Below are 288358 nucleotides of genomic sequence, written 5' to 3' on the forward strand. Positions count from 1 at the left end.
AGGGTTTATAATGATATTGATTCAGCTAGAAGATAGAAATATCTTCAACAGGATATTTTCACAAACCTAAATAAGTGATGGAACTTCTCCATATGAGTTCCACAGAGCAAAGGACAAGACCTGAGCACCCACACTCACCTGTGTGCTGCACAGGGAAGAGACTGGGCTCCCTGCTCAGCAAAGCACCAGTAATTACATCACTCAGAGCTGTTTTACTCTGTGTTGAATCCGTTTACCAGTATGTGTAGTTGAAGTAAATAGCTGCTCCAAAGTTTAGAAAACCTGTTTTCTGGCAAAGCCTTTCAGCCTCTGCTCTTTGTATCTGCCCTCTCTGCCATTCTGCACCCAGTGCCTACATTTCCATGTTAGCAGTGCCACTCCTGAAGTGGGTGTGAATATGTTTGTGAAATGTGACTGCCAAGGGCACCAACCCGTGCCTTCAGTCCTGCATCTTCTGTAAAATACCCCTTTGCTTTATCCCTCTGCTTCCCAGTGGGAATTTCCACATGAGCCTTTGTGGCTCCTCTTAGACCCCACCACTTGCATGTGTGGGTGCTTTCAGCTGCACAGAAGAAAGTAATTTCTTTGTCCTTGTTCCATGGGGTTTATATAAGTGAAAAATACATTAAATTATGTTAATTTATGCTATTGCCTGAGTGAAGAAAGTATTCCACCCACAAAGCCAATGATATTTATTTTAATTTTATTTTAAAAAAAAGAAATTATTTTACTTAAAAGCATTAATTTCACATGGACAAGCCCATTCTTGCCACCCCAGAATTCCCATGAGAGCGACACCAAAAATATCTCAACATGTATTAGCTCAGCTAAAATAATGTGAAAAGATAGTACAAATATAACAGAAAGATTTTTGTTTATGAGGCATAGCTAGTGAAGTGAAGACTGCATTACATACATTTATGTTTGAGGAAAATCTATTTGCATCTTGGAAATTTTAAGAGATACTCAGAGCTGCATCTGAAAACTGAGCAAAGCTGTTGATGTAGAGGACACCAATTTTTGCAGTGGAATTTATTACAAATAGAGCAACTTCTAAGGCTTTTCATAAAGTCCTTTATCTTCAGAGCTCTCTTCCTCCTTTGTACTTTTGAAGTGAAAGTGATGTAACACCGAGAAAGCGATAGCATCAATTTCCCATCAAATTCTCTCCGTGTTTACTGCCAGCCGAAGTGTTTCATTAACTCAGGACTACACGGCGCTCCGCTGACGCCGCGGTCCCTTTCCAAACCAGACAATTCACCCCTGGCTGCCTCCCCCGGCGCGGCTCAGGGGGGCGCAGATGCAGACATGTGTGTGTAAGAGCCTTTGGAGAGGGAGGCCCTGGTGGTCTTGCCCTCCTCCCAGTCGGCCCGAGCCGCGGGGGCGCGGGGCCCGGCGCGGCAGGCGAAGGTGGCCAGGAAGGCGCTGCGGAAGCGCCTGTGCATGAAGCAGTAGATGATGGGGTTCACGCAGGCAGAGGTGTAGGACAGCAGGTGGATGAAGGAGATGGGAGCCCCCGAGAGGCGCCGGTCCGCCGACGCCGTGTCGAAGGCTCGCCAGGCGTTGACACTGAAGATGGGAGTCCAGCAAATGAAAAACAAAACCACTATCACCATCAGCATTCGGATGACGAGCTTCTTGGCCATCAAGTTGGCAGAAGAGCTGTTGCTTCTCACTCTCTCTATTTTGTTGTGGCTCATAGCAGACAGCTGTTGCAATGGCATTTTCCTTTTTCTTTTGGTTTTGTTGAGGTAACATCCATCTCCATCCTCGTATTTGGCGCTGCAGGTACTTCCTCTTCTTTCTGTACATATAAAGTTCCGTTTACATAGCTGGCAAAATATCTCTGAACAGTAAGCCAAATAAAAATTGAAGAATGCAGTCTAAGTCTGGATAAACAGCATAATTCATAGCTGAGCAACTGTTGCACAGAAAGCACTGGCCTGCTTCTGAGTCATTCAGCTGCTCTGAATCCACTGTCTCCCAATACTCTCACATCTTACCTCTATGCAAACTGATGCAAAAGGTGTAAAAATGTTGCTTAGTTCAGTATGGACAGAAGATAGTTTTCAAGGTTATACGCTTCTATTTAAATTTGATAATTTTAATGGTGACATTTATTGACAAAAATGATCTTCATCCATGGCCAGAAAAAAGCCGTGGTATTTCTATAACAAACAGATTAGAAATTCAATGTATTCTGCCCTGAATCTTTGCAAACAATCCATAGATGAGGTTTATTTGCTGGCAGCAGAATAACTGATCAAGAAATGCAGCTGGCAAGTTCATGACATAATTGACCATAAGGATCACTTTTGCAGTAGAAAGCTTTCTTTTTGCCAGTCTCAAAATGACTGTTCATATCTTCAACTGCAACTTTAAACTCATCCCCCCCCAAACCAAAATGTATTGTTACCTCGTGAAGATTTTCTCTGGCTAGCATCAAATTTTATTCCTCTGTAGAGTTCCAAAGAAATTAGGCCATATGCAACCATCATTATAATCCCAGGAATAAGAAAGAGTGTGAGTAGCAGGAAAGTGTACCTAAGGAATCAAAAGACACACTGAGAATATGGAATGGCACAAAATCAGAGGAAACCCGAGAAACAACTGAGAATTGGGGAAGAAAAGATTTCAGGATTTTAATTTTTTTTTTTTCATGCCAATACAAAGTATCATTTTGACACCTCAGAAATTTGAAGCTTCCTACTTCTGCTCCCCCCAGAAAGGTACAGCAGGAACAAGATTATAATGGCTGAAAACCATCTTTAATTCCACTTAAGCAGCCCAGAGGAGATGGGCACTCCCACAGTGGTCAAGGGGCAGATGCTCTCTCTGCCCATGAGTGGGGCTCCCTGCTGTAACCAGATGAGCACTGTAGCTTTGGACAATGTAAAAACTGCCTTGCAGAAACCAAATGAGCACCTGCTGATTCTCAAAGGGGTCCTTGGAACATTAAAAATATTTTAATGGTTGGACTCAATGATCTTAGAGGTCTTTTCTAATGTAAATTATTGCATTATTCTGCTTAGAGAGTTCCTGAGGGCCATGGCACATGTGGGCAAAGACAGAGCAGCTGCATCCTGGGGTTTCATCCCTGGAGCCATGCAGAGCTCCTGAGGAGGGACCCCAGGACTGGCAATCTCTTTGGTAAAGGAAGCAGCTTTTACTTGGTTTCACATCTGCTACTCTCCTGGTCAGCTTCTCTGATGGGATGACAAGTTGGGGAAATAATAATTTTTAAATGCATCCATGAGCCTGCATCTCTCCTGATCCCTGTGACTTTGGTGCAAACTCAGTAACACACCTGGGAATCTGTAGGGAGACCATAGAGAAGAGCATTTTTTCCTGTACCCTTCCTCCTCATGCCACCAAATACCTGAGACCACTACTGAAAGCATTAACACGAAGTTACTCTCTTTGTGGATGTGCCATACCAAAAAAGACTTTTGTCTTTTTCCCAGTTCCAACTGACCTTCAGTATCAAAAATGTCACTCTGGGTGCCAGTCAGTGTTTAGTCAACGTGCAAGGACATCATGTCTCAGTGCTATTGCAGTTTGATAGTGCTGCTGTTTACCCTGCCTGGATGTGTAGCACTGGGACCATGCTTCTCCCCATTTCTCTCTGCCCCTATTCTCCATAAGCAACTAAAAGGATTCTCAAATAAGACATTTGCAGCCTCATATTCTACTTGTCTGCAACAGAGAACCTTCAAACAAATCAAGGATTTCTCTGAGAATGTTGAAGTTCATGTGTAAATGAGTGAAAGCAATATTCCTGCCACAAGTGACAAAAGCTTTCTGTACAGTGACAGTTGGGGCTTAGCAGACCACAGTGTGAGAATCATTGCCATCTTGGGCAGTCTCTCCTATGACAAGGGAAAAGTCATGCAAATGTCAAAATGCAAGCAGCTTTAAAGTGTTGGGGTTTTTCTACATCTTCAATAAGCATGATAGGGTGTAAACATTTGCTGAAGGTTACTCCTTGGTTTTCCACAGGCTTATTGCTACCATGAAATCCCATTTCCACATAATGACACATTTGCCAGCAGCCAGTTATGTCTTACCAGGACTGCTGGATGACATTGCTTGGCCAAAGGAGCCGGCACATGTTTGCTGTGGTGTTGTTGTACTTGGTGAAAGGAACCAGTTTGCTGTAGATTGGGTATGGTGACATGATAATAAAGGAGACACACCAGGTTGCAGCAATCACTCTCAGGGCATGAGATTTTGTCTGCCAGACCCTGGACTGCAGTGGTTTGCAAATGGCACTGTACCTCTCCAAAGATATGGCAACCAGGTTGAATGTAGAGACACTTACAGAGACACCTGTGTATTTAAAATAAAGAAAAAGGTTATTTTCTTGCTAGCTTAATGTATGCATACAAAAAGTTAAAAATATAGCAAACTATTTATAAGCAAATGTATTTATAAACACCATACTGATTAAGTGAGTGAAGAAAGTATGGGCAGTGGGTCTGGGTCTCCAGACTGCTCCAGACTGATATTCCTGCTCTGTGCTTTTCTTACTCCAAAAGTCCAAGAAAAAATACACACTCTGTCAAACCACAAAATTCTGGTAACAGGGAAAGAAGATAATTTGACTCATAATTATTCTCTTCACTGCTGTAGTTCATTCATTCTACTAATTGCACTGAAATTCAAACAAAGCATTTTAAATCAGTTAATTACTCTCTTAACACAGATATTCACAATCCCTTTTCTATTGTTTTAATTTTTTGAGTGTCCTGCTTGACTTGTGATCTGATTTTCTCATTTAAGAGAGTTAAATCTATTACAACTTCTTAATTAGATGCTAATGGAGTTACAAACAAGGAGAAATGAAGTCATGAAGCAGAATCTTTGTCCTTTGAATACCCTTAATTTCTTCTGTTCACATTTTATAAAATACAGTACAGTTGTTTCTGTCAGTTCTCTGTTTCTGTCATTGAGGTGCACAAGAACACCACTGTAAAATTATAAATATTTCTTCTTAACTTTGCCATAGATTTTTCTCTCAGTGAATGAACTTTTATTTTTCTTTGTGCATGTGGGTAAGACTATAAAATGCCAATATCGTTACAGTTTGTTTTACAGAAATAATTTGTAGTTGGAAATTTGTCTTTCTATATACTAAAATAAAAAATCAAGCACAGTTGATGCAATGGTTGTCAGTGTCTGTTTGTCAGATGATGCCTCTGTATCTGAACTTTTAGTGGGAAATCTTCACATTCTGGCTCTTAAAATAAAACAATTTCATAATGAGAAACTCTATGGTTGTCTATTTCACTGGATTTTTTAATAAAGTAATTTACACAGTGTGCAATAAGAGGAAGATGACAATGCTTCAGTAATGTTTTACAGTATTTTTGCCAGCCATTCATTATAATTGTTTAAACATGGCCTTTAGTTTCTTTGGTTTTATCTACAAAAATGTTGATTCTATCTACAAATGTTGATTTCCCATTCGCACACTTTAGGTGTGTACTTTCACATTACATCAAAGTTCTCAAGGGCATGGGTTGAAAGGGGACCTGAGGTTTCTGTGATCAACTAAGAGTCTCCTCGACTCCCAGCAAAAACTTTACATTATGTTTTCTTTTTATTTTTATTTTTAAATTTTTTTTTCTTTTCCTTTTTCTTTTTCTTTTTCTTTTTCTTTTTCTTTTTCTTTTTCTTTTTCTTTTTCTTTTTCTTTTTCTTTTTCTTTTTCTTTTTCTTTTTCTTTTTCTTTTTTTTTTTTTTTTTTTTTTTCCTTTTTCTTTAGTTTGGTTGAGGTTTTTTTTTTGTTTTGTTTTGTTTGTTTTGCTTTTTTTGGTTAAGAAACAAGAAAATGCAGAGGAAATATTAAAGTGAGACAAAAATCACTTGCACAACCCAGACATTTTGAAACTCCTAGCTCTTGGCACCACAACCAAAAAGATTATGGCAAGGTATACAAAAATGATGCTTTTCAAAGTCATTTTATAAAATCTTTATCTGTGTTTTATGATCTTCTGGTGAGCTCTGATCACACCTGGTCTGTTCACAGAGTACTTACTCCAGCTTCCAGCTCTGCAAATTACACCTACTTTGGCCTATTTCTCTTTTCTTGTTTTATCTATTACTGCTGCCAAAAATGTGTGGGTAAAATCTGCCCTTACTGGGGGTGTACAAGCCCATCATTTCTGGTGGGTGACCTGAACACTGGTAAGAATCTTATCAGTGATGAGTAAGCAAGTGCATGTGCTGGGTTCCTCATTAAAATTTGATCATGCAACATCTTCACATCCAGCAAAACACTTCTGTATGTCATTAAAGTTAAGTGTGTGCCTCTGTGTTTTGCTGGATCAGACCAAGGACACCAGAACCATGAAGATTTGTGCTACAAAGTTGTTTCTTCATAATACTGGTAACTTCAATGATGGATGGGAAAAAATCAGCCTTTTACAGATCTTTAAATACCTTCTCACGTGTCTCATTAGTCAGTCTTCAAAATAGGTATAAACTTCCCAGACTTACCCATGAAGTAAGTGGCAGTTTTGCAAACAGCACTTCCAAAAATAAAATCTTTTAGCAGGTTGGGAATGAGGGTGAAAGGCATGCAGAAAAGGCAGAGCATCAGGTCACTGACTGCCAGTGACAGCAGAAATGTGTTGGTGACTGTTCTCATCCGCTTGTTTCTTATCAGCACCGTAATCACCAGAATGTTCCCCAAAATGCTGAGCAGAAATATCAAGCAATACAGCAGAATCCGTATTATCTGATGCAAATCTGAAATTTTTCACAAGATCAGTTACACAGTATTAAACTCAGATTAATAGTACATATTTCAACCTTTAATCAAAAGGTAAAAACCTTTCTGTATTCAGTTTTATGAAGGTTTGCATCTTTACACCAATGCAAAATCATTGAAAGTGCTGAAATTCTTAAATGTATTCTGAGTTACCTTAATTGCATAGCATTAAATTACAAGGCAAGCAATACATTGTACATTTGGAGAGTCAAATGCAACTTCTTAAAGCATGTGCTTCTCATGCTACTTACTGTGCACCACTTACTAAGAGAGATCCTATTTTATGCAAAGAAAAGATCGAGCAATCAAAAGACATTTTAATATATGGGCTTTTTTTCAGCTTCAGAGTGCTATAATTTCATATTAAATCACTTTCATACATAGTATCAGATTTGATCACTCCATTGTTCCTGAATTGAGTAAAAATCATGTTTCTCCAAGTCCTTAGTAGAGATGTTTGCATTTCGTGCTCCAAAGTGTTACTGTTTTAATTTTTCATTTTATCCAAATTTTGTCCTAGTTAAATTCTGAACTTGGAAAACTAGCACATACTAAAATTTTGCTGCCTGTTTCTCATACCAACTTAAAAGCAAGCAGTTGATTTTGCACTCTCTCGGACAAAATGCTTTACATATCTCTTTTTTTCTATAGTATCTCTACATCCAGCTAGGACTAAAACTGCTTGGAAAAAAAAATATCAATTTTCCATACATACCTTTAGAAGGATAAGGTACATCATCCACACAGAAAAAAGTGTCATTTTCCAAGATGATATCACAGAGGAAATCAGTAATGTTGGTACCATTCCCAAGGAAGCTACTAGCATCAACTATTTCCATTCTTCAGTATCCACAGGTTAGCTTTGATGAAGAAGGTGGGTTTGTAACTACCTGCCCATGCTTTCAGAAAACAAATACGTTTCTGAATGAAGTCTCTAGAAGAAATACAGGAGGAGCAGCTGTGGCTGTGCAGGGAAGCTGTTCTGACTGTCTGGCAGGAGCACCCAGCACACAGAGTCCTGTTCTGGCTGAACAGGATTTATTCCAGGGGCACACACGGCAGTTCAGGAAAGCAGAGCGTGTGTGCACATCCACACTCTCACTCACTTACACACACACACATACACACACACACACACACACACACACACATCCCCTCCGGTACTTTTTAGATCCACCCTCTTCTGTTACTGCACTACTGTTGGGATTATTAACAGGCTAGGAAAAGATTACAGCATTAACCCCTTGTGAGATTGCTTCTACTCATGTCTCTGCAATAATTCTCAGTCAGCCTGTTATGTCACAGCCTATAACTGAGGCCCAGTGAGTGAGGAGAGTGATAAATCTGCCTCTCAACTGATATTTAAAATGCTAAGAGTCGTTTAATAAAAGGGTGGAGAAGAAAAAAACATAGTGAAGATTTTGCATTCCTTACTTGGAAATGATTCTTGTCTTCATATTTTTCTGAGTAAACTGAAGATAGGGTAGACTCGGAAAAATAAAAGCAGTTACATTTATCTCATTTGGCAAAGTGCTTACTTTCATAAAAAAGTGCTGTATGTGCCTGATCCAAACCCCAGCAAGTCAACAGAAGAACTCACTAATTTCACTTAGTGGATCAAATATTATGAAAGTATATTAGAATTGTCAGATAATAAATATAAACAGAATATATTATAAACAGAAGCCTATACATTTCCTCTGTGAAAGAACTTATATATGACTTGACAAACTTGATAAAACTGATAAACTGTGGCACATTAGTAACACACCATGGAAAACACAAAAATCTAGATGGTTTAAAAGTTCTGCTTTTTTAATGCATAAGCATCATCCTCACTGGTGTTTTCATAAAGTCATGGGCTTTTACTTTCCAGTATATAGCTTCTTTATGGTCAGAAATTAATATTAGAAAGTAATTTCTGCTATAACTGAATGAAAAACTAGTTTCACATTTAAAAATCCCTATTACTTAAAGGCAGAGAAGTAACAGGTTCTTTATAACAAGTCCTGATCCCTCAAAGCTGATACACACAGACTGGAAAGCCTGGCTTTGTTTTCCAGTCTTGCCAGCTTTGCTTTATAGTATGAATAATGGGAATAGTTGCCTAGGAAAGTAGATTGAAAAGTTACATTGAAAGTTGCAATTTCTCAATTATCCTTTGTGCTTCTGGAAGTCCTGGATGCAGCTGGTCAGCAGTGGTCCACACCACTGCACAGTCCCACTGACCACCTTGCTCTCAGGCTGGCCAGGGCTGCAGGACAGGACTGACACTGCCAAGCCAGTGCAGGTCTCTTGTATCAGTCTCAAACATGTGTGGGACAGGATGAAGAACCAGCTTCCCCAGGATAGCAGGAGCCCCCACTGAGCCCCTGCCCAAGGGATGGGCCCACTTCAGTGTCAAGACATGCTTGATGGGTGAAGCCAATGAGGCCAGCAGCCACAGCTGGAGGCTTCACAGAGTTGGCAGAAAGGCAAATGGAACCAGGCTGCACTGGCCACAGCTGGCTCTGTGTGCTGTGCAAACAGCAAAGGAGCCCAGAACACAGTGGTAGGAGACAGCATGTGCAGCACAGGCTTGAAGAGTGGAGGGATAAGTACTGAGCCATGACAAACTCCAAGAGGTACTCATTTCAATCAAAAGAAGAGCAGAATTGTGAGAGAATGATATTCTGTGCAAATCCCAGCAACTGTTGGAGTTACTGTTCAAAACAAACTTGATGACCTTGCTCACATGTTCAGGACTCCAAATGTGCAAGGTGCAGCTTCCCATTAAAAATTTGTCCAGAGATTTTTATCTGTTTTTAGAGTCCTCATCAGTTTCCTTCTCTGAATGCCAGGCTTACAGACTGGCTCAAAATTCCAAGGGTTTAGTTCCCCTGGAGTCCTTTTTAAACACTGGCATCACATTCGCACAATTTTTTTCCCCTGGCAACAATGTAGATCTAAACAATAGATTGCACATCATAGTTAATAATTTTACTATTTCCTTTAGAAGTCCTGGATGAATACCATCTGGTCTTGGGCTGAGCTCAATTCAGCATCTGCTAGTTAAATTGCCAGAGTAAATGAGGAAGAATTTACTATGAACTCTTGACTCCCCTTTTGGAGTGGATTTCTCCATGAAACACATTGAGATCAAAGAGTTTTGTTTTTCTAGGCTTTTATTTTGCATAGATTTACTCAAATGTACAGCCAATAGTCCTCATGTTTGGACAGTTCTGAGTTGCCTTTTTAGTATCATTTCCACTACATTTAGCTACTTAGCAACTAACAACTTTTTGATAGATCACTCTCCATGCAGATCAGTATCATCTCATTGTCTCCCTGCAAATTTCAGGAGACAAAAAAAAGAGGTTTTAATGAAATGCTCACTCATTGCAGATGCAATTTTATCATTTAGGAGAAACAAAAACCTGAGTGTCTGTCCACTTGTACTTAATCATACATTATTTGGGATGTTAAAAGTTTTAGGTAAGAACTTCTCTGGAGCTGGCTGTTTTATTGGCAACACTGGTTTGTTAATAAAATTGTTTTTTAATTAAGAAATAATTTAGGTATCTTTCTATGACTGGGTTGATAGTTTGGACAAAATTATACAAAAATATTTCCCCTATATTTGAAGGAGGCTTGCTAATCCATGATAAAAAAAGAATCTGCTTTTTTTTTTTTTTTTTTTTTTTTTTTTTAATTCTAGTCTTAATCCTTTTCTCCCCTGTAATGTCATATACTGGACACACCAGCAGCCACAACAATTGTTGCTGTGCTCTGTCATTTCCTGCTATATCTCTTCTCCTCCAAAACTAAACCACATCATATACTCTGTCCTATTTTTTCATTACTTTGACAAAGATCTTTATTTAATTTAAATAGAAAGTCCACTTGTAAAATGATGAATTTGGAATAGCATATCTTTGTCGGGTGTCAAATTTACAAATAGGTTTAGGTTTGTTGCCAGGTCTTTTTTGTGCTGACGGTGAAATTGAATAAAGCAATTAGAGAAAAAACATAAATGGAAAGTCATGGTCTACTTCTGTTCTCACTTGCCAGGTTTATGTTGGCATTAGGCCTCTGATTCAGTGGAGTTACTCTCACAGATACAAACTACAGGGAGATCAGAACTAGTCCACACTTCCAGAGAACACACAAAATTCTTATGAACAAATTTATTGTAAACTTTTTCAAGGCAATTTGAGCCTGAGTCCTGTCAGTGTCTCACAGGAACTGCATTGAAACAATTTATTTCATACTGATCTGAGCTAAATAACATAAGGATGAAACTTATTTCTGAGCACCTTGTTGTACAACCAGTGATTTCTGAAATCATTCACCAGCCACAGACGGGGTCTAAGATGAACAAGGTGCTCCAGCTGCTCCTGCAGTGCTTCTGCAAGGTGACACATTACATGGCATGCAGCTTAATAAATCTTTGGAAGACTCCACATGTCTTCAGTGATGAAATTCTTGTATTTAGGTCATGTTTTTATTGAGACACATCTCAAGGTATCTTTTAAATTGTTTGGGGGTGACAACTTTTCATTCTTTTGAAGTGACAATTCATAGTGTTTGAACTTCCTGGATATTTGCAGTAGCATCTGCCTGACCTGCCTGTGAGATGCACCACAGCTGGTCCTGATGCCTTCATGGGCATCCAGGCAGCCTGTTCTACCACCTTCCTCAGAAGGGAGGAAATGAAACCTCCCAGGTGATGGCTGGTGAGCTCTGTACCATTCTCTAGGCTCTCTGACAGATGGGATGAATAAAGCATATTGTCTCTGTAAATCCTCTGGTCCAATTACATAATCATGGTAAAGTTTCTATGTGCTTCCAGGGTAAAAAAGGGATTTCTGCTCCAGACATTTCTATGCAAGTTCTGCATACAATTTAGGGAAACTGCTTCAAAGAAATACATGTAAATCATTTGTCCAGTGCAACATAAGTTCTCATAACAATCCTTCTGACGCCCTGTGCTATTACTGAAGTCTGGGATGAGTCATTATCCACTGATTCCACCCAAATGGTTTGCTGTGCATATTGCTACTCATGTCAACATTTCTCAGACTGCCACTGAGCTCAGCTGCATCTCCCGTCCCCACACATCCGACTCTCTAACTATTAAAAATTGGGGGCAGAAGTTACACCAATGCTCTCTGATCAACTGAAGCTGATCCTTTTCCTTTTTTTTTGTCTTATCATAATGGATATGTAAGTCCTATGAGGAATGGATACACATCCATGAAATAGGAACATAGATATTTTTACAAGGTGCTTGTTTCTTTTGCAGGCTGTACATGACATTGTACAACCCATTTTGTCCCTTCACCCTGTGAATACCAAATTGCTAGAAAAAAAACAGTTCAGGATTTAAGCTAGAGATGAAAGCAAATAGAGCTGCTTACCCTTATACTGTGGGTATATTATGTGCTAGAACCCCATGTCAAATAACCTGCGTCAACACATGGCCCAGGAGATCACTTTTTTGGGTTATATTAACACTATTAAGTGTTGGTATAGTTAATGTTTTCCTTTGAGTATATCTTTGCATATTAGACCAACATCAGTCAAAGTCAAAATCCATCACGTTGTAAGGCACTGGTCATCTGAGAGTTTTCTCAGGTACAGTCATGGCATGATTTGTGAAAAACAGATAAAAGATCAGGGATTGCCACCAAAAACAATCCAAATAGATTATAATGTCAGCAACAAAATGGTACAATTCTTCCTGACAGTATTGAACTCCTTAACAAAGCTGAAAACAGCAACAGGCTGCTAAATAAACCCCCACATGTAACACCTGGGAACTGTAGTCTTTTATGATTCCAGTTAGGCACATAACAAAGAGTCACAACTATTTTACCACAAGAGATTTTCATTAGCTTATCTCACAGAGGTATATTAATGAAATTAGTTATGTCAACTGCAGCTGCTATGGGCTTCAATTTAAAGATGAAAAAACAAAAGTATTTGGCACAGGCCACTCAGTGACTCAGTGGGGGAGTGGAAGAGTTGGGAAAAGCAAGGAAGTCTTTTCAGACTGCTGCTGTCTGATACTCTGCTCTCAAAAGAAGCCACGCTATCCTCATGACGTTAGGATCAAATGGATTTCCACATTTCCACAGAATTAGATGAAGAGATGTTAGTTTTACAACACCAACTAAGCAATTTAGAGACTGGCTGTTCAATTAGCAGGGAGGAAATGGAGAAGGTCAGCTGATGTATTATTGGGTGAATTGGTACCAGCATGTCTGAAGCCAGAGCTTTAATTTAAGATTCCAAAGTATGTGTGTCTTACCATGTACAGAGAGAAATTACTTTGTGTTCCATAACATCTCATCTAACAACAACATTTTTAGAGGAGTATAAGTGTCTGTTGATGATAAATTCCCTTAAGGTAATACTATTGAACTTTGTTCACTGACATGTGAGTTCCCAAGAGTCATCTAACCCTTGTTTTAAAGGAACCCAAGATATGGGAATCAACAGAGGCATTGTCTCTATCAGATAAATACTGAAAATTACACTTATATAAAATGAATAAATTTAATTGGCAATAGTCATTCTTTAAAGTTTCCATTTTTTATAGGAAACATAAACTTCCTATGAGCAGCTGTCTGATTTGACATAAATTTGCACAAGTTTGCACAAGAAATAGAACATATAATTTATTATATTTTTTATGAATTCTCTATTATTCAGTACTGAAGAGGGACACATAAACTCAGATTTTAAAGGGTAACTAACTGACTAAACCTCTTCTCAACAACTGATATCTGAGTATGAATTTTAGTCATTTGAAACAATTTAAATAATGAAGTGAGGGTAAAGAACAAAAGTTTTAGAAGATATTGCAAAATGTCACTCCATTAGAAGACTATCTATCATTACTATGGGTACAACATAAACTGCTACTGTACTGTATAAACCTGTGTCAGCAAAGGCCACAAGGAAACATCATTCCTTGAAAGTACGTAACCAAAGCAGGATTTTAATCTAATAAATAGAAAAGTAAAAGACTCTGGGATGTCTAGAGTTTTGCTGGTTTCCCATTGTCGTGGTTTAGCATGGAAGGGTACTCAGACAACAAGACGACAGGTTGTCCCCTTCAAATTGTGGAGTTATATAATGAAAGTAAGATTTTAAATTAGTCTCATGGCCTGTGTTTTGTTGTACACAATTAGGTATTTTACTGTTTGACTCTTGTTCTCTTCCTGTGACAATCTCCAGGCCAGTTTTTTCAGTTAAATGGAACTCTGCTAGCTGGCACTTTGGACTAATTATTGAACACAGTAAGAGGAGGTACAGGGAGACCTTCAGGAGCAGAGACAATTTACCCCAGCTAAAGTTCTCTTCCAGATCTTAATTTCTGAGATGTTTAGCTTTATTTGTGAATTAGCAAAATGCTCTTTGCATTTTGGACTTCTTTGATAGGTATAATGCCGTCCAATAACTGAATATAGAAAGTTGTCAGTTATAATTTTCTGAGAAAGTGGGGGAGGCAGGTCAAGTCCATAGTGACAAAAAATACTCTAATTTCTTTCAATTATTCTGCTAAGATGTCCTGGAAGTATTTGATAGTGATTATTACAATACTTAAACTCTGAAAATAATACTTTCTAGAGTTTCAGCACAGATGAGCTGTTAAATGATGGTATTGTTGGCCTTACTTGCCACGCTTTTGTCTATATAACCCTTAAGAAAACATATTCTGAGGAACAATTGCCATAGTTAGTTTGGACTATTTGCTATGTTTATACAGTATTACATAGTGCAGAGAGTTAATTTGACTGAAAGTATGTAAGTTTTAAATTAATTTTCATTGTTTAGTCTTTGCTTACATTACAAAACTGTTTTAAATCTGCCAAGAAGTCTCATCTCTCACAAGAAGGGAGAAACAAAACTCCAAGGACAAACTCTGCTCTGAATTCTCCACACTCACTTTTTGACAGAGTCAGATTCAGTAATGCTGCTGTGGTGTGTCCAAATATCCAGGGTTTATAAATCAAGCACATCAGAAACTGGATCTCTTGAATGTAACCCTTGTATATAGAAAAGTTACATGCCACACTCTTGATTTTGCTTTAACAGACATTTGAAAATTTGAAGTATATTAACTGCAATTAACTGCAATTAACTGGGTGATTTTTTTCTAATCTTTTTGTGTGTGTGTGCCTGAAGTCAGATCAAATATGATCTCATATTTGCAATTTCATGCCATTCTGGTTTGGCCCTTTCCAGAACCAACTGCACTGGTGCTGGGTGTGCTTTGCACAGAAAAAGCAGTGCAAAACAGTCACAAATCACACACACACTCTGACTGCTGTGTCTCTTGGACACCTTACCTCTTCACAGTTTCTCCTTTTATTCTAATGCATGCATCTTGCAATCCTGCAGTGTGGGGAAAATTAATAAACTGAAGTAAGAGAGGTATTTTGGATGAGATAATGACAAAATATCAGTATCATTTAGTGTTTTGTTTTTACAAGATTTGCTGATTGAAGATCCTGGAGCAAGTCAAGTGTTTTTAAAGTATTCTAAGCAATATGCTAGTGAAATGCTCCCATATTATACTGTCACCCAGTCTGGTTTTAAACCCAGTGATACTTAAAGTATAATGCTGCTCAAATCATTATCTAAACATGATCTTATCTCTTTAATTTCAATTTACATTTCTGTTAGAAATTCAGAATTGTCATCTGTGATTTTATACTTTCTACAGAGAGACCTCCCCAAAGTCTTCACTTAATCCTCAATGACTGCTCATGAAAATTACTAGGAGTCAAATGAGAATGCTCTGGTAAAAAAAATAAATCAGTATTTCATTAGCTGTTAAACTGAGCCATTTCATACCAGAATATCTTTTCCACAAGACCTTACAAAGACAAGGTTGGAAATTTAAAATTTGATTCTGTGAGAAATACTCTAACAAATTCTAAAAAATCAGATCATTACATAAATTGGTAAATAAGTTATCATCTTCTGTTCCTAGAGGAGTGGATGGTAGGTCATATACAATATTATCCAACCTAAAATAATAGGCAACTTTTATTCCTGTAGCCTGATGTGTTACTAAATAGCCAAGATTTAACACTGTTGGAGAAGAAATTGGCATTACAAATTGATAGTTTCTGATGAAATCCAGATTACTTATCAAGAAGACAGTAAATTTAATTTCCCTTAATAGTACTGGGGAATGAGAAAAAACCCAGGATTTTTCCTTGCTTACACTTTTCCCATCACCCTGCCATGGTGGCTCATTTAGTTAGTGGCATGATAATAACTTCTTCTGTTCCTTTTTCAGTGCATCCTCATGAGTGTTTCTTTACCTACTGCTCATCCTATTTGTGCTTAGTTTTCTCCTCCTTTAGGCCAACTTAACCAAAACTGTGAATTTGAAAATGGCCTCTTAAGTTTGGAGTGTTCATCCCTTAGGCAACCCAGCTGAACTGTGTTCAGTACCTCCAACCTCCAACCTGGTGTTATTTCCAGTTCTAAGGAGTAAATAAATAGTTAAGTCTCAAAGATTTGTACCTCTCAGATAAGATTATGAAAGTTAGTAGAATTTATTTAAAATACTTTCCCCACGCATATTCTTACTGCAAACCTCACAGATATATATGGAAGCAGAAAAACAACCCTACATTTTTAAAGCAGCTTCCTTAAAAGAGTCAGTGTCATGAAGTTGTGTCAGGGAAGGTTTATGTTACATATGAGGAAGAGGCTCTTCACCCAGAGGGTGGCTGAGCACTGGAACAGGCTCCCCAGGAAAGTGGTCACAGCACCAAGCTTGACAGAGTTCAAGAAGCATTTGGGGAACAGCCCCAGGCATATGGTGTGACTCTTGGGGATGGTCCTGTGCAGGGTGTGGAGCTGGAGTTGAGGATCCTGAGGTCCCTTCCAGCTCAGGAGATTCTATGATTCTATGATGATCTCATGCTGGTATTTCCCTGTATGCCAATACATATGATTATGTATCACACCTTTGGTCTAAAATTTTACTATGCTGCTTTTGTTATTAGTCTAATCTTGCCAAATTGAACAGATCAAATAAGGTATTTTAATTCTATATTTTAGGTTGATGCTATACATTATCCAGCAGGAATCCACCCTGCTCTACTCTCTATAAGTGCAAGCCTCAATTCAGTTTCAGAGAAAGACTAGGAAATTTTATTCACACTAACTACTAGAGTGCATGCATATTTAAGCTCAAAGCACATTTTATCCCTGCTCTGGAAAACGTGTCCTTTGCTAAACAGTAGGTAGGAATGCTGGCCACAGGGGTCCTTCCCATGAAGAACAAAAGTGATCAATGATAAAGTGCATTGCTATGTGACTGCTTACTCATATCAATGACTGATAGTCTCAGCTAAGGTGCACAGTCTTTGGTTTACAAGTTTCATACCTTGCCTCTTTACTTTTTCTGTTTTGCAATAAATACAATTTATTTCAACACTTCCTGAGCCCTTTAGCACATTCGCTTTCGTGAATGTTTTCTAATTTTCCTTCCTGATCCTTCTGGAAACATGCTGCAATATAGATTGTAAGATTCAAACCTGTATCCTGTAATTAACAAAATAATACAATTTTTTAGGTACTACCTCTGTCCTTTTTCTGATTTAGCAAATTTGTTGTGCATTTGAAAGATTTCTTTACAGACCTCTAAACAGTGATGCAAACCAGAAAACCTAAATGCATTTTATATTTAAAATTTTTGCTTTCAATGTGCAGAGCTTCATCTGAAATCAAATCATTTGTGTTTGTTTGTACTCCCTAGAGCTGTGTATAATATTTTGGTGTCATTTTTCCTTTAAGCAGACCCGTACATTAATTTGTATGTTTTGGGTTAGTGAAAGCAGGGTAGTCTGCTGCTCAGTGGCTCTGAATCCAGCCTTCAGTGCTGTGCTTCACATATGTGTGCTCTTCCATTCCAATGTTCCACTCTTTTTTTGGGCAAATTTTTGAACACGTTTTTATAATGAATTTACTTCCACTGTAAAAGTTTGATTTCTAGTTGTGCTTCATATATGCCAAATAATTCCTGTAACAGGCAGTATTAGTAATCAGTGTTTCAGATAATTTTCTGCAATAATGTTTTTCTGTATACAAATAGAGAAACAGTAGAAATTAAGAAATTAGTTTTACATTTTCACTTAATCTTTTTTTACCTAATACAGGACAACTGCAAGTATTTCAGCATAGGATTCTTTAGGCTCCCACTATGGCCCGAGATGTGTCAGAGAAGATTCTATTCCATAGTTGGTGATGATATTTAATCAGTGCCTGCTGCTCCCTTTCAATGATATATGGCATTTGTCTATACAGGGAAAAGAAAGCACCATCACTGGAGACAGCCATGAGAAACTTAGGAAGATTCTCTTGCTATCTTCTGCTCACTCAGCATTTCCTTTTTGTTGCACTTCCAGCTGTCTTTCCAACAGAGCAGACATCAAGTTAAGAAAGTGGAAATCAAGGTAAAGGATGTGAAAAATTCTTGTAATGAAAGTAAAAATCTCCATGACCGAAACTAGATTGTTTCTTTGAACAGTTAGAGCAACTGGTGAACCATAACCATGGCAAAAACCCTTCAAGAGTTTCTAGTTTCTTTTGGTTTATTCTCCACTTTTGAATTTTCTATTTGAAAATTTATCAAATGAGGAAATGAAACAACGTAATAATCCTTCACATGGGGAAAAAAAAAAAGAGAGAGAGAAGAGAAAGGATTAATTAACTTTGACATCAAATCTTAATCAGAAGAATAAAATGTACCCGAGAAGAGATCTTTGTTCTGCCACTGAAGTTTATAGTTCTACCTCTTAATGATTAAAGAGAAGGCAGCTATGATCTAGACACTAAATAATGTATCCAAGGTGGTCTGCTGATTGTTGAAGACTTGCAACATGCCCTGATATGACTGTGTAGTAAATTGTATATATTCCAGGCAGTGAACTAAAGCACAACAGACTACCTTAAAACATTTATTACATTTTCCACAGAAGATAAAATTCCCCTATTGTAATAAGTAGGATATTGCATCAAGAAGCTATTTCAGTGGAGTAATGTTCAATATTGTGTAACAAATAAACAGAGAATGAGAGGGTTTGACATTTTTCAAAAGTAGATATAAGACATCACCACACATATATTTTTAGATATTTTCATAGCCTCATAGAAAAGCTTGAGCTGGAAGGAACCTTAAAGATCATCTAGTTCCAATCTCCCCCTCCAAGGGCAGGGATGCCACCCACTAGATGAGACTGTTCCTATTTTTAAAAAGAGCATACTTCTTGTGATAGACAGGACCCAAGTCCTGCTTGTATTTAGGTTACATAGACTCACTGGATTCAATAGGTTTGAAAAGAACACAGAATCTCACCCTAACACACCCACACACCAGCAAACTCTGATATGGAGATACTCACTAGAGAATTCACTGAGATAGTAATTTTTACTGCATTTCTTCCTTACAGACCAATTGGTTAAATTTTGTAAAAACCTGAAAAGAAATAGCTAAAGTAAGCTGCTATGTGGGAACTGAGAAAATGCTGGTTCATGAATGTTGAATCCTGTCTGTGAAAAGGTTTGGCTAAACACAAGAGTTGTATAAATTTCCCAACAGACTTGCTCTCAGGTGAATATAGAATTTAAAGGAACAAAATACATAAGCCATGTGTGAAGTGCATAAACTACTCACTATATCAACTGTATTTGTGATTCAGCATGTGTTTCTCTTCAGTGTGTATGTTAATCAAAAGATTCTGTTTCTGCTTTAAGTCTGAGAAATCCTACATTGGTATAATTTTATCTTCATGCACAACAAGTGCACTCATGGGATTTTACCAACCAGAAGATACAGAATATTACTGTTAGAACCCAAATCAATTGACTAATAAAACATGAAAATGCTTTAGTCACATGAAAAAGGGACTAAATCTAATAACACTAGAAAAATTAGGGACTTTGTGCGTGTTAGTTTAGTTACATATCTGATAACTACTCACAGTTCCTGCTATGGCTCAGAAATGTTACAAAAAAGTATCACTAACACATATTATGACCTGAAATACATGGTCCTCTCTAGGGAGGACCTAAAGCCAAGGTTTGGTAGGAAATTACCTAAAATCAACAACTGAAACAATGTGAAACTCCTAAAACAAGACTGGTAATCCTTGACATCAATGGTAGTCTAAGTCTAGCTCTCAAATTCAGCCACATAGCAGAGCAAATATGTTACTTCTCATGAACACCATTCTGCAATAAGATGTTTTCTGCTCTGATAAGTGAAGACATATCATCTAAACTTCCTACATTCTTCAGATTGCATCAGTGGTATTGGGGCAAAAAAAATCTCATTACTCCACAGAAACTTATTATTTTGAAGAAAGTATTGAAACTTGTCAAAATACACACTGTCACTTTTTTGGTAATTTGAATAAAGTTTGAAAGGGGGTGAGTCACTGACAGATGGCTCTTCTTTTGTCATACATCTGTTATCAGCTCTAAACAATATATCATGATTCAGACTGCACAAGGAAACCAGTGGATATTATAAAGAGGAGCTTGCAGGATTGGCTCATAACAGAGATTAAGGTTTAATATACATTTGTCTAATATAGAGTAAGCACATTGAATAAAGGACTGAATATGATGTTCTCTGAAAGTGCCTATTTGGATGAGAAATCTATTGGAACCTGACACGTTAGTTCACAAGTGAAGTTCTGATACTGGCTTGAAATGGAGGACTGGGGTTATGGATTTTATCCCTCACAAATTAAAATGGTTCCAAGTGGAGAAAGAAGAACTGAAGTTTTGGACAGGAGAAGCTCTTCAGTTGAAAAAAAACAATAACCAACTACACAAAAAAATCAGTTTATCTGAGTGCAGATAAAGTGCCCTGTCTGAACAAAGGCAGATTTGGAGATTTGGGGGTGTAAGGGAAGACGTGTGTGGCTTTTGTTTGAGTTTGTTATTGTTATTTTTCCTATAAAAAAGGAAAAAATAAGATATTATCCTTTTGTTTTGGCAGAAAATAGAACATTGTTGGGTTGGGTTGTTGTTTTTTGGTTTTGATTTGGTATAGGTTTTTTTTGTTTGTTTGTTTGTTTGTTTGTTTTTGTTTTTTTTTTTTCCTCTAAACCTGGGTTTCTGTGGCACTTGGCTAATCTGGGACACAGCCATCCTTATACCTGACCCAGACTGCCACTGGGGTTTGCCTGTGCTGCCATCGCCCTGGAAGTGTCTCCTGTAGCACAAAGGAAAAAAAAAAAAAAAAAGAAGGAATACTTAGAGAGCTACACAATATTTATGATACATTATAATATGTAGCTCTCCCTGGATAGCATTAATCCCCTTGGCACTCAGGGTGCAAAGGAAAGGGAAGCAGCTCTCCTACAGTACCAAGTCCCAGTGATTGCATGCTTAGCCCTGTTCTCACCTTGCTCCCTTTTAGTCAGCACTGAGTGCATGAAGGCACCACCTCAGCACAGGTAAGGGGGCAGAGTTCCCACTCCAGCCCCTCTGCACCCCTGCTCCCCCAGCAGACAGCAGCCCTAAGAGGAGACTTATGACTTGGCATTTCTCACAGAAAAGCAATAGAATGAAAGGTGAAGGTGGGATCAGGGCAGCATGGGGGGAGTGAATTGCTTAGGCAGAGTGTCTTATAAGCAGCTGACTGTGAGTGTTAGGATTTTGACTGCTGGGATTTTGTGATTGGGACTGCTGGGATTTTATTGACCTTGCTGGGATTTTGTTGTCTTCCCTCACCCATTATCTGTCATACAATACCCCTGTCTCCTTTGGTGATAGCTGCAGACAGCCTAGTTGGATATTAGGTCAACTAGCATATTACATGGAAAAAGCCAAACTGACTGACTTTGTAATTTTTAATTTCCATTTCCAGATTCTCAATGCTCTCCAGACCTGTTGTGGCAGATTAAAAACAGACACTTGGGATACCAGTATCAAGTACAGTTAAGTGAAATAACTTGACTCAAAACACAGTAACTAAGGGGTAACACTGCAGACACTGCAGATGTAAATGGAGGAGGAATACAAAAGGAAGAGAATTGGTGTTCACGGGTGTAAGACTGAGACACTGAGAAGTAAAGACCAACAACTCAAAACAGAAAAACTATGACATCCACACCAGACCTCCTGATAAAACCAACAAGCTGCCTCTGGTATGTGGTACTGGGCATCATAAAACCACTCTATGCTGACTGAACTTCAGTTGCTTACTAACAATTTAAAAGTAAATCATGATGAAAAAGCCGTAATTGTCAAAAACTTATCACATGGACCAAGTTAAACCTGTCATGTGATACCAGGGGAATAGGCTGAAGCATTAGTTGGGATTTCTGCCAATGCCTGTTATTTAAGTGATATTTTCTAATAATGACCCTGTAATTCTCAAGCTGCTATGCAGCACTCCTTGTAAGGAAATGAAAAAGAAGCAAACACTTAAGCATGAGATTTCTTAACTAGATATGGTAGGGATACATAAGAAGCCCTTGGTAAGATCCTGTAGATTATCTCTTTATAAAATCATCCTACTTTTAATCCTGGATTAGCATTTACAAGAAAGAAGTAAGTTTTCCTACCCATACTGGAGGTGTAACTGACCAAAGGGAAACCCAGTGGAAGGAAACCAGCCTAAAAACCCAGGGAATGAAACTGACAGATGTGCATATGCAGAGGGTTATAAAGGCAACCTTGGAGCAGGGGTAGTCAACTGCAGGAAATTACCCATCCACAGCTGACATTAGTTTTTTGTCCTATTTTCTTGACCTATAGTGATCAGGATGGCTTTTGCAGAGTTTTATGCATTGCTCATGAAACTCACCTGTGGTATGGTTTCCCCATATTCCCCAGAAACAGGGGAACACACATTTCTAATCAGCAAGGTGTTGTGGCTTCTGTCCCACTCTGTGACCTGCCATGTGGCCAAATGTGGTGCCAGCAGATTATGTGGAAAGCAGCCAGAGATTGTGTTGTGCTACCAATAGGAATGTACCCAGCCTCTGAGTCCTCACATGTCAAGCAGCCCTGACAAACAACACGCTCACCAAACACAATGTAACACTTCCATCCCTGTGGCAGTCCACAGGTTTGCTCACAAAATGGAAAGGAAAATGCTGCTGAGAACTGTGCCAGGCAAGAAGGGAGAACTTTCTCTCACACTTCCAGCTGAAATCTAAAACCCTGGACTTCAGCTGTTGACCTGCAGAGCTTGTGGTCATGCTCCAGTTTTCTGCATGTGCTTTCCTTAGCAGGTGAAGTTCCCACACAAACGAATGATCCTTGTCAATTAAAAAAACAAAACATAACAATATGAGGTGAGGTACTCTCTGCATGGGAGCATTCTACAGACTGTTATTATGAACTAGCACAAAAAGGTATTACACTTTGTATGCTTGTTCAGTTGGGAATGTAGACAAAAATTAATTAACTCTCTCAATACACATGGAAAAAAAATATGCTCACTGTTGCCCCTAACATCATAGATGCATGTAAGAAAAAAACTGATGGACAACCTGATGTAAATCAGAATAGACATTCAAGGCACTGGTGAACCACTGAGCACTTGATTTCCCCATGCTCTCCATGTACTGAAAAGCAACTTCTCCTCAGTATTTTGATGAGAAAAAGTGAACTTTTTCAGGTTTCTCCACAGTTCATTAAAGAACTTAATCTCTGACTTTCTGTTACTATTCTTCTTTAAACTTCATTTTATTCAGAAATGATCACAGGTAAGTCAAAACTGGTGGAAGACAAATTAGTTCAGGTGCATTTTTATACCTTTGATATGCAGTTGTATTTTCTATTGACATAACTGATGACAGCTATTATTTCCTCATATCTGTTACTCCCAACAGTGAAAAAGTTACTCCTGATGTTTCAGAATTTTGAAACAGTCTGTTTTACAGAGGCCATCCTCAGAGCTGTAAATGGGTATTAATGCTTTAGTGGTCAATGATCAGCTTTTTCACATTCTCTTCTCTCTTAGTTTATTTATTAATCCTTCTGGGACTTTAAAAATGGGCATTTTGTCTTAGCAAATTAGTTTATTCAGCAAAAATTTGATTACAGGGTTCTGTTACTGATGCACATAGGAATAGATTTCCCCAGAGATGTTAAATAGCTGAAAGTTCCTTGCATGTACATCAGCAGGGATGTGCACAGTGCCACACACCTGCTCGGCCTAAAGGGGCTGTGTGGGCTCCCGGCACTGAGCCTGAACTAACGCCTCAACCATGCCAAGCAGGCAAGGTAAAACACCCAAAAGTGCAATAAAACCTCGCATCAATACAGGCCGACTTGTATCCCTCACGAAGCACACAGCAATGTGTCTGCGGCGTGGACAAGCCTGTCCACAAAAAGGAACCCGCGCAGGACCCCGGGCATCCCCCGGCTGAACCGCTGCGCTGGAACCTGCACTCGTCATCTCTTTCTTTCTTTCTGGGCATAAAAATTTCCAGCAGTTTTCTAATAAAACTTTGTGATTGTTTGCAGACTCTCTGATTTTTGTCGTTCCGACCGGGAGCATCCGTCTCTTGACGGGGCGGGGCGGCGGCGGCGGCGGCGGCGGCGGCGGGGGGGAACCTTTCATCGCGGCGCCGGTTCCCGCCCGGACGCAGCCGCAGAGCGGCGCCGCTGCCGCGGTTGCCGGGTAACGCGGCGGTGCAGCGGCGAAGGCGGCCCGGCCGGCCGCGCAGGGGCCGCGATGCTGGACCCGGAGCGCGGGCTGTCCCTCACCATCGCCAGGGTCGTGCAGCGGCTGCAGGGCTCCAGCCTGCACTCACAGCTGGAGCGACAGGCGCGGGTGAGCCCTGAGCTGCCGCTGCGCCCCGCGCACGGTGCCTTCCGCGCCGCCCCTCCCCGCGCTTTGTTCCCGGCCTCACCCCCGGCCTCCCCCTGGGCGCGGGTCCGGCCGCCCGCCGCTCGTCCCCGCCCTCTGCTGCTCCTTTCCCGCTGCTCTCCCCCCTCGCCGGGCCGCAGAGCGCTGGCTTTGGTTTCTAGAGCCGTGTTTATCGTGTTTCCCCTTGGGACCCAAGGATTTCGCAGTGAATATGAGGACTATCCGTCTGAAATATCGCTGCCTCAAATAGAGGTCCTGAAACGAATTGCTTTTTTAATCTTTAATTTGGAGAGCTTTAGATTCCACCCACCCTACCCCTCTCCCCTAGTGTCCCTGAGAAAATGAGGATTTGGTGAAAGGAAAATAAATGAAAAAAACACTCATGGAAGTAAATTTTAGTAGCTGGGGAAACAGTTGCTTTTTTTTTTTTTTTTTAATAGCTTATCTGCACTTGGACCAGATTTTCATATTTCAGCTGAATTTAATTTAGGATGCTTCAGATTAAAATTGCGTCAATTTTCGTGATCATAACCTAGTCGTGGTGCTGTAACAAATACTGTGCATTACTGAAGTTGTTTGGGTTGGGTTTTATAAAATCTCGTGCTTTTGGTTTTCAGGGTTTTTTTCAAACATTGCTTAAAATTATACACTTTTTGTTTGGTTGGTTTTGGGATACTGTGTCCATTATCTGTCCATTAGTTTTGTTGCATTTTTAAATGAAACATGATTTTCCTCTTTGAATGTCCCTGAAGCTTTCTATAGCAAGTGACATCACTGCCTGTCTTTTGTTTGGTTTGTATTTAAATGTGGTGATTTGGTCTCTAAATGCTTTTATAAATGTGTGTCTGCCTTGCTTCTGTTGACGGGACTTTCTAAATACTTGAATAAGCCAATGTGCATGACTTGAAAGGGGCTGGAATTATGAAAGAGTTTAGAGGCTGAGTTCTGCTAAATGTTGGGAAATTTGGTATCCTAAATATCCTAAAATTTGGTATCCTAAATAGCCTTCTCTGGCAGGGCCTGATCTCACAGTCATTTGATTTTTTTTCATGGTTTTTTTTGAGACAGGAGAAAGCTTGGAGTCCTCAGGATGTGGCTGGGTGTTCAGAAGCTGCTGGTGGGTGGCTGTTTCATGGAGCCACTTTGTGCAGGTGGACACTGAGAACATGAGCAGTGCCCCCCCAAAGTGATGTTTGGGGTCTGAAAGGCCAGTGAGGTGCCTAAATCCCTGCTGGACATGAGAATGTGTCTGCTGTAATGGCTTTGCAGGGTACTGTTTTACAGATTTCTTGGAGAAGAAGAAAAAAGTGTTTATATAGGTCATGGTTATTCTAGTCATATGAACTGATAAGGGGAAAGAAACAGGGCAACAAATATTCAAGTTGATTCTTAGAGTTTTGTTTGAAAGGTTTATAATAGAAGGTTAAATCAGAAGTGTAGTTTGGCGTAGTGATCTGAAAGTTTATAGATACATCAACAATGGGATTTCTCAAGCAAATGAACTGTCTATTGGGGACTAGTTTAAATTAGAAGGGCCAAATGTACACTGTGTTTGTCAGGAATTTGTGTGTTCTTGATAGAGAGGGTTTTTTTATTGACCTTGCACACATTTATGCTCTTTCATGTATGGAAGGCTTGTTTTGTTTATAAAGCTTGGATAATCATGTTAGTGCTGTGCAAGGTGCAAAGGCTCTTCAGTCAGTGGCTTGTCTCCTGTCCATCCCTTAGCAGCTGAACAGAATTCTGAAAGCTTCTGAATTTTACTTCACTCCATATTAAGTTAATGCTTGATATTCCTCCCATTACATGGGATATTGCTGGAGTGGCACTGTCAAATATGCAATCTTAGCTGTTGCTGTGCATCCGACCTGAACTCCAGTTTATCAGCAGGATATGATGGAGTTTTTGTCTGCTGGTTAACAGTGCTTGCTCTGCACCAGTTGTGATTTTGAAGGGTGGTCCCTTTGTAGGGGATTTCAAACTGGGAGATGCACACTGTATGTTGAGAAATCTTTGGAATCAGTGCATCAGAGTGAAACTTACTTTTGTTTTGGATATTTATACTGCAGTTAATGCTTCACAAATATTCATCTCTTAGTGTAGAAAATGATGTTGTTGATATTTGTTCCTCAAAAATATTTACTGTCTCTGAAAACATTCCAGTCAAAATGGATTATAAGGTCCATTATGATATTGCCTGAAATTTTGAGAGAGCCTGTAGTCTCACAAACAGTATTTTAGCTAGTAGAAAAGCTATGTTTTGTGAATTACTCTTCTTTTATTTTCTAGGAAGGAGAGCTCTAAATGAAGTTTCATTGATGAGTTAATAGAATTTTGGGGAAAACACAGTATCCTGACATTATTTGTGAGAGGTGATAGAGTAGCCCTGTGGTTATGAATGGATCAAACCAGTGCTTGGCTTGGCTGTCACTGGGAGCTTGAGCTGATGTCAAGGGCTATGATACACAATTCTCTTTGAAATAACTTTGGCATGGGCATCAAATGATTTGCTGTCATAGCCTGACCTCTGGGGATACCAAGATAATCACATTTTTATCCCAAGGATTGAAGTAGAGATGGTGTCATATGCTTGTAAGTGATGAATGAATAAATAAATAAATGTTAGGTTGATTTTTGTAGGTTGAGTTTTGATACATTGATACATTACTGCAGTTAATAAGAGAATTAATGTGGGTAGGAGTGCTAATGTGCCTATGATTTGCTTTGGAATTTCTTCTGAACATATTTTGTAGTGTCTTTGAAAGGAAATAGTAACAGTGACAAAGGGCCAAAATACTAGGTAGTAACTTTTCAACAGGTAGAATTGTTGCTGGCGTTATTGGGGTAGCAGAGGAGAGACCTCATTTTCTGGGCACAACTTCACTGTGCAAGTTTGTAATCAAATTTGCTTGTTCTTACCTTAATTTTTCTCTTCCCTTTCTGCATTGTAAATGTTTTTAAGATGGAGATTAGAGGTATTTGTCTCAAGGACAAAATACAGTTTTAAATTGTTTTGTGAAATCTTGCTAAAATTCTGCTTTTGGGAAAATACCTGTCAGCGAACTGACAATAAAAATGAAACCATTCAGAGACACTAAAAAAGCGCTACCTTATCCTAGCACATTTTCATTTGCAACCAATTCAGAAACTTCATTTTTCATAATCTTTGAAGGAAGTTGGGCTTTATTAATCAGTTAAGATTTCTCAATCTTAATTTTTGTCCCATGCAAACCTCTAATAGAAGTCAGTGTAACTCAGAGTTGCCCAGAATCTCTACTGACCAGGGGCAAGTAATAAAGTTTAATAAAAACCCAACAAAACTAACCAACAAACAAAAGCTTCAGTATTCCTAAAGAACTTTTCTAAAACAGGAGGTGACAATAAAATGAAGGTTCTAAATGAAATGTAAAGTTTCTGAATTGTGTTTTAAGTGGAAAGAAGGACTCACAGTGCAAGGAGTCCCCCTGGCATTGCCTGCATAAATGTTCTCAGATATTTCTTGTAGGGAACTTGAAGAAAGCATGGGAAGAGCTGTTATAGGCTAAAAGGGGTAATGTAAGTGTAAAAATCAGGTCTGGTACCCCATCACACCCCACTGTAGCAATTAAGTTTGGGAGGGAGAATACATTGGTGGAGGTACCTGAAGGTAAAAATAAGGATGGAGAGATGTCATGATCAGAAACACAGTCCAGAGGAGGGGAATCTGCCATCATTGTTTCAGCACACCTGGATAGATCCGGAAGGGTAAAGATAAAAGGAAGAAGTACGGGTCTTTACAAGACTTCAGATGGATCAAAGGAGGAGAGGATTTGCTTTGGGAGCACTGGGAATGTTGGAGATGGAGTAGTGCCTGACTGTGCTTCTAAAGAAAGTGTAGGTAAATAATCTTCAAATAATTTATGTGGAGCAAATGTTTTGCAACATGCCTCAACATACTGTTTTCATGACATTTTTTGACAGTTAAAAAAAAAAAAAAAGAAAATTATACCAATCTCAACTTAAATAAAAGATGAAATTAAGAAGGAGAATGTTTCTATGCAATGTAGCATTTATTTAATAAAAATTAGCAAACAAATGTAGGCTCATGAGTCATCATAGATAATTAATGGTTCATTTTCATGCATTGTATTTGGCAAAGTATGTACTATCCCTGCTGATAGAGTTTGTACCTTTGTTTTAAGTGGTTCAGCAGCAATATTTGTATTACAGTAAATTTTAAATTTAATTCAATTTAAGTTGAGTATGTGTTGATCAGATAATGGAGTTCAGAAGCAATACAAGCTTGAATGGCAGAGCAGTATTTTTTTAGTAATGTGGATTCTGGTTTTTTGCCTTGTGCGTGTATTTTATTTTCAGCACTAATTTTATATTCAAAACCTAGAAAATTTATTAAACATTAAAATGCACCATTAAAATATATCCTCATATCTTGCAGCACAGCATAACATTTGAAGCTGTTTACTCCCATATGAGGCCAATTGAAGGTCTCTGCTTGGTTAATTTTACTTGTATAAGAAAGTTCACAAGACTTTTTTGCTTAGTGTAATTCATGTAGAAGTGCTAGAAAATTGTGAGTGTAATCAGGGTTTCACACTTACTGAACTTTTTTTAGTTAGGCTCAGAATCTTCTTTCTGTTACAGAAATGTATAACCAAAACTAAAATCTCTCCCTTAAAGTTGCAGGGTTTTAAGTTTTTAGTGAGTGTTTATGTTGAAATTGTTGTGGTTGTGCTTGAAGTAGTTTTTACCAAGTCAGCTTGGTCCTTATAAAGTCCAGTTATGGTAGAATGAAGTATTTAAGGAAAAGTGAATACTTATTAGCTTTCATTAAATTCACTTCTTCTAAAGATGGATTATATTTGGGGATTGTGTTTTATTGTAATTCAAGAAATAATAGCAATAAAACCAAGACACATTGTGCAGTTTTGCAAAACCATCCTGAACAGTAATAAATGCTTTGGAGGGTACATGTTTATCTAAACAAAAAAGGCTTTTAATAGAAATTATGGTGGATAGCCTGTAAAAATATTAGGATTGTGTAAAGTTATTTGCAGAATTGTTTGGAACAGGATAAAAATATGTGTTCACCTGATGCGATTCCACATTTCAGTATAGTTGGATCACTTCTCTGCAGTATTTATTCTTGTTGAGAAAAGAAATAGTTTAACACGGGAGTTATGCTGGAACACTTTGTTCTGTCAATGCTCCTCTTAGTAGTATGTTGCTGGTCCTCTAGTTATTTTCCTGTACTTTTGAGTGCTGTGGTTGATGGATTATGTCTTGCATGATCAGTGCTGCTCCAGTCATGATGACTGAATGCCACTTTCAAATTTGATGCTAATTTGCAAATTGCAAAACTGATCTCTGTTCAGTTCCTCTGTGAGTCAATTTACTATTTCCACCAACTTCATTATTTTACTGTTGTGCTATCCTTTTGCTTGCTTTCAGCCAGATCAGCACTGAGTTTCTGATTTTCTTCCTTCTTGTCATCCAGGTACAGGGAGAGGGTGCATTTAGAGTATCACTTATGATGGTGACTGCCCAGATCTCAGCAGGATACCTTGCCAAAATCAAACATGTACACACAAATTTGCTAGTGGTACCTTAGGCACCAGCAATATTGGCAAAATTTTAAAGGTCCCTGAGCTACCCTACTGTTCTGTAAAACTGAAGAATGGGAGGTGCCAAGAAATGCTGTAATGTTAGCTTGTTTTATGAAGGAATACGGAATGGACAGATGTGTCTTGATTCACAAGAAGCTGGCCAAGACTATAGATGACCATAGATATCCCACACCTGGACCTTGGTGCCCTATCCATGAGATTATGCACAATGCTAGTTTTACAGGGAAAAGCTGATAGGCATTGACATTTACTAGAAATAATTTGTTATTTATTTCTGAAATGTTCGACTTTCATCCCTATTTCCTTTCAGGGCTCTGTATTGACCTGACTCAGGTCAGTTTGACTTTCCCCCTGTTCTAGCTGCCACCCTTTGCCTTCATGGATTATTCCCCTATGTTGCTCACTCTCTATTACCCTGTTTCTGATAGTCTCCTTATAGTAACAGATAGTGTCTTTCTTAAATAAGTAAGATACCCTTTCATCAAGAAGTGTGCTTTGAAATTGGTAGTTCTACCTGGGTGTTTGCTGTGTTTTGATCATGCAGGGAATCAATTCAGTTCATGAGTACAAATCTCATCAATGTAGGGTTTTTTCCCAATAAGTCTTAGGCAGGCATTTTTATCTATGTGAAGTTGTCGTAATACTTTTTTATAGAAATAAAATTTTGTCAATATATTTTTCATTCTACCAAAAAATCACAGGGGTTGAAAATGCAAATGAGACTTAGTATGTTATACCAAGCAGTTTAAAACAAACCAACCCTATGTAAAATATAAATACATAGATGTGTTTTCCAACATGGTACAACACAGAAGTAAATTAGATCAGTTAATCCAAAGGAAAAACAAGATTATGTGGGAGACCTGGACTAGTAATTTTGGAACATCAGATCTGCTACGTCCGCTTGATTACTTGATTTAATTCCCATAAACACCCATAGAAATTCCAAAGAAGTGCCATACTGTTAAGTTCCAGCAAAACAGTTCTGAAGATAATTCTTTTTACTTACCAAAATTAGTATTTTCTCTTGTTGTGTTATACAGAGCTAGAGTATGGTCTGTGTTAGAGCTGGCTGCAGCTGCCAGCTGTGATTTGCCACATTCTCAAGTATCTAATTTCTGATTTGAAAGCTGATCAGCAATCCAGTGAGAAAAAAGTCACTAACAGTGACTCTTTGTGGCTCTCTTGTTCTGCTTAGCGCTTAGAAATGTATTGATTGTAGTACACAAGAAGACAAAAGGGAGAGTGTAAATGAGAGGTGGCTTTTGCAACTGAACCCTGAATTGGTGAAAGTGGAGACAAAAGTGCCCCCATAATTTGCAGGGGGGGGGGAATTTTCACATTTCTTATGTGAAAATTTGTCTCAGTAGACCTTTTTTCAGTGAAGAGAAGAAAAAGGACACAGGAAAGGTGCTAAAGATAGATTTGATAAATTAAAAATGAGCCTAAGAATATTGGCTGCACCAGGGCTAGGAATACTAAAATAATATTTGACTGAATACATGGGCATGAAGAGGTGAAGGTAATCAGTGCAGGTTGATGCACTAATGTAATTCTTGGACAAAATGTTCCCCAACATGCTGTCCTGTTTCCTTTTTGGCTGCCTTTCTTCTGCTTACAGGAGAGCCCCTGGATTTCATGTTCTGCAGCTGGGGAGCAGGCTCTGTTGGGAACAGTGGTTTATAGACAGACCTCAGTTGTTCTTTTGGCCTGACAGGAAAAATGGGAAGTAGTCTGTGGGCTGAAATCCTTAATACCTTTTAATGTGACATGCTGTATCAATTTCTAGAATTTCCAGGAATCTCCAAAAAATCCCCTGTTGTTGTCAATAGGAGTGTCAGATATTCCTTAATAAGCCAAGAGCTCACAGGTGTGTGAATAGCAGAGAATTAAAATACTGTTCTGATTCCACTTCCATCATTTCTTGTAGGGTTTTCTGTGTCAAAATAATTAACCTATTTTATAGCAGATTGTACAGGAGCTTTTTTTTGTGTGTGTGTGATTTTATCATCTGTCAATGAGTTGTATTTATGAGGGGATTTTTTTTACATATCTAAAAAGTGTGCCAGGCCTGACAGGTAAACACTCCATGGACTTTGAGATTAGAATTAGCCATATTTAACTCAAAGACAAAGCTGAACATTTATAGAAAGTTGCACCAAAACTTCTGAGGAACAGTATGATAAAATCTGCCCTGCTTGATGTGTGTTGCTTTATTTAAAATTTATACAGGAGATGCACAAAAGCACTTTCTTGCACCAGAGAAAACCTCGCCTGACAAATGTCCAAAAAGGACATAGGACATTCTGTCAAATTGGATTCAGAAGGAATTCTCCATGAAATACCCCTTGAGGTTTATGCTTTAAATGGTATTTTTGTGAGCTGCCCAAGAGCTTACATGAAAATCTTTATTTCCCAGATATTACCAATGATCCTTTGCCAGCTTTGACTGTTGTGCTAAATGAAATACGTGTTTATCATTTGACATGAGAGTTATGCAACTCACCACACCTTCTGATCTGTGCTTATGGTGACCTTTCTTTCTCAGAAGCATGCTTACAGTCTTTTTGATATTGCAGTCAATAAACCAAATATAAATGCCTTCCTTACCTGTAATGGCAAGGGGTCTCGAAATAAGAGCAGGAATGCTGATGCTGTCATTATCTCCATTATTGTCCATTCTTCTTTTCATCTGGGGCAAATGGGAAGGTTTCCTTAAAATTCTGCTTTGTGAATTCACCTAGACCAACTTTTCCAGGGCAGAAACATCCTTTATTATGTATGAACTGTAAGGAAAATTACAGGATTTTGGTATTTTAATTGTGTGTAACGGAGTTAAAGCATGCCATACTGCCAGCAGTGCTGTTAGGGCTGGGAAACTGCACAGGCTGGTGAAAGATTATTTTAAATTAAATAATAATTAAAATTCTATTGCAGCAGGAAAGCTTGCTACAATAGAACCAGTAGCTGATATGCCTAAGCATATTGTTGAGTAGCTTTTGGTAAGAGATGTCTCACATTTCTATGAAAATGATATGGCCATATGTTTCTAACATATGCCTGGAGCTGTCATGGCTATGGACACACAGATCTTCTGGTGTTATTTTCAAGTTAGCACACAGCATTGCTATTTTTGTTCTAAACCTTTACCTTTATTACCTGATTTTAATCAGCTGTTGCCCTGTACTACGCTTGGGAGAATATGTATTAGAAGGCACTTCACAGAAACTTCTGAGTTTCTGTTTGTTGTCATTTTGGACCTTTGTGATGGATTCATTTTCTCATTTTGGTCTGGCTGTAGAAGGCAATGCTGTAGCAGCTGGTCCTGCTGTTGCTGAAAGATGTGCAGCATCATATGTGTGGCTGTGTCATGGTATGGTTGTAAAGCTGGTTAGTGCTGGTTAGTGTGCTGAGTGCATTTCATTGCAAGAGGTCGTATGTACCCAGTAGTCGCAGCTGCAGTGGGCAATTTTTAGTGCACAATTGTTTCTTTTTGGTTTGAAAAGGGCATTTCTTACCTGAAAGAGGTGAACTGTGGGACATTAAGTGAAAAATTATGGAATGTTTTCAGTTTAATTCTTTCAGGTGAAATACAGTGACTGGCTTCTAGTTTTTTCCATGTGTACCTTATGACCAATTCCTTAATGTGTATAGTCTTGCCTTTGGGCTAAGTATGTGGGGTATTTGCTCAGATTATTAAATGGGTATGTTTATATGCATTCATTGTAAATTCTACTCCTTTCTTCTCTCTCTTTCCCTACATGCACCTTTTAGCATTGATGAAAAAGGCAAAGACATTGAGTGAGAAAAAAGTTAACTGGTATTTTTGACTGTTAGTTCCATTGCCCAAGGAAGGAGTTTGCTTTGTGTGTAACCTTAAGCATGGTCATTACTTACTTAGTAACTTGAATAATGTAATTTCTCTTTAGTTTTTGATGCTTATTTATTTCTTTTTAATATTAGGTTAGCCTACACAAACCAGAAATTAAGCTGGAATCACTAAAAGAGGATATTAAGGATTTTTTGAAGACATCAGGTTGGTAGTGCTTCTATGATACATTTGTGAGTGGGATAGATTTATGTAAGAACATATGTGATATAAGTGATGAAAACAGTAGTTTGTGGAGCTTGGTGTCTTGTCACTGACAGTAGCTGGAACCAGACGTTCAGTGATTCCAGATTATTAAATCAGATAGAGAAAATTTAAAAGGGAAAGTGTTGTTAGGTTCCATCTGCATTTTGAAAAAATATACTATGCAAAGTGATTTTGCAATTTTATAAGATACTGGTGATTTTTTGGAAAGTTCTGATTGAAACGAGAGTTCAGTCTCTTTTGCAAATGGAAATTAACTTGGAGATACCCTCGAAAATTTTACCTTCAGTTTGATTTCCAATTTGCATTGAAAGTTGTAGGCTATGTTACTATAATGTGAGGATTTTATGATAAGTGATCTAAGATTTATAATCATCAGGAACACTGTGTCTTTTAATATTAATTGTTGGTTTAATAAAATGATGGCTTTTGAAAAATAGAATGTAAATTTTTTAACCAAAACTGTATTTTAATTATTCGAACAGCAGATGGAAATCAAGGATATATGGTTCTCTGTAAGAGATACTTGCCATTTTCCTGTCTTAATTATGTTAAGGTTTCCTTGTCTCTTCCTGTCTCTCTGGTAGGTAGACATGAACTGAGACCCAACATAAAACTCCAGCGACTGCAAAACAACCTCTGATTGATGTTCCATTAGTATTAATTCCTAAAGTTGTCTTCTGCTTGTTTTTTCATTTTAACAGGTTGGGAAAAGAAGCTTCAGAATGCTGTTTATAGTGAACTCAATGTGTGAGTTTATTTAGTATTTTCACTTAATGAGTTCTACTCATATGATTTACTTTTGATCCATTTGTTTATAGAGGTGTGTGGTGTGTTACTATAATTTGCAATATCTGTCATAGCAAGGGTACCTGCTTAGCTTCTGTTTTTAAAGTGCCATTATTTCTTTTTCATCCTAGTGAAAATACTGGACTCAAGTGCATTTTAAAGAATAGGTGAAATAAATATCACCACATTTTGTAGTTACTTTAGTATTTTCCTTTTTGCTTTACTTCCAAAGGTACCAAGGGTCACAGTATAATTCTTATGTAAATGAGGTAATTGCTGCAAATGAGTTTTAAGTGAGGTATTATTAGAGCAATGCACATATTTGTTGTATTAATTACTTTTAAAAAACTTTAAGATATTGGATATCTCGGCTTCCCTGGTCAATGCTCATCATTATTGGAATATGGTAATAAACAAGCAAAATTGGTCAAGTTTCCTTTTTTATTATTGTTCAGCAAACTTCGGATTAGAAGCATAATTTTTCTTTCTGGGAAACATAATTTTTCTTTACATTCTGGCACAGTGGAAAGGTGAATTTCATAACACATATAGCCATAAATGCAACTATAAAATAAGAAATGTATATGCAAATCTATTTGTGCTAATTTAAATAAACTTGTTAGAGTTACCAGTTTAGTACAATGTATATTGAGTAGTATGAGGGACCAAATTCAACAAAATGCTTCTATCTGTTAGTAAGGATTCATCTTCATCATATCTTCCAGGGATAAATATTTACCTGTATCTAGGGCTAATGCACGGAAATAAGCAGCAGAAAAACAAAATTAGCCCTTGAAAATTGAAATTAACTATGAACACCATGATTTCATAAGCATCGTGGAAAAGCCAAGAAACAGCATGTCTGAAATCTGTTGGTATTGATTCTGTTTTACACATTGGGACAGAATAGTCTTTAACAAATTTGCAGCAAGTACAAGAATGACCTTTTCAGTTAAAAATGGGAAGAAATTTGGGGAGGGTTTCCCAAAAACATATGATAGGAACTGAATGAATACACTCAAACAAATGCAAATTCAGGCTAACTATTAGAGAAGCTATGTGTAAATTTTGTTTCCTGAAAAACATGCAAGACATTTGAAATTAAGTTGAATGAAATGTTTGGCAAAAACTCATTGGCAATAACCTGAAGTACTGGAACATAAGTTAGTGTTTTGGTTTGGTTTTTAATTTTTGTTATGGCTTTTACATTTTATCATAATGCAATTTATGAGTAGATATTCAACTTTGGTTAAGTCAATACCTCAAACTTCTAATTACTTTGGACATGTACATGTTCACTATTGATTTTTAAAAGAAGATCCTCAAAACAAAAAATTGTCTCTTGAAAAAAATGTGACAACTTGGAGAGGGAAATCATAAAGATGACATGATGTAAAGAGAATGTGCTTCTAAAATACCTGATTTGTTTATGTAATTATTTTATTAATATGTGAAATTATAAAGGACTGTTATTTTTGATACAAGAAAAACTGATGCTGAATGTTATTAATATTTGCACGTTTTTATCTTATTTGTATCCATAGAATGGATGAGGAAAAAATACTTCTAAAAATAATACTCAGTTTTGATCAACATGCACTTGTGTTTTTGCTAGTAGTCTAACAAAAAAGTTATATTTAGGTTTACAAATACAGGATTAATTAAGCAAAATAAAACATCAGAATATTTATAGCTTACCATATTTTCTTCTTAAGGTTTCCTATGCCCTGTCATCCTGCAGCACCACCTGAACATATTAAAGAACCTTTAGCCTATATGAGGAAAGCACAGGTTAGTGGTTATCAATTTTATCACTTATATCAGAACTTTAATTAGACTATTTGAGATTTATTCTGTAGAATGTTATTGAATTTCTATGTTTTATACCTTAGGGAAAACATAGATTTGTAATTGCATCAGAGGTAATAGTAATATTGTGTATGTGACATTTTACATAAATACAGAAAATGCTCCAGTAATTCTCCAGCCATGAAAGAAGTAGGATGTAGCAACAGGTAGGTGAAAAATTTAGAATAGAGATGATGTGAATATGTCAAAGAAAAGAATTTGGTTTCATTGAAAAGAAAAATAGGGGTAGCTTTAGGGTTTTCACTTAGGGTTACAAAAACTTTTTTTTGAAGGTGCACAGGCAGTTTCATGATGAAAGATAACAGTTGGCTGCAGAGATAGTGAGATCTTCAGAAAGAAGAGATATATTTAGTGCTTATAAATGTGAAAGGAAAATGAAAAATATGGAGCTAAGGAGCTTAAGGCATATTGAAGGAGAATAAAAGAAACTGGACTGTAAAGATTAAATGAGGATTTTTGGTGTCAAGAAAAATACTTTTGCTTTTTTTGTTTGTTTTCTCTATATATGCCATTTGAAATAACCATAAAAATCCACATAAAAATGTTTAAAAAAATTAACAAGCTTCAAGAACATGATCTAACCAAAACATCTGAAGTAGGAATAAAAGTATATTTAACTCTGCTGTGCCTAGAAATACATTGCAGTATTCTTTTACAAAATACTCAACAAATTGTGTTACTTTTACAATCATATTGTAGTTTATTCCCCTAAGTTTTATCTCTCTCTCCTGGGCTTCAGTCTTTAGGATTTGGGGCTAAAGATTGCTTTAACCAATTTTTCTTGTGTGGTGTGAAATGTAATCCCACAGTTTGCTGCCTGAAAAGAATCACTCTTATTAGTTTATTAATGCAAAAAACACAGACGTATATCTATATGCTTACTTGTGTGACCCAATTTCATGGGTTATTATTTTACAAAGGTGTATGTAATACTTGCAGTGTTTTTAGCTGTGTGTAGAAAGGCCTGGTATTGCAGTAGTTTAAAAATGTGCAGGGGAAGTCCTGTCTTCACTAATTTCAGAATTTGATTCCCTATTTCAAGAGTATTAGTCATCCATATCCTCTGAGTGGGTTAACCCTGGTAGGCAGCTCAGCCAGTCACTCACTTTCCCCCAGCAAAACAGGAGAGAATCACAAGGGCAGAAGTGAGAAATCATGTTACAAAGACAGTTTAATTGGCAAAGCAAAAGCTACACATATCAACAAAGCAAAATAGGAATACGTTCATTACTTTCCATCATCAGGCAACTTTTGTCCCAGCTTCTTTATTTGGAACATGATGTTTTATGGTCTGGAATATCTCGTTGCTCACTAGGGGTTAGCTGTCCTAGCTCTGTCTCCTCCCAATTTCTTGTGCACTCCCAGCCTTCCTGTCATTGGGGAAGCATTAGAGAAGACCTTGAAGCTATGTATGCACTTCTCAGCAACAGCTAAAACATTGGTGTGATGCCCTTTTGGTCACAAATCCAAAAGCAAGCACCAAACTAACTACTATGAAGACAGTTAACTCTATCTCAGCTAAACCAGTAGATGCTCTTCCAAACCCTTTCTTGAAATACTGCTCTTTGATAAAGGCTTGTGAATCCTTTTCATAGAGAAATACTGGTAAATTATGGCAGCTGTGAAATAGTAATAAATGCAATTAGAGAACTAAGATTGTCTTTTCTAAAACCACTGAGATACATGCAAGTGTTTGATTTTCAAGATGGCACACATTTATCACTGTAGATAATGGGCCTGTAAGAAAACAAGTGTCATCAGAGCAATTGAATCACAACTAGGTTTTGTTTTGTTACTCTTTTTGATTAAAGATATATAGACAATGTAAAAAGCTTACAAAATCAGTGTTTTAATGGTTTTGTTTGTTTAAAATATTTGGAAATAGCTAAAATACAAGTGTACAGGTGCTTATACCTTTTGGGAGAGAGATAAAAGTCCCCATAAAAAAATATTGTCCATATAAGTCATATTTGTCATATTCTATTTTTATTAGATACAGTCACCATTTAAGATGTTCCCATTGTCATAAGTTTGTTGACAGTTTCTTTATCTTTTTCTATCTTAATTAATTTTGCTCTAATTCAGAATTCTGGAAATAATGGTACTACTCCCAGAAAACCATCTTTGATAGTTACTGGAATGACTTTGAATCAGTGATAAAAATGATATTAATATCTTTCCTAGAGTAGATATTAAAATGTTCATAATTAACCATTTTTTCTCCTCACATTGGTTCTGTTTTCATAGATGGCAGACTGAAGTTTTTATATTGCTTTCTTTTCCTACCTCAGAAGATAACCAGGTTTCTAGTGAAGAATAGAGCCTTAATGGCAATGAGTAGTATTGCTGTAAGTCATAGGATGATAGACTGGTTGGGGTTGGAAGGGACCTTAAAGATCTGGTTCAGCCTTCCCTTGTAAGGATATCTCCCACTAGATCAGGCTGCTCAGAGCCCCATTCAACCTGTCCTTGAACACTTTCAGACATGGGGCATCCACAGCTTCTCTGGGCAACCTGTTCAATGTCTCACCACCCTCACAGTAAGGAGTTTCTTGCTCATATCTCATCTAAACCTACCTTTCAATTTAAATCCATTCCCTCTTATCCTGTCACTTCATGTCCTTGTTAATAATCTTTCTCCCTCCCTTCAGGCAGAGTCTTTAGGTGTTGGATACCATTCGGTCACGCTATAAAATTGTTTCCAAATTGCAGTACTACCTTCCTCATTTTCAGCTATTTTACTGAATAGTTGTAACCATAGCAATCCTAATAGCGTTTTCTTAGTGTTGAATTTCTTCATAAGACTAGAGGAATTATCTTGTTAAATGTATCATTCCCATCAATAAAATGACTTTATGAGCTCTGCTTCTGCCTTTTATTTTAGTCAAGAACAGTGCATTCTGTTTCTGCTCACTTCACTGTTGTCCTGGAGAGAAAGCCTGTGTAACCCTTACTTTGGTTGTATCTTTTTTTGCATTTTGCATTTATTTGAGTATCTTAGCATTTTTGAGTATCTTTTACTGGGTCTTCAAAGCTGAATTATGTCACAGTTTATGACTGTTTGTAAGTGGTTTATTACCAACATGTTGCCTCCCCAGTACAGTAAGTGGATTAATGTCTGGTGTGGCAGTTGTAAGTCACACCAAGTGTGTTGGCCTCCACCACTCTTGGGAACGAGATGGTTCTTGGTCTTGCCATCTGTCTCTTCCTCTTTTGTAGCTTTCATATCTTTAAGCATATCTTAGCTATTTCCCTCCCTATGCCCCTCCCACCTGTCCTCCCTTAATTTTGATGGTATCTTGAAGTGATGGTGCCAATGGTACCAAACCGAGTGGGGAAGTGACTGCTTCAGAAGGGAGAGTCACTGTGCAGAAAAACTTGGATATGCTGGAAGAGTAAGCTAACAAGAGGTTTATGATGTACAAGCACAAATGTAAAGTCTGGCATGTGGGAAAACATAATCCAGGAGTGCAACACAGGCTCAAATCTAGCTGGCTGTGGAGCAGCCTGAAGGAAATGAACCTGAAGGATGTGGAGGACAGCAAGGTCCATATAAGTGGACAGTGTGCTGCTGCATCAAAGAAAGGCAACAGGATGCTAGGTTGCATCAATGTGGGCATTACCAGCAGAGATAAAGAATTCATTATCCCACTCCACTTAACGCTTGTCAGGTCACATCTGGAGTACAGTGTTCAGTTTTGGTCTCCACCTGTACAATAGAGGATGTGAACAGGCTGGAGAGGGTCCAGAGAAGGGCCACAGAGATGTTCAAAGAACTGGGAAGCCTGACATGTGAGGAAAGGCTGAGAGAGCTGAGTTTGTTCAGTCTTGAGAAGTGGAGACTTGTTCCACTACTTAAAGGATGGCTACAGAGAAAAGGGAGACTCCTTTTTCAAGAGTCACATGGAAAATGAGAAGTAATGGGTACAAGTTACTCCAGGGGAGATTCTGATTGGACAGAAAAGGAAAATTTTTCACATAGGAAACAATCAGCCATTGGAGTAATCTCCTTAGGGAGACAACACTCAGGATCTGGCTGGGCCATCTGATCTGATCTGATCTAGACCATGCTTTTACCAAAAAAGACTGTACCTTTAATTTTGTTTTTGCTGTTGCTGCCTGTATATTCTCCATTGCCACTTTCTTATCCTATATGGCCTAGTAATCTTCATGCTCTCTCATTTCTTAATTCTCTAGCAACAAAACCTCATTTCTTAGCAAAACAGTAAATGCTCGATATTACCTTGTGAGAGATGAAGCAGTTTGTGGAATGGTGTTGTGTAAGTGCAGCATTTGAAAGGAATTCAAATATGAAAATACAGTTAAATAAAAATATTTTACAGAGTGTGATAAAAAGTATGCAATCTGGAAAACATTTCAAAATTCAGATCTGTTTTGTTTATGCCAATGAAAGTGAAAGAATGACTTGGTTGTGAGGAAAAATTTCTAGTGAAAGATAGCTATTTTTGATGGTAAAAGGTATGAGGGGATCTTGTAAATGAAAGCTAAAATGAAACAGTTATAGACAAGATTTTTAGTTCTTTTTTTAAACAGAAAAATGGAACATCTGCCCTTCCTTTAATTTGCTTCCTCCCTAATAAACTGCAGCCTCTTTTTAGACAGAACATTGAGGAGTGTAGTTAAACAGTAACTAACCGTTGTAAAATTTGTGTTTAGAGCAAATTATAAGTAACAAATAGAACTAAATGAAATTAAGAGGAGTCTTTGCATTCATGTGTTCGAGGTCTGGCTTGTCATCCACTGAAAACTAAATTAAGTATAAAACCCACCAGTGGTGCTGTGATCACGGAAGCAAATACTAAGTCCATTGACAAGTGAGTCAATACTAATTGGCATTAACTGCAGAGGAGTTAGCCATGGAGTAGGTCTTACTGAACCTAATGCAATTGTCAGAAGAATCTGGTTGCTTTTCAAGCTGTCAGCTAGTCACTGAGGTTTCTCTGATTGGACAACTATTTACTTAGCATTGTGTTAGAACTATTTTTTTAAGCATTACAGAATACCAGATTTCTAACTTTCCTTAATTTCTGACAACATCCAAGATACTTTTTGTGGAGAAAGATTGCCAGTCTCTTCAGGCCCCAAAATGAAGAAGGTATTTGCTGTGCACAGTTGATTGACCTCTTATAATTGTTTGAACAATTATTAAATGTTCTGTAAAGAAGCTTGATCATTAAGCATATATAAAAATCAATAATTGTGAAATCCATGCTTTTTAAAAGGCCTGAAGTATGAACAACTAAATTTTCTGATTCTTTTTTATGTGGTAAAGAATGAAATCTATTTGATCTATTGTTTCCATGTAAAGAAGCATGTAAATATTCTCTTCATATGCTTGCAGATGTCAGTGACTTGTGCTATCCTTTCATATCCTTTCATATATATCTCAAAAAAAAGCTTGTTATTATACAGTAAATTAAATTTTCACGAAAAGGAAATTCCTTATAATTTATCTTTTGTGTGTAATTTAGGGAAGCTGGGAGAAACGAATTCTGAAAAGTCTGAACAGCATGTGCACAGAACTCAATATCCCACTAGCACAGAAGGTAATGTATTGTTTATTTTCTGTTTTCAAAATGACATTTTCTCTGAAATTAGGCCTCGTCTTGCACACTTGTAATGTAGTCTTCATGTTATCAAGACCTGCAGGTTCTATTTCCAAATTAATTTTCAGAGATGATAGCAATGAACGCATCAGCTCAACTTGGAGAAGATGAAGGTTTTAGGTAGATTTTCCTCTTTGCTGTTGCAGTAGTTATCCTCTTGAGGGAGCAGCATGTTGGAAAGCTAATTACTGTGTTCATTGCTCTTAGCAGAGCACTTTGTGAGCAGAGTCAGCTGTATAAGTTGTGCAGCCTGTGTGTGATACAGATGTGCTTTGTGTGCAGAGAAGGCGAGATACTGGTACATTACTGATTCTGTTTGTCATTCTTTCTGGTCTGATTTGGTTTTGGTTTTGGGGTTTTCTTTTTTTTTTGTTTTGTTTTTAAATTAAGAGGCCTTTTTAAATTAGAGGCCTTCATTTTAAAGACCATGGAATTAGGGGGTAACGTTAGAATGTTTTTTCATTCTCCTCTTATACCTCTGTGATAGGTGGCAGAACCTCTATGGTTCATCATGAGCTAAAGGATGTATTTTGTTTTCATGACTGTCAGTGGCAGGAATTTGGTAGAGTCCAACAGCTCTATGGTATGGGCAGTAAATCTTCAGCAACACAAAACTGAGTATTAAATATCCTAAATTCATTACTAGACACCTGAAACTGTTTAATGGGCATCTTTCCTTCTGGGAACTGGAACTTGGGCTTTCTACAGTGTAATGTACCTTCAGTCTAGGGATAATTTGCAAGCAAGTAAGTTTGTATTGCTATTTTTGTAAAACATTGCATTAATATATATTTGAAATGAATACATATTTGAAATAGTCGTGTTTTTATTCATTCTGCTAAAAAAAGAAGATATATTTTTTTGTGCCTTTCAGAGGCCTGTAAATGAACAAAAAGAGCTGCTTAATAAATGGAATGAAATGGGAACTGATGAGCCAGGTAAGCTCACATAAATTTACATGCATTTAATTTTTATACATAGAAAGGCAGCATGCACATCTTACTTACCAGTCAAAGGTTAATCTAATCTCTTCAAGGCAAATTTATTTTGATCTTTCTTTAGTTGATAAAATGTCATTATGCATCAATAAATACTTATTTCATTGTTATTTTGTTTCAAGTTGTACTAACATTGAATCATTACTGAGAGGTTATTGTATAATACTCCATATTCCAGTGCTTTAGAGATTTATTCAACTAGGACACAGCTCCTCTCATTGTAAACTCAGGCTAACAGAAAATGTTCAGAACTATGAATAATTAAGCTCAGATGTTTTTTTGACAAAAAATAAAAACAACTCTTGCACAGAATAATCAGTGATATTATACTTTGGGAAGCAAGGCTAACTCTCATGCTAGTTCATAGCCAAGTTCCTTAAAAAGAATTTTGCAGGGGTGCTGGTTTGTATCACACTACCACCTCTCTGATGCCAAACACTTTTCATGGATATTTTAGTACTGCTCCCCAGTTTTCATTTGACAGCAGTACATGTAATTCAACAATCTTAGCTGTTAAAAATACACTGCTTTTGAAAATCATATCTTTCCTAAGTCTAAGAATTATTCAGTCTAAGTACTTAAAAAGATTAAATAAAAGCTTCTTGTGACTAATGTTCACTTCATATAGTCATAGAATGGCTTGGTCTGGAATGGACCTTGAAGAACACCCTCCTCTTCATTTATCTGGAGTTTACAAAAATACAGCAATTATCAGTAGCATAATCATGACAGAGGATGTGGTGGTCGTTGCCATGATACTTGTGATGATGTTTTTTTGGTCTTTGCTCTAATCTGGTGTTTAAATTGCTAGATTATGTTATAGATATGGCACATTTTTTTTTTATCTTTTGATTTTAACATAGTGTCATTGAAATCTTACTTCAGATCTAAGTCTTTTCCGGCCTGTTTATGCACCTAAAGATTTTCTTGAGGTAAGACTCTATGAAACAATACTCAGCCATTGGCTTGTAGTCCTTTGCATGAAGTGGGAAAAATAATTGCTAGGTGCATTTCAAGTTAGTTGTCTTTTATAGCAAGTGAAATTTGGCATGGTTTTTTATGAATCCATGTTTGGTTTACAAAACAAAACACTATTGTCTCTTTTTATTTTTTTTTAACTGCAGTTTGAAATTGAACCTGTGATAAACTTCTCGAAAGCATAGTCTGGGCCAAACATTTTTCCTCAGAAAGAGATTCTCAACTGATTTTTTTAAACCATTTTACATTCTAAATTCCAATATATTAAGCTCATCAATCACAATATGTGAAGCTGTGATTGTTTGATAGTAGATTGCAGACTTGTGTGCACTTGACATTGTAGGTCATCTAGGAAGGTTGTAAAAAATCAAACATGAAACAGGGTTGTGTGGAATTTCAAGACTTTTGTGTGTAATCAAACTAAACCATTAAAAGATTGGTAACTGTGAACTCCTTGAAATCTTAAATGTCAGTATTATTCATCATTTTCTATGACTCAAGCACAGAACATCACAGTAAAACAGTACTTATTACATATTACTCCTCTTCTTCAGTTAAAATAATGTTGAAAATGTTTTATTTATTTTGTTTTCCATCATTATACTAGCAGCCATGATGTGTTTTTAATCTTGGATCAGTAAATAAATCCATCTTTTTTTTTAGCTTTATTCAGTGACCCTCATGATCACTCTCTTTTTCTTTTGTACTGTTTTCTTTCCAGAGTTTCCTGTTTCTTTAAATTAACAAGTCTGAAAGTGAGATTATATGGTATTAAAGTATTTACAAGAGTGAAAATTGTAGAGGTACAGTGTTATGAAATAATTTCATAAGAGCTGGAAATTCATGCTAGAAATCATGAATCATCATATCAAAATCTATACCTTGGAATAACAGTGTGTAAGAGACTGTAAATTCCTTCATAGATTGCACTTACTTACCTTGACATGATTCCTTGTTCTTTATATTTGCTCTGAGTTTTCAATTCTGTAATTTCTTTTTCTTATATGAAAGAAAATATTTTGATATATTATTTAGTAAGGAATTGTTTTAGTAGCAAATTATGTAGCGCTTTTGTTAGAAGCTCTGTAGGATTGCAGTGTAAGAAGGTGGATAAAAATTATTTCAGAGAAAAGTAATACTGAAGAATATCCTGGATACTGTAGCCATCAGAAATATATAAATTGGCATAGCTTAAATGAAGAAGTAAATTTTAGTCAAGACTTTACTATGTAGCCAGCACATACTTGCATATACTAAAAATTATTTCTGCTTTGTTATTGAGCTGACTTCTCAAAGTAGACTATGTTGGCTTCCTTAAAGATTTCAATACTTTTTGATTTTGAAAATGTTGAGATGTCATTTGATAATTTGCATCTATATAGTTGTGGGAAGCGATTTTCTGCTTAATGTACTCTTTGTAATGGTGATGATGTTGAGAAGAGTTCTGAATGTAAGCAAGAAATGACAGAGCTACAATTTTTAAGGTACTGATGAATCTTCGAAACCCAAATTATGAAAATGGGGAGCAGCCTAGTTTCAAAAATCATCTGGGACTAATTCAGGTTCCCTTAAAAGTTAAAGATATTCCAGAATTGGTAAGTTTTTTTTTTTTTTTTCTTATAAGAGGTTTCTGTAAGAGTTTTTTTTTTTCTTGCTAATGAAAATTATTCTAATGACTAAAACAGAATATCAGTATCAACATAAATGTCTCCTTTTGAAAGTGAAAATCAATCTAATTTTGTAGTTAAAGTACAGCGCATAAAGAAATTATATTAAAAAACATTTTTAATGAAAAAACCCTTTTTATTTTAATGAAAAAGAAAGTAAATTTTCTGCAAGTGTGGAAGTTTTCATTTTTTGCCACACAGATTTAATTTGTACCAAAAAACCACTTCTGTACATGTTATTCAATTAATTTTTCTTCTTTATGAGAAACTTCAAATTTGTGGCACATCTCAATTCTGCTGATGCTGAACAAGATCAGTATCCTGACAATGAGTTAGCTTGTAACTTTCTTCTGAATATAATTTTAAATCCCTTTATTATCAGGTTGTAAATGAAAATAAATGTTTGAATAATAGTTATTATGTAGGAGAGTTTTTCTAATTGCTTTACTGATGAGGCTGTTGGAGATTTTATGCTAGTAGAATTTTCACCTGGGTTGGAAAAGAAATGGGAATTAGTGATCCTTAACCTGATCATTCATTCACCACTTCACTACATCCAGTCGTAGCTCATACTTGACCAGCAATCTGGGGCTTATAATTAAAATTATAAGCCCCAGATGGTGTGAGATTCTTTTTCAAATATATGCATTTAGAATAACTTAATTTGGTTCAGAAAATATTCACATTAAGCCTTTCAGAAGAAATCTCAAGTGATTTGGAGAATTAAGCATATTAATTATTTTGTTATGGTTCTGTTCCTTTTCAGAAAGAAGACTTTAGTGAACTAGGCTTAAATATAGGACAGCTAGGTATTGATGATTCAGCACAAGTGCCTCCTGGTAAGCTATTGCCATGCTCCAGTCATTCAAACAGAACACTAATGAGCAGAATTCTTCAAAATTATTTTAAAATTTGTGTATTTTTCCCATTGTAAGCCATAAATATTTGTTCTGTAACTATGACTGTAGTGATTTTTCTGGTAAAATATAGCTAGTAATACAAAAAATTGCATATATGAAAAGTCAGAATGGGAGAACATTTAAAGTCATCCCATTAAGGAGAGAATACATTAATTTCATTATATTTGAACACTTCAGGATCTAGAGAACCACGTTACCTGTTTCCAGAAATACAGAAATTACCAGTAAATGTTAATCCAGCTAACAGATAGGCATATTTATATATGCACACAAATATACATGCAAACATATTTAAAACAACTGTTGTCAAGAAAATATTACAGGACAAAACCATAGATTAATATTCAGTAATTTAAATAGTGTGTAATCTCTATTGGTTTTCCATGTATGCATCTGTTACTGTAGGAAGAAGTTTTAAAATGGTCTTTCCACATAAAAATGGTATCACAAAGATTTTTCTTTTTGAATGGAAACTTGCCTAAATGAAAATCATGTAGTATAGTGCTGCTTTGATATTTGTGGTTTTAAAACACAAAATTAAACACAAAATTAACACAAAAATGTCTTTGGAAAAGAACTTTGATGAAGGTTAACTTTTAGTGATGTTAGCAGTAAATATCAACTGAATGTAATGATGCATTATCAATTGGAGTGTCTTTTTCATTTATTTTTTTGCATGCTTTTCTGTGTCTTTATTTTATAGAATTCTTTGAAAATGAACATGTAAATGTTGGGCAGAAAGGTATGGATCTGTTTTTATCTGTAATAAACTGTGAGTAGTTAAGAATGCATTTAGTAAATTTCTGTTTGCATGTACCTCTTAGAATTTTAAGAACTTAAATTAGCACAAAGCATTATCAGTAATACCATTGTAATTTAGATAGCCAGTCTCTAATACTGTTAAGCAAACATTTGCAGTCTACCAAGTAGCTGCCACATAAAAAGCTCCACAGATATTTCAATTAAAACAAAATAGGAAGCACATAGACATCTTTTTGGTGACAACTTAATTATTTGACAACTGAATTTCAGTTTAAAATAAAAATTCCCTTCTCTTCTCTGGAGTCCCTTCTCTGCACACAAAGTTCTCATTACTGTAAGGGGATGGATCTATGCCTCTGTGTCAGAATAGTCTTTTTAATAATCAGTTGCAATTGTGGAATAATGCAGGACTTAGGCACTATGGAATATTCACTTACTTGTCTCTCTATACTGCTTTTTCTGAAAGATTCCAGGATTGTGTTTGTTGGTTAATAAATACCCTACAAAAGGAAGAGGAAGTTAAAAGAAATAATAATTTAATAGTTTAAGTTTGCTTATAGAGAAACATACGAGGAATGGTTGAAAATCACCAGTATTTACTCATTGCTGTCTCTTCTGATTCCTGTTGAACATTAGCATCCAAGGGAAAAATAGGCAGGATACTGTCCCAAAAGTGCTCCATCCTAATTTTTTTGTTGCAGTAGTAAAACAGTGATCTTTCTTTCTTACTTCTTTTGTTTTATTCTTTCTGTCCCTCACTGTCAATTTTCTAATCCAAGAGCAACTCATTAGGTACTGTCCATCTCTCTGTTCTTTTCCCATTCTTCCAAATAAACTATATTTTCTGGACTTCTTGAGCTATTCATTCAACTCCATGTTGTCACATTTGTATTTGTCATCTCTTGTCTATACAGAGCATCTCTGCTCTAGAGAATACCGTGGTTTTTTCTATATTCAAAAACAAAAAGTTTTGTAAATATGTAAGTGCCTTGACCATAAACTGAAATCCCTTTTCATTCAGTGGGAATCTTGCTGCTTGCTCTAATAGGTGTTAGCTATGACTTTGTTTGCCATTGAGGTATTGATTTTGCTTTTATATTAGATGTATTGCCAAGTCTGAGGATTTTATTTTGTTGTGCTTAGTAAAACCCATCTTGTATATATCAAAACTACTTTTTAATATTTTGTATGTCAGTTTTTCTGAAGTTCTGTGGAGAATGTAGGAATGGGGTTTTTTGCCCTCTTCGTACAGGAGCAAAGGATCATAGAAATGTCTGTGTTAGAGCTCTGCAGGTTAAATGAAAATTGGCAAGCTGGTAAATTCAGTTTTAAGCAAAACATGGAGGAAAGAAAAATCAATTAGCTAGGTATTTAATTCCACACCTCATCCTTCTAAGTCTTATCAGACCAGGTATTGTGAATATTGAATTCAATGAGATATAGAAAAGCAAGCTGCTTCATAGACACTTCAGGAAAATTAGAGGATATGGATTTGGAAGCTTCCAAGTAGCCGTCAAACACAATTGTAATGTTGAGATAATAACACAGAAATGTCTCCCAACTCTCCCTCTCTCTCTCTCTGTGAAAGACATTTTGGGTATGAGGGTACAGTTAATCACACACCCTCAATGAGGAGCACTTTTAGCAGATTATGATAGATACAGATGTAAGTCTTTCAAGTGTATAGATTTAAGTAGGTAATGAGATAATCTGTTTTATGGTATATACAGTACTGTATTCATCATGAGGCTCTTCTGACAGAGTAACCTAAAACTTCACAACAGTGACCCAAATAAGCAAACCTGTCAGCAGTAGAGTATTTATTTTATGTCAGGATGAAGGTAAACCAACATCTTTTAAGGTCTTTGTCCTCTAGAGTAAATATACCAATAATGAGAAAAAAAGGCAGTACACTCTGGAGTGGAAAATTCTGGCCCCACAGTTATCTGTGAAGATACTCATATAGCTAATATAAAAAGAAGGGAGGCACAAAGAAAAGTAAGAATAAGGGGCATTCTTCTATTTGAACTGAGATACCTCAGTTAAACAAGGAGTATTTTGTGGCTATAAATGGCTACTTGTTCTGCAGGATGCCAGCTTAGTAGCTGCAACTAGCCTTGATATAGTCACGTGTGCTATGGTGTGTGATAGTCACTAAGTGCTGTTTTATGACAGAATGTAGTACAGCCTTGCTGATTAATACCAATTGCCTTGTTTCCCAGTGAATTACTTAAAAGTTTCATTGTAGAAACCAGATCTTTTCAGTGTTTTCCTATTAGCTAATGCTTACAGCATAGTAAACCAATTTTTAAAGTTAAAAATAAAGGTATTTGATAGAAGTCTTACACTACATCAACTCTTTACCTGCTTTGTTTCTTACAGTTTTAGCAGAGCAAGATAGTGCTGCAGCTCAGCAGTATGTTCGTCAGGGATGTCCAACAGCACTCCGAGCTGATCTGTGGGCCCTTATTCTTAACATTTCTAATCAGCCAGAGGTGAGTAGCAAAGAGAGAGTAAAATATGAAGAGTAGGTGAGAACACGAAAGTGCAAGCACATATCATCTAGTGATATTTTTTCCAAAATAGAAAGTGCTCTACTGAGTTGTCACAGAAACTGATATATGATTTAAAAAGCTCTGTACTGTGGTGAAGTCTTTGCTACTTTTCCTAATTTTTAGTAGATATGCAAGCAAAATACTGTAGAACAAATTATTCAATTGATCTGACTGTCTCCTGAGATTTTCCTATGTGATGCTGACTTTTTTAGAAGGGGGCAAAAAAAAAAGATCTGCAAAGAAGGCTGAACCTCTCATATCTTTTATAAGTTTTATAAAAAGTTTATATAAGTTTTATAAAAAGATGTGTTAGATCTCTTTCCTGGTTGTTTGACCCTGCTATCATATGCATTTATGTATCTTATACATTGCTTTATGTATTATGGCATATACTCTGCATATGTACAATCAAAAATACTTAGAGGGGAGCTAGTAAGATGTGGGTTGTTTCCATGTTCTCTTGTACAGCAACAGTTTTTCATTTTACCTTGTATTTGATACAAGTTCTCAGCAATTAAACTTTTTGCAGTATCTAAAGCCATGCCATAGTTATTATATTTAATACACCTTAAAAAGTTCAATTGCTCTTTAAGGTCTTTGCATAGTTGGGGAAACTTCGATGTGAGGCTTTTATATGTACATAACTATTTACCTTGTGATTTATTTACCTTAATTTTTTACACACTTAGCAAATTATATTTGTCAGCTATAGATGAAAAAGAAACTATGTACACATACATTATTCTGAGACTGCGTAGAAATTTTTCTTTAGGAGGCATTCTGCTGGTTCCAGAGCCTTGAGATTGATCTGAGTAAATTGTATGCAGGGAATTAGTGGTGGGACAATACTTTGTGATGATGCTGAAAGAACTCCAGAAAGGTGAGGGGAAGTGGTTAGAAAATGGTACTGATAACACTGAGACAAAATGGTACAGGCAGATAAAATGATGCAGACTGGGAAATTAGTCTACCACTTTGTGATTGTTGAAATAAAGGATTGAAAAACAGTGAAATACAAAATGCACCCTCAGTCCCCATAAAAACCAGAAATTATCAAGCTGGGACAAGATACACTATGTCAGAGAAAATAATTTAAGCTGTGAGGTAAGTCCGTGTAAGTGTTTTACTGTCATACAAAACTGAAACTGTTCTTCTAATGTAACAGCTGTCATAATCTTCTGTCTTCTTTTCCAGGACTATTTTTGCATAGCATTTTTATCCTGGGTTCTACATGAAAGCTGTTTTATGATCTGCTGAATTTCACATAGACCTTATGGATTTATCTAGAACTTCTTTTCTCTACCTCTTGTGACTTGTTTCTCTGCTGGAGTTGTCTGCTTGCAGACACTCCTTGCTGTTATATTTCTGATTTGCAATTTAGGCTCTATTACATTTATAGGTGTATGAATCTCTAAATCACATGAACTGTGAATTTCCTTTCTTGAATGTGAAGCATTATGAGGGTTTGATATGGGCAGCATTGTGTGTGCTAGCATCCAATATTATTGTTTGGAAAATTTTATTCAGTAAAGCTCAGCCTTAGTATAAAGCTAATATACAGCCAAGCAAGGGATGATACTAACAATCTAACATTGTAATCATAAAAATGATAAACTGTGAGCTCGGTATGCAGGATTACTTAGAAATGTATGAACACATTACCTGACAATGCATCGTTTATCAGTTCTCATTTGTAATGGTACACTTTAGAGGAACTGAGCCTTTTTAAGGTTGCAAAGACAAACATTTGAAGGTGAGCAGTGTCACAGTTAATATTGTCTGTGTAAACAGTCCAATTTGTTGTCTATATATTTTAATCATGTGATCTTGAATCGCAGAATCACAGTTATTTCCTGTGGGATGCCTGTCTCATTGCATGAAATGGATGGCACGCACTTACTGAGAATTTTTTCCTTCTGTTCATAGTGTTACACATTTGTTTATTCCCTGCATGCTACTGAAACAGTGCTTAGGAAAGAAATTTGTTCATTATCTGATAGGCTTTTTCTTCCCTTCTAAGTTTTTTGATTTGTATAGGTGGAAAATCTTAATTCTGAAAATTCCAGCATGCAAAAATCAGTAATTCTTTTCTTTGCTGCATGTTTTACTGAATGTAGTTTCCAAGGTTTAAAAATATAATAAGTAGATGAGGTGGTAAGTTCATAATGGGGCATTATATATATATCTGCCTTTTCAGAAGGTTTTTTTAGATTAGGATCAGTTGCCAAAGGCTCCCACTGTACCATTCAAACAGCGGAAGGACTGTCATCATCTTTGGCTGGAGAAGGATGTACTTTACAAGTAGATTTCACAGATCTCTGGTAAAAGGAGAATAAGCTTTGGACTCTCTTCAAGTATTTGCCAGGAGGGTTTTCCTTTAACTCATTTGTTTGTTTTCTCTTTATGTAATCTGATTAGGTTTTTGCTTTGTCCTTATTAGATTTGAGAGGCAAATGCAAGAGGCAAATGCAATAGTGCAATCATAGCAAGGGTAACTAAAAATGGGTCATGACCTGCCAACAGTTCATCAGTGAAAGTGTAGCTCTAGTGCCAGGGATTTCAGGTGGACTGACTGTGCCAGCTGAGTAATCCAAACCTTTATTTCAGAGAAGGTGAATATCCAGATTCTACTTAAAGTAGCTTTGCTGGATTCTACTGAAAGATACTGGTCTCTTGCCCATGAGTTGCTTTCAAAGCTCCCTTGTGCTCTCATACAATATGAATGTTTTGGGTGAAATTTTGGGATGTGACTCTGTAAGGTCAAGAGGGTTGGTCACTGCAATCCTGAAGTGTACTTTATTTCAGTTTGGAAAGATTAGTATATTTGGGGGTGTGGCATAAAAGTATATAATTTTCAGAAAAGCTGCAATCTATATAAAAATGCAACGTATTTTCAAAAGGGAATAGGTTTACAAATCAGTGTTACATGAAGATCTGGCAGACAAAGAAGAAATGTTGAATCAGATGAAAATTGTAAGATTTTTGTTTTATAACTGAAAACATTTTAAATAACGTAAGGAATGTAACATGTTTTTGGACACTCCTGAAATTTGCCAGTAGTGGAATGTCTCATCTGGAGAAAGAAATGCAGCCAATAAATAGTAAAAGAAGAACTTGAATCTTTCTTAAGGGCTGAGTGAGGCTCTTAAAATATCCCTCACTGTCACAGTGAGAGACTGGTCACCAGAGTCTTTTATCTTAAAAGTAAATCCTGCTTATGATTGAGATCTAAGGAATAAATCTATAAATACAGCATCAGTCATAAGCCTCTTCTCTTACATGAGACATGGGCAAGATCTCTTGTAGCCAAGTTGTGGCTGAAAATGTGGTGTGATTCCCAAGCCCAGCTTCATTTTGCATCACAGCAATCACAATTTAAGAGAGAATGAATTACAAGTTATGAGTTAAAAGCTTTATTCCTAGAATGGTTGCAATTGTCTTAGCTTTGCAAGTATTTTTTTCAATAATTTCTGATTAGTTTTCCAAACTTTTTAGGGTGAATTCTATTTCAACTGAACAACTTGTGTTTCTGGTCTTCTTAGAATCACAGAATGGTTTGCCTTGGAAGGTATCTTAAAGATCATCTCATTCCAACCCTCTGACCTTGGGTTTTGGTTTTGGTTTGTGGTTTCCTTGGTTTTAATTGGGGTTTTTTTCTTTAATATTAGCTTCTTGTGTTTTAATATAGACAGTCATTGGAGATGGCAAAAAAATGTTACTCATTTGGCAGTGTTATACTTGATTAAACTACAGTATTGATGCTCTAAAATGATAACTTGAATATTTGAGTGGTTGTTTGTAGCTTTGAAGAACAGAATGCTATGTTCATACTGCAGATACTTTGCATTTAGTAGATATTTATGTCTGATCCTCATAAAGAAATAGTATAATATTTATACCTCCCCTTTCTAATTTCTCAAAAGGAAAATTTAAATATTTTCCCTGTGGGAGGCATCAGTACTTAGTAAATTCATCTTTTGTCCTCATTTCAACTTAGCAGTTTAGTAATATGTCAATTCTGTTAATTAGTTTCTAAGTGTGTGCTGTTCACCATTCTCTCTCTCTCAAGATTTCATCTTACTTCCCACTTTCTCTTCAAATCTTTACTCTGGATTTGTATTTATCAAAGAAATCAGCAGTAAATCTATGAAGTTTGGAATATACAAATATTTGTGTGGTGTCCATATAGATACCTCGAAATCAAAACAGTCTTGTGAAGTGAGAAAGATCTTTGGGTTGGCTTACTTAATTTATCAATTAGTTCAGATGAATCAGAAATTGTTATCCAGTTGTAGGTGTAATAGCAGAGAGATATTTAGGGATTTGGGAGTTACAGGATGACAGTGCAATATTTTATTCTATTTTTCCTTTGCAAGCTCTTTCTAAGAAGAAAGGGATGAAAGTAAAAGCAGAGAAGTTTGTTCTGATTCTTTCCCATTGTTTCACCTGCATGTATGGTCTGTGGACATTCAGGAAATAATTGGAGTTTAGAAACAGGTCCTAGTGTTTTGCACTCTTCAAAAGTTTATATATATATATCTATCATTTTGTCTTTGCACAGATTGAAACTGTTCACAGGTTCATACTAGTTTAATGTCAAATATTTGCAGCAACTTCAAGATAAGACAGAACCTATTGGTGGAGAGGTGCATGAAAACAGAGGGTAACAAAGAAATAAAACATAAAGATTTTGAGCATTGAAAAGATTTTAGGTGTAGAGAGTACTAAAAGTTAGAAGATATGGGTGTTTGGTTTGAACTAGTCCCTTAATTTTCATTTTATTACTTATCTGAAGGCAAAGTTATTTTATAACGTTTCAAATCTCAATTCTTAGGGCTTAAACTAGAACAAACCATGATATATGCTTCATAAATATGCAGTGCTTTTATCAGTTAAATCTGGGCTTTTTTTTTCTATTGCTGAAAATTAATTTCTTTACTTTAAATATAAATTCAGGTCATGTCTCAGACAGATGATGGTAATATTCTTAATTTTAGGACATCTTGTACTATGAACAGCTTAAGTCAAATGTGATTCAGCACGACCTTTTAGTGGACAGCCTGATTTACAAAGTAAGTAATTCACTAAACAGTGAGTGATTTATGTGCTCATCACACTGGTATCTTGTTGGGGTTTTTTTAACAAAGGAAATACTAGATGGTTTGGTTTTGAGGAGTGTAAAAATAATTACTGTGTACTTATTATTGTGAACTTATTCCTTGTGCCTGTGTTGTCTCTCATGTAAGGCATTTGAATTGAACTGTAAAGTCATAAAGGAATGGTATCTTCATTTGAAGGAGTAACTGGGTTTGTGAGAAAGAACCAACAGAATATGACTGCTTCCATTTCAAGTTTCAATTCTGAATACTTAATCATCAAATTAATATTGCATTTTTAAGTTTTAAAATGTGGAGTCTGACCTTAACTATAGTTATTTGAAAGTGAAACAGTGTCTTCTATCACCATGTTAAGTTTAGCCTCCATGGGAGTCTGAAGAGAGGTCTTTTGGCTTTAAAACTCTTGTATTTTTTATTACAGGATGTAAAGCTGACAGCAAGCAATGATGACTACTATTTTGTATTTGAGGATTATTTATATCAGGTATGTAACTGTTTTTTTGTTAGGAAACCTAGAAGGTATACTTCTATGGGATTGTATCATCTTTGTAGAGAGAACTGCCTTTATAAGGCAGAGTACAGTGGGACAGATACATCTGTTTGCTGCATATACTTTCTCTTCTGAATAGCAAACTTGATTAGATTTAAATTAAAATAGATTAAGCAGAGAAATCTTCTAAAATTCCTCCTGTGAAGGACCATACACAATGTCTTTCCAGTGCACTAAACTGGAAAATATTAAGTCAGCCATATTTTTTCCCCTTTCCAGTTTGCAGTATACCCCAACAATTAAAAGCTGTTGTGTACAGACAAATTAAGACTTGAGAAGTATATTCAGGGTTCCATTTTTAAAACTCCCTTGCTTTACAGTGATCTGTTGCAATAAGTATATTTTAAAATTAAAGGCATGGATTCTGAATAAGGTAGTGACAGGTACAGTTACTTGTAGGATTGCTCCCATCGCAAAGCTCTTTCTAGCAATCAGGAATCCAGCTAATTTATAAAGGACTATCTTTGTTGGTACCTATCAAATGCTCATAATTAGAAGGAGATTACATCTATGAATTTCCTAATGTGTAGTTTATTGCAGTGTCAACGTAACTGTCATGCAGCAAACTTAACATTTCCACAGCACTTTTGATTTCATTAGTGATATCTGTTATTTTAGACTTGCTTGATTTTTTTTGTTCAGGCCTATGTGAAACTAATTTTTTTTTTTGATGGGAATATGTAAAAATGCAAGTAATTTAACTAGGCAAGAAACTGTCCTTAATGCTACTTAGTCTGTATAGATATAAAAATATGCAGTACTGTTTAAGCATACTATTCAAGCATGTCTGCATACAATTCTGCATTTAAATATTAATAGTTAAAACTATAACCTCAGGAAATTATGGTCTTTTTTATTTTAAAATAGTTACAATATTAATGTCTGTATCTGAATTTGTTTTAGAATTAAAATTTCCTCACAACCCCCATCACCTACCCAGGTGCCACTTCAGAATAGGTATGAGGCCCTGGATACAGAGCATCAGGCAGATGACATAGAAGAAAAATGATCTGTCCAGTGAGCCTCCCAATTATGCTTTATCTGTCAGACAGATCACCACCTCTAGCATTAAAAAGAAAAGAAGGATAGTCATAGGAGGTGACTCCCTTCTGAGGGGGACAGAGGGCCCCATAGGTCTGCTGCCTCCCTGGAGCTTGGGTATGGGATATTACCAAGAGACTCCCTGGGCAGATTCAGCCCTCTGATTATTAGCCACTGCTGATACTCCAGGCTGGCACTGAGGAGACTGAAAAGAAGAGTGTCAGGGCAATTAAAAGGGACTTTAGGGCACTGGGTCTAGTGGTTGATAGGGCAGGAGCACAGGCAGTGTTCTGCTCAATCCCTGTGGTGGCAGAGAAAAATGGTGAAAGGAGTAGGAGAGACCACATTATGGACAAGTGGCTCTCAAGGGTTGGTGTCATCAGCAGAATTTTGGGTTCTTTGATCATGGCGCAACTTTTACGGCACCTGGCCTGCTGGATCTGCATGGGCTGCATCTCTGTGTTAAGGGCAGAAGGATTTTAGCTCATGAACTAGCAGAACTCATTGAAAGGGCTTTAAACTAGGTTTGAAGGGGGAAGGGAATGCAGCTGGTCTGTCTGGAAGCAGGCCCAAGGGTGGTAAGCCCGAGTTAGGGGTTAAATTAGTAGCCCAGCTGAGGTGCATGTAACCAGTGCATACAGCATGGGTAATAAACAGGAAGAGCTAGAAGCCATGGTAGAACAGCAAAGCTGTGATGTAGTTGCCATCATGGAAATGTGGTGGAATGACTCACACAGCTGGAGCACTGCACTGGATGGCTACAAGCTCTTCAGAAGAGACAGGAAAGGGAGAAGTGTTGGAGGAGTGGCAGTTTATATTAGGGAGACTTTTGATGCCGTAGATGTTGAAACTAATAACGATGAAGTTGAATTCTTATGGGTAAGGATTAAGGGAAAGGCCAACAAGGCTGACATCCTACTGGAAGTCTGTTACTGTCCACCCAACCAGGAGGAAGAGGTGGACAATTTATTCTGTAAGCAACTGGAGAATGTTTCAGGATCACTAGCCCTTGTTCTTGTAGGTGACCTTATCCTACCAGATATCTGCTGGGAACTTAATACAGCAGAAAAGAGACAGTCCAGGAAGTTCTTAGAGTGTGTGGAGGAAAACTTTTTGTCACAGCTGGTGAGGGAGCCCACCAGGGGAGGGACTATGTTAGTTCTGTTCTGCAAATAGAGATGGGCTGGTGGGAGATGTGGTTGGAGGGCACTTGGGGCACAGTGATCATGAAATTATATTTGGTGTAATCAGGAGGAACATAAGTATGATTCTTACATTGGACTTCCAGAGGGCAGGCTCAGTACTTATTCAGGGAGTTCCTTGGGATGCAGTCCTTAAAGGAGTCTGGGGAAGATGGGCATGCTTCAAAACAGAGATACTGAGGGCATGGGAACAGACTGTTCCTGTGTTCCAGAGATGAATCGATGAGGCAAATGTCCAGCCTGGATGGGCAATGAGGTTTTGAAGGAACTTAGGAATAAAAAGAGGATATATCATCGTTGGAAGGAGGGTCAGGTCTCTCAGAAAGTATTTAAGGGGGTTGCTAGGGCATGTAGGAAAAAAATTAGAGAAGCCAAAGCTCAATTTGAACTTGATTTGACAACTTTTGTAAAGGATAATAAAAATGTTTTTTCAAATATATTGATGGCAAAAGAAAGGGTAAGACCAAACTTTGTTCTCTACTGAATCCAGGAAGGTACTTAATAACTGCAGATGAGAAGGCAGAAGGGCTTAACACCTTCTTTGCCTCAGTCTTTAGTGGGAAGATGGTTTGTCCTCAGAACAACTGTCCTCCTGGATTGGCATATAGTGACAGGGAGCAGAATGGTCCCTCTGTTATCCAGGAGGAGTCAGTCAGAGAACTGCTGAGCCACTTGGATGCTCATAAATCTATGAGACCAGATGGGATGCATCCCAGTGTGATGAGGGAGCTGGCAGATGAGCTTGCAAAGCCACTCTCCATCATTTCCCAGCAGTCCTGGGACACTGGGGAGGTCCCAGATGACTGGAGCCCAGTGTGACTCCCATTCACTAAAAGGGTGGGAAGGAGGAGTCTGGTAATTATAGGCCAGGTAGCCTGACCTCAGTGCCTGGTGGTAAGGGAACAGTTTATACTGAGTGCCATCACACAGCACTTACAGAATGGCTGGGGCATCAGACCCAGCCAGTGTGGGTTTAGGAGGGGTAGGTCATGTTTGACCAACCTGATCTCCTTTTACAACTAGCTGACCCACCTGGTGGATGCAGGAATGGCTGTGTATGTTGTGTACCTGGATTTCAGCAATGCCTTGGCACTGTCTCCCACATCATACTCCAGGAAAAGCTGCAGCCAATGGCTTGGACAGGAGCACTCCGTGCTGGCTTAAGAACTGGCTGGATGGCCCAGAGAGTGGAGGTGAACAGTGCTGAATCCAGCTGGGATCAGGCACTAGTGGTGTCCCTCAGGGGTCTGTGCTGGGGCCAGTCCTGTTCAACATTTTTATTGATGACATGGATGAAGATATTGAGTCTTTCATTAGCAATTTTGCAGATCACACTGAGCTGGGAGCATGTGTCAATCTGTTGGAAGGCAGGAGGGCTCTGCAGAGAGACCTGGAATGGTTGGATGGATGGGCAGAGTCCAATAAGATGACATTTAATAAGTCCAAGTGTTGAGTCCTGCATTTTGGCCACAATAATCCCCTGCAGTGTGGCTGGACAGTGCCCAGGCAGAAAGGGACCTGGGGTTCTGGTCCACAGCCCACTGAACATGAGCCAGCAGTGTGCCCTGGTGGCCAGGAAGGCCAGTGGCCCCTGGCCTGTGTCAGTGTGGCCAGCAGGAGCAGGGAGCTCATTCTCACCCTGTACTCAGCACTGCTGAGGCTGCACCTCGAGTGCTGTGTCCAGTTCTGGCCCCTCAGTTTGGGAAGGACCTTGAGGCACTTGAGCACATCTAGAGGAGGGAACAAGGCTGGTGAGGAGCTTGGAACACAAACCCTGTGAGGAACAGCTAAGGGAGCTGGGGCTGTTTAGTCTGGGGAAAAGGAGACTCATGGGTGACTTTATCTCTTTACAACTCTCTGAAAGGTGGTTGTAGTTGGATGGGGACTGGTCTCTTTCTCCAGGCAGCAACCGAAAAAACCAGAGGACGCCAAGGGACACCAAGCTGCACCAAGGGAAATATAAGTTGGATATTAGGAGAAAGTTTTTGTATGGAAAGTATGTTCAAGTACTGGAATTTGCCCAGGGAGGTGATGGAGTCACCAATCCTGGATGTATTTAAAAAAAGGATTGCATGTGGCGCTAGGTGCTGTGGTTTAGTTGAGATATTAGGGTATGGGTTGGACTTGATGATCTTGGAGGTCTCTTCCAACCTACTGATTCTGTGATTCTGTGAAATTTGTGAACTGTCTGAATAATGTCAACTCAAACATTGGTATTTGCTCACTAAAATATTCATTTACTAAAATATTTTACAAGAATTTTCCTTTATTTAATGGTCAAATATAATCTTCATTGTTGTAACATTGTGTCTTCTTGAGATGTGAAAATCTGATTCCTGTTTCTTTTTAATTTACTATGTAGACTACCATGTCATTAATTAGTCATTAACTTGTCACTTGCAGTGGGCACAGGCTAATAAACTATGAAGAAGTAAGGACTAATATATGATACAATCTTTTAAGACCATCAGAAATAGATTTTGTTCATCATTCTCAATTATAACTCAGTTGAATGTTTTCCATTTTTTTTTATATCTGTATAGCTACAGAATGAGAATCATAAAAAAGACTAAACTCTTTAATAGTTTGAAGGACACTCACCAAAAATCTTTGAAAAATTATGTGGCTAGTTTTATTGCAAGGCTTTGAAGCAGAGAATATCTCTAACTTCTAATTATTTGTTGCTCTAGTTGTGATTGCTGTTTTGTGGTATTCTTTAGACTCTGCTCTAGAAAAAGGTTATCCATTTTCCTTGATAATTTCCTCTTCCAACCTAATTTGCAAATGCTTTACTGCCAAATTATTTTGTTCTATAACCCCTGGAAAGATTTTATAGTATGAGTCACTGTGATATGGGGCATTATTTATTGATTTAATATGATAAATGGAATTAAATATTGGCTAAATAAGATAGACAATGAAAATGTTAGTTTAAACCAGATACATTATTTCTGGGTTTGCACTGGGTTTATGGCGTTTTTACATGACTGGTTACTGCTTCTTAAGTTTTCCAGGTCATTGAGCAGAGGATATTTTGTTGTATTATTGGCACATCTTTAGTAGCATGCAGTTGTTCTCAGGAAAAACGATGTGGAATGATGTCATTTATTTCCTTCAATATCTTTGCTGTCTTTTACCCAAAATTTACTTATTTTTATTACTTCTTCATGACTATGGAAGTAAAATACAGGTACTTTTAATAGAGTAATTTCTTTTTGATAAAAATTTTAGCTTTGGGGTTTTTTTTCTTTCCCTCAGTGATTTGAATTCAGTGGTTTTCTTTTCAGTTGGATTATAAATAATCAATAATTTGGTCAATATTTCTGTACCTGAAAAGGGGTTTGTGCCATTGTTTTCTTTAGCACTATGATTCTGTCAATAAGGAAAATAACACGTGGATTGGTAAATTTGTAAATTCTTTATTTCAGGCCAGAACTTCAATTTGAATACTTTAGTCTTACATCCTGCAGAATCAATACATGCAAAGAACTTTGCCCAGAGTTTTTTGGGTGTAGTTATAACTCGGGTTTGAGCTAGAGTCTATCACTTACTAAGATGCAGAGTCTTCATTTAAAGACTTCCAGATACTGGTACTGGACACTGTATTCCTAAAAAAAGAGGGCCTCAAATGAAGGTTACATTCTTTCCCCTATGAGAGAACATAGTTTATGTCCTGTTCAGATTAGTTTCTCTTTCGTTCACCTCAGTTAACATACACATAGAATTACATTTGCCTGTGTATTGTTATTGTCAGTGATATTTTGGCAGCTATGAACATGATTGTGTATTGCACAAAAATAATATTTAGCTTAAACTGTTTGAGATAAAGTATTATTCGTTTTTGAAAGATGTTTGTATTTGAGAAATAGTTTTGAAGTTCAAAAAAGAAAAGTATCAAATGATGACCTGCTTTCCATTAAAAAAAATATTAAAGCATAATATTCAGATGTCATTTTGCATGTCTCCTTTTGGTAAATGCTGATATGTGGAAAATGTTTGCACCAATGAGTGGGAAGGAAAAATCTGTTAATTTTTATTCACAATGAATTATGTAGGGAAACATTTCCTCCTTTTACACCTTGACTACAGTTAAAAATAGTTAAATCTTCAAGAGCAGAGTGTCCTGAGTTCAGCTAGGGTAGAGTTAATTTCTTCCCAGTAGCTGCTACAGTGCTGTGTTTTGGATTGGGAATGAGAATGGTGTTGATAACACACTGATATTTTGGGGTATTGCTAAGTTTGTGTTTATCCTAAGTTAAGGACTTTTTCCTTGTCTCATGCTCTGCCAGTGAGGAGGTACACAAAAGAAACAGGGAGAGAGCATAGACAGGACTGATCAAAGGGATATTCCACACCACAGAACATCATGCCCAGTAGATAAACTGGAAGGAGTTACCTGGAACTGGGTGGCCAGTCTGGGTTTGGGAAGAGTCTGGCATTAGTCTTTTATTATTATCATTTGCCATTATTCACTTACTAAACTGTTCTTATCTAAGCCTACAAGTTTTACTTTGATTCTCCTCCCCATTCCACCGGGGTGGAGAGGAAGAGGGAGGGGGTTGAGCGAGAGTCTGAGTGATGCTTAGTTTCCAGCTGGGCTTACACCCCAAGAGAGGGATTCAGGTGTACAAGTCAGCTGTGAGTTGAAGCCTGCTTTATGTCTGCCCTCTTGTGTACATTCTTCATAGTGCAGCTTTTCAGTGCGTGAAAACATGAACTTGTTACAGTACAATACTAATCACCACATTTTTTACAACTCCTGATAGAATGAGATTCTTTTCTTTTTGTATTAATGCTTTTATTGCACAATTTTATACTCAGTTGCTGTGAATGCAGTTTTTTTCATTTATGTGAACAATAAACTCCAAATATACTTTAGAATATACAATGTACATTTCTGATCTTTAGGATACAAGGTGAGCATTATAATCTGTTGTTTGACAGAGCTGAATCGCATGCAAACATTTTGTAAAAATCCTGGTAATGAAAGCAAATGTAAGTTCTTCCGGAGCTGCACACATCCGTGTCAATGTTTCATTTGCTTATTCACTTACTAGGACATCCCCAGGTCATAGTAACTGAGTAGAGAAACAGTGTAAAATATGTAAAGGTAGCCAGATACATAGACTCACTAATGTTGTGACAGAAGGGGATAAACACCTGCCAAGAGGGAAGGAGGTAGGTTGAAGCATGTGGATATAAAACTGAGAACAAATAAAGGTGAATGTAAAATTATAGGAAGTTCAAAGTGAGCCTGGAAATTTAAAAAAATAAACTAAATAAATAAAATAAATAAACTAAAATAAACTAAACTAAGGTGGTGAAGAGCTTTCAACCTTATTGACTCTCTTAAATTGCATCTAATAGGTGCTAATTAAGACAAGTCCTTAAATTTGACATTGCTTTGATCCAGTTACTCAGCTGACTTTCTTTTCTGCAGGTATTACTATGTTTTTCCCGAGATACATCTGTACTGGAGCACTTTGCTTACAGTAGTGCCACCCCACCCAAGTCATACATACAAGGTACGAGGTAAAAAGAGTTGTTTTTAAAAAGATCATGTAGATTTTTGTTGACTGATGCACTAATACAGTATGTGAATTTGCTTTGTGTTCATTACACCTAGTAGACTACACTTTAAATAATGTTAATGAAAATGTATCCAGCTGACTTCTGCACAGATTCTATCATGACAGCTTGGAAGCTGATCACAAATTGCAATGCTGTTCCTTTACTCCAGCTTTCTGTGTGTAATTCTGCAGTGTTTTACCAGAAGAAATGAAACACAACTATGACAATATGGTAAAAACATGACAATGTCTGTCTTCATCACAGCTAGACATTTAAATAGACAATATTGTCTTCTGCACCTCCAATAAATTTAGCAACTGGAAGTTGTTATAGAATGTTTTCTTTGCAAAGCAGTGAGTTTTGCAAATATTTGTAGACAGGAGCAGAACATGGTGCTAAAGGATTGTGGGCTCTGTTCAAAAGTGTGGGAGAGTAGTGCTTTACCAAACATACTAAGCAGTGATTTTTTTTTTTTTTTAAGTATGGCATCTTCCAGAGTATTAGATTAATTTTGGATGTTCTTTGACTTGAAGTTTCTTTATTTTTCTTAACAATCTTTAGTTACTAGAATCTTGATTCAGTCCACTTGCCTTCTCTGCCATTCTTCTGGATGTTTCCTTGAATCTTAGAATCTCACCTACCTTGATTTTACCCAGAAGTTCCTAATTTTGCCTTCTTTCTTGAGTCATTCAGTAATCCAATCACTTTTTTTCCCTGTGTACCGTCATCTTCTACATTCCTTTTTATTTCCTTGGTCCTGGTGCCTGTGTATTTAGCCAAACATAATCCCTCAGTACTTTTTTGCACAAGACCTCTGCTGACAGTTTTCAGTTTGCTGCTTCTTATGTTGCTATAAGTTTGTTTTCCAAATTTTTAATTCCTTTTCTATTGCTTTTTTTCCTGCCTTCCACTGAATTATGGATTTTTCTTTATGTACTGCTTGAAATAAGCAAAGGGCTCACCTGAGAGCAGAACAGCAGTGGGATCCCAGGTCTCACTTCAGACACAGAGCAATGGCAGCCCAGAAACACAGCTATGGAGAGCATCCTGCATATTCCTAGACAAATCTGGAGAATGATGTTGCTGATACCTAAATTTGTGTGGTGTAAATCCGAAAGGCTTGTACGTCCTATTTTTAGTCGATTTTCCAAGAGATGTGCTTTATGCTAAAAATACTCATCCTCCCAGATTATAATTCCTGGCTGTACAACAAGCAAACTATTGAAAGGAAAAGGAGAAAATAATTTTTAGTTTAATGAAACAACTAATTTGTATAATTGGAAAATACTGGATTTTGTTTTCATGGGGTAGTAGGCAGGAGTTTTGCAGGTTAATTTTTATTTTATTTTAGTCAGTTCATGCTATAGGAAAATATCAAGGTTCAGATTCCATTGAACCCGACAAAAGTTCCATGTGCTAAATTCTGTTGTGAAGAGTAAATAGAGTACACAGGATATTCTATAAATTTTCATGCAGTTATTCCTTCCTAGAGTTTCACTGTCTTCCAGGTCTGCAGCAAACACCTTTATAGGTCCTAGGACACACCCAAATAGAATCTCAATGGAACAGCATTGCTGAAATTTTCCTCCTCTTTTTTGTTGTTTGTCATTGTTCTTTATTGGTTCTGCATTTCAGTTTTATATTTGACATTGTACCTGTCCCATTTGCATTGCTTGCTACAATTTAGACAATGTCATATGGTCAATAATGTAATTAGTTATGATTTTTGTAAATTGTAATTTAAAATCTGGGTTTTTTTAAATTTAAATTATTTAAATCTTCATACCTTTTTACAGCTTAATGACATTTTATTTGTGTTTTGATGGTTCACAGGAAAACTTGGAATGGAAGAATATGCTGTTTTCTATCCTCCAAATGGTATGAATTATACTATGGCCTCCTCTAGTGGTAGTTTGATTTTTTTTCTCAAGTACATGATTTTTTTCTTTTCCTATTACAAGTTATGTTTTGCTGTTACTCTGTGAAGTACATTAATTTAAAGGAGTAAGCTGGATGGAAGTTACTCCAAACTCACATTCAGCCTGGTGTTTGTGATCACAGAGATGGTCTATGTGTGTGGGAAAGAGAAGGAAAACAACAAGCAACTTGTAGTGCAGAAGCTTGTATTCAATCCTCAGCAGTTAGAGGATTTGAATGATAAATGCTGAAGCTGGCTGACCTCCCAGTTTTTAAGTACTTAACAAACCACACCTTAAAGTCTTCTCCTTTCAAAATGTGTGTTGACACAGATCTATGTAATTTTAACATCACTGCTGTTGTTATAACTACAGTTAATAAAATTGTTTTTTTTCAGATCTTACCTTGACTTTTTCAATCCCTTATTGAAATAATTTCAAGGATTCAAGGGAATACTTTCCCTCCATTTGTGTTTCAAGTTCAAGCTCTTTCTTGCTTTTAAGGCCTTCATCACCAATCTTAAGTCTGTCTCTGGCCTTGTCTTTTATGTCTTTTATATTTCAGTGGAGTGAGTTGCAGTACATACTTTTATTTCAGTTTTTTTGTTTGCCTCTCCAACTCTTGCAGCTTTGTAGCCATGAAGCATTGTTACTATGATCTTTTGCCAGAGCAGCCACCTCTTAGCAGTCTTATATAAAATCTAGTGAATGGGAGCTAAGATCAGCTGAGAAGGAGGAGCAAGTTGTCATTCTACAACTGCCAAGTACTGTGAATATTCTGTCTGAGTACTACATGAATTACTAGAGGTCTTGGCCTCCTTTTTTTCCTACTCCGTTCTTGTCAGTGCATGACATTTATGGGTTGTCATTGATCTGAAATTAGGTTCTGATATCAGCAAAGCTTCTGTGTAATAGCTTCATGGGAACTGAGCTCTACTTGTCTTTCTAGGAACTGTAGCTTGTGTTTAAGCATGTAATTGGTTGTGCTGACATAGGTGATACTGTTCTTAGGTATGTACAAGATGGAGAGCTATGCAGGTGCAATAACAAGGGAATACTTTATGCCTGACATAGGCAGAATACAATTTGAGTGAGGGGAATAATATTTTTTGCATGCTTAATTATTAAAGAACAAAAAAGAAATAATTTTGTTTTACAGGTGTAATCCCTTTTCATGGCTTTTCTATGTATGGTAAGTGTGACTCTCATAAGCTAAAACCTCAGGATTTCTTTTACTCATTGTAGTTTAAAACTGTATACTTTTCTGCAGCTTTTAAACTTGTGTATGTTCTTTTATGTTTTTTTTGTGTATGAAGACTTGAATATAATTTTTAAAATTTCAGGCTCTTTTATTTACTTATATTACAGCTTGCTACCATGTGAGAATTCCTTCTTTGAGAGCTAATGGCTGAGCTAAGCTATGCATCTTAATGTATATGACTAGAGGGATAAAGTTTACCAACAAAGTGCTCTTTCCTTCTTTCACTTCTGGGTATACCAAGTTACCCATTAAAAAAGTTCTTAAAAATATGAATAATGTGAAAGGCCTGTTGCTCTCTACATTTGCCTACAAGAGGTGTTAAAAGAACATTACATAATATAGTGATTGTCAATTCACTACACAGAGGAAAGCTCAAATATCAACAAGATTTTTAGGAAAAAAAGCAGAAAAATCTCTTTGGTTTACAGATGTATTGCAGCTATTGCAGATGTGAGATTAGATGTTTTAGCTTTTTTTTCTTTTGTTTTATCAAAGGTGTTTCTAGCATCACAGGCAAGGAGATAAGATTATACTTAAAATGCTGTTTTACTAATAATAAAATTTAATGATCATACACAATCTTAAAATAATGGAATTGAAATATGAAATGCAAATTTGAACCTGAGTAGGGAATCTAAATTTTTTAGAGTAATGAGCATTTAAGTTACAAACTCTTTCTTAGAGACTCACTTAGAGGCGTTCACTTGGTCTGTGTGAGCTGCCTGTCAAAATGTTTGGGTTTGACTCTGCCCTTGAGAACAATGCCTCCCAAACTTGGGTGTGAGTTTTCCTCCCTCCCTCCTGTCCTCATGCTTTGCACAGGCTCAGAATATGTTGGCTCTGAGACAGAGGAAGGGTGAAAAGCAAGGCAGCAGAAACATGGTAATGTAGCTCAAGGCTGTGGATACCAAGCAGGCTGTCCTCTGTATTCCATGCTGTGCTGCTATATGAGGAAGTGTCTGGGTCCTTATGAAAATCCTATACCCTTTTTCCTGTTTGCATGCATACACTGTCAGGGTGCCAGCTATCAGAGGCTGTTCTGTTACACTCCTGGCCTTTATGTACATGTGCACACTGACAAGTTTTCCACCTCCATCTTCAAGCATTAAAAACATGAACACAAGAAACACCATTTGCTTTTCTTGCCCCTACAGATATACATGTTTCTGTGAATGTGTCACCCTACCTTAGCACCCCACCTCTCATACACAGATACCATTTTTGTTATTAAGCTGCCTTCTCTGATATTTAAATATGAAAATAAATTCACACATACATAAAATTTATCATGTATATTTATTAAAAAATGTACATGTATCTATGTGTACATACATATTCAGGTAAATATATCCATATCCCTAGCTTAGTGTGAATAGAACGAAGGGGAAGGTGAATGTAGAGATAGAAACTATGAGTGTGTTAAAATTTTAGCTGACAGAAGCTAAAATGAATGCGCCTGTAAAATGAAGCAGTCAGCATGATGACTGGATAGATCAAAAGGCTGTTCACAAAAAGATATGACAACTGTCTGTGAGAATGCATTGAGGGGATGGACTTTCAAGGAATGGTGGTTATATTTCATCAGCACATACAGATTTATCTATATGCTAGACTTTTATTAAACAAGCAAAGTTTCAGAGCTGCTGTTTTACAAATGTAATCAATTATTATTTTGAATAATTGTTCTAGGTGTACTAGAACACTTCTAAACAGTAAAGTACCAAATATCTATGGTTTACAGTTCTTGTAAGAAATAAACATGTCTCTATGAGTTTGTCATACTTAGTGATGTTATTGTGGCAACTGAAAGCTCTTCTTTTAATGTTTTCATTTTCACAATATCTGTCTTCAAGCAGTCTTACAAATAGGGCATCACTTTGGGGCTGATCTCTCGCCCCATGGCACACTGAAAGTTACAGACAGTTGAATTGAAAACTTACACTGTTTGCCTTGCCCTGTACTCCAGAGGTGCTCTCCTTACAGCTTATTTCTTATGGTTCAGAAGCCAGCTCTGTAGTAAGCAGGTTCTAATTGGTTTAGCTTCTTGAAATATGTAGTAATAATATTTAGAGTGTATCATACTCCTTTTTTTGACTTTTTACATTAAATGATAGACTGTGATGGAATAGTTCTTTCTCAGTAATTGGTTTAGTACTGTTTTTGTAAGTTATGGTATTATAAATTACATGGCTTTTCCTCATAATTCATACACTTAATCATTGAACTCTTTTAGCAGCTTACAGTGTTGAGTCAATTATAATTCTTTTATCCTTTCAGTTGCTCCACTTTGTTTTCTGTACCATGAACCTTCCAAATTGTATCAGATATTCCGTGAGATGTATGTGCGTTTTTTCTTCAGACTCCATTCCATCTCTTCTCATCCCTCTGTAAGTTCATTAGGAATTAAATCCACTCACTTGATATCCTGTTTGCTACATAACAATAATATACAGTAGCATGGTTTTCTATGTGATTCAAATGTATCCTTTTGAATATAAAAAAATATTTCAGGCAAGCTTGGGAAAATTATTAAGTAATTCCAGTCAGTATATTGTTGTTTTCTATGTCATTGTTAGTCTTTGCTATCATGTATCTTATTAAAATAGTAAGTTATCATTTTATGAGAGTATGGGGTCTTTTATAAGACTCAAATTTTTTAATCTAATAGATTTCTCAGTTCAAAAAGTCGCACAAATTCATTTTCTTTAAAGATATGTAAATGGACTCTGGGATATTGTCTGGGGTAAAGGGACTAAAATATATGTATAGAGATATTGTTACAGTGATACCAAGTTCATGTCTGTTTCTTTAACTGAAGTATCTTGGTATGACAGCACATGCATTTTAGTACTACTAGATGAGTTTAAATAATTTGTCTCTTTGTGACCAGGATCAGCTGTCTTGAATGTACAAGAGTTGTAAAAATTGGCTTGTCTTATGTTTTGAAGAATAAAACAGAGTAAATATTTATTTTTTCCTTCAAAAAGTACTGAAGAGTTATATTGCTTTTTGAAAATTTCCTGGTTAAAAGAAAATCCTTTCCTTGGTATACCATTTCAAATCTGTTCATTTCCATAATAGTTTTTGAAAAAAGTTTTAAATGTGTTTACATTTAACTATTTTTGTAGTTATCCCTATTGCTGTTTGGTTTTACTATCAGAGAGATACTTTTTCTCACATCCTTTATTTTTTAGTGCAACTAAGGTCTGTTTCATCAAAGTGGAAATATTTTGAGTAGGTTACACTATAATAACCCATTAAGTACTTCAACCCTGACATACAAGCACCATAATTAACTCAGACTTGAAAGGAACTGTCAGAACATATTATGTTGCTAATATGTACAGGGAATTGCAGGTTCAAGGCTTTAGTGACTGAAGGTATTAGAATTGCTTGTGCCTTTCTCATCTGAGTTGACTATTATATCATTAGTAGTGTACACTTACATGCTGTTACTGTTTTCTCAGATTTGACAGGATGAGTGTTAGTATTCAAAATATGATCTTGTTTATTTAGGGCATTGTATCATTATGTTTGCTTTTTGAGACTCTTCTACAAACCCATCTGCCCCAGCTCTTCTATCACCTCCGAGAAATTGGAGCACAGCCGTAAGTGCTTTTTTCTGATTTGTTACATATGTTGCACATTCATTGTTCTGAAAATGCTATTCTGTAGTGTTTTAATTTAAGATCTATGGGAAATTATGCAAAAGTATAACCATCAGTGTGCCTTTTTTCTTGAGAGTCAGATGGAGTGCTTTGTCTAACCTCTGCATCTCTGCTTTGTGCATTTCTTCTGTATGCCCTGTGAAAGAAGAATTGCTCTGTGAGAAATGGTCTATGCTGCATTATTCAGCTAAATTTCAGTAATTCATGTTGGATGTGATGGAACTAAGTGATGTATTTCCTAGGGGACAGAAGACAAACAAATGTGTTAGTTGCAGCAGAAGGTACTGGAAGAGGCAAGAGAACAAGAGTCATTCAATAGTGAGCTCATGGTTCCACGCACAACAGAACCTGAAAACCTTTTTATCTTAATTGGTATCCATTGTAATAGCATAATAGCAGAAAGGATGAAACATTGAGGGTGATAATAGATGAGGATCATTTTAATGTGATTGTTTGATCAGAATGATAATGAGAATAGTATTAGTACTTTATCAAATGAAATGCTAAATAGTTTTATGATGGCTGTTGCAAATTAAAATATTGATTATAAATGCAGCAAGAGAAAATGCTTATTCTTCCCGGAAGAGAAATCCAGAAAGATAATGAAATATTTTCAATTTATAGACAGTCTGATCATTATGGGAGGCAGAAATGTAATAACCATTGTTTGTCATTTGTTTGCAGGCTACGAATTTCATTTAAATGGATGGTACGAGCATTTTCTGGTTATTTAGCTACAGACCAGCTCTTGCTTCTGTGGGACAGAATCCTGGGATACAATTCTCTAGAAATTCTTGCTGGTAAGAGAATTATTTTTACAAAATGTGTGAAGGCTGTGTGAATGTAAGGAAAATACTTGTTAGCCTCAATGTATTTTCTGGTGAGTTGCTCTTTGAATGCAGACAGCATGTTGCATACATGTAAAAGCATATATCATCTAGAAAAATGGAATTGTATGAGTACTGCATCTTTAAAAGATCTGTCAGGTAATTTTTTTATGGCAATACTCAGAAAATGCTAAATGCTCTCTGAAAAGAGCTTAAGATGTTCTCCTAGCTTCAGTAGTAATGGTAAATGAATGCATCATCTTTTGCAAAATACAAGATTCATGTTATTGATGTCAATTACCTCTACTGTACTTAAAGCAATTGAAAGTCCCCCTGATTTTCAAAATAATTAAACTAATTTATATTTTATATCAAGATTAATTGTAACCACTACTTATAAGGTCAGAAACTTAAATAATGGACATTTTCTTTCAGTCCTGGCAGCTGCTGTGTTTGCTTTTCGAGCAGTCAACCTGATGGAGGTGACATCACTGGCTGCAGCTGAAGTAAGGATAAGTTTCACTCAGAGGAGATTGAAATAGTTTCTGATACTTTGCCAGTAAGAGTAACTTGAACTTGACATGGCACATGGTGCATAGTGCAAATCTTTCTGTCTAAATTCTTGCCTTAGATAAAAAACAAGGAAATTGTGAACATGCAGTACATAGTGCTGCTTTTCTGGAGTAAATGGAAATAAAGTGTATTTGCTATAAAAATGCAATGTCATAAAATTGTTTTGTACAGTTACTGTTTTTTAATATATAATCTGTGTTAGTGGGATATATTGATTTTGAAATATTGGAGAGGTTTGTACCCATTTTCCTCAGTACATTTTAGATGCTTCTGTTCTACAAATCACAAAATTTTACAAGATTACTTTGCCAACGTGAATCTGAAATTTCAGTGTGAGTACTGCCATAGGAAATGAAGAAAATAAAGTTACTACAATTAAGATTATTATTGTTTATATCTAATAACCTGTTAATTTTTTCTTTTCTTTTTTTTTTTCCCAAAAATACCGTGATGGATTTTTTCCAGACTGAGAGTTTGTGATCAATTTCTTTGGCTTTTTTTAAAACGTACTTTCTTGAGAAGACATTTATTATTTAAGGCATTACATTGGACTTACTTCACAAGTACTAGCCAAGCCACAGGATAAGGATTCTTAATTCCCAATTATTTTTAGAAGCAAGTTGAAATGCTAGACTCCTTATTCACTCATGATGGTGTGTATATTTGAAGTAAGGCTAAAGGCTAGAATAAAGTTACTTAGCTACTATACATTGAGCTAATGTGTTTTTTCCTTTGAAATGTTAGAATGTAACAGTAATAATAATAGAATGCAATACAGTACTAACATAAACTAGTATAATTTGTTTCTTGCCATGTCCAAATCTAATTATTGGCAGTATTGTAGTCAGTATTAGAATATTTCCCCAACTTCTTAACTTGGTTTAAGGAAATTTGATTCAAATGTCAAGTTTAACAAGCCTTTTTGGTTTTCGTCCTAGGCTGTACTTGCCGACCTTTCAACCCTGAAAGTTATGCCTCTTCTCCAAATCTTCTTGTTTGCTACTGTCACTTGATCTGCTTCAACAATACTGGTACCACATTCCAGTCTTTCTGGAGAAGCTAAGCATCAACTATGCAATGTCTGCATAAAACCAAAATCAAGCTCCATGTATAAAATCGATTTAGAAATAGTTACCTTAATATTTTCTAACTGGAAAAAATCACTTTGCACACAATTGTGTGAAGTGCATGATAATGAATTTCACTGTAAAAGCAATGGTTATTACTTGTACATTGAGAATGACTACTTGTGCAAGTAAATAATATGAATCACTGTCTAAAATGCATGTATTATTAAATTAAATAAAGTAAATGTAATTCATGACCTGAGTTTTGTGATGTTATTGACAGCATTGCAAAATCTCTTATTCTTCTAATATGAAATTACTTTTTCAGGCTCACACCTTAGAGGATATAATCTCCAATACTGTCAAGTAAGAAAATAAAGATACTTTTACTTGCAAGATTTTTTCCTTGTTTTCTAAGGAAAAGATGGGTTCATAATCAGTTTTTCTAGCCCTATCTTATTTATTCTTTTCACAGAAATTTTCTCCATGTTGTTTCTCATGTTAGCTGCTCCTGTTCTCTTCACACACAGAGGTGTAGTCACACATTCCCCATTCATCTTTGGCTAGGTATAGAGCTATCTCAGGCATCTGCTGAACTCCTCCCCAGAGTCCCATCAAAGGCATAAAATATGTTCCCCTGCAGAGAAGGCCTGAGCTTAGCTTCCTTCAGAACTTGTTGGAGCTGGTCTTTGCATGAGACAAAATATTACCCTGAGAACGATGCCAAGAGTCCTTTGCTGTGCCCCACACCCTCTCTGGGAGAGCAGTGCTACGCCTTTGACAGTTTTCCAGCCTCTGTGCTTCAACAGCTCAGGCTTCAGTGCAAGAGCCCTGCTCATGTCCATGTGTGATGGATTGTCACTACAGTCAGGCTGGCATAATCTCTTAGCTGTCACACTTATTTTTGAAGTCTTCCTCACAAAAGGTATTTGATTTGTTTAATACCAGAGTTGGAATCAATAATCTGATTTGATTAAGTGTATCTATCTTAGCACCTGAAAAGCTCTTAGTTACAAAAATCATAATGAGTTATTATATAGTCTCTGCATTTACAATAGGACTTTTGTCTTTGCCTGGTTTATGAACATGTACATACTTATGTACATATAGTAGTCATTTGCCATACTAAATGTAAATCAGTGAAACATGAATCCTTCATACTTTGCTCAAAATTTGACAAGTGATTCAAGCTGTAGTCTCAGGTGGGGGGGTGAGCTGTATGTCTATGAGTCTTGTTGTCTCTATCAGGATAATGTAGTAGAAACTTAGTGAATTAGTAAATTTATAAGGCTAATGTTAAAAAAAGGGAAGTTGTGGACTCTGGTATCACCTCCTATATAAAGAACCAAATTGCTTAGCAGATATAATATATGAGAATATTTGGGGAATTTTTTTCTCTGAATAACAGAAAATTGATGTTTTTCTTTTGCAAGAAGTTGTTTTAACTGTTGAACGAGAGTTTTTTCTGTGACATTCAGTTTTTGAAAGACATGTGACAGCTTTTATCCTTTACAGCAAGTATTACCCTGTTTTATATATGGGAAATGAAGGCATAGAAAGATTAAGTGATTTGCTTAAGATTACAGAGTAAATTCCTAAAGGAGGGGAGCAATCTCACCCCTGTTGAATTTCTGTTTGCATTTCTGTGTATTCAGTTTGTGTATAAACCACAAGATCTTATTTCATCTTCAGAGCAACACATAATATACACTTAGCTCTGAAAATGCAGCATTTTGCAGCTTTTAAAATCCATAAATTGGGTAGCAGTTTAGAAATTATAATGTTACAAAGCAGTCACAGGGATTGTGGCTCAATTAGGTCATTACAAGGTTACCATGGTGTTTTGAAGAATTAAAAGTATTTACTAAATAGCAAGGGAGATTCCCTACAGGCCTGCTGACCCTCTAATTCCCTTTGCTTTGTGCTAGTACATGGTGCAGAATCTGAACAGTACCTTAACCTTTTCCAGATTAGGATTTTTGAGCAGTATCTTCTTTTTAATTTTCAAAAAATTTGGAAATACTGTAAGTAGGCAGAGATAGAAACTGTTGAATTCTTCAGCAGTTCCTTGACTAAAATGATATGGTCTGTTTTTATCTCCCATCTCCCTTGCATCCCCACTGGGGTATTTAAACTCTCTCTGACCTGCACCAGTGTCTCTCCTGATGACTGGACAGGGAACCTTGTGAAGTGGAGCTCATGAGAGTCCCCACACACCTTCTGTACAGGAATAAGGCATACTGAGCATGGGTGTTTTAAAATGAGATTAAAACAAGATTTAAAAATTAAGCTTCAACTGTACTGTTAGATTTTTATATATTTTTTAAAATATATTTTAAAATGTTACTCTTACTGAAGTGGTGTTGTTTTCATGTTCCACTCAGTTACTCATTTAGTTCCAGCAAAGTACTCTGTTTCAGATTCTAGCAGATACTTGCATTTTTAATGTCCTTTACTTAAAATAATACCAATTTAATTTTTTAATATTAAAATGACTGGTTTCTATATTGCAGCTAGATACTTCTCTTTTAAAGGTAGGTAGTATCAATTATTTAAGTTTTAATTCTTTAACTTGAGAGATTAGTTCAAACTTTTTGACATCTGTATTCTGTCATTTGGCTTCCAAATTCCTAAAACTTTTTATTTTTGCTGTTTTAGGTAATGCCCAGATGTTATTGTAGAATATCTAACTTAATAATTGCATCAGTTTAAACAGGCTCAGCTTAATGTCCAATGGCTCAATTTAATCAAATTGTTTTGGTCTGTTCCTCCCTATCTGAAATCAATATAAACAGACATTTCAGTACAAGAACCAGTTGTCTTCATATTTATAGATAATGATCAAATTTTTTGCTGCTTACCTTAGGATTCTGGCTATGGTCTGTCAAGGGTTTCTTGTAATGTCAAATAGACTGTTGTAAAAATGCAAAAGTAAATAGGCTTGTCTAAAAATGTACCCAAGTTATCTTCCTTCAGTACTTCCAAAAATATGTTGAAGCTCAAATCTTGATGTCTGGGTCACGGAACAACTGAATAATTAGAACAGTTTATAATTTTAGTGGATTTTTTTTGTCATAGTAACAAATTTTATGAGAAATGACGAGAGTATAAAGACTGTAAAACAGTTAGATATCCCAGTAAAGGGAAAAGGCTGCAAGGAGTCTCTGGTTTAAGACACATTTCTACTTGTTGCCAGAAAAAAAAAAAAAAAAAAAAAAAAAAAAAAAAAAAAAAAGAAAAGCTGATGCTTGCACCCATTTTACTGTCTTCTAATGAATTTTATAAAATGCTTCCAACAAGTCCAAAGGGATTCGTTAAAACAGAATTGCTGTATTAAGATCAGTTTGGGGAAAGCAATACAGTGACCTGTTCATTAACAATAAAATAAGCATTTTATAAAAGATACTGAAATACATTGCAAAAATGAAGGGCTGTATCTTCAGTGAGGAAGGGGAAGAGCCTTTCAACATATTTTAACAAATCAGTAAAATATTCTGTGCAGTGTTTTATGTGAGGAAATGGGGGAGGGAGGGGACGGATGCAGCTGGGGCGGTGGGAGCTGCTGGGCGCTTCCTTTTCCCTCTTTTCCTCCAGGCCCTTTCTGTCCGTGCCTGGCACCTTGCCGTGTGCTGGACCAGCAGCTTCCATCCCCACAGCCCCCCAGCCCCCCAGAAAGGGCAAAAGCACGTATTTGTGTTGCCCAGCCAGCTCCAGCAGGTTTCCTCCAGCCCCAGGAAGCTGAGCTGCTGGGCAGGGAGTGCTGCAGGGCCAGGGCCGAGGTGAGGGCCCCTGGCAATGGTGGGCAGGGGGCCATTGGCCAGCCTTCCTGTTGGACTGGGCAGCACCAGCAGGAGAAACAACTCCTCCCAGTAATTCCCCTTCCAGTAGCCATAGGAATGATACTGGGTGTCATTCTTGTGGGTACTTTCTGAAGAAGTGCTGAAGGACAACTCCAGCGCTTGGGATTCAGGGTTTGTTTATTTGCAGCTTTAGGAATCAGTACAGAAGGCAAAAAGTACCCTTCTGGTGGCTTCAGGCTTTCAGCACAAGGTCCCACATGAAGTGAGTGGCTGCTCATCTGTGACCTGAAGCACTTATTGCAGCAAATAACCAGGGAATAAACTGAAATCTCTAGAACCCAGAGATTGTGTGCTGCTATTTGAAATCATTGAAAGACTTTTTTTCCTGTACACTTTATGCTTGGCTTTTTCAGTGCCTTAACAAAACTGTTAATGCAGGGAAGATCATTTTGATCCAACAAGTGCGGCTGTTGTGGTCTGCTTTAAAATAGTGTTAAAATGTCTCAGCCTAGTATTTTTTATATTAGGCAATTAATAGTATACCTACTAAATTATGTCAGTACTGGCCAATTATGCTTTGGAGAAGCATCTCAGGATAGTTGTCTTTTCTGCAGTGGACACAGTGCATCAAAGTCAGCAGTTATTAATGGGGACAGAATGAGTCTATGGTTAGGACAAGATGTTTGTCTTGGGTTCATTACCATGTTCTGTAACACTGCAACACATGAACAATGGTATTGCCATCTGACCCTGCTAAATACTAACCAGGGATCAGCCTTAAAATTAACACTAAGGGAGAAATACTGCTTTTTTTGGCAATTTTTTTTAGTTTAAGCCCAGGGAGGGTTACACCTGATACTGTGTCTTGTTGGACATTGCTGGTTACAGGAAGTGAGTTTGAGGTTCTCTGAAGAAAGTTGCAGAGGGGCCTCTGTGTACCCACATTTCAAAATCAGCATGTTGTAGATGTTGGACTACTGATATGTGCAAACAATTCTCTCTAGAGAATTTGCTTTATGGAGGACCACAGTGCTTTGCCAAATGACATTGTGTTTGGCTGAACAGTTTGAACAAATTGTTTCTTTTGGAATTATGACCAAAATAAATGGAACATTTAACAAAAGAGTTAAAGACACAATTTGTGCAAGACAAAGCATGTGACTGATTCCTGTGCTTTGCTTTAAACAAAAAAGCCTGTATCATGTTGCTAAGATACAAGTTGGAATCTGATAGTCAATGGCAAAATATTATGTTTTAATCACATAATATGTTTTAGTAGGTATCAGATTGTTCATTTTATTCAAGAATCATGTTCTCTGAGTGTTACATCTATGGGTTTTTTTTCTGAAAAGCTCTAGGATAGTTACACCCTAATAAGTCTAATTATAAATAGTAAATCAGCAGAAAATATGTTATAAAAAGCAATAATATTTAAATTTCTGTGTATTCAGTGCTATTTCTTATCTAATTTTTTTAATAGAAAGTCTAATGTCACAACATTTTACCTTTTTTTCCAAGTACATCTGGGTTACAAAAACAAGCATTTCTTTGAAACCCTACCGTGGTCCATTAAAGTTAGCATCAAGTTCTAAGGGTGGAAAACTGGCATAGTTCTGTTTGTGGAGGAAGTTCCAGTTGCTAGCAGCACCCACATTACTGGTAAAGTTCTCCCCATCATTTCTGACCTCAGGACATAATTATATGTTTTATGTTCGTTTGTAGTAGTTCTAACCTTCTAACTGTACCCAGTTTCTGAAGGCATAACAGCCAATTGATAGACATGAGAAAGAGGTGCTAAGAGTGTTAATGCCCCTCATTTCCATTAACACAGAGGCAGGAGAGCCCATCTGCCACCTCTGCCTCAAGCAATGCACTTCCAATGTGCTTGAAAGAAAGGGAAAATGTGTGGAAGAAGCTGTTCAAATGCTGTAATTGTGACCTCTGCAACACAAAAAGTGATCATTTACTACTTGCATTTTTAACAAAGTACACTTTCTTCTACTAACTTTATATTGCATCTTTATTCAAATTTTTTTTATTTGTTTTAAAAGCTTGAGTAAGCTTTGTTAATAATATGAAGGATAAAACGCCTTTTTGATATTTGAAATTCAGACTTGTACCACTAAATTTTTCCGTTCCAGAGCTATAACTTCTTCTCTTCTCTTTTGCAATCTTCAGCAAATATCCCTACATAATCTTGTCTAATCTGTGTTTCCTGTCTATGGGAATTACGTTTAGAGTTTACAGAAAATATGAACCTTTCTGATTAGGATTGTTCTCTTTCCCTGAGAAATATGTTTCTATTTGGTTACAAAGAAATCCAGAAAAACTTTAAATTCAGTATCAGACCATTCCTGCATTAGGTGGTAATAGGGATAAGGGGTAAGTATTATAGTGGAGAGTTGGTTTATGGCAAGTATTATTTATTTAAGCAGCTAATCAATATTCAGTCTTGAAAACACACAAAAGGTGGAAGTGGTAGATGTTTGGCTTTACAACATTGTAGGTTTATAAAGACCTAAATAGAGGTTTACAGTCTTAGAAAGCCAAATATATCAAAGACCTTCCTGTCAGTGCAGTCCTCCAGAAACAGCAGGAAGTGATATCCAGGGTGTTTTCTTGAACATCCTCGGTGCCCGTTTTAACTGCAGACACTGGAGATCTCTGTGGACAGAGGGAGTGCTGCATTGCCTGCCAGGATTTCACTTAGAAGGGAGCAGTGAGAGAGAAGCAGGGAAGTTGCAGACACCACAGTAAGTGCAGATTTTCTCAGGCTGGATGATAATTTATGTGTTCACTCAAAACTGCAAAAAAACTGAGACCTTGGCCACTTTGGCTTTGGAAGAAATCACACACACAGGAGTGTAAGGAACTAACTTGCAAGCAAGTAATGGAAAACATGGCCAGAAAATTCCTTCCTACAACTAGACTTTGGCTGAGGGAAGGGCCGAGATGGTAAATTGTACAATAAATTTATTTGTTTTGTATACACTAGATCTTTACACAGGATTCTAGTACATGGGACTAGGACAAAGTGAAAATACTGTTTCCAGAGAAAAGACAGAGACCATTAGGATTAGGCTTAAATTAACCAGGCTATTGGGGCAAAGGAAAAGCCAAGTATCATTTTAAATGGTGCCTATAATAGTAATTCATATTATTAGCAGCTTGACTTTTTTCTATCTTGTCAGATTTTTCCTGGTCTCTGCAAAATGATGAAATTCTGTCCCTGAGTTTGTAATTTATCTTTTTTTAAGAAAAGTGTGGAGTGTTTGGTTTTTTTTATATATGAAGAGCAAGAGTCTCTGACATGCATGGTCCATTTGGCCCATTCGGATGAGATTTTTTTATTGAATAATGAATTTTGTATTTGTATTTTTCTAGATGAAAAGCTTGAACTGTAATTCTCACATTCTGTGTTTTCAACTCAAGGCTACTATTCTTCTTGCTAGGCAGTTCTGAACATTATTGTAAAATCTCGATTCAGTCTGTTTTATTTTATAAAGGAAAATATCACACATGCAATGTAAAATGTTGTATAAGAAATAGCCCTTCATTGATATAGATTTTTTGTTCACAAGCTCCAAACAGTTTAATAAAAAGTATTCTGAGTTGATCAGGCTTTTTTAGTCCTCTTTTTGTAGAATTTAGTGTAGATGTTTCAAGAAACTGGGCACAACCCAGTGAAATTAGTATGTTCTTGATGCAAATGTAAGCCATTTTTCAGTTTTCTCTAGATGGAAGTTTTGTTCCTTCTTAGAAAAGACCATGGAGAGATTTTAAATGACAAGTGCAGGATAAATTACTCTCTCCTGACTTCAGTCCAGACATTTAAACAGAGATGGTTACTGATAGTGCTCAGGAGATTGTTCCAATGCAAACAGGTCAGTGTTGTGCACTCTGCTTTTGGTGGGATCGAGCCATTCAAAGGCAGGGGCTGTTATGGAACAGAAATGTTCTTACAAGACTCAGAGCTTCATTAAGATTTTGGTAAGGATTAATGCTAGGCATTTAAGTTTTTAATTTCCTCCATAATGTAATAAATTTTCACTAGCCCACTTATTTCACTGTGAGTTTTCAGGCTGTGAGATCAGTTAGATCTGAAAAGGAAAGTTGATAGCATTTAAGAAGTACAGCACTCATTCTTTTCAGCTTAACTCTCAGGACAAGGCAACTGCCCTGCCTTAAGGAACAGCACCCACTAAACCATAGTTTGTGGTTTACTGCAATCTCTCTCCAGTAACTCTCTATAGGTACCACATCTGCCTCAAGCCTTTATAGTTTGGAAACCATTAACAACATAGAAGGTGACCTGTAAGGTCCCTGCCAACCCAACTCATTCTGTGATTCTATGAACCTGATTTTTTGGATTGTGTAGGTAAACGTTTCTTGAGTTTGTCTGCTTTTATGGATGACAAAAATATCAAGATTGTGTAGAAGAGACTTGCTCTGGAGTGATATTGAGACTTTCAGTATTGAATGATCACAGACATTAATTCCAGGGGAAGGGGAGCACTGCTGGTGTTAGCACAGATAATCCCACTGGGAGCACATTTTAGGAACCAAATACTCTTTTGAGTCTCTCTTTAGTCATTTTAATTCTGAAGATTTCTCTGAAATTACAGCAGCATAAACATGAAAGCACATGCTAAAACATTAGGAAAAGTTTACCCATTGCTATGGGATGTTCATTCCAACTCCTTCATTCAGTGAGCAGTTTCCTTTATGGCTGTTTTCTAGTTGTATCTGTAAGGCCTAAAAGGTATTTTGATTCCTGTGTCCCAAGAATGTGTAATAAAGAAGGACATCAGAGGAACTGTTAGCTGGTCATTTCCTAATGGATAAGAGACAGAAGATGCTAACATTCTTTTTCTTGAAAGTTTTTTTTGCCTCTCCTCTGCATGTTTGAAAACTTCAGATCTTAGATGCTTATTTTAGTAAGAAATTACCAACCTGAAGTTCCCATTGCTCTCTATTGATTCTTAAGGGATTTAGAGGTGACTGTCTCTGATTTAGACTTTTAGTTGGGCCCTTCCCTACATTTCCTATTAACTACTATGAAGAGTTTAGAAAGAACTGCTCAAACTCATTAAGTAGAAGATAAAAATTATGCCTTGTTCTATACAAGTCATATCAGAAAGCTAAAAAACTTCACTGAATACAGAACCTTTTTGTCCCACTGTAACAAAAACTGTCACAATTTCATAATGGGCAGATAAAGGAATAAAAAGAAGTCCAGAACCAAGGAAGATCAAAAAAGCTCATTCAACTCCAACAATCAAGTAAGCTTAGCGCATTGCACACAATCTTGTGAGTACCACAGCCTGCCAAGAAAGCAGGAACAAAAATGAACTATGTGTACTCCTTCTGAAAATGTAAGCAATGGATGAAATTTTTACTCTCTTAAAAAAAAAAAAAAAAAAAAAAAAAAAAAAAAAAAAAAAAAAAAAAAAAAAAAAAGGTGAGAAATAGAGATGTTTGTACCAAATCAGAACATCAAATGCCCTAGGGTTGCATTCTGACAGTAGGAAAATTGTCTGTATCCAATGACCTTGTTACTGAGGATGCAGTCTGATGCTTTCTCTCTATTACCCAACTCAAAACATATAAAAATTGAGATAAACAAAAAATATCTGTTATTTGATTTTCTGAGCAGTGGTTTCCATATGTTCTTCAAATTTGTGGGTAATCTGATACCAGCTTTCTCTGCCTCTGCAGAATGACCTTATTTATTGAAGACTGTGTCACTCACAGTACCTGGGAGTGCAGTGCCACATATCTAGAGAGCTCCTGTTTACAGGATGTGCAACTTGCCTGCAGAAATTCCAGGAAACCGTCTGCTTGCTGTGACCTCAGAGCAGCCTTTTCAATTTACCACCAACCATCTGACAATAGAATTGTATTTACATGATACACATGTTCACTAGGCTTTTTATTACTCTCTGTTAGTCACAGATCATGAGAATATAATCTCCTACTCACTGAAGTTCTGACCTCTGATTGAGTGATTGCTCATTCCACTTTTCAATCAACAGCTTCTAAAAGTATCAAACCCACACTTGAAGTAAAAGATTTTTGCCACTTTCTTCTTGTTTTTTCAGAAGATCACAAATAAAGGTCTTTGTTCTTATCCCATATATTATCTTGAAGGGACAAATTATTTCCATTGTAAATAATTAATCTGACAGCATTTTTCTGACCATGCTCATTCAGGTAAAGAACAGCTTTATATATTATGAACTGAGCCTTTATTTAGACAAAAAAATATTCTGAAAGTTACTAATCACATTATGTTTAATGCAACAGTTACTTCACAGACACTGAAAAATTGAAACTGATCCACAGAATGCCTCTACCAGCCTGAATAAGCAGGCTCCATCCTGACAGTTCCTGTTACATGTGAGTAGGAATTATTCTGTCTGTGCAAAAACATACCCAAATATGTCCCAGGAGGCACTCTGCAATATTTGCTATATTCACAAGAATGTGCTAAATTACTCTGTCCAAATGATATTTTTTTTAATTGTGTTTTTAATTCTATTTTTTTCACACTGTTGGTCAATATTCTTGTTATAAGATAAAAAGTAGTCGTGCAGTAGTGACTTTCATCACCTCCTGACTGTGCTTTTCCTTGTTTCCTGTCTAGCAGGAAGGGAGGGAATAAGAAGACACAAAGCACTGACTGTCCTGCTTAGGTAATGGCAAATTTAGAGATTTGCTGAAATTAAGGGAAAGTGAAAGAAATATTATGTACATATTGAGGTCTTTTTTTTTTTTTTTTTTTAATTTAGTGGTAAAATTCTTTGTTCTCCATTTCCTCTAAGACAGCCATTTTTGGTGAGTCATGTCTATAACTCTCATTTCTGCTTGGAAATTGGTTAAATTCTCACATTACTTGACATGTGAAAAAGCCAGCAGTTTATTTTTAATGTATGGATTTGCTGTGTTGATATTGCTGTTCATTAAACACCAGGAATGGTTACACTGATAATTTAAAGAAAGTTTGAACTACATTATGATTTTACTGTGAATACAAAATTACCACAATCAAAGTCTTCTTAAAATTTTATAAGATGCCTGGACTTTTACTGTCTGGCAATCAATTTTGGCAAAACCAGTTGTAGTGATGTATGTTCTGAGTTGATCAGATGATGAATTTTGTCACATCATGATCTTCAGAATTGTCCCTCTGTAGTTTTTAACATATTTCTGATTACCTAAATCTGTAATGTAATTAATTTCCACAACTGTTTTTATGTTGGCCCAAATGGTCTTTAACTGTCAAAATATATAACTACCCATCACTTTGCTGTAATCTGACAAGCCAAAATATTCGAGATAGCAAGATCCCTCTCTGTTCCTGCATCACCAGTAAGATTGTATCCTGGCACGCTGCTTGGCTCCTACTACAGATTCCAGAAATCAAAGTGCTGCCTGAAACATTTTATTCACTCATTCTGCCATTGTTTTCCTTCAGACTCTGTATCTCCGGATGTGCCTCCAGATCTTGTGTAAACAGATTGAATCTTTGTTTATTTTTGAAATAAACAGAATCCAACCACAGTCTGCCTATCCAACATCTTCTAACTGGAATGGCATCTTTGTTCTCATAAAGAACTCAGCAATTTGAAGAAAGGATAAGCAAAGCTTCTATGCAAATACAAGACTCAACTGTAATGTACACTTGCTGAACATTGTGTGTTCCAAAACTTATATTTGTCTTTACTTCATAAGTGTTAAAGAAAAAAGTCTTCTGCAATGCCCGAGAAAGTGCTGATGGAAAAAAAAAAATCTCGAATTAGGAAACTTAATAAAAAAGTTCTTTGCAGATCTGCAGCTCTTGTTTTGCCCTTAAGGACTGTTCCTTCTTTCTTATTGAAAGAGATTGTGTTATTTTGGCAGCAATTTGGCCTATTACCAGGTAATTTACTCGCTTGAGGGGTATCTCGACTCATGGTCACTGATAAGAAGATCCTAAGGGCAAATACTCCGGTCAGATAAAGAAAATGTTTCACTAACTTCCATTCTCCACGTTCCAATTATCTTACTGGACTGAGATAACAATCTATGACCCATAGTTTCTTAGTCCATTAACAGCTGGAAATACAGGACCACTTAAATACTTCGTATAGTTTCCTCTTGAACTAACAACTTTCCTTCCCCAAAACATAATCTTCAGTAATACAGAAATAACTAAGAAAGGGTTCCTAAACTGATCCTCTCATCCTGGCAAATATAAATCTTACAAAATTTCACCTTCATTTGACATTTTATTAGCACATGAAATCTGAGAACTAGAAAGTTTTATAATTTGGGTGCAGATATGAATAACTTCTCTAATCAAGAGAAGATATTTGAATTTTAATCTTAAGCCTGTTCAAAAATGTTTCTTTTCACAGCACTAATAGAATCAAATGTTTATTGGACAATTTACCAATAATCTGGTGGACATGAGTTAGCTGAATTTGAATTTATTGCTAGTTTGTATTTACATTGTTTTTTTAATTAAAAAAAAAAAAGTTTTTGTGTTAATTTCTGAGTCTTCTTTCCTGTAAGGTGACCTTGTAGCATTTTTTGTAAGTTCGTGCTTTGTTTCTGTTCCCCCCACAAGGTTTCTTTCTCATCTATTATTATTAGTCTGGCTCATTTTTCCTCGTCAATCCTATCATCTACCCAGAGCTCTTACAGCTTGTAGGAGAGACTGCAAATGACACCGAAGAGCAAAAAAAAGATTGTTTTTCCTTTACTCTATTGTTCAAACCAGCTTCAGTGTTATTGTAGGGCCGGATGAATGTATATATTGGCAAGAACCGTTGGCATTAAACTCTGAAGATTATTTCCTTTCCCTTTTTCTATTCAGATAAATCAATGTGGTTATTAAGGCTAGGTGAATGACAAAATTGCTATCAGGAAAGGCAAATCAAAGCAGCTAATACCCACCAACAAAAGGGAAAAAAAGCTTTCTGCTCTGAAGATCAATGGAAGGACAGGACTCAAATAAAAGCCTCTTGGGTTATCCATACTGCAAAGAACACTCAGAAAATTCGACCAAGACTGTCGCAGTCCATTGATACTCACCAGGATTCGTGGCACAAAGTAACATAAATGGCAGAACTCTTAAGCCTTCGAGACCAGTTTGCTCCCTGCAAAAAAAAGACAAAGATAGGCATTTGTGCGAAATGCTGTTGCAACATTCTATCAATAACGTATCCTATGCCAGTGCTATTCCTCTTTCAGGGAAGGCGGTTGTACTCAAAGCAGACCTCGAGACAAAGAACCTTTAACTTTGTTCCCACTCTCAGGTGTCTCTGCCCAGGTGGTGCTGGTGGGTCCAGCATCCACGGCAGTTACACAGGAGAGAAGATACCAGCTCTGAGGCTCTCCTCATGTTCCTCTCCTCGGTTCCTCCTGTCTGGGAACAATACAAAGATTTTGGATATGCCTCTTTGTAGCCTTTAGCAGCTGATAGTGATCAGTGTCTCCATCCTGTCTCACCTCTGTGAGTCATCAGGATTTCTTCATTGCTCTTTTTCTCCAGAATAGAAACTTATGTCTTATAAAACTCCACATAGATGTGCTGAGTAATTTGGATGCCAACAGCATAGTCCATGGTGAGAACCCTTGTGCTGCTCTGTGCTTCATCTAGCGACCCCATGTCAATACATTAACATTCATTCTCCATTCACAACAAATTCCAGCCCTTCTATTACAACTGTCTACATTCAGAGATAGAGAAAACATTCTAAATAGCAATCATACTCAAAAATCACACAGCTGATGAATGGGGCGGGCCACTAGTGATGAAGAACTGTGAAAAGGCTGAGATGCTCAAAGCCCTCTTTCACTTGTTCTTTACTAGCAAGGTCAGCCCTTAGGGTTCACAGAGCTCTATGCCTAATTTGGCAAGGTCTGGAGGAGGAGAATTTAGCAAATGTTTGCAAGTCCTTAGGGCTGAACCGGAGCTGCTTGTAAAGGTGCTGAGGAAGGTAACTTGATTGTGCTGCTTCCTATCACCTTCTAAAGGCTGTGACAATCAGATGGGATTTCCAGTTACTGGAAAAAAGCAAATGCCACATCCATCATCAAAGCAAGGTGCTGGAAACTGCAGAGCAGTCATCCTTACTAAGTAGCTCTCTCAGAGGAGATAATGAAGGAATTGTTTCTGGAAGCCATTTCTGAGATGACAAAGGATGAGCCAATTCAGAATAACCTGCACAGTTCTACCAACACAGTTGCCTTTGGTCATGAGAACGTTTGCTCTATGACTGAAGTGCTAAGGGCAGCACATACTGATTTTAGCAAGGGTCTTTGGCTGTGACATCCAGATAATCTTTGTAGTCCAGTAGGGACTAGGTAAGTAGATGAGGTGGACGGCAGTCTGAACCACTCCACTTAATTTAGTGGTGACCAGTCTGAAATGAAACTGGTATCTGGTTATGAGTGATGTTCCTCAGGGTTGAGTAGGGGAGTTAGACTAGAGGAATTCTAAAGGTCATACATTTTTCTCTAATTATGTGATGAAGCCTTGCAGGGCACTTCTTTGGGCCCTCATATTGAAATCACTAATTATTTAGGTTTCTGTGGATTAATGTGTTAGGCTGCAGTCTTTTCTTGATTCTGAGCTCATGCAGCTGATTCTACATTATATGAAGTGGCACTGTGCCATGAGGCATTTCCAGACATGATTCTCACTCCAAGATCTTCTGCTATGGTGTCCTGACCGGCAGTAACATCCCCAAAATTCCAGAACACAGGCATTGCTTGAAAACAATCCATTCTATGCTTCATGAGTTGGGGACTTGTAGTTAAAAGCAGGAGGTGAAAATGAACAAACATTGAAAGAGGATTTTTAGCAAGGATCATTTATTATTTTAGGCCCACAGGGTTTTCTTGGAGTGTGTCCATCTCACAACTGTTCTGATGCAGAATACAGTGTCTGTGCAGTCTGGATCTTTTGACTTCACTAACTCTCAGTTAAAACAGTTCACACTTGTCCGGGAAACTTGCCTCTTTCATGTACCCTTTATGCATTCCTCTTTCTCTGTAATATAACATTAACTAATTAATTAAATTAACAGCCGGTTTCTTTGTTTCCATCTGGGAAATTTACTCTACTCCAGCTCCCCTCCCTAAAGTTAAACAACACTGAACAAGCTTTTTTAAGATACAGGCTTTTCATTGTTCTCTTTGCACAAGATCTGGTCAGATACTGTTGGTCTTTCAAAGTTGTTGTACTCACCAGCTGGAATGATAATGCTATGCACCGACTTCAGAATTCAATCAGTTTATAAAGTTTAGACACATTTTCCAAATCTTTATATGCCATATGATTATTTAAAAGTTTTGTGTTTTTTCCACCATAAAAATATGTTTCTACAGGGATGGAGTTTGCATGCCAACTATATCATTAGAGAAATTGCTCCCTGCTGCATTTAATAGTACTGTAATGATTTCACGAATTTCTGGATAGATTTCTGGATTTTGCTGACCCGCAGAAGCAGCTTGCACAACTCCATTTCACGCTCCTGTCGGTTCCACTTAGCAGGCAAAGGCTTTTCTCAAGGCTCTTTCAACCCCTCTTTTGTTGTTTCTTAGGTAATTGCAATAGTTAATAGCAAAGGTAATGTTTATATAGCTTTTAGCATCTGCGCTGCATTATTGTCTCATATACTGTGTATCTAAGATACTAGATTGAATTTGGTCTTTAAAAGCTGTGTTATTCTTGTTAAATGGCTCTAAACAGAATGCTGTAAAGTACCGCAGGTTTGGATACCACAAAGCACGAACAGACTTTACTGCCATTCAGGGGCTTGATGGCAACATCATAAGCAAAAGTAGATTTTATTTTGGTCAAGGTTTTAAGCACAATGAAATCGCAGTTGAATCTTTGTGAAGACTTAATTTTCCTGGTTTCAGTTGTATGGGATCAGATTTGAAACGCTTCCTTTTCTCGTTCTGTTGATGTTTTGGGAGTGCTGTGGTACACACCGAACCTAAACTTCAGAAAGCTCTTCTCAGGTGTCTGCATTGGTGGCGCCAACAAAGTCTCGTTTTGCCTTGTAGCTGAAGTATGTTATTTTCCCGTTGCGCCTTTCCGAATCCGGCCCAGCTGCTCTGCACCCGAGGGGCTCCGGGGCACGCCTGCGGCCCGGGGGAGCGGGGACCGGCAGGGAACCGGCACGGAGCCGGCACGGAGCCCGAGGGCAGCCGGGGGACGGCGGCTCCCGCAGGCGGACAGCAGTGCCCCGGCGCCCGGTGATGCAGGCGGGGCGGGCGCGGTCCCGGCACCTGCTGCTGCTGCCGCCGTCCCTGCCCTGCCCTGCCCCGCGTTATCCTGCCCCGCGCTATCCTGCCCCGCGTTATCCTGCCCCGCGCTATCCTGCCCCGCGCTGTCCTGCCCCGCGTTGTCCTGCCCCGCGTTGTCCTGCCCCATGTTATCCTGCCCCGCGTTGCCCCGCGTTATCCTGCCCCATGTTATCCTGCCCCGCGTTGCCCCGCGCTATCCTGCCCCGCGTTATCCTGCCCCGCGTTGTCCTGCCCCGCGTTGTCCTGCCCCGCGTTGTCCTGCCCCGCGTTGCCCCGCGCTATCCTGCCCCGCGTTATCCTGCCCCGCGCTATCCTGCCCCGCGCTATCCTGCCCCGCGCTATCCTGCCCCGCGTTATCCTGCCCCGCGTTATCCTGCCCCGCGTTATCCTGCCCCGCGTTGTCCTGCCCCGCGTTATCCTGCCCCGCGTTATTCTGCCCCGTGTTATCCTGCTCCGCGTTATCCTGCCCCGCGTTATCCTGCCCCGCGCTATCCTGCCCCGCGTTATCCTGCCCCGCGTTATCCTGCCTGGGGAGCGGGACCGGGGCCGCGCGCCGCCCGCCGCCCCCTCCCCGGTGACGTCACCGCGCGGTGACGTGTCGCCGGCGGCGCGGGGGCCGCCGGAAGCGGCGGGAGGCGGCGCGGAGCGGAGCGGGTCGGTGCCGCCGGAGCGACAGCTGCGCAGCGCGGAGCTCCAGCCCTGCCTTCCTGCCTTCCGTCCCTGCGGTCCTGCCTTCGCTCCGCGGCAGCGGCGCTACCGATGAGCGGGCTCCGAGCGCCCGGCGTGCGGCCGGTGCCGACCTGCCTGCTCCTGCTGGGGCTGCTCCTGCCCGCCGCCGCCGCGGGCGCGGGGTGCGAGCTGGAGGCTGCGGACGGCGGCGGCGGCCGGCGGGGAGGACGCGGAGGCGCGGCCGCCGCTGCGGCGGAGCCGGTGACAGGTAACGGCCCCCGCGCGTCCCGGCTGTCGGTGCAGGGGAGGGTCGCTGCTCTCGGGCGGCCGCGGCGCTGCCGGGCGCCTCGGAGCCGCCTCCCGCCGCCGCGGGGCCGGGCGCGGCGCGGCTCTGCAGAGGGCGCCGGGCCGGGCTGCGGGGGGTCCGGCTGCGGCGGCGGCACTGCGGTACTGCCCGGCGCGGCCCTTCCCGGCAAGGAGCCCGCCGCAGGATGTGTGCAGGATCCTGTTGAATAGCGATATTGTTGGGATCCGGAGGCGCCGCTTCCGCGTCGGCTCCCGCGGTGCCGCCCGTGCGAGTCCCGCCGTACCGTGCCCTGCTCCTGCCAAGGCACAGCTCTCCGTCCCTGCCCCCAGCGGGGTTTAGTTCTCCAGGAAGGTGGGAGGCATTCCAGCCTTCACTTAAATCTTGAAAGAAAAGTCACATTACCGTACTTAGGGTAATTGGGAATGCCCGCAATTGGAGCCGGCGGTTGTACTGAAACGTTTAAAATAGTGTGATTTCTGCAGGCTGTGATGGCTCTGAATTGCTTTCACACGTTCTGAACCTATCTTGTAATGAACAGGAGGAAGCTTTACTGCCTTTAGATAGTTCACTTAAAAAAATGGGATCTGTATAATAGGAAATTCTCAGGAACATTTAGAAATTTGTCCTGTCTCATAACGTTCTTTTCAAAAAGCTCCGTGTTTGGAAGGAAGAACATGGAAGGTGGACAAAACAAGAAAAACCTGTATCGTTTCGGAATCAAAGTAGTGTGCATTTCTCAGAGAAAAAACTTCTGATGTTGTTTGGAATAGTATTGACACCCTGAGCTGGAAGTGCTAAACTTCAGCTCGGCCCGACCCCTTAAAGATATGAATTTTAACTATAATTAAAGAAACTTCAGCAGCAATCATGAGATAACTCCAAGGTGGAGATGCAAGGCTACGTGATGTAGCGGTCCTGTTTGAGGACAGGACATCTGAAATCTGAAGTGTCCAAGCTGTTGGCTCGCTGTATAAACTGAGGAAGTTGGAACATCCGCAGTGTGTAAGCAGCAGCCGTCCCTCCCAAGGGTGTTGTGGCAGTGCTGTATGGGAGCAGCTCTCTCTCTCTTTGGGTTTTCATTGCAACTGATCCCGTTGTAGGTGGTATTAAATGGTTCTTACTTTACTATGAATGCTGCTGATGCTGATTTTGTTTTATCAATTTTGATGTGTCAATCTGTGTGGAAAAAAACATTTTTAAATGTTTTATGGACTTTAAAGGTACGCAGATGCCTATCAGCTCTGTACTCTCCCACTTGGTACTGACTCTAGTGAAGAAATACAGTTATTTGAGAAACTAACTTGCTACAGATAGATTTATTGTGTTATGTGACAGTATAATCTGAAAAATACATATGCTTAAACACCCATCTTACAAAGAGTTTTATATTTTAGGAGATTTAAACGTAGTTCTATGTCCATTCACTTAATAAATACATGTTTCAATTTGTCATGGAGGTTGTTTGCCTATTTAACTAGCTCCCTCCCAAATAGTTGTAAGTTACTTTTTACAAAGTAACTTTCTGGAAGAACTCTCGAAGGTTTGGAAAATAAACAGATGACTTTCAGGAGGTGATTTTATAATTTTATATTATCTATCATTTTCTTAAGAGGTAAAAGTTGCAAATGTGCTGTTGAGTTAGGAGAGAATGCCAGCACTTGTCTGGAGAACAACAGAATTAACTTTTAACTCAGTAATTTTGACTGGTTTGAGAAGTACGGTCCAGAAGATAAAAAGCTGCTAAATATAAAATGCTGCTCTAGGAAGAGGCTATGGGATGTTCAGATAGAGATGCTTGGGAAACAGAGCTGTAGGAAATAATTCAGGATTTCTAGTCACAGATTGGTCCAAATGAGCAATGCACAGCTGGAAAAAGTAGGTGCCATCCTCGTGTATGTTGATTGAGTTTAAATTGCAGAAAGCTTTTTATTTTTTCTTCTTTCTTTTGATTGCATTTTTTTGTCCAGTTTTGAGTATTGAATCAAAAAAATACAGAGGAATGTAGCAATGTGGCTTGAGAGGTTCGGAGCCTATTAATTTTTTTTTTTTTCATGAAAGTGTTGCATTATTTTGGTGTGGTGGAAAAGGCTGTGAGATGGGTATGTAAGAAATTGTTCACAGAAGCATTGGGAGTTTTTAAAAACTTTTTTTCTGTTTTTTTTTTTTCGGCTTTTTTTTTTTTTACTGTTGAGGTGTAAGTTAAGAGGAAGTAAATTTTAGTGGGTGTGATTTAGATTAAATATAGGTTGGAAAGTTTTTATCTATAGCAGTCAAATTACGTAGATTGTTAAAACAGGTTTCCCAGTATTAGAGGTTTTTATTGGCTTAGAGAAGAAGCTGGCGAGGATAATCTAGATGCTTGACAGAAAAGGGATGTGTGATGAGTTTTAGGACTAGGGAAGAGCCTATGATTCTATTTTTGCCATATTTCATCAGATATTTAGGTATTTATTTAACTGAGTATATAGATAATCATTACTCTTGTCTTGCCTTTTTTTTTTTTATGTGCCTTTTTAACAGTGTTTTTAAATGGCAGCTGAATATGTAACATGTGACACTGTGCTTGAAGGTATTTAGTCACGATTATGAAAATGGGACCGACAGAACTGTGTCTCCCTTGGAGGGAACATCATGAGGCTGTTTGCTATTCACCCCAGCTCTGCTTCTTCACTACTTAATTTGGTAGAACGTTTTAAGGAACCTTCTGTTCTAAGCTTGAAGATAACACTGGTTTTTCACATTTTCATATTAACCCATTTTAAATTTGCTTTGTAATTCTGAATAATTATGGCTTCTTTTAATATTTAAATTTAATCCATGATCATGGATTAACTTGTCTGCCTTTGGGTGTGATACAGAACCTGCACCTGTATTTGGCTAATAAATTTTTCTCAAATTATGTCTTCTAGTATTTGAGACCAGTTTTAACTACAGCACTGCATTGTATTTACTGAAAAACACAATAGGCTTCATAATGTCACCTTTTAGTAATTCAAAGATTTTTCTCTTAATTACATTTCTATTCTGGAACTTGGCCATCGTCTTAAAACTCTGAGCTCTTCAAATTAATCAGACTTTGTCATTTGAGAAACAAAGGTTTCTGGAAAATGTGTTTTTAGCTGCAACTCTACTGTTGGCTTAAGCAGTTCTAATGTGGGTGGCTGTTTAAGTGGGGCTTTTTTCTCTGGAGTTGACTCCAGCAGGCCATGCATGCAATACTGTTACCACAAGAGAACTAGTAGGAGTAGGCATGCTCATCCCACTGCTGCAAACCCTCAAGGAGGGAAGGAGTTTGATGCTCCCTTTGTACTGCCTGACTTGCCCTTAATGTTGTCATGAGCACTGTCTGTTTCCTTGGCTTGCAGGAATGTGAAAAGAACCACAGGCAACAGGTATAACTATGAATTTCTGATCAGACTCTTCCTGACTTGCTTTAAGCCTAGCACCAGTGCAAAGAAGAGGGAGGACAATGGTGTCAAGAGAGGGGAACAAGGATGGTCTGCTTCCTGTGATAGTCTGAACAAAGATGTTCATAGAATTTCATTGCTAAGGTGACTGTGAAACTGCTTCAGTGACCTTTTTGGGGCTTGAATGATGCATTTGAAATTTGGTAGTTGTGTGTGAGACTTCATGTATGATGAGCTAATACAAAGAGGATGGTGGATTTGGACACCTAGCAAAATGCTTTTGCGTGACTAGTTTGGCATGCACTATTCTTAAAAGTTTGTGATCTATGAGACTTTTGTTGCTTTCTTAGTAAACTGCTAGTAGATTTCTCTGGTGATGGAGACTCAGCATTGCAGGTTTGGTTATTTTGTTAGTTTTTTGCAATTCCATTTCTTCTGTTTGTCTCTAGTAAAGCTTCTTGTAATCTGGTTTTAATATTCCTGGTGGGAGGACAGAAATTTCAAGTCCTGTCTCCTCTAAAGGGTGTTGACTTAAAGCTATCATCTAGTTTTTGATAGCATCTCAATGCAGTCATCTGTCTTTGAGATATAATTAATTTCTCAGTTAAACTGAGTGTTTTTAATTTCTTAGCATGTTTTTTACTTCTAGTGATGAAGAATAAAAGAAATTCAGGAGAGATCTGTGTTTTGATAGCTCAGTCAGCAGTTGCATTGTCATAGCTATGAGATACAGTTAAAACGGCTATGAGTGGCTGGATTTGTAGACAGTTTTGAAACAAATATTAAAAAACAATTAACCAGGAAAAACCCTGACCTTTGAGTGGCTGAGTGGCATTGGACTCCCACTCAGAGATAAGACATCAAGCCCTTGTAACTTCCTTTGCCCTTAGCTGAGTTTTTTTACCTTGCAGCCTTCCAGTGTTTTGACTGTAGCTCTTCAGTGCTTCTGGCAGTGTGTTCTGCACCTTCTGGTGTCCTGTGAGGTTTTTCCTTCACCTCTTCTGAGGATTCACTCTTAGTGTTTTGATTTAAACAGGTTATTCAGCTGCTGTTTTTTTCTTGTGTTAGAGTATGTCGCAGACCCTTTCTTGGTACCCCCAGTGTCACTCCCTGAGATGTTAGAGCTCTGTCATGTCTCCATCAGCAGGTTTTTGTGCTGCGCTTTCAGCTCTAAGCTTTCTGAAGACAGCTCTGCTTTTCTGAGGACCTCCTACCCCATTCTGACAAGCTGGGCCTACGCAACTTGGGCATGACTCATTTTCTTCTGCAGGGATACTGATCTCCCTTAACTAGGTTGAGCTGCCATGTATTTGTCAAAAGAGGACTGCACCCAGTGACAGGAGCCACTATCTTGATAAGATTTCTCATGATGATACTACTACTATGAAAATCACCTAGAATACTGGAGTTTTTAGCATTTGTGTGATGTAAGCAGTTGGATAGCCTTCTAATTGATTTTTACGTTGTGTTGTCTAACTCGTACATCTTTGCATCTCTTTTTCGTGTTTTTTTCTGTATACATTCTCAATCAGAATTTAGAGAGAGGAGCACATAACAAAGAGCTTTGATGTGGGAAAGCTAAGAAAATTAATAGTTGGGGTTTTTTTAAAATTTTATTTTATTTTTAGTGCATGGTCAACAACTATTCAAAAGTGTATTATTTTACTAAGTGTTGACTAATTTATTGCAGAAATCCTGATTTATGAGAAGACTTCATTGGGATTAGTTTGTTACATCCTGTCTGTGAAACTGGCTTTTTAAAATACAGGAACTTGAGATGTTTATCTTGACCACATGGGGAGTGTGTAAAAAATAAATAACCACAATATTTGTTGTCCTAAAATAAGCATATACACATTTTTAGAAACCAAGGTGAGTTTCAAGTTATTATGTAAGTTAGTGTTATTCTGCCTTTGGTTACTACTAAGTATCTCCAGTTACTATGGAAACTGCATATCTGAAAGAGGAGAGGTGAATACAATTATAATGTGTTGTTAAAATTTAGGATCAAGACAAACAGCATGTGATGATTGTCAGAAAATTTGCCCTTGTTTACTTGATTTCTCTGAACAATTCCAACTGAAGAGAGTTTATACCTTTCCTGCTCCTTTCTTCTGGAACTTGCTCATTTTCCTTCAAATCCAAAAATGTCCATGACATTTTTCAATGGTAGAGGTGGACATCTTTAAATCTATATAATGAGATGTACGGTAGAATTTTAACTAAAGTTCATCTTGGAAAATGACATTAATGTGCTTGTCAGTGCAATTAAGAATTTGAGCTCACAGCACTCAGAACTGTTGACTCATTTGATTCAACAGAATTCAAATTAAGAGGTAAGAACCACTGACCTTTTCAATCTCATTCCTGTGGTCTCTAGCCAAGATTTTGAAGAATACCAGGGGATTTTCTCTTTATGTAGACTGTGTTATGCTGCTGCAGGTGAATCTTTCTTCTCCAGTGATTCCTAGATGTTGAGATGGAAAGGGAATAATGCATCTCTGAGTTACTGCAGCTTGTGTTGCAACCCACAAGCAGCACCACAGAAGTTGTGTAAATTGGAATTGTTGTTGAGGCTATTTGAATTGTGTTAAGCTCAACTTCTGCAGTAGCTCAGAATTTATAGGAATGCAGAGACAGCTTTGATCCTTTTCCCCTAGGCAACACTTTCTGTTTCCTACCTTTTCTTGTGCTTTATGAATAATTTAAAAACTGTCAGCAGCCCAGCCCTCTGGTACTGTCTCCAGCTAAAATTTTAATACCTGATTGATTTTTTTTTTTTTTTGTATGTACCATGTTTCTGTAGTTAATGTTCATTTGTAAGCAATTGTCATGTGCTCAGATTCCAGAACTGACATGAGTAGTGTACTAAAAACAATAGTTTACCTTAACCTATTTAAAGCTGTGTTTAAAAGCAAACAAACATTGTGATAGAGTATTAATTTAAGCAAGGTTTTTTTTGAATTAAAATTTGCTGAAGACATTTTGGTTTTCTAGGCTCTGTGTACTTTCTCCTTAAAAGGAGAAACTTTCCATGCATGAGAGTGTGGTCTGAATGCTCCTTCTCACTTTGTGGCTTAGAATAATTCTTTGCAGTTATTAAATGTGTGATAATGTTACAGAGATAAAGGAACAGTTTTTCTCAGTTCCATCTAGTGTCTCTGAATTGAATTACTTAAATTCAGAGTTTCCTGCAAATTAAATATGTTATTTAGAAAGGAAAATTTCACAGAAATGTTATTTTATTTTTATTAGTGAATAACTCCTTGTTTCTCTGTGGAGATTTGTCAAGATTAACTCCTGAATGGTGTTTGCATGTTTTTTGTTGTGTTGTTTTGTTTTTTAATATGTGTAGCATTTGATGAATGAGTGAATGGCTCAGTAAGTGATTATATTTTAGATATACCCAGTTCTCATGTAGAAGTATGTTCAGTGAGCTTTGCTAAGAAATTATAAATTTTGACTAATAATTTTTGTCAATCAGCTGAATATTTTTTTGTCCCAGCCACAGGTTTTACTTGAAATGCATTGTTCTGCCCTCACTAGATGCATTAAGTAGGTGGGTCTTCTGTTTATATGCTTAGATCTAAAGCATATAAAAAAAATTTTGTGTTGTTTCTCTCTAGTAGTCTGGGAATAACAAGCTTGATTAGTTTTTGCTCATTTTGAAATGTTACATGGTGTTTTCATTTGAAGAATAACAAATAAGAAATGCTGTACTGTTAACAAATAAAAAGCATATGCAAACCAGGTGTTCTGTGATGATTTTGAAACAAATATAGAAGGTAGTTATTCTGAGTAGGAGTCTTCCTTCTACCATACTTAATTCTAGATTTCTATATATAGAAGGTTGCAAGGTAACTTCTTGCTGTAACATTGTATGTGAATGTATGTGAAAATATCACTCGCTTCAGTTATTTTCATTGCCTAAAGTATTAAAGATTGCTTTAAAGTGAAAATGAAATTGCTTTTTTTTAGTGCCAAGTACTTTTTGCTGCTTTCCTAAATATGAAAACTAGATTATATAATATCATATAAGTAAAAATTTATATTGTTAAGTGACAGGAAGGAGAGATATATTTATATCCTTTCCTACTGGTGGATTTTAATTGCAAATGAAATATATAGAGACAGTTCTGTCTTTCCCAGAGTATGTTTTTAATTTTTATTTGAAAAATTTAACTTTTACAGTATTTTTGTGGAACTTGGCTGCCTCAGTCTCTTTTTTCATACCTGGTTCATGTTCCCTGAATATATTTCCTGAAACTATCAGTGCTGTAGAGGGTATTCTAGTTACTCTGAAACAGCACAGTAATGTGTCTGTCTAAAATGCAGATAAGAGCCACTGAGAAGGATTCCATTGACTTCAGTGTATGAACTGTATTGTACATTCACTGGGATTTCATTCCAAGACTGCATTTAAAGTAATGTTTTGGTTTTGGTCTCGTGCAGCTCGTTTACAGTGATGGTGTCGAGGCAGGGGGTGGGCACCTGTAGCTCTGCAGCTTTAGAGGATGTAAACCTTGTGGCTGGTTTAACTTGAAATGGGCTCCTTTTAGATTAGAGGCTTTTAGTAGTAGAGCTGTGATTTTAGTAGGGCTTCTTCAAGAGATTGTTATTGTAGATGATAGTAACTTAGCTTGCAGGAAAATGGATGGTTTGGAATGAAACTTTAGCTTCAGTTAATTTGCTTTTTGCCTATTGATTTATTGTAAGAGAGTTTATATCTCAAATTAAAATTGCTTGCCAGGCATAATTATGTACTTCTATAAAGTGACACTGATAAAATGTGATTTTATTAATACAGGATAATAAGAACATGTCCCATTCTGATTTGGCTGTAATGTTTGAAACCACCCACCTATCTGAACACTAAATACTGACTGCTTTTAAACACTGCTATAAAAGAATCCAAGTAAAACTAGTTTGTTTTGTTTACTAAGTAAATATCCCAAGAAACTATGCATCTGTGTTGTGTTATTCTTTTGTCTCTGAAGCACTAGGAAGCTTATTTTATGTTGCCTCATGTCTGTTTATAGTACCCCATGGACAGTAGTCAAGGCTCTTGATGTTGATGAGTGGTAAGACTTCCTTATTCCAACAGAGTGGAAGCTCTGTGTGCAACCTGGTCTGTAATCAAGTTCACAGAAATCACTGTTTTCTTACAAAGCAGTGATGAACAATCACAGATGTCATATTGTCTTACTGGAAAGAAAAAGGATGCATCTTCAGAGTACTAGATGGTTACAAATGGAGCATCAGAAATTACTGGGAGTTTGGTGTGTAGTGGGGTGATGAGCTGGGACTCAATCTAAGCTGCTGCTGCTTGCAGATGTCTCTGACAGTATTTAATGGTGCTGTGTGACAGGGTGATGGGGGGTAGTGTTGGCATGCAAAAGAGTGGTGCAGGGAGAGACAAGAGCTTTCTTTAATGAGTGCTTTCTACCATTAAGTGTATTCTTAGAGTTGATTTAACTGATTAAATGGATCTCTGATTAGCTGTTATACTTGAGATTTTTGGGAGTAATTGTGGATTGCTCTTTGGGAAAAGCCTGGGTCTTGGTCAGGAAGAAATACTATGAATTATGAATACAGAGAAATAGAATACAAATCTTTGTCACTTGAAAGGATATGTAAAACCAGAAGATCTACACAAACACACAGAATATTCTCAGTTAGGAGGGATGTGGAGGGATCATCGAGTCCTGCCCCTAAGTAAATGACCCATACTGCAACTGCACCCACGTCCTTGGTGTTACTAGAGCATGCTCTAACCAACTGAGCTAAGATACTTGAATCAAGCTTGCCAGTGCTTTTATATACACATTTTTGTGTAAGATAAGCCAGTAGGATTTCTTGGTGCTAAAAGACCTGCCCTGTGGCTGTAGTTCTTCAGAAGCTAAAGGCTGTTGCAATTTAACAGTCTTCTTCCTCATGCTGAGCTATTTCATTTTCGTTGTTAAATTCATTTTTTTCCTGGAATAATATGCTGAAATTAGCTAAGCAAAGGTTTAATGAACACTGGGCTGGAAGCAAGGAAAGCCAAGAAGGTGAAAGAGGGATGGAAAAGCACTGTGACAGCCAGATGGGTTTTGAGTCTTAGGAGGAGATAGCAAGGATGTGGTAGCCCTCTTTGAAATAATGAGTATTATAAAGCAGGCAACTGTAAGAAAACTTGTATTTATTTCATGCTATGAAACCTGGAGGCATTAATTGTGAAACCAGCAGAATGTTTGAAAATATATATATCTCTGCCCTGCTTCCCAGTTTCCAGGGTGAAGTAGGAGAATGTGTCTGCATGAACAGGTACAATTGAACTCAAGTCTCATTACAGTGGACTGTTTTGTAAAAGAAAAATGTGTTGTTTTGGGGAAAAATTGTTCTCATCACCCTCTGTACTGCACCATTTGCTGCTAGATAGTCCTTGGCAAGATTGAATTGGGTGGACACCTTTGAGTAAGGGTGGCTATTTCACACGTTTTTGCTTATCTTCTGTGAAACTGCAAGGTATGATTGTGTTGTTTTGAGGCACAACAATTTGGCAGTATAGTTGCCAATTCCACTAGCAAATGTTTAAAGTGATTGCTAAAGTAGAAAGAATAAGGGTAAAATGCTTAAAGGAGAATGTCAGAATGTCATGACCTGCATCATTGTTTATGTGTTAAATTTTTGGGAGGTGTAACTAATTTGGTGTTTTCAGTTTGAAGACTGGCAAAATTTTTGCTGGCATTGACTCACTTTTAAAATTGATTTTATTGAACTGTATTTCTGCTGTTGATTTGTATTGGTTTGCAGACTCCTGACACTGAAATTTCTTTCCTGCCAGAAGTTAGCAAAATTACAATGACTTTTTTTTAGTTTTGATTTTCATTTATCATACTTAGTTTCCTGTGCCCAAAAGGCTGTCAGCAGCACATTAACATTCTTACAATTCCTGTGCCCAAAAGGCTGTCAGCAGCACATTAACATTCTTACAATAGCCAAAGAACAAGACAGCCATTGCCATGTTGCCCAAATAAAACCCAAATGGGTTTTATTCTTTAATTATGAATGTAATAGTTGATTATTCATTTGAATAGATGTTTTTTATGCTTTAGTAGAAATGTTTTAAGAAGTTCTTCTTTAATTCTGGTCATTTGTTTGGTACTCTATTTTTGGGGTCTGTGAAGTGTTTGAAAAGATTTTAGGCAGAGAGCTAAGCATACCAACTGAATATACAGTTTTCAGAATACAGTAATGGTGTAACTGCTTAAAAACTAGATAATGTGGCTTGCTATCTGTCCTTGGTGTTTTACCTTCAGATGTGAGTGGGTGGAGATTTTAGGGAGCTGTAAGGTTTTAAGTGGTAGTGACGATTTTGCAGGTTGATCAACAAATTTTTGAAGATGACTCATCCAAATCGCTTCAGAAAAATGGGCATTTGCTCTGTAGTTACTGACAGGCCACTCTTATTGGTAGGACACTGAGGGTGCATAACTAACTTCTCAGACTTTGTGGCTTCTTATATTTTTTTATTCAGTCCACCACTAGCCCTACCCCCAAAGGTTTATAAGGGTTATTAGAATGAAAAGAATTGTTTTGCTGCTTCTCATATGATTGTGAATACTTGAAGTGAAACTATCTGGTCTTGTCTTGGGTTCTGCTCTGAAAACTGACTGTAGAAATGTTTCATGAATGTGTCTAGTTCAGTTTGCCTTCTGCAAAATTCTGTTGGTGTATGCAATTAAAATGAAAGTGGAAGTGAAACACTCTTCTGGTAACAAGGACTTGTTGCACACGAAAATTAAGGGAAGTATGATGTTTAAAGGAATGAAAATTGTGTTTGCTTTTCTAGGACTGTGCTGTAGCTTGAGTGATTATAAGGGACTGTCCTAATTCTCCTGTGTTAATTGGGAATGTAGTAAGAGATGGTTAGAAAATGGAAAGGAGCATGGGTTTAACTATGAAGTCAGAGTCATTGTTTTTCTTGGCAAGTTTTGTTTTCAGAATTTTGAAGAAGACTGAATCGAATATGAAATTATTTTTTGCTTTCTGCACACAGATGAGAATTGGATAAATCAATAACAAACCACTGTGTAAAACATCTTATGTCCTAGGATCAACTCAGAGGCCATTTATACAAATGCTTGGGTATTTCAGAGAGCTCCATTTGTTTGGCTAGGTAGTGAATTTGACCTCAACACCAGACTACAGAACAGTCTGTTTTGTGTGGAGCTAAAGCATACAAGGAATTTCCCTGAAGTATTCTGCTAAACCCCAGGGTTGTTTGTTTGATACCTGGTGGAGTGAAGAGGATAGTTCCTGAGTCTTTCCTTAGTGTTAGGATGTGAGCTAGGTGTAAGTTAGAGTAAAGGGTAAATCATGATGTTCATGCAAGTGTCAAGTACAGGTGCCAGTACCAATAATGAAGTTCCCAATGTATTGCAGTGCTAGGGCAAGGTAAATGTTGTTCTTGTCCTGTTCATCTTGCCCCAAGAGTTTTAAGTAGCCTGTAATATTTGCATGAATAATGAGCTGTTGTCTCTGACATGTTCACCTGTTTTATGAAGCAGCCTCAACTAATAGTGTTAGATTTCTCACTTAGAAATATTTTGAAAGTTGCTACTTCTTTGGCCTATCTCAAACTGTTGTTAAACAGAAAATACTTAAAACACACAAGTTAGAGCTAGTTTGTTTGTTAAATAGGCAAAATCCCTTGATTTTACAGATTATACTTTTCTATTAACAATTGAAAGAAAGCTTAATTGGAATGAAAACAACTTCAGTATTTCACTCTTAACCTAGTACATTTTAAAGATAATGGGTATACCTAACTATCTGGATATGGGTTAAATACTTCTATCAGAAATGATACTTTATTTTTGTTAAGGTGTCACCATCCAAATAATGGCTTTCAGGCATCCTCCAGTTCTCTTGGCTGTTGTTCCTTTCAGAGGAAATAGGGAAATAATCATTTGCCTTTGGCAGGGCAGGCAGGAAGCTTTGTTGTTGTGATGCTGGGTGAAGCATTTGCCACAGTTCCTGGTGGGATACAGGGCCCAGAACAGAAGAAAGCAGCCAGACCAGTAGCAGCTGTTACTTCTCACACTGGAAATATCCAGCAGTGAGCCTGTTTCCTTCTTTGCTTTTCTGAATGGCTGTGGCTCATGCCAAGGCTATTGTTATACCAGACTTCGAGAATGCAACATCATTTGGGAGCTGGTGTGTCAGACCATGCAAACTTCAAGATGTGGTTGGAAAAGCATGTTTGGGTAGCATTTACTATGCAGTTTCCTGCTACACCTAGTCATATTATTTTAATTTGTTGTTTCACATTACTGAACTTCTAGTGCCCAGAGGTGTTGACCAGAGTAACACTGGTTATTGGTCCAGGGTTATTGACCAGAATCTTTAGGGGTATGGTTCATTTCACCTCTTGAGGTGTCAGCATCTGAACTTCTTATATAATCTAAAATTGTTTTGTTGTGAGATAGGAAATGTTGTTTGGAAGTGTGGACCTTGCCACCAAGTCTGCTCACCATGTCAGATTTCTGTTGAGTGTGAAGGTGACAGTTCAGATACAGGGGAAAAGATATTGCTCTCCTGGCTTTATATGAGAACTGTTCTAAAAGAAGTGCTTTATTCTGTTTAAGGGTATATGTTTACATATAAACTTAAATGTTTTTTGAGTCAGGTGTTTTTGCCATATTTCTTTAACATCTTTAAGTTTTTTGAATGCTACAGAATTGATAATTGATTTGATGTTTGTTTCCAGTGCTTACTAAGTGCACTTAAAATTTGTTTTCTCTGTTATTCAGTTTTAAAAAGTTGCAGAATAAGGTTTCAGCCAATCAGTAATACTACCTAGGAAGCTATAGCTAATGAGCTGCTTAAGGAAAGGGAAGTGGTGTTAACTCCTCCTCATCTTTGCTAACTTTGTTAGCAACAATTTATTACTTTCAGGAGGTCTGAGACTTACAAGAGAAGATCAATGCTTGAATTCACTTCAGCTTTTGAACTGTTACAAACTTTAGCCGAGTTGCAGTGTAACAGAGTTTTTTAGGATGTAATGTTTCATAATATATTTGGTAAATTCTTGTTAAAATGTCTTATCTGTTGCATTTGTCTTGCCTTGCCTTCTTCACCCCAACAAATCCAGTAAATATTTTATATGTTCTGATTGTGTACCTCAAGCATCCTTAGCAGGCCTTCTCAACTCATTTGATTTACCATTTATTTTTTGCTCCAAGCTACGAATGGAACAGGAATGCTGAAAAGGTAAAGACAGCCTTTCTCTAATGCTAAACTTTTGATGCAGGAATTGTGTAGGTCTTATGAAATGCTGGATGCAAGAGTACATAACTGAAAATGCCATGTAAATTCCAGAAATAATTTCACTGTTTTACTTGATCTTTTTGGAGGGGCATATAGGATGCACAGCTGGTTTTAGACCCTTCTGCCTGTGTTCATAAAGAGTGTCAGAAGTAAAGTGTAGACTGCTATCAGCCAATGTGATTCTGAAAGCTCTTAGTAGATAAGACTGAAGCAGAGCTGTGGAAAAAAGGAAGAACAATTCCACCTCTGCATTAATTGCATCAGGGAGCTTAAAGCTACACTTTGTACTTCATAGCAGAATGTTGTGCTAAATTAGAAATTGTGATATGCTCGCCCACAATTGTTCAGCATGGTGCAGTTGTGATTGGTTTAGTCACAGGCAGAATGCTGGGCTGCCTACTCTGCCTTTGAAGCTACCACAGCCCTGGAGCTGCTCTGAGTGGTTCATTACTATTCATTTTTTATTTTTTTCAGTCTGAAGGATGAGAGCTGTGGGCAGTGCCTTTTTTTTCTGATGGCTTAGACTTGTCTTTGAAAGATACCAGAGAGACAGAGAAAACCCAGAATCCTCAAGAACTTTTGGTAACATAATTTGCAGCTTGTTAGGAGGCTACAGTTGTCCTGTGTTAGAGGATCTTTCAGAAGTTGTTGGGAATATCTGACAGAATTCTGAGTGGCTCTTCACTTTTTTTGGATGAATTTTGAAATCTGCAGGAACTCTTGCCTGTTATGTCTGGCTAATGCAAGCTGTAATAGATGAACATTTATGCCTAATTCTGCACTGTAACTGAGCACAACAAACGTGTTTCATGCAATTAGGGCTTCTAGAAATTTTCTGGGCAGCTCTTTATACACAAAACTTTTAAATCACTGAACATTTTTAGAAGTAATGATTTTTCTAGTATAGAATTACTTACTTTGTTATGTGATCTTCAAAACATATGTCTTTTTGTTTTTGTTTGGTGAAAACTGTGGCTTTGGATGCCTATCTAACATTACCTTCACTTTTGGTCTTTTTCTGAGTTGAATGTCCAATAGAACTTGCTAAGCAATGGGTTAAAAAAATTCCAGAAGTAGATTTCTGTACAGATTTTCCTTTTATATTGTTTATAAAGTAGTTCTGTTCAGATAGAGGGTAAATGATGTGAGGATGAGTACATAAGAAATCTGTTCTTAATAAATATAATACACAGCCATTTAGATTAGTTAAGGCTGGATTAGTGTCTGAATTTAGTTTGACTTTTTGCCATTTCTGCCCAATTATTGAATGCCTGTATCATTGAATATATGCAAAAAGACTGTTTTATGCAGTGTGACAGTCTGAACTGGAACCTTGCTTATGTATTGTGATCCTGGTAAATAACCATATGTTCCATGTATATGAAACATTCCATAATTAAAAGTAGCATAGTCAACTTTCAGCAAAATATATGTCAAAATTAACTCTTGCATTCCCTCCATGCAGCTGCTTGCTGCAGTATGTGATGTTCCAACCAGACTGTAGAAAGAAGAGAGGAACTAAGGAGAGGTTGCCAGTCTGGCCTTATGAATGTTCAACAGAAGATGGATACTGGCTGAACAGAGAGAGAGCAACTAAGTAAAAGTTGCCAGTGGAATGAAGCATGGGTTGGGAAAAGCTCTGTCAAGGGAGGGTAGCAAAGATTGTCCATGCTGCACAATCCATTGTAAAAAAATTTTGAGTAATTTTTACATTTATTTAGGAAAATAACCTCTGGCCATTAATGGCATACTATCCTAAAGACATACAGATGACAGATTTGTTTTGTGTGGGGTTAAAGGGTTGCATGTGCAGTTCCCAGCAGTAAACAAGTCAGGAAGCTGTGAAATGTTGCTTTGGATTATTCCTTGTCTCCCATTCTTTTGGTGTATTTGTTCATGTAAGTAAATAGTACTTTTTAGCTGTATAAATTTTATAACTGTATAAGAAACAATTATAAAGCAAAACAGAAATGCTAAATTAAGAAACATCTTTAATTATGTTGTTTATTTTTATAGGAGAAATATAGTGATTTTGAAATTTTCCATTCTGAGGGTGCCTGACAAGTTACATTGTGTATTTTTTTATTCCACTCACAGCATATTCTGGCATACTTTTGTTATGTGCCTGGAAGTTCTTAGCTAATTCACTGACAAAGCACCTTTGTGTTTAGAGTAGGTTTACTTTTTTAAAAAACTTGGTTTAGCAGAATTTGTTTTAGTGTACACATGAGAACGGATTGTCCAAAAATTAGTAGCAGTGAAAATATGCCACAAGAAACCCTAAAGGTTTTTCACTTTGCTGTACATAATTTAGCCTTACTTGCGATTATTTGCTTACTTCCAAAGACTTGGATAACAGGCAAGGAGGAGGCATGTACCATATTCTTCTGTTAACCCATTTCAAAGAAATTAATGGAATCAAATTTTGGATCTAACTGTAGATCTTCACAGGCTATCAAAATATTCTATTCAGAACAAAGTGGTCTTGGACACTTTTTACTGCTATCATAAAATAATGGATTTACTTGCATTTCTACCTAGTGTCTATCAGTGTTGTATGTTATTGAGAAACATGCTGCTAAAATTTCACTTCCTGATAGGACAGAGGATTAAATTCCTGTGGGATAAACTCCAATTAAAGATCAGTGTCTGCATTTGTAAGCAAAAACCATGTTTATTATCCACGCTGGTGTAATGTAGAAATCCACAGAGGCTCTTTAGGGAGTTATATTTTTTTCCAGAGACTGCTCCTTCAGACAAAACCCAATGTTATTCACTAATAGGAGTTTAGGCATGTTATTTTGTGCTTCTCCCCCAGCAGTGGTCCATAAGTAACTGGTTAAAATCTTGTTTAACACCTAATAACTATCTTACAAATCCAGAGAAATAAATAGCTTATCTAATATCTTGAAATAACCATCTGCCTGGGGCTTGAGAAAGTGTATTACAAGAAGTCTAGAGCACAGAAACTCAATATAGTTGTTCCAAGCAAAAAACAATTACTAAACACCTTGTGTCCTGAACTGTAAAGATGTGTTCCAGACTGCTTGACTTTTATCTTACCCAATATAAACATGGCTTTATGTTCCACCATGTAGATATCACTTGGAAGAAAATTGGTGTCTTGGACATGATGATTGATAGAACTCATTATCGTGACTGTGTATTTAAGGCATTTATGTAAATGTTTGTATCTATTTTTTAAAAATTATTTTAAAACTTTTTTTAGCTTTTCAGAATACTGTCAATTGGAGAATAACTTTTCTTTATTTCCTATTGCTTTTGGGTTTTTTTTTCACTTTGTTTTTTATCCTATGCTTTTTGCCTCTGAAGATTTCCCCTTCTTCCTTTGAAATGATGCTCATTCTGTTAGAGATGAGCACAGCAGTGCACAGTACTCAACCAAGAAAGGTGTAATTACCCATGTCTTTCTGTATTTAGCTACTTTTAATAGCTTCTTATTAAGCAAATAATTTAATGGAGTTAACAGCAATTAGCAATCTTTCTGCTAAGTTCTCAAAAATATTCCAATGTGTTTAATTACCTCAGGTGACTTAGTGTGTTAGTCAGCAATGTTCAGCTGTTCTGCCTCTTGCCTTCCACATCTCCCTCTGCAGCTCAGACTTGAATTTCTCTGCAAATTGTCATAGATGGCATTTTCTGCTGACATGTTTTCCTTTGCCAACAGCAAAATTCAGTAGGAAGGAAGAAGATTGTTATGCTTGGTGTCATTTCTGCAATTGAACTTGTAGCTCTCCAGGAGGAAAAAAGGAAGTCAGTTTGTTTCAAGCATAAACTGGTTATAAGCCTCTGAGTACAAAGAAATGCTCCATACATTGTGCTCAAGATTTCTCTGATGCATTTGTATCCTGTCTCTGAAAACTCTTTTGTTTGGTTTTACATGTTGTACTGTCTCTTCTATTGAGTACAACAGCTTATGAAAAGGATTTTCTATGATCTACTGGCTGTTGAATTTGTCTACAGGTAAAATGCTAGCTTACCTTCAAGAAATAAAGTCAACATTTTTCAGGCAGAATTGAATGCAGCTCTTTTCTTCCTAGAACATATTTATGCAATATTTATTATATTGGTGAAGGAAGAGGAAACTCAAGGCACTGGGGTGGGCTGAGTTAAAAAAGGCCTATTTTGGGGAGAGGTAATTTTCCCTTCTTTGGAAAACGTGTGATGTTAAATAGCAAACAATTGGAGGACATTGTGTCTTGGCTCTGTGTGACCAAGCATTCCTGTGGATCCAAACAAGGCAAAATTTTCCTGATTTCTGCTAACACACTTTACAAGACAAATGATGAATGGTATCACATTTTGGGGAGGGTAACTCCTATTAAAAAGCAACATTTTATTTACATATTATGGGTATTTATGCACAAAACATCTTCGGTAATGTTGCTTAGATTCCAGTGAGTCACTGTATCTCCAATCGAGTATGTGATTATGGAGATATTATTTCCTTTAGTTTGAACACAGTTCTTGTCTCTCTTTTGTCTCCTAACAGAAGGGAAAGTATTTTCCTGGCTGGGAACTGAGCTTGCAAAACCACAGGCTGGTGGTTCTCCTTGCAGCGAGGTGCTAAAAGTGATTATGTTCACTTTGCAAGTCCTGCCTGAGGCATGTGCAAGCTGAGTTAAATATTTGCACCCATACAGAAAATCTCAAAAGTGACTTATGAAATCATCTTTCTGTTATCTTCCTGATTAGTTAATGACACACCAAAGGCTGCAGCTTCAGCTTGGGCTGCAGTTTTCTCCTGTTTTGTGCTTGTACAAGGGATCTGCGGGTGGCTGGGCAGGAGAGCATTGGTCAGAGCAGGGATGATGCTCGTGAGAAGAGAGAGGTTTTTGGGTTGGTTTGGGGCCTCAGATGTGACAGGAAGGCTCCATGCAGCAGACATGGCTGTATGTTGACCTGATTTCCTTGTTTCTGCTCGAAGCCTCTCCGAGGAGTGGCTTCTATCAGCCACATCTTCATGTGGGTGGGTGATTTGCTACACTGCAGAAACAGATTAATCAGACTCATGCACAGTGTGCAGGCAGAGAGCATGCAGGAGGCAAGGTTTGAATCATGGTAATTAATAGGGATCACTGAACAAATTCTGACTGGCATTTTTTGAAGAAAAAAAGTAACATGAAACTGTTGTTCTTTCTAAGTTGCCATCTGGCCTATTCTCAACAAGGTAGAAAATTGTTCTTAAAAATTCTGCCTCCCTTCTGGGTTTTACTGGGCTGCTGCAGGTGTTTTTCATATGTAGGTCAATGGGCCTGTGCTCAGGTATTGTTATATGAACTTGGCATGTATTGCTGTGGTTTATTATGTAGCAATGCATATGGAATTAAAAATAAAATAGTGTGAGGAAAAAATGTAAATCTTCAGATCCCATTTGTATCAAGATGTCTGTGTGAAAAATGGGGCCCAGATCCTACTTGTCTTCATTTTAATTTTCTGTAGTTGCTTGTGTTTTGTTTCCTCAAATATCTTTTATTTAGGAATTACATACACTCGTGTGTGCTTTTTTTGGTGCATATGTGGAAGTATACAATTCTGACAAATGCTAATCTAGTTTGAAAAATGCAGGTGGATGTTAAAGCATATAGAATATTATGCTCTTTTATGAAGGTCCTTACCCTCTTGCTCTCTCTTTTTTGGAGTCATTTCAAATAACCCTGCAGATAGAAAGCCCTTTCAGGTAAGAAAAGCATGTGCTTGTGTTTATTAAAGGAGTTTTAAAAGTGCATATGAAGTTAAATATGCTAAGAGTAGGAAGGAATTAGTTTTTATTTGTTTTTAGAATAAAAGGAATATTAGCTTTTGGAGTAAAAAGCTGCAAAAATTCATATTCTGAAGCTAGTTATTTCATTTTTCACCTCACTGCTCTGCATTTATGGAATTGCCTATTCTTGTTTGGCCTCGAAAGGCAAACCTAAATGATGGCAAAAGGAAGGATTCATTTAAAGGTGGTGCTTTGGTAGCATAATAGATTGCACTTTTGGTAAAGTAGATTTTTTTACTCTCTCTCTGCATGTATTTGCAACATTTTATGGCAATTTGAAAAATTGTACTTGTCTCTCAACTTTCCTTTAATAAAAGTTGTGGTTTTTTTGTATTTTAACTTGTTTGACAGTTTCTGTAAGTTTTTAGTTATCTGTACTTGGAATAGTATATACTTAATTTTTGCCTCAGTCCCGTGTTCTTACAGTTCTGTCTTTGGCTTTTAATAGTAGTGTGATATTTTAATTGCCATGCTAAAGGAATTCTATTAATCAGGTTTTACTACTACAGATAAACCTTTGTAACGGATCAGTAAATCATTAACCATGTGGTCTTGTTTTAAACAAGGGAATTTAAGGAACAAAAGTGTTTTAAGTTTGTTTGTTGTAACTTACTTATTGTATTCCAAGTGTAAGTAAGTTTGTGTTTTCCTGTTGAAATAATTACACTTCTTTGGGAAGAAAAATAACAAGCTGTTAGTACAGAGATTAAATTTTGCTACCAGTAATTTGTATTATCTGCTGACTTCTATATTCTCAAAACCTGTAGATTTAAAATCCCAATGAAACTTGCAATTGTTTACACCAGTATGTTTAGTAAACCTAAACAGTGTTTGTTGCATTGATTTCTCTCTGTTGGTTTGTTGCTTGAGACTGATTAAGTACTGTTACTTAAAAATGTTAATAACTTTGCTTGCTAGGTAAGCTACTCTGGGCAAGTGTGAGAGACAAGGTTTTGATGGATTGATTGCATTAAAGCCTACCTTTAGGCAATGCCCAAGGTCAGTGTGCAGTTCCATGGAACAGCTGATGCTGTTCAGAAAAGGTTGGCATTCTTTTTGCAGTTCTGTGTAAGTCTTGAATTTGCTTCAGGGTTTGCACCTTCTGCAAGGTGTTGCTGTGGTAGCTACAAACAAATGAGCTCTGAGCTCAGTGTTTTTTCTATTAAGGTAGGACTTCTTTAAAAACTGAACTCCCTTGGGATAGATTTGAGTTTTTCAGGATGTTGGTTGCATTAATTCTGCATATTAATTTTACTTCAATTTTTTCTGTTTTTTTTACTTCTCATTATTAGTGCATTTCATATATGCAGTCATTTCTACAGCTTTCCAGTCAAAATATGGATAAAGTTGAAGGTTATCTAGGGTTGCAAATAATTTTTGCAATACACTGAATGTTTTCGTAAGGTGCTTTTGTTACACTGCTCAAGTAGATCAGTAAAACTGATGGTTTACTATCTTGTCTCTTTTTCTACTATTTCCATACTCTTCTCTTTCCCTTCCCCCTCCTTCTGACTGCAACTTAGCTAACAGCATAGTGAATTTTATTTTTGCCCATGACTGCAGTTGTAGTGCAGTAACTTATGTAACACTTTCTTATTAATTACTTTTTGGCTTGTATAAACAATTTGAAAAAAAACCTTGTCTTTTCTTCCATATATATAGATATATAGCATATCTATATATATATAATGTATAAAACTTTTTAAATGTATTAATCCCCAGAGGATTCCAGATGTCTCAATTATTAAATCACTGAAAGCAAAGGTAAGACTTCTTACCAAAACAATGTGGAATTTTACTGGAACTTTAGAAAACAGTGTCAGAGAGTTTCTTTGCTCTAGCTATGGGACAAATGTGTAGACTTTTGCAATAGATATCACTTAAAAGTCTGGGTTATCATTTATTTGGGGTTAGACATGACAATGTAGGTATAGATATTTAGTTTTTTGCCTTGTTGTGCATACAAAATGTCTCCTTGTGTAAAACATAGTTCTTTAAGAAATGCAAGATGCAAAACAGTTTTATACAACATAGCTTTACAGAATTCCTCATTCCTGAATGAACATGCCTGTTCTTGTTGAGATGAATTCCTTCTTCTGGATGGTTATTGCCCTGTTTTCATACTCTAGGCTTCTATAGGTATACCAATTCTTGACACCCTGTTCTCTTAGCATGCCTTAAGTTCCACTGAAACCTGTTTATCTTCATTATATACAATGTACTGGTTCTGACTGATGTGATGGTAAAAACACAGATTTTGCCAAGGCATTGCTTAGGAGAACTTTATTTACATACATGAATGAATACAGACACTCTTTACTATTGACATGAGATACATGTTGAAAGGAAGTAGAACTTGTGCACAGATAATCCTATTTGGGATTTGATCAGGACTTTCCAAGGGTTTCTTCAGCCTTACCTTGTTTCTTCTTCTGTTATTATTTATTTTATACTTTGGGATGTATGCGTGCTGCATCAGCAACTTCTTTTCTACAGAGTGCTTCCTAGGAGCATTCAAGGAAAACAGAGTGAGGATACAAGATTCATAAATATGGATGACACTTTTATTTGTCATTTGGAGCCCTCAGTATTGGGGGTAGGGGTGAAATGATGATGACACAGCTGTTATTGAGGGATCTGCCTTTGCAGAGAGATGATAGATGCTGATTGAAAAGGGACCACTGAATGTCAAACTTGTGCTTTGGGCAGAAATGTCACCATTGCAAGTACACATAATTTGGCCTACTCCCAAATGCTGAGAGAAATAACTTTATAGACTTGCTTAAAAGAAAAATTTAGAATTGAATTTCTGACATGCTTGGAAGACTTTTCCTTTAATGTGTTCTCCTTTAAATAAATCTGAAGAAAACCAAACTTAAATTTTAACTAAGAAAGGAAAGACAAATTGAGAACTTCATTGATTATTACTAAGCAAGTAGGAAAGTGGGTCAGTAGCATAGTCTGGTGTAGGCTGTGTGTAATGTCATCATAGGTAAAGGAAGTGAGAAAATATGCATCCTCTTACAATATGGTGAGCATTCTAAGCTTTCAATTTACAGTGATGCCACTTTGAAGTGGTAAAAACTTTTTGGTGAATCTATTAAAGTCATGGTTTTCAAAGTTGGGTTCTCTTTTCATGATAGCTTCATCTTTGTCACATATGCAAATACTTCTGTTCTTTGATGTGTCTTCAGTGTGTTTTCTCTAGAGAGAATTTTTGAATAGGAGTGAAATTTTTCTGAGCATATTCTCCTAGTTTGAAAAATTTTGATTCTTTTTTTTTTTTTGATAACATGAACTGAGAAAGTTTAAAAATATTTTAGAGGCAATGTTATTTGGTTTTGGTTTGACATTGGTAGTAAAATTTCACTTGCATGAAGAGAACTGCATCAAATGTTTTAAATGTTAGAAGATGCTTGTTGTTTCTCTGTTTTCACAGTAATGGGAAACTTTTTCAAGAGTTACCTTATATGTGTTAATTAAAATTTCAGTAAAGAAATTGAGTTAATGAAGAGAGAGAACTATTTCCAATGTTGTTTAGTAGAGCAAATAGAGAATGGAGCATTTTGCTATGGGCAGTAAGGCATTACTATGCTACCCATTTTCTGGTATCAGCTGTATGTCAATTGTCCTCAGTATTTTTCAGAAATACAGAATAGAAAAACACTGTCCTCCTGCCCCCAGCAGATGACTTGGTATAAAAATTGCTTTAAAATTGTTACAGACAGGAAAAGATATAAAGCAAAGATTTATATCCTACAAATCACTGTGTTGGTATAGAAAATGTTAAAACATAAGTGCTGGTTGATAGATGACTGATGTGATGATAGCTTTGTCATTTAGGGTGTGAGAACAGACCTTGGAGATAAAGCCTGGAGTATGTATATTCCTAATATTTGATTAAATCAGAGTGAAATTACAAGGCAGAATAATATTGCCAAACATGTTTCTCAGAGATGTGAATGAGGAACTTCAGATATATTCTACTGCCTCTAAAGGCCATAGCCCAGCAAAAGAACACCTAAAAAAACAAGACAGAAACCCCAACATATTTGAAAACTATTCAGATTTATTAAATGTGCTTTTTTCCCTGTATGTTCTATTTATAGTGTATTTCTGTGGGAGGCAGAATCACATTTCTTGTGAAATTAACTTCCTGTGGTTTTGAAAATGGAGTCTAATTGAATGTATTAAAGTGGAATTAATCTTTCACGGTTCTGGTTTATTTTTGTTTATGTTTAATGACAGGCAAATGGCTTTTTTAACTTTAGGAAGTTGCTTTGTTTTTGATATTGAAAATGATGGACTGCCTGTATGTGTTGATACTTGATACATTAAGAGGAGGTAATGTAGTGGAAACACTTGTCGGTTGCAGTTTGACTCGGTGCCTGTTTTGCTGCTACTGTCTGCTGGGGAGAGCAAATAGCAACAGAACCTTCAGTGATGCAGTGCAAGAGATACAGCTCCATTTGCAGTGTGTGTCCAGGAGAGTTAAAAAAAATCTAGAATATTATTTCTTATGCTTTAGTATTTTCAAGTATAATAGACACAAATCAGTGTTAGATTTTGAATTCTTATGTGACAAAACTATACACTAAAATTTTATGTTTAAGTAATATGTATAAATGTCTTAAAGTACTTGTAATGAATCTCAGAAGTGGAAGTGTCATCATCTGGAAAAACCATACTGCCCTTTATTTCTTCTTGACTTTTCACAGTGTGTGTCAAGAACATACAGTGGGATTTAAATGAGGACTTAATACTATTATGTATCACTTAATGTCACTGTTTGCCTTTAAGGATATCTTATATCAATCTTGTTTTGCAATTGGTTATAATTTCAATTGTCACAGTCTTAAACTATGAAAGATCTTTATCCTTTCTTATTTGAGCTTTCCTTAAGTATGTCTGTTTCTTCTCTTCAGAAAGCTGTTGTCTTGTCTGCCAATAATAAAACTTTTAAAAGGCCCCTAAAGAAAGCAAAACAGTCCCAAACACAAACTCATTTGGCTTTGTGTAGCCAACTGTCATAGTTTGTCAGCTTTGGGGCAGATTCTGTTATGCTGCTTTTTTTATAGCCTTGTGTATTTAGTTCTTAATGCATGTTCTGGCGCCAAGGTTTTGGAAGAGGGTCAAAAAAACTGGAGCTTAAATGAAAGCACAACATAAATTGGAGCAGTTGGGGCAGACGTGCACTTAGCAGACACCTTGAGCTTGCTGGTGTATATTTGTGGAGATGTGGTGTCTGTCAAGGCCTTCTGTTTGTGATGTGCACTGGCTGCTGCCAAAGTGGGCTATGCCTGGAGATGTGACTTCTCTAGGCTAATGGGCAGGGCCTTGCAGAATGGACAGATTGTGAGCTTGCTGGCAGTGGGGTTTGAAACTGTTCTGTGAGATGTTGTGGTGAGGGCTTTTTGGGTTTGCTATTACTTCATCTCCTGCTATAGTGTTGCAAAGGTCTGTTTTTTTAGGTTTTGTGAGGCTGAAAAATACGCTGGAAAAAACCTTGGAAAAAACACTTGATAGTTGTTAATTGCAACAAGTTGTCTAGGGCACATCCTTGTCCTGTGCCTCCTAGTAGTGAAAGCCAGGATCTAAGAAATGAGGTGGGTTTTTCCACTCAAGTAGCATAGATGTTGTTGCATTCAGTATTTTCTGTGCACTGTTGCCCTGGTGTGCTGCTGGCTGTTGCAGACCCAGTTGTGCCATGGGGCATGGCAGTGCCAGGGCTGAGCAGCAGTGCTGGGGCTGTACAGGGCATCTCTGCCTCTGCCTGGGCTTCCTCCTCCTCCCCTGCACCTCTGCTGCCACAAGTGTTTGTGGAGGTGCACAGAGAATAAATTCAGACAGAATCAGTTTCCTGATCCTGCAGCAGGGTTGTACAAATGTGCTTGTGCTGGTTCCAGGAAGGAGGTAGTACAGGACAGAAATGAACAGCAGGGGCACGAACAATTAGAAATCCTTTTAGCATTAGTCTTTGGCATATTCTGCCTTAGAGCATATGTGGAATTATTGATTTGGCTCTTCCTTGCATCCCAAATATGCTCATGCTGTTGGGGAGCATCTGACAGTATTTGAAGCTGTACAAGTAGTATTTGTACAAGGTTTGTTCAAGCAAATGTAGAGTTTCCCTTACTGTTTTCTTCTGCATACAATGACTTGAGGTTTTTCTAGAGGTGGAATAATACTACTTTAAATTTTTATGCAAATTATATCTAACTCATTTTGATGGCAAAGCCATGTGTTTGTAGCATTGGCTTTTTGTTAAACAATCTGTCTGAGCTAAATCTAACATGATAAAACTTACTCTTGGTTTTGGAGTTCTTGTTTAAGTACTGAGTTTCCTCTTTTTCTACTCTGAGTGATTCCATTGCATGATTTTATGCACAGAGTGTGTGCTCAGTGTGTACTCATTGTGTAAGAACTGCCTTCTGTTTTATTCACCACTTTAACAGCTATGAAATACGTACTGGAAAAGTACACCATTTGCTACTGTTTTTATGGGCCCAGAAATACATTTGCCAGAATAGTATCAGCCAAGATGTATCTAAGATATGTGTAGCTATGGTTTATTCTAACATTCTGATAATTATACATCTTACTATCTGTGCTAAGTTTGAGCAAGAGCATAATGATATGGTATCTCCTGAGATGTATGCAGTATTTAATTCTTTATTTTTTTTCTTCTTTATAAGATTGGGTATTTTAAAAGGCTCTTTAAATCTAAATTCTATCAAATAAGCCAAGGTGAACTGAGACACCATAAGTAGATTTGTCAGCCTGGTTTATCACTTGGTGAAATTCATCATGAGAAAAATATTTAGCAGCATATTAGTAGGAGCAAAACTGCCAGTTATGCAATCTGGAGTTGGAGTGCTAACAGCAGAGCAGTTCACGTAAGCTTCTGGAAGTAGGATAGTCCTTAACTAGCCAACAATCTTCTGTACTACTAAATTTTCACAAAAGCTACGAAGGCTATTTCAAGAAAATGGTAATCATACATAATAAAATTACTGATATGGGGCTAAAAGGAAATGTTTAATTGTGGTGTTATTAAATAAAGCGAATCTATGCATTCAGCGCCTTTGTATTTTTGAAAGTATAAACATAGAGTGGCAAAAGTAATACTCAAATGCTAGAATCCTAACAGATTATGTATTAAAAAAAAAAGCGCCCCAGTGCTTTATTTTAATCTTCTTTTATTGAAAGTTCTATGTTGCATCTTTTGAATATAGGTTACAGTTGTATAATTTTGATATGATCTCTTAAAGTATAAATACATCTTGACAACATGTTGTTACAGGAACTGTGAGGGAACTGATGATGCTACAGATGGTGCTCACAGAGGATTAAATTTGATTCCTTGGTTGGAACAGTTAATAATATGCGTACTAGATCAGATGGTGTAGAAGAGTGAAGTAATTCAGTAATGCCAGCAATGTCATGCTTACATGCCTGATTCATGGATATAGGATATGATTATGAATCACATGTGAAAACAAATATATCAGAGGAAACACTGACACGATTAAAACTTTAATTTTAAAGATATATATGCATATATATATATAATTTCATATGAAAAAAATTAGACTTTAATCAACTCTAATTCTAGAAAATTTCAGTTTATTTGTTTGAAATTATCAGATATTTTAAAAATTTTAAATCTAGATCTATAAAACTTTCTATGCCTTTTATTAAATTTAGAAGAAAAAAAAAGGTGTTAAAATCCTTTTCTCCCTACCTTCCCCTTTTTCAGTCTTTGAAGTTGTGAACTATCTTTTCAGTATGAAAAAAATCTGTGAATTTTTGCTATCATATTAGCTGCTGTATTTTGCAGACAGTGTCTTCCTAAAAGGAACTTAGTGGTTCATGCTCGTTCTAGCTCTTGAGCCATAATTGAATAGAAATTAGTACACTCAATAATGATTTATAGCCTTTCACCAGGCATCTGGAGATCAGGCTTCCAAGTTAATGTGTTAATAAGGATGGAATTCTAAGCAAGAAAATGGGGTTTTAGTAAGAAAGTGGTTACCAGCAAGTTTGCTTTCAAAATCACATGAACATGTTATCAGGCATTTGAAGGTCAACTGTATATATCACTTTTCTCATTTCCTGACCAAATTAAGAAAGTGGCTTAAATGCTATGCTGCTGCTCTTTCTTAAGAGCTGACAAATTCTTGGGCAGATTAAAGTATATAATCAGGGATATACTGCATCTTGTCCAGGTTCCTGCTCTTAGAAAAGGGAGAAAAGTGTTAGAAGAGCAGTAAAGAACCAATCAGACCTAAAATACACAAAAAACTTAGAAGTGTATTGTTGTATGTGCTTAGATGTGTTATGACTTGTCAGCAACTATATATGGATATAAATCTGTAACTTTTCATCAGATTAATGAATGTTCTATTGACAAATGAACTCAAAATTCACTAAATCCTTGTTCTCTAAACACATATAGAAAATAAAATTGTCCTTTTAATTTTTGTTTGAGTGAAGGATGTGTTTATTCTGTGTCAATACAAGTCATATTTAAAAGTCTGTAATTTTTTTTTCTTTGAACTATTAAAAGTTTATAGTGTTGATAATCACTATAATGTGCAGAGTCCATCATACATTTCTGAAGATGCATTAAACAGTCTCTACTACCAAATAATGAAATCTTAGATTTAAACTACTTTAAGTTATTTCACTTCTTGGCCTTTTACTAATAAATATAAGCAAAATGAAAGAAACTTTCCTCTTGCTGAGAGTAAGCATCAGACAATTGGCATCTTTTTTTGTGCTGAATATCTGTCCATATGTGTTTGTAGGTTTGTACAGTGAGTATCATAGCAGTACAAATAAGGTTAGAAGGAGGAAAAAACAGGATTTTAGGGGCTTGCGTAAGATGCATCTCCCAGTTTCCTCTCGTCCTGCTTTGTTAGGGTTGGCAGGAGTTCCTCTTCTAAATCAGTCTACTTTGACCATTGTATACAATAATTGTCGAACTTCCTCTTCCCTTCAAACTGTGTAATTGCTCAGGGAGGGTGTGGAAAGGAGATGGAAAAGCCATGAACTCATCTGCTTGATTTTTATTTAGACAGTGTAGCATTGTAATTTTAATAATTAATTTCCTATCAGTCTAAATGAAGTATTTATACTGATATTTTCATCTTGTCAGAGTGATCCTCAGCTTGATTAACATATTCAACCCCCTTTTGCAGCTTCCTTTTTAAACAAGCATTACTGATTTGGAATAGTTGCTTCTAATGCAGTTATACTAAAGCATAATTAATTTGCCATCAAATCTGATTCTCTAGGGAATTTCTGTTATGTATTTTCCTTTGAGTTGCTGTTTATCTGGGTATGAAGTTCTTAAATATTTTTCTAAGATAGTGTGTGATGTTTTGAATGTCTTAACTAGTGATCAGAAAATTAAGTGCCTGCTGCTTCTTTTGATGCTTTTATCTTGTAAAGATTAGAAAAGCTTTAATAAACCTGCCTTAACACTTGATTTTGTTCATAACATTATTTGACTGAATTTCTACTTTAAATAAACTGATCTCACTGATACTCTTTCTTTTCCCAGTGTATGGAGAATGAAGTTCAGAATTAGACAGCTTTTTTGTGGGTGTGGAGAAAGCAGAGATGAGCTAGTGATGATTTAAGAAAAAAATCAAAGCCTTGCTTGCCTCATCAAGTTTCTATGAGGGGGAAAGAATCTAATTGATCTGTATATATGAATAGATACTGAAATAGCAGAATAAATGGACACTTTTCAGTAAGGACAAAATCAGTTTGAATCTCATGCAAAAATCGTTTGTTATGTATTGAAGCTGTAATTATTTATTTTAAGGCTGTCATTTTTTTACTGAAGGTGTTTAGTGGAATTTAAAAGAATCATGGGAGTTTTTATGCAGCTTATCTGCAAATAGTTTGGGGCTTTTGTTGATTCTTTTTTTTTCTTGTTAGACTGCAGTATTACCAGTCACTAAACATTACACATGTATTCAGAAACAAGGGCTCCAGATACCAAGCTTAGCAGTCAGGAGTTTCATGTATGAATTTTATTACTGTTATTTCATTAGTTTGTAGAAGTCACCTGAATTTCTAATAAAGAGAGATGGAAAAACCTAATGTGAAGTATTTTCACAATCCTTGGGGACAACAATGTTCTGAATTTCCTTTCCTGTTGCACCCCTTCCCCTTGCCCTGCTGTCATTAGTATTATTGGATTTTCCTCTTCAGGAAGCTCATTTAAGTAGCATCACTGTTGTGGCTAGAAGATAAGGTATTCTACACCTTTTTTATTTTTTTAATCTTTTTTTTTATACTTTTGTTAGTTTTGTTTGTTTGGGTTTTTAAAAATGTTTTTAGTGGAAAGATGTGCTGCAATGATGAACTTTTATTTAAATAATTAGAGTGAAAAATAATGTCACAAATTACTTTGTCAAGTTAACTGTAAGATGTTGCTCAGCCTACTTGCCATATGGAGGAGTTTAATTATTAAGAGTAGGAGTGATTTGCTTTGGGAGCTTTTAATTGAAAGATTAAAAGAAGCTCACTCTGAGGCTGTCTCAAGCATTTGAAGATTTTAGTGACACCTTATGTAAGGATTTAACCTTAAAACATGTTTACCTTTACTGTGAATAAACTTATTTTGAACATCAGGTAAAATTCTTGAAAACATTCTCTTTTCAGTATCTTCATTAATTCCTGTTGTGTTTGACACCCCAATTTTTAGTCATGTCTTCAAAAATTGTGCTCGTGAAGGATTTTTGCCCTGAAAGGTGTCACTGAATTGATTAAGAAACTGCAATATAGTAACAGTCATATAAAACAGAATTGTCAGGAAATAGGAATCCCAGATAGGTGAATGTTCATTTGGCAGGGGGTTGGACATATTGAGAACCCCTCCTTTGTGTCTGGAAAAAGCCAAGAAATGCACTTCTGTCATCATGGCACACTGAAGCATAGTTATTTTAAGACTAGAGTATGTACTAAGGAAGCTGATGCTTTATAGTGCTTGCCTTTTCTGTGAGGCTTCCCTTTATCCCATATGGCTTTTTAGGAATGAGGAATCATAAACCTAGCACAACACTTCTGAATTCATCTGTAAAAGAGAGGCATGGAAACCCTGTGAGCTTCCATAGGACTGCCATATGTTATTATAAAAAACATGCTTTTCTTTCTCGGTGAATGCTGAACAGCCTCACAGAACAAAAATGATGTGGGGTAGTCAGTCTCTTGAAATAACTCTCAGCTGCTATGTTGCTGAGTGAACTAATGGGAAAATTTAAAGGCATTTAAATTTTAGATTTGGATATGTCTACCTGATTCCAGGTATTTGTGAAAAATCATGAAGCCTCTGGATGTCCCTGTATTCTTAAAAAGGCTCTTTCAGGAATTGAAAAGTTCCAGGCTGGAGCTGTGACCACCTGTTTGGAGTCATTCTGTCAGGCTGGGCACAGCTCTTGTGCTCCAGTGTCTGTATGCAAAAGGAGGTGGGTGAGAGAACTGCAGGCTTATTCCCTGGTTGTTGGTCTGTCAGTCCTTTTTACTCTGAAGTCTGTAACATTTGCAGCTGTTTAGGGAGAAGCAAATGGAAGGTGGATGAAGGTGCATATTCCTTTTTGCTTTGAAACCTCTTCTGGTGGTGTATTCCTAAATAAATTTTAGGGGCTTTGCTGAGATGAGTGCTTGAAGATAAGGGTGTAATTCATTTTCCTTGCTGATTTGTATTGACAATGTCACATTTCAAGTTTAACTTTTGTTGTCTTTAGGAAATGGGAAAAAGAGCTGTGAATCTAAAGCTGAGAGGAGTTTCAAACTGAAATTCTTTTTGTAGTCTCATAATATTTTAGTCTCACTGAAGAAGATTGAAGTGAGGGAAAGGGTGTGAAGTATTATTTTCCCTTGGCCTATAAATGCAAAGTTTTCTTTATCTTGGGGTGGATAATTGTGCTTAGTTCATTGTCAGACTGTCTCCTATGGGAGTCTCCTGTGGACTGGTGAGCACTTCCCCCTTGCCTTTGTGCTGGGAGGCAGTGACTACCTCAGGGTGGGAGGAAGGTTTGTTTTAAAATCCTCTGCCAAGTTTGTTAAGCCACGAGTCTGACATTAGTTTTTTATGAACAAATTCCTTCCTTATTATGACCAATATTTCTGAAACTTCTTTGCTTCTGAGCAACATGAAAAACTGAGGTATAAAATAACTTGTGCCTGGAGTGATATCTGTGTGATATCCTCTTGCCCATCTTGTCTCTTTTGTTTCCTTTGCTAATTCTTCTGTGTTTTTCAGTAAAGGAAAGCTCAAATTCCAGGCTGTTGGTTCAGTCTCTGAGTGAATTTTTCATCTGTTTTTTCCTGTGGCAATGATTTTGGACCAAGACTATTTATGACAACACACCAGCCTAGGATGGAGAAATCAGTCTAGACATTAATTTAGGCTTGTCCTCAAAGTACAAAAGAAGTTTTGGAATCCCAGAACATCTTGAATAGTGTCAATTCAAAGTAAAAAATTATCAACTAGTCTTATGATTTGTTGTGGGGCTTCAGGGCTATATTTATAGTGTTTGCCATGTCTTGAGACTTTTTCTCATGGCTTTTGTCTTAGAAACTTCCTAGACACCCAGTTAACTAACCATACTTCATCTAGTATTAATTTGAATTGTTTTTGCTAAGCAATTGAGGCAAACTACTGCATGATAGAATATTGTGCAGAACTGCAGATGATTACATTTCCATCAGCTGTTTTTTGGATTTGGTAGGGCTCCATAGGTATACTTGTGAAATTCTTTTCACTTATTCTTTAGGTTGTGGCTTTTTAGTTTGTTTTGAAATTGTTCTCTGAGGAAGGGGATGACAAATGTTGTTTGTCAGTCTAAATGTTAATTTTACTGGATGAAAATAAGCTTGAAAATAAATCTGGTTTCTCTTTAGAATGGGTTAATTTTTGTTGCAGTTGACGTGTGGTACTACTCTGTTCCTCAGTCCCAAAAAGAGCAATTGGCACTGTGTCGGCTCTTAAAAGAGAGATCAAGTGTTCTTGGAGCCAGCACATGGGACATTTGAAGCACAAGCAGCCTGTTTACTTCTCTCAAGAAAAGCCATAGCTCTTTAAAGTGCCTTCATGCTTAAATATCTTAAAAAGGCATATTTAAGATAAGTACCCTGATTAAGGGACCGCTCAGCCTCGGTTGTGAGAAAATGTACTGAGAAAATCTTTTTGATTTGAAAAATTGGGCTTTCAGCTGAACAAAAGGAAAAACAAACATTTGAGTGGGTGATTGCAAACTGTAAACACTTGTATCTGAAATTAAATTTCATTTTAGAGTAGAATTAAGTACAAATTAAGTTGGGCTTATTTGAGGGATCTGTTTATGTTTTGACAAATACACTTTCTTCTAACTTAAGATGCAGCATAGATCAAAACTTATAATACAAAGATTGTTCTTCTGATATGATTGTATTTCAGTAAAATAATTTTTTTGTTAATGGCCATGGGAATTTAATTATTAGAAGAACTTTGAGGTGATCCAATATGATTGCAAGGCAAACCTTTCTATATGAAGCACTCTGTAATTGCAGAGAGAGGCCCTTTAAGCCCTCCAATGATGGTAATTTTTTCAGTGCAAGGCAAAAATCCAAAGGCTGAGTATTGCGTAAGTTAAACCTTTTGTATAAAATAGATATTTTTTAAAATTAAATCCTCCACTTTATAAAGTATCAGTTGCATTCCAAAGCTGAAAATTATATTGTTTGTGATTATTCTGGTTTAATATTTGGTAATAAATAATAATATTAATGATAATAGTGATAATAAAAATAATATCAATTCAAAATTAATATTTAATATTTAATATTTAGTACTTTAGTAACTAATAAATATAGAAATCTGTCTTTGAATTGCATGAAGTAGTTCTAAAAGCAACACCTCTCAGTGTCAGTGAAGTGTTTGGGTTATTTTTTCTGCTGACTTTCTTTTGTTTGCTTTTTTAAATTGATGCATGGGAACAGATAACAGATTTCTATTAACTCCTGTATAATAAAACTTAAGTATGAAGAAAGAATGCCTTGGCTCATGTCTAGCTGTGGAAACTAGTCCTGTTAATTATGTGTCTGAGATTCCAGCTATGTCATGGTTGTTATCTTTGCACTTCCTGCTTTGTAAACTTATGCATTGCTTTATTTTGATTTTTAATTATTTTAGAATTTATATTAGAAAAACAGAATCATGCTAATCCAGCTGATATGAAATAATAAACCAAAAAAATTCTTTTTCTCTGAAAACCTTTGATTCCTCTCTTTTTCTAGATGTGCTTCCTTTACTTATGTGAGCCCTTTAATAAATTCTATAGCAACATGAAAGCTTAAATCGTTGATACATTAGAAGAAACAAAAATTACTCATATGCTTCCTCAATTTTTACTTGCATTGATACGATTTAAGTGTTGTTTAACAGTTTATGAAACCAGTCAGTGCATTTTTGTTATGGCTATTACAGTGGGAATTCCCTACCCTATTAAAGTTCAACTTTGAAAAAATGATTTCTGTATCCTTCTCTACCTTGTGTTCAATACATCAGGATTAATGAAATAGCTGCTATTAGTTAATGCCAAGGTCTGTGCAAGGCCACCGTGGTGATGGTTGATCATCATGCATGGTAGAATTTTGGAGCATTTGGCATGTACCTTGTAGAAGGGAAAGAGCACAGATTTAGCAATTTGATGTGGTGCAAGCTGAGCCATCAGATGTGTGTGAATCATGAGCCTTCAGTAATGAATGCAAATGAAAATGTACTATTTTTGACTTGGAATCCTGCTCTATAGTGCCTGCAGTTTGTGATCAGAGTGTACAGGACTAATACATTGTGTACTACTATCAGCTGAGTTTTCTTTGCAGTGTGCTTTCTGCTCTTGCAGTGCTTGAGTATTTTGTGTTCAGTAGTACTACCTATTTAGAATTTATCTGCAATGTGATTACCACCCCTTTGTTTTCTGTTCATCAAATTATGATTGTATGATATGGCAATTCCTTTTCCTCCACTGCTCTTTGTTTCGCTCAGACTTTCAGAAAGGAGGTTGGGAAATGTGGTAGCTTTATTTGTCACTGCACTGATATTAACATGGATGAATTAAAGGTGGATGATAAAAGAAAAAATGGAGATAATAAGTTGCTGGGATAGAAGAAATAAATTGAAGAGTCAAAAATATTCCAGCCTAGTTTTTGTGACTCCTTCCTGAATAAAAAAAGAGTTGATTTGCACACACAAGCCTTTTACTTTTTTGCACAAGTTAAAAGTTAAACTCTAAAGTTATTTTAGAGTTAAATTTGATATCTATGGCCTGATTATGTGCTGCCTTTATTTTGCTGAGGAGCTTTATATTCTGCAGTGAAAGTAAATAACATTCTGTCGTGTTGTTTTGTTTTTGTGTCCTCCCTCCCTGTAGACCCCTGCAGTTCACTCAGCCCGCCGTGCTTTACTGAGGAGGACAGGTTCAGCCTCGAAGCTCTCCGCATGATCCACAAGCAAATGGATGATGACAAAGATGGTGGCATCGAGGTAGATGAAAGTGATGAGGTAGGAGTCAAAAAACTTTACTTGTGCATGCATGAAGTCTTTTTCATTCTTTTGTTTTGTGTACCTGCTCTTTATCTTTCAGCATTTGAGTAGTTGTTGCTGTTCTTTTTAATTCAGCTCTTCGCTCAGACAAATACGGAAGGAAAGTCTAATTTCTGTATTTGTCTGAAATGGGACATTACTGTCCATTGTTCTAGCCTAAAGGAAAGTTTTGTATGACTATGTATAAAAGCTGCTACTTTTGTGATTGGTGTAGGAGGTGGGCAAAGGTGAAAGGTTCAGCTTGCAGTGAGACAGTGATGTGATCCATTGCTTGATGGTATGGTTTCTTCACTCTAAATTCTCATGGTCAAGGTATCACTGGGCTATCCTATTTACCTTAGATCTGTTGCAGGCAATTCATAGTGTAAAACAATACCTGCTACAGAGAGCAGTCTAGAAGAAAGATTTCTGGTTTGGTTTACATTTTACAGGCAAGTATGAAGAGCATCATGCATACTAATGGTAACTTAAGTCTTGGAACCTAAGGAAGTTTTTTGTGACTGAATAAGTTTGGTTGGGAGGCTCCTGGTGGTTGTGGCAAAGGACTTGCCCTTGCATTTACTGAACTTTACCATAGGGATTCTCAAAATTACAGGGTAGGAATGGAAATGTCTATGTAGTTTTGTTGCGTTTGTTTATTTTGCTTTCTGGCTTTTGTTAGGCACATACCTCAGAACCAAGGAGAGTGAAGATGTCCCCTAAAAATGGAGTATTGTCATGTGGTTCTGACACCAAATCTCATGGTAGATGAATGGGAGAAGAATCTAGCCCTGTTTTGTCATCCTTTTATACTACATCTAGGGGAAGATTGTTCTCTCTGAATGAGTTGTTATGAATTACTGTTGTCAAATTTAATGTGATGCTACTTGCTTTTCTGTCAGCCCATATGCAAATAGCATCAACATGCCCCATCCAACCTCACCCAGAGCTCTTCCAGGGATTGGGTCATCTACAATGTCTCTGCACAACCTGTCCCAGTGCCTTTCCACCCTTTGAGTAATGAATTTTTCCTGACATATAGTCTAAATCTCCCATGTTTTAGTTTAAACCATTCTCCCTTGTCCTGTTGCAATTTACCTGGGTACAAAGTTGCTCTCCCTCTATGTTATACCCCTCCTATATGTGCTGAAGATCTCAATAAGATACTCCTGGAACATTCTGCAGTCTGAACAGCCCATCTCTCAGCCTGTCTTAAGATAGGTGCTCCAGTGCTCTGATCATCTTGGTTGGCTGGACTTGTTCCAACAGGTCAATATCTTTCTTGTGCTGAGGACCTGGAAACAGCATCCAGGTGGGATCTGGAGAGCAGAGTAGAGGGGCAAAACCACCTCCCTTGATCTGCTGGCCACTTCTCTTTGAATGTAGCCCAGGATGTAGCTGACTTTCTGGCCTGTGAGTGCACACTGTTGGCTCATGTTCAGCTTTTTATCTACCAGCACCCCCAAGTCCTTCTTGGTAGGGTTGCTCTCAATGACTTCCCCCAGTCTACACTCATATCTCCAGTGCAGGTGCAATACCTTGCTCTTGGACTTCATAAGGTTCCTATGGGCCCACTTCTTAGGTTTGTCCAGATCCCTCTAGATGACATCTCTTCCTTCTCTTAGTTCAACTGTGCTGTTCAGCTTCATGTCATCTGCAAACTTGCTGAGAAGTGCACTTGATCTCCTGTCTGTGTTGCTGACAAAGAGCCCCTGTCCCAAGAGAGAGCTCTGAAGGGCACCGCTCATCACTGGCCTCCAACTGGACATAGAATGATTGCCAGCTATGTCCATTCAGGCAGTTCCTTATCCATCAAGTGATCCACCCTTCTAATCTCTCTCCAGTCTGAGGGTAAGGATGTTATGTGGCACTGTTTCAAGGGCCCTTCAGTGGTCCAGGTAGATGACATTTGTTTGGTTCTTCCCTCATCAACTGCTGCAATCAGCTCATCATAGAAGGCCAGCAGGTCAGTTGGACACTGTTTGCCCTGAGTAAAGCCAAGCTGGATCATCTCAAATCACTTCACTGTATGTGCTGTAGCATTGCTTCCATGAGGATCTGCTCCATCATCTTCCAAAACATAGAGGTGAGGCTCAGTGGTCTTTATATCCTCAGGTCTGCATTTGTTCTCTTTTTCAATAAGAGAGATGTTTCCTTTTTCCCAGTCACCAGGGACTTTACCTGACTGCCATGACTTTTCAAAAATAGTGCATATAGCCTGCCTTTGTTCTTGCAGAATGTTTGGGACAGGCACAGTTCAGTCTGCAAACTGAAGCATGAGTGATGGAGTGTGAGCTTTCTGAGGAACTTCTGAGTACTTGGATTGTCTCTCTTGACTTGTACTGCATTTTTTTATACATTGAAGTTGAGAAAGTTAAAAGAAAATACTGAAAACATTTCGACATTGGAAACATTTTGTTAGTATTCAGAAGATTTGCCCTTGTTTCCAGTGGACCATCTTTATATCTGACCTTAAGTTTCTTCCTGTTCCAGAGAAAGCAACAGAAGCTACCCTAAAATGAAATTATAATAGTTGATGAGGCATGCTGTTCAGCTGGAGTAATTAGAGATGAGTGAAACTATATGTTCAAACTACACATTGTGCATAAAATAACATGACTTAATTTTAGCCCTTGTTTCTGCTAGTTAATTTTTAATTATTGAAGAAATATTTAGTAACCCATTTCCTGCAAAGTAGCTCTTTTCTACATATAATTTCCATGCAAATTAGGGATGAATATGTATTTGCATAGAGTGCTTTCTTCTAAGACATTAAATGCAAACCCGAAATTAATGAGAAATGCAGTTTAATTGCAAGTTCAACTAGTAACTTCTGTTTTTCTTGTAGTACAGAAGTACTAAATCATTGTCTTAAAAGATCTGCATTTACCCAACACAGTTACATAGTTACCTGATTACAGTAGGTTAGAATATGTACTAAATATGTCCTAATTATATTTCAGAACCAGATTTTTTATTTTTTTTTAATTCTGTCACAGTGGATAATGCTGCTTAACTTGATTAAGAATGAGGACTGATAATTAAAAAACCCACTTTATTAGAAGTAAAGCTTGCATGAAATACAGGGATTTTACTTAACAGCAGGGAATGGCTTTTCTGTTTTATGCTGCATGGATTTTACTTGCAAGGCTCCTGAAGAGCAGCATATTGAGTATGTTGATTAGATGTTCATTAGCTTTTTACTTGGCAGGAAGAATGTGACAAAGTAGAATAACTTTCTGCTGTTTCACCAGCACTACAACAATGTTACAAGGGTATATTTACACCAAGGAAGGAAGTTCTTGTAAATAAGCTATTTTGAGACAGGAAGGTAAAAAAGGCTAAAGATGTTGAACTATTTATTTTAACTATTTTAATTTGCTAATCCAGTTAACTCCCAACAGTGATTCCAGACATTTCATCTGCACACACTTTGGTTTTCCTTATGTTTTCATGCCCTGTTTTAGGTTGTAGCTTTTTTTACCTCTGTCAAATGAAGGCACATCTAAAATCATTCTGTAAAGGAGTTTTTCTAGGATATTAGAAAATTTGAATGAAGATATTTCTTATTTCCTCAAAAATTGTCTGATACTGAGGACCTTTGGGCATATTTTGTATGGACGGGCAAGAAACTTATATTTGACCTTGATAGAGCTGATTGAGGAAACCTGATCTAAATTTTTAGCATGGGATTTAAAGTCAGCAAAATGTGAGGGATTTTGTTAAATTGTTCTAAGGAAATTAGAGGGGCTCTAGTCTAAGCATGGAGTAGTTACTTTTTCCTTATTATTTGGTATGGTACAGCAAAGAACAGGAAAAAGGAAGGAAAAGCCCCTTTATACTTATTATGAGGGCAGGCTAACATGAATTTTCCTATCAGACCTACTGCTGATATTATTTCTTTATGTGCCAAAGATTGCAATTGTTTAAGCTGGTTTCAAGAGGCTGTAAATAGATAAATGAAAGGGAGAACTGAGGTTTTAGTCATGTGTTGTGGGAGGCTATCTGCCTCAGGAAGCATCTGTTGCACCATGGGAACATGTTTTGTTTTAATGATGAGACACAAGCAATAAAACAGACTTATCATAGGTTCAGTATTTACATAGGTTTTTCCTGTTTCAAAAGAATTTCCCTAAGTAGATCCTATATAAAGTCATTTCCTCAAGGAATCTCTCTGTAGAAGTATTAGTATCCTGGTGTGTGTCTAATGTCTCACCAAGCTAAAGGCACAAATGTAGAGTTTTGCATGGGATCTCTAAATAGATCATATTTTGCTCAAGTTTTTTTAAGGAATTAAGTGAATTAGTTACTTTATTAAAACACCAGAAACTGAACAAACCCTGTAGAAAACCTCCAACACCCTTCCCCCCAAAAAAATAATTTAAAAAAGGATTTAAAAATACAGCCAGGAGAAGAAGAGACTGCAGCATTGGTTAGCTTTTAGCAGGATGATAAAAGAAGTTGGAACCTCAGAGATGATATGCCTAAGTGATTGACTTAAAAATATCTGGAGGCAAGAATCAAATAGAATCTTAACTTTTGTGGCCTAAACCAGGGAAGATGATTCTCTTTTATACAGTGATTAAAGCAGGAAAAGTAGCTACCATGGTAGCTACTATTTTATGGTATATGGAATGGTAATACTATTTTGCACTTTGCTTGTAGTAAGTTTGACAGGGATAGGCTCCATTTTGTTCTCTGGAAGTGTACTCTCAGCAAGATGTTAAATGTCTTTTCAAGTTCTCTTAGTATTTTATTTTGGTTTTGTCTTGTAATTTATGTAATACAACTCCTTAAACTGGAGTTCATATTTCTGCAAACAATTTAATATTTTGGTGTCAGCTGTTTAGACAAAATTCTGCATGTGGAAAAACACGTGCTGCAGTGGTTCAGCAACTGAAGACATTGCAACTGTTTGCTCATCACACTGGGATGGCTCCTGAGTGTGTTTTACATCTCGCTGTGCAAGAGATTCTGTTACAAACATTGATCTTTCAAACAAGGATTTTGAGCTTCCCAACCACTGCAGCAAACCTTTGCCCCCAAAGCTATTGGGTTACTTTGCATTCCCTAATTTGTTGTGGCTCTCTTAATAGAGGTATTTTTTGAATTAATTTTTTTGCATTCAACTGCCAATGTATTTGTCCCCAGGCTGAGTGTGTTTTAGTCTCCTGAAGTTTTGTAAGCAGCTCTGAACGTGTTTGGACAATTTGTTTTTGCAGAGCAGGGTAAGGAGCCAGGTCTTGTGTGAAAACATTGATGGTGTTAGTTCCCAGCTCCTGTGCAAAGAAGCCCTATAGAGAGGCAGCACGTGTTATCCTGGGTACAGCTGCATAAAACCCGGTCCAACGTGGTTTGGACTAAGACCTACCTCACGCCTTGCCTCCTTGGATGAGCTTAAGCTAATATGTAGCTGTCTGCACCTCTTTATTTAGTCCTGCTACAATGAAATGATCCCTTGGAAATTCTATCTTGGCTTCAGAGATTGCAAAGTTTACTTTGCAGTAGATAGCTACAGTTTTGTTTTGAGCTGCAGTAGCTTTTTTGTAGCTTTTGAATGTGTAGGTTACTTAAGATGTGCTTGGTAACACTTTCCTGGTTGCGTTCTACATTTTTCTGGTAATGTTTTATTATTAATTGTTAATATTATTGAATATGTTTTCTTATTTTACTTTATAGCATCTTTAGAAGCCATTTCTGTAGGATAGGCAGTCATACCTGAATCATAGTATGTTGCCTTTTAAAAGCACATCTGCCATCATATTTTGTATGTGTGACGTTGCAATAGCTGCAGCAAATCCTGTAGCAAATAGATGGGAGGAAATGTACTAAAAGGCTGAAATTGTAACTTTTGCAGGTCTTCCCTTTGAAGCAATAAACCCAAAGGAAATAACACTGTTTGAGGAATAGATACTCAAGGGTGAGAGTGATACCTGGCCAGGAGATGTTACTAATTTCTCTTAAAGTAAACCTGTCAGTTAGGAGGTCTATTTTAAGTTGATGAGACTGAAAATCATAAACTTGAGCCTTCACTCAGAGCAAAATATAAACAGCTTGAGAGTGCTTCCTGCTGCAGTTAGAGAGTGTGGTTCATTTTACTTTTCCAGGGCATTCTTGGAAGAATGCAATTGCTTTTTTGTCCTGCAAGCCTGTCTTGCAGCATTGATATTTTAACTTATTTTCTTTTTCCTTTTTTTGTGGTCTTGCTTCAGATAGGTCTTTGCTTATTAGTTGACTGGATTTTGGTGAAAATAGCACTACTAAAGGCTTTCTGGAGTGGAAGGAAGGTGGCTGTGTACCTGATCATGGCATTTCCCCAGAGCTCCACTGGTCCTGTCCCCTCCAGGCAGGAGAAATTTTCCTTTGGAGTTCTTACACTGCATAACCTTGCACTCTGGGATGTCAGTCTTTGTAGAGGTGCAGCTGTTATGGCACTTCTGGGATCAAAACTCTAGTTTCAAGTCTAGGTGTTGTTTTTTTTAATTCTATACTTGTTTTTGAAGCAACTGCTTTGCCCAATGCAGTTTGGTTTTTTTTTGTTTTTTTTCTTTATTTTTGTTTCATACAGAGTTTTTAAGTAACTTCTGCTCTCTTGGTTTCAATTTTGTAGTCTTAAAAGGACTTCTCCTTCCTGAGTAATTATGTTGGCTAAGATAGTACTTAGATGTGTTTTTCTTAGAGCTTATTCTTTTAACCTCCCTATTTAGAGTTATTTTTCTAACCTTTTCTTTGTATGCTTAATGACCAGAGCAACAGAAGAGAGATTAACTGCCATGACAAGGAACAGAAAAATCCTCTTTTTAACTAGAGTTGTTCTGTTTCTGTCTTTCTTCAGTTTAGGTCTCAGTTCTTTTTCTTAAAGAAGCACTTCCATATTAGGCCACTGTTGAAACAAAGATCTTTTATGCAAAAGAAAGATGTTTGATGTTGCTATATACCTCTTAGTGAATGAGTTCGTGAATGCACTTATTCTTTGAAACACAGTGACCTCTTTCCGGATACTGCACTGTAACTTTGGCGTTGTGACCTTGCGGTGTCAGAGAACCTTTTTGAGGAAATCATCGTGTTGTTTTCACGGGATCTGGGAACAGTATGGGTAGGGCAGAGCAGAAGAAGAGGGGCTTTTCGCTGGGAAGAATTTCTCGTAGATTTACTATCCGTGCCCCGAGTAGTAACTGTACAGGTTACTAACTGCAAGCTGCTTTCCGTTGCTGTGGGGACACTCCCTTTTAAAAAGGGACATAGTCAAATATTCTGGTCGGTGTCTCGGTGTAAGCCAGGTGCCCTCTCAGCCCTTCCCGCTCCCGGGAAATCCCGTCGGGCGCGCCCGGGTCCCGTTGCCGTTTTGCGGGTCCCGTTTTGCGGGTCCCGTTTTGCGGGTCCCGTTTTGCGGGTCCCGTTTTGCGCGGCCGTGGCGCGGGGCCCGTGGCGCCCTCTGCGGGCGGCGCGGCGGAGCTGCAGGAGGAGCTCGGGCGCGCTCCTGTCGGCAGGGCCGCTGGGACGGGACAGGTGTCACTCCTTGGAGCTCTTGCCTTTCGGCTGGCATCGCCCTTCTCTTCTTACTTCTAACAATGTCATAGCATTGTTACCAGCAATTCAGATTTTCCTTGACAGCACCTGTAACTGAACAAAAGTTCTCATCCTTTGATATTTTACAGCCTTTACCTTTACAGCCTGGCAAGTGTCAGTAAAGGTAGCGAGTTTATACAAATAAAAGTAATCTCGAGTTTTAGCTGAGAAGATGCAAAATTGGCCCCAACAAAATTGGCTTAGGGACATCAGTGGATAATAATTATTTTGTTTGTTTTTTTATTGTTTAGTTCCTGCTCTTCCGTTTAATCTTTAATAAACATGGAGTGGGAATGAACATGACAATACATCTTCCATTGCATGACAATCGTAGAATTTGCCAGCTTCATACCAGCTTATTGCTAAGACAGGAAGTATTCAGAGTTCCCACTTGGATGGTGGAATATGCAACAGATACTTTTACTTTTGCATACAGTTACAGCATACATTTCTGTGCTTATTAAACCTTTTTGCTGTTGCTGATCCATGGTTTTTCAGTAATTGCATTTGCCCCAACAGGCTGCTATTTTCAGTTCTCATATGTTTCATAAGTTTCTTATGTATTTGCATGTGTGTGCATATATATATTTATAGATCTCAATTTATGCCATTGTTAGACACATGAGGAAGAGGAGTTAAAAATGCTTATGCAGTTTGTGCGGGCTAAATTGAGCTATTTTACGAGTCAAAAGGCTTTACAAAGCTAGTGTCTGACAATCAGAAAAAGTTTTGAAGTAATAGATAAATATGAGAGGATTTACATCCAATTGATTGGATACCATGGCTCTGTGTTTATTTAAGGAGGACAACTAGTATTTTGGCCTGAGTCTATCAAGGAGAAACTTGAATCCATTCATAGTTTAAGATTCCCTTACATTCAAGTAAAAAGATTTTAGTTAGGAAGAATTGGTAAGTGTTAGCTTTTGCTTGTGTATTTGTGCTATTGTATTCTGTTTCTTTTTATTAAGGGTTAATTTTACTGTTTAAGGTTGGCTACTTTTCAGTACCTCCTGCAGTTTCTGAATGGTATAATCTCTGGATTTGTTAGAAATGGAGCCTTTGCAGGATGCTCTGCACTTAAAATATTACTTGGACTGAATTTTAAGAATTGAGCTCTTCTGCAGTGCATCACTAGCTTGGCTCTCTTCCTCACCTCTCTTGAAGTGGTGATGACATGATCAGCCATATAAAAGGCTGGTTTTTGACTTAGCTATCAGGACTATCTGTAGCTGGTTTTGTTTGAGCTGCTTTATCCTTCATGAACTGAAGAAAGCAAGCTATCTACTGTGGTGGAAGATGACTTAATTTTCCGTACTGTTGGTACCAGACAGTAGTTTTCTGATACTAATACTTAGGTACCAATCACTCACAGGGTCTGTTCATACAATGCTTTCAGGGACTGATACTTCTGAAAGATTTCTGCTATTAATTGGAGGTCATTTGCCAACCAATATTCCAACATTTCTAGGCCTTAATGAAATAAAAAAACAGAATGAATTTTACAGTTTCATGGCTTTTCTTGGGTATGTGTTTGGAGAACTGTTTGTAGCAACTTGCAGAATACTGAAACAACACTGCCGTCATAAAATTGTATCATAGAATCATGTGATGGTTTGAGTTGGAAGAGACCTTAAAGACCATTTAATTCCAACTTCCCTGTTGTAGGCAGGGACATCTTCCACTAGATCAGATTGCTCAGAGCCCCATCCAACCTGGCCTTGAATGCTGCCAGGGATAGGGCATTTACAGCTTTTCTGCACAACCTGTGCCAGTGCCTCACCACCCACTCTGTATGTCATGACTGCATGATTTTCCTTTTCATAATGTTTGCTAAAAGGCTTCCTATTAATTACTGAAAATGAAGCAGCTTTATGTAATGCTTCTGTGCTTGGTGTATAACCACTGAGGAATGATTAGCAAGCAGAAAATTGGCCCTCAGATGACTTCTGTTTTTTTTTAATTTGATGAATAGAAGTCAAATTTTTGTTGTCTAATCAAAATACTTTAATGCTACTTAGTAAATAGCTTACACTCATCCCTCAGGCAGTTTCATTTAACTGGTATGGCAGGATTGAGGCATTACTCATCCAAAAATGACTGGCACACTTTCAAATCTTACATGACCTTATTTTTAAGGAGGAGAAGTTGGTTAAATGTTGTCAGGATGGAGAAGTGTGCAATATGACTGTGTGGTGTATTTCTCTAATCACCATAAATCTGAGGCATACTAATAATGTTAAACTTGGTACACTAGGAACTGCACCATCAGTTTTTCCAGGATTTTATTATTGGGAAAAACAAATCTTGTAAGAGTGTTTGTTGTAGAAAACACAGATCAATTCTCTGCTGCATGCATGGGGAAGAGATAAGAAATACTCGACCTGATTTCTGTGTAATTTCTCTTCAGAAACTGTCATTTAGGCATTTAAGGTGATGTTTTTCCCTTTTCTTCAGTTTCTAAGGGAAGATATGCAATACAAGGATGCCTCAAATAAACACAGTCACCTGCACAGAGAAGACAAGCATATCACCATTGAGGATCTGTGGAAACGCTGGAAAACGTCTGAAGGTAGGTAAAGAAGCATAGCTGGAAAGGATCATGGCTACTGACATAGTTATAATTCAACAATTTTTCCACCATAGTTATAATTCAACAATTTTTCCACCAGGTACAGAGTAGTGAATCAATGACCTCTTGAAGCATTCTTCATCAATCTGTTTTGACACTGTTATTTATAGGCACACATAAACCTGACTAAGAACTCATTCAGTCCAGCTAGAGGTAATTTCCTCGTATTGTGAGTAAACTAAGGTAGCTTACATTAGGTTCTAATTTATCAAGGCGATTGGTGCAAGTGCTGAACTCCAGATTAACATGTTTTTAATTTAATAACATTAAGGGTTTCTCTCAAGCTATTTTAAAATACGTTTTATATAGTATTTTATATAGTATTAAATGGAAAATTCAATGCACTTTCACTTTAAATTTCATTTGAGCTACAAAGATCTAGAATTCTTAGTCCAAAGCATTTTTGAGAAGAGTTTTGAAAATCTTCTTTAATTTGGGATACAGTAAAATGTACCAGCTACCCAACACCACCTGCCCTCCCTCGCTTTGATTTAAATGAAATAAGTAAATTGAGCCAACTGTTCCAAGTATCAAAGGACAGTATTTAATCAACAGTAGAATGTTCATTGCCAAATATGTCCAAGGATATAGTGATTAAAAAAGAGATCTGGAATGTTAGAATTGTTAGGTGAAAAATACCTAGCTTCCTCACCCCTTCCCCATCCCAGCCCTCATTCTGAAGGTGTGCTGTGCTGGTTGTGGCCAGGACAGGATTCATTTCCAGCAGTACTCACGAGGGGCCATAGCTAAGGCTGAGTGTTATCCTATACCACCTCACATCAGTGCTGGGAGCCTGGGAATGGGAGTCTCTCTTCTGGGGAGAAGGGGTTCATTCTGGTTGAGAAACATGGGAACAAACCAATCTGGTATTTGTTTATTGTCAGGGGCTTGCCATGGGAGTAGTTTATTTTTCTTATACCTTTTGTTATTGTATTGTTGCTCTTATTGTTCATTTTCTTATCACTTCGCTGTTTCCAGTAAATTGTTCCTGTCTCACCCTGTGATCTTTGCCCTTTGTGCCTCCAGTTTGAGAGGGAGGGGAAGCCACACACATGTTTTTTGGAAGGACTACTAAATTTGAGAATACCATTCCTAAACCACTACATGTTCTAGTGGTGAACACAGAGACTAAACCTTGGTATGGGCCAAACAACTGAAAGTAAGAACAGGAGGGGAATGAAACCAGGAATAGGGCATTGGTTCATTCTGCTAATGCAGCAAGTCACTTAAGTGCATTCTGAGGTAAGGCTTGAAGTGTTTAGTATGTAGTAAATATCTGCTTTAGCCAGTAACTTTTAGCTTCAAGTATTCTTTAAATACTTACTCACTGAAGATCCCATTCCCTGAAAGTATTGCAACTAAATTATCGGAAAAAATTATCTCCTCAAAACTGTTGGTCTAAGTCATGAGTAACTCTTAAAAAATTTAAGCTGTAGTGATTCTAGAAGTATAGTTTGTCTGTTGTGCATATCTTTATTCCAGTTTTCTTGAATGTATTGAGCAGGGTGAGTAAGACTCAAAAGACTTGGAGAGGAATGCATCATCTGAGTTAATGTCTGTTTGTGTAGTGGCTGTATTTGTATATCCTGCTGAGAGAACTAAATTTGCACCACGGAGATACCTTCAGAATGAGACTCCTGAGCAGTGTTAATAGTGGTCTGCTGATTGTTAGAAAGCATGAAGCCTCTCAGAAAATGAACTCCTTTAATTTGGTTTTAGGTAACGTACAGAATATTGCCATTCCTTTCTGTATGTTTTAGGAATTCTAGATTTGTTTGTTTCTTATGTGCCATTAATTTATAGCAATTTGACAACATTAAACAAGAGGATGGAAGATAGTGTAAATGACAGTATCAGTAATTTGAGACTTTTAAACAGTCTGTTGGGGTATTTGTATGAGAATTATAAACTCTAGTACTCTTGACAATATATACAGAAACATCATCTTGATCTACTGCTGAGTAGCATTTGCCCATTCTTTGCCATAAAGCTTGCTTTATGTGAATGCTTGTCTTCAATATTTGCCAAATAGCTTAAAGATGTTCTTTGTTTAACATATTGGTGGTGCAAGACAGATAAGATTTGAGGGAAGAAAGCAAAAAAATGTTTGGTGTCTCCTTTTAGGATTTAGGAAAATAGAGGTTGCTTTTAAATAATTGAGAAGGATTTTATTCACTGAAGGTAACACTGAGGATTGGCTGCATTCAAAGCTCAAAAAATCGCCTAATAAAAGAGGGGTCTTTAGAATACTGTTTTTTAATATTTCTGGCACTGGTCAGGTTTTTTATGTCCTTGATTGCTGCAGAACCTTTAAGGCACAGTAGATTAAAGGAAGTTCAAGGCTGTTAAAGGTTTTACCTGCATGGAAGGAATCATATCATAGCTTGAATCAGCATCTAGCCTATTGTTGCTGTGTTGCCACTCAGTTTAAAGGACTACTTTGGTACAAAACAAGAATATAATTTAATTTAGTTTAGTTAGAATGTGCTTTTTGTGACCTTTGAATTTTTTAATCTGAAAATCTAATTCTACAGAGTGCTCTGTTTAGAGGAATGACTATGAACCATCATAGCTATTTAAACATAGAAGATGCTCCTCTCTGAAAGTGTTCTGACCTCTGTTATTGTCTGTTACTGTTCTTTATATGTAAATGCCAGTATATGCTTGTTGTGTGGCATTCTTTGACTGTCTCCTAACTAAGCAGTAATTATACATGTACTACAGAGTCTTTCAGCTATACAAAAGTAGCAAACTTACTAGCTTCTGTTAGGTTAATATCAAAGGAGCATCTTCTGTATTTTTTCTGCAAGGGCCTTGAAGAGGTAGTATTTTGAGTGTGGAAAAGGGGACAGATGAACATTTGATTTGATGTCTGCATACCAGTCTTTGTACAATTATCTTCAGAAGTTCCCTCACTCAATGGCACCTGCCTTCTCTTTTTGGCTGTGGTCATGTGAATTTGCTGTCTGAAGAGTGGGGTGTAGGTGTTCAGTCTCAGTAGCAAGGGGCTGTAAAATCAGTCCAGGGCCTTCATCTGGGTAGTTCTGGCCTGTCTCAGTGAGTGGGGTTGGATTCTGCATTCTTAGTGATGTAGCATTGTCCCTTGGGACAAGTCAAACTTGGAGTTCATGAATGCTTGGCTATTGTCAGACTAATTTGAAACTTATCAAAGCATAGTTGTTACAAACAGCCTTTAAAAAAAGTAGATTTTTTTTTTTAACCTTTATGACATATTTGAGCTTTTAGATTATATATATATATATATATATATATATATATAAAATATATATAGTATATATATTTATTTATGTATATATAGTATATATATTTATATATATATATACTTCTGTAGACAGCCTTTTAATACAAAAAAACCCCTTCTCCTTGCCTTGTATGTGTACTTTTTTTTCCCCTTTAATTCTCTCTCCCTCTTTGTGGAAAATAGGATGTGGACTAAAGTGTTAGTACATTACTTACTAGAATAAAAAGATACAAAAATGGCTATATTTGCATGTGTGATCACCTGTTGTATTCTGATTTACTGCTGCCCAAGTATTCTTGCTGCAGCTGGGATTGAACTGCATACCACAAACATGTTGTGGCTGCCTTGCTCTCTAATCATTTGCTATCTCAGGTTTTAAATATCTGGAGGTTGGAAATGCATGCAAGCAGGGCTTGGCTAAGGATTAGTTACATAATGCTGCATAGTGCTGATGTTACTGCTGTAAGTCCTAAGAAATAAGTTTTGAATCCTTTTGTGTGATATGATAAATTTAATACAAAAAACTGGTAAATACCCTGACTTTCTAATTAATGTGGGTTAACAATGAGAAACTTAAATACAGGGCCAGTTTAAAGCTACTTTTGCTGTCTTCACCTTCAGGTGTGTTGATACAACAGTTGAAAAGAAGTAAAAAAAAAAAAAAACCAAAAAAACCCTTCAAAACTCGAAACTGTGGTCTGAAGTAAAATAGCTGGTGGAATTCCAGAGACTGAGTGCTGCTCTGGGGTGTGAACACTGTGCCTTCTATACCTGCCTGCCCAAAGCATGGTGCTGACAGCCTCTCTCTGAAGGCATCTCTTTGTGTGAGAGAGAAGGATGTTGTAATTACTCTGTAATGCTGTATGCATTTAACTTGCAGTAATTGTGACTTGCTACTCTGCTGTCTGAAGTACTGCTTTCTTTTTTGGTGATTAAATTAAGAAAAAATTACAAGTTCAGCCAGTTAGTGGGAGTTGGTTCATTCTAATTTGCAGTGCTGATCAAGATGAGTTTCAGCTGGCCTGCTTGCCCTTCAGTACACCTGGTGTGTGTCACACTTGCCTTGTGTCATGTTTCAGTGGACTGTAAGTGCTTCTTGTGGAGAAGGGCCAGTTTGCTTTTCAGTGCTTGATGCTGTTGTAGAACAAACATGTATGTCATAAAGTTTCACTGGAGACAAGTCAAGTAATGCTCCTTACCAAGCTGTGGCATATGGAAGATATCAACAAAAAGGAACAGTCTGAATGTTTTCACTGATTGATAGAATAGGAAAGGAAGAACAGTGTAGTTTAGAGTCTGAATCCACCTGGAAAACTTGGAAATTTGGGGGCACTGGTACTGAACATCTGTGAATGAAGAATTAGTTTACATAATAAATCTAAATTTCTTGTACAATATGTATGTGAGAAGAGAGTCAATTTTTGACATCCCAGAATAAGAGATGACAGTATATAGTCATACCTTAAATGGTTGAGTGGTGAGTTAAATCAGTCAAAATAAAGAAGTAATTGATATTATTTTTTAATAAATGAGTAACAGTACAAGAATACAGAAAGTCCAAGTTTCAGTTCTAGTGTAGGACAGACTGTGGTTGCTTCTTTTTGCAGTTTCTGTACTATGGAGGCATCTGATACAGTGATAGATAATGAATAATAAAATGTTTTTTTCCAGAATATAACTGATTTGTCTGGGAAAATTTCCTTGATAATATATGAAGAAAACATCACACCAGTCTAAGCAGTGCAACAGGTGTGATTTTCTCTATGGTAAATCAGTTAAATGTACACCTCATTTATTTCAGGGTAATATGTTTAATATTACTACTGGATTATAGAAACCTATAAATTTATGTAAAATTTGGCAGAGTGTCTACAAAATTCTTTCAGCAGTAGAAGTGAAAAGTCTCAATGATATTTTTAACCTTTCCTCCCCCAACTTTTAAACTCAGTCAGTAGTGTAGCTTCTGAAATTGAATGTTCTGCACTGTCAGTGATAGTCTGTAGTGTTTAGTAGCTATTTTAAGTGGTTTTTTTTCTCGTGTCACAACAAAACAATGCTTTTACTTTGGATCAGTCCATTGACATATTTCTAGAATGCAGCTGATATTTTTCTGGATGATTTTACCACTCTTTTGAGACTTGAAATGACCAGTCAAATTACTTTGCACAATTTCTATATTTGATTGCTTATTATTCACAAAACAGTTAAGAATCTTTGCAGTGGGAAAGCTACCTGTTTATAAATGGAGCCCAGATATTTACCATAAAATCTTAGAGTAATATGACAAAACTGAGTCTGTTTCAAATCAATGCTTAACTGTAGCTCACAAGGAGAGAAACAAACAGGACAGCATACTGGGAAGGTTGTGGAGCCATTCATATGGGTAGATAACAAGAGGTTTGCACTGTGAATTTGTTTCTTGAAGCCATAAGTGAGTCTGTGAAATGAGTTCTGTCTTTGCCTATCTGGAATGATAATAATCTAAAATGTTTAAGCTTATTTTGCAGCTGTGCTAGTGTAGACAAGAGACCTAGAAGTCCTTATTTCAGTTACAGTGTGAACTGAAATATGAATTTGAACTCATAAAAATTTCCATTGCCTGCAGCTTTACCTGTCAAGCTTTCAGCAGCGCTTTCTAAAGGATTATTTTCAAAAGTCACCACTGAGAATGTGTCCTGGTGGTAATCTCTGCCCAGCACTGTCACATGCAAGTAGATCTAGGTAGAGAAATGTTAAAACCCCTCCCCCAGTTTTTCATGTGAATAGATGTCTGTCTAGAAGGAGGCTGTCCCTGCTTCTTTCATATGCAGACAGACTTTTGCAGACTTAAAAATGGAGCAAACAATTTTCCTTCAATTTTGTCAGTGTGAAGCTGTAAACTGTAGCAGTTGGTCTATAAGGGACAAAAATGTGATTTTTTTTTTCTTATAATATCTGTGGGTAGTATGTTCTTAGCATATTTGTAGCTACAAGTGTTTATGTAGAGTGTTTCTGTTATTAAGGAAAATTGTTAATTATTCTCTACATATTTAAAGTAATTTTTCTTCAAGTACTTCTGCATGTAATTCTACTTTTCTTGGGAATGTTTGAGAGAGATTTAATAGTTTGCTTGTTAAATTTCTTTTGTCTTTTGGTGTTTTGTTTCAGTCTCCTTCTCTTGTCAGCTCCCATTATGTGGTTAGTAGGCATAAGCCTCTAAGAAAATTGTTGTCAAACCAAGTTCTTAAGACATTGTCCTGGGGTAGATCTTGGTACACTGCCTCAAATGGTTGCAGCACCAGCTGATGTGTGCTTAGTTCTGCAAGGGTAGCAAGGACAAAGGGGTTGAGGCTAGAATTGGTTTAAGTAGATGAAAGTCACAAGATGCTGTCCTGATTTAAACTAAAGCAGAAAACTAAATTTTTCTGTGAAAGTTTTAATAAAGAAATACTGCTATTGGTTCCATGGCTGTATATTTATCATTTGCCTAAGCTTTCATGGGGAGCATGTAATGAAAAAGGCAAGATGCCAGAAACACCTTGGTAATGCTAATTTTTCTGAAATTATATTTGGCTAAACTCTCTGTTATTGTAACCTTTATATCTTGTCTTCTAAGCTGTTGATTTTTACTAAAAAACCTAAGGTATTTGATTTTCTTTCAGTTCATAACTGGACTCAAGAGGACACTCTTCAGTGGCTCTCAGACTTTGTTGAATTGCCCCAATATGAAAAGAATTTTAGAGACAGCAATGTTAATGGAACAACACTGCCCAGGTGAATATATCTTCTGGATTAGTTTCAAATAATTCCCCATGGGTTGCTGCATTAGTCTGTATGGTAGGAACTACTATGTGAACCTAAGGTCTAACAAGATACAGTCAAATGCAAGGAAAGAGATGTGTCCTTGCAGTTTTGAAGAGGTGGCTGCATTTTTTTTTCCTGCCAGAATATTTCAAAATATAACTTTCATGAAAGTTTTATTTCTTTCTGTGGAAGCCCTTATCAAAGGTCACATAATTCTATGTGGTAGCAAACTATCTTTTGAACATCTTCTGATCTATTGTATGGGTATATGCAACAACATAACTGTAAAATAACTTACCTGGAGAGTAAATAGCACACCTGAGAACTGCTAAACACTGAGTATATTTAGGAGTTGCTGTCACAAGTCTGTAAATAGACCTTTCACTATGCTAAATAGATTTATTTAATGATCTTTTTCCAGAAAGAAAAGAATAGTTAAATGATTTTATTTTCTTCTTCTTTATTTTTTGTTTGGTTTTTTTTGTTTGTTTTTTTTTTGTTTTTTTCTTTTGCCTCATGCTAGTAAGCATTTATATAGCATTACTGTTGTATATTTCTCACTCTTATAATCTATATAAATATGGGAAATGCTATTGATGACTTTTTTTTTTTTCTTTTCTTTTTTGCATAGACTTATTTTGAATATAATTTATGGAATAGGTAACATTTTGTCTTGTCATTAACAGGATAGCAGTAAATGAACATGCTTTCATGATCTCTCACTTGAAAATAATTGACCGGAGTCACAGACAGAAGCTGCAGCTTAAAGCCTTGGATGTTGTTTTATTTGGACCTCTCACCCGTTAGTAACTTTTTGGAGTTTTTTTTCATATCTCTTGATTGTAAGAATTCAACAGAGCATATTTTCCATGGCACTTGATACTGTAGATAGGATAGCTTGTCTCTTCTGTGGATGTGCTGATGGATTGCTTGGCATGCGTACGTGGAACTCTGCAGTGAATTAAAAAAGGTTATTTAGGTGCTGTGAGCAGAACAAAGGTTCACTTCTCTGTGTAAGATCATGTAGAAATTTTAGTATAACCTCACTTGACAGATGGCTGTTGGTTTTGAATCATAAGAAGTGCTCTCTAAATATTTTGGCTGTTTAAATTAACGTTTATAACTAAGGTTATATTCACTTCTCAACTAGCTTGGACAGTGCAGCTGGGATTCTGAAATGAGAGGGGATGACCTTCCCCAAGAAGAAAAAAGGAGATGGTGATGCAAATCCAACACCTGCATCTTTTGTGCATACTTGAGTTTAAATGCAGTTAAATTAAATGCAGGAGTTCCACATCTGATCCATTTTACCATATGCATACATGTCCATACCACATCCCCAGTGCTCTGCATGCTTGCTTGTGCACAGCTCTGCTCTGGTGCTGTGCAAGTCAGGTGTTCCTGAACTGGTCAGGCCAGATCTGAGCTGGGGATTTTTAGAGGGAAAAAAAAAAGCCCTTTGTATTAGACCTTCATGTGAATCTTGGAAATGATAATTTGACAATCCAACTTTTACTTTTAAAAAGTGCTGCTGTTACCATTTTAAAGTGTACTTTATGTTTTCCAAGTGCACTTTTGACTCAGCATGGGGTATTCAAGAGGGTGCAGACTGGGTAGAACTTGTTCAAATCTAGTTATATCTCCTACTGGCCTGATAAAGTGCAATTGTGGAACTCTTTTTTAACTCTAAATATAGATACAGAGCATGTACTGTAATGAGTTTAGTAAACTTTTCTCAGTCTAATGAATGTTTTAGTATAAATTAAGTAAATTGTATTAGAGCAGAGCTGCTTATGTTGTATGGAAAATGCAGTGGAATTCAGTTGTTGAAAGGTAGTTGTTGAAGGTGGTTTGGGGTAAATGAGCTAGAATTCTCTTTAGCATCAGGTTCTGTCACCTTGTAATCTGGGGGATGGGGGGAGGCCTTTATCTGTTGTCTGTATCAATGAACTAGTTAATGATGGTGTTGTTCTCTGCACAGGTCCCCCTCACAACTGGATGAAGGATTTTATATTAACAGTTTCTATAGTTATTGGTTTTGGAGGCTGCTGGTTTGCATATACACAGAACAGAACTTCAAGAGAACATATCACAAAAATGATGAAGGACTTAGAAAGTCTCCAAACAGCAGAGCAAAGTCTTCTTGACTTGCAGGAAAGGTATACAACCTAAAAGAAAAAAAAAAACAACTTGTCCTTTTGTTTTGAGGTTAAACACAAATGCAGATCCTTTACAATCTTAAGCTTTTTGCATTAACTGCCTTTGGATTTTGTTGATCTTCCCTTTGCATGGAAATTGTGATTTCAGTGATACTGATTTGGGTAGAGATTGCTCCTCGATATTTTAGCAGGCAATACAAACTTGTGGATGAAGGTAGAGAATAGAGGCTCAGTCTTTTTCCCTACGGATTTACAAGTATGTTTTGTCATTTTCATATAATTACAGTTTATTTTAAATAGTTACACACATGGAAATGAGAACATTTTTTCTTTTTTTAAGCTTTTAAGATTGAAACAGACCTGAACTGATTAGTTTCTGTTGCATTTATAGCAGTTTGTGAGTTGATAGTCTGTGGTGCACCTGTAACACAGTTGTCTAGAGAGACTTGTGTTTTGATGCTACACTTTTAATGATGTTCACTTAAGAGTTTGGGTATTTTGCCTGGCATGGATAGCACGTTGTGTGATGTAATTGCTGCTGATTCATGAAGCTTGTAGAGTCTTTATTATCACAGAGTGGTTGAGGTTGGAAGAGACTTCTGGAGTTCATCTTGTCCGGCTCCTCCTGCTCAAGCAGGATCATCTAGAGCAGGTTGCCTAGGACCATGTGCAGGTGGCTTCTGAATGTGTCCAAGGATGGAGACTCTACCACCTCTCTGGGCAACCTGTGCCAGTATTCAGTCACTCTCATGGTGAAAGTCTTTCCTGATGTTCAGACGGAACCTCATGTGCTTTGGTTTGTGCCCATTGCCTCTTGCCCTGTTGCTGGATGCATGTTGTTATCCTGAGGACTGCCACTTTTAACAAATATACTGTGTATTTTTTCATATTTTTTGTTCAATTGTGAAGGCTCGAGAAAGCACAAGAAGAGAATAGAAACGTTGCTGTTGAAAAGCAAAATCTGGAGCGCAAAATGATGGATGAGATCAATGATGCAAAACGTGAAGCTCATCGCCTAAGGGAATTGAGAGAGGGAGCTGAATGTGAGCTCAGCAGGCTCAAATATGCAGAGGAAGAGTTAGTTCAGGTACCTGCCAGCTGTTTACAAATTTAGTGTGGACATTAAATTAGTCCTAGTTTTATTAGATCGTCAGCAGTGCTTAAAGCAGCATTCCCCAAATGATAATTTAAATGGAAAATTTTGAGAGTGTTTAATGATTGTCAATCATGCCATTATCTAGTAAAATAATCCTGAGACTATTAGAAGATGTAAACTTTGAATATTAGCTTACCATAATATTTTGGGATTCAATGAACAAAAATATATACAAAAGCTTTTTTTATCTTGTTATTAAAAGCGAGAGAGTAGCTTTCATCTGAACAGCAATAAATTTGTATTTATTGTTCTAAAACAATTATCATGTTACAAAAATATTTAAACTTCGAATTAGGAGCTATATATAATTGGAGAAATGATAGAAGGTCATATGCCAGATTTTAGAGTTGCCAGATCTGCATACCTGACAACAATTGGCACACACTAAAACTCCATCAAGCTTTGGTATGTTGCTGTGGGGTACAAAGGTGCTTATAATTCACCTGTTAGTTCTAATGATACTTCTGGTGACACTTTCATTTCTTCTTGATTGCTAGGTTCGTATGGCTTTAAAAAAGGCTGAGAAGGAGTTTGAGTTGAGAAGTAATTGGTCTGTTCCTGAAGCTTTGCAGAAGTGGCTTCAGTTAACCCATGAAGTTGAAGTACAATATTACAATATCAAAAGACAGCATGCAGAAATGCAATTAGCAATTGCTAAAGATGAGGTAATAAATTATTCTTCAGCTACTTAATGATTTGTCTGATCTGTTGCTAGCGATATGAAATAGTAAACAAAGCAGATAAGCATCTGTGCTTTTTTCTTCACTGAATTGTTATGTGCTGCCTGTCAATATTGCTAATATTTTGTCATTTGTTAAGTATGCTTCTAGTTTTATGCAGTTCACTTTACTTTGCTTTTTAGGCAGAAAAGATAAAAAAGAAGAGAAGCACTGTATTTGGAACATTACATGTTGCACACAGCTCCTCCCTGGATGAAGTGGATCATAAAATTCTTGAAGCAAAGTAAGAGGGTTACCAGCACAGGATGCATATTCTTTTGTGATTATTTGCTCCTGGAAAAATGGCATTTTTGGGAGTTATGGAATTGAGTGTCTTAGTGGCTTTGCACTTTAGAAAAGCAATTTAGAAAGCACTAAAATGTGAATATTTCAACAGCTGTAATGGATAGTCTGGTATGCTGGAATGAATGCATTGCTTTGCTCTATCAATAAGAACAGTGTATATAATTTGAATATGTGCCTTTTCCAGGAAAGCTCTCTCTGAGCTGACAACCTGTTTGCGGGAGCGTCTTTATCGCTGGCAGCAGATTGAGAAGATTTGCGGGTTTCAAATCGCTCACAATTCTGGGCTACCAAGCCTGACCTCCTCTCTCTACTCTGATCACAGCTGGGTAGTTATGCCTCGAGTTTCCATTCCTCCCTACCCAATTGCAGGGGGAGTTGATGACTTAGATGAAGACACTCCTCCAATAGTTTCACAGTTTCATGGTAAGTGATGAGTTCAGTAAAAAGAAAGGGGAAAAACTGTATGTACATGGGAGTTTAAAGTCAGGTGGGAGAACTGTACTGAAATCAAACAGGATTAGATCAAAGTCAAAAGGGCCAAAATTCTTTGTAGCATTTCAGATACTGGATCTATGAGACTTACATAAATGGAAAATTGGGTTTTGCAATAAAGATAGCATGAAGAAAAAGCCTTTATTTTGTTTCAGTGGGAGAGTGGGGCAATTTCAGCTGAGGTTTAGAAAGTGCTTGTCAGCCTTGGATTGCTACTTAGACAAAAGTTTGTAATGGACAATGCTGAGTTTCTGTTAGCTCATTTAGTTTACAAATAGAAGGGACAAATTTAGTCCAGGGTTCCTTGGGCTATGAGGAAGATCACATCCCTTGGGAGGTCCCATGCTGCATAACCTTGTGCTTATTCTTTAGTGGTTGGAACAAAATCCTGTTGTTGTTCAAGGGAAGCTTTTAGGCACCATGTTTGTATTTGGATGCAGTGGGTTGTTTGAGTGTCTGTCAGAGAGGCTAACTTCTGGAGGGAGAGAGATCCAGCTTTGGTAAACTATGATCAGAACTTATACACTGGGGATTCAGACCACCCTTGTGTCATGAGTCATTGTGTCAGAACAAGAGCCTGTTTCATGGAGGCTGTGATTAACTGGACTCTAGAGGCAAATCAAAAACATGAGCTCCCATGCAGCTATTCAAACAAGCTGTTTTAAGCTGAGGAAGGAGTAGGAAGCAAAACTGTCACGTGGGTACATTTTTCTTCCAGGGCTGGGATTCTCAGAAGAAATTCAAACTGTATTCTAAAATAACATAAGGTCGCCACTTTGCTGGCTTCACTTAGTGTGCCTTGGGCACTTGTTTTTCTTCTAAATGTACTAACCTTTTTTTTTGCAGACCACATTGAAAAGTTCATTAATCCTCTTGCAACACTACTTACTTCAAGTTCTGATCACTTTTCTCTAGTTGTCTTTGTTTCGCTAGTTGTCTTCAGTGCAAATACTTTTATTTAAACCATAGCAAGAAATTTATTGGAGACCCAATAAAATATAAATGTCTAGAGTTAAGCTTCAAATTCTATATAGAGCAGCCTGTGGTCTGATTTCAAAGTGCAGGGCTCCATGTATTGTCATGATTTTCCAGATGGTCTACAATGATAACACTTGGATATGTGTAAAAGACTTCAGACTTGGTGGGTTTTTTTAGTCAGTCTTCTGATTTAGGTCTTGCTTAGAAGTGAAGCCAGAGAAGAAAGTGCAGTTGAAGGAACTACAATTAGGAAAGGACTGTACTGTAAGAGCATACTTAGCTGAAACTTTACTCTATGCTTTTGCAATTATGCTTTATTTTTTTTGTGCTAAAGATCAGTTGATTTGCAAGTATTTCTTTCTCAGTGATGAAAGAAATCTGAATCTAAGTAACACTACAAAAACTTTTTTTCCCTTTTTTTTCTTTCTGAATTTTGGTAAGGCACAAGAACCTGGTGTTGTCAAGGTTATCACATGAAGGAATTAGCTTGTCCTTAGTTTACTAGCTTTTAAAATTTCTATTCAGTAAATAAAACATGGAAATAGGAGTGAGGAAGGAGAGGAAAATATGCTAAATGATCTGTTGTTGAAACTAGTGTTGAGGATTGTTTGAACTGATTGAAGTTATTGTAGGTTTGTTCAGTAACTGCTGAATTATTCTCATCCTTCAGGCAAAAATAACAAATGCACATGAGGTAGGACAGAAGCAAAATAACTTGTCTTGGTCATGAGGCATCAGGCAAAATGCATTGTGCAGGACACTTAAGAAAGGGACTGTTTTAGTTGCTGGATCTAAAGTGGTCTGGGCCATTGCCTTGCCCCAGCATCCTTTGGGCTCTTAAGATTAACAAAATTTGAAGACTGTTGGACAGGCTTCTTTGTTCCAGAGCAATTGCATTGATAGGCTAATATGGTGTCAAGTAACAGAGCTGTTTGATCAATATCAAGCTGAAGAACAAAATTAGATTAAGAAATAGCGTCTGACAATGGAGAAAAGTCCGTGCAGCAGGAAGATGATAGAGAAACTTCGACTTTTCTACTGATTAGGATTCAGCAGGTTCTTTGATTTAGTGAGTTTCATTTGCTCTGGAAAATTTTACATGTTAAATTGTCATATCTGAATTCTTCATATTCTTGTGTAAATACACCTACAAAGAATCAAAATGCTTGTTACATCTTTCAACATTCACTGATGGGGCAATCTTGGTTTTTTTTTTTCTTTATTTACTTTTTTTTTTATTTTCGTTTTTTTTTGGTTGTTGTTTTAGTTTTGTTCTGTTCTGTTTTTTATTACGAACAAATAGGATGGCATCTGATTTACCTGGACCTGTAGCACAAATTTCCTAAAGAGATTCTTATTCTCTTATCTCAGTTCAGAATTGCTCCTTGAGGATTTTTTTTTTTTTTTTTTTTTTTTTTTTTTTTTTTTTTTGTAATGACACAAGATGATTCTTGAGCTCCTAACATGCTTTTAAGGTCAGTAGAGAATTCCTCAAAAGTAGTATTAGAAGTTTGAGTTACTTGACAACTCCCATGTTGAGACTCACAAACCTTTCTTTCCTGCTTGGGACTGGAAATTAAATGTCAGCAAAGGTGTGCTGTGAAAGTTGTGATTTCCTGTACTTAAAGAGAGTGGACAACTTGTCCAACTTTCTGAATCTCTCTGAGATTCCAGGAAAGGAAGCTGTAACTTACATGATCATAAACTGGCATTGCAGAAAATAAAATCTATTTTGTCAGGCTAGACATCCTTGTCTACAAAAATAATGGAAGGGATTTTTAGGGTATTGAGTTTGTTAAAGAATTTTGAACACCAGTAAGAGATCAATGTATCTTACATAAGCAGTAATGCATTCCATGGGACAATTTGAGAAGGTATATGAAACATCTTGAGACTTGTAATAGCTAGCCTGAAAAGGGGTCTGTAGATTTCTCTACAAGTATTACTGCTTAATAATCTTTTGAAGGAGGAATTGGATTAGCAACATTTGAGTTAATCGCTTCCTGTTGGGTACTTTGCTGATGATGTCTTGTGTGGCTGCCTCCACCCATTCTTAGGACTTTTGCTTCCAGAAATTCATAGTTAGCCTGGCAAGAGACAGTGTTGTCTAAGAGGAAGTTCTTAAGCTTAAAATGAAGTCGAATTATGTATTTTCTGTCATGTTACGTAAATGAAATTGCTCTTCCCTATCTAAACTACTTTTCAATTAGTGTAGTATATATCAATTTTTTCTTTAGTCATACCTACATTGCAAAACTTTTACTTTTTCTTCTAACCTCCAAATCACCACACAATGAAAATACAGGACATTGTGTAACATACTCATTCCAGCACCGCTATTTTTAGTTTATGAACGGTTGGGACTTTCAGTAGAATCTTTCTTTTTGTTCTCAAGAGAGCATAGTGAGCCAGAGCTTTGGTGTACTTGGTCAGGGTAGTATTTGGCAAGCACAAAATCTCTGCAGTTGCATCTTGATAAGCTGCTTCATCTAACTAGAATGTATGAGTTGTGCCAGTCTTTCCTCCTCTGAAACTGTCAAGCAATGTCAAAGTTGTTTAAAAGTTGCTGTCACTGAAGCAGATATCTGCTACTTAGTCTTCAGAATAGATACTGTCAACATCAATGTCACTCGGAGGGTTTTGGTTTGCTTTTTCTCTGCCTCAGGGTCCATTGTAAAAGCTCCCAGCACACTGGCAAGAAGCAGTAGCTTGTGTAGATCAAGACGCAGTGTTGTGCCATCATCTCCACAGTCTCAGCACGCTTTGCACTCCCCTGACCCTGACATCCTCTCTGTGTCGAGCTGCCCAGCTCTCTATCGAACTGAAGAGGAGGAGGAAGCCATTTACTTCTCTGCTGATAAACAATGGTACGGAGATTAGCAAACAGCACGTGCAACTTGATAGGATTATTGAGACTAACAGCTTAGAATTAGAGGTTAAACCAAGCCAAAAGTTAAAGTAATCTGTAGGATAATATAAATTAATATAGTCAACATGGAGCAGAGAGTTCTTGTCTGGTATGTGTATGTAAATAACTAGCATGTCATATACAGTTAAGTAATGTTACAATCCAGGGTGCACTGAACTAACCCTGATTCTCCATTACAATATGTTACTGGCTTTTACATCTGAAACTAGGATCAAAAGCAATGTCAGCTACTGGGCGAAGAGGAGATGGATGGTAACACAATTCTTACAGCATGTTGAGCGTGTACCTACTCTTGTTACATGGCCTCATAGGAAAAGGTTAAATTCCTTTTGGAAGGAGCAAATGAGCTTGTTGAAAGGTAGGGACACTTGTCCTGAAGAAACTTTTTATATATGATAGGCTTAAATCTCCTTCTTTCATTTCATAACTTTTCTGACTTCACGTGCCAGAAAGATTTTGTTCTTTGAAGTGAGATACAAATGACTGATTCTGGGCAGATGCTGCTGCCCACAAAAGCAAGATTGCACAAACTAATTCCCTTAAGTTTAGATAATGAAATGATGTAATGCAAGTTGTAACTTAAAATGTTTAACTATTTTTTTTTTTTTTTTTTTTAATTAACTACTAAGGAAAAGTGTGGGTGGTGCTTTTAGACTAATGCTATTGATTCTAAATTAATTTCCTTTGTAATTGTATTAAGGAAATTGTCATTTCATTATATTTTCCCTTCTCTCTGCTCTGACTCAGGGAAGTACAGGAAACAGGTTCGGAATGTGACTCCTTAAATTCATCCATCGGAAGAAAGCAGTCTCCTCCAGCAAGTCTTGAGATATACCAGACAATTTCTCCTCAGAAAGTATCTCCAGAAGAATTCTCACTTGAGGAATCATCTACGGGAGACTCCTCTTCCCTAACTGCAGATGTTTCTAGGGGTTCTCCTGACTGTGTAGGCATGGCAGAAACTAAGAGCATGATCTTTAGTCCTGCAAGCAAAGTTTATAATGGAATCCTGGAGAAATCTTGCAGCATGAACCAGCTTTCAACTGGGATCCCAGTCCCAAAGCCTCGTCACACCTCGTGCTCTTCAACCGGCAGTGACAGTAAATCCAGCCACGAAGCTGCTTCTGTCCCCAGGATAAGCAGCATCCCACAGGACCTCTGCCAGAATGGTGAAAAAAGTAAAAAGCCATCCAAAATTAAAAACCTCTTTAAGAAGAAGTGCAAGTGAGGCGGGCAGAAGAAAACCTATAGGAATATTATAAGAACTCTATTTTTTAAATCTTTAGGAATGTAATTCCATTTGAGCATTCCTGACTGGATGCCCTAATGGAATACTCTGTAGGTCACCTATATTTAATGACTGTACTGTCAACGGTTGTGCCAGCTGTCAATGAGAAATCATTAAAAAGTTCAGACAGTTTACATTAATTTCTGCCTATTTATTTCTTTATTTTTTTAGTTTGTCTTTTTCAGCCTTTTTTTTTTTTTTTTTTTAATTTGATTTGTTGGGCTTTTTTAAGTTTATCCATGAACCATTTTTAAGCCACTTCGGACTCCTAAGCTTTAATGGACTAGTAAGCCTTCTTGGGCTTGCCAAAGTTTCTTGTTTACTGGAGCATCTTCCTATCTTTCCATAGAAATAGGACATTTATCTACTGGACTTTAAAAAAAATAAAAGAAGTAGAACTAAATGAATTGCACTACTGTTTTATGGACTGGAACAGTCTCTGCAAGTGAAACTGAAAGACTTGTATTTGACTGAGAAGATGAATCTTTTCACTTTTAGATCTTTTGGGGTTTTTAAGTAGAATTTAGCATTTCTAATTGACTTGATTTCTGGAAATGGAAATGTCATGCTTTTATTATGGGAAGCTTTGTTAGATGCATTTATTATTAGAATGGTTCAAGTCCTGCTGTAAAGATCATTTTTTTCCCAGGACTTTCACTGTGATTTTAATTCACTGCAGGCTGTATGACAAATGAAAACAAAAAAACCAAAAAAACAAAACAAAACAAAAAAAAAAACCAAAACAAAAAAAAAAGAAAAAGAAAAAAAAAGTAAATTACCAAGAGAACAGGCTCTTGATTCCTTATGCAAGATGGTTGTGAAACTTGACTGAAGACTGAAAAAATTCACTCCCTCAAAATGAGGAGGGGGAATGGTAGATCTTGTTTACAGATTGACAGACAATGGACATTTGGGTTGTGAAAGTTTGTACTGTGGTAATGATAATAAATTGGAAACGTTATTGTGCTTGGGAATGTTCCAATTGTAGCTGATGCTTGTTTCAGACATGTTTCAGAGGTCCTGTTAATTGGAAGCTGTTATAGGCTACATTGCTTATGCTTACTGCTGTGTATAAGTTATTATATTTTTTGAATTAGCTATTATTGTCTTAATGTCCTCCTTTTGTAAGATTTCATACACTTTATTTTTGTATAGTTTGAAGATTTAGCTGTTCAGAGATGTCTGAAGTAAATGGTATAATTTTATAATGCATACTGTTATACTAACTCATAATTTTAGATATAAAGATACATATAAAGGTGAGATGACATACTTCAGATAAAAGCAATTTTTGTGAAGCTTTTTTAGGGAGAGTTGAAATTACTGTGAGGTAACAAGGAAGCCTTCTTAGGGTAGCAGTAGCTAGTTGTTCAAAAACATCTTTTTATTTTTTTTAAACAGTTGGAGACAAGAAATGTTCGGCTTAAGCAACAGTGCCTTTTATTCAGTTTGAAAATATTAATACTGAGCAGGAATTTCTTCTGAGGTACATTCCAAAGAAATATCTCCTGCTCTAGTCAACAGAAGCAATTTACCCAGTGATGACTGAACAGTCTCAGATCTTCCATAGGGGTGTTCTTGTTGCCTCAGTAGCAGGTGCCACTGCCAGGGACTTGTGATTAGGGGCTCACTTCTTGCCAATACGTATGTGATGTACTGTATGAAAAAATTATTTCACAGACTGCCTACATTTTTTCTAGTAAGGAGCCTTCAAAACCTGTAGCTAATTGAAATCAAGTGATGTGTGTCTTTTCTATCATTTTCTGTTTAGTTCCACTGTACATACCCAATATGTTAGTTCTCTCCTCAAGAAGTGGTGGTGATTTTCACAGATTTACTGTGGTTAGTGACATGGTTGAAAGAGAAGGGTTATATAATGGGGTGGAGATCTTGTATGTGCAAATACTTTAAATGTCCTGGTACATTGGTTAATTCCTTAAGAGAACAGAAATAATCCAGAGGCTAACAGAGACTGATTTATCTCCGTTGTCTAACGGAGACTGATTGTAGGCCATCTATGCAGAAAAGCATGGGACAAATCAACTGTTTGATAAAGTTTGGAGAAGAAAAAAATTGGTGGAATAGAAAATAATAAGAACATAATTTTTCCCCATTATTCTCTGAATCATCAGATTGAACAGCTATAGCTCCAAAAAAAAAAAAAAAAAGTAATCACAAGGTAACAATGGTCTCTTTGAACAACGATTGTACACTCTCTACGTGGCTGACAACAAAAGCAGTGATGGAAAAAGACTAATGCTGAAGAACCACCTCAGTGCTGAGCCTTCAAGAGCTGTAGTTTAAAGCCTGATGAGGTACTTGAACATCTACCAGGGGAACAATTACTTTTATGCAAATAGGGAACTTACTGTGCCTCCCAAACAACATGGAGAAGACTACTACCAGAAAAATCTTGATGCACTTGAGAAGGCTATAGCAATAACTGATTTGAAAATAAGATCTGGGGCTGGATAGTAGATGTGAGTAGGTGTGAGGTTTGAGTAACTCTGTCTCTATCATTACCAAAAAAATAAAGTGGCCTTTTGATACTGGAGAGTAAACATTTACACATGGAAAAAAAGCTGGTATTGAGTAGTGGAAGGGCAGCACTTCTTAATTCTGATATCAAAATTGGGCAAACTCAAATACTGAGAAGTCAAAACAGACAAATTCAGTTTTCTCTAGTAAGTAACTAAAAGTGAAGTAGAGGAGGTATTGAACTCTTCATTGGATGAGGGTTAAAGTGTTAAGTATCTTTCTAAAAAAACAATTAAACTTTTCTGGAAAAAATATTTCATTATGTTGTGCAAACAAATCAAATGAGATTATTGTAGTGATATATTTTGGCTTCAAAATGGCAAACCTTTGGAGCACAGACTACTCTCAACACTCAGTGTATCACCAGCTGTCCTGTAACTTTATAGCTGCTTCTTAATAAGTATTAGAGAATGAAAAGCTTAAATTAATACAATCAGAACTGGTGAGTATTGTATGTTGGAGCACAAACTGATCTTAAGTTAATGGAGTTCATTTTTTTATTATTTTAATAGCCACTTGCATTTCTTGCCATTTAAATTTGTCCACAATGTAAGTGGCTTCCATTGCTCTTACTGTAGAAACTCCTGTCTTCAAATGGTTCGAGTCATTTTACCAAGGGGTGTTGAGAGCACTGGCTCTAAGGTGGATCTTCACTGGCAGTCATCAAATCCAGTCTTAGCTTGAAGTATCTGGCATGTGTCCACATCTAAGAAGTGAGACAATGTGCCTCAAAAGGTTCTCTGTTCTGCCTCCAGTTGCTAAGAGTGTAACTTGAACTGGCTGGCAGTCAGTGCAGCCAGCATTCCAGCCACTAGGATTCACAGGACATGTCAGTCACAGGAGACAGTCAGCTAGTGTCATTAGAGATTGGTTTATGGGCTTTTTGCTTGGTTTGTTTGTTTTAGGTGTTTTTTTGCTTTTATAGCTAAAATCCATGTTCTGTTTTTAATTCTCTGGTATTTCAGAAGATGAGGCTCTTCGCTATTTAAATATTTTGTTAGAGTACTTTGTCAGGACAGCAGCTACTTTGTGGAATTGCCTAAAAGACTTTTCCCTGTTTAAGGTTGCTGTTTAAGCCACTGGTAAAATGAGGAAGTGTCAAATGTATGGTTCTATATAAAGAAGAAAAAAATCCCAGTTCTTCCAAAATTAAACCCAAACCTTTCCTCAATTCTTACAAAAGCTATATGACACTTGATTAGCAAAAAAGTTTTGGGAAAGGCATTTTGGTTGCCATGGGGAATGGTTTTTACCATTTTATAGTATAGGACTTAGAGATTAAAACAAGTGTTTGTGTTTGAATTTTTTGGTTTTTCATTTTGGTGGTTGCCCTCCATCCCTCATCCCCACAGCTCAGTGCTGGAACTTAATATTGTTCACTGACAGTTCCAGGCATATGTCAACTTTTCTTCCCCCACTGGTATCTGGGTAGCAGATTACCCTTTGCTTCCTGAGGTCAATTTGCTGAAAGAGGAGAAATTCTCCATCATAGGCCAAGAAGTAATGTTATAGTAAGAATATAGTTCCTTGTTTGGAAGCCTAGAAGATGATGAAGCAAAGAATACTTGATTTCAGTTTTCTTATGATATTTATGGATGCCAGCTGGAGTTAGGCAGTAATTTACAAGTGATTGAAAGCCTAAAAAGCTAATTGGAAATTAAAGCCTTCAAGATTTTGCCCTTTTGCTTTCCAAAATATGGGAACATGGCATGCACAGGAGCAATATGAGCTGATTAGTATTTCTTGTATCACCAGCTTTTACAGTTTTGGGATAGTTTAATTCCATTTCCATGATACATTGCTGGAGAGGGATTGATACCTTACTTTCATAAGTATACAATGAAATATTTTTTTTCCATTTAATTACAAGCATATTTACAAGCAGTGGAGAATATAAATAAATATTTTTAAAATCCAAATAGAGAATTACTAATTCTTGGACCTCTTGTCTATTTGCTTATTTCCTTCTGCAATATGTCAAATAGAATGAACACATTTTTCTAATCTGTTCCAGTTACTGTAGGGGTGTGTTAATATCTCATGTTTGAATTACTGCTCCAAATTGTTTCTAGGCATTTTAATCCTGGATGTTGCATCTTCAGTGATTCATGGTGAAGCCTGGTTGAGTCTAAGTGCTGCTAACATTTTCTCCTAGTGACACAGATGTTGGGATAACTAATAACCAAAAATTGCCTGCAGAATTTGGCTGCCTGACAGTGTGTAGATGTTTAGGTGACAACTCTTTGGGGCTTCAGTAGCAGATCAAATGTGTCATACAGGTGTTTAACAGACAGTTTTTGCTTCCAGCCCAGTACAGATGGTGTTTTTCTGACTCCTCACTTAGCCCTCTGTTACATAAACAGAATGCACCAGTTCATATAAATGGTAACAACATCAAACTTTAAACTATTATTCCTGAATGCTCTTGCATTTGACATTGCTTAAGCAGATGGCAGTACCTATCAATACACTTCAGGAATAAAGTAGATTTGTGTTATCCTTTGTTTTTCTTTACTTTAAATCTCAAGTTTACCAAATTTTGTGTGTGTGTGTTCTGTGTATTTAATGCTTCACTGAAATGAAAGTGGAAAGGTTGATTTCTGCTTAGACATTAAGGATAACAAATTTGAGCAAGGTAAAAAGAAATGCCTCTTGCTCATTGGAGAGGATGAAAAATGTTCAGTGGTAGCCTCCTAAGGAACACTCACAATTTAGATTGCTGGAGATAAGAAGTACATTCAGTCTCAAAGCATTCAGATTAGAAACTTTATATCCAACAAAAAAAAGCCACTTTCTTCTTTAGGTGTATTCTTCAGGGCATTACCTTCTTATTTCTAATTTCTATTTTCCCCCCAGCATTAAATTTAGTTATAGTATTATAAATCAGTTATAGTACTAACTGATTGCCAGACCTCAGAGCAGTTTCAGATAACTTTTAGTAGCATGTCTTAATGTCAGTTTTGGTTTAATATATGCTAAAGACATTTGAATCAAAACTTTGTTCTTCACATTCCTTTTATTTTAATTCAACTCAGTTGTTCTTGTTAAAGAAATAAACAGGTACTGGTAGTTATTTAGAGTACTACAGGTTTTCTTCAGCTGGGAATTACTAATAGAGAAATGGTAAATAGTTGCTTTTTAAAGATTTTGTCACAGTTGGATATTGTAAAAACACTGTTGTACTTCAGGTGAATGAGGTAGAGCATTGGCTGGTGTGATTTGTGAATGAGTGGTAAAGTTGTCCTTTAATTATCCTTTGATTGATTATTTGTGCTTCAAGTTAATGCTGCACAATTATTTTCAGACTTGAATTAATTTAAAATTAAGGTCAGTATGTCCAATGCTACAAAAGTCAGTCTTCAATTGTCAGCCATCACTCCATTCTTGCAGAAATTAATGACAACCTTGAATATTTGTACAAGCTTGTTAGGTGGTAGAATGGATTCTAGCAAGTCTTCAGGTGGAAGGCAGAGAACATCTGAAGTGAGCTAGGTAACCTGTGTTCTTTATCAGCTTTCAAATCCATCTCCCAGTAAGATGGAGTTTCCCCAGGGAAATGCAGATGTACTTACTGCTTGGAACTTTGTAGTTAATTGTATTTGGCTCTCTAATTCTAATAACTTGCATGTGTGCTATGCTTGCTTGCTTTTCAATAGTTGACGAAATCTATAGGAGATCTTGGGAGTTTGTCTTAAAAAAAATTGCTGTTAAAAGAAAAAAAGACTGGCAAGAGAAATCTGTCAGGCTGTGAACTGAATAGAATGAACAAAGAGATCAGCTGTTGTCTAAAAGTTGTTTAAATAATTTGTAATGAAATGAATTGGGTAGCACGTCTGTTTTCACATTGCTCTCCTCCAAGCAACAAATAGAGTTAGAATACCCTAGACTTCAGCAAGGCTGTTTGGGAGATGTCTTGCCCTGTTTTTATTTTTATTTCAAATAACATTGAGTTGTAGTGAATGTTCAGCATATTAATGCCTGACTTAAAAGATTTGCAGAATTTGAATGACTTGCATTGTTTTGTTTAATTACTGCTTTATTAAAATGTAGATACTTGAATAAAGCCCATTGGATCTGGATATGTTTTAATGACACAGCAAGAAGAGGACCAAGACAAGTAAATGTGTACAAAATTTGAATCTTAAAATGATTTACTGTTCTGGGAAGAGATGTTCTCCATGCAGATTCTGCTCTTCTTCTTTTTGCTCTTGGCTTCTGTTTGTTTTCATTAGTTGAACTAAATAAGAAACAAAGCCCTCAGACTGACTAGTTTCTGTCTCTAATATATATACACTGTACTTGCTTTTTACCTCACCTATTGCATGTTGTTAATGCTGTACACAAATGCATTTGGAGTATTTCTTTGGTGTTGTACAGCATGATGCATTTCATTCCCTTTTCTAGTTTACCTCCCATTAGCTATATATTGCTTTACAACTGGAAAAAAAACCTGAATTTTGGGAAATTTAGTCTGTTTGCATATAAAAATCCTTTTCTTCCCCCCCTTTTCTGTGAGTCTTATGAGAAATGTCCTGCTTGGAGAGTCTCAGACAGTATTTTCCTGTGTTTATTCATGTTACTTTGCTTTACTTTATAAGTGAAAATTGATTTTATTGATTTCTGATGTGTTGTTGCACTTAATGTTGAATAAATCTGACTTTCATTTTGAAAAGTAAAACTGTGTTAGTGAAAATGTTATGTAATTTTAAACGATCTTAGCCTGTTCCTGAGTACATAAATTTTGATTTATTTTAATTATTTTTTTTTTTTTTTTTAATCTTGAGTTAAGTTTTCTTGGTTCTGCTTAGGGTTCTGGCTAGTATCTCTTTTTTCATGCCATTGTTAAAGCTTGACAGCAATATTACTGTGAAGGGAAAGGTGGAGACCATTTTGCTTGGCAGCTAGGGTGTTACAGTCAGGCTTGTAAATCCTGAGTCTTACTGTTTTGCTTGAAAGAGCTTTTCTGAGTTTAAGTTTGTTAAGTTGCTTAATGTTTTGGGATTTTGGACTTGTGCTGTTTTTTTGTTTTGTTTTTTTTTTTTTTTTTTTTTTTTTTTTGTTTTTTTGTTTGTTTGTTTTTTTGGGGTTTTTTTGGTTTTTTTGTTTTTTGTTTTTTTTTTTTGTTTTTTTTTTTTGTTTTTTTGTTTTTTTTTGTTTTGTTTTGTTTTTTTTCACTCTTTCTTTTCCCTTCTGAACAAGCTGAAAAGCCTTTCCAAGTAACTGCTGGAATAATATGTAGCCTTGTGATTTTGAGCATGAGGATTGGTTTGAGAGCCTGTGGCTCTCTACCAGAAAAAAAAAAAAAATCCTTGTTTAATATTCCTTGGTATTAAATATTCTCCTTTCTTGTAGCTCGGAGAAGGAAGAAGCTCAAGAAAAGCTTTTTCAAAGCAGCTTCTCTTGTAATCCAAAATCCCACTTAATGTGGAGGTGACATGACTGTGGTGGGGGTAAATTGCTGAGTGACACCAGTTGAACCACAGGATCAATCTGAGTCATGTTTAGAGAATATAAATTAGTTTTTTACAGACAAAAATGAATATTGATGATTGAATCTGTAGATAAATTATGTTCAGCTGTAGTTGTCTAACACAGCCCACTTCAGAAGCAGTAATTTAGTGTATGTTTGAGTTAGTCACTGGTTTCACTTCAATTTGTCCTTAGTGCTCTTGATTAAACAGTGTTAACTGTTTATCAATGGGGAAATCATGGGCTGGCAAAGCCTAAGTCAGCATCTTCAGAGAGCTAAATTATTGGGAACCTGCTGTTAATTTCTTCTGCAAATGTTGATTGAGCTGTTATAGCATAGCTTGTAAGAAATGGCTTATTTTACTGCAAAACTTGGCACCCAAGCAAGTGGAACAGAAAGGATTCTAATCCCAAAGGACATTACTGAGCTTTGGTTAATTAACAGCTTCAGCAAGCTGGTATGCAATCAGTGAAGTCAGGGTTTGATTATTTTTCTGATGAGCTGCATTTGACTACTATTAAATCCAAGTCTGTTGCCTTACCCTGCCAAAACTAGGCTTTTAAACAGATAGCTTTTCCAATTTCACTGGGCAATGGAATCACTTGTGAAATTCTATAATATCCTGCTTGCCCTAAGTGAGATGGAGGATGTGAAATAGGGTTGAAATGGGACAGGTAATCTCCTGTAAGATCTTTTGGGCATTTGCTGTTCCTAGGTATAGAGTGTTCCTGCTTATGTTGGTTCTGGAAGAGTTTCAGAAAGGTCTACAATATACTTCCTGTTACTTTGAGTGCCTTGTAAGGAGGTGCTTAGTATCCACAAATATGTCAATACAGTGGAGAATATTTCTTTATTCAATGTATTTGTTTGTATTCAAAGAGAAGTTTAGCTGGATTTTCTGTCTGCTAAATGCTGCAGTACTTGTCTGTTTCAATCCTTCCTCTTCTGAGTTTCAAAGAGGCAGTTAAATAGTTAAATTCTAAAGGCCAGATTTTCTGTGTTCTGAGAGATCTTTCAGCCTATGACTGATCACATTCTGGAAGTTTTATGCAGAAGATGCTTAGCAATAGAGAAATATTCCAGAAATTTTCACAATTACAGCCTGAGTGTGAAGGCACATGAATAATTGCATGGGTGAAGAAAGAGATGAGGGACAGGGGAACAGGAGAAGAAGGGGTATATCATGAATTGTTTGTACTCTGGAATGCAGAAGTCTGCAATAATGATTAAAGGTATGTGTAGGAGGGAAGCTCAAACACAGATTATGCAGTTGATATTTGGATATTTTTTCTCCTCCCTTACTCCTGTTCATATGAAATACACCCCTTTTTAAGGTGTAGATATAAGATCCTAAGGAGCATTATCAATGGCTTTCTGCTCAATCTGTAGTGCATATAAAATTTTTGTAGTAATTTTAGATAGAACATTTGAGAAAGACAAAACATCAGAAATAACATCTGATATGTCTCTGGAGATAGAATGTCATCTACCAGGAACACTGCAAGATAGATAACTACCCTAAATATCTACAACAACAAAAATTCCCAACAAACAAACAAACCAACCAACAGCCCCAACCTTCCAAATTGCCCCAAACCCCAACCCTATGGTGTTTAAAGTGTTTTCTTTTTTCAGATTGCCGTTGCCTAGTTGGAGCATATAACAGCCTTGATTAATGCAGTTTACATTGTCAGAGATTTTGATTAATTTCAGAAGAAGCAGTAGAGACATAAGAAGCACACGCTGAGTTTTGATAAAGTTGGCAAAGTTAATGTATCTCCAGTATCTAACAAGCAAAGGGCTTCTGAATGTGAACTTTTTCTAGCAGTTTCTGTCACTTTGAAGAGTTCCTGCATTCATGCATCTAGACATTGCTTGGTCAAATCTGTGTTTCTGCGTTGATGTATGACTTCTGATTTGTGAACATTAAAAATTCCAAAATTAACATGTAAAAGTTAAAAAAAATCAATTTAAAACACCTCAGTTTAGAAACTTCTTATAGAAAATAATACCTCACTAAAAGACAAGTTTTCTAGTGTAGACTAGCTAAATACAACAATTAATTGTGCATTGGTGATCTTGATTTCCTTCAGTCACCTGCTCAACCTTCAACATGAGGTTTTGTAGTGAATCTGAGTCTTGTGTACTGCAATGGATGTTTCTGCAGTGCAGTCTCTACTCTTCAATGGACTCGTGCAGCCTGCAGTGCCTAAAGCAGGTGTGGGACACCTCTGCTGCTTTGCTGTTGGCAGTGTGTCTCCCCATCCTACAGGCAAATCTAAGGCTTTAAAATTTTTTTTCAGGGTTTTTTATTGGAATTTTGCTTTGTTGAGCCTGGAATGCTGCAGTCCAAGCAGGTCTGGCCAGAGCTACTGTGCATGGCCAGTGATCAATTGTGTGTCTGAGAGCTGCTGTAGCTACTCAGTACCATTGCTAGTATTAGCCAGAGACAAATATATCAATTCAGGCTCTGCAGGTAGTGGAGAAAATTCTCTAATTTCTACCTAAATCATGCCAATATAAATTAAGGGAAAGCCTTCAAGGAGCTCTAGTTACTGCATCTTGAATCAGATTAGTGTCTTTAAATGAAAAATTAGTAATATTTTATTCTTTCAATATCCCAAAGTAGTGTGAATAAAAGGAAACATATTAGTTCTTAGAGTTCTGCAAACCCTTTGTGACAGTGTTCATGACACAGCAGCTAAGAATTAAGAAACTAAAAGGAATAATAAGTTGTGTACTGGATAGGAACTGTGAAGGCACCTTGTTAGATTTTTCAGTCTTTATTTTCATTAAAGATGGAATGTGCATTAAAAAGCATCTTATTAAGAGATGTAATTTACTCTTCACCATTAAAGCAAGTTAAAAGAAAAACACAAATGGGGCGCCTCCACATTTCTGATCAGACTCCTACTGTATTATTAGTAACATTGTATGGTAATAATTTGAGAATTCTTTGGAGATTTTGTGTTTTAAAAATAAAGATCCTGCAGGAGTATTGTGAAAGGGAGCTCCATGAAAGCAGAAACTCCAGCTGGCATTTTCAGCTAAAGACTAGACTTCCCCATACCTTGTTCCTGGGTGTGTAGCAAAGAATACAGTTCTGCTGCTTGTGCTCCCCATTTTATCTAGAGCTATTGAAATCAAGTGTAATATTCCCAATATCATATATTCACTCCTTTGTCTAGATTCTTAAACATGCCCTTTGCCAAAATTGTGAAGAATATTTGCCCCATGCTATTTGCTTGCCATACACATCTATAGGTAAAGGTGGTGCCTCTTGGTTTGGGTGATCACCTTCTTTGGATTCTGCCAGATCTTGGAGCATTCCTGTGGAAACAGACTATTCTGAGATTGTATGGAAATAATTTAGCCTTCCTTGTCAATAATTTGCTGTAACTGTTTTTGGTTTGTATCTACTGTAGTTAAGAACTCTCAAGTGTCCCATTTTCCAGGGGACCTCAGACAAACCTTTATCAAAGGGCTGTGATTGATTTTTCTTTTTTTTTTTTTTTTTTTTGGCATTACAACCAAACATTAATTTTCTTTCTTTGTTCCAGAGGGAGAAAGGGGCATATGTTTTCCATGTCTTGAAAAGATGCTCTCCATCTCCAAGCACAGTGTAAACTGGCATATGTTGGATTTCGAACATCAGTGGAGAAAGCAGCACAGTAATTCACACATTTTGATTTGACAGTTAGGTCGCAAATATGCTAACATTCAACTTGTTGGTTATAATTGCTGCTCCTTTTCACAAGGGAAATTAGTATTCACATTAGAGGATGACTTCTCTGCAAAGAATTACAGAAACGAGGCAGGCAGCTCAATTTTTTAGCCTTTTTGTGAAAAATCCTTTTACTTTTTACTCTATTCCCTGTCTGGGAGAAGTCAAACATTCATTTTAACAGAAAGGCTTGGAAATTAAACAAATAGTTCCCTCACTTTAGGTGCAGCCTGAGCTCTGCTGAAACATTGGCTGTTTACTCTTTTTTCTTCAGGATCTTGCAATGGTGAGTGACTGTTTTAGTGCTGTGCTCATGACATAGCACATTCATTATTTTCCTACTGAAGACTTGTGGAAATCTGTGTGTCCTACTGGGATGCTTTTCTAGATAAAGAAAAGAGGGGATTGTAGAAGTAAGGGACACCTGCTTTGATCAGTACTGTACTGTAGAGTGTGATTGAAGCTATGGAGAATTCAGGGGACAGAGAATAATAGAAATGGCAGGAATTCAAAGATCACATTGGTACTACTTTTCAGGAAAATACTGTTGGATTGTGGATCTATAGTTGGAAGCCTCCTTGCTCCTTGAATATTATAGTTTGCTGGTATGGACACCAGAAATATTTATCAACACCTGTGGGTTTTAAGTTGGTTTAAAATATTATCCTATAAATTGGAAACATTTAAATAGTTATCTGTCAACTTGTCAGCTTGAAATTATAGCTCATGCAAGTTAGATTAGGAATTTCTTTCAAATAATGTTTTCCAGTAGGTAATTACTAGTATTTCTATTGTATTTCTGCCCCCCATCTCTGTTAGCATGGTATGGTCAGCTTCATGCGAAGTCCTGCTAGATGTGCAACTAAAACCTTAATCACTGAATCTTTATGTCTATTGTGTATGAAAATACAAGGTGCAGTCTCACTGTGGACAAACATAATTGATTATTATTTATATTCTGCACTAATGCAAGCAATTTACCTGTCTTTAATGAAAATGAGGTGGTGTGGTGTTTATTTCTCCATTTTTTTTAGTGGTAACACGTAACAGGTAATGTCTTGCTCTGAACTGGGAAGAAATTTACTTCATAAACCTTACACAACTTTTTGCAGCCCTCTTCATCTTAAGTGGCTCTGGAAATACCTGAGAAAACTACAGGACTTTCAAAGCTGCTTTTAATGAACTGGTAGGACTTTGTTCTTTCTGTTTCAGGAGACAGATAAAGCAGTCCCTGCTGCGGTTTCCCACTGCACCCCAGCTTAGTATTTGATCTGCCTAGGCTGCTCCTGGCTGTGCTTTGTGTGATTTGAGGGCTGTACCTGATAGGAGTCAACCCTGAGCAGCTCAACCAGGTTCTGTCTAGATGAAACAGCTACTGCCTAGCATGGCACACACTAGTGTGACAGGGGAGAAAACCCCAAAACCCCAAACCCCTCAAAGAAGCTTCCTTAAAGGAAAATTGACATTGTCTACTTCAAGTTCAACATCAGCTAGTGTATGTGTGTGTGTGTGTATATGGCTAAGTATTTATATAAATTCCCAGCAATACCTTAGAACAATGGATTTTTTCAGGTGAAAAATTCTGTTTTGTCTATTGTCACTTTGAAGTGAAAGATTTCTTTTGTCTTCTGGCCCTTCAAAGGTGAGTATCAGTAAAAATAGTGCCTTTAGATCTTTGCTCTAATGAATATAAATAGATAACATAATACATTTAGCTAAGCTTCAGAAGCTGAAATCTAGTTCTCCTTGTCACTTATTTGTTTTGTGACTTTTAATTAGACAATTCAGTTGTTTGGTAAAATAAAGGTAACAGTGACTGGCTTCTTGCAAGGGGTTGAATGAATGCTAAGCTTCTGTTAATTAAAAGTACTATTTTGAATTCTAGATATTAGTAATTCACCAGATTAAGGGTAGATCTTCTGAGAGCTAAGCATTTTTTCTTGCAAAGAAAAGTGTTGATTTTCAAAGCTCCATTAAACTCTCCTCTGTTGTTCAAGATACTCTAAAGAATTCATATTTTAGAGGGTGAGGGCATGGGGAGGAGTGAATGGAAAGTGACATGAAAATCTAGGAAAGAGTATATTATAAAAAGCAGCTTCACCTTCCTTCATCTTAAACAGGGACTTTCATAAAGTAACATCATGAGGGAATGGAAAAGATACAGAAGTATTGAGAATGCAAAATATAAGTGATATGACAACATCAAAAATACTTTCAGGAGTGCTCTCTATGTATTTCACATCTGTATTCTAGTTATTTTAAAACCCTGTATATATTAATGGAGTCCACACAAACAGGAGAGGGGAATATTCAAGCTTATCCCCTCTTCTCTGCTCATTAGCTGACAACATTAATTTAAGTATTCTGCTAGAGCATTGTCCCTTTTTCTGTAGTTTGTATTTCCATTCTTTAAAAAGTCTTGCAGCTTGTCTTAATTGGAATTCAACGTGCTCAGTGAGCCCTCCTAATTTTTCAGAAGTGTTCTGAACTCTTACTGTGGGTGAGATGTCTGCAGGTTTAACCTGCTGGTGGATTGCAGTCGATGCATGATAATGTCTGATCTCTTTCTGTATATTCAGTTTTAAACATATTGGGGGAAAGTCAGAATTTTTTAAAAAATTATTTTATTTACATCTTATTCAGTCACCAGAACATGGGTGACAGAGTCACAGAACATTTAGGATCAGAAGGAACCACTGGAGCCTGTCTAATTTAACATCCCTGCTGAATGCAGGGTTACCTACAGCAGGTTGTTCAGGACTATATTGAGTTTGGTTTTGTATATTTCCACAGATGGAGATTCCACAGTATCTCTGTGCTGGAATTGCTCCAGTTCATCTGTGCTGTGTGTCTGTGCTGGGGAGTGAAGGGCTGGTCACAGCACCTGTGTTGTGCATTGCCATTGGAATTATCCTCTCCTCTGCCTGCTGCCTTGGCTCTGCCTAGTGCTTCCAGAATGTTTCAAGGGTGCAGGGTGGCTCAAGCTCGGCTTCTTGTCCACCAGGATCCTTCAGCCCTTCTCTCCAGAGCTCCTTTCCTTCCATTTGTCCCCCCACAACCTGTGCTGGTGCATGGGGTTATTTCTCCCCAAATATGTGACTATAAATCTGATTTCCCTGAACTTAATGAGATTTGCTGATTTCTCCTGACTGTTGCAATCCCCTGGAATGGCAGCAAAGCAGCATAGCCATCTGGTGTATCAGCCACTTCTCCCCACAATTTATCATCTGCAGCCTTGCTGTTGGCACACTGTGTTCCATCTTTTAGTTCATTAATGAAGATGTTAAAGAGTACTGGCCCCAGTATCAACCTCAGGGATACATTAGTGATTGTCCTGCAGCCAGGCTTTGTACTGCTGATCACAGCAACCATCCGAGCCTGGCAGCTCAACCAGCTTTCAATCTACTTTATTGTCCACTTGTCTAGTCTGTATTTTGTCAGTGTATCTATAAGAAAGTTATGTGAGGCTGTCAAAGGCCTTGATGAAGCAAAGATAAACCACATCCATGACTCTCTTCTCACCCTCTGAGCTCATCACTTTGTTGTAGAAGGCTGTCAGGCTGTCCAGGGATGAATCCAGCTCTGTAAGTTTATGCTGACTCATCACCTTTTGTGTGCTTGGAAATAGCTTCCAGGATTATTTGGTGCACCGGGGTTTGAAGTGAGGCCAGTTTGCCTGTAGTTTCTCATACCTCCTCCTTGCCCTTCAGGAACCTTCCTCAATCACTGTGACCTTTCAAAGATTGTTCATTGTGCTCTCACAATGACATTGTCTGGCTCTCTCAGCACTTGTGCATGCATCCCATCTCTACTGACACCATTTTCCCTGCTCCTGACTTTTTCACTGATTTCAAGAACCTGAGATTTCTGAAAGACAGGTCTTGCCAGGAAGGACCAGAATGTGGAAGGCATTGAGTACCTCAGCCTTATCCATGTTGACTGCTGCTGTGGAGCCCATTCAACAGGCCCCTGGTCTTCCTAAAGTTCCTGAAATGCCTGTAGAAGCCTTTTATATTGCCTTTGGTGTCCTTCACTGGATTCAGCTTCAGATGAGCTTTGATGTATCTAACTCCATCACTAAACACTTGGACAGTGTCTCTGTGTTCTTCCGGGGCCACTTGTCCCTGCTGTCATTTCTGACTTTTTCCCTTTGATAGAAGAGTTTTGTCAGGAACTCCCTGTTCATTTGTGCAGGAGTCCTTTCCATTGGGAGAGACAAATCTTGAGACTGGAGGAGGTGATCCTTGAACAAAATCCAACAGCTACCCTCCTCTGTTCTCCAGAACTGTACCCCACATGGCTCCTCTGAGGAAGCAGGTCCCTGATGAAACCAAAAATACTCTTTCCTGGAGTGCTGGGTCTTGCTATTTGCCTTGTCCCTCCTTTCTGGATCCTGAACTCCACAACTCATGATTGCCCCCAGCCTTCACACTCCCTGTACTAAATCTGGCTGGGATGGAGTTAATTTCTGTACTTATGCAGAAAATACCTGTTGAGTGCTGTGTTTTGGACTGGTGACCAAAGTGATGCTGATCACACCCCAATCTTTTCAGTACTGCTGAACAGTGCTAACACACTGTCAAGGCCTTCTCTGTTCCTCAGTCTGCTCTAGTGAGGAGGTTGGAGGTGGACACGAGGCTAAGCCAGCACATAGCTGGGACAGCTGACTCCAATTGACCAAAAGGAGATTCCATAACATTCTCAGCCATAAAACTGGGAATGAGCTTTCCAGTTGCTATTGCTCAGAGATTTAGTTGGGCATTAGCTGACCATCCTGAACAATTGCTTTTGTAAATTTTTTTCTTTTTGTTGTTCTCATTTTCCTTTCCTCCCTCCCCGTTTTCGCCTCAACCTACAATTTTTTTTTACTTTTGCTTCTCTTTAATTTTTTTCCTCAGCACTGTGCAGAGGGTAGTGAGTGGGCAGCTGTATGGGGGATGCCTGTGGGATCTAAATCACAACATAGTTGCTCTTTCTTTGCAAGGATGAAGTCCAGCAGACCATTTGCCCTTTTTGGCTGGATGTTGGTTGATCACTTGTGTCAGAAAGTCATCATTAATATCCTCAATTACTTCAGTTACTTGTGCTCTGCTGTGTTGTCTCTCCACCAGATATTGGGGTGGTCAAAGCCTGCATGAGCAGCAGGGCCAATGCATGGTGGACTTCTACAGTTGTCTGAAGAAGCCCACAAAAATCCAACACTTTAGATCAGGTGGTTGGTAGACATTGACTACAGCATGAGCAGTTTTGGTCTAAGCAGTGATTCTGGCCCCACAAGCTGTCAGCTGGCTCACCATTCATCCCTAGGTAGGGCTCTTGTGCATTCCCTGCAGTGTTCTTGCTTCAAGGGCAACTCCAGCTCCTCACCATCATATCCACCCCTTGCAGAAGCTGTGTGAGTTACCCCACCACGTTTCATGTTCCCAGTGAGATGGTAGCCCTGCCAGCTGTGTGCCATCCTCGTGTCTGCACATGGAGTGCTGTACACAGGCACTTCAGAGGGGCACTCAGTCATGCTGGCTGCTGGTTTATAACATGGCTGATGCTACAAATACCTGTCACAACACAGAACAACCAGTTATGGAGCCTCTTCAACGTGTTTCTGCTGTAATGGAGATGAGCTGAAAGGACAGTGGTGGACAATAAATGCTCACTGCTCTTGGCTACTGAGATCCCCTCTGCCTGTTTACTCCTAGTTCCTAGAATAGAAAATGATTTGCTCCCCAGAGAGTCAGCAATGATCAGTGCAGTATTGAAAAATGTGCTAAAGGTTGAGAGAGGAAAAATGTTCTCTGACTTCTGGAGGGAAATGTCAAGTGAAAGAACTTTGGGGATAAGGTGTTTGGAGGAAACGTGATACTCAAAGGTCAAATGATTGGAAGCAGGTTGAGACTAGCAGGCTTGAAAAGAAAGGTGAATGTCTTCAAGGTTAGGAAGATGACAGAATATACAGAAATAATAGTAGGACTGGGAAATGCTAATAGTACATAATCCTGCAAATGACAAGAAAAGGAAGAAAGGTCAAAAGAAATCAGTACTTTTTAAAAGTATCTATGCTTCATAAATCACATTAAAACCAACTGCTCTGTTCTGAGTAATCTCTGACTTTATTTTTTTGTCCTAGGATGCATGTAGGTTGATGTGATCTGAAATGGAACCAAATTCATTGTGCTTTCAAGGGCTTGTTTCCCTATACTTTGCTTCAATGGCTTTCTTTCCTGCATCCCTTGGGTGTGATAATGGCATTCTGTGAATCATAATAGCAGTGCAGAGCTTAATTAATGTTTGCAAAACACTTAGATCCTCAAATGAAGTGTGCTATGTGCATTCAGTGCAACATCTTATTGCCAATAAGTAGAGGCTATTTTTTATTCTAGCAACAAATAATTTTGGTGCTTTTTATATCATGAGAGCAACCCCTTGAGGATGGCCAGGAAGGGTCATGCCAAGGTTCAGTTATCTCACTATCTCAGCATCAGGAGTAGCAGGTGTTTAAGTAACAGATCTGCACTAAAGACAGAGGCTTTATCTGGCAAACTTTCCTGGCTTCTAGAAACAAATTTTTGAATACTTTGTGATCTGAAGGTTACATCCAATACTTGCCCCTGAAGGGAATTCTTGTCCCTGCCTTTTCAGCCAATGCTTGGTGAGCCAAGGGATTAACCTTGCATACCCTCTATAGGGTGTTCTCCCCTGACTGAGAGAAAATAGAGGAAGAAAATTATATTTTTAGTCTTTTTAGTTGCAAGCAAATCTCAGCCCCCAGAAAAGGATGGTTTGTTTCTTTAAAGTTATCAGAATCTTTAAAACCACAGATTCCTGTCTGAGGAGACATAAGTTCTTTGTTCTTGTGAGTGAGACGACTGGATATAGAGGCATTAGTTCATACTAATGAGATGTTGAAATCCTGGTTTTTATATAAATTAAACTAAAGATCATCAGCTCTATGTAAGGAATTTGTCTTGCCATTGCTTCACTTTTCCCCTCCCAGGTAACAGACAGTATTTTATGTATCAAAAGGCAGCAGTTTTTGTTATCGAAAATATAAATATCTGGAAATATATATATATATATATATATATATATATATATATATATATATATATATATATATATATGAATGAACTGGGGCCATTTTTTAATGTTCAGTTGGATTATAATTTTCTTAATTTTCTGATTTGCCCAAATAGACTAATTCTGAATTTACAAACCTTGCTAAGGGAATTCTCTTCCACTTATATGGGAAAACCTATAACTTCTATGTGAAGTTGTGGAAATATTTGGAGAAGTGTGTAATGAAAGGGCCAATAAAAATGTAAATTTTCTCAACTGCATTTATTATATAGTTCACCTGGTTCTCTGGCAATGCTGCTGGTTTTGATAGCAAGCAGCTGACTAAATATTTTGTAGCATGCTTTAAAAAAATAAATGAATAAACCCATAATATTTACATTTAATTATCTGCCAGAGAAAGTATCTCTTCCATTTCAATTAGTCAAGCAGACAGTATATGTTCACCAAAATCTTTTTATCTTGCACCTGGATTTTACTCTAGGTGGCAGAATTGCTCTATCTACAGCACACAAAGAACAGATTAAGAAACAAAAAATGGTTAATGATATAAATCTCCCTAGTGTGAATAATTCTTGTTTCCTAAATCAGTTGCCTTATTTTTCCAATAGTGTCAAACATATCAGTAAGCAGGTAGAATTCATAAGCTGTTTTTTTTAAGGGGAAAAAAATAATCAAGTGTTTTCCTATGAAAAGTGCCTTGCTCAATTAGAAGCTGCAGAATTTTTTGCAAAGTATAATTGCTACAAAATGGTGATACTTGAAATGACTTTGAGGTAAGGTGTGTGAACTGCCACATATGTAGACTTTCCTAGGAGGGGTTGAGGCTGGGGGAAGAGCTAATCTTTCCAACAGTGCTGTGTCAAATTCTTTGCATATGAAGGGATTAAACAGTAACACAAAATGCATGTTAAGCAGGGACACTTCTAGCACGTTTGTAAGGAAGCTGCTCTTTCAGGCTGAAATACATTTGTGTAAACTGCCCTGTGCATTGTAAGAGCCTAGAAGGATTGAGCCCCTCTAATGGTTACCTAGATGAACACTTTGACAAAGGCTCCACCCTAGATCATCTAATTCCAAGAATTTTGAAACACTGGATATAATTTCTTTGTTGGCCAATGTAATATATTTTAAGCACAATTTCTTGTGTCCTCCTGGCACTTTGTCCTGAACTTTAGATTGTAGGAGGAAAAGCAGGGGACAGTGAAATCTTTCAGAAGCAGGGAGGTTTTAATTAGAATCTTTTGGAGGTCAGACATTTCAAGTGGCATATGTGTATTTAAGTGTATTTACACGTAATTGTAAATGTTGAAATATGAGGGAAAGAAAAAGGATCCTTTCCTTCAAAGTTATGCTACATTTTACCAAAAGCTTTCTACATTTTTAGTGCTTTAAAAAGAGAGTGAAGCAATTATAGTGTTGGCTTGCAAGCCTCTCCTTGAAGTTGAAAGCATAATTTTTTTCCTTCTCCTCATAGAAACTAGAATTGTTGACTGCATGCTTGTCTTTGGTTTGTGGACCATCTAGACTGTTTTTTCTTTTCTCTTATTGGTTTGTTGCAGTATAATCTGCTTTGTGCTTTGAATTGAAAGAACCCTTTACTCAGGTTGAGTATAACTCTCCTTGCTGGAGGATTCATGGAAATAAAATGGAGCTGCTTTGTAAATACAGGAAATATAAGTTCTCTACACAAGAGTATGAATACAGTACTTGCTTGAGCACACCAGAAGCAAGAATAGAAGGTGGAATGCTCCCATAGGAATTTATCCCTGGATATTTCTGAAGTGTATTTTTTAGTTGATTTCACTTCACTCAGCAGTTTGTAAGACTAAGTGGGAGAATATAGAGGTATGTCAAACTAATAGCGTGGGGAAGATGAGAACACTTATTTCTGTAAGATTATCTGGTCAAGGACCTTGTCAAGCATGATGATGAGAAGGAGAAGAGGGAAGCAATAACTGAAACACAGAGACAAACCTGGCAGGCAAACATAATGGGACAAAGACAAGAAGCAAACAAAAACTAATGAGCTATCTGCAAACAAACTGGCACTTTAATAAGATTTAAAACTGATATCTGAGGGTCTAGAATGTTGCAAAGGATTGTTGGTACTGCCCAAACTGGTGGGGGAATGTGCAGGGAAAGAGAGTTGAAAAGGAACAATGTGGATACAGAGAGAAAGGGATTAAAAACCTGTTGGTCACTTGTAAAACAAAGCTGGTCAGAATGTTTGCCTGACTGAACCCTATACTGATCACAGTCAGTTTGGCTTCTCATCAGACCATGTCTTAAAGATTCTCTCTAAAATCCCTGCGAGGGAGTGCTGCACAGACCAGGAGCCAGCTGCTGGGTGCTGTGGATGGATTTGGAGCAGCTGGAGCCACAGTGGGGATGTGGGCTCCCCTGGCCTGTGCTGTCACCACTGGAGCCAGGGGCATCTCTGTGCCACCATGGGAGTGGGCAGGGAGTCCTGGTCCCCATCCACCCGTGGCAGGAGCAGAGAGAGGGGGCTCAGTGCCCACAGCTGATGGGGACAGTGGGTCAGAGGCTGTGCCTGGCACTTGTCACTGCTGCTGCTGTGAGTGTCCCCAGAGCAGCTGTGCTGGGTGTGTGTGCTCATTGCCAGCACACAGGAGGGGCTATGCAGGGGGCTGGGGAGCCCAGGGTGTGGGCAGGGGTGCTGGGTGGACAGAGGGGCTCTGCTGGTGCTTGGGGGATGCACAGAGGTGTGTGTGCTCTCACCTGTGCCCTGTCTCTACAGCTGCAGAGGAGGGCACTTGGCTGTCTGTCTGCATTTTGTGAAGGTGTTGAAGGCAGCACCTTGTCTGTGGCAGCCTGTGTGACCGTGTCAGCATCTCTGGATGTTGTGCAGTGTTTGCCAGTGGCTGAACCTGCAGCTGGAAAAGAAGTGGTCATATCCCTTGGGCAGAGCATGCACATGAGTTCTCATGCACTGGCCTGGAGAGGATGCAGGTGACACTCTTGCTCCCAACACCCCTTAAAGCTTTTTTGTTAAAGGGAGAATTAGGAGAACCATCCCAATGAGTGGTTTTGTTTTGGTTTTTTTTTTTTTTTTTGGTGTTTTTATTTATTTTATTTTATTTATTTTTTTAACTGTGAAAAGCAAAAGTATGTATAAATAACAAAAACATTTTAATGTAAAAGTTTCAGGACAATATGAATACTTGAATTTATGAAAAATCCATGGCTCAAAGGCTCCTAAATACTTTTTAACAAGAATGAGAGTGCTGTTCCTATTTCTGAGCTTCATCTTTATTTTGCATAAATCCTTAAAGCTTGTAAGTTTAGCATTTCTATAGACGATAAAAACAGCATTTTATTGACTAAAACTTGTATGAATTTGCTCTCTTAGTGCTTCTAAAAAATAAATCAACCTCATTACTAAATAAAATTAAAATCTGCCTTCAATTGTTCGATTTGTTTGTCAGAAATCTGTTGTGTTTACTTTTTAAAACCTTCCAAAATTTGTGATACGTATTTTCAGGAATATTCTGACTCGAGGGATTTTGGCACTCTGCATGCTAACTAGTGCTACTGCAATACAACCATTTATCATTAGGGAGTTTCGAAGGTCTTCAGCAGTAATGCTGCTATGCACTGCTTGATATGACAAGACTGGTGTTTCTATAGATTACTCATACCTTGTTGTCAGTGGGAAAGGTCATACAAAACTGATTTTTTCCTAGTGTAATCATATTTCTTAATTTTTATTTTCTTAAATTTAAACAAAATACTTTCTCCTTGCTATAGGAGAATTGAACTAATCCTCCTTAGGTAGTAACTGCAATTCTTGTGCTGCTCTATTTTGGGAGAATAGGTTTGTATTATCACCTCTCTATAAAACTATTCAGAGGTCACCTTTTGTGACATCATTTTTCTTCTACTTGCTCTAGTCACTGTGAGGAGATTCTGTTCTCTGTGAAGCAGGAAGCTCTATGCTAATATTGTTTAATGTGCTTTCCACAGAGGTTTGCTATCAAGTAACATGAAGTGATGTTCAGGAGGTGAGGGTTACTACCTTTGTAGCTGTTCCCTGTACAAGAGGAATGTCATCCTCTTACATGTTTTTAATGTTAATGAAGCTATCTTACAAAAGGATTTTTACTGTGCTTTATGAAGCTATTGTACAAAGGGTTTTTGACTGTTTTATTAAGCTATCATACAAAAGGTTTTTGACTTTGCATTTTCTCTTGGTGAAAGCATAAGTGAAACCTTGACACCCACCACTTTACCAAGTACTATTCACATTTCTGTTTATGCAAGATGCAAATAGTATTGGTATCTACTCCACCCTCATTAACATAGCATTAGATAAAAGTGTCTTAGCTGCTCTCTGAGATGTCAGTTTGTATGCTTTGACCTTTGTATCAATGTTCCCCTCATTTCCCCCCAGCAGTATCATTTCAGTACTTTGCTACTCAAACACTGATTGAAAAGATCTGCCTGCCTCTTGAAAGCAATGTGCTGTGCTGGTGGCTGCCCACCTCTGTGAGCTGCTGTGCTGCTGCAGAGCCCATCAGGGGAAACCTGTGCAGGGATGCCAGAAGCTAAAGCTGGCTGCCTGGTGGGGCTGCTGTAGTTTCACTGACAAAACCTGGAGACTGCTTAGTAGTAAATATTTGCTCAAATATTTTGCCTTTTAATCAAAAGACAGAAGTTAGTTTTCAGAGAGTTTTTTTTTTTTTTTCTTAATTATTCTCAGTTTGGAGCTTTCCTCTGTGGAAAACTAATTTTAAGAGAAGTACAAGCCATTTTAGGGAGTGGTTGTAACATTGTATTTGTATGACCTGCAGAGAAAAGAGAGATGTGAGAAATCTGTGATTGTATAACACAGCAATATAATGATTTATAGGTCTGATGATTTTAGAGCTATGAAGAGCCCTGACAGGCAGAAAATATAATTTGAAGTTGAGTAGTTTTCAAAATATTATCTGAAGATATATAGTCTATGCTGCATCTCAAATCCAGTTTTTAAAAGGGTGTAGTACAACACAGTAAATGCTGAAAATGAAGTAAATGCTGACCACTCCCTGCATTAATAGGGGTTGATCATAATAAAGATAAATAATTAGGAATTAAAATGTGTTCCAATGGAGTGTAATGCATGCTGGAACATTGCTTAGGTGTTAATCATAATATTTCATCACTGTTGCAGTACCTAAAATGTGTCCCTAGCTGAAGTTACCTTATATCCTTGTCCTTAAAATGTGCTGTCTATGAGACATATATCTCCTTACATTTTGAAGGAGGAGGGGGCCTGGTCTTTTTCCTGCAGGCACTGGCAACTTGACAAGTCTTTTCTGCATTTGAACACTCCTGAGAATCAGACAGTGTTTCTGCCAGCATTGCCTGTCCTCTCCCCATACAGGGGAGATATTGCCTAGACCCTGATGTCTGGTTCACCTGTGTGTTTTTGGTTTGAAGTATTTTTCACTATCTGGAAAAAAAGGCAACAGCTTATGTCATGACATGCATTTTAAGGGACAGTTTTGTTTCAAAGGGAAGTGAAAATAGGTTTGGTCATATTACAGGAATATATCTTATAAATTTACAACCTTTGTAAGGAAGGTATGCTGAGAATTCCAGCTTCCAGGGGCAAACAATGAACAGAGACTTAGGGGAAAGCTGATTTATACTTATTCCCACAGGAGGGAGAGATGCCAAGGGATTTTCTTCAGTGATGCTAGCTGTGATTCCTTGCCTGTTGAAAGAGGGCATCTAACTCAGCCTAGGCACAGTAAGGTGGCAGTTTTTGGAAGAGAAGGAAAAACCTTGCAGCTAATAAAGATTCAACCTTCTTCTTCAAGATCCATGCAGATGCATCATTCATGTATTGTCAGAGAATGATTAATACTAGAACATTATTAATGATTTAAAATGGCAAAGTTGAGATTGGATAGGTGGCACATGTTGGAAACTGAAGGATTATGAAGGATTATTGTGTCAACAGTGGATTGGTGGTCCTTGAACAAAGTGGATCCATTTATAGGCTGGATTTTCAGGAGTTATAGAATTTTTGGGTTTTTTGGGGTGTTTTTTGGGTTTTTTTTTGGTATTTTTTAAAAATCTAAGCAAAGATGTTACCTGAAAACTAAGCAACTTTAAAATTTTACTTGTCACAAGACATTTTTCCTGACTGAGAGGAACATTTCTGCTTGCAGTCTTACTTAACAGAATTGTAATGATGAGTATTTAAAATCCAATTCAAAGGAAAACCACTTCTGAAAAATAAAGTTGTGGGATAGACAGAGAATGGGGAGAAACAGCAAATGATATGGAGAAAAAAAAGACTATTCCATTTTAAATTATGCTTAGTCTCATAAAACTCTTATCAGAACAGACTCTCTGGCTGCAGGCAATAGTTTGCGGGTTTTTATCTGCCAACAGCACAAGAATGGGATTTTAAAGTTTGTTTAAAATGCTAAAACTCTCTCCATCTCATGCTAAAATAGGTTTTTAAGGGTCTCTTGATGTACCTTAATAAAAACTTGGTTGTATTTTGGTAGTTTTTTGCTTTTCTAATCTCTGCTGAGTAATACATATGAATACATATGAATACCTAAAGTTTTACTTGAAGAGGCCTACATTAGTTCTTAATCAATGAGGAAAAAAATACCCCAAACATTTCAGAATCTGATTACAGAAATAATTTCCATGCACTTCATCTGAACAGACTCTTAAAATACAACATTTATTCACAGTACTTGTAGTGGAAGGATTTTAGACAGCAAAGAAACCAACCTATCCTTCCTCACGTTTAGGATGGCTGAACTTGTCTCTGGCAGTGAGGGTCTGCCTGCTTTACTGCACATATAGATTCGCTTTTCTGTTAATTTTTCTTTTGCAGGCTTCAGGGATTTTCTCCTTTTCCATTCTTGCCTGTGAGATGGTTGCTGGAATGAGGAAGGTAAAAGCAGGGGAGATTGAAAGTAGCCTGGTGTGAGCCCCAAAACCTGGCACAGTCAGCTCTGGTTTCTCTGTGTGTGTCTCAAATGAAGCGAGTGAGAGGCTTTACAGGTCGTATGCACAGAGAAGAGAATAAAACAGTTATCAAGAGCAGCTTCCCTGGTTGTAGCTTGGTATTGTGTTTTCACTGCCATACTTCTATTTTCCCCCAGATTTTTATTTCTTTCTTTAAAGGGTCAAATCCTATTAATTCTGAAATCATGTGGTGTTTTAGGTATCACCTTTAGTCTCTTGTGTGCATGTGTCTCTATGTGAGAATCTGCTCAAACCCATTCTCAGGATTTCTAGATACTCTCTATGAAAATTTTGGGGGCTACAAGCCTTTATTCATTGCCTTAATCCCAATATGTGCAATGTTACTCTGTAGTTGGGAATGCTGTTTCACCTGAAGTTCTTTGTTTTAATCTGTTATGACAACTAAACAAAGAATAATAGGGAGAACAGAATATGTGGGTAGGAAAGGAATCTAACATATTCTTTAGCCTCCTATGAAAATCAAGCAATCATCTCTGAAGACTCCCTTCTCCTGTAGAGAATTTGGATACCACCACTTATGGTGAGTTTGTATCCTACTCATGCCTATTCAGTACTGAAATGCATTTTAAATTTTATCTTACTTAATAAAGTACTGCTCTGTCACATTGTGTAAAGAGTGTAAATACTCTGGTGGGTACAGGAAGGGAACAAAAGGATCTATTTCCTGATCTACACATTGAAATCTTCCTAAAGTTTATTGATGCTTTAGGTGTTTTGGATTATTTTTTTTTTCCTTTTGCTTTTTATCTGACATACACTTTTGTGAAATCAAACTATATTGCCTAAATTGAAAATCATATATTTTTTAAGTATTTGTGAGAAGCAAGGGAATCAACTCCAGTGCTGTACCAGCCAGACTCTTGTGTGCTCTATTTATCCATGTGACACCTCAACATCAGCGTGTTGAAAATCAGAGAGAATCAATAACTTTTGGTTTTGACTTAGTCTAAGTGGTGTTTGGTCATGTGACTCTGAATGGGGAGCAAATTTTCCTGAAGGTTTTTCTTCTTTTTGAGGGGTAGACTGAGCAGTATTCTGCCACCAGTGTCACTTTCATATGACACTGGAGTTGCCTTATTTCACTGTGTTAAAAAAGCTCAAAGACTGTCATTAGAGCTACTTTTTATTTGGAAAAACTCTTTGGAGTCTGGAGACTGTGCTCCATTATTGTTAATTAAAAAAAAAAAAATCACTCAGTGTAGCCAATTAAAAAAAAAACCAAACTTATGCTAAGCATATTAAAGATGGCATTAAATCTGCCTGTAGCAATGTTCCCCAACATTACTGGCCTGGGGGTGGTGATATTGAATGAGTCATGTGCTGCAGGCATATTGTACTTTGTTCTTCCCTTCAGGTTAAATTCAGGTTTTTCATTTCCTCTGCCTGTGAGTGGTGTTGGGGGTATCAGGGGCAAACAGAGCTCATGAGTGCTGGGGATGCAGGGCTGGCCTGAGGTGCCTCTCCCTTTGCTGCCTCTGATCTGTCATTTGTGTACTCAGTAGGGACTTATTCCCAGAGTTAACTAAATTCCATGAAATGGTTAATAAACTGAAAATTAAGCTGGCAGGGAAGTATGTGGCACGTGTAAGATCTTCATATGATGTTGCTACTAATGTATACAAGTGGGCACAACCATGCTTTCTCATGCCATTTTAATGTCCTAAAAACATCCCAGGAAATTAGGCAAATGTACTCCTGTTCCCTGAAAATACTGGGGTATTAAGTACTATAACATGCTAATATGTTCAAATTCTGAGGTGGCATTTTAAAGATGCTAAATTCTGATTTAAATTCCATTTTTCTAAACAATTGCTAGATCAAAACATTTTTCTGCCTTTTTGTCTCATATAGGTATTGCACATTAACACTGCACACTAACTGTGAGTTATGTGATCAGTTCTAAACTGTTGGTTTTCATCCACATTAAACAATTACAGCTGAGTTTCATGGCCCAGCTTTCATTCCCTGTGAGTTGCTGAGGCAGGTTAATGTAATAACCTGTATCACCTTAACAGTCTCATCACCATTTTCTTTAGTTCAATATTTACATAGATCAAAATATCCACTTTTTCTCAGGTTCTTTGCTTTAGGAGAGCCCCAAACTAACCAGTACAACTCTTCATAGTCTGCTGGAGAGAACAATGAATGTTATTGCTACAGCTATAAAGGAATTTGGTACACTGATGCATGAACACAGAAATGTTTCTCTCATGAACTCATTGGAAAGCTCATGTCACATTAATGTAAGCCATCATTTATATCAAGTATTGAATAAACCTGGAGATACTAACACTTTGACTTATTTTACAGGCAAAAATATGCTTCTCTGGAAAAACATTGTGGAATTGGTTGTGTCTGTGATACTTGAGGCCAGATCAGATGAAGTGTCTAGTTTAGACTAAATGATGTTATATCTTGCAAATGTTAAGCTAATTAAACCCCAAATAGTGGGAAAAAAAATCCATCTAATTTTTATTATTTAGTCTTAAAGCCAGATTTCAAGGATGCCTCCATGAGCTTTTTTAAATTGTTTTCTCTATTCACTAGAGAGTTGGTTGAGATAGGAACAGGCTTGGAGTGAAAAGTTCATCCTAGGTCCTGAAGTTTTTAGGCAGGGATTGAAATATATATCTACCTCTATATCTCTATCTATATAAAATTGCCAATTTGGACTGTCCTCATATATCTTGTTTTCCAAATGACAGTAAAGTGAGATTTTTTTACACGTGTTGAAGAAAAACAGTTGTGCTGTCTGTGTGGCAATTTATAAAAGTGTGCAATTATTATTTTAAATGCTTGTAAATAGGCTTAATCATGTTGGAGTGCAAACACAAAGCAATAATTAGTCCTCATCTCAGAGATGCTATGTGTTAAAAAGACCTGATGGAGGTACAAGGAGTGGAAGCAACATAGTGGTGGCATCTGCTCCTGTTAATATGATTATTTAAGTGTTATGATTTATTAAAGTTTTGCTGAATCAAAAGTCAAGAGAAGGCAAAAGAAGTGTTTCAGGTCCTGCTCTTCTGTAGCCAGCTAGGAGAATTTTAGATATGCTGTGGTCATGGAGATGAACATTTGGATAAAACACTGATGTGTAGAAATGTGATGAGGGGGGAATGAGTGTCCCTGGAGCTGGGCTGTGTGTGTTTATGGCAGTGATTGTTCCCACAGGAGTGCACTGTTGTTTTACAGAACTGCATCCCTGCCTGAAGAGACAGGGCTGGACACACCTGGGGAGTCTGAGTCCACCAGAGTGTGGCCAAAAATCTGGCACAGTAAAACCTATCAGACCACTGAAACCACCAGGAAAGGTGGTGTGAGATGCTGCTGAAACATTAGCTTATCACTCTTCATGATTTTTGGAGGCTCTCACAAACACTCATTGGGACACTTAGATCCTGGCCAGCCAAGCATCTTCACATAACAGACATCAGCAGTAACCATTTCCCCTAACCTTGGAATTTTACTGCTTTTCTTGGGAAAACAGATTTGTGTTTCACTTGAAAATGCACTGAATGCCTTCCTGTAAACCTACTCCAGAAAGGACTATTTCTGCCTATATTTGGAAATGACAATGCAGAGTAGGTGTTGTTGCCCTAGAAAGGTCAAGATTTCAGTTTAAAAGCAGAACACTTTTGCCAATGTAGCTGGTGTAAAACAGGCTTGGATTTCTAGATGTTTGCAAACCTAGGGCCTGCTGGCTGCCAATGCTTCACAGATAGTGTTGCATCTTCTGATGCATGGCTTGGCAAAGGCATAAGCTTTTACTGTATATGAGGTCTAACTGGAAACCACTATCATTAGCATTGTAGGAGAGAATTATTTAGATTACATATTAATTTATATTTTAGGAATATTATGCAAGATAAAACTGTTTTATGCACATAAAAATTTAAATCTATATGCATATGCATTGGCTTTTCATTGCAATGCTATTAATTACAGGCCAACTCTGACTGATCTTTCAGTCTTATGGTATTCTCAGGTGTAATATTTCATGTGTTCTGATGATGTGAATTTCTGCAGTAATGTCTATTCTCAGAGCTCTGTAAGAGAGTCTGCAGATTCTGAACTTACAGATTCTTGCCTACTGCAAAAGATCATCATTAATTTTTAGGGAATAATTGAAATAAAGTTTGCAAAAATCTCAGCATACCTATGTTATTATGATGTACAGCTGCAAAAAAAAAAATCCTCACAAAATCAACAGATAAAATTTTGAACAATAGATAGACATTTATAATTCCTTTGAATGCACTGAGTTTTGAACTCACATTGTGCATGCTGCACAATGCAGTTGGTGGCCTAATTTTCAGGGCTGTTAAAGTTAAAGCTGCTCTTCTGTTATCGAGCAAGAAACTTCTATACCACTAAGATGCTTGCAGTTTCATGACAAGAATCTTTGTGAGGAGAAAATGGTTAACTGATTTTCATCTGATCAATATGAAGCTGGCATGAAATCTTTGCTATTGCAGTTCCCATGGAGGTGATGAGCTGCTAGATGAAGAGTTTATATTGGCGTTATTTTTGCTCCTTCACTTGTGTATTATGTGTATGTGATATAAAAGGGACTTGAATGCTTTCTTTGTTTCTTTCTCTCTGCCTAGAGGAGCTTGCAAAGCTTAATGTTTGGTGCATGCCAGAGAGTCTCTGGCTCTGATGACTCTCTATTCACAAGAATCCGAGTGATGTCTCCCAAAAACTGTGTGGAAGTTGATGTTGCTGCCTGAACAAAACCAGCTGAAGTTTTTTTCTTGTTCATGAAAGGAATGCCTATCTTTTTGCCTATACTTATTGCTGAATCTGAGATTATCTCTGAAATGATCTTTATGTATCATGATTGAATAACCACATTAACAGCTTGGGGAATATGCAGAGGCAAATTCTTGTAAACAGTAGTCAGATAAAGAAAAAGGACATACCCAGATGGGCTGTGATTTCTAACACTAAAGTCAAATACAATGAGCACGCAGATCAAAAATAAGTATGGCTTGTAGCTGTTTATGGAAATACAGCTAGGAAGAAGCTGTGAGAAGCAAGGTTTAGAGATAAAAATATGTAGGAATCTAACACAAAAATGTCTTGAGGACAATAGATATTCCTTGCTTCCAAAAAGGCTTTTCTTTTCTTCTTCAAATGTTTTATGAGAAAAATACCTCACCTTGGAGCAGCAGTATGTTGCAATATGCCTTAGTGCAAAGAAAATCTAGGAAGGGGTAAGGCAACTTCTCTGGGCGGAGATGGAACTGAGGGAAGATCGTGTGTCTGATCAAGAAATCAGCAAAGGGAAATGATTTCTAGAGACGTGAGCTTTCTTTACTACTAAGATAAAGAATGCCTATATTGTCTAGTTTCTGAGAAAAAATAGTCTGGATGTGTTGTTAAAACAGATTTTGCTAGTGTTCACTGATCTTATTGATCCTTTTAGATAGCCTCACATGCTCTGCAGAGTAATGTTAGAAACAGACTTCAGTCAAAGTTGGAAGAGACCATCTGAAATGGAAGGAGAAGTTGTACCTGGTGACTCTGTACTTTATGGAAAAAACTTTCCTTTTAATGAAGTTCAGTCTTACCTGATTGCTGGCTACAATAGCTGACTATGTTAGTGTTTAATCAGCTTTCTCACAGGTGTCTCAAAGTGCAGAATGATGTTTTATATATTTGTGGGGGTGGGGAAGTTAGTTAATATTTGTGAGCATCTCACTTTAGATACTTGCTCATGACATCAGCAATTTAATTCTCTATTTAGGCAGAGGTCTCCCGCATTTCATCAAATTCTTGATTTACATCAATAGAAGTGTTGGAATCAGTATTTTTCTGAGTCCTGACCAGAACAGCTTTCATAAAGTCAACAAAACTGGAGTAAGTGCCTTCTGCTAGATTTCAGAAGTTTTCAAACTGGCTGGTGCTGATAATGTAGTGGGTCTGGAAAACATTTAGGAAATAACTTCTTTTAATGACGAGACTCTCTGCAGCTGTGAGCTAGGACTGGGAAATTATGTCTGTCCTTGAGTTGCAAACTTCTCCTGCCATCTATTTTTTATATTTGTTACTTGATGCTTCTACCTTAAAGTGGCTTTATTATCTCTCCTACTGGATGCTTTGAAGGCTGGCACATGTATAATGCCTTGAGCCTTTCAGATCCATAGCTAAAAGGCATTGCAAAGGTTACCGGTTTTACTATTTGCTGGCAATCTGTATTCCTAAGGGTTAATACAAAAATAACTTTAGCTTAGCACAGTTGTCAGCCAATTTAAGGTGAAGATTTCAGAGATTAGTTCTGACAATCCTGTGGAACACACCATATGTCATCTTTTGAAAACTGAAGACAGTATTCCTTCTGGTCTTTGTTGGGAACTTAATGAGGTTAGAAAAATGTCCTCTGTCTTTTACCATACACAAGGGTAGAAGCCCTTGATTTGAAAAATGCTGATCAACAATGTATCTTTAGTGAGAAAACAAATTGAATTATGCTGCTGGTTTTGTTTCTGTCTTGTCTCTCAATAACAGCTTCAGCACAAAATGATTTAATTGTAATTGCACATAAACCCCACAATTCGTGACAAGTCAGTGTGGAGTCCTGTGGGGATGACGGATTGTTGAGTTTGCTTACTCCATTTTAGGATATCTAACCCTGACAGGGCACACTAATAGCTGTAACAAAGGTGCAGGAGCTCTGAGCTGCAGAGCTGTTTCTGGTTGGGGCTCACTGGAGGAATGAGCCACAATGTTCCTCTGACTGAAAGAACTGACATGCCAGCATCCCTCAGGCCAATTACAGTGTGATGATGTTTTCATTGTTTCACTGCTTCAAATATAATGAATGTTGCTGCTATGACAGAAAAGTAGTCTTTATTATGAGGAAAGGGGCTGGAAATAAATTGTGCATCCAGCTGCCTTGCTGGCTGTGTATTTTGCTGTCTGGGTCTCTTAAATGACAGCCCAAAAGCTACCTGGATGCTGTGCTAGATGCTCTGATCATTTTGGATATGTGGATCTCCTTCACCTACCAAATAGCCAAAATGCTTCTAAGTAAAGTTTTAAATATTAGGAAATCAATCTTTAGGGTTTGACTATTTCTCTTATGTACTTAATATTCTGTCAACTAAATTGCACTTGTATTTTGTATCTATCTCTAGCAAGTCACAGTTGAGAAATACTTGTAGATATTTCCTTCCTTGTTTTTTAAAAAATCCTCTTTTTAAACAATAAAAACACCCACTATTTCTGCTGTTCATTTGATCTTTTCTTCTTTAAACAAACTTAAATTTTGAAATATAGGATTTAGGGATGATGAGAGCTTTTTTTTAATTTAAAAATAAACCAGGAAAATAAAGGCCAGCTCATCACTTACTTTTCTTTCCCTGTTGAAAGTATTTCAAGCAACAGCAATGAGAAATATATCATAAATGAAACCAATGTGATATTAGACATAAAATACTTTTCTGAGACTGTTGGATTTGGATCAAGAGATTGGATCTTCTTCTGACTTTGCTATTGATTTCCTAGGTGATGGTGTTTAACTTTTCTGTATATTTGTGCAGGAGCTCATCTCATAAGATTTTTGTATACTTTGCATCCATATTTTTTTATTAACTGACATGTGGAGGGAGGGGAAAAGTAAATACGGTGCAAAGGGAGACACTCTTTCCTTATCCAAATGCTATCACACTCTGAGAAAACTTGCTTTCTGAGAGAGTAATAACCCGCAGAACACAACACTGATAAATCTAAATGGATTGAAGTCTGTGTATATTTAAGGTGAGTGATCAAGAGAGCCAAGTGGCACAAAGCAGAAATGGGATGAGAAACAGCAGCAATAATGCAGGCAATTAGTTTACTTTCTCTGAGAGAACAAGATGCTTGCTGCCAGCCAAACATCAAATTGTTCATCCCTGGCAGCTGGGGATGGTGTGTGAGGGGGCAGGAGCAGAGTGGTGAATTGGCAGGGGTTTTCTCACTTTTCCAAAAGAGGCTCTGGGCCTGCAGCAATGGGACAGAAACTCCTTCCTGCAGAAGCAGGCTGACCTCCTTCCAGGACAGAGGGAACCTGGGCTGCTGAGCTGAAACTGGCTGCAGGTGGCTCCTCTTCTTCAAGGAGGTTCTCCTTGAAGTGCCTGCAGCCACATCCTGGGGATGAATTAATATTTTCCTAAAAGCCAGAATATCAGGATGCCTTTAAGTCTGCTGAGATGACTTGACAAGGTGAATGAGATGGGAGGGTTTGGTGAGCAGGGGTGGATGTCTTCCAGAATATGAGATTTGAATGTCTGATTTCTACATTGAAAATGTAGCTCAGGGTGATGGCTCAGTCTGCCTGTGATGTGAAACCCAAAGTAAGAAAACAGTGATGTGCCTGCTGAACTGAGAAAAATAGAAGGCTAGAAATGGTGCCCTGGGGCTGTAGGCCTGTAGGAGTGGATTACTAGTACTTGACTATCAATAGAATTTAAATTCTGTGATGAAACTGTCCTTGGACAACTTTGTAGGAGATATATTTGGGTCTTAAAAGGCAACTAAACTAAGAACAAATCATCATCTCATATTCCAGAATTTAGCCTGTGATGGAAACTCTTTTCATTGAGCACAGCTAATATAAGCAGCTTTGTTTTTTTGCTGATAGTAAACTATGAGGCAAGATATGTTTGTTTTTTTTTTAAAAACAAATATTATTTACCATATTTTTTCTATTTAATTACTCATAAATTCAGACAGAGTGCAAGGCCTTCCTAGCCTGCTTTTAGGACTTTTGAGTAAATGAGGTACATAAGACTTAACAGAAGTCTTTTCTTATGAGGAATTATTATCTAAATTAAAAGCATTTCTGTGCACATTTTATACAGTAAAAGCAGGAACAGAGAAATGAGCCTTTGCTTTCACAGCATGTATATGATTTATCAGGCATTGCATTCTTTCCCTGGGGAAAGGTAGGTCAGCTAAAACATGCAGGGGAGGATGTAAGGTGCTTTTTACAGGTTTGCTTTGTTTTCCCCTCCTTTCTGTTACCTGAGATGTTTTGTACACATATGTCAACATAGCTTCTGTTAAGACTGCTTTAGGATTAGCACTATTAAAACAAACTATTGGATTTAAAATTTCTGTGTTGCTAGGATGAGTTCTCTGTTGTGGTAAAAAATTATAAATTATTTTCACAAAAAAGACTAATGCATGAAAATACTTGTTACTGTGAGAGACGACAGTTCTATGGTATTATATTTCGAAAAGCTGCCAAAAAAAATACTGTATGAATAACTAGCAATGCTCTGAAATGTCTAGTGCTGTGCCTGCAAATTGCTCCTTGGCATGAAATGTGTTTTGCAGCTGTTATAAAGGTACATCAAAGCCTGGGCTGGGGGAAAATTCAAACTGGCAGGCAAAGAAAAAAGTCCTGGGTGCAAATAGTTGATCTGCCCAGAGTGAGATGAAGCCAAATATTGTTTGTTCTGCATTGTCTGACAGAAGCATTGAGCAAAAAGTACACGCAGGCCAAATTTGCTGCTTGCATAAACAAGCTGAATGTCACTGGAGTCAGCTGTTTGCACCAACAGTGAATTTGCCTTCCAGGTTTTAAATGATCCCTGCATTCTTTAATGTCAGAACATAAAACAGTGCTCATTACAGGGTCTAAATTAACTAATTATGCAAGTTTCCCATTTCTTCTCCAGAGCTGGGAGGAAGGCTCCTTGTACTACTGAGGACCCTTCTGCCCTGGTTTGTGTCACTTGGATCTGGCACAGGGAGGTTCTCTGTGGGGCTCTGCAGGCAGAGATGGATATAAAGGCTCAGGGTCCCTGCCCAAATGTAAAAAGATTCCCCTGGCAAGGCCCATGGTGGGGTCAAACTGGAGAAGACAAATGAGCTGTGAGGCTGCAGCAGGGGAGGTGAGGAAATGTTTTTATTCCCTCTCCCTTGACTGGATCAGACTTGGAGCCCTTGGGTGCTGCTTCTCCTTGCTCGTGCACATGGCACAGCCCTTAGCTCTGCCTGTCTGCTCAGATCAGTCCTAGGCATATTTTGAGTGGACTGCTCTAAGGCCTGCTCTTATTTTGCTTTTCTTTAGCCCTGTTGGGTTGGTGGGGTAGTGTTGGGAGCCTGCATGGGGTCTCAGTGAGGGGCCAGTCAGAATTTTCGCTGTTGCCATTCATGTCAGCCTTCCCTCCCTCCCTGCTCCTGCCCTGTTATCCTGCCAGCAGTGGAGGTAAAAGCCCAGAGAAATCACTTCTATGTAGCTAATACTCTGCAGGATGCATCCTGACACAAGGGACTCGATCCTCACCATGTATAGTCATGTGATGATTATTGAAATCTGGTTTATTTTTCAAATCCCTAAGTATTAATACTAACACATTAACTTAATTTACAAGAAAAGAGAATAGTTTTGCTTGATTACAATGGTGTAATATACCATCCACATCTGTTATGTGTTCCTCTGGGAGATTCTCTCTATTTAACTCTCTCTGTAATGATCTTGCTTTCACTGTTGTTGGGTTTTGTGTAATTACCTATCTTACAACAAGGGCAGACATTAGTTTGTTTTCTTTTTAATTTTATTTTAATGGTTCTGCTTTAAGTGACTTGATGTTCTTGAAGGACTGGACTGATTGTTTAAAATAAAATAATATCACAACCCTTTCCTTACCCATAACAATGAAATGCCTTAATAGGGACAAATTGCATTGAGAGCTTGTTTGTTTATTTTCCATCTGGCCATTTGCAGAAGGAGAATATAATTCTTGTTACTTTTTTGAACATGGTCAGTTTTCTACAGAATTTTGAAAATACATACAATTCAGTGTTTTGCACAGGAAATATTTTGCTTCAGAAAAATAACTCATAGTTCAAATGTTTTTGAATGATTCCACTTGATCTTGTTCTTATCAGCTTCCTTATGGGGTCTAAATATAACTCATGAGCTGAATTGCTTTGCTTTGCTTTGCTGTGTCTTCCATGTCATCGTAGCCTGCAGGAAAGAAAACCAATAAGAATAAATATTGGGAATTCCTATGATATTGGAACATCCTCTTTTTTTCTCATTACTTTTACTCAATTTCTTAACCTTTTATTGAATATTAGTGTACTCTGTGCTTTATAAAACATATGACAAAGATTATGCTATGTGGCTCCTGTAAAATACCTGACTGAAAATGCATGATGAAGGAAGCTCTGTGAAAGATCATGCACTTAGTCCCCAACACTCACATTGATAAGCAAGGTGAGTTTTTAGGAAGCATTTGAATGAGAAGTAATCATTCAATACCTGTGGAGTGCTAATGAGGGGAGCAGCAGCTTTTGCTTGGCCTGGCAAAAAAAAAAAAAAAAAAAAAAAAAAAAAGCTCCCAAGTGAAAACTTGGCATTGGGACAGAAATCATAATTTTATTTGAAACTGATTCTTTATATAGCTAATATGTTTGTTCTAAGGATTTAGCATCAGTAAAAGGCATAAATTATTTGGCAGATGAGGATGTTTGCAGCATTAAATAGTGAAGATTAATGTGCCAAAGCTGATTCCCATGTCAATGCTGCCCTAGAAAACCCAAAACTTACTTGTGGAACCTGGAATAGGACTTTGAGAAACAGGTAATTATCCTTTGATTTGGGGTGAATCCCCATCCAGAACCAGTACAGAACATGCTCATGCCACTGATGTGAACTACAGATAAAATTAATTCTATACATCACATGCAGGTACTATGAGGAAAACAACTTGAAAGCCTGATGTGATCCATTAATTAGTAAATGCTGTGTGTTAGAAATTGCTAATGATGGACACAGCCACTAGGAAAAAACTAAAACTCTCCATTTACTAGTCTATTTCCTCACAATTTTGCTTTTGCACATAAATCACGTGGAGGCAGACCTACTACTGGTTTCTAAATAGCACTTTTTATTCCACGTGTATAGACTTCCAAGCTTACTAATTATTTCTTGAGTTTGAACTGGTTTGGCTCAGGCCCCTCAATGTGATCTACTTTAATGCAAGTAGATATAAAACTATATGGAATGATGACAGCTTGAGAGCCCTGTTGTCTGTCAGTAGGTCACTTCTTGAGCTGTATATCTTGATTTTCAGACCTATACAGTCAATATCTATATATTTTTCTTTTCAACAGGCCTTCCTTAAACCAGCTATATTTCCCAACTGTTTTTAAACTGCAAAATGATATAAGAAAGAGCTTTAAATTTCTGTTATTGGAGACAAAGGCAGAACTACTGGGAAGAGGAGAGGAGGCAACCACAGAACTTCACATAGAAATCAATTTGATAAATAATGGAAAACTCTGGGACTTTGAGTACAATATTTTCTGAACTGGATCTTTCTGGAGGTTGTTCATTTTACTAGGTTTTATTTTTAAAGCAATGCCAATAAATTTTGGGAGAAACTGGAGGCATAGCTTCCAGATTAATGGCATTTTGTCAGGAAGGTGCATTTTTAAAATATGTGTAGTTGGATTTTTCTAAAGCAATTCAATATAAATACCTTGTAGAGCTAGGTCTTAAAGTTTCATTTCCATCTGCATTGACTGCTTTAGTAGATCTTTGGATAAATGTCTAAAGAGCTTGGAAGGCAGAATAAGTATTTGATCCACTGAAATCTTCAGCCTTCTCCCAGAAAAAGATCAAGAGCAAATACTATTTTTACTGCTGCTTTCACATGTATGAATATTACTGAAAAGACATCTATAACAATGCTCAAGGAGAATGGGTGTTGCATCTATTATGCAAGTATTATAATGTTTCTAAACCAGATAAAAATAATGTTCTCAATAGACACTACAAAATGAGCTCCAATCTAATTGCTCTCAACACTATATTAAATCACTCCCATTTGCACCTCGCTAATGATTTCAGATGTTCAAACAAGCCATTTTTAAACTGATCAAAGTCTGCTGTGGTTCTAACACTGATTCATTTCACCACCTAATCAGGTCTCCGACAAATTCCTGAGTACTCATTCCCTTGGAAGTAATTTGCAAGTGGAAATACTCAGGGTATTATGAATTGGTGCAAATTCCATCTGCTTGGTAAGAGATACAGCAAAAAGCCTGTGTTTAGAAGAGCATAGAGGATAAACTTACTTGGCCAAACTCACTGTTCATGCCATGGCAATAGAGCAGACTTTGTATACTTGGACGTGACTTTGCACCTTGTTCTCAATGGTTTTTGTAGATATATAGCTGTTGCAGCATCTCAGGCTATGAATGCCTCTGGAATTCTTGTTTTATAGTGATTGCCCCCACTGGGGTTTCTTGGAGGAGGGTTGAGATGAGGTAAGCATTTCTCTGGCACTGTCCTTTACCTATGTATGACAGGTATATGGAGATGTATGAAACTCTGGCTTTACAGGACAGGAAGCAGTTTCTGTGTTTGCATATCCCAGGCCTTCTAAGACTATTGCTGACTAAATTTTTTTTGGGATTCCATCATTGCCAGAGCCTCACAGCTCCTGTGTGTTTTTCCAAATCCTGCATTTGCATAGTATTCCCATGGAGTTCATTCTCACCTTGCCTATAAGTTGTGCTCAGATTGTTTTACAAAGCAGTGTCTTGGACAACAGCTTTGGGTTTTGCAATGTGTTACTAAAGGAATGTTTATTTGTCCCTCATCTAAATGGACTGGCCAGTGATTGACATTGATTTTTAAAATAGAAACAGGGCATTAATTTATATACAGTAAAAACCTGTTAATTTGACCATAGAGTTAACTATCATTGTAAGGCAGTGGTAACCTTCAGGTTCTACTATGTTATTTCATGACCTCTTCTTGATCTTTCACTTTGAATGTCCTTCCACAGAAAGCTGCATATTGAGGAATTTGCAGTATTAAGCTGGATCATGTTGAACAGATTAGTGATTTTCCAAGAATTTGATGCTGCTATTTTTCCAAGGATGATTCAACTACACTTTTATTTAAAGGTAGAAATAATTGCTTTTCATATCCATCTTGCTGGTTTTACTGACAATGCAATTTCCAGCATTTTAATAGGTCTGAAATAAAGATCTGCTTATTGTACTTAGATGTCCTTTATAAGTTTTAGTAGAGACTTTACTGATGCCAGAGCTGAGCTGACATCTGCAAAGTGGTGTTTGCTAGTCTGCCACTTCTGCTCAGGAAATACTAATCAATTGGACTAGAGCCACTTAGGATGCTTACATGCAAAAATTCTGGCTGTTCTTCATCACTTGTTAATTAAACAGACAAAGTTCTATCCATAGTTAAGGTCGACATTCCTCTAGCTAATGACTCGTATGCGTTGACTGAAACACTGCAGAATTTTTCCCTTAGTGATCTTTCTAAAATACTTAAAATTGAGAGGAGATTGCTAACTAGATAATAGTGGTCTTTGCACATCAAAGTAAGTCCAAATATGCCACGTTGTTGGCTGTGATTTAGGAATGATTTAAAGTTCAAATTTTGCAAAATGACACACCTCAAATTTGAGGAACTCAGAGAATTTTGCAGATACAAATGATTTGGATAGAAATAAACTTCTGCTGGGGAGGACTTAAAATAGGAAATTAGTTTAAAAAGAAAACAAAGAAATTAGAAAAAAAACCAGCAAATGGACTCTAATTTTGCTGTAACAGTTGACTAGGTACAGAAAATGTCTTAAGAAGAGTACAGAAAATTGCTTGGAAAACCAGTGAAACTGTGAGGGGTTTTCATATATGTAAGGCTACTGCCCACCTTCATCCTGGTTCCCTCCTGCACATGCATTTTGAGATGGGAGTAGGCAGAAAGCAGGGCAGAGACTTTGACACAGTTCCTGTGGAAGTTATCCTGTTATCCTGTAGAATTAGAGAGGGTACCACTCCTTATCTCCTTTGCCTCTGGGTCTTGGATATAATGGACAGATTCCTGGTATTAATAAGAATTTGCCAGACTTGTTGCACTAAAACCAGATATAGGGTTAGAATGCAGCCTGCCCCAAGGGCCTGAGACAGAGGAGTAAAATTTTGTTGGAGATGTGGATGGATCTTGACCATGAGCTATAGGGGCAAACCTGTGAGTTCCCATTTATGATCTGCTAAAAAGGAGGTTAAGGCTTTCTGCAGAGTGAAAAATGGAGCTGTCTGTATTTAAATTTGTCATCTTGAGAAAAAGGTTTATTCTCTCCTTCAAGAGAAAAAAATCTGGAGCTTTAAATTTAGTCTTTTACCCTGCCTGACAGTAGAGAGTGTCTAGAAGACTCCTAACATTTGAAAGTTGCATTTGCCTGGCACCTTTACTCCCATGTATTCAACTGGGAACATCAAATATCAGACCAGCCTGGATGTACATATCTTCTCTTGCATTGAAGCAATTGAATAATTATCTTGGATAGATAGTGTAATTTCATTAAAATATTAGTACTCAAAAGAGCTGAAAGATATTTTGAGGATCTTTCAACCTAGTACTTTGACATCAAGTTCCATCTTAGCCTTTGTACAAACATTTCCTACCAAAATTATGCTAAAGGGAAGCTGATATTTAACAATAAACATTATGAAAGAATATCTGTATATAGAATATAGAGAAAAAAAGAAATAGTACCAGATTTCCAACTTTACCCACAGCATTTTGGCAGATTTCACAGTCATTTTCCATAGCTGGAGTATTTTCACAAAAGACAGAGATAAAAGATACATGAGAAAAAGTTGATATATAGTGCAGGCTTAAATAAGATTTAATAGAAATGAAAGAACTACAGATTTGTTGTAAACAAACTGGTGACATAACTGAAGATATAACTACAAATTCACAGATATTTAAAGCAATTTATTTCCTGTTGTAAGCATAGTGAAATATTGAAGCATTTGATGAACAGCAGTAGGCTGTGTTTTGGGGTTTTTATTAATGATTAATGCAGTGCCACGTTGATAAGTGATGGTATTGCTATCTTTCATATAGTCTGGCTTTCTAGCCATAAGATCTCAAATACTGTGAACTATATTTGCACTTAAAATGAAACAAATTTCTGGCAACAGAGGGACTGCATGGATGCAGAATAATGTACTAGCTGTAGTTCCAGTCACAGAATGGTTTTATGGACAAGCTGCCCTAAGCCTATTATAAGAAGAGCTACAGCAAGTTGTTATGGTAACTGGAGTTGTACAGTAACAGGGCAGGATTAAACACTTGATTTTTCCCCATGTGGACGTCTGTGAAGCATTGTTTTCCACATACAAGAAAGAAAAAAGCATTTCAGAAGAAAATTAATGAAAAATAGTCCAGTTGAATGTTTGGATAAATTGGCTGTGGTACTTTCATGAAGTGCATTTACCCTCCCAAATGACAGGTCTTGTCTCCTTTCAGGCAGAGATGAATTTATTTACTCCACTGAAAGTCAGTGTTTGCTTTGATTGGATGCTTTTTAGTACACTGCAGCTTTTTGCTGTTCCAGTTTTTTTATTATTGGTGTGGTGGTACTATTTCCATAGCTTTGCTTAGAGGGTGTTTGCATCATGAAATTTTGTGTCTCTGGGAAATCATGTTTATGTTGCCATACTGCTGCAACAGGGTCCTGGAAGCTGGAAGGTCTCAGAAAAGTGGTGGGCAAGATGGATGGGATTGTGGCTGGCCTTCTTCCAAAGCCTGTGGCAACCATGTGGCACTTTGGTTATTCTGAATTCCTTTGGATAAGGATATCAAAATATCCTTTCATAGTTTAAAACTTGCTTGAACCATTTTTAACAGGGATGTAAATGGGTGTTTCTATGATAATTTTCAGTGCAAGTAATTTGACTCTTGTGTTTGTGTGTGTAAGACTGTTTGTAACTCTCATGCCTGTTAGAGCTCTTTCATTTGTATTTATGTACGATTTTTGAGGGAGATGCATTTTTTTCAGCAGTATATCACAGTGTTTGATAGATTCCTAGTATGTTCTTTGTCTTATGAGAAGTCTGCTTGCTTTTGTTTCATGAAATATATTTCAAAATTCATTTTGCAGATTAAATATGTTGACAAACCCTGTAAAACTTTCATCCGAATTCTGACTCTAGCTAGCTGAACCTCTTTTGAATTTAAAATGTTTACTAACATATTGCTAGAAATGCTGAAGTTTTTAGAATTTAGGTTGCTAACAGGCTCCACAAACTGCCTTGAACCCACTGGTTACCAATCCAGTAGGATTAGAACTGGTCAATTTTGTCATGAGTGTTTTCTTCCAAAGTAGTTTACTTTCAGCATTTGCAGTCTGCTTGAATTATAGCAGTGCTCAGAAATAAGAGCTAAACTTTACTGACCATCAGAGCAATCCTCTGGTTCTCTAGTTGTTCTCTTTGCAGTTAAAGTCTAGTTTTACAAAACACTACAAATCAGAGGTCGAGTCAATGTCTTTCAGAACAAAGGGGGTCCCTGTTATGCTGATATTTCTTAGAATGAATTCCCCTCTTCAGATTCATAAATTTGAGTATGTGCCACTTAAAAATTTAGGATTGAACATTAGGGAACGCAAAGCAGGCAGTGTATATAAAATATGCCAAGAAATAAAAAGGAATAACAGTGTAGATTGCAAGATATCATCCTGATGGAGAATGATGAAATATGAACATTTCAGATGATAATGACACAAATAAAATGCAACATTTTACAGAAGTGAACCACAGCTCCTGACACAGCTCTGGCACTATCACACGACTGGTGATTATTCAAATATCCCCATGATTAATTCAGTTTGTATTAACGCAAATAATCCTAGAGGAGACCTGTGAGAGCTAATGCATTTTGCTTCTGTGGCATTCCATTGATAGCACAAAACAGCAAGGAGGAAAGTAATTTTCATGATATTAATAATGCGATTGCAGAATCAGGTCATTTAAAAGAATGGTGCTGACTCAGCTGTAGTGGTGCAGGGTTGAACATGGAGATTAATTCTTGAGCATGCTACATAAAAATCCACTGCTGGATATCTCATTGCACTAAAGCGTATTTCCTCCTTTGTAGGAAATATTTAAAATGACAGCAGTTGATTTGATGCCTTCTTTCCTGCTGTTAGGAATTCTTTTATAACATCAGAGCTCTTTCTGTTGAAGTATTTACCTTTACATGGTGAGAGGGGGCTTGCCTTTCTCCCTCCTCCTTTCCAGAACTGGAAATTGGTTCCTTCTTTTATAATTCCCTGAAGGTCAGTGAAAGTCTGAGGGGATCATAACTGCTGTGCATGAATAACTGTCTCAGCCAATGAATCTTATTAAAATCAGTGATGAGAGGGAGCAAACATTTCCTTTTTCTGAAAGGACATCTTCATAGATGTCACTGGAGGCAGGCTCCTGTCTGACTCCTGCTACTATAGGTACTTCTACTGGCAGACATCTGTGTTTTATTTTGGTTTTTTTTATGACCAGGCCAATAAGGTCAGCAGATATGCTAAAATGGTGATTCTTGCACAGATTCTTAAAGAAAGGGAGCAAGACAAGAAAAAATACGTAGCCATTGCTTTTTTTTAGGTGCAAGTTACAAATGCAGCCCATAAAAATTTTGTTCCCTATACTTAAAAATGCAAAATGGAAAAAGTTTAAATTAAAAAATGCTTAAAAACAAGGCTCTCTTTGTGGATTTTTTTCTTATCTTTTGTTTGGTTTCTTTTTTTTTTTTTTAATGTGGAGTTCTTGGGGGTAGGCTAAAATGATTAGAGAACAATTTCTATACATTTGAAATGTATTATTTCTGCAGTAGTGATATTTTTGCTTGCTTTGATGGGGAGCAGGAAAAGCCTGTTTCCTCTTGTGGAACTACAAAACTAAAAATTAGCTGAAAGTTAAACATACATTTGTCTTTCTAATATTTCTAACATTGCATTTTTCCAAACTAATTATATTTAAATAATATATTACTTCCAAAGTAAATAAGAAAATGATGTAACACAATCTAGAAAAAGAACTTCCTATGTTAAATGGGGTCAGTTCAAGATACTTGTAGTTTGAGCTTGCTGGTGACCAGGAAAAAAATGAGAGGGGAGCATTAGTGAAGAATATTAGGAACATCATCTAATAATTAGAGACATGAATATTTCTGAGATTCTTTAACAACCATGGAAGCCAGATATTTATTTTCCTCCTTAGCATCTTGGGTGGTAAATAACTCGACCACTTTGGCCTCCCTGCTCCTGAAAGTACAGCTCATATTTTCTTGCTGAGAGTTGTTTCCCATTTTGTGGTTTAAAATAGGTCAGATATGTGCCATTGCCTTTGGCTGTGTATTGAGTCATATCACATAGCTGCAAACCCACTGTCTTCTCTGAGAAAGTTGCAGCTTTCTGTCTGGGAGTGCAGGCTTGGGCTGGGGGAAGGAGTGATTTTTACTGAGTGCAGCACAGCAGTCCAGCTGCCACAAGGCTTTCCTCCACAAGTATCATCTTAAGTTTCCTTCCCAAATGCCAAGATATTTTTTGGGTAGAGTTTGGATGGGGGATTGTGATAAAGCTTTTCATGCTGATTCAAATCATCTGACTGTTGTTAGACCTGCCAGGCTGGATTTGTACATTGGTGCATTGCCAAGCGTGGCCCCAGCTGCCCTGCTGATGCCCAGCCCATAACAACCCCAAATGCTCTCCATTCAACTTCCCTGGCCCCTCCTGCCCCTTGGCATTCCCCCTCTGGGTGCAGTCCTGCCCCTCCTCTCTGTGCTGTGCTACAGGGGTTTTTTGGGGCATTGCTCTGTGCCTTGCTGACTGGCTCCTGCAGCTGAAAAACAGTGAAATGCAAACTCCTGTAAAAGGCTTCTGCTCTCTGATCCTGATGTCCACACAATAATCATGGCCCTGCTGCCCTGAGGGCTGTCACAGGTCCCTGTGCAGCCAAGGGGAAAGGGAAGGCAGGAGCCTTGAGACTCCCTTGTCTTGTCTATGAAATGAGATTTACTCATGAATTGATCATAAATTTATGAAAAACATAGTTGAATGTCAAAATACTACTGTGTCAGTCTGTACCAGGCTTCAGCTGAACTAAATTTGGGTTCTGTACTATTGAATGCTGAGGTGTGTGAAATCTGGCTGAGTATAGGACAGTTGTTATCATATTTGTCTGTGCTGAAGGACTGAAAATTGATATATTGCCTCCAAGTTTGCACAGGTGGGAGAATGATGTGGAAGAGTGAGTCATATCAATTTGAAATAGGAATGAAGGCTAAAAAAGGATTGGTTTAGTGTTTGTTTTTACCCTTGGTGTGACTCTGTTTTTAACCACTTTATTATCCTCTGTAGTTATTTTTTGCAAAGACATTTGCCAAGGATTAGTTTTTTGTTTGGTTGCAAATACTATATGGCAGCTGGAAGCCTTTTTATGAGGCTTTCAAAAGCCGAGAAACTGGTTGTCAATGTGTGAAAAGTTCTTTGCTGGTACTCTAAACTGCCTTTCATTAGGATGTTGTATATTTAATGATTGCTAGCCCAATGGGGCATGCAGAATTTCCTGCTGTGGTCTTCTGTAAAAATTTATTGAAAAAAGACATTGGAAAATGTTGCTGGTATGCAATGATGCATGGAAAACATTCACATTTGTGTAAAAGTAATGGAAATCCTCTGAAACAGTGGCTAGATTAAAACTAAGCCAAACCCTTGGTGATTCTAGCTGAGTTATCTGTACACAGATATTGGCAGGTAGGGTAGGTGTTAGGTTTTTATCACTGCCTTTAAGCAGCCTTTGTACATTGGTGCTTTCAGATCCAGGATTAAAATGTTTTTCTTTTGGGAGAGAAAAGTAAAATATTGTTTTCTCACTTGTTTGCATGCATAAGCAAAATTACAGAACAGCCACTAGAAATTGGACCATACAACCTAAGAATTCCATCTTTCAATGCTTAACATGAAATTTTGAGATGTGGTGCCTGTCATAAATCTTGCTGCAGATTCTCCCTGTTTCTATTTGTATTTTGTTAGGGTTTTTAGTTGTTGTTGTTGTTGTTGCTGCCATTTTGGAATTGCATGGCTCTCAGAATGCAGATGTCAAAACAACCAGTGAACTGGATGGATGGATCAAAAAGGTCTGACTGAGGAAAATATGATGTAGCTCAGGCTAGAGTGGAGCTGACACAGTCCTGAACTAAAGCTACTTAAGTGGTTTTCTGAAGTGAAAATGTTCAGGGATAAAAAGGCAATTTTTAGACCAGTGACTGGAAAGGAAGTGACTGACACAAGAGCTGTAAGAAGTAGATCCTATGTTGGCCTAAGCATTAGGTGGTATTCAAGGGGTACTTTGCAGGCCAGACTCTGCTGCTCTTGCTCTGAGTTAAACACTAGACTGTATACTGAAAATACATTCCACATTCTAATTTCCAGTCATTCAGTGTGTTAATAAAACTGTGACTGTGGTTATTCTGCTGATGTGCTCACTTTAGATTTTAGTTGTAAATGCTGAAATTGTAAATATTTGATCCAAGACAAACAGTAGCATAAAGAGAAGCGTGCTTCTGGTAACTGATCTTTCATACATAGCTCCATCCTCTCAGGAGGGCCAATCCTCTTCCAAACCAGCTGAAATTTGACCTGGAGTCATTACAAAGATCCATTGGGATTGTGTAGTTGGCTGTGACATTATGCAATCTGACAATACCTGGAAAGAGCTGAGCTAAATTATGAGCAATTTAATGCATGGTATAGTGCATTATTCAGTTGTGTAAGGTGATTTGACTCCAATCAAAATGACCCGGGGATGGGGGCCAAACCACAACCATATGGAATGCCAACAAGATATACACAAGGGTTTAGTTTAGACCTGAGGTGTACATTAAAGTAATTTCAGCCACAGTACAGGATTCTCTGTGGGGAGCATGAATTCTCTGGGTGTTCTTGCACACCATCTGAAAGACCCTCTGTCATTCTCTGTGCTGTCCTGCCCAGCAGATGATGCAGCTTTGCAGTCTACAGCATTACAGCATGTTTTAACATAAATCCCAGTGACTTGGGAAGTTTTATTCAGAACACAGCCATGTTTCAATTGAGTAAATACATAAATTATTTATTGATACTCTGTCAGTGGGCCACTAAGATGGACTGAAAGAATGTGCTCTTTGAGGGAACTAGGCTTGTATAAAGTCACATAGAGACTAAGGAGTGATCTGGTAGATATTTATAAGTACTTCAATATGAGGAGTTATGAAAATGAGAGAACCAAAACTCCTGAGAAGGTACAGATGATGTATCAGGAGGCAAAGACCATGATTTCTGCATGGGGAGGGTCAAGCCAGCCCTGCTTCCCAGGAGTGCAGTGCAGCACCCAGCCAGGTGACTGACTATCTTTGGGGAGTTTTCTGTTGATGACCTGATTCAGCTCTGCTGATAATCCTGCTTGGAGGGTGAGACTAGACTGGACAGCTCCAGTGGTTTCTTGCAAGCAACCCTTCAGTGATATTGTTCTCAGTTTCCTTGATGGAACTTGAGCCCCTAAGAGCCTGAAGGTGTTTAAAGGCTGTGTCCATTCAACACTCCACCAAGCACAAGTTTCAGAAGAAAGCATTCAGGCACTGTCACTTTGGCTGTTCAGGCAAATAAGGTCTATTTCAGCAGAGATTTTAAAATAATCTTCTATAGGAACCACAGTGAGAGCTGCTGCTTCAAATGGAAACTATACTTTTTTGACCTTGACTTCTCTAAAATAGGCACACAGCAGCATGTATATATTTATGCAGGGAAAAACAATCCTACCAGATCCTACTTTGCATATGTAATTTGGTTACAGGGAAGAGAATGAGAGAACAAGCTGCTTGTGGCAAATATAAATAAATTAATTCATTACTGCATAGCAGTTCTTGCTGTGACATTATAGGGTGTTTTCAAATCTTGTAGTATAAAGTCTTATTGTCTTGGTTTGACCAGATGGACTAATGATCTTTTGAGTTCTGTTATCTGTAGTCCAATGACACTTTAAAATATTTGGATTCTGCACTACACCAATTTTAAATACACCATTCAAAGACACATGAAAGAGGGCTGGTTATTTTCTTGGCATTTTCTGGCTGTGATTAGTACTGTATGAATGGAAAAAAGTGATTCTTGGTAAGTCTTTGTGAAGGTGGTACTGATGTAGGAACTAAGCAGAGAGAAAAATCACTTGCCCTGGATTCCACAATAAGTCAGGTGCTTCATTAATTCTGATGATAAAATGGATGTGAAATAATGCTTACACTGATCTGGAACAGCTGCTGAATATCTTTTAGCAGAACTCAAGTAGGAATAATGTCAAACCAAAATAGCTCTATAAGTAATTAGGCACAAATTAATAAAACCACAAAAGGCAGAGGCATGCTATGAACTCTGATTTAATCCCAAAGAGAAGAGAAAACTAAAAGGAGTTTAAATATTCTTGTTGTATGTGTACAATGACTTCTGCCTGGGAATTTAGACTCATCTCATCAATGTAAATGTTAAATATCTAAACAGGCAAGATCGAAGTGATTTCTGTGAGGCAGCATGGGGAAAGCAGATGCTGCTGTTCTAATTATATGGACATCTTGTCACTGATATTTGTCAGCTGGATGTGTTATTGATCCTTAATTGGTTTTGGGTTTATTTGTGATAGTGATGACCAGAGGACTCTCTTGATATTTTTCAGTTATCCAGCTGAAAATGTTGTCACCAGTTTATCAAATTTCCAGCACACAGCTGGATAAACACTTCATGTAATGGGTGGGCAACTGGCTCACAGGTCAGGAACAGGCAAGGGAGGGGATTGTCCTGCTCTGCTCTGAGCTGGAGTGGCCTCACCTTGAGCCCTGTGTGCAGTTTTGGGTACCACAATGTAAGAAAGGTACTAGAGAGTGTCCAAAGGAGGGCAACAAAGGTGATGAAGGACATTGAAGTGAAGTGATGTGAGGAATGGCTGAGCTCACTTGGTCTGCTCAGCCTGGGGAAGAGGAGATTGAGGGGAAACATCATTGCAGTGACATGAGGGGAAGAGGAAGGGCAGGCACTGATCTCTGCACTATGGTGAGCAGTGACAGGACCTGAGGGAATGGGCTGAAATTGTGTCAGGGGAGGTTTAAGTTAGATATTAGGAAAGGTTCCTCACCCAGAGGGTGGCTGGGCACTGGAACAGGCTCCCCAGGGAAGCACCAAGCCTGGCAGAGCTCAGGAAGTGTTTGGACAATGCTCTCAGGCACAGGCTGTGACTCTTGGGGATGGTGCTGTGCAAGGCTGGGTGTTGGACTTGAGGATCCTTATTCTGTGATTCTGTGATTTCATTCAGTACAGTTTATTGGCAGGAAAGCTTTGCAGAAGAAATTAGCTTATCACAACATATCACAAAAGACAGGTAGATCCCTGTACATCAAGAGTAATATTTAAGCATTTTAGAAACAAGCTCTTCCATACCACTGCAGTGTTATTAGTGAAGGAAAAGCAGAGCTCATTTGGAGTGTACATGGTTTTTTAAGGGAGAAAGAAATCAGTGGCTCAAGCAAATGTCAGGTAGCTAAAAGCTCAGGTAATTTTGGATATTTTTCATGTAATTCTTGACAGGATTTTAAGCAAGTCACAGCTCTTCATCTTTGTGATTAAAAAAAAAAAAAAAGGAACAATCTCTCTTTTATTTTCCTTTACTGTACCACAGAGCACTGGTGATTTGTTCACTCCCAAGGAAAACATGAGCAGTTAGGATGATGTACAATGCCATGTCTGTGTGTGGTTAAATAACTGCAGTTTTCAACAATATCTGTTGCTGTAGCTGCTTAGTTTGATGCAGCCAGCTGTGACCAGGGAGGGTATCAGACCCTGGCACTCTCTTCCAAAGCTCAGAAGAGATCAATCCACTCCTTAAGGCTTGTTTTCCTAAGTCCAAACAGAGCCATAGGGCTCATCCTTTCTTGCTGAGTAGAGGACAGAAGGTCTGGGGCTTGGATGTTCTCTGTGGGGCTGATGGCCCCTGGGGAGGGTCCAGCCTGCTGGGTTAGGTTGATGTTTCTGCAAGTGTCCTGGTGGGAGCTGCTGCTGAGAGCTGGTCCCAGAGTGCTCCAGCCTCCCTGATAAGCTCTCCCTCCTCTGTCACAGCTGTGCAGGCTGGAAAGCAAGACAGCACCAGTACAACTAATATTACATCAATCTAGGGTCTTACTGGATTAACTTCTAATACACATTCCCAGAGACACAGAATCCACTTCAGCCCCTAAAATTTGATGAAATGGACTGGAGGGAGATAATGAAGTGTTTTTACATGACTTAAAATCTGCCAGAACATTCTGCATGCTCAGCCTTGGCACTGCTGTGTTAGGCAGGGATATTGCCTTAAACGTGCACTAGGCGGCACTTTAAGACTGCTTAAAGGAAGCAGAAAACTCAGCAACACTAATTCCACATCATCATGAGCAGAGTAAACAGTCTGGTGCAAAACAAAATATAAAAAAAACATAAGCAATTAAATATGTATTTAGCAGCAAGTGTGATTCGATTTCTGTTTTTCCCGCAGCAACTGCACTTGCTGAAAGTGGACATGCAACTGAAAATTACATTCTTGTTCTAAACAGATTGTATCTTTGTCGTCTTGTTCTTCTAAATAAATGGACTTCACTTTTCAGCATCTAGCCAAACACAGGATCAGGTGCTCTATTTTTTCGTTAATCAGCCTGTGTCTCTACAGCTCTCTGTGATGGTAGGTTTGCAATTTTTTCATTTCTTCATAGGAACTGCTGAAATGTCTGTTCTCCAACATTCTATTTTATTTCCTTCAGCTGGTTTTGTCTGACTTAAGCCCATGTAGAGCTGAAGTTCTGTTCCAGGACAGCCCTCTAGGGTGTCTCCTGAGCATGAGAAACTGATTTTGTTGCCATTTTAATGTCCATTCCCCTGCCAGGGATGTGTGTTGCCAAAGTGTTCGAATTTTGTAATGATTTATCTTGTTAAGCACATTAGAATGACATACAAAATCATAACTCCTAATTCTAACGGAATTTTCTCCTTCTGAATAGTTTAGGGAAGCTTAGAAGTAATCAGATTATTTTGATAGGTACAGATAAGCTAACAGAAGCATAGCTTTTTGTAGATTACTTTTCACAAAATGACAGACCATCCCTTTGCTAAGAATTTGATTTTATAGTATCAATAAGATGTAAAAACTGTGAAATGGTAGATAAGAATGACCCATTCAGATCACAGCAACAAGAAAATGTACAATATGTAACTGAGATGAATTAATGTCTTGCAAAAACAGTAGGTTTATACTGGTCAGAATATAAAATACCCAGGCAATGATTGCAAACCTTTTTTAGAGTTTCTTGGCTACATTGTCACTTTTTGCCTTTTTTTCCTGCCTCTACTACGCATATGACTGCAGTTCATTGCTTCTGATACTGCTACTTTTGTTTATTTTAAGAAATTGATTGAACTGCTCAGCATTAATGAATGCACAATTTAAAATTTTTTTTTTTTTTGGTCAGGAATTACTATTTTGTTGAAACCAAAACATTTTGTCAAAATAATGATTTAAAAACTTTCTCAGGAAGATGTCTGAGCATCAGGAATACTGAAAAAGGGCTAAAAATATATTCTCCCAAGAACAGCTGACAGTCAGGCACTGAAGATGAGTGTTGCTTTTATTTTGGTACTTATGCTGTACAGAGGCCTCTACACAACCCCTATATAATGGGTTGTGCTGCTGCACCTACCCCAAGTGCCATCCCAATCTGTTATGTAAAATTATTCTAAGAAAAGTCTGAGAAAGTCAGAAAACTAATGCGAACAGAGAGCTCTGCAGGCACAACCCCAGGGCAGCTTTCGACTGTAGTATCTGCATAGTCAGATGTTTGCTCTGAGCCAACTTCAGCCTGAAGCTTTCAGACTTCTTATTGTGCAGCTATGCCTGAAATAAAATGCCCTGCTCCTGGTGTGGCATCTGGGCATGGCACAGGCAGAGGTGTGTGCTGATGGGGCTGCTGGGCTACACGTGGGGCCACACTTACTGCTTCCTCTGAGCAGACAGCCTTTGTCTTTACAGTAAACAAGAAGAGAGTGTGACTGGAAATCAATAGGTTGAACTTAGCAGATGAGAAATGAGGTCTAATTGGTGATTAAACAACACGGTGGTTGAAACAATTAGATGTCGATCCATTTACATCTCTCCTTTCTGGAGGGAAAGCTGGGTTGAAGAGCTCGAATTTCATGGCTCTTGCCACGTCCTAGGATCTCTCATGGTATCTGGGGCTTTGATAGCTTGGACTTAGGAGAAAGACAGAGACTGTTCAGATAGTTCAAGTAAGAGGGGAACCTGGAGGATGTCTGGTTGTTTGAAATTAATGTATCACTCTTGCAGGCTCCCTGACCTCTGCAGTCACTGCTGCCTAGCCAGGTGAGACTGTTCTTCTGAAATACTGTGCTGGGAACCTTTGAACAAAGATGCAGATAGAGGTTTCTTAGGTGATGGTAAAAGTGGTATAAATTTACAAGATTGTCAGCGTTATAATCTGTTCCTTTTCTTTGTCTATCCATGAAGAATTATGAGTTAGAGAATGGCTTTCAGTAATATTGAATGTCTTCTGCTAATATATTAAGTTAAAAGTTCTATTTCAAATATAGTTATTAGTATTGTTCTAGAAGTGTTGGTCTTAGCAGAGATTACCAATGGGTCTTGAGTAAATGTCCCCAGTAGGCCTCCCAGACTGCACTGAGATGCTGTGACTATGCTGACAGCAACAATTGTGTAGTCAGCTTAAAGCTACTTTTGGTCTGTCTGAACAGGAGTGATGCAGGACATGGCAGTGCATATTTGCAGGTATGTGTATGTATATCATATGACTGTACCATGTGGTGGAAGATTCATGAACAGGTATTTTATGTTCTACCTTTTTGTTGTTGGTACTTCTTATTTTGCCTTGTTCTGTTTTGTTCTTAAAATTAACGTAGTTCATCCCACTGAATGGTTTGCTGCCCTATAAAGGACTTCTCTTATCACTGTTATCATCCTCTACAATGTGCTTGGTGACAGAAAAGATTCCATAGTAAAACAAACAATCTTCTGACTAGAAATATCTCCTTTCAGCTTTCAGCTTCTTTTTTGCTTGTTTTTCTCTTTTCCATAAAATGTCAAAAAATATAAAGGTTATTTTCTGCTATGAAGCTGAAGTGTGCCACTTTTTGATTTATTTTAGTGCTTGATATTGTAAAGGCATAGTAAATTCATATTAGCCCCACAGACTTTTGGTTTTTTTGCCTAACACAGTCCATAAATTAACCCACAGGGCATTAACTGGAGACTTAAATTCAATTCCCTTCTTCGTTTAATTCAGAGCAGGAGAGCAAACCTCTAGCTCTGCTTTCCTTTGCAGGTGCCAGAGTCAACAGGATAGACTCAAGTGTTATTTTCTTTTTGTTTTGTTTTTTTTTTTTCCCCCTCTCCCCTGATTTTCTGCTTCAAAACTGAAAAAAAAAAAAATCTGACAAATAGAAATATTTTGCAAACTAGATAGCCATTTCTTTTCATCACTGGTTTTAGAGAGTATGACAATATTTTTTCAGTTTTCCTAATCCTTTTGGTAGCAAATACAGTCTTGTATGTAGTCAGAGTGGAGAAAGGATGCAAAAATATTACAAAAATATTCCAGTACAGAAAACTTTCCTGGGGAGTTTTCTCATCTCTGCTGTTATATTATGAAATCATAAAACTTTTTTTTTTGGTGAAGTTTGAAATCCTCAGTGGAAAATTACTGTAAATCAGAGTAATTCTTCCTGGGAGTTCTACTGCCAGCAAATATAGCTTTGAGTCCATAGCTAATTATAATGTCTCTGCTTAGACTTTTTAACTAGAAGAATCTCCTCCATCAGCAGTTCCCAGTGTTTCCAGTGCAGTGCAGCATACACGTGTTCCTACAGCACTCCAGGGCTTGTAGGTCATGATCCTTTTCTGTTATGGATGTGAATGCATTCTTGTAATGTAGCTAAAACAGATGAGTGTTCCCATCAAGTGAACACAAGTCTACATGTAACACAATGAAAGGTCCCTGCACTTTGGTTGTGTGTTTGGGAATGTGCCCATAGAACCACGGACTCATGGAGGTGGAGAGGGATACCTGGAGATCATCCAGCCCCCCTTCTCCAACTAGGGGTCAGCTAGAGCTGGTTGCTCAGGGCTGTGTTAAATCTGATCTTGAGTCATCTCCAAGGGCCAAGACTCCACCACTTCTATGGGAAACCTGTTCCAATGCTTAATTTCCCTCACAGTGAAAATGTGGGGTTTCTTTCTTCTTCTTTTTTTTTTTTTCTGTTTTTTTTTTCTTTTTTTTCAATTAAGCAGGACTTCATGTATTTTAACTTATGGCTGGTACCACTGAAAAGAGTCTGTTTCCATCTTCTCTACTGACAGGATCAGATGTGAGCCTTCTTTTCTCCAGGTTGAGGAGTCCCAGCTCACAGCTTTTCCTCACGAGACCCTTAACCACCCTCACAGCCTGTAAACAGACTTGCTCCACCTATGTGCATGTCTCTTGCACTGGGGATTCCAGGACTGTGCCCAGCACTCACTGGCTTCACCAGTGCTGAGTGAAAGGGAAGGATCAGCTCTCTCAGCCTTCTGGCAGTACTGTCCCTAACACAAACCAGGTGACAGCCCTTGCCACAAGGGCACATGGCTGTTAATGATCAAGTTGTCCATTCCCTCCTTTGCAGAGTCTCTGCAGAGCTGCTTCCAAGCTAGCTGGCCCCTAGCTTCTGCTGATGGATGGGATTATTACTTCCTAAGTACATACTCTTCATGACCTTTCTGTTGGCTCATTTGTCCAGGCTCTGAAATGGCAACATAACCATCTGGTGTAGCAGCCGCTCCTCCTGTTCATGTGCTCCCAGGCCCATGTTCCAGGTAATTAATGAACATGTTAACCAGCACTGCCCCCAGTATCAGCCCCAGGGGGACACTGTTAGGGCTTGGTGTCACCTGGACCTCGTGCTGCAGATCACAGCTCTTTGATCCTGCCAGTTCAGCCAGTTTTCAATCCATCTTGCTTTCTATCCACTTATATACTCTGTATTTCATCAATATGTCTATGAGAAAGTTATGGGAGAAAGTGCCAAATTCTTTCATATTTTTGGAAAGTACTTCCAGTTTTTTTTCTTCATTACCTTCTCAGAGATGGAAGTGAGGCTATTATCTTGTAGATTCCCTGCTACATTCAGCTCCAGATAGGTTTTCTTGTATCAACACATCGTTCTACACTTGGACTGTATCTCTGCATCCTCCTGGATCAAGTGTCCCTTCTGCCACCTCTTATTTTTTAATAGTTGAGATTCTCAGGAGCTCTCTGCTGACTTTGTTTGGCTGTCTGCACATTGCAGTGGGTCATTCTTGAATTTGGAGGGAAATGATCCTTGAAAAATGGTCAGTCTGCATGAGCACAAGGGCCTGTGCATGTGAGGCTTATTACAGCTGTCTGAAGAAGGCCACATAATCCAGTATTTCCTCATGATATTACTGATTTTGATCTGCCCAATGATTCTGATTTATAAGCTGTCAGCTGGCTCACCACATCTGCCGTTTTCATATCAAGGGCAATTCTCCCTCCTCACCATCCTGACCATCCAGGTGGTGGATGGATCCACCATTCCTAAGGTGGTTTCTTAATAAACCTGTATTCCCCCATTGCAGCACTTTAGTGAGCTACCCCACATCTCTAACCAAAGGAGGTTGTAGCCCTGTAACAGACATCTAATTACTCCTGCCTGTTCCCCATGCTGCAAACTGGTGCACAGGCACTTCAGAGAAGCACCAGTGCACTGATTTCAGAGAAAACATATGCAATCTGCTGTCCTGCTGGCACTTAATCTGTTTGCATAGATTTGAGGCACCTTCTTCAGGTCAGATTGAGGTGTTTCCTGTCCACAACACTACAACTCCACCCATCATTTCCAACTCCACCCATCATTTCCAACCCCACCCATCATTTCCAACCCCACCCATAATTTCCAATCATTTCTGCATTGGCTGTTGCTGACCTTCTGGCTCCCTTGTTTTTGGTTTGAAGGTTTCCTTGCTAGGCTGGCCAGCCTGTTGGTAAAGATGATTTTGCTCCACTTGATGAGTGGATCCTGTTTCTTCCAAGCAGTCCTCAATCACCAGAGGACAGCAGAACCATTGCTTCAGTCATTGTGCCCTGTCATTACTCCTGGCTAGGCACATATAAAATATTTTTTAGCTCCTTTATCCACAAATGAAGGCACTCCATGCCTCTCTGTAGCTCCTGCTGAAAAGGTGTTTGATCCTTCTTAACATCCTGGTTAGGACTAGAACAAGCTTTGAACAAGAGCTATGAGATCTTGTTAGAAGCTGCTAGATCTTGCTAGAGATTCAGTCTCCTGTAGCTATCCTTAGCTGGCAGTGGCAGGAGCCTTTGTGCCCCTCAGAGTATCCAGTAGCCCTCCAGCAATCTCAGGGGTTCAGGCAGATCTAGAAGAAGGGTCCAGAAATTGCTGTGCAAGCTGCTGAATTCAACACTGAGGGGTTTGGCTGGAAGCAGGTTCTAATTGCCTGTTTGAGATATTTGTTTCCCTTCCTGCCTGTGCCTAAAGTGCCCTGACTGCAAAATAGCAAGTGGGGACATAAATGAATTGTACTTGTGCATTACCTCTGAACCAAGGCTGTAGGTTGACTACTTCTTTTGTGTTTATTATACACAAAAGGATAGGACTTTGTGGAATGAAATACTCCTTTGAATTTAGTCCTCAGTTGACTAGTTTTTTAAAAATAATTTTCTGCATGTTTCAAGTTGCTCAGAAACAGCCTACTCTGGATTGAAGAAAACCAAAAATTTACCCAATATTATAGATGGCAGGAGACTGCCTACTGCTGACATTTTGTACTGTTTAGTTATCATAAGTACAATAGAGGAGCACTCTTGTTGTTAAAAGTTTTCTTTCCATCTGCTCATTCTGACTTTGAGCATAAGCCTGCTTAACACAAAGGGAAGGCATCCTATCTAACAAGGAGAGGTTCAGGAGGGTTCACTGTAAACAAACTGATAGGAGAATGTAAACAGGAGCAGTGTATTCTACCACAGATGGCTTCCCCTCCCTCTTGCCTTATAATTTCCATGTTCATAATGAAATATTTTAATGCCTTAGAATCCTATAATGAGATGTGAGTTAGCAAGAAATGGAATTTTTGAAAATAAGGTTCATCTGCTGCCTGTGATAGTAGATGACTGAAGAATTAAAATCTTGACTTCACAGCTGACCTGGTTTCTGGGCAGAAGCTGGACTAGAATTCCTTCCAACCTGACTTTTCCTATGATTTTATGAATTATAAGAGATTCTATAGCAATATTTTCAGTAGAGCAGTTTGTTATTTAACTGCACCAGAGTAGATCATAGTGCTATTATATAAAAAAAAAAGTATCTTACCTAATTTTGAACCTTTCTGTAGTACTTCTTCCACAAATTGTTACTGGATTAATGAAGGAATATGTGATGTCTTCTATTTCCATCTGGAAGCTAATATTCAACTACTTTGAAGAATGATGGGTGGGCTGTAACACTTGTCCTGTGAGAAGAGACTGAGTGAACTGGGCTTGTTGGAGAAGAGATGGCACAGTAGATGTGGGGACACTTAACATCAGCTTCCAATGCCAGAGAGATCATGAAAGAGATGGAGTCAGATTCCAGGAATCAGTACTCAGAGTTGGCTCTGCTTTGAGCAGGAGGTTGGACTAGAAATGTCCTGAAATCCCTTCCAAACTGAATTACCCTGCAATCCTCACATAACAGCCTCTATATTTGTTCAGAAGTTGATTATAATTCCTCTTATGGAATATCAAATGGCAGTAATATGGATGAATTTAATTAGGCTTGAATCTTTGGGCATAGTGTTTTTGGCCCTTATGAAAGGAGATCTCTATTATCTACGTAGTGATGGCAGCAGAAGTTTGTGAAGAGAATCCAATGGAGGGAAAGTTTGGAATTGATGAATTCAAGGGAGTCAATGGCTGTTAGCCCTTTTCACCCCAAGCAGAGTAATCATCTCATCTTTTGATGGTGTGGTTTCTCAGTTTAGTTTCTAACTGGGTATTCTCTGTCAGGCTGTGGTGAGGGAAAGAGGGTTGGTGATGCTCATGGAAGGAGTAAATTAGTAGCACAGCTTTTCATCTCTGATATTCCCGCATCTATGAATTTTTTTCTTGCTTTTTCAACATAATTCAGCCTTACAGGATGTTTCTGAGACTGTGATTGGTATTCCTGTACTTATTTTGCCTACCTCTCCTCAACCCCCCTAAAGATGAAATAGAATCAGAATAAAAGTGCAAAAATGTGTAAGATCCATGCATGATATGCATAATTTGAACTCTGTCTCTGTTTTCCTTACCCCCACTGCCCCATACCTACTCCTCCTGTTGTACCTCAGCAAAACACTGAAGTTTCATGCTGTTGTTGCTGATATTGACATAAAGACATGCACATTCCATACTTGGTCTACTGAGAAACCAGTGGAATCACTTTCCATTTATATGATCTTCAGATGAGCAGATGATCTTCAGCTTGCCTTCATTTTCTGTCCATTTCTGGACTAAGTGACTCAGAGAAACCAGAGCTGCTGTTTTTTGGAGGATTAGCATAAAGGTACAAGTTTCCCTTCCTCTCCTTTCCTATAGTGAATACATTTGTTTTGAAGGTACCTAGCATTTACCAGCATGCAGAGTCCAACAGAAGATGTTGCTTTTGTGACTAGGGGAAATAGTTTGTGCTCCAGACTGTATTTCCCTGCTTCATGCAAGCCCAGATGGTGAGATGACTGCCAGATCTGTAGTTCTGTTCCTATCAATGAAATGTAATCTCTGTCTTGCTGCTTTAATATCTGGATGAAGCTTGGGATAGTGAATTTGGAGTGTGGAGTCATCCACATAAGTTTGGAGATACAAGTGAGGCTTTATTATTATTGCTGCCCTTTCTCATCTTTGTTATTAATGCCTGTAGTGAAGAAGACAGAAAGAATAAAGATTTCTCTCCTCAGATTCTTCAAAGATGGGACACCAATCTGGGTGTTAGAAACTACACCTCCTTTTGATTTGAAGGGGTATTTCTAGAATTGCAATGAGTGGATTTTGCAAACAGCAAGCAGAGAAGGTGGATTTATACCTGCAGGCATCCATGTTAGAGTGGACAGTATTTCTTCCAGGTGAGTTCTAGGACATCTGTATGTTGTGTTTTTGAGAAGAGCCTCTCAGTTGTCTTGAATTTCTCAGAGCCAAGCTAGTTGCCTTCTTTCAGAGTTTTCTGACTTTCACTTCCACTTACTAAAACCTGATATGCAATAAAAGAATATTTTAAATCACATTTATTCTTAAGCCCAAAAGTGTTGTAATCTAAAGAGCCATATTTATTTGTCCACTCTTTTTAGCTTTAGGAACGGATATAGATTGAAATATTTTTGAAGAAAAGTTTGAAATTGATGAAATGCTTAAACATATCAACATCATCTTTCTGTAGCTCCAGAAAGTTGTCATTTATTGTACCCACTCTAAAGGTCTTTGCAGATATTTTCTGTGACTGTTTTATTTAAGCTTGGATTCATTTTTGAAATAGTACAGAGAAGTTGACTGAAAGGAGGCAAAGCAAAGATTTAATGAATAACATAAAGAAGTAGATTTCAGAAATTTTGTGCTTACTTCCTTTCACCCCTCAAATACATGTGTAAATATATGTATACCTCCCCCCATCTTTCCATGGGCTTGTCCAAAAATCCTTAAATTCCCACCTTCAACTTCTTATCTTTGATTGAAACAATTCCAGCTTCTTTCATCTCTCCCACATCCTCAGGAACTTTTCAACACTGGCTCTGATAGAGCCAGCTTTCTCCTTTTTCTTTGATTCCTATTACTTCAAAGTAACAGTAAACTTTTGATGTGAAGGAGAAAATTTCAGGAGGAAGAGAGGGATAGGAGAAGAAGATGCAGACATTTAATGATATTTTCCTGGGAAGTTTCCCAGCATAATATTCCTGAAAGCTATTCCCTGAAGGTATAACTACAAAGTAAAATGTAGGTGTGATTGCAGCACACTAAGAACAAAATGAATATACTTGTATCTCTGTATCTACATATACAAAAACACAGGGACTAATAACTAAAATTCAAACTGGGGGTTGAAGTACACAGCTGCCAATCTGTGACTGCATATCCATTGCTACACTACTGAAACTAGAACAAAGATACCCATGGAAATTTCCTTCCCCAATTTCAAGTATAAATTGGGGACTTTGGCTTAATTTCTAGCTACCAAATTAATGATAAAAGATTTTATATTCCAGTGGTTCAACACTCTGCCAGTTCTCTCCTCTAAGCAGGAATTTGCCCTTATGGAGACTGTAATCCTAGGGAATCAGATAGGAGAAAATCCTGCTCTGACAGACTTCACCATATATTTTTTAAATGCTCAATATCTGCTTTGTCCCTTGGCTCTTTAAAGCCAATTGCTGTAGACCCACAAGTGAATTTTGCACAGTGCACAAAAGCACATCCCTAATCACATGACATATGTTAGGAAATACTCTTATCTTACAAACTACAGTTCAATCATAAGCAATTTTGGAGACATGGAGGTATGCTTGACTTCTCTTGTTTGGGAGCCATTAGCTACAAGAGTGGATTGTAAGTCATTCTGGACTCATCCTGTGATAGTACAAGTTTGCAGCCATGTTAGAACCTCTTCTTCAGTATTTTGAGAATTTTTTAACACCATTTGAGTTTGTTGCTCTGGCTTCAAGATATTTTTGAGCCTCTTTACACAGGAAATAACTAATGGAATTGCTGAATGTTAATTAGAAGTAAACACAACAATTAAAGTTAGTTAGACAGAAATAAGCTAAAAGTTCAAAACCAATATTTAGCCTACCAAATTAAACTGTAGAAAATTACATCTGGAAAGATAAGTTAGATTGTTTTATTTTTGAACAAGATGCAGTTTCTACAAAATACTTCTCGTATAGTTTCCAATTCTTATTTTTAATCTTTTCCCAAGAGGCTGGTTTCAAGTTTATTGTACTGTGTTTTCTAGTGCACTCATAATTTTGGATCTATTTAATTTCTTCCTCTTATCCTTTCTCTCTTTTTTTTTTTTTTGTTTTTTTTTTTTTTTTTTTTTTTTTTTCTTTTTTTTTTGTTTTTGTTTTAGTATTTCCTACAAGGATTTATTCAGGTTGGAAAATTTAATTTGTTTTGCCTTTTTTTTTTTTTTTTTTTTCACTACAGTCTCAAAGGGCTCCTCATCTCCTTTCACTTCTATGTTAACTGTATTTTATTTTCACCTGTTTAAGGCTATTTCCCCAAGGAGTTTGGAGGACTAAGCTTTTGTTCAATAAGACAGAATTCACGTCTCAAGTACAGATTATAAGTAGCCTTGTGTTTATGTATAACAAGCTTGAGACTATGCTGAAATTCCCTGCCCTTTTTTTATCTTTCAAGGGAGAATAACTTGAGCTTGCATTTCACAGGGTGTCTGCATCTAATGTGTTTATTTGGGCTCATAGTTACTTCAAATATTAGCACTTTGAAATATTGTGCAATTACTCAATTCAATACTTTAACTTCCACTGATATATCTATAGGCTTTAGATACAAAAGACCCTTTAAAATACCTTTTTCAGCTGAAATTGAAATATCTTGTGAAGATAATTTGAAATATTTTCTATTGGACTGGCAGATCATTATGCTCTTACCTGGACACAAACATAGGAACAGAAGCAATATCATTGAAATAACCCTTTGTAAAATCATCTGAGAAAATTCTGGAGCAAGTATATTCTGCCTGGGTGCTATGTTTATATTATTTGACTAAGTCAGAGATGCAAGCAATCCTGATAAATTGCTAGGCATTTTTAAAGCCTGCCTAAGAAACTATGTACTATGCTTTGATTGCAATACCATGGATATAAACCAGTTGTGGTAGAACACATCATCATATTCTAATATTTTTATTTTATTATATTAGAAAGACATGCCACTTACAAACATTATGATTAGCGTAATTTTAATATTTTTTAGCTCCCTCTTGTGTAATTGGTTTCTGTAGGTCATAACTGAGTTTTCTCAGCAAGCTCCAATACCTACTGCTAATATGCTCTTGCTTAAGCCAATCAAATGATAAGTTAACCTCTAATTTTAGAGCTAATCCAGAAGTATTTTTGCATTCCTTTTAGCAGCTATAATATGGCTTTAATATACTCTGTACGGTTCCTCTGATCTATCAAACATGGATCATGCATTTCTGACAATCCTCTTTGGACCCATGCTGTGATCATAAGTGCTAGTAGATTGCAGGACACTTTTGTGGCTATATCCTACAAAGCTGGACTGCTTTTTACAAATGCATTAAACATTAATACAGACAAATGTGAAATTTTTTAGTGCAGAAGCTTTATTTGCCTGGACATGTATGTATTTTTTATTAATAATTTTTACCATACCACACACTACTCTCTAGAATTTAAGCTCTGAGAACGATTCCTTGGACTCAGTAAATGTTGTTTCATTTAAGACCAAGGGAACAAATGAAAATCTCTTGGATTTACATCTCGATGAAATCTCATAAGTAATGCATGAACTGTGTTTCAGAACTGGCTTCTACAGGGCCTTAAGTACTTTGTAACACTCATCACCTTCCATAAGGAAACTACAGAGAACAGAAATTTTTACCCTGTTTTTTTCCAAACTACAGAAAATCTGGAAGAATTGTGAGGGAGGCAACTATTGGTCATAATACTAAAAATGTTTATTTTTAATTATTAGGGAATGTCCTGATTTTGTTAGTTTTTTACTGACTATAGGACATCACTGAAAATACTTGTATTCTTGATGCATGATGTGCTGAAGTCACTGTCACAGTCAGGACTTTTCAGTATGAGTTTAATATGAATGGACAGATCCACTGCCAAGAAATCTGCTGATGGAAACAACCACACCAGCTTAGAGCCCTTATGAAAACTTCTAACGTTCCTCAGGTATTTTTCTTTGCTTTGATAGGATTTGAGATCCTGACTCCAGTTTTAAATTGTTTTATCTGACATGAAAATGGCTTTTCCTATAAGCCTACAATAATCCACTATTACTGTCTTCTGCTATCCTAAAGTTATTCCTAAAGCATGACCTGCTTTTATGATAAATAAACCCTTCCCATCATATACTACTACTACACATTCTTTTGCATGTTAACATAATGGTATGTATCACAGCTGACCTTTATTATCTATATAATCCTGCTGAATAGGATAGCACTTCAATACTTTTCATTCAAATATAACCTCTCTTGTATAACATGTACTAGGTTGCCAGTTTAAGTTCTTGTGTGCATAAATCTACTGCAAGGTTATAAAAACCTAGAAGAAATGCCAAACCATAATCAATGAACAATGTGTGTACATAGATGCAATATGAAGAGGAGAGAAATTAAAGATTTCAATGGCAACTCTAAGCAGCTACTGTTGACATTAGAAATGCAAGGATTAAAATGGTATCTGCATTGAAATGCTAACAAGTATGATGATTTAGACAGTGTGCCCTGTTTCTAATTATTATGCATAGCTTGCATATAACATAAGTAGTTGTAACCTTTGTGTGAAGAGCAAAGTCAGGAAATGTTAATCCACGGGGAAACCATCACTTCTCTCCAACTGCCATAGGGAAACTCTAGCTGAAATGATTGCTCTTGTTCTGCAGTTCAGGGGAAAAACGTCCTTTTATGGTTAAATACCCCCTTTTATGCTGTGTATGTATTAGTCAAATTGATTCTCATGAGAGTTCACCGGACTTGTACAACACTATAATTCAGAGCATCTACAAAGGGAGCTGGAGGAGGGAAAATGAGAAATGTTAGAAAAAAGGTTGTCTGAAAACCTGGGAATAGCAATTTTATCAAAGCTGCCAAGTCTTGAGACTGGAGAACCACTATAAACATTATCCAGAAAGACACTCTGTCTGGTGGGAGGGTCAGAATTTGAATTTAAAATTCTTCTGGAGCTCTGGTCTTCCCACCTACAGACAGGCTACTCATGTCTAAGGCCCAGTGTCACTTGGTAGGCAGGAAAGGGGTGCTGGAGAAGGGTCTTAAGAATGCTTTTGGCCATGTTTTTTCTATAAATGTCTTTTCTAAATGGTCTGTTTTGGCTACCTACTGGAAAATTCCATGGCAACCACTTCCTGACACTTTAACATGACTTATAGACAGAAGTTTCAGCTAACCTGCTGTAGGTTTTGAGTGCTAGGACAGGAAATTATTAAGGAGATCAAAAACATATGGCTGATTGCAAAGTGCAAAGAAACTTTTCAAGTAGGTAGACATCTCTATTTGGTAGTTTGATCATAATCCTCAAAGCTGTTGTGCTTTTGCTGCTCCCAGCTTGATGGTTACTTGACTGAGTGTCTGTTTTTAATTTGAAAAGATTTAGTCAGCTTCAAGTAAGTAACTATTTCTTGCTCTGATTTTCATATTTCTGCACAAGAACTCGTGATTTGTTTTCATGCACATCAATGCATACTGTTGCCATCACAATTGATTTTTGCAGTTGAATTTTTTTTCACTTAGATCCTTCCAGAAAACTCCTGTTTTTATGTGTAGTGCTGCTTTGGCTTCTCAGTCATCTTTCTCAAACACAAAGAATATTAAAGAATGAAAATTGAGATATTTCTGTGTTTCTTCATTGCACTCCTGTGTATCTCATATGTTTTACACATACACTCTTCAGTCCATGGGCTATCTGCCATTGTACAATGCAGAAGTGTTAACACAGAATGGTTTGAGTTGGAAGGCACCTTAAAGATCATCTTGCTCCAACCCCCCATCCTAAGTACAGTTACTCCAAGCTGTAATACAAACATTTTTAGCTGATGGGAGAATATTATGATTCCTTTTAACTTTTTATTAAAAAAAAAAAAAAAAGAAACTACAGAGAGGTAACTTGATTTTAACTTGATTTTCTGAAAACAAAATGTAAGTTGATTTTGAAATCCTAGTTTCAAATTCGCATGTGTTCAATCATCCCACCCCCAATTTCCCAGTTTTGGGCTATGTTACATAATTCAATTATTATTCTGAGGAAAAATATATATTGAGTTTGGGCTCAGATCATTCCCAAACTCTTACAGAAGAGGGAATAGTTTACATTTTGTAGAATAGCTTATGGCAATAACCTAGATCTTAGCAATAAACCTTATTTATATTCAAGAAGGCAAAATGTATACAGCAGCAATAACAGAGAAAAATCAATGGAAATATAAGTGAGTATCAAAGCTTTACAATAGAGTTGCAGACATAGGAAAAACTGTCTCCCTTAGTCATATTAGGTATGATCTGAGCAAACAAAGGTCTCTTGAGAACTAACCTCAACAACTATAGGTACTGGAGCAGGGAAGTGAAAGCTTTGATTCCTTCACAGCTGCTTGAGATTTGAGCTGGACATGGTGGCTGCCAGGGTGAGCTAAATCTGTGGAATGGAAATGCTGAGCTCTGGGGAGAAAGTATGCTTGAGGAGAAGAAACTCTTTCATGGCTCAGCTTACTTAGAGTGTATCCTGTATTTTAAAAGCATATCAATAACTCAGGAAGTGAATCTGTAACTGTTCTAGCAAAATCAGTGCTGTGTCGTCAAACAGAACAAGTTGAAAATTAGGTCTTTAAACACAGAAAAATAAACAAAGATAGAAGAAATTCAAGATCATGTCATTTTTCATCAAGTTTTGTTCCTAGCAGTTACTTTGATAATTCATAGACTGTTTTTCAAAATTTATTTTAATTGTTTGTGGATTATTTTAACTTGACACTTTTAGGTTTGGCTATGTGATTTTTTTTTTCATAAAACAGTTGATTTTTTCCCATTAAATTGAGCACTAACAAGTAAGTTTAATGTTTATATTTTCAATCTCATTACATGCAGATGGCTGTCTCCTTTAAAAAAGTGCTCCTGGGATGGGCTTGATGTGTTAAATTCTAACTTTTAGTAAATTTTTACAGTTGGCTTATAAACCTCTGGGAAGTGGTGGGTTGGGTTATCACAAAAATGCTAATACAACCCTAACTCCAGCAGTGATGTTGTAGTATATACATCATTAAGTTTCCATTCTCATGGAACACTTGGTGTACAGAATATTTACATTTATAGTATTATAGTGTATCTTACAGTGTCCCTTCAGGTAACAGCAAAATGATAGTTTCATGTAGAAAATTATGTGACATTATTTTATATACTCATGCTGATTTAAGCTCAGAGAAGCTTAGGAGCAGGATTGCCATAATGCCTCCCTATATTAGCCTAGAATGTATTTAGGCCTTTTAATTGTTAGTTTAGTAGTTGGTCAGAAAATGGTGATAATTCAGAGGACTTTTTTATCTTTCTGGTTTCTACAGTAATTGCATCTTACTGGGTAGGTTTTTCTGGTTGTTTTTGCTGGTTGTTTTTTTGGTCTTAAAAGAAATCTATTATGCAGAGTTGCTTTGTGTCGGGTTCAAATATGAAATACCTTTTTTTACTGTGTATTTGCTCCCTGTTTGTATATCTACCAATTTATTTATGTAGGTTTTATACTAAGTGTCATTTACCTTTAAATGCTCACAGATAATTGCTTTTCATTCTAAACCTAGCAGGAAAATTTGTAAGGGGGAAATTGTTTGGAAGGAGACAATTAGAATACACCCTTTTTCTGGATTTGCTTTAAGAATGGCAAGGAAAATGGGAAAAAAGGAAAAGCCTGTGAAAGAATGACTGTGATCTTTTGTCTTGAGGGTGAGCATTAAGGAGCAGACATCCATTGATGAGGGCAAAGAAAGACAGATTTACCAAAGTCAGTAAAGGGCAGCAAAAGTTTGCATGAAGACATTTGTAGCATCTGAGCCTGGTGAACTGTTCTTTAGCACTTTAGGTTCATCCTGGCCACATGGCCATTTCTGCTTTGCTTTACTGCCTGAAGATAAAGACACATTCATGTTTTTAAATGTCCAAGAGCATTTGTCTGAACAGAGTAAGAAGCAAATTTAATGTAAGTTACTGAACGTCTTTCAGATATTTTGAATGCAGAGAAAATTTTTTGGGTCTGATTTTTGGGGGTTGGTGCCAGGACTGAATCTGCAAGACTGCACAGTGGGATGTGTGCATGTGCTGCTGACACGATGCAAGGCAAGAGACAAGCAGGAGATATTCATAACAGCTCCCCATGTGTGGAAGCCTAGAAGATGAGGTGGCTGATGTGTGTGTCTCAAACACCTACAGCTGGGGAGCCTTGGAGCCAGCCAAGGATTGCTGGTAAGAACATGCTGTGAGAAAGAGCAAGGTGTGGCTGGAGAAGGGTGGACTGATGCAGGCAGGGCAGCAGCTCTTGTCTGGGGTCACATATTGATTCTGGCTCCTGGAGATAAGCACAGCACAGCATAGCACAGGGGTAGGAATGAGGCTGAGAATAAAATGTGGGCTGTCAAGACCACCCAAGACTCCTAAAGCTCTCCAAACAGAAGAAGAACAGACTGCACATGATAACTAATTTGCATAGAAAGTGAGGGAATTATCTCCAGAGCAGGGAAAACTTATCTATGAAAAGGTACCCTCATGGATGCTCTCCAGGATTCTGGGCATCCCACCAGCTTGATTGATGCTAGAAACAGGACTGCTAATTCCCCTTTCTTTCTCTCTCTTTAATACATCTGTGTGTGTGTGTCTCTTTCCCTCCTGCATCTCACCTTACTCCTTTATCCAAAAGCCACTACTTGAACTTATATTAGGAGACAAGTTACTACCGTAACATTTTCCATGCCAAGTGTATAATTTACTAATAAAATCCTGTACTTTTTTTTTAGACCCTCTGACTTTTGTATTTCCATTTGACCACAAGCATCCACAAGCCTTGAGTGCTCTTTTCCCCTTAAGAGTGTGATGCCACACCATGTTGCTAAAAAAGTTATGTAGCTGTACCCAAGGTGTGGGGGTTCTGGAATAAACAGTGAGGTGTAATGGCACAAGTAAAATCTCATGTTTACTAAACAGTAGCATCTTTTGTTCTCAAAATACATGTGGAAAGGCTGCAGCAGATTGTTTCTAATGGTGAAGAAAGTGCCATGGTGAATCTTTTGCTCTGAAAATGCATTTAGGCTAAGACTTTTCCCAGAGTATATCTGAAAAGCCATTTTGCAACATTCCAGTGCAATTAGTAATTTACAGGAGTTATGACTGTATCCCTGCAGAGCTTTGTTTGATCCAAAACACACAGCAGCTACCAAGTACTCTTCTGTAGAGTGCATGCAACTAAAAGAGAATGACATTTGAGTTAATTAATCTGTGGAAATACTGTTAGAGTGAAAGAGACTAATGTTGATGACTTGTCAGATTCTCCTTGCTTTCTGAAAATACTTTTGTGACAAAAGATACCAGCAACAGGCATCAGTACCAGCACAGCACCTTGTTAATCTATTCTGTTTTGTTTCTCTGCATTCAAAGAGCAATCAGAAATTTTCTGTTGGAATGAATCTCATTTTAAATCAGTACAAAAAATAGAAATAATGATAAAGCTCCATTAGAGGAGAAGAGCGGGTTTGTTTTTTTTTTTTTAGACTTCACTAAAATTGCAGCTGGTCTCTGTAGACTTCTCCAGCTTTTTGAAACCTTAGCTCATGGCAACAGCCACAGCACGTATAGGTATCTAATTGTTCTATGTTTATGATCGTGGATAGAAGTTTTCCACTGTAATGAGATTTTTTCTGAGTATTGTCATCCATGACTTCATTCCTCTTGAGGCACTAAACCTTGAGTTTGTTTCCTTAATTTTGCCCTGTCCTGGTGAGGGCACTGGTGGGGATGTAGGACATAAAGAGCATGACCAGCATTTCACTTGAGAGGATGTAGGTTTTTACTGCTATTGGAGGGGACTCATGAGTATATTGGCAGTGTGTTTGGTGGGGATGGGAGGGTACAGTCATTAGAATAATCTCAGAGCTCAGATCTTGCTTTTAAACATGGAGGTTGCCAGCAAGCTATCAAAAATGACTGAGCTAAGTATCTAAACAAAAATAGCTGAACTGAGAAATTGCTTTATCTTACTGCTCAGTCACTTATTTTATTGTGATTAAGCTTTGTAATTTAGAAATACAGAATAAAATGTTATAGGTTACACACATTTAAGTTGTATGATCCTCTGTGACTAGTAGCTTGCACCATGAATTTCATACAGACAGTAACTCAGTCAAAAACACTATGTTGGCAAACTTTTGCCATTTTAACAAATTTTGAAAAAAAGTTTGATTTATTTAATCTCAAGGCCAGATAAATTTCTGACCCTAAATGGGGAGAAAAGTGTTAAAATGCACAAATATGTGGAGTTTCAAGAAGTTATCTATATAGAAGAACTTAAAAAAATTGAGAAATGTGTGAGAATACCTTTAGATATTTAGGTATTAGTCATTGTATTTTATTTTAAATTATTTTTATACTGTTGAATATGTACAGTTGCAGTTTGTCCTGGGCATACAGAGAGACTGTCTTTTGAGCTTTGGAAGGAAGGAAATGGTCTTGGGAAGGGAAGTGTGACACACTCCAGTATCTTCCCCTCTTTGGTCAAGGATGTTCCAGAGATGGTTTTTCTTTTTTTTTTTTTAAGCATCTGCCCTTTCCCCATGATAAAATCAGTCATTAGAAACAACAAGTCAAAGGTCTGCAGAGCAAGAGCAGTCCACATTCAGAAAATATTAGGCATTAGAAGGTTAAGAGGTAATGAGAGAATCCAGATTCTGCATAGTGACCTTATGATCCCTCAAAATGTGAGAACACTGTAACATTTCTCTCTGTTACTATGGGAAGTAAGCTTTCCAGCTGAAAGGGGTAATTCTGAATGGCAGTATTGCATATTCAGGATCAATGAGCCTTGACTGAATCTTTTTCTCTCTCTGTATAATTAAAGATTCTGCCTGTATCATGTAGGTTGATTTCATACTCTTTGCATTTGGATAGAAAAGAGGTGGTTTTCTGCAGTGAAATGAAAGGATGCATTGGATCTCTGAAGGGCTGTGAGGTTGCTAGGGCATTGCAAGCGAAGGTAGTTAATTATTTTAAAAGTTGTAACTGGTCAGAAGTTCATGCCTGGTGTTTTCTTAGTGGTAATTCTGGAATGCTCTTTTGTAAAATGCTCCTGAATTCACTGGATCCTTTGGAAATTACCACCTTAAGAGTTTTGTCATTTCACATCTAAGAAGTTGCTTCTTTTTTTCCTCATAAATGAAAGAAAACAAATCAAACAAAAACTTTGCATTAGAGACATGATTTCCTTCTTCTCCTCACTGCTTTCCATGTAGTCACTGATGTTTCTGTCTCTTTGGGCTTGCCCACAGTGATACAGTCCACACTTCACTCTTGCTTGTCTTTCCACCATTCTTCACCAAATATAAATATGCAATGAGTGTTTTTGAGAAAACCTAAGTTCTAATTGGTTTCATGAAATTTCCTTTCAGGCCTCTGTGTGTTCATTTCTCTTTCTAGAGAAATTTATTAAGGGGGGAAAGAAGACAAGAATGTGTATGTTCAGTTAGCAGTGCCCAGTCTGTGAAAGATGTGACAACTGTTTTACTTAATGCTTCATACAATGATATTTTCAAAGTCATTAATTTGTTTCATGTTAAAGCCAATTAGCATTCTAATTTGTGGGGATTATTCTATGTTTTTTTGTTTTGTTGCGTTTTTGTTATAAAAGTTCATAATATAGCTTGGAATAACTAGAAAACATAAAAAAATCAGCTGAAAAAAACTGTCTTGAATCTTTTGGTGTCAGAATTTTCTTTACCCAAAGCCACTTAAGATCTGAAAGAACAAAGTAAACATCTAGCTGTGGTGAACTCATGCTCAGAAGCAGTGCCTTGAAATCTACTCACACTGTTGAATATCAGTGGAGCTTTGTACTACACTCTACAGGTAAGAATTAATTATCATTACCATTTTTTAGCACATTTTGCAAGATGTTTAACATTTTGATGGGGTAAGCTTCTGCATTTTAATATTGTGTTATTATCTTGGTGGACTTGGCAAGATGTTAATCCTAATAAACAAACTAATCTCCCCAAGAGGAGGGTAGAGAACTCCATAGAAAATAGATCCAACTTCATCTGCCATGCCCTCTCTGTTTATATCTCTCTTTGCCTTTCACAACAAAGACAAAGTTGATACTTTTTACTAGTTTGCTATTCTGGAGACAACCTGAAATCTTTGGAATGACTTTTTAAGAAGCATAGTATTTGAGTATGAAAATTAAATGTGTACCTTCCTTCTTAAACAAATTCTTCTAAACTGCTTATTATGTCTCTGTCAACAAAATGCTTACATGTGAGCTCAACTCTGTGGCTCAAAGCAGAGAAAGTGGAGGCATTCTAAATGGAGGAAAGAACAGAGTTGTAACTTTTGTCAAAAATATTGCTAGGAAGTTATCTCTGATTTGAAATGGAATGAGAGGGAGCAGGGAGAAAGAGGCATTTGTCACAGAATATCTATTATCCTAGTGAAAGGTCACTTTGGGATTGAGGGTCCTGCTTCAAATTCTAACTTTAGAGGAGGTTTGCAAGCTAAATTTTGGAACTGAGTTATCTTTTTATTATTCTGCCACAGATTTTCTTGTGTTTCTTAAAATGTGATTGGAAAATTGTAGATGGATGAATTGCCAAAGGTAGACTTTATGTATCACCTCAGCCAGTTGCACAAGTACTGCAATGGGTGGAATGCTCTGCCCTCTGCAGGGAATGACACTGCTGCTGCAAAATGCAGCATTTTCTCTGTGTATGGCAAGGACCTCTGGGATCCTCCTGCCTGTTATCACTGAAGTGTTGTATATACCATCTGGGTAGAATAGCATGTTTTATGTCTTCCATTTTATCTGTGCATCTACGAGGCTCTCTTTCTGAGAAGTTTCCTAAGATCCTCAACACTGCTGTTCTTGCTTCTTCCACTTCCAGCTGCCACTACATTACAAAAAGCTTTCAATATACCACATTTTGAGCACTGTGAAGGCTAATACCAGGGAAAATCATGGATTTTATACCCAGCAGCTGTATTCTCAGTTATTGTCATAGTAGAGGCATGTACAATACATTTCTAAGTACTTCAGAGACAAAGCTGACCCCTTCTGGGCTAACTTGCTGAAAGGTCTCTCTAGTGTCAGTTTGTCACCATAGTTTTCTTTCTCAAACCTGTAATTGAGAATGGGGAGGAAAAGTAGGTTTTGCAGGAGCTCCTATAGAAATGCAAGTACCAAACTGAAGGTAGCAGTGAGCAAGGTTGCAATTGCTAGTGGAAGATGGCTTGACAATAAATTGATTTTAAACCCAGCAGTTTTATAGCTCCCTTCCTCAAGATAATAAAGACTTGGTGCAGGTTACAAAAATTCTATCACAGCAATAAAAGCTTTATAAAAATATTTGAAAACATCTTATTTTTATAGACACATAGCTGTGTAAAATATAGCAGTGTAAAATATAAGTGAAATGTAATACCAGTTTGAATAAAACATTCAACTAACATTTCTGTCAATGCAATGCACATACCCCAGCAGGTTCATATTTTAGTTCTGTGCTTAGTTTTAATTAGGTCTAATTCCAGATTTCATATTCAGATGAGTAAATAGGTATTTTCGTGGAGCCCACAGACATTTTTATATATGCACAGAAAATACTGTGTCACGATCTCCTGTTATTCTTGCACCAGAAATAATTTACTCTTGTGTTCTCTTTTGTCTCTGTTTGATCAAGTTTAAAATTATTTTAATGCATGTAAAATATAATCCCCTGTAACTCATATTTACAGTTTACTGGGGATTAAGAAACTCAAATTTAAGTGTCCACTCTGGCCTTGCATCAAAATCTCAAATCTCCATTTCTCACTTTTTAAGCAATGGCTCTAACAGTAAATCTCCTAGTGTCTTTGGGATTGGAAGCATATTTCTAGCTTCATGGTTATCTTCTGAAATATTATCTCAGATTTGAAAAAATCCTGCTTTTTTTCTTGCTCAACTTTGGAGGGGCAAATAGGGGAGAATATTCTCTGTGATGATAAAAAGAAAGTGTCCTTCATCTTCAGTTAACCCTGAGTTTTTCTAAAATGCAGAAGCTGGCCAATATGCTACTAATGTAATGCTTGAAATTCTTGTTTGTCCACTTGCTTAGTAAATTCATCAAGCAAATCCTGGCAGCAAAATGTCAGTTATATTCTGCATATATCTCAGCACACAACAAACCTGAGCCTTCTTCATCATTCTTTGCCACACAGTCTATTTTTACAAGCATTTTATATCCTCCCTGCCCAGAGGAGGGAGAGTCTAAAATTAGACTCCTAAATTGCTAGGTAGGTAGGTAGGTAGGGATTTTCAAAATCTTGTAGTGACTCATAATCAATTCTTACTAAATTAATTCCGTTTTCTCCATTTTTAATAGAAGTGAGAACCCTTTTGAGCACTAGGCAGTAGGCCAAATAATACCACACTGCTTATGGATACTTTTGTGGTAGAAGAAAGACTATTAGGGACATAGCACATTATTAAGCTATGAAAAGTAGGAAAAAGTCTGTTATGAGAAATATAAGGCAAAATGCCCTCTCCTACACACCATTATATTCATTCTCAGTAGACTACATGTCATATAAACAAATAGCTGTAGATACTAAAATAAAATGTATTTTCATGGAAAATAGAATAACACACTTTAACTTGCACCTTTGGAAAAAGTCTTGAGCACAGTTTTAATATAGCATCCAAACCTTCTTCATGGAATAAACTGAAAACATAGTATATCAATTCAGTAGTCAGTCATCTGACAGCCAAAGACCAAGGGAATTCTTGTTTGTTGGTGTTTTTATGGTTTTTTTGAGTACTTTCATGAAAGACTTATAAAAATACCACTTTTAATTCAGAAAAGAGCATGTCCATCTGAATCCCACCATTTCATGCTGAGGTTGTTGGGTTACAAGGCAGAAGCAGACTACTAAGTTGCTCTACTTTAGTGTTGCTATTTTGGTTGTCTTTACTCAAGGTGTTTTTCATGTTTCCTATAATAAATGGGACTTTCAGATGCTTTCTTGAGGGAATGGATGCTTTCTGTGCTTTGCTGATGTTGTAGAAATGTAGATGGGGTTTAGCCACTTAGTAGGATTTTCCCACCATAAGTTTGTCACTGGTGAAGCAGTGACACTCTAAACATTAGGAGTTATGTACTTTGAAATCACTCTTCTGTTTATTTCTTGTCTGAATTTTTTCAAAAAGTCATCTTCTGTATCTGTTAACTGTTTTTATCTTAGAATAGCCACTTAAGCAGAAAATTAGCAACTACAACCTGAATTAATTCACTATTACAGAAACCCTCCAACCTTGGTGGTGACATGTGTTTTGTATTTTCCAACCCCTGCGTTTTAGATGAGATTTGCACTTCCAATTTTGCTTAAGTGTCCAATATTGTATAACTGAAGCTGTTCTTTATCCTTTCTATTGTATTTAGCTTATCTTTTCAGAATGCTATGACGGTCATGTTTACAGTTCAGTGGGCAGACGCTTTCTGGAGGTGACTGGGTATTTCTGAGCACAGATAATGAATTCAGGGAACTTTAATCCTTGGACTGTTGCTTGAATTCTATATCAAGTGCACAGCTGCTGAAACTGTATCTTTCATGCACAGTGAACCATGTTGAAGGACCCTTTGAATACGTTAACTTGTGTACAAGTGAATGCCTACACTATAGTTACTTAGCAGAAGACCAAGGCTTGATTTCATGTTTAATCACATTGAGAAATTGCAGGATTCCTTCAGTCAATTCCATCACTTCTAGAAAAACTTGTATTTTAGGGGAAGATGGGGGAGATGCATATAAATGCTAGATTGATTTTGCCTTCAGTCTGATGGCAAGTGGGCAAATACTACAGAACTCACCATTAAAAATGGACAAAACCAGTGTCAAAGTTTTTGTACAAAAATTGCACAGAACAAATATCAGGAAGGTGCTGAGTTGGCTTGAAATGAAATTAGACTCTGAAAATTATTTATTCTCAAACAGCAGCTTGAATTCTGTTGACAGCTTTGCTCTCAGACCATTTTCCAGTGATGGGCATCAGCAGCACTAAGGGCATTGTCAGAACTGATTGCAGTTGCCCCTTGTTAATGGTCTCAATAAAGAGACTGAATGCACCTTAGGATTAGATATCTCTCCTCTCCAAAGGTGGTTGTCTCAGTGGATGCTGAGGAGCAATAATTTGCTGATTATTTGTATGCTATCTGATGTGAAGAGAAGAGTGCCTCAGGCTGCAGCTCCACCAAATGGTAAGTCGGGCTTTTGAGTGGAGAGCAACAAATAAAAAATTGCTAAAATGCAAAGCACAGAAACAGTATAGCCTCACTCTGCTGTCTCAGCAGTTCTTGTCCAGTCATTTAGCCCCTGTCCTCCCACAGCAGGCATAGACCTGGCATAAGCATTGTATTGCTTGCTGTGTGGGTGACTGGAGAAATATGTAATTGTGTGCTCGCACTTGATCCACACCACATTTGTTCTGCCAGTGGGTCAGACAATACATATATTAAGTAAGAGTGAATGTTGAACCATGACTTCAAATGTCCCAGACTCTTTCTCCAAAGCACTCAATTTAAAGTTTAGTAGGGTTTAATTTATATGAAATAGCAAAAGCTTTTTAGGACTTAGTAACTGACTTCTCTAGCTATATATTTCCTGCAGAGAAAACTGCTACAGTTGCAATTAAGAATTCTACAAGAAAAATGGAATTTCAACTGCTTCAATTTTTAGAACTTTTTCAACATCCTTTTTGTTTATACCCTTCTGACTTCAGGGAAAATTTATATTTTGCTCACAAAAGAAAAATTGAACAGGGTAAAGATTGACATGAATGTCTCGGTTTTGAAATTTCCTTCTTCTGCAAAAAAGAAGGAAGGAAGCTAAGGAGTGGAATTAGAATTGAAAGACCCTCCTTTCCCTCTGTCTTGCAGGAAATGGGACAAACATTAAGGAAAAAGACTACCTGTTAAAAAAATTTCTGTAAAAAAATTATTTATGAACTCTAATTCTTGTGTCCTTTTTTTCTAGAAGATGTAATTCTTTTGGTAATGCATGTTTATTTATGACCAGGAAGTCCTGAGCTCGAATCTATCCTGGATGTGGTTTATTGTGGCCATTGGCGAATGAATGAAATGAGTACCACAATGCAGTTTAGGATGCAATACAATAGTACCAGTGCAGATATTGCATTAAATTCTACTGGAAAATTGTTCTGGCACTCTACACATTTTTTAAGAAACCTAGGCCAACATCCCTTATCTCAAGGAAAATATTTTCATGCATATAATCACTCCTTGCATAAGGAGCTGCTGTTTCTTCATATAGAAAATGAGCTTGATTATTTCTTGATTCTTCAGCCCAAAGGCATCTTTGGGATATGACTGCTTGTGTTGTGCTGTTTTCTTCAGTAGTTTAAAGACCAGCCTTTGTTTCTGGGAGATAATAAATGAAATCAAAGAAACCAACAAATCAGACTTAATTATATTTACATTGTTAGAATTTTAGGCATTTCCTGTGAGGGTAGATGTTGGAATCTACCACTGGGGTTGGAGTTTTCATTACTCACCCTTGTTCTGATTTCCTTTCTTCAGACTGACCCGGCATCTTCAAAAATAAGGTTATAAAATTCTTTGATATTGGGACATATATGATTAATACATATACAGCAAAAGACAACCAGGATACTAATATGTATTATGTATTATAAATTATGATAATAATATTAAAAAGTTATTCCTCTCCCATTTTGATTTAAAAAGTGAAAAGTATCTGGTAATATTTGAAAGACATGGTGCAACGCAGCATAAAATATGAAGCATAACACAATTCAGATTTAATGCATAATACCAGCCTTCTTCCAGACTGTGTTGATGTAACAGGCCAATTAATTTTATAAAATGATACATCATTTGTAAAGTGAGATACTTAGGGTGAGGCAATTGTGCCAATGGAAAGATTGTAATTTCAAGGAGCCATGCCCAAATGCTGTTTCAGCATATCACTAATTAGCACGCTACTCCAGACTGTCCCAGATTAATATCTTCTGCTGTGTGTACTGTATATAGCTAGTAATCATGATTGATTACTGAACAGAGCTGTTGTGAAACCACTGAAACCATATGATAAACTTGCTGGAACAGAAGGGAGATTTTTTTTCTTTACATGTTCTGTTAGCAGTAAAATATTGGGAAGTGTTCTGGAGTTAGGGCAGACTTTAGTGACTAGCAGACCTTGATTAGAAGCTGTAGAATTTTCTTTGATTGTTTTGCTTCCATTTTAATGTTAAGATGTGACCTTTCAAACTTACACATGAAAAAGCATTGAGAACCACATGTGTACAAGACATTAGGACATTCTCTGCAAATGATGCTGCATGAATTTGTCTCAATTCATTCCAATTACATCTGAGTGCCTTTACTGCCACACACTGTTTCCAGGGATACATTTCCCTTGCTGGGGCTGTTCCATTTTGAATATCTAATCAAACTTCCATTGAACAAGTACTCAAACATAAATTTGTTGCATCTGAAAGTGCTCTAATCACTATCATACAAACTCAGGCTGCCTCTTGATGTGGTTAAATTAATTTTTGATTTTATAAAGTAGAACAGATCCAAGAAAGAGTTTGAGAGATCTACGTCAGAGTAGCTAACAGCCTGTTTGACACAGGCACTAATTTCATGTGAGAAACCCTGTCTGAAATCCCCAGTCTGAAGAGGGTATACAAGAGACTTTCAGCCAGGCAAGAATGGCCAAGCCCTTCAGCCATTTGCTATTTTAGAGCTGGATTTCCCAAGAAGCAACTCCTTTTGGGAAGGAAGCAGCATAACATGATTAACAATGTTCAGTATTTTGGAACCCACTGTGAAACTTATAACTCCAAACCATTTTTCCTTTTCTCACCAAGCCAAAGCCAAATGAAAATATTTTCACCGTGATCTTCCTTTACAATCTTAATTAATATTTCAGGGTGTTTTTTTAGCTTTCTACCAATTTTGCAAATAATAATATCAATAAAAACACCATGTACAACAAAAAAGAAGCCATGACCTCATTTTATATATTAGTGTATACTAAAAATTGCTTATATGATAAATTTTACCATGAGCTCTGAGATACTAAGCAAAAATATGCCAATGATTTCTTATATTTGTAACACCTACTGTGTATTGTCACAGAGGGCAAACAGAACCTGCCCCTAACTGCTTGCCTATATGTAATTGCAATAGATTTTAGCTACTCTTTTGTCCTCTGCAGTACCTGTGTGGTAATAAGACCCAGGAGGGATGCATAAATTAGCTTGTACAACATTATGGTATCCTAATGTATGAAAAAGTTGAAATATTCCATTTTTACACTCTTTGTTGTTCTGTGAAGTGGGAAACATCTAAATGTTCTTCTCACATATGTCTGGGTGGTTCTACTGTGCTTTATGTAACAATCAGGCTGGTTTCTTTAGTGCCTTTCTAAGTGGAGTGAATACACTGGGACATGACAGAATAATGAATAAGTCATGGGGTATGAGATTGCTGTATTTATGGGTTGATTCCAGAATCACCCACCCTCTTCCTTCTGCCTTAGTGAGAGAGCATATTTTCTTCCCTTGTGAAAAAGAAATCTGTTACTTTGGCTTGTCCATCCTGAAGAATAATTAGAAACATACTGGAATATATTCAGTAATTAACCTCCAATGATAAAGCTTCAACTTCAGGTAGAATGTACTCACCATATATAGTGTTTGGAGAGAGTGTAAAATTATGCTCAAATAGTAAGGCTAGATCAGCAAAGAAAAACAAAAATATGCAAGATCAAATTCAAGATATGTGGAGATTCCAGAATAAACAGGATACTCTGTTTTTGACTTTTGGCCATGGAGCATTGTTTCAATCAAGGCTCTAAAGGATGGAATATTACCATTCACCCATTGACATTATTCTTGTTCCTGCATTGTTTTCCCTCTCTCTTTGAAGACACTTGGGGAGCTTTGGTGGAAACAGTCCAAAAAAGAGACATGAAAATGTGGAAACAATGGAAAATGTGAGATGCAGATGGTAGGCCTACACCTCTTCTGTCATGAGATTATTCTAGGACAACAGTATTCTAGGAAAAACATTCTGTGGAGCCTCATGACCACAAAATAGCTTGTTTGAGATGAGAGTTGAAGAAAGGGAGTAGGTAGTGGGAAAGGACAGAATAAAGGAATATACAGGCTTAGGAGAAACTCCAGAAATGGTCAAGCAGTCATGGAGATTTGAAGGAAAGGCAAAAACATTCATGGCACACTGTAAACCAGTCCACAGGAAAGCTCCAATCTGCCTAAGTGCTAAGAAAGCTAAGAAAGCAACATGGCATTGTGATGGGTTCCCCACAAATAGCAGAATAGAAGGACACTCAGCCAGCTGAATATTTCATATTCTTCGTTATAGAAGATGTCCTCTTATTTTTGGTTTGATTTTCATTTTTTAAAATTTAATTCCCTCACGTTCACCACTCCTGCAACTGTTTCTTCCCTGATATTGACAAGTATGTAGGAAACACATCATGCATGTAAAGGAATACAGCTGACATTAAACTTTCAACAAGGAAAACTGTTCCACTTCAATACTCTAAACCTTATTATGTAGCAGACCAGATACTTCAACTCCATAGGAAAAAAAACTGTGTAGTAGCTACTTCTCCTAGACAAAAGTCCAACATAATTTGACATGGCTCTTTTTTTTCTTTTTCTTTTTTTTTTGTTATTTAATCAAATACAGGAATCTGTGGCAATTTTGCAGTAAATTTAGAACACTTCACTTTAAATGTGTAAACTAATTACCCTATTTTTCACAATAATGGAGCAAATTTATTAAGTTTATTTATTTTTTTTTAAACTACATGATGCCTTATGCAATTTCCACACTTTCGGGGAGCAAGATTAAGAGCTTTTATTTTCTAGGTGAAAAGTTCACACAAAAGAAGGTTAAAATAAAGACTTCATAAGGCAATGATTGTCAGTGAATATCTACAGACACTTGAGTGAGAGGGTGATGGGATAGTGGAGGCCAGAATCCTGGTTTGTGAATGAGATGATGACTTGAAATAATTCACATACCAGACAGCAGACTCAGCTATGAAATTAGTAAGTAAATTGTGAGGGACAGATGGAATTAGGAAATCCATCAGGTGCCTGTAGAGGGTCTGGCAGTGCTCCAATAATTTGCTGACTTCTAAGGGAGATGCACATGGGTCTTAGTGGGAGGAAGATTTCATTCTAGGATCAGTAATCTTTGATTTATCAGTCCAAATGTTATCTGGTCCTGCCGTATTTGCTTATTTAAAACAGATCTGGGGAAAGTTTTACTTCAAAATCAAACAAAAAATGCTTCCCACACCCCACCCTTTTTGTCCAAAAAACAAACTCTGAAGACAGTACAACAGTCAGACTGGGTATTGGAAAGGTAGTTCAGACATGGGGATAGCCAAGCAAAAATCACAGCTCGACAATGTGAGAAGCAAATGACAAAATAATTATTAGCCAGGGAAGGGTTTGACAGCAGTAGGAAGCAATCTGGAGGTAGCTCTAAGTCTAATGCTTTACTACCTCTTGCTTATTAAGGACCATTCTATAACTATATAAGTAGCAGTATAAATTATAAACTATTTTTTAATATTTTTTTTTCAATTTTTAAAGTCAGGTTGTGGAGAATACGCACACCCAATAATTATGTATAGCAGATGGAAAATGAGTGCTTACTTTATCCAAAGAGAGAAAAGCTGATATTTCACTGTATCTCTAGTTAACAGATAATGTCAATAGAATAGGATGTTATCACAGGATAATGTTCTCCTGCTGCTTGATAAGTGCTGAGTCGAAAGCACAATGTTTATTTTCAAGGCAGGGGACATTGATCCTGTGCAACTTTCTATTTCAATGACATTCTTGCTATTATGTTAGATTGATGCACTTCTGACCATTTTGTTTAATGGATATTAGTTTTGTAAAGTGGCAGTTGCTTATTGTGTGACTATTCAATACACTACCTACAGTCTGATTGGCTTTCAAGAAAAGAACTAGACTGATTAGCTTAAAGGATACAGATTTTTATTTTAAAAAAGGGAACTCTGAACCTGTGAATGAGGTGCTTAATTTTCTTTATTCTTAATATCTGCTATATAATATATTGTTTACTTTGCAGAATTGCATTTTTATATAATCCTCAGCAACAGTAATTTTGTTTTGAAAAAAGAAATATAGTAAGAATGAACATTGCTTTGGAAAACCTGATCCACTGAATGTGTGAGCATTTCAGCTGGGAGCTTTTCCCAGGTGAAAGCTGGTAATTTGTTCTTTAGAGGAAAAACAAATAACAAAAATGCTTTCAGTACTGGAATTACTATTTTACTACTCTGGAGTAGACTGTGTAACACATTAAAACCAAACAGCAGATGAATTCCCAAGAGTAAAACAACCTTTTACTGTAAAACATTTTCACTGCAAGCCATGGACGAAAGTTCTAGTGTGTGCTCTCTCTCCTTTTTACATTCCTGAATATTTTAGTGTCATTACCAAAGTCGAACTTTTAATTTTTTGTACTTTGTTTCACCTTGTAAGAAGGGGGAAAAGGAGATTTTTTTCACTACACTGAATTTGAGGCCTTAGAAGATGTTTCATAAAAACCAGGTCGTTTTGCATGACTGAAAGACAAAGTCAAGTGAACAAACATCATTTAGCCTTCAGAAAAAACCCCAAACTAACCCTATTTGAGTAGCAGCTACGGAAAGCCCTACTTATTTTTTCAAAATTGGCATTTCCTTCATAAGAGTAGCAGTGAAAACAAGAGAAGGTAGAAGAGTATAAAAGAATCCAACTCATATTCTCACTGGGGAAAAATACTTTTTTGCAAATATAGCATCAGCTATGTCCAGCATTAGTCCTATTGATTTTAATGAGTCAAAGTACTTTATTACCCTGAAAATCACAAGGAATGTGACCTGGATGTTCTAGTGGTAAAGCAGAGGGCTTAATTATTTCTATTTCCTTGTCAGTGCAGTAATTTTACACTGCACATTGATGATAACGTGGGAGGCATAGAGCATGCATTTGTACATGTGTGGGCGAAAACTAAGGAAAAGCAATTACTTGAAGCCTCCTCACATGCAATCAGGAAGCAGAACATTGCTGTACATTTTATTAAATCACATCATTAAAAGAAAAATTCTGAAAATTTTAAGAGAGCTCAGTTTAGAGGGGCACTATAATAAGCAAATTTAAACTACAATTTGGGTATATCCCAATACAATCTTTAATGGCAGGAAAAACCCCTCAAAACTTGTAAGAATCACTTGATGATTTTTCTTTCAGTCCAGATCAAATATCAGAAAAAGACTTTCTCACAACAGTATTTCTACTTGCCTTTTTCCTTGAAATCTATAAAATGATCAGGAAAGGACTTTGAAATCTGCAAAAAGACTGAGTTTGGTGTAAGAGAGAGATGAAGGCTGGCTTAGATAATGTTCATACATAAACCATAAGCTGAATTTTCTACTGATAAAAGTTATTTTTTATTTAGAGCAACTAAGACTATGTTGGTATAATTTTTTTTTTCTTTTAGATGATCCCTTTTCTCAGGTGTCTGATATCTTTCATAGCTGTAGGAAGTCCAGTTTCCTTTCAAAGAGAAAGACATTTCAAGGACTGGACAATGGTTATAAAGGGCTATTTCACAATACATCAGGAGGACTAAACTTCTGGTTGGTTTCACTTGGTAAGGAAGATAGTATGTGAGCACTTTAATGAGAATAACTAGTTTTAGAGAACTTCTGCAAAATCTTAAAAAAACTTGTGAAAATTTTAAAAAAGGACATTATGTAGATTTAAGTTCTTGTACACAGCCAGAGGATTATTTTAACTCTCAAATATTGCTATGTATGCAGTAAGAATCATGTTGAAATTGTCTCAGGTGACAGGTAGGTGTGTCAATGTCTGAAGAAACTACAGCTATGGGATAAAAGTCCTAAAAATTGAACTTTTTAACTGGTAAGAGAAAATTTTTTAGCAAAATGAGAAATTATTCTTAGCCTGCTGATGATACCAATGTACATTGAAGTCTGACAGAAAGGAACACAAACATAAAAGAAACCCTTAGTCTTGAGCATTTAATCACTATATTTCTTTATAGTGTTAGATCTCATTGATTTTCCTTAGTACCACAGGGAAGCTCTGTGTATGGAACACAGCTTATCCAGGCCATATTGTCATCTCCTAGGAGTAATGTAGGGCTCAGTGAGGCAAGTGTTTCACTGCCTGTATCTCTATCTGCTTTGAAGTTGTTACAGGCTTTCTGGAGAGAGAGGGAGATGGGAGATGAGGGACAATTTCTGCAGTATTTCTCATGAAGGAAACAGGTCTCATCTGTAGTTTGCAGAGCAAAGAAATCAAATTACAGTAAGAAAATCTGTAACTATTCTGACTCCTTCTGGAACAGGCTGATGGCTCCAAGACCCAGAAAATAGTTCATTTGTGAAATGGAGAACAAAGTTTACATGTAAGTAAAAAATAGTGTCACCTGATCATGATGGTTAGGAACTGGAGCTTTCCATCCATTTCACATCCTTGGAATAAAAGTGCCTGTTGAAAGCAAAGCCAAGTCATTAGTGCCTATGACCATCCTGATTCCAGCTGAGTTGCACTACTCTTGGAACAAATTCTGAACTTGTAAGGAAATGGAAGAGAAAAGCCAGGAGAAAATTATTTGAGCCTTATTCTCACTGTGGAAAAAATAGTGTGGTAAGGAAGACTTTTAACAATAATAACGTGTGAGAGGTAGTTGAACCTGAGCAGGGCTGTGGAATCTTAGACAATGAAATCCTGCATAAAGAACTGTCTGTCTAAGAAACAGTTTGCTTATCAGAGAGATGAATTAATTTACTACTGACAAAATTGACGAATCAATCTAACAAGATACCTGTCAAAACTATCTCTCTGTTCACTTTCTTATCTAGATTATGAGCCATAACCCTATAGATAAAAAGAAAGACTTAAGAGAGTAGTTGGAAATTAGCCTGATTTGTACCCACATGCTTTCATTTGCGTCCACTGCCATCAAGTGATTGACAGCATAACATAAATCATTTTTTTAAACTTATTAATATGGTATGAACTGCAAAAAGATTAAAGTCTCATTTACATAACCTGAGATGAAAAGAGGTGAAATATTGTAATTATCTTTTCAAGCTAAATTTGCACTGCCATTTAAAATTAACCTATGCAAATGACAGGTTAAACCCCAGGAAAACTCTGGCTCTGTTTGAAAAAAGTACAATCAATTTCCAATCATAAATGTGTTTTTATGCTAGCCCTTCAATTAGTCACTTGAATCTATAAATATATGCCAATATAATGTAAATTATTTATTTGCCTTGTTTTGTTCTTGACTTTTAGCCCCCCATAAGATACTAGGTTATGAAGTCTGCATCCTTACTTGCATTGAGTGGCACTCTAAATATTACATGAATTATCTATAGGGTAATGTGATGTATTGCTTAGCCCAAGTGAGGATAGTTAAACACAATTATGCCCATAAGTAAGCTGAGGAGCTGTACTTTTTATAGTTCATAGGTGTATGAAATGATTTTGGTAATTTTTGCATGAGCAACAGTTTTTAAATGGATCCTGGTCCTGTTGTGAATCCAAGAAGGAAGGAGATATATGTATTTGGCTTTTCTTCAGCAGAATTATAAGTTCAAGAACATATCAGCTAGGGATCTCCATTACACCTTGGTTTATACATAGTCTGAAAATATTTTCAAAAAAGAGAAGAGAGCTTACATTTTTCATGTAATTCCAGCTTGGCATGAGAAGGATTTGGATACAGCTGCAGACACAAATAATTTTCCTTACTAAACTGGCATGTTTCATCTGGTGGATCCAAGAAAATTGAATATGTTACATGAGCTATGAACTTGTCCTTAATCATGTGCTGTCTGTGCAAATAAATCACACTTGGCAGTTGGTCTCCTTAATAATGGCCAGCCTCAGTTATTTATTAAGGGCAAATAAGGAGATAGGAATTTTTGTGAATGCAGGCCAATCCCTAAATCAGTGCAGCAATGTCTCATGGGAGGGAGGACTGAATGGGTCTGGAAATTCCTTTGTAGGTATGAAGTACGGGACCTGAGACTTGTGGGACAACAAATGACTTTGCTGCTTCTGCAGAGAAGATAATTCTACAGAGGTTTTTATCTGGCTTATTGGGAGCATGCACAGAAATTGACAGTCAGATACTGTACTGTGAAGTGAAAATCCCTAACCTTTCCAACTGGTAAGTATTCTTTTTTTTTCAACATTTGAGGTGGGTGTGATTTGGAAGTTGTGTAAACAGTCAATTTTGTTTTGGCAGCCAGTCTACAGGGCAAAGGAGCAATGGACATCTGATTTATGGTGGGTTTATATACTATGTTTCCCACAACACCCTCCCCCATTCCACTGCAAGAACCACAAACTCAGCACTGAGATGTTTCTAGATCTTTGTACTCCTGAAGACTGTCCTTATAATGTTGTCTTTTTCTGTCGATCTCAACCTCCTTTCTGGTTTACTTACTGGGTGAAAGACAGTGTACATCCTGTGGCTAGTCTAGAGTCTAGATAAGAACACATACAAAATTGATCAGATGGTGAATATATGCTGAGCAGCCCAGCAGTGGTTGCCAATACTGTCTGCCTTTTCTTCAGTACTAGTATCATGTCTACCATCTTGTGACACCAATTTTTACAAAACTCACGTAGAAGCTTTGAACTCTGAGTGAAAAATTTGATAAAAATTAGTCAATGAAAGAAAGGAATGTCTGACAAACTGTGAGCTCATGTCAGATACAGCCTTGCCAAATTAGACTATAAAATAGAGGGGAGGGAAAGGGAAAGAGGAAGGCAGAGAATTATTCAAACAGTAATGAAAGGTATGCTTCTTGCTGAAATGAAAGACTGAAACATTTAATTTAGCTTGACACAAAAGGTTCCATTCACCGTGAAATCAAATATTTTGTTTCAAGGCACTTGTGAGAAAATAAAGAAAATGAAAGACTAAAGTCAAAAGCTGACAGAGGAAAAGCCTTACCCTTGCAAAACAAGTTTTTGGAACTATCTCTACAAAGCACTAGAAATCTGAATTGTACTACTTCTGTATTTGGAAGGGGGATTGATTCCTATTTTTCACCTTTTTTGCATTGCTCAACTGTCCCCACCTTTAAGGTATCTGAAATGCCACCTCCTCTAGTTCTACTTTTGTAGGACACTTTCAGAGTCAGAACATGAATCTGCATGTCTGAGAGAAAGAGATGAAGTTTATAAACAAACTAAAACATTGTCTGCAAGTATGGAGAGAAAATGAGAATACCTCTACCCACCAGAAATATTGTGTTTGACACCCAGGCTTTCCAGGAATTAATACACTGGTAGGGCAAGAAATTGATTTGATTTGGTGTGGAATTTAAGGTATTGCTGACCATTTGAGAATTTGTATCAGGTGCTGAGCATTTACGGACAAGAATTTATCATTTAGGACTACAAACAACATACTTCTTACTCTGATTATTTTTGACACTCTATTATCAAAAGTTTCTTTGCACTTCTGATCTCAAAACTTAGAAACAATCACCAGAGGCGTTATAGTACTGAGGTGTCATATTGATGTGTCGGTACTTTTATATAAAGCATCTCTTTATATAGGCCAGAGGTTACTGAGTTGCTGGTGGCTAGGTTTGAAGAGATGGGAGGAATGTCCTTTGAATTTCTGCTTTAGCAGCCCTGAATGCTGAATTGCCTGCTCTGACTCCAGGTCTTGTGAGGATCAGGTGAAGCTAGCTTTCCTTAAGAGGCTTAAGATAAAGATGAAAAGATTGAGTGGCTTGTATTCATTTGCCCGTGGGAGGGGGCAAGGAAAGGGCAACTGCAGGTGTTAGCCTGAAACTCCCAGTTGTGCACCATAGAGAATAAGGGAATAATTGCTTCTCTGTATGATTGCAAGAAGGGAGGTCTCCTTAGAAGATTTTACTAAAGGGAGTTTTTGGCACATGACATTAAAGAATATCCTGGTGAAAGTAGAGTTTGTATGTAAAACTATCATAAGAGTTTTACTCTCATTTATTTAAGAACTTCTGTGATGTGTGCCTGCTTTTACTGTTTTCCTGTAGAAGGACAAATGACTCAACCCCAAAAATGTGTATCTGAATACTTCTTTGCCTAGGAGATGTTCAAGTCTGGACCCAGTCTGTTTTCCTCTGGCTTCATAATAAGATAATTTAAGTCATTACCTGAATATAAGTGAACTATGATGCTGTCCAAGTCTGAGTCTGGATCTTCTTGTAGCTGATTCCTGAGTGGTTTTATGAAATGCTTTTGTGCCTTCTGTCTATTTTTTCTTGTTTAATGATTGTTATGTTGAAGAACTTTTGGTGATACTAGACTTTGTAAGACAACAAATCTAAATTTTTTTTTCTGAAACTTAAAAAGTGTAGGTTTTGAATGCTGAATTCTTTGTAGCCTTGAATGCTATAATTTTGAGTCAGCAGGCTCACTCTTTTTACCTGTGACCACAAGAAGTGGCATGCAAGGTGCCCAAATGAACCCTGAATGTGTTATGTCACACACCCTCAGGATTACAGGTGAGAAAATTTTGTGCTCTGATAAAGCTAATATCTTGTGTTGACAATTAAAAGTATCTGTGCCTGCCATTGATGTTTAGAAAGATTAGAAAAGAAAGAGTGCATCTTGCATATAGCAGATATTTTTGATCTCTGAAGGTCACACTAACATGTCTGTAGCTTCCAGATGGGAAAGGTATTGCATTTAGACAGACTGGGTAGGGCAAGGGAAACAAATAAGTCCATACAAAAATTTAGTGTACCTTTAACCATCAACCCAATTACATGGCATATTTCACAATTTTTGAGAACTGAACTCTTCTTAAGAAAATTGTATCAATCAAGAATGAAGTCCTGTAGTTCTTGTTAGAAGCATATAAAAACTGAGCTGGATTGGACATTCAAGCTATGTTTTCATATTTCTTTTTGCATCTTTTTTAATGAGTAAAATGATCTACTGTCCAATAACATGCACAGTGAAGCTGATGTCTAAGTGCTGCTGTTGCAGGTTCTCTGTAAGCTTTGAGGTATTGCTATAATTTACACATAAGATTGAACTTTGGGAAAGAAGCAAGTTTCCAGTTATACAGGTATAGACTTCTGTATCTAAAGAAATTAAAAAATCTAGAGAAAACTGGAATACTTATATCTGCTCTCATCAACTCCTACTAGCCCTTTGGTAAATGCTTTCCTGAGAGAATAGTGTCAGTACACTCCTCTAAGCCTTACAATATGTTTTTAAATTACTAAACCTTGTTCAAATAATTAAAGTAAGCAAAAAAGATTATTACCAAGGGATGAATCAGTAAATGTAACATTAAAAACTGTAAAAATTTTCCCAAAAGTGTGAGAGTCTGCTGGTCAGCATCCTGTGAGCTCTCTCTATTGCCAAATTTTGTTTGTTAGAATCAGTTGCAAAGGACAATAGTGAAACCACTGAAAACTACTGACTGACATAGTGGTTTAATCACAATTTTTCTTCATAATGATTTGAAACACAATTTTTAATTTCATAAAAAAAGATAGGAATATTCCTTATGAAAACTGTAGCACCAGAATTACTTACACATAGCATAGAATTTTTGTTCTATAGTGACCTTTTTGCCTTGGATTAGTTTCTAAATGTCTGCAATTTATTCTGTCTGTAGTCTGAAAAATTTAAATTCTGAATGTATCTACAAGAATGATCACAGACCATAAGCAGCAAAGGAGGAATACATTCTCTGGGTTATCATTTCAGCACTGTGTACACAATATGTCAGAGTCTGAAACTTTCAAATTAATTACTAGTCCTGGTGATGCTGAATGTGTTTTGTTGCCCTTCAAGCTTGCAATTAATATTCAGACAGTTGTGAAGGGAGGATAATTTGGTGATTTTCAGTTTATTCTTCCAGGGAATAAACAAGAGACAAGAATACATATTTCTCTTTTACTGCAGCTCAGAATCAGTTGATTAAGTTGTGTCTGCAACTGTACACAATCAATGTCAGTTAGAGTACAACTTTATTAAAGTTTTCTTGAATTTACATAACTTTCAGAACCATTACATGTATAATTTATCATGATGATGCAGTATCGTTGTAGGGTATTTATAAGCTTTGTGCAGTGGGGCAGAATTTCAAACCTGGTCCTTCATTAATTTTTAATTCAATAACTTAGCTAAACTAGGTGAGCACTGATAGCAAGAACACCAGGAGCTTTACCAGTCTTTAAATGAAAATGCTCTCTATGTTCAGTGCCTCTGCAATCCTATGGGATGAAGTTTAATGTGCTTATGAAAGTGTGTTTACCTTCAGCATATTCACTAAGTTTCTCTTCCAAATATTTTTGGAAGAAATAGTCAAACCAGCCTATGGTTTGAATTTATAGCCAAACAGCTTGCAGATTTCAATTTATAAAACAATTAAAAAATCATAGAGGTTTTGCTTGGAAAGGGAAATGATGAGGAAAACCTGAGGTCTCATACATGTAGGAAAAATTTCTAATTTCTCATTTTCTCATATCATTTTTCTAGCCATGGCTCAAAGAAGGTATTTTTAAAGGAAAACATTTTCTTCTGCACTTAATCAAATAATGACAAACAAAACCATCAGGAATTATGGATGGCTGTGAAAATAACTTAGATCGTAGGAACACAGAATAGAATCATAGAATTGTTGAGGATGGAAAAGACCTCTAAGACCATTGAGTCAGCCTATCACCACCATGACATGTCCCTAAGTGCCTCATCTTCTAAATTTGTCTTATAAATACCAGGAATGATGACTCATCCACTTCCCTGTGTAGGCTGTTCCAATGCTTGAAAACCCTCTTGGTAAAGAAATTTTTGCTAATAGCTAATCTAAACCTTCCCTAGTGCAATTTGAGGCCACTTCTTCTTGTCCTGTCACTTGTTACCTGGGAGAAGAGACTGATCCCCAGGTCACTACAATCTCCTTTCAGGTAGTTGTGGAGCTGTAGGTGGCCTTGGCGAGGGTGGAAACTCATCCCTAATTTCTTTAGCTGTTTGAAAATGTATCTAACTTCACAAATGTTCTGACTCCTAAAGATATACTTTCTATATTGTTTGAGATGCTCTAGGATGTTGCTTTTTGTTTTCTGCATAGAGAGGATGATCTTTTTCTAATGGTGCCTCAATATCAATGAGGAAAATGTGTTAATTATTGACATTCCAGCCTTTGGAAACTGTTGATAATAGGAGATAAATAGCTGATCCCACTCTCACTGAAATAACAATAATAAGTCAATTTCTACTCATTTTTTTTTTGGTGTTTAAACAAAGCCTCAAGTGAGTGGAAGATCTATTCCATTCTGTTACAGTCATACTTGGCATTGGTCACTGGAAGTTCTCTTTCTGGATCAAGCTGACTTCTTGATCTCTCAGAAATGTGGATATTCTTTAGCCTGTGACAGTGTTCCCATTTACTAATTGCGAGTGAAGGTAACAACTAATATACATAATTTCTCACACAAAATACTCCAACCTTATGTAGGATGTTAAATACAAATAATGCTATTCTGGGAGTGAAAGAAAGTGGGAAGAAAAGAAAGTAGCTTAAATTTCTCCCCTCTCCACCCCCAAACCTCCCTTTTCTATGCCAGAAATAGAAACCATGATGAAAAATGATATTGTGGCTTTGAGACTCTCTTTGGGCTGCAGACAAAAAAGAACAAAGTTAACCTTGTTATATTTTTCCTTCCATAGTCTGAAGAAGGCCACATGGTAGAGATTTCACTTCTCATTTCTATTTCCAGGGCATATTTTCTCATCCTTTTCATAAAAGGATGGATTTTATAGTTATGTGTTGATCCAGCAGCTGGTTTGTTTTTTAAATGAAAACGTTATCTGTTTATTATTCCAATACAATTTTAAGCAGTTTTACTCAGCATATTTGAATTCAAAATCCCATTAAAGATGCAATATTCTTCTACTACTTTGTCCCCCACTGCTCTGACATTCAGTTTTCCCATTTTGAATAGAAATATAATATTGTATATCTGTTCAGGCTGATGTAATTTCCAGCACTGAATTACCAGTCATTGGACTGCCTGTTCACCTTCCTATCATGGAAATTTTGTATTTGCACATATTTTTCTCCACATTTACAAAATGAATTCTTCGTCTGGCTATCTTGCAATTGCTTTACAGCAGCACTTTCTTTTTAAAGCCAGAAAACTTATCCCTTTGCTTCCTACCATCTGATGGAAGTAATAAGAATTGCTGAGTTAAGATAAACACCCTCATTTTGTGGTAGAGAGGGGAGGAGGATGAGAAGCAAAATGTTAATTTGTTTTAAAGTTAAAAGTACTGACCCATGCACTGAAGATAAGCATATCTAATTTTAAATCTTCCATATCTATTGTAATGTCTAATTGCATAGTTAAATGAGCTGTAAAAGCAGAAATGCTGCTGTAACCTCTAAACAATTTTACACAGTTCTAGAACATTTGAGATAACAAGAAAGCTTAAAGAAGCTTTTCTCCTCTAGTAATGCTAGTACTTCAGAGGACAGTGTTTATTGAACAGGAGAGGCTTTCTGCTTGGGCAGCACTTTCCCATTACTCTGGACACACTTTAGATTTAAGGAGGCAACTGAATGCATCATGTGGGCTATGAACACTAAAAAGGTCCAAAAACATTAGTGGATGTGTCATTCAGTGCTCAATTCTCATCTCAGATTGATGTAATGCTGGGATAACTTGATTGAATTCAGTAACTTTATTCTAAATTAACATAATTGCTATCATAATTATTTAGCCTACAGAAGCATCTGGAGCCCCTAACTAGGTCAGGGCACAATTCCATTCTCTGCATTACACACGCACATACACAGATTAAAATGTCAGAGAGCTTTATATATAGACTGCCTCTATTTGAATACTTTACTTGGGGCAAAATAAAACAATGGAGAGGTGAATCTACTAGTCTGAGTGGTACCCTCTGTGAGTGACTTCACTGAAAGTCCCATAGACTTTCTGTACCTCTGTCCTCTTTCTAGAAACTGCTGATGGTAGCGCTTCTCTTGTTTTATGAGAATAATTGCATTTAAAATTGTGAAGTGCTCAGGCACCATGGTAATGGAGAGATGCATAAGTGTTTTGGATAGACAAGGTAATCTGCATCCAATTGTTCATGCTTTATAGCCCTTAATGACAGATACTTCAAGGGAGTTGCTTATATCCTGAAGATGAGATGTGCCAGCATATTAGATATTTTTACTACTGAGAGGTAAAAAGGAAAATACAAAGTAGCTGTAAAATAATAACTTTTCTGCAGACTGCAAAAGACTTCAAGTTTAATAACAGCAATGATTGTTTCTAAGGTTAAATGAAATCACAGTACTGTCTCTACAAAGTGGGAATTGCATACACCTCATATAGCACAACTCGCATTTCCTGTAAATGTAAAGTATGACTTTTTGTTTTTACTCAGAAGCTTGAGTCTAATGATGCTGGAGGCAGTAATGAAAGTTCTTGAAAAGAACATTATGTATTGTTCCTTAACTCTGCCCTGTCTGAATTATCATTAATTTGTTGTGCCTGGCAAATGGAAATTACTAGGACAGGAGCTGAGTGGCAGTTGCATCAAATTAATTTGGGATTCTGAAGTATGTTAATGTTCTTAGGGTGACTGGCTTCAGTGAAGCTAGGACATAATTTCAAGACACTGGAAGCTGACCTGATTAAACCTTCTTTTTATTTCCCAAACTATCCAGAATGACAGATGCTGCCAGAGAGAACTTCCCAAGTTTCTATGCTTTCAGGATCTGACAATTTTTGCTAGAAAGGAAAATGAGTTACCTAGAGAGAGAATTTATGCACCCCTTTTTCTCAGCAAGACCAGCTCTTCTGATAACACCTCTTGATATTCCTCAGGCTATTTACACTTATGACTAGTCACCAGAGTGAATGAATACATTGTGATCATTCTGCTGATGGCTGGGCGAAGTACAAAAGTCTTTATGTGCTTTTTAGTGATACAGAACCCAGAACTTAGAACAAGTTCTTTATCTACCCTTTGCAGCAGTACTGCCCCATAAGAGACCTGGGCCCAAAAGATCGTTTACCTTTATTACCTTTTGGTAAATCAGAATGGAATTTGTGTCCTTCCAAAGTTCTATTTGTGCCTTTTCTCGAAGTAGTGTCTCTTCAGTTTTTTGTGGCTGCAGGCTCTTCAGACAGCTTAAACTTGAGATAGCCTAGTGCTGTACTATAAATGCTAGAATTGCAGAACACGGTTGTGCAGCAAAAGGACTGACCAAGTTTTCTGTATCTAGGTACCTAGATTTTTTTTTTTTTAATAATTTCTGGCTTGTCCTGAGTTCAATGGCAAAACCTGAGAGTGTACATGTGAGGCCAGAATACCAAAGTTTTCTGAATGCTTGGCTTTGCTTTCCTTTTAACTTCTTATAAAAGACTTACTTTTCTTACATCTTTATCAGTGCCTTTTCAGACTGCATTTTCAATGCTTCAAATGCTTCAATACTTTCTCAGTAGAATCTTAGTTAATTTAATGGAGATAACTCTTAGGATTCTCTAGCTAGGACAGACTTGCATGGTTTGTGCATTCTTGCTGCAGTGATGGTTGTTTATTTCTTCAGTTTTGTATCATGACCTGTATGTCTGCAACTGGAATTTTATAGAAAAGTATGTGACTATTACTTTCCCTTAGTATTATATAGTCAAAAGTAGCACCTTCTCAAAATTTGAGTGCTTTTAAGGATACTCTCTTCTGAGTAAAATAAATGCTTTGGCTACAGATATCCAAGTATCATGGGTTTCAAAGGAACTATTGTGAGGAATTAATTTTAGCAAGCTGTGTGGTAAAAGGTTAATGGATTATTTGCTTTGAGAACAGTGGAAAGAAATGTGGGACTCTGTTTTTAACTATATAATTGAGTTAGTGTGAAAATTCTTAATTGTGGTGGTTGCTTGCCACTTGATTTCTTAAATGAGGGAGACTTTTGCAGTTGATCTACAGAAGACCAAAGTATTGGCTTACTCTGCCATATAAAGTAAGCAAAAATGTTTTTTTCATTGTGTCAAGATGTTTATGTCACTGGCTTTATTATGCCACTGTTACTAATGTATAGTTATTGTAGTTAGCAGAGCTGGAAAACATAAAATTAATGCTATTAATTCAGCTACTGGGTTTGTGGATCTGTGAGCAGTTGAGCAACATAACTAGGGATCACTACCTGGATTAATGATGCTTCATGTTTTGGATTGATCATATCTAAATGTTTATCAATTCCAATCAAATGCCTGATGCTGGTTCTTTAATTTTTTGTTCCCAATTTATTATTTGTCAGTAGTATGGAATGAAACAAAGATATTTAGCTCCCATGTCAATTAAACTGCTGTTGATACCATAGTCAGCATCTGCTTCTTATGACAATTAATTAGAAATATCTATTCTTGTTTTTACACAAATAGGGCAATTTTTTCTTGATTAATTAAAGTAACTCTGCATTTCATTTGTACTTTTACTAACAGATAGCATCCCAAGGCTTCGTGTGATGGGCAAAGAACTGGGATGAGTGACTTACAGGACATAGTAATTTACCTACTGATATAGAGGAATTTTGAGATCAAGCCAAAGGATGGCAATGTCAACTAAAGGGAACATTCAGTTCAACAGAAAGATAAATAAATTCCCACTGAAAATGCTTTCTCTGTACTTATTAAAACAACTTATTTTCTGATATTGAATGAGAATTTTTACAGATCAAGTGCTCCTTTTGTGTGTGATGTTTATTGGACAAGGAAGATAGATTTGCCTTTCTCAATGTCTTATATGAAAATGATTTCTTTAATCTCTTTTCTCTCAATAAAATTTTGTCTGGTCTTGGTGAAAGCATTTAACTCCTAGATGCCTTGATCATAGCTTTCCAGTCATGCTTGGAGACTGAAAATTGTTATCTGAACTATGACAATTTACAGGGTGACCATATGCCCTGTTATTTTGGCATGAGGTATATGAGTGGTTTTCATACTCCTGTTTATATTCTAGCTGGTGTCAATGACACACAATGAGCTCATAAAATGTATACATAAGAATAAGACTAAAGGATATAGTGTAGGGTTGAGATAAACATTTCCAGGAAAGCACTGCTTTCCCGTTTTCTCCATGTGAATGCAACAGCATCTTTCTCTGCTCTCTGGTGTTTGCTAAATCTTTTTATTCCTATAGAAAATCCTATGAGCAGGGATCAGCAACACTGTAGATAAAGATTTTATACCTGAGTCATAGAATTCAGAGATGGAGAAGCCCTATTTCATGTTGTAGGTATTTTTTCTGTTCTGGATAATTTCTGTCTAAATATATTTTTCTCTCACTGCTTTGAGAGCATCTGCACCATAATAATATATACAAACACATGAACTGGATGATGATAGAAAGTTAATATTTTATCATAGCTCTGGGTGCCTGTGACAGCAGTATGAGAAACTCATTTAGAAAGCCTGTGAGTGTTTTGCTGATAGGTTTGTACTCATGACACCTGCTTCTTGCATAAAGTAAGATTTTTCTTCTGGTTGTTTGGGTGAAGGTGCTTGCTATTATCTATTTATTATTGAGATTTGACTCTCCTAAGAAGAACGTGTTCTTTAGCATAAGAGAATTGCTGAAAGACAGTCTGTAATTTTTCTGCACTTTTCTTTAGCTTCTGTGGTTCTAATGAGTTGTAATGATGGTAGCCATAAAATATGCTGGTTTTAATTCTGGAATATCTAGTTGCAGTTACCCAAAGCTGCTAGTGAAGGCAATATGCTTGTCATCAAAAATAGATTTTTTGTCAGTAGACTCAGTACCAAAAATCACAAGTTTGTCTTAGCAGTTACTCAAACCCCTCGAATTTCTTGTCCTCTAACTTCATTTTTATGTGACTACAATTTCCACATACTTAACTGCAAGAAGAAATTGTACAGAGATTGTCCCAGACAAGAGAGAACTGTACAAGCTGTTTCTCTGGGATACAGGAAGAATTTTTTGGTTTGTTTGTTTGTTTGTTTTCTTTTTTTTTTTTTTTTTTTCTTTTTTTTTTTTGTTTTTTTTTTTTGTTTTTTTTTTTTGTTTTTTTGTTTTTTTTGTTTTCTTTTTGTAGTGTTGTTTTTTGTTTGGGGTTTTTTAAGGGGAAGGGGTGGTGGAGGCTGGTTTTATGCATTTATTTTCATTAGTACAGCCTGCACTGGTTCTATGTTTTAACTTCAGCTTCTTCTGCATTAAATAAAAGATTTTACCTTGCCATCTGAATACCACTCAAGGGTCTTTCCCCAGGCCTCCCCCTGCCCCTCCAAAAAAAGGAAAAAGCAATTTCTGGAATTGGAGATGTTGTGGTATTTTTTTTCCCCATGATTTTAGAAATTGTTAACAATAATTTGAAAAAGGCAAATCATAGCTTTTTTCTGACTCTAAGAATAATATTGAGTGGATTTTGCGCTTATTATTCTAGCATTTCAACTTCTAAGGCTTACTTCTCATTATCATACTAGGGCATGTTATAGAGTTCAGTGACCAGAAGCATCAAGAAGTAATTAAAAAAAATCTCAAATGATATCTAATTAAAAACTGTTCCAGGCAGGATGAATTAAACAGCCTTAAAGTTGCTTACTGCATCCATCTTCCTGATGTCTGAAGGAGCTGAGTTGTAGAGGTGAATCATATAATGGCAAAAAGCCCTTGCAGTAGGTTAATTCAGAAATGGAGTAGACAATAAAGTGAAATTACAGAATAATCAAGATTGGTAAATTAAACCATCAAATTTCTTGACTTGGAAAGAAACATTAAAAAAAATAAGAAAGTTTTACTTGCTACTAAAGCCAGAGCCATAAGAGCTGTAGATATTTTGTGGCAGATGGCAGATGAGGTGGTGTAAAGACATCAATCAGATCCTTGGGTGGAAGCCAATATAAGGTATTAAGAGGGGCTAATACACTGATATGCTAGCTTAGTTTGATATCTGATCAAGCCATGTTGTCAAATGACATCCTAATATAACTTCCAGTCTTTCTACTGATAATCTGTTAAACTCTCTTCCTTTCATCCCATTTCACTTCCCTATTCTTTCTTACTCCTTTCCCACTCCCAGTGTAAGTCTCAACTATGTGTCTGTTTACTATACACACATTATGAAAGGCTAGCAATCCAAATTCTCATCCATTCCTACAGCAACATTTTGTGTCTGTAAAACTACTGAAAGCTGTAAGTGGAAACAAAGTCACAAAGCTAAAATCTCCAATGTAGAATTTAGTGACGATGACAAAAAAGAATCAAACCTAGCTGGTTTGGCCAAATTAATGCCCACTAAGTTAATAGTTTAAAGAAGCAATGACTTTGCTGTCTGCAGAGCTTGTTAAGCAGTAGTTCATAACAATACTAGTGTTTATATCTGCATAAATTATGTATGTGCAAAGAAAGTATCTGATACTTGCAATTTTCCGTTCTTCAGAAAAGAATACTTAATTATTAAAAAAATCAGTAAGTCACTATCCTGAGATGTATGGACAAATTACACATTACAGTTACTGAACATAAATTAACAACATCTCCTATTCTAAACACTAATTATTTCTTAGTTATTATATAGATACAATAAATAAAAATTAATTAAACTCCGAATAGATAGAAAATAATGATAAAATGTATTTAATTCTCTGAATGGCTCACTACAAAGAAATAATTCTGCTGAATCCAAGAATGGCCATCTATGACTTGATAAAAGGCAGAGTATGTATTGTAGTATAATTTTAAAATTTTATTTTATCCTTCTTGAGTGAACACTTTTAGGATGCTGCTGTTTAACTAATTGCTGTTGCAAGTGCCCTGTTACTTAAACACTATGGCTGACAGCATTATGCAGACTTCAGAAGCCTGGGGACAAAAAGTAAGTCTAGCAGCAGAGCCCACTGCACTGAAGACATATAAATTAAAAAGATTAGAACTGACTGCTCTGGGCAGTGTAGAGTAATGATTTTTAGGCCAACACAAGATTCCAGATGCTCCAGGAAAATCCCATGATGAGCAATGTCAACTGATGTCAAATGCTACTGAAAGATCTAAGATAATAAATGTAGCAATGTCACTTGGTATTGAAAGCAGGTGGTTAGCCATGTTCCAAAGGGCTCTGTGCTGTGAAAAATCCTAAAATCTAAAGGAAATATGTGCTTGGGAAACCCAAACTCACAATCAAAGTATTATTTTGCTCTAAGTGCCCCTAAAATTGAAAAAGAAAAAATAATTTCTAGTATTAAAGGAAAAATAATTATCCCTAAATGTAAATGTTAAACTATATAAATACATATAAATCATGAACTATATAAATATATATTAAATTATAAAAATATATATTAAATTATAAACCAAAACTTTATACATAACAAGTTTTCATGATATAAAAATCTGTCCTTCTGTCCTCCCAATAATAATCATTATATGCACTAGTGAGTTTGGTGATTTTTCATAGGAAAAAATATCATTATGAAGGTGTTAAGGAATATGTGACTAAGGAGAATTAGTTGTAAAACAGGTGCAGACAGTAGTACTTAAGGAGAATGAACTTTAAATTGGAATTTCAAGTTGTGTTTTTTCCACTGTATGAAGTGACAGAAACATTTTTTTGGAGGAGCTTGAGTAGATTCAACACAGGGCTATTGTTTATTTTGATTAACAAAAAAAAAGGAGATGCAGAATAGATGCCAATCCTCATTAATTACCTTTGCATAGTGGAAACCAGGCAAATAAAGAAGGCTTTGAAAGACTGTGCTTATTGTGTAGCACCAAACTACAAATAAAAATATCTAAGCAATAGTCAACTAAAATACAAATTTTGGTCAAAGTAGAGTGACCCAATCCAATAGATGTGGGGAAAAAAGGCAGAATCCAACATGCTTTATGCTTTACAGGCATAAGGCAAAGTGGTCTGATAGGATTTGATTTGCTCTTGAGTAGGATATATCAGGATTCCATTACAATCTGGTGGTTTTGTTTTTCTTGTTAATTGGAAGGGATTTCTTACTGTAGGTGTAACTACACATTAAGAAGCAGAGAATAATATTTTTTTTCTTATTCATTTTAAGAGACTTACTAGATATAAGACAACTGAACATGGTGTGCAGAAATGGCTGGTGTAGGCACAGCTGGTCTTGCTAGGATGTGGTCAGACCTTGAAGTCTGATGGTGCAGCTAACCACTGCACCACTGCTCTTACCTTTTTACAGAGATCCAGCATTATATTCTTTACACATTATTCAGTGGGAATCAAACTGTTAATATAATTCTGTGGAAAAGTTTTATGACTCTTAGTCATTGGCCTTGGGTCATATCTAATGAGCATGAAATACAGCTTCTCCTATATCCTCTATTTTTCCTACATAATTCTTAAAGTTCTTTTTTGTATATAGAGCAACCAGATAATCTAAATACCCAAAGTATTTTCAGTGGATGCAAAAAACCAAAATAAAATATCTGTCTCACCCTGACAATCTGAATCAATAGGAAGTTTGCCTACCCTATGCAGGATCTGGCTTCTTTAAAAAGGTTCTGTAAAATAATCTGTTACATTTTTAGATTGGTTGTATTTTGGTTATCTCTCAAATACCACTTTATTAGACAGTTTTGCCTAATTACTTTTCTGTAATCAGAAACTGCTGGCTAAGAAAAAAGAATTGTCATATCTTGAGATATGGTATCCAGGGAGGTCCATATCATTCTTACAGGATTATATTAAGAGTGGATTAATTGAATGAGTCCCTATTCTTATTACAATCTCTCCTTATTAGAATGGATTAATTTATCACATTTTCACTCGTCTTTGCAGTCTTTGACATAAGAATGAATTACCATGCTTTTCATTGATGTTTTTCCAACTGGGTGATGGTTTCCTTGCTTTTCAGCCTGTTCAGAAAAGAGAGGCACATTAGTGACTTGTTGCAATGAACTTGTGTATTGGAAGATGGAGGAATAGGAGGGGTCTGTTTTACAAAGGACTGCAGCAAGAATTCTGTGCTCCAGAAGATTCTGAATACCTGGCAGACTTCTGTCAGTGGAATTGAAGGAAAGATGTAGAGAGGAGAGTAAGGGAATGCAGCCTCCCTGTCTGCAGTCCATTTTTACTGTGGTTGACTTTACAGTCATATTCTTAATTTTGGTTTAAGGAAAATAGCTGAGACATGAGGAACTACTGTTGTCTGCTGACTGCTGTCTTTCAAAACCTTCACACCTACAGTAGCATATTTTTTTTGATCAATCAGCTTTCAAGTCCATACACTCTATAGCAAGTGTGCTCTGCTAAGATGTCTACTCATGCTGTCATTTTTTTGATATTGCAAAACTTAACTTTCCATCTGAAATGAAGATGCCGTGGTGGAAGAGCAACTTGCACATAAAGTATATTTATTCTGTATTTTAAAGTGCAGATCAAATATGACCTTAATAGAGCCAGCTCTGGTGTATTTTTATGGAAAAACACTGAGCTTTGTGATAGAAGCAAGCATCATTAAAGTTGGAAAATGCCTCTACATTGAGTCCAACCATTAACCTAACATTGCCATTACTTAAACCATGTCCCTAAGCTCTGTATCTACACAGTTTATGAATGCTTCTAGGAATGGTGACACTTTCCTAGGCAGCCTGTTCCACTCACTGACAAACCTTTCAGTAAAGAATTTTTTTCCTAATATCTGATCTAAACTTCCTCTGGAACAAATTGAGGAAGATTCCTTTTGTCCTATTGCTTGTTACCTGGGAGAAGAGGCTGACCACCAGTCCACAACCTCCTTTCAGGTAGTTGTAGAGGGTGATAGGTCTTTACTGAGCCTCCTCTTCTCCAGGCTAAAAAAACCTCAGCTTCCTCAGCAGATCCTCACAGGACTTGTTCTCCAGACCCTTCACCAGATTCATTGCCCTTCTCTGGACACTCTCCAGCACCTATCTTGCCATGAGGGGCCCAATGGATGCAGGACTAGAGGTGCAGCCTCGTCAGTGCTGTGTGCAGGGGGACGATCGTTGCCCTGCTCCTGCTGGCCACGCTATTGCTGACACAGGCCAGGATGTCATTTGCCTTCCTGGCCACCTGGCTCATGTTCAGCAGGCTGCCAACCAGCACTCTCAAGTCCTTTTCCACCAGGCAGCTTTCCAGCCACTCTTTCCCAGCCTGTAGCATTCCATGTGGTTTTTGTGACCTAAAAGCAAGGCAGGGCATTTGCTATATAGAACCTCATACCCTTGGCCTCAGTCCATCAATTCAGCCCTGTCCAGATCCATCTGCAGAGCCTTCCTACCCTCTAACATATCAAAAGTCCTGCCCAAATGGGTGCCATCTGCTTGCTGAGTGTTCTCCTTATCTCCTTATCCAGATCATTGATAAAGATATTAAACAGAACTGGCCACACCACTGAACCCTGGGGAACACCACTGTGAGTGACCACCAACTAATTTAACTCCATTCCCCATCCCTCTCTAGGGCCAGCCACCCAGTCAGGTTTTAACCTAGAGAGCACCCATCCATGCCATGAACAGACAATTTCTTCATGAGAATGATGCAGAAGACAGTGTCAGAGGTTTTACTAAAGTCCAGGCAGACTTCATCCACAGCCTTTCCCTCATCCATTGAGCAAGTCACCCTCTCCTCGAAGGAGATCAGGCTGGTGAAGCAGGGCCTGCCTTTCACAAACCCATGCTGGCTAGGTTGTGCTGCACAAGCTGCATGGTGGCACTCAGGATGATCTGCTTCATGACCTTCCCTGGCACCAAGGTCATGCTGACAGGCCTCTAGTCCCCAGGAGGTACCTCAGTACAGCACTTTTACATCTGACTAGAGCTTCAATGAGACCAGGAAATGCAAAGATACCGCTATATCTGACTACTTTGTTTAATACAAATGCTGATATGCATTGTGATTTGACACTGACGAATCAGGGCAAGCAGACTCTCTCCCATGAGGGCTAAACACATTAAAGTTTATAAGTGGAGCTTCAGAATTTGTTCTGTGACCCCACAGAGACCCTTTAGAATAGGGGTCACAAAGTACAACACATATGCTTCTAAGCCTGTGCTCTGGGAAGCATATAGTTACAACTGTGAGGGTAAACTGCACAGCCTAGAAACATGAAAAAAAATTGTTATTACCATCCTGTTTTATATTTTAAAATGTAAATAGTATTTGATTTTATGTGTTTTTTTTCCTCCAAGGTGAACTAGGATGGAGATCATGCTTTTCTTGAAAGGCTCAATCACTGCAACACCAGCAGAATGAGTGTAGTCTGGGCACTGCCAAGGCTCTAACAATTCTCTAAGATGTAGACCTGGATTTTGTATTCCAGTTTAGGCATGCAGGGATTCCTACTCCAAGATGGGTTGCATGGGTAATTTTCTCTGCTCTTTCCTCTTACATTAGTCAGTGTATTTTATGTGCTTCAGAGGTGGTAAGTCACATCTCATGCACAGCCATGCACAGTCCTATATATTATATTTTGTTTGTATACAAAGCCGTAGAGGAAGAATAATTTCTTTCCTATTTCAGCTAGTTATTAGTTTGTACTATAGACATGAGGAGTAGTGACATTTGTAATTTATTTATTCTCACCAAGCTATTTCTTTAGTAATATCTTATAGGGCTGAGGCAGTTATGGCAATTATATGGTGCATAAAATCTATTCTCCTTTATACATATGAAATTTAGTTAGTTTTAATTTCACAGTGCATCTCTCCATGCTTGTATTTCAAAGCCATATGAATAAAAGTGGTCTTCAGAATACAATTACAAGCATACTGTAGACATTGTCTAAGTTTAGTGCTTTCCATTCAAACAGAAAAAATGGTAATTTTTCAAATGACTTTTAAGGAAATCTTCCAGACATTTTTTTTCTTTTCTTTTTCAGCTGTTAAAAATGATCCACTTTTTGTTATGTTTTATAACTCAATTTTAACTCTATTCTTTTCAAGGAGATTGCAGTCAAAGCAGGTGATTATCCTGCTCTGCTCTGCACTGGGGTGGCCTCACTTTGATCCCTGTGTACAGTTTTTGGCACCAGAGCAAAAAAAAAAGACATTAAGCAATCAGGGAGCATCCAAAGGATAGCCACAGGGATGGTGAAAGGCCTTGAGGGGGAGCCTCAAGAGAAGAGCTGAGGTAATTTGGTATGTTCAGCCTGGAGGAGACTGAGGGGAGACCCCATTGCAGTTACAACTTTGTGAGTAGAAGAGGAGGGGCAGGCACTGTAATCTAATGACAGGACTCAAAGAAATGGCATGAAGCTGAGTCTGGAGGAGGTTAAGTTAGATATCAGGAAAAAGTTCTTCACCCAGAGGGTGGCTGGGCACTGGAACAGGCTCCCCAGGGAAATGGCCACAGCAACCCTTATGTATTTCCAGAAGTGTTTGGACAGCACTCTCAGGTACATGGTGTGATTCTTGGGGTGTCCTGCCCAGGGCCAGGAGTTGAACTCAGGGATCCTGATGGATCCTTCCAATTCAGCATATTCTATGGTTCTATGATACTATGAATTAGCTTTATATAGTATTGTGCTCTTGAAAACACAAACCTGGATGCTTGACTGAGCATCTCCCTACTAGCCTGGTGTCTGGGAGCTCACCAGGCCCTATGATGCCTACATTCCTTAATGATCTTTCAACTTCTTTTTGTAATGGGTGGGAGAGGAAAGCTTAGAAATCAGCCATTACATCTAAGTATATTGACTGCTTAATTATGTTCACACATTAAATGGCTGATATGAATTATGGTTCTCATGCCATAAAAATGTTCATTATTTCCTGTTAAGGGCTTTCAAGTGATATAATTTCCGGATCTTGGCCCAGGAGTTTGGAGCTGTAGAGGCAACGGCTGTGCCTCCAATGACACTTCACTAATTGTTTTGGCATGTGACATTAATTACATTCTGTTCAGGAACTCTCTTCTGATTGAAGTGTGCTTTGTGTGTGTGGTGTATGTTGTTACATGCCCTGTCTGGCAGAACAATATGGGTCCTTTACTGTGTGCCCTTTTAACTTGAATAGTTTCTCTGAAATGGGACTGTAGTTTTGTGTTAACTGAGGATCTGCAGAAGAATATAGAATTTATTTTTACTGTTTAATTTTTCTTGCAGAGAGACTCTCATGGTACACAGATACAATTAGGTGGAAACAAGAGTGGTTCATTTCCATACTTTCTCTTTTTATGTCCATTTTAGAAATAAAGATATTGAAGCTTGAGACTTTATGAACCAATCCTTTTTCTAGTTGTTTCAACTTACCTGATCAAATCAGGACATCAGACATATAATCTGATTTTTCCTTGTTATTTAAGTCAATGAATAAGTTTCTAGCAGGAAAAAAAATCCAAAAGACTTATGTATTTTATTCTCTTTATTAAACATTTAGTTTAATACACAGGTAATTTCTTTCATTTGCTTTTTAGAGTTCATAAGAATATCTTCTTCCATAGGCATCTCCTATCAATTTGGAAGCAAATTTGTTGCTATAGAGATATTTTCATTGGAATCACTACTGCAATGAGGAACAAAGGTGAAAAAATAACTTGTAGATCCCTTGAAAAACACTTACTTGATATAGTGACTCATTCTAGAAAAACATCCACTGTTTGTTTCTCAGAACTAGAAGCCATTCCATCAGTTTCAACAGTTTCACTTGGAAGCTTATCTTTCAGCAAGATCCCAGGATCTGTCAATAGTATCTGTATGTAAATGACAAATAGTTTCAGTTTGCCAGCTGTTCAGAAACTGTCTCAGCAAGCAGACAAAATTAACACTCCTGTTGCAGATTAATGTTTAGCTGAGGTTATAGACCCTTAGGAAAATGAGGAACCTCTCTCCTGTGATCTGAACTCTCTGCTTTTTATCATTATTCTATGGTTTTGATCTTTCTAGTTGAAACAAATAACACTGTGCTGTTTGCGTCTACTGACCTTAATCTACAAATCAAGCTACTATTAGCAGACATCTGCATGATGGTGTACCAATTAAAATTAGGAGAGTAAATTCCAGTTTGCACACAAACAATGATTTGCATAGCTCTTCAAAGAGAGGAACTCAGATGTTTTAGGAACTCAGTGCCATTAAACCTTGAGGCAACTGGGAAAGGATCATAAAGGGTTGAAAGGCAATAACAGATTTAACTTTATTTCTCTGTAATAAATGTAGATTGATGCTGCAACTTTAGGACTATACCAGATACCTGTGATTTCTCCAAAGTTACCCAACTATTGATATGATTATTTTGCTTCCAGCTATGTGCTCAGAGAACTGAGATGTATGCGATGGTTATGGCAGTTGGAAAGCAGACAAAAATGAGAAATAAAAGTTTGCAGCTACTAAATTAAAGCATGATTAAAATAGTTTACCAAAGCGTAGAAAAACAACCAAAACTCCCTGTTTCTATTCACTCCAGCTCATAGAGAAGGCAAGAGAAATGAACGTGAGTTAAAATGTGAAGTAAAAACTGGCCTTGAAGAATCTATAATGACCTTGCACAAGCAGGTTCTTACCTCTTACCCTCAAGAGTATTGAAGCCTTTCTCTGAGCATGGGCTGAGAAACCTTTTGCTCACTCTGGCAGCCAGTAGACCTATGTATGGTACTTTTTGTTACCAGAGTTATTTACAAGTGTTCCTACAGCTCCACTGGGATCTTTGAAAACTGTCATCAGTTCCCTGGGATTCTCTGAGTTCAGGTATGTTTCCCTTCCTGTGACCTTCCTAGAAGATTTATGCTTTTAACCTGCGGAGAAAATTTTCAGCATTGCTCCTGTGACAGCAGCAATTCAAATTAATGGGGGATGAGCTGTGGCACATGCAGACATTTTACTGAGCAGTGTCTCCAACAACTGAACCAGGCTTAAGTGAGAATCCTTAAGTGGTTCACATCTGTTTTTTAGCAATGAGTTCTCCATCTTCTTGAACTTCAAGCTTTTGGGCTGTTAACATGTATGGAGAGTCTAAATCAATGAACTCCACCCCACAGCCATCTAGGCACTGTTACTGTGTAGAGTCTGTTCTTTGCTGGGGTTTGTGATTTTTCTTTCTTCCTTTTTTTTTTTTTTTTTACATGCAGTTATATCAGGGTCAAATTTATTTTGAGCATGAAATCCAACATTTAATAGGTATTGTGTTTTTATATCAAGAATTTTCAAACAGTTCTCAGGTGAAACCTAAATTGTGGGTTACTATCTGTGAATATCCAGTGCAACAGACAAATTTTCCTTATAATACACTTGACTCTGTGATGATAATGATCTATTAATAATTTGGAGTCCACAGAAAAACAGTGAAGCTGTGTTCTTATTTCAGACCTGTGAATCACTAACTTGGAATCTTTTTCTAGGGGAAGGAGACCCTAGAGCGATTTGTTTCCCTTTACCTCAACTCTCTCATCTGTGAAACAGTAATAATACTTGCTGTGTGATTGGAAGGTCTGCCTCATTAGTGTCAATGACTGTTGAATAGTAGGCTGAAAAAAAAAAGGTGTACAAATGCTGCAGTTTATTATTTCAGAGATTGCATGTTACTATCTAAACAGAACAACATAGCTTCACATTCTGAAATAATTTTCTCTAAATAACCATAAGGACAAAATTTTCAACAGGAGATGCTAAGGGTTTGAACAGTTAGAGATATGTGCATCTGAAACAAATTAAAGAATCATCTACAGACAAGCTTTTTATTAGTAGTAATGAATAAATATATTTAAAAGACATTTCATGCATAATTGCTCCACAGGCTCGTTTCCTGGGCTTCACTTTTATCACGGTACCTGGCAAGACACCAGTTCAATGTCTTGTGCTTGAATGCAGTTAATGCCTTCACTCTACACAACAAGAAGTTTAAAAGAACAAAAATAAAAGCAAAGAAAAAAAATCTAATCTTGAAAGTGAAATATGTACTGCCATATATATTTTAGTGCCCCAGGAAACCTCTACAATTAACTGGAATTATGGAATTCTAGAGCTGCTACAGGAAGTTACAACAATTCAATGAGATACTGGAAAGAACAGCAAAGTGCAGGGACAGTTTTTGATACTGCATAACTTTTCACATAATCAGGTGGCAGGTTTGACTTCTGAAGAGACTTCCAGAGAAGACTGACAGACCACTTGTTTGTAAGGTATACAGGAGAGGATTTTTTTTCCTTGTAGATCCTACCACAATGATGCTAGGAAGAAATACAGTACAATTGCATAATAATAGTAATTTGGAAGCTGAGGTTAGTTGATCAGAGCAGAAAAACTTGTTTCACTGAACTTTTGAACTCATTTGAGCATTGTTAATGTCCATACACATATAATGCCTGTGCGAGGCTGACCTGGAACAGAGGCTACACAGTGTAAAAGGAATACAGTTGGTATTTATTAAAAGACCTTTAGAGGATACACTTTGGGCAGTAAAAGAGCCTGGCCATGGCTCCACCCAAGATGACACAAGATGGACAATCGGTCACGAGTTTTCACATTTTTATAAATTTTGGTCCAGTCACATATTGGAGTTTATTATCCAATTACAGCTTCATGTTATGAAGTCCCATCCTCCCATTTAGCTCTCCTCAGTTTGCTGTAGTTTATAATTTTTGGGGCTGAAGCTCTTTGTGTCCTTGGTTCTCAGGCTGGAAAAGGATTGCCAAGCACAGTCACTCCATATTCAGGGCAGCACTGAATAAGAGGGTGCCGGAGGGACAGCTAGAGGGAATAGGTCATTTTGACAGTTTTGTTTTTCAATGGCTTGTTTGTTCATTCTCCTCACCATTGTAATCACCATAAATCAGTGGCTGTATGAGGTCTCTTGTGTGACATTTTGGGCATTAGTTACATGCTAATATGTTTTGTAGCTAGATTAATCAGTTATATTTACTAAGATTTAAAATGATGACTTTGTACTTAGTAAAAAAAAAAAAATCAAAACCCCAGAAATGCTTGTACAGTATTTTCCTTCAATTTGCTATAACCAGATTTAACATGTAATGCAAATGCTGCATTTTTAACTTTTAGCACATAATCTTAATGACAGTAAACGGCGTTTGATGTATTCAGTGTTTTTCATCACCAATTATTTCCTTCACACATTAGTGGGAATACTTTTATAAACAGTTTGACCTGTGTGTTTCTGGGTGATCCAGAGAAAACAATAAAGCTATTAAAAACGTTACTGACATGCACAACAATAATGAGGAGTGGGACACATTAAATTATAATTGTGAAATTAGACTGACTGTAATTTAGACATGACGGATGCTTTCACAAAGATACAAATCATACTTAGATGTTCAGTTTTTTCATTTTGACCTAGTGGTATCTTCTCTAGCTAGCTCAGAAAACCCAAGTGTTTACTTTTTAATGGCTTTTTATTTCAATGCTCAGGATTGGTTCTTTATCTCTCTTCCTTCTTCACATAATTTCTGCCTGATTATCATGAGAGAATGGTCTAAATGGTATTTTTTTTCTGGAATAACTTAGTAAAATCCATTCTTTTCTACTTTGTTTTCTCTGTATATTTCTATTTATTTTAGAGTTCAAATATTGCTCATCGCTTTGAAATGTAAAAGTGTTCATTAAGCTTGAGTTGTTGGAACATTCTACGTTTAACTAAAATTACTGTCACCTAAAGTAGGTGTTCTGAAAGGGGAAAATTAGTGTTGTAAAGTCCCATACTGTTATGATCAAATGTTCCTATGGACGTGTGCATTCTGTGTTGCACAGGCCAGCAAGATATTTCCTACTTTTTTTTTTGTCATTTTAAAGCTGTAAGTACATGATGTTAACAATTCCAAGCATAACTTTTGTTGACTACTCATTTAAGAATGGCCAAACCTCTTTGTGGAATATACGTAGTGACCATCTAAAGATAAATATTCCACTGGAAGTTGTTTCAATACAGATAATTATATTTTTGATTACAGTATAATAAGTATTTTAGATTTTATAAATAATTTATAGTAATTTTCTTGGGTCTAAGTAATAAATGTTTTCTCACTGTGAGCTCAGTCTAAATCAAAATCTTTATATTTTAGAGCATCATTTGCTATGGATAAAAAGGGAAAGAAAGACTTTCTGTAGCTTAGTGGACAGAAGCAGACAGAGTTCATGAACAATATATTCTTTGTTCAGAGTGGAGCCATGCCAGCAACAGGAAGTGAATTCCATTAGATGGAGAGGGACAGTACTGCTCTCACATCTCCAGCCTGAATCAGGGGAGATATCTCTGCCTCACCTCAGAAAATCTAGTCTGGACCCAATAACTTCCACCATTCAGACCTGGTGTGCGAGTGCTCTGCTATTTTATTCTGATTTTATTTTAGTTCTCAACCTGTAGTAAAAATTCTTTTTCAGAAAAGCCTTATTTAATCAGATTACTGTTGTTATCTTGAAGTTTGATTCTCCAAATTGCAGCTGTCTACGATGGAATGACATCCAGAATTAAGAGTAAATGATATAGCTGCAAAATTTTTTACAATCTAGTTAATGTGTGTTTTAAAAAATATTCCAGAGTGGAGAGTTTCAAAAATTCCCTTAAATTATGACTATTGTTTCCAGCCCAAAGAAACCAATTCCTCAGAACCTCAGATAATTTCTCTAGGGACTGACAGTAAAACGAATGGAAATAATGTATAAAAATATATAATTCTAAAAATATTAACTTTGTCATCTACATCACAGAAGCATTTTAAAGCACTTGGGCAGTCTGTCCTTCTACATTACCTGCTGTTGTTTGTAGCTATGGCATCCTCAGAAACTCTTCCAAAAGTTTTACTCTATTTCTGGCTCAGCAAAATGGTAAAATCCTCCAGTGATTGTAAATGATGGAGTTTTTCCCAGTCATTGCAGAAATTATTGCTGATACTTTGTGGTCCAACTAGGAACACACTGTCCTACAAAGATTAACTAGTAATCATTTCTTCATTTATTCAGTGGCAGTAGTCCCAGGTTTAAATACATATCACACTGTTGATCCTAGCAATTATCGTTTGAACTAAATCTACACACAAAATCTCATTTATTCAGAGCTACATTAATGAGTCAATAAAGCTCTGATGAATCTGGCTCTGTGTTCCTATATACATTATCTTGAAATCTGTGTTGCAATCAATAATTCAGAGAAGGTTGTTTTTTGGGTTGATTTGTCTACAGTCTTTCATAAACTTCAAACTTTTCCAGTGCAGAAATATAAGATTCCTTAGACTTGGGATAATAATAATAATAATAATAATAATAATAATAATAATAATAGTTTAATAATCTTCACTGAACTTCAGATGACACACATCTTGCTTATGTTTATATTACTGCATCAGATGTCAGTGAGTGCCAAGGGTAAGCAGATTATGTCCAGTCATAATTTGTCCAATTTGGATGTGCATGCAGCAGAAACATGCAATCATGTAAGGCATCTCATTACTATTTGTTTGGTGGTACTATAAAACTGTGGGTATCTTCACTTGCCCCAGTTCTGTGAAATGTTTTTCTTTATATGACTTCTTTTTATAGTTTTAAAGAAAGTGAACATTTCTCCACTCCTGATCTTACAAAAGAAAAATTCCCCACTTTGGTATCCCTGATGTCACATATTTAGTAAACACACATATGGCATGAAAATCTAGGGACTTTAACATAATGCACACTAGATTCTATTAATTTTTCTTGTAATTTCTGGGGTGTTAAAGGAGGATTTGCCTTTACAGCTGTGCTGGCTAGCTATGAAAAATATTTATTTTCAAGAAAAGGTGAGATTCTTATTGATTACATCAGCTTTGGAGATTAAAAAAAAAAAAAATTTAAAATTATACAATAATAAAATTTTATGAAAGACCAAAGATTTGTAAAAAACCCACAGCATTTAGAAGGGCTGAACTCCAAAGTTTGTTTTTTATGAATACTATACTTCTACCCTCATGATTTTTTGGTTTTAATGATTTTTACTGAAGAGAAACATAAATAGTTGTGCATGAAACATGATGCTTAGTTGAATGTGAACTAATTTTAGCTCTATGAAGTGGAGTTTAGTCAGAGAACTTTATTTTTATTCCTATTTCCTATAATAAATTTTTCATAATTATGTGGTTTTAATTCTATGGAAAATAAGAAAAAATTTCCAATTACTTTTATTTTTTTATTTTTTTTTTAACAAATTAACTTACTAATTGAAATATAGCCCAGTATTTCTAGACCATAATTGATTCAGAGTCAATTAGGGTACATCTTCCTTGGCTGTGAACTAGAACCTTCTCTTGCCATGGTGAGGGATCTGGCTGAAAAGCTCTGAACTGTGCAAAGCTGAGATCTGCCATTGCCAGGAACATTTTCAGTAACTTTAAGAATTTGATGTTATTAGGTAGAATGACTGCATTCCCCATGTATTTGTGGCAGTTCTGTGTTCTTTAAGCACTTGCTCTTCCTAGTGTAACATCACATATTATCTCCCTAACAATGCCTCAGCTTTCAATGTCTAGTTTGTATAAAATGATGAGCTTTTGTGTTCAAAGACTGTGTGGAAACTTTGTGATTTGTCAGCTGAGATGTATACATGGAATAGTATGAACACCTTCAGTATTTTATTGTAGATTAAATATTGGTGAAAAACCTGAATTGCTAGCTTTTTTCTTCCTGTAATTTGACATACAGCTAAGAAAAAAAGACTTTTTTCTGTCTATCAAGTTTTTGTAAAGAATGCAGCAAATCATTCTCATTTATAATAAAAATTAAAACTTTTCTTCTGATGTGCTGAGAATGCATCAATTGAAAGAAAACATTATGGGACAAAATCAAAATTTAAAATTGAAATTTAAAAAATGAAATCAGCGCATACCTTCAAGATTTTTTAATTGAAAATCAAAACTTGTTTATCTGGTATACCTGCAATTGGAGTAGTTCATGTGAATCCACATTCATTTCTGGGGAAAAACAGAAAACAAATTGTAGTGATTCTGTTGTTTTGTTTTTCTAAACAGCTCTCTGAGAGGAGCAGGGACTCTGCCACACTCACCCCCTACCCCCAGGCCATGTGAGATGTGCCCACATTAGTTTGTGCAGCTGCCTGACTACTCTGAAAGCCTTTGTCCTTCAGACTCTGGCTGTGCTCACCCCTGCTGAGCCAGGAGAGACAGGAACTGAGTGTCTTGGTATTGATCACCTGTTGTGACACTGCCAGGGCAGATCCAGTGCCTGCCTTCCTGCCAAATAATGCCCTGGGACATTTAAAGCACCTGGCCCCATTTAAACAGCCCTAGTTGTTGTTGCCAGCAACATATTTCAAGCATTTCAATGTTGTCTTTCCAACCTGTAAATTTGAACTGCCTGTTACTCTCAAATTAAGAAAAAAAATCATTAAAAGGGTAAGCAATTTGTAGGTATTCTTGTTTGTGCAACACTGATGTATATCGTGCACTAGGTAGTTACTTTATTCTTGTTCTTGTAATGAACACAACATTTTTCCTCCAGCCTTTTCAATGTGTGATACTTGGACTTTGCCTTCATTTTCATGTTTTTTTTTTTTTAACTTGAACAAATTGTCTGTTCCCTTGTTCACCTGCTAGATGGTATATCAGTGATTCTGTCTGTAACTTTTGGAGTGTTTTTAGGCATTCCCAGTATATATTAACAGAAGGACTGTTCTTCAGGTACCCTGTGTTGTCACCTTAGCTTTATAAAAACTATTTATATGAGAGCTGAGGTATGAAACAATGATGTATAAAAAGTTTTTTTAATATTGAGACTGAGAGGTGAATGTTGCCTAAAACATGAAGCCTCAGCTGCATAAATTGAAAGCAGAACAGTAACTTCATACAATTAATTAAAATAAGTACATGCAACTTGGCATGGTAATAATAATAATAAAAAAAAAAAAAAAAAGAAGAAAGATTTAGGTTACAGCTTATCTCTTTGTTTCACATGCACTTTCCTCACTGTAATACTTACATAGGATACCCAAGCACAGCTTCATAGAACATGTTGCCCATACAAATACAAGATTAGGTTGATCTTGGCTAGCTGCCACATATCCACCAAGCCACTCTCTCACTTGTAAACAGGACATGGGAATAAAATAGGATGAAAAAGCTTATGGGTTGAGATCAGGATGGGAAATCAGTTACCAACTACCATCAGAGGCAAGAGAGCCTTGCCTGTGGAAAATACTGCTATTGTTTTTGCAAGTTAAAATAGAGTTGGATAGTGAGAAACAGACACTAAAGCAGTTTCCTCACCAGCCTCCACCCCTCTTGCCAGGCTCAGCTTCGCTCCTTCCCTCCTGACTTGTCCTTCCACCCGCTCACTGAGCTTTGCAGGGAGGTTGGGAATGGGTGCAGCAGTCAGTCCCATGGGCTGCTGCTCCTGCCAGGTTCCTTCAGGGACTATCCAGCTGCTCTTGGGTGGGTTCTCCTGCTCTGCAGTGCAGACATCTGATCACACCTGCTCTTCTCCAGTAGCTGCTGGGAAACCCTTGCTCGGCTGTGCTCTCTTAGAGGAGCTGCAGGAGAATCTCTGATCCAGCACTGGGAACAGCCCCTCCCCTCCTCCTTTTTGACCTTGGTGCTCATAGAGCTCTTTCTCACACTTGTTTTTAACTTACTCCTCTCTCCTGGACTGCGTTTTGCCCTTTCTTAGATATATTTTCCTGGAGGTCCCACAGCCATGGCAGCAGGGCTCAGCTGTGCCCAGCATTGGGGCCAGGGGCTGGAACCAATCACTGGGGCCAGCCCTGCAGCCCCCACTGCCACTGCTGCCACTCCTACAACCTCTCTGCTCCCTTCTGCATGGTCAAACTCCTGGTTTTTCTGGGCCTCAATATTTCAACTCTTCCTCAAGGAAGGTACAAACAGGTACAGTCTGTGCTACTTGATTCACAGCAAGTATATTATTTTAATGTGAGTTTCAACTAGAAGAACACACTAAAATTAACATTTGATGTCTTGTTATTTGATATCTGGCATTTCTCACAGGCAGACTATAATAAAGAAGTCAGTTATTGCTATTAGACGTATTTTAAAGGAATTCTTTTTTGATGCATATCTCCACTCAGATTATTAAATTTAAATCAGTGCTGCTATCAGTTTGAATACCAATGATACATTCTGCCAGATGGAAGCCTTTAATAAATTTTCACTTTTCTCTAACAGTGAGCTGTAAATCTTAAATAAGAGGATTTTTGGGTTATGCCAGCTTTAATGCCTTCTGTCCACAATGATTTCAATGTCATCAGTACCTGGGAGGCAGGTACTCTTTAATTAAATGCTATCCTTTCCCATTTATTGAGATGCAAGGCAGTAGCACAGTCAAGGCTGTTCTTTTACTGGTTTCTGAACTGCCAGCCACTTTCTTGCCATACTTGTGTGCTTGAGACACCCCTTCACTGTTTCAGTTGATGCATATATCCATTATATTCAGACTTTTGAGATCTTTTCTGTAAATTTTTGAGAAGCACCAGGTACTGGGGCTTGTGGAAGAGGAGGGGTAAAGGGGTGTGGGAGCTGCCCACTTACCAAGCAGAAATACATCCTCCAGAAACAGAAATATTTCTTGCTGATTTCAGGTGATTAGTGCACTTTGGAAGACATCAGCACCACCGCATGGGAGCAGCTGTTACAACCCTGTACCTCAGGTGCAGAATGAATGAAACTTAATACATGTTTCTTTTATCAGTGCATTTGATGGTCTGTCTTCATCAGTTAGTAATATTTCCTCCAGAGTCATCTGCTATATTTGCTTTTAGATTTCTGAATTCTTGCATGGGGGCCATAGCCAGCTAAAAGCTATGCAGTTGTGGGGAAATGGACTTTATATAGCTTAACCTTTTCTCTGCCATAATCTAGCTAGCTGGGAATGGCTTCTTCAGGGAAAAAATGTCTATCACACTGCTGAAAGTATAGGAAAAGGTAAGTTGGAATTCCTGGCGGTGGTGGGAAGGGAAGAATAAACACTAGATAACAGAAGAGAAAATGAAATCACAGCATTCAAACTTTCTGTACCTTGGGGGAAAGAGAGAGCTGAAATGCTTATGTGAGTCAATAACTATTCCCAGTAGAATCCTTGGAAAAGCCTACAGATAGAGGAAAATTTTCAGTTATTGAGTTATTTTCTCACAAGTCTGTTTCACTTATTGATCAGTTTTGTCATTAAACTTCAGAGCTGCACAGTTAAATCTGGTTCATCCGTGTACCAGACTCTCAAAATAATTTCATTATCTAAATGATTATCTGAAGTGCCAATTACAAGAAAGTAATTAATAATATTTTAATGTGGAGAACAGGTTTTGTTGAGATTTGTGGTGGTGCTTTGTTCATTAGTTTTCTGGTTTGTTCTCCTGCTTCAAAGTTAGTAAAAAATGCTCTGAAAACGTCCCCATCATGAGACAAAAGATGTCAATTACAGAAAAGTATGGGCACCAACAAAACATTTCAAATAATTTTAAGAAATTTTCTGACATAGTAATGGTAATGAGTGTATTTCAGTTTCAACAACTGTAATTAAACCTGACCTTTAAGTTAATTATGTCTTGACATTTATGATTTTAAACTAGCTTTCCCTGTGGTGATGATGTGTTATATACTGATGCTAATAAGTAGTTTCTGTAGTGTGAGAAAGCAGATTTCAGATGTGCCTACACTGCAGTTCAGCAAACAGCATCGTGCACACAGCTTCAATGCATTTGTGCTGTTTTGTTAATGCTGTTCCTAGATTTTGTAATGGCATCCTGACACTCCTTCTTACACAACACAACTCACTGACACAATTTTGAAAGGAGCTTAATGACTAGTAATACATGCTGGTATTGTTTCAATTTGCTATTTATATAAAACCATTAAGTCAACATGGATATTAGAGGCAAATTAGCCCAGGCTGCAGCACAGCAAAGACATAACTAGTCAACCATGGGATTTGGAAATAGGAGATATAACAGAAAAAACTGAGAACTGTTCTTGCTTATGTAGAACATTAGCTCTAGCTTGGTTCAAGATTAAACTAAAAGGATGAAATTCAAAGTTCTAGAAGAAACATCAGTGCTGGAACTTGTAAAGGAGAGGCATTTCTGAACAGAAGGACTTTGAAAAATGGCATAACCGAGTTGTGTTTAATGAAGATAATTGCAACAATGTTGAAAGCTATCTTTATGACAATAAAAACCCCATTAGTCTATTGCAGAGAGATCTTTGAGTTTAGAAAAGATCAGTAGAATTCAGGAGAGTCCTTGGCCATTTTAAATGTCCAGGGGGGCCAGGTTTTTTTGGAAGGGCTGGTAACTTTGTCTCCAAAGACGTGATTCATTTGTGATGAACGCTGTATTTCAGAGCCCTAGTGCTAATACTGTGCTTTCAGAGTTGAACTCTCAGTTTGGCCAAAAAACCTCTAGCTTCTGTAAAAGAGCAACAATTTATGTTGTAGTTTCCTTGATTCATGCATTGATCTGCTTGGTATGAGTCATATGTTGAGAAATCTCTACTGTCTGTTTTCAGGCTTCAGACCCTCAAATCCATATGGAATTATTTGTATACTGTAATTACATATCTATCTGTCTATCTGTCTGTCTATCTGTCTATCTGTCTGTCTATCTATCTATCTGTCTGTTTCAAATGAGATCAAACCAAAATTCAAAATGATCTGTGTTTATATGGAAAGCAAAGTTGTCTAAATAATACAGCCATACCATTTTCTATTTTTGGTGATTCTATGCTATCTAAAATATATGTGTGATTAGCACAGGGTACCAAAAAACATTTCCCTGAGGCCCACAAGCAGTACAGTGCATGTATTTATGGGGAAATCACAAGTCTCACCCTGTTACCCATTTCTTTTCTTTCCTATGCTGACAATTTCTCTAAAAGTTTTCTTAAGCTGTTTGCTTATTTGGATGAGTTATAATTTATTTTCTGTTTTGTTTCTTCACAAAATTTTGAAATGTTTTTATGGTGGGTCACTTATGATATGGAAAGGGTCAACAGAAAGTTTTACAAACTGAAAGGGCTAGTCTTGTTTAGGATATCTGGACTGTGGCTGCCTGACCTGTTCATTGACTGTGTTTTCTAATTGGGTTGTCATTGCTATCCTACCAGCAGTGTAATGTTGCTAAATGCTAGCTTAGTGAGAACATGAAAATCAATCTGCCAGTAAAGGGCATAGCAAGCACCATGCCTTTAGAGTATTATGTTTTTGGCCTTGGAATTCTAAAGAAGTTTTTCTGTTACTGCTACTCTGAAGGAATGCTGTAATCTATTTCCAAGCTGAGTGACTCATAGCTTCAGATAATGTCTTTTAAATGCCTTCTTGCATTGCATCAAGTATTTTTTGATATAAGACAAACTGAAGAACATATATGTTTAAGAGGTATGTTACAAAAGAATGTCATACTTCTTGACTTGTGCTGCAAAGAATAGTTGTGCAGTGCATCCTGACATTTTTTGGCCATAATTACTGCAGGTTTTCTTTTCTGGAATAAAGCTTTAGACAGCATGGCATCCACTGGAGCTAATAGAACGCATGAAATAAAAAACAAAACCTTGCACAAAGCAAGTAACATTGTGCAATAAGTAGAAAAGCAACAGCTCATTTTTTTCCTGCATAAGTTTCCTCCTAGCTATGCTGTTTTTGGCATTCTAGAAAAATAAAACAATTGATCTGATCTGAGAACTGCCTGAGAAGCAAGAATGCTTTCATCAAAGTGAAAATGAAAAAAAAAAAGCTCTTGAATTACTTATACTTTAGGTTGTCAGATACAAAGGAAGTGAGCCAAACATTTACTTGGATTGAAACCTGATTATAGAAGTGGCTTGGAACTTAGCCTGGAAACAGTATTAAGCCACCCCATCCCCACTGTTCTGTTTATCATATGATTTTCTTTTCCTTTGCATCTTATGCCCTGATGAAAAGGTAGAAAGTGTTTGCTCTTTCTTATTCCTTTCTGTTCATCAAGTAGCAAACACCAAAAGCCTATTTTAATTGAGTAAAGATAGTTTTATTGCAATGTTTATACCATTCTTTTCAAATCTAAGACCTGTATAACATAATGACATCAATTCAATAGGTTAAAAATTCAATTTATTTATTTATTTATTTATTTGTTTGTTTATTTTTACAAGCAATATATTGCAGAATACTAAAAATACCTCAAGAGGTAGTGTTTGGGTTTTGTCACATAAGGTAGTTAATCATGTGCTTAGTGTACTGTGTATGGAATGCCTCTTTTGAAAATGATCCAAAGGCCATGAAGTCACTGAAGCTCCAATGTCTTTTTAATTTGCTTTAAACCTTTGCTCTAAACAGTTGGGAAAGAAGTAACTGAGAGAGAATATGACCAAGCTCCTTAGAATGGCATGCTGTAAATTCTGGATAACCAAGGAAGAGCTGTTTTCTTAAGAAAAAGTAAACTCCAGGGAGTATCATGTAAGCCTAAAAGGTGGCAGTACAAGGCAAGTAAAAGGTGCCATTTCTTTGTGAAGTGCATAGCTGACCTGTGGGACTCCAATGTCATGGGAACTTTGGGATGCCAAATGGCTTCAGAAGTGCCAAAATCAATTGAACAAATGCTTGCAGAGAGGCAGAGCTGTTAAGCACACAGACATAATGCCAAGCTCATGGTGTCCATGGTTTGCCCATGACTGGGAGCACCTCTCCCAGTGCTGTGCATTTCCACTGCTCTGCTTTCCAGTGTGTGCCTGCTGCTGGCCACAGCCAGCAATGGGTGGCCTGGCAAAGCAGACCTTTGGCATGAGCCACTGGATCTGCTCATGAGGTCTTAAGTGGCTCTATGAGCATCACAGCTGGTGAGTTCTGTCTTATCACAGCTGTATGGAACACATTTAGTTCTGGCAAATGAAATATGTGAGCACCAACTGATGGTCTTCCCTCAGATTTGAGCAGTAAATAGTGTGCCAATCTGTTGTTTTATAATATCTCAAAAGTACTGGGCATATATTTATTTATTTTTTTTCTTTATTCTCAGGGAAGTACCATCTTTAACACACTTATTTTCATGAGGCAAAAAGGTATTTATTACCTCTGAGCTTATTCCCATTTTGGGGAGAATGTAAGTACAGTTGAATTGGGCAGAGTAATCTGAAATTTTGATAGTACAAATATACATGGAGATATACATAGCCTTGATCATAGAAGCCTTGTTTAATTCAGAAAGGAAAATAAAAAGAAAACAATATGTCTGATTCTTTGTAACAAGCATCATAAAATACAGGACAAGATGCAGTTTAATATTAATGTAAGTACTGTACACTCACACTGTTATAAACCAAACAATTAGACAAGGTCCACACCCTAAAAATTTCACCAACTAATTAGGATAGTTTCAGTACAAACAATTGGGAGCTTGACAGAGGGAGCAAAAAGGGTCACAGGAGTTTTATGAATGTGAAGAAAAATAGCTGCTAAAAATTATGCTAAAAAGACAAATGATGTGAAATTTTCTTCCAGCAGTACACTGTGTGGAGAATTTCTGATAAGAGCTAGACAGCTGTGATTTTCCTTATTCTTATGACTTTTTTTAGGATGAGATTGCTCTGAATACTATGCCCTATATTCTTAGGTTCACCTGTCTTTCATAGGAAAATTCCTGTTAAATCTTGGGTTCAGTTGGTTGTACAAAGGGAGCATCTTTTTCTTCATGTGCATTAAGCCTACAAGACCTTTACACAAAATTGTAAGGTGACACCTGATCCTTCAGACACAGAGGAAATGTACAGCTTCCACAAAGAGTGTGGGTCCATATCAAGGAGTAGGGGGAGCTTTTCCCAAGGACATTGATGCAATGCCTAATATGTAAGAGAATATGGAACCTGTGCTTTCAGAAACAGTAGGGCAAATTTAAAAAATACATCCAAATGTATGGTCTGTAGTTTGACATGTTAATAATGGCTTGACATCACAATAATTTTTATGAGTGACCAAAAGCAGTAAGAATTGACTGTAAATATTTAGACCTGAAGGTATTTATCTGAATAGTTTTATAGCAAGTTTCCTTCTGAGGAGGAAAAATGGATATTAATACTTCAGCTAAATTTGTATTAGACTAATACCAATTTGTCATTTTATCTTTATTTGATGATTTATTTATGAGGATGATTTAATTTCAAGACCTATACTATTTTCTGAGTTGTTATCACTTGAAATACTCTATACCTCATGCTGTTAAGCCTTTGAACATACACACAATATACTTCTCTTACATCTAGCTTTCTGCTATATTATAGGAGAAAGCAAACATTTTTAATTTATCAAAGAACGTCTTTCATTTCTTGTCTGCATTTTGTTTCCTTTATAAATAATTTTTATGTACAGTTTTAAAAATATAAACAAATCCTCCATGACATTCTTTCTGATCATTAGCGTTCACAGACTCTCAGATCAAAAGTTTTCCTGGGTTTCTTTGTGAACATGAAAAGTCCTAATCCACAACCTCAAAAAACTTGCATTAGAAATCTTTTCTTTCCATTATTTCTGGTCTGTCTCAATAAATCTGAAAGGTAAGGGATGAATAATATAGTTCTGTTCAGATGTCCCTTGAATTAATAGACACTAAAGAGGTTGAAAAGAGGTTGAAGAGGTTAAAAGAAGTTGACTATGACTGGAAAAAAAATGTTGATGGATTTTTCTTAAAATTTTTAAAATTCCAGTGTTTATCTTGATGCTATAAATGTCGCTCATACCACGTAATTTTTTTTCATCAAAATGCAATACAGTTCTTGTAATGATAATTGGTAACAAAATAACTCGGCTACTTCAGGGCACTGACTTACTACTCTGCGTGCAGGTTGCTCAGATTTTCAAGATTGGAAGCAGAACAAAAGTTGATGCAATGAAAGCAAATGGTTGCAAAAATGGCTCCATTAATAGATAGCTAGTGAACAAATATGATTTTATGGAAAATGTGGGAAGAATGAGAATGCCTGTTCTTTCTCTTTGTCCTTTGTATATTATGTACCTTTAAAATGAATTCTCCCCCAACTTCACAGCATAGGGAGCATTGTGAAAAAAAGAAGGTGTTTCTTATTGCTTTTGTGTCATTATTATCTACCATTTCCTCAAAGCCAATTCAAAATTCCCTTCATTTCATTCTGCTTATATCCTTACTGTCCCTGGCTCATTGTACCTTAAAATTTCATGTTCTTCCCATCTATCAATACTTCAGAGAATTCCCTGTGTAAATCTTTTCCCACAGTGAGCTCTGAAATTTTCCCCTTTGTCAAACAAAGAGCCTGATTTTTATTTTTATTTCATGAATGTATTGTCAAATTTAAGTAATTTAGATCTTGTGCTCTCCCATGGCAGTGCACTGGCTAGCTTTGCTGAGTATGTGATTCTTGAGTAAGAGAGAGGTGAGATCACTTTACTGCTTGTGTGTTCAAAGGAACCTCTTAATAAACATGCAGATTGCAGCATGGTCAAATCTTTGTGTCTTTACATGACCAGGTATTTTTGTTCAGTGATTCAGTGAGTCTGTTGCATTTTATTGGGGACTCATGTCTGAGCATGTAGAAGATTTGGTGCCTGGAACATACCTCTGTTTTAGGGTTTTTTTTCCTAATTGGACAGTCATCACAATTGTACAACTTAAAACATGAACCTAATTAGTGCTTGGGGCAGAGCAGAAGCTGAAAAAAAGACTTTCTGAAATCATCAGTACAGAGCATTCTTCATTCTGTTCCTCGACTGCAGGTTTGAATTATGTGCCTTGCCATTTAAACTCCATCTAGTTGTCTTCCATAGGCAAATTTATACCAAGTCTGAGAAAGGTATTTCCAGAGAGTGCTTTATCCTTTATGGGAGATTTTATGATGAGTGTCTATCTTCCACTTGATGGTAGAGGGATCTTTGATTGGACAGCTGTACTGTTGAATTGTATGAATTGTGCTAGAAATGTACAGCTGTATATTGCAAAGTGGCTGAGTCCCTTTAGTCTTTCAAGTCCAGCGATTCCTAATGAAGTTAGGCACAGAGGGATATTTTCAAAGAAAATTAGATATTTAGAGGCACCTAGCAGGATTTTCAAGATCACTAAAGCAGACTTGACATCTAACTTCTGTTGATTTACCTGAGGTAGTTGACTGTTTGCTTATATGTGAGGTTTTCCTTCATAATCCATCTCAGCACTTTTCATAATCCTGTCCACAGGTCTTATTTAATTTCCAAGGAATGTATACTATTTGTATCCACTGTATTAGACTATAACTGGGTAATATGTGTTAAATCTCAATCTTTAGATTATAAGAAACAATTTTCATTAAACTTTTGTACAAGGTCATCAATTTTGCATTGTAGTCTGGGGGACTGTCATGTGAAGTCATCACTTTTCCAGAAAACTGCTGCTGCTTTTATACTCAGCTGCCATGCTGTAATTGCTTTGAAGTTGGGTCAGCTGAAAATACATATTTGAAAAATGCTGTGCTCTTTCGGGAGAAGCATTTTCCATGTAGTGGAGCATGGTGCTTTAAATGGGGTGGACAGCAAAATACTGTGTTTTGAAGGACTGTTGCTTTGACACAATACCATTTAGTCTTTGTTGTTATTCCTGTGACAATAAGAATCCATTCAGGAACACTTTCTGAATGAAAATTCTGCTGGTGCTAATAGGATGACCACAAAGACAGGAGAAATCCAGCCCCACTCCTAATTTACCTTCAACATCTTCTTTAAACACATCAGCATTTATTTAAAATAATGACTACACGATTTATTCCCCTGTCCCAGTTTTCACTTTGCTCTCATTCTGCCAGTCTGGAGTGATAAGAATTTTTCTACTTGTCTTAACTTTCTTTGGACAATAGATTTTATTTTTTAGGAATGCTGTTTTTAGATGGGTACGTTTTTTAAAGGACTGTCTGTGAATAAAACACATAGACTTGATAGAATTCAAAACGATTTCTAGATAGACATACTTATGCTCTGCAAATTGCTACACATTTAAAACCTCAGTTCCTTTTCAGTGTATTTTTGTCTACCTTGTTGTTTTCCCCTTGCAGGGAATAAGAGGACTGAAGTAAATTAATTAGTGGCATATCAAAAGTAAGAATTGCTTAGATTGCTTTATGCTGAAAGCTCCTGTAAGTGCAGTGTGCCATTCCTGAGAGCAGCACTTGGAACCTTCTCTTCATTCTGTTGCTGTAACAGAGGTCAGATGGTTCCTTGTGCCCACACCCTGGATTTCCCATGCCCAGAGATTTGCCAGAGATTTTGCAGCAGTGAGAATTACAGCCTGTGGAACTTCCTGGTAATAGGGATGTCAGGGCAAGATGCTTGAGGAAAAAAAATTCCATAAAGATATGATGATGATGTAATTGCACTTTCAGCTGCTAGGAATTTATCTGCTCTGGTAGGATCACCCAGGAACTGTATACTCTGAACACACATTATTAAATCCTCTGCCTGACTCCATTAGAACATGACAGAGAGACCCAAATCACTTCTAAAGGCGTTTGCAAGCAGCTGCTGCTGCAACAAAGATAATATTGGCACAGCTTTTCAATTGTGTAAAGAATAAGCAGCATTATTTTAAACTTCCCATTGTGTTTTATAGAGAAAATGCTAACTTGATAATTTTTAAAGCTAATTATGTAACAGGGATTTTAAGAAATAGCTCTGAAATACTTGAAATGGATAATAAAAAATTCAAAATCCTGATATGACAGCTGCAGTAGTAATACCTTTTGTTAAGTTTTGCTAGACTTTTCTCTGTGATATAAGCTCAAAAATACCTGTCTTACTTTTGAAATATCTTCTTCCTTTAATGACCTAGGTACAACATTTACTACATGCTATTAACATTTAGTAGCTATGCAATAAAACCTCATGCCCTTGAGTACATATTTTGTATGCATATAATGGAATGATTTCCTACTGAGTTAAGCAGCATTTCTTTGTCTTTGCTGAACTATGATGGACCACAGGCTTTCTGAATGCAACTGTGGCAAATTAAGCCTGACCTTTGCTAATGGGGATTCCAATCAGTTGGAAACTGTGAAAAATAATCTGTACTGGTGCTTTTCCTGTAGACTTGAAGTTTCATGCTCTTCAGTAGATGTATTCTGATATATTCCACCATAGTAGACTGGTGTGGGAAAGGAGAATTTGGGGAGTCCAAGTTCTCTCATTGTTGTGTTTTATTTTAATGTCAGACACTGGCACCTTTCTGAAATTGATTTGATTTCTCCATGTAGTGAGATCTACCTGTAACCTTTCACCACATATGCAAGAGTCATAGAGATACCATTAACATTCCTGCTGTGTTAAAAAGAATTAATCTTCTGTATAGTGGGTGGTGTTGAGAGCAGCATTCACTAGCAAGTCCCATAAACAGCTTGTTTAATTACATATGAGTGAAAGAGTTATGGCTTCTAACTTGAAATTAGGAATTACATGAAGTTAACACCTGCCATGAAACACTAGAACACAAGACACAATAGTGAAGTAAACATTGACTTCATTTATCTTTCAGGAAACATTATTTTTTTAAATGTTGAGATGAGATAGCTTGTGCATGAACAATGCCGTTCTGTGCAATTTCCCAATTAAAAGCTGCTACAAAGGTGTTTAGAACACATTGGTCTTCAGAAATGTTAAGTAAAGGCTACTGTATAGTTGAAGTGTTCTCTGTGTACTTCATATGAATAGATTGACACCTGAAAACTATAAACTGGGTGCTCGATTGCCAGACTGGTTTCCTGAAAATAAAATTTTTGGCTGAGTGCCAGTACAGGGACTTCAAATTTGGATTATACAGTCCAATGAGGCCCTAATCACCTCAGAGGCATATCCAGAGAAGATGACATTGTCTCAGTCTGACTATCACTGTCACTTAATGGTCATGTTCAGGTATAATGATTCTGACTTTAGTTTTAATTGATGAAGTGAATTGTCAGTCATTAGGGTAGCCTTGATAGCAACTATTCTTTAAATCAGTCTGAAAATGGAGTTGTTTTTTGCCTGCTGGTATGTCTGCATGTAGCTCTTAATAACGATTCATCATTAATTTCCTAGCTTGAATTTGACAATGGATTTGTTTTGTTCCCACTGGGCCACTTCAGAGACTTGGCTCAGTGCAGTCAGGAGCAAGTCCAAACTCTCTTGATGCAGAAATAGCAGTGCTACAGCTATTGCAGGCAGATTAAGATGAGAAAACCATGAAAAATCCAGTTAATTCATCTTTTGCAAACATGATGAGTGAAATCATGAACTCTGTTGAAGGCAAGAGTAGCTTAACCATTAACTTCAAAGAAGAAAATATTTTATCCACTGCCTAAAAGGTCAGGTCATGTGAAAGGTAAAGAAAAGAAGATTTTTATATGTTGTTTCTGAGAACAAAAGTACTTTTTTCTTATGGTAATGTCTGGAAAGACCAGAAAAGAATGTGGTCTGAAATTTTTGTACATACAGAAAGTAAGGAGCAAACCTGAAGTTAAGGAACTTTTCCTTCCAGATAAGAATTCTAAATGGATGAATTACACTTGGGAGCCTCAGTCTCAGAAATATTAAATTACTCAAAAGTTGTCTGTCAGAGCCAGGAATTAAAATAAATCTTCTGAGTTTTAGTCCAGTATGTTTTACCTTAAAGGCAAGCTTTTCCCACTTTTAATATATGCTTCCTTTATGGCTTTAAGTGTAATTTCAAGCTTAATGAATTATTTGTAGCATATTTATCAATACCAGGACTGTCAATTTTGCTGGAGTTCATGCTGGAACATAGATACATAAATCTGCAAGTAGCAGATCAAAAAGAAAGCAGGGGACACAAAAACATTCTTGCTTATGTCTTGGGACAGAATTTAGTCCAAAGAAATCCTCATGCTTCTGTATCAAGATCGTATTACCCTACTTGCATGAACAAAATGTAGGATATGACTTCAGCTTGAAACAGGATTGGGACAAAATTATGTAGCTAATGATTATGTGGCTAATGATGTACCTAGATTCCAAAATTAGTTTGAGGGAATGCATGTATTCTAACATTTTCCTTTTGTATTAGTTTATTCTTATTGTTTGTATTTACGGTATAGACACTTTGTTGAGTGTATTTGTGTTACATCTGTAAATTAGAAAATTCTATAAATTATATTATTACTTGTCAGATCATTGTTTGACTGACTTCTGTGGAAAACTGAAAAAAGGGTACAAATTAAAAAAGGAAAATTATACTGATCACAAAAAATGCCTTTTATAAAAATGAAAATGTATATTTTCTCCATGAGACTGAAAATGTATTTCCTGAAAGTGAAATTGTTTTTGTATCTGCAGAAATTGCAAAATCATTATGTGTTTCTGTGTTATGTTCTGAGAAACTTTGGGGCTTATTCTAAAGCGTGATTTACTTCAATTTATGATTCAGAGTAATGTTCAATGATTACTTTCATGGAAACTAATTCAGAAGGGCCATTCTTGTAGTAGAGACAGTGACATTTCTATCCTTGTAAAATTAAAGAATATAGATAAACGCTGTTTCTAGGGAAATACTATCTTTTCTATTGTATAATGTACTGCAATTAAAAACTTAAATACTTGCAACTACATATTCCTCAATGAATGAACTGACTGTAAAAGTCTGTGTTTTTAACTGAAAAAACTCTTATCGACAAAGTGGTAATTCTGCAAATTTTACTCTGCTTGAATAATCCCATGAAGCTCAATGGAGCTACACAAATGCATAATCACATAATTGAAAACACAGTTTTAACTATAGTTGAGCATTTAGTACACAAAGAAAACAGACTTTCAGATAAAATAGGAAAGTAAACCCCTTGTGTCAAATCGGCAATGTATTTTTCAGAATGGCACACTTGGAGGATTTGTGTTGTTATTTCCATGCTTTCACAAGATGTGTACCTGTCACTGTCCTCCAGAAAGAAAAAATAAGTGGAATCCACAGTTTTATGAGGTTTAGAGCTGTGGTTTCCTAGTTATGCTTGAAGCAAATTCAGTGTCTAAGGTTTGGAAAATGGAGTCCCTTTTACCTAACCTTGGTATTGCCAAGGCAAATAACTTCATATATGCTCTGACAACGTTGTTTTAATCTATTTTAGGTAGTAATATTACTGTGACTGTAATAATCTGGGATATATTTCTTTTTTAATCTCTTATAACTGGAAGGATGCAAAAACTTTCTGATTATAGAAACAGGTTTTGTAATTTAAACCTGAAAAAGTGTTAATGTGTGCAGGCTGCTTGAAGAAATCATACCCACCTTTTTACTCAGTTTTAACTTGGATATGTGCATATCATCTTCAGGAGTCAGGTACAACTCCACCTATTCAGCCCTTGATTTCTCTGTTTGCATTCATTACTAGCATGGATACTAACTCCATGGCAGTATTTCTAAATACTGGAAAGACAATTGAAAGAGAGTCCCAGTTGAATTCATGTTCGTAGGTGTGATTGCTCTGGGTAAAGAGCTTTCAGTCAATGCTACCTGAGACTAGCTGGCAAAGGTAGGAGTGAAGAGCTCTGTAAACCTGTAGGATTCCCTACAGGTTTTAATGGCCCTGGTTTTATTGTTTTCTGAAATGGCTATTCCTACTTGTTATACAATTCCTCTTTTGTATTTGGAAAATTATATCCTACTAAGTACAAAAAAAATGATTGCAACTTACTTTCTAAGGAAGATAGAGCTTTGGAGGTCTTATACTAAGAAGAACTTTTCCTCCTTATTATGAAATTTTAATAAATCAATGAGCAGATGAGAGTCATGGGATTAACTCATAACTTGCAAATTTCTGTCTGACAATTCCATGCTTGAATAAATGTTAATGATTTTTTTGTCATTTGTCTGATTCTTGAAGATGAATCCTAATTTTCATCAAGGAAGGAAGAATCTATACATACCAGTGATCTAATGCAGACAGGTAAATTCTAATTGTTTGCCTGGATTGTCTCCATAAATTAATGCTTTTAAAAAGTTATTCAGATCATCCACCTAAATAAAAAAAAAGAAATGGAGGTTGGCAAAATGAACATGCTCACTGATACATTTTCAAGCAAGGTCTATCCATTTTCTTCCAAGATCATAGTGAATTTCACAGTTAACTTCTCTCTGCTTTCACTATAGTTGGGGAGAAAAAGAATGGATTATTAAACAGGAATCAAAAATTCTCATTAAATTGGAAATATTTCATAGAGAAAAAAGACTGAAAAATCAGTTCCATATGTAGTAGTTCTTTTATATATGTGCTGTAATTCTTTAAGCTCATATTTTTCTATTGTCATTGATTTAACCTATGGTAATGAAGTAATTCTGAATGCTAAGTATGTATTGCAGAAATATAATAGAGTGGCAGGAAGTATTCTAAGTCGGGTATAGTATTTTGAGTCATTAATGCTGAATACTCTCACTTGAAGTTTGAAGAAAAATGCTTGAAGTGGTAGAAGACAGGTTAAGGATATATATTCTTTTCAGTTTTGTTGGCAAGGTGTTGACAGAATCCTGCTACCTAAAGGGGGCCTATAAGGAAACTGGAGAGGAACTTTTTAGAAGGGGACATAGTGACAGGTCAAAGGGTGATGGCTTTAGACTGAAAGAAGGCAGATTTAGATTTGATATAAAGAAAAAAATTCTTCACTGAGAGTGGTGAAGCACTGGAACAGGTTGCCCAGACAAGCTGAGGATGCCCCATCCCTGGGGCAAGTTGGGTGAGTCCTTGAGCAACCTGATCCAGTGGAAGGTGTCCCTGCTTATGGCAGGGGAGTTGGAACTACAGGACTTTTATGATCCTTTCCAACACAAACCATTCTATGATTCTTCACAGGTGAAAAATAACTGGGAAGAGCATTAGTATGTTTAATGTAAAGTGTAATGATGTCAATATCCACCAAGATATTCAATAGCTCACAAATTATTGACTCTAGATCTGCATTGCACTTGCAGCTGTATTCAGTTCTTTAATGGAACCAGCCACTTTAACAGTAGAAAATGTACAGTCAAGTAAATGATGACTGAAGTGCCTGGTAGCTCTTTCTTTAAACTGTGATTTCAGTTTTAATTTTTTAAAACTTATTATATGGAAGATTAAAGAACATTTTTCAGTGTATCATTTAAATCAGTCATGACTAAGTTTATACCAGTGGGCAGTGTGTTTGAATATTTCATCACAAAGTGATGGAGCATCTTATCTTGCTTGTTAGAGTGCTTCTACTCACCAGTCTATTCTGTTCTTTTATTTGACATGACCTGAATAAAGAATGACCAAAAAGTTCAGCAAGGACAGAATAAAAATGCTATATCAATAGAGGGAAAAAAGTATTTAATGTCCTGATGGTATTATTTCCTTAATTCATTCAGTGCTATGGAAATAGTTTTCTGAGTTATTCAAAGCCATGTAATGATGTTTGGCTTGCTCAAATATAATTTAGTAAAGCAAAGCAAATATTTCTTCTTGTAAACAGAAACTAAATATAGTTAAAATTGATTTTTTTCCCTGTAAATTATGGAGTTCACTTTTCAACCTAAAATATTTTTTTTGCACTCCAATCTCTCGTCAGACTAAGGAAGCAACTTTCCTTTCTTCATGATTCTCTTGAGATCAAAAACTGTTTGGAAAAGTTTAAAGACTTTGAGAGATGCAAGCTTTTTTCTCTAAGTACTGTAAATCGGCTAGAACACCATTTTGTCTCTAGGACATTAGAATCAGTACAACAGTGTTACTGCTATACTGAAATGTTTAGAGTGTTCCTTGGGACAGCCTCAACAAGCTAAAATTATCCATTGACAGTGCATCCTCTGCCTGGCATGCTTTTCCTACTGGCAGCTTCCCTTTCCAAGGGACACTGTTTGCTACACCTTTATACTCTTTCTCTGAGACTCTAAACCCCAGGTCAGCCTAATGTGACAATGGCTTTTATCAGATCAGTGAAAACTCTGCAGAGTCCAGATTTTTCTTTCAACTTTCAGATCTGGAGAACAAAAATCACACAAAATTCTGTAGTATGTCAATACCTGCCAAGAGTCAGGAGCCCTCTGGGTTTAGGAATAGTGAATGGGAATCCAAGAGGGAATACCTAGCTATGGCTGGAAGTACTTGTACTGTCTGCAGCTGTTACTGTTAAATTTTTTGTTTTAATTTCTTTTGTTTGTCCCACATTTCTTAACAGTAGCTCATAAGAAGATTGATACATTCCAAATCAAATAGAAAATCAATGCAGTTGTTCAGTTAGGACTTTGTGACCTGTTTTTCAGATGTCGGAGGTGATGGCATCCATAGAAAGTTTCCTTTGTCCTGCACTGAAGTCACCCTGTTGATTCAGTTTGCTGGGCAAGAGAGAGATAGAACCTAACACATCACCCTTAGCAGCCATACAGAAAAAGAGCAGATGCTGAAATGTTTTACTGCCTTATGTTGTCACAGTCTGTCATCAGTGGATTTTGCTCTCTTAACTGTTGATGTGGCATTCATATAATGCCTAGAAGCCACAAAGAAAGAGAATGAAGTGAATATGTTGCTTGTCAGCCTGCAATTTGTCTGTATTGGCATTTCACCATAGATCTTTCATCAGATGCATTCAGTTTGGAAAACAAATCTATTTATCTTTGTGTTCACTCCCAAAATACGTAGCAATAAATAGTATGAAACAGTGCTGGGTTTATACTTCTGCTTATGATATTATAAATATCATAGTATATAATTCTGGTAAAGAATATTCAACATAAAGCAGCATTTGTGTGACACAGTTTTCTAAGACAGGAATAAGTGCTTCAATGAGTAGTGGCAGTAAGATCTGTCTCTTGTGAAGTTGTGTCTTGAAGGTGAGCACCTCTGTGGGTGTGTGTTCACACTCAAGCAGTACTGACAAATAGGCATGAGGGTCTGTACTTGTAGTATGATCAAAAGTGTTAATGAATGTGAGTTCAAATTTACTATTTTTCAGAAACTGGGAAACTGACACAATCTATCCTCTATTCTGCTGCACATTTTTATGGAAATTAGGGGGAAGAGAAAAATTAGACACCTCCTTGGTCACACTCCTTGGTCATATGTGTTCTAGCTGGGCAATAAAGAATTTTTGAAGGAAACTAAACAGGCTGGTAAACATGCACTGAAGGGCACTGCATAGGTGTTTTTTGAAGTTGTGATGGAAAGGTTTATGAGAACTACTTTTATAAAAGCTAGATGCTGCAGTTGTGTAGATTAAGGACTGTTTAAATAATTCAGAAAATAGTCAAAATTAGTAATTTTCTGCAAACAGAACACTTCAGAATTCACCTGACTCTTTAAGAGGGCTTTAAAGTGATAATTAAGTGTTTGAGAGGAGCTATAACACTTGGGGGATTATCTTATGCATTTAGAGAGTTCTATTTACTTTACATCAGTCAAATAGGCATAATTTGGAGATTTCAGGAAGTTATTAGAGAATGGTGATGATTGCCAAAGCTCCTGAAGATGCCATAAGAGAAAAATTTGAGGTATCATGTAATAACATTTGATTTCAGTAGAAAGTAGAATGATACAGAGGAGTAACCAAAGGAGGTGAAATTTGGCTGTGCACTGTAATGAAAATAACATCCAGAATTAACAATGCCATCAGCTGGTGAAGTTCCTTCCTGAGTATGTTTGCCTGGCATAACACAGAGCTGCAGAGAGAGGCTGCAGCTGGACTTGGGTGTCCTGTCAAGGACTGTGGAAGCAATGGATCTGTTAGTGTGGCACTATCAAGGTTAATGAGCCCTTCTCAGAACACCATGTAAGAATAAATGCAGTCACAAACACAATAGTATTGTGTTCTGTGCCTGTGCTGGCCAGGAATTCCTGCAATGCCCTGAACTGAATTCTACAGATGTTCTCCTTGGCAGAGACATGCAGTGCCCTCAGCAGTGACTGGCTGCTCCTGTGTGGTTATGCATGGAATCCATAGGAATAATGTGACTATTTTTGTGAAAATACAAAAATAAAGAAATCAGTGGATTTCTAGCATTTGCAACTAACATTGCAAGTTAATACAGAGAAGTATATTCTAACTTCAATGATTTAATGAGAAATCCAATGTATTATATATTCTGTAAGTGTTCTATCCCATTCTAAGCAGTATGAGATGCTTCAGAACCCTATCCTAATGGCTGATTATTTTCTATATAGAATTTTAAAAGTCTGCTTGCATATATCTTGCTTTTTAAATGTTTTGATCCATTTGTCCAGAATGTCCAGAATTTTTACACAGGATACAGATATGTCTGAATCCCTGCTGCTCATGATGTCAACTGGTAATGTGAAGAACTCGAGGAGATGGTGTTGAATGAAATAAAATCTGATTTTTTGATTGGGAAATTGCTTTATTTTCTCATCTCCATGCTGTTCCTGTCTGAGACAGCAGCTCAGCAGCTTAGATTTGACAGCCACAATTATGAAATTGGCATGCCAAAGAGAATTTTTTTTGTTTCAAAGAGTTAAAGCCCAGTTAGTGTTAGAGCTACATTATGGCACATCTCTCTACAAAGAAACATTGCATTTCCCCAAAGAAATGCATTGGAAAAGAAGCAATGAAAAATTTAAGTTTAAAACATAATTAATTCACAGTGATTTCTCATGGCTTTTGTATGTTTTAACAATTTCTAAGAAGCACATGCAGATTGTTTTTTTCCTGTGCTGATTGGTAGCATAGGAAAAAAGTCTTTAGGGCTAATTGCCCATCAATGAGAATTTGTACACTATATCTGAATTTATATTTTATAAAGTGAATAAACATGGAAATTTTCCAAATCAATAACCTGCAAAACAAAAAAAGTTGTAGATCAGAATTTAAGCAAGCTACACATTTTTGTTGGTAAAATCCACGGTAAACAACATGAAGTCAGTGGTAATAGAAGTAAAAACATGTTTCATCATCTTCCTAGGCCTAATTAGGGGATGAATACCTGAGGAAATAAAAACCACAACATAGTCTGGAATGTAGTTATATGGGAAATGTAATCTTATGTCTAACTGCAAAGCTTTGTATGTTTGTATGCAGTTTGTAGGATTAAAGTTGAAAGAGAAATATTCCTGTATTCTTTATCTCTGATTCATCCTTGTTAATATATTTTTTTCTCTTTTTCTTTTCTCTGCAGTTTCATGATAAAATAATTCTTCAAAAGGGACTTGGATTTAGCCCTCTGTATCTGCCTCTTGCCTTCTGCATTTTGGTGGGTTTGAAAAACACAGCCAGGCATGAATTTCTCTTTGAAATTTCTCCTCTCTGTTCATATTGCCAATTCATTTACAGGACCATTGTGTAGTAGTTTTTATTGGTATGCATATGAAATCTTATGATGAAGTTTAAATATTTATCAGCACATGTTAACTAGGTTTAATGCTAGAACTTTTGCTGGTATTTCTCTCACATACAGAAGGAAGTTTGAGATTATTGACTGGATATCTGTAGTGTTAGTGTTAGTGTCAGGCTGTGTCAGTCTTCTTTCACTGTACCCAGAAACACAAAGCAAAGGTGTTTGGTAGTCACAGCCTTGGCAGCTGGTAACCAAACAATGTGGTGTTTTCCAATGCCATGGAGTGTTTCACTAATTAAGTAAACATTGCTCTGCACTGTTATTGTGTGATGGTGCATTTAGATTTGTAATTGCTTTTCCCTCAACTGCTGCATGATACCCTGCCATTGCATAATATCACCTAAATCATGCAGCTACAATTGTATGATTTTATCAGACCATTGTCCTCTGAAATAAAAGTAGTGCTAATGTGTATTCATGCAGAATTTGGTCGAGTGGGAGTGCTCATGTCTTGCTAGAAGGATGGGTGATTTTCTCACATATCCAAACCAGAAAGGCCTCAAAGAGGAATTTAGGGAGACCAGCAGTTAATTCCCTTTCCTTTCCCTCCTTGTTACCTTTTTTCTTTTATGTTTATTTTCAATCAGGGAAACCTTGTTTTAATTGTTATCAGGTGATGGAGTGAAATCAGAATCTTGTGAATAAAAGCCAAAATGTGACACTGGAATAAGAAACCAGAAAATGTAATGAAAAGTCAAAAAATACGACCCAGGGAGATTTAACAAGCTATCACAATGTTAGGGTTTAGGCCAATGAAGTCTGTAAATAACTATCTCAAAGTAAATTTTATGTCAGTTAGAAAAATCATATATTTAAAAAAAATTTCTATGTTTGATCTGATTATCATTCTGTAGCAGTGATGGGAAAAAAAAGGGCAGAAAAATTAAATCAAAGCCTTCTACTTTTATGTTAAGCATAGATTCTGATATCATCAGCCAGGCTGGGACAAAGTGTCTTGAAGTAAATACCATGATGCATTTTGAAACAGATGCATTTACATCAGAATACGACTTGTGATTCAAAATTTCTCTCTGTAAGATGGATTAAACACTGATAGTGAATTTGTGGTGTAAAGATCTTATACATAATTTTAGACTCTTAATGATCAGCAGGTAGCAGATAGATCATTCCAAAAGGTGTTTATGGTGGTGACTGAAACCACTGTAACCCTCTAACAAAGCAAAACGATTCAGTTGTACTTGTTCCTTCTATATGGGGACCCCCTACAAATCAGCTTGACCTCATAGAATCAAGTTGTGAGGCAATTAAAATGTATGCATTCAAACTGACTAATGGTATCACTCTAACTAAAGTAGAACTTCTGTGAAAGCATCATCATACCCACAGTCCTCCTGTTGTATTTACTTGGAGATAATAATGTAATATATATGATTTTCTAAAGCAAACAAGTTAAAATCCCTCAATGCTCACACTAATATTTAGAAAGAAAAGAAAAAAACCTCCATAAAACCAGCACTCTGTGTTCATAAAAAGCTGAAAAGGTAAAAAAA

At 37.2% G+C, this 288358-nt stretch overlaps 3 protein-coding genes across 5 annotated transcripts; 2 read left to right on the forward strand and 1 right to left on the reverse strand.

Annotated features, from left to right (window-relative positions):
- Positions 1–1286: 1286 nt before the first annotated feature.
- CCKAR (cholecystokinin A receptor) lies at positions 1287–7614 on the reverse strand (the record flags this gene model as incomplete). The annotated part of the gene is made up of 5 exons (XM_079307151.1): positions 1287–1804; positions 2417–2544; positions 4068–4329; positions 6502–6753; positions 7491–7614. 5 exons carry the CDS (start codon positions 7612–7614, stop codon positions 1287–1289), a joined length of 1284 nt encoding a protein of 427 aa, XP_079163277.1.
- Positions 7615–24420: 16806 nt separating this feature from the next.
- TBC1D19 (TBC1 domain family member 19) lies at positions 24421–73558 on the forward strand. 2 transcript variants are annotated; one of them, XM_079305908.1, is made up of 22 exons: positions 24451–24590; positions 34214–34286; positions 35048–35093; positions 36848–36923; positions 42065–42117; positions 42494–42568; positions 43503–43566; positions 44512–44558; positions 46089–46199; positions 47038–47110; positions 47895–47933; positions 50336–50448; positions 55506–55580; positions 56047–56109; positions 63859–63943; positions 65823–65867; positions 67065–67097; positions 69444–69553; positions 70683–70774; positions 71519–71634; positions 72097–72167; positions 73173–73558. In XM_079305908.1, exons 5-22 carry the CDS (start codon positions 42109–42111, stop codon positions 73245–73247), a joined length of 1296 nt encoding a protein of 431 aa, XP_079162034.1. In that variant the 5' UTR covers positions 24451–24590; positions 34214–34286; positions 35048–35093; positions 36848–36923; positions 42065–42108; the 3' UTR covers positions 73248–73558. The 2 variants fall into 2 exon arrangements, with proteins under 2 accessions (XP_079162033.1, XP_079162034.1); XM_079305907.1 differs by lacking the exon at positions 42065–42117 and having other exon boundaries at positions 24421–24590.
- Positions 73559–90007: 16449 nt separating this feature from the next.
- Positions 90008–154885, forward strand: STIM2 (stromal interaction molecule 2). Of its 2 annotated transcripts, XM_079305900.1 has the most exons (13): positions 90008–90344; positions 125321–125451; positions 135496–135610; positions 142574–142685; positions 143402–143517; positions 144697–144874; positions 145784–145961; positions 146528–146695; positions 146893–146993; positions 147240–147478; positions 151191–151392; positions 151664–151812; positions 152202–152375. In XM_079305900.1, exons 1-13 carry the CDS (start codon positions 90167–90169, stop codon positions 152237–152239), a joined length of 1905 nt encoding a protein of 634 aa, XP_079162026.1. In that variant the 5' UTR covers positions 90008–90166; the 3' UTR covers positions 152240–152375. The 2 variants fall into 2 exon arrangements, with proteins under 2 accessions (XP_079162026.1, XP_079162025.1); XM_079305899.1 differs by lacking the exon at positions 151664–151812 and having other exon boundaries at positions 90009–90344; positions 152202–154885.
- The last annotated feature ends 133473 nt before the right edge of the window (positions 154886–288358 follow it).

This window comes from Erithacus rubecula, assembly GCF_903797595.1.
Source record: "Erithacus rubecula genome assembly, chromosome: 5".
NCBI classification, from domain to species: domain Eukaryota; kingdom Metazoa; phylum Chordata; class Aves; order Passeriformes; family Muscicapidae; genus Erithacus; species Erithacus rubecula.

What these genes read in the sequence shown, in the direction of transcription:
- TBC1D19 (XM_079305907.1), top strand. Translation starts at nt 24,492, where the DNA reads ATGCTGGACCCGGAGCGCGGGCTGTCCCTCACCATCGCCAGGGTCGTG. An exon ending in TTCAGCACAAGTGCCTCCTG is followed by an intron (nt 47,111 to 47,894) that starts GTAAGCTATTGC and finishes TTTATTTTATAG; the next exon opens with AATTCTTTGAAAATGAACAT. An exon ending in TTCTCTAGAAATTCTTGCTG is followed by an intron (nt 71,635 to 72,096) that starts GTAAGAGAATTA and finishes ATTTTCTTTCAG; the next exon opens with TCCTGGCAGCTGCTGTGTTT.
- STIM2 (XM_079305899.1), top strand. Translation starts at nt 90,167, where the DNA reads ATGAGCGGGCTCCGAGCGCCCGGCGTGCGGCCGGTGCCGACCTGCCTG. An exon ending in CTTCTTGACTTGCAGGAAAG is followed by an intron (nt 144,875 to 145,783) that starts GTATACAACCTA and finishes TCAATTGTGAAG; the next exon opens with GCTCGAGAAAGCACAAGAAG. An exon ending in CATAAAATTCTTGAAGCAAA is followed by an intron (nt 146,994 to 147,239) that starts GTAAGAGGGTTA and finishes TGCCTTTTCCAG; the next exon opens with GAAAGCTCTCTCTGAGCTGA.